We start from the raw sequence: 220,736 nt of genomic DNA on the forward strand, positions 1-220,736 counted from the left end.
AGCGATAATGACGCCAGCCTTGGCCAAGGTGTACGGACTCTATTAATGCCGCCTGTCATCGATCTTATTTTCTTGCCGTTACCTATAATCGTGGCCACCGTCTGATGTTAAATACGTACGAGCCGAGTCGACAGGACTCGTCGACGACGCGAGCGCGCGTCTGCGTCCGTTCGTCTTCGAGTATCGCGCCGGATGATCCGAAGTTCAGCAAAAACGCGCCGCATCGATGGCTCCGCGGCTTCGAGGTGAAGTTCTCCAGCGGGCAAAAACTTGGGGCTCCGCTTTCAGGCATTAACGATCCGCTGATCAGCGGAGGAACGATCCGAGGTGAATCTCGGTGACAGCGTTTAACCTCTTCGATTCTAACCGATACGAATACCTCTCCTCGACTAACGCAAACGCTAAAAAGATATTTACTCGCTAGAAGCGCTTCAAATTATCCTTCAATTAATCCACCTTAAATTCGTTCGCCTTGCCTCAGCAAACTAGCGGTCGAGTACCATCGAAGGACTTCGTTGTGGTTGAGAAGCGTGCAATTGATTCGAGGATTCCTCGAAGACGCAACGAAGATCCGAAACGAGCGGACGCTAACAGAGACAGCCGGAAATACGGGTCATCCGATGGCTCGGGGGCCGCTAAGAAGCTCCGTCAGCCGGCTCGAACCGCACGGGGCCAAGTGTCGAGGGGTGTATTCGAGCACGCGGCACATATCCCCCGCGGTATGCAAGCCTAGGAAGGGGCTATAGAAGCTATCTTAGATCGAACGGAGTCCAATTACCGACGTTATTAATTAATCCCCTACCCTGGCTGGCCGGCTACCCATCGTCTCTCGCTTCCATTCTCAGCCCCATCGTCGGCCGTCTGTCCGGCAGAGATACCTGCCCGAGGATATTCCCCTCCAACGCGCTGCCTGGTGTACTCCATTACACCGTCCGCCACGGGCTTCGAAAGCTCCGCAGGTCCTTTAAACGCGCGCACGCTCGAGCTGACCGATCTCGCCGTTATTATCTAGTCGATGGATTTTCTTCGATCGAATGTTACGAGGACGTGAACGCGGGCGTGGCTCGACCATTCAGCCACGACGGTGGCTTGCTTACCAACGGGTTCCAATGGACCTGGAAATCGGTTAATTGTCAGTTGGCTATCGAAGAGACACAGTGAAGATCGTTTCCAGACTGCTGAGTAAGAAAGATGCTGGGTTACTATATTGTGAGATAAAAATTCATGGCGAGACACGTTAAACGTTTCGAGGGCTGAAAAACTTGAGGCGATCGAATGCGAAGTTGAACAACTGGATCGTCAAAAATTCGACGGAGCACCGGTCACAGTTGGCTACACCGCGGCCACGGGGGAATTGTTTACCCCGTCGGTTCCGAGATCTTTATTAACTTTTTGCTGGGTCTCGATCCAGCCAGCCGCGTACGCTCCTCCTGCGGGCCCCCTTTCGACGACCGTTCGCCAGCGAAAGCTTCCGAGGCCCATCTCGCGACACTTTCTTACCGCTGCACGCTCTTCCGTTTATCGCCGCGTAACCATCGAGGAGACGTTTCGCGGGTGCTGAAACCTGTTTCGACCCTGGCCCGATCTAACGGTAACCAGGCCCGTTTACTTTCTTCTCTCCGCTCCTCTCCGCGCGCGACGACGCTACCGATCGCGCGATGCCTGGCCGCGTTTTTCACGCTGGCGACGGCCACGGGAAACGATAAGTCGCGGTCGCTTTCACGGTTGACAAATCGAGACCGACTGCAAGTTCGATTGGCGAGTTCGAGTCGAGGGGTCGTCGCCTCCTGGGGTCCGTGAAGAAAAGGGAATAAGGACGACGGTTTTGTCGCCGCGCGGATCGTTTTCTCTCGAAGCCCGTGGAGGAGCTCGGAGCTGTCCGTGAAATAACACCGGGGGACGAATCCGCCACGGTGGAACGAAGATGATGGCGGCGGAGGTGGGAACCGGCGAGGGTGACGGGCGAGAGGGAAGTTCGAGGGAAGCTGGTCGCTTTACCGGGCTGGTTTTTTGCCCGCGGCCTGGCTGATTGGTGTTTTTGCCCCGTGCCCCGGGATCCGATCGAGTCAGCGCGGCTAAGGCGAGCCCAGAAGAGACTGCGCGGTGTCAGTCAATTACGCCTTAACAATGGGGTTACGTTTCAATTACATCGGCCAGGAATTGGGTGTATCTGGCCGTCGGAGCGGGACGTATGGCTCGCGTGACCCTGCCCGGGATATTGCGGCTGAGGAACGTTTAGGCTGGAACTGGTCCTGCTATCAAGGCCCTTAATGTTCGGTTAAGTGGACCAGTATACGTAACAATAAGGTCTTTGATCGGATAGATGACAGAATGGAGGTTGGCGATTTTATTCCATCATACAATCGAGTTCCTATAAAAGCTTGCGAGTGGCTGAATAAAAAATGTCAGAGAAGTACTTCCAAATCTTCGATTTCTCTTGATTCTCGATGGTAGTGCGCGCACGTACGTTACAATCCACATTGTATCTATTGACACGCATTAGCCCAATTCCCTTTACGCGTCCGTATCACGGCGCGATACCGATCGCTTTGATTAAAGCCGTAAGCCAGCAAGTGTCTGCCAATTGACGCGCCGTTAGACGCGCGAGGGTTACAAAGGGCCATTACCGTCGTTGACGACGGCGACGACGACGACGCGTGACTGGTCGAGAGGGTGGAGAAGAAAACGCCGCGCGGAAGAACTACCGCGCGGGACCACCGAACCCGATCGATCGATCGGTGAAAAATGCCGTGCGGCATGACGTGACGTTGCGTGGGCCCGAGATAAGGCCGGTCGAGAGAGGGCCGCCTCTCGAGCGACTCATAAGATCACGGAGTCGTCGAACCGGCAACGCTGAGAGACGCTGTGGTCCCGCGGTCTCTCAGGTAAGCAGCGAAAGGGAGAAAAAAGAGGAGCCGCGGACAGAGGGAGGGAGAGAGGGACGGAATCGTCCCCTAGAATGTCCTTTGTCGCGACCCCCCTCCTCCTTCGTCGTCTGCGTCCACCCTCTCCTGGGCGACGAGTTGAGTCCTAAGGCCCCGTGCTACGGGCCCTTCACGTGCGTGGAATGCGTGCCTCTACCGGCCGTGCCTCTCGTATTGTTGGCCTATCCTTGTATTTTTTCGCTCCTGCGCTGGTTTTTTAACGTTTTTTCCTTCGTTCGCCGGTGAATCGGAAATGAACGGGAGGCTGGGTGTTTGTGTAACGCTCTCTGATTCGGGTGCATGGTGGTTAATTGGTCGTTGATGTTTGAAATAACTGAACGGTGCGTGGTTGCTTTCGGAATCTTTAATTGTTAGCACGTTGGGACCTCTTGTTAAGCGCAAGGTACTTTCGTTTCTGGTATCTCCTAGAAATTGTGACGTTTTCATACTTGTAATAACTGAGACGACGTAATACAGAGATCAGTGGAAATATTTTTAATAAGATACGATGCGCTGGTTTCTAAGACCTAAATACTGTCATGGTTCCTAACGTTTCCATTGTAAGACGCGATTCGAATGAATCCAGGCTGCGAACCTACTTTCGTAACTGCCTGCCGGCTTCTCCTCGGGGCGATGTCCGATTCCCTCAAAATTCAGCCTAGGATCCGCGTCGTTATGCGAGATCTACGAATCTTGATCGCGTGTCCGGTGCATCGTAAGCTCGGTTGAAGAGGGATTATCGGGCGGACGAGGACGAGGGGGACGGTCGGCGAGGGGAGCAGCAGGAGGGGGTGAGGATATACGAAAGCATGCGTCCGAACTGTCGAATCGAATATCTGGGTAATGGCTTTCTGGGTCTCCCGCTGCCAGGAACACGGTCCCATCTACGGTGAGCTTAAATTAAGGGATGGACCCCTCATTTTCTTAAAATATTAAATCATCGTGCTGGTGTCGCAGCGGGGCAGCCCAACGGGGCCCTGCGCCCCGAAGGACGAGGCTCCCCCTTTGGCCCCGTGGAGGAATTAAAATTCATTGGTCTCGGAAACCCATGTCACCGGTCGAGTGCCATCGTAAATACCTGAGGGCCAGCTCTTCTCGGTTAAGCGAGGTCACCGTAGAAATTATGCCGCCACGATCCACCAAGGTCGGAAGCCACCGATCCCCGTCGTTCTTGTAATTCGCGTACGCGCGGATCTCTGCAAACGGAGAACGCTCTACGCCTCGAGGCTCGTCTTCTACTCGCAAATCGATGAACCAACCGCGTATCGCATTTTGCGAGCACAACGCTCCTAATCCTTTGCAAAAATAGAACAAACTCGCGAATTGACCCGAACCACCCCTATCCGCGCCCACGCAACCAAATGAATCCCTCGTCTATCCTCCCTTCGATCTTCTAATGCGGCAGCAATTCCATGAAAACGATCGATCCCACCCCGTCGCCCCTCGCGTGCTCATTACGCCGCACAATAAATCGAGATTAAGCGTATAATTGTAGTCTCGCCTATCCGCGTTGAATAGAGCGTGCGTACGCGCAGGTGCGAGCCACCCCGGATCCCCTGTTAATCTTATTCGGAACGACGCGGACCGTGTTCGCCATGGCGGAGCGCGTCGTCGCGCCGCTCGCTGGTCCCGACTTTAAATCGCACGGCAGATTCGTTAGAAGTCGTCCGGGCGCATTAGCCGCCCCTTTTAGCCCGTATCCACCGGCCACGATACGATCTTCGAAGGGCGAACGGGCGCAGGAGAGAACGGCGCGCGAGACCAGGCTGCTTTGCATCCGCCGCGTGAGATTTTCATCTGTTTTCTCGGAACGCCACGGCGAATAAACGCGCTCCAGGACCGACTGGTTGAAAAACCTTAAACAGCTCGGTGGAAACGGCTCTCGAACGGGACGCCACCATCGGCGTCCCCTTTCGGTGTCCTTTGCGGCTGAACAGCGCACGGCGTTCAGAGCGAATACGTCTCGACGCGATTCGATACGGAGTAACGGATCGTTCGCGTGGGTTGGCTTTTATCTGGTTGGATTGTATAGACGCGACCCAGGTCCTCGTTCGACGCGTATTAATAATTTCAGATTAGAGCTGGATTTCTGATGGGAGGTGCGTTGGTCGTTGGACGATTTTGAACAGCGTGTTGCGAGCAGGATGATCGTTGGTTGTTCTGAGAACATTGCGAGGTTCAATTTAAATCGAGAGTTGCAAACCACTCGGTTTGGCATCGAACCTATTCTCGGTCGCGAGATCGAAGTCCCCTCGAGAGGACGAAGGACGAGGGAACAATGTTAAACACCTTCGGGTGGCACCGCACGGCGAGTCGCGTTTGTCAGCTTGACGAATCAGTATTCTCCTCGGGTAAAAGGCCTCGCGTCCTCTCTTTCTGTCGCGGGCGGGGTTAATCGTTTTTAAAATTTCCGACACGTGAAAAAAAGTAGAGAGGAGGAGGAGGAGGAGGAGGCGAGTGGGACGAAAGAGCTCCCTCAAAAGAGCGTATCTCGCGCAAGCGGAGAACAGAGAGCCCCGGGTACCTGTTGACAGACATTTGCATCTGAATGGAGCGCGCTGTTCCGCTAAACGACTCGCCTAATCTCCCCGAGATTATTTTCTCGAGAACACGAGTTTCCTGCCCATTACCACCTCTTACGCCGCGTTATTATCGCGCTCCTCTCTTTTTATCCTTTCGCCTCCCCGGGCGCTGTTCCCCCGCTGTTAATCCTGCGGAATCGAAGATCCGAGGCGACAAGTGGAATTCCTGTTGCGCTCTTCGTGTCTCGCGCGCTCGCTGTTCCGCCGATGGAAATGTATGTTTATCGGACGGGAAAGGAGAAGAAAAAAAGAACTGTACCCCGTACAAGCAGTCTCTGAAACATGGCGCCACTTAAACGCAAGATAAAAAACAAAAAGAAAAAAGAGCAGAAGCAGGTGGAAACTTATTTCCGTATGATAAACCGTCGTCGACCTTCCAATTAAATTTCTCTCATTTCAGAAACACCCTGTACACACCGTATTTAATTGGACTACTAATGCATCTCGTGTTCCACTGTATAGTCGCTTAATTATCGTCGATAATTAAACCGTAGTCAAATCGAAGCGGACTCCCGCGCGAAACGAGCCGCGACTCCGTCTGGACAGTGGGTCAGTCGATTTCGCCAGCTGGAACCGGACGCGAACCATTTTGCGTGTATCTACGTGAAGAATAAAAAGATCGATTAGTTCTGAATTCGACGAGCCACGAACGAGAAACTACGGCGTAAGAACGTACGCGAGGCAGCGGAAGCGCGACGATCCTTCGCCTCGAGTCTGCCCGCGAAAGAACGCTGGATAAAGCTAATTTAATTAATAGGGTGGCCGTGTAGTTATGCGTTCTACGCGGCAGCCGGGATTAATGACCGGATAAGATTGTTAATTTCACGTCGGTCGTCCATCATGTCAATGCAAAGATACGCCACTGACAACGTGGCCCGGGCTTATATCTTACGTCCGTGTACCAGCAGGGCCGCGCAAACTCGCACGCGTGCATCTACCGGTTACGTGCACACGCGAGGAGGACCTCGAGCGGCATAGGCGCCGGTTTCGCGATTTTTCCGCGAACGGAACCGCGCACGGCTCGATGTAACCCCGGTGTGTGTAATTGACTTTTTGCTCGCCAGCCGGTGTACCGACGGAATTTTGTCGCGCGATTTTTGCGAGCCTGCCGGCGATAAATCGTCGCTGCCCGCTTATGAACCCTTTTGCAGGCATGTAGAAGCTGATCAGCTGGCCGATCGAGAGTGGAATGTGTCGTACGCGGCCTCTGCGTCGCGTTCACGCGCACATGTGCCATGGTTATTGTCGATATCGCGGAACGCGACGATTGGTTTCTTTATCGTGGCGAAATGTATCTTAATTAGGGACACTCGAATCCTGGTAAATGCTCGAACGATATTTGCATCGACACGGAACGAGATCAGGGTGAAGAAATTGTAATTTAGAAGAGTTGAGGGCATTTCCATGACGTCGATTGAAGCATCAAAGGATTAATCGATGGAAACGTAAAAAAAAAGAGCAGATCGCGCGGCGAGTATTTTTATCCTGATTTACGGAAATCAAATTTTCGCGCGAGCTATTATCACCGGAACGAAGTTGAAACTCGGTTTGGTCCAGCGTGCGGAGTAATTTATCGAACAATTTTATCCGCGGTATGGCTCCATCATCGAAGCAACACGTGCCGTTGCCCACGGTGTCGTTAACAGTTTTTCAATTGCGATCCTCGAGCGGATTACCTTGGCAAAACTGTTCATAACACTCGAAAATCAGCCTTTCGAAAATTCCCTTCCCCCCCATATAATTTCAAGACGCGAACGACGAAACAATTTTCCAACCCTCGCTCCATCTTCTCCCAATTAGTTCCAAACTTTTCGCGTCGAGCATCGACAGCGAACGCTCCAACCAGAGATCGCCATCCACGAGTCCGTTTCACGGGGAATCGGCGTTCACAAAAGGGCGTCCGGGCAACAATAAGATAATAGGAAATTCTTTAACGCCGTCTCTTATTATGTTTCACATCTCCGCGGACGGCGTTCCTCGAATGGGTCCAGGCTGCGAAGAACAAAGAGCGAGACAGAAAGCGAAAGAGAGAGAGAGAGGTACACGAGGAGATGAAAAGGGACGCGCAACGAACCTGGGAACCGAACGAGGCGGTAGGGAACGCAGGGTTGGCGGAAGAAGGACGGTGCCAGGGTAGGGGGAGGGAACAATTAAAACACATTTATACGCCAGCCAATTCGTGATCACCATTCACGTCGACGCTGGGCCCTGAATAGGTCCCTGGATGACGTATTAACTCATATTTGTCTCCTGACAATACCCGGCTAAACTCTCTGCCCAGGTGTCCGACGTTTTACACTCTTCCATCTCTCTGGAGGACGTACGGACGGCGGGCGTGCATGCCCGGAATTATAATGGGATAGACCATAACAGGACAGGAGACCAAGGGCCGCGGAACAAGCCGGGGGAGTCCCAGTGGTAACAGGATTTCGTGAAAGGAAAAAATTTCGCTCGACCAACTAGGAGAAGTGGAAGAAGAAGGGTGGAGCGGAGTGGATACGGTGTGGGTGTCGCGTCGTAAACGGTCCGTTCGGGGGTGTAGCGATGAGGACGCGTTCGGGACTCGATCAGACTTGGACGATGAGAGCGTGAAAAATTAAACGACTCCGTGTCCCGCGTACGCACGAGAAGTTGAACAGAGTCGTTGGCGAGCTTCGCGAGATTTCTCGAATAGCTTGGGGAAATTTTCCACGCGAAGACTCTCGAGGAGTCTCCTATTGACACTGCAGTATTCACGCCTCTGTTCCTCGTCGAGTCGAACGTGGCGTTCCAGGTTAAAAGAGTCGAGAAGTTATGGGCGAAAAATGGAAAATGTGAGTGGTACGCGAGATTGATCAGACTTTCGTGCCGTCTCGAGATTTAGGGGGAGGGTAAGGAGTGAGTAAAGGACGCGAGCAGGAGAACGATCGAGGGGCGAAAAGAAGAGCACCTCCGGCCCTGTCGGTACAGTTCCACATTCCACGTTCACGACGGGTGGGCCCGTTCCTCTGGTATCGCTGTCTTCCTTCGCTCCGTATTAGAGCCACGACAGTTCCGTTGTGTGTTTTTGTGATTGATCACGTGATCTCGTCATTCGATATAATAAGATTCGCTTTAATCTGCCCGGAGATGGAACGACGACGGTTCGCTCGCAGATTATGGCGCACCGAGATAAAAACAGTTAAGCGTCCCGCGTTCCTCCTAGCACCCTGCCTTCCCTTACGTATCATTTCCCTGATGTAACCACGCGTAGAGCCGTTCGCTGTGTAACTGCGCGATTAGAAAGAAATAAATGGGATCGCTCGCGATGGACGTTCGATAACGTTCAGGTCTGAAAATGATACATCGATCGAAATCGTTGCGCGGATTTTTTCGCAAGAAGATCCTTCAGACTCCAATAGATAAGGTCCTCCTTCGTCGAATTAATTTTCCTCGCGTCTAAAAACCGAACAGCGACCCAAGACCGTGTACAATCGCTACCCTGTCTATATAACACGAACATTCCTCGGTTTCCACGCATGCCCGTCCGAATTCCCTCGATGGCGGTATGCAAACTACACGGGAAGGCCTCCGTGAACCACCGCCGCCTCGACAAAAGAGCACGTCGGCTGGCACGAAAAATATCAGACCGGATACAACCGCGTCCCGTCGTCCAAGTAAAACCGCGCGTACTATCGCGCGGTTAAGATTCATTAAAATCGCAAACACGCCCGAATCCACGCCGTTCGCCGTGTCCAGCCGTCCAGGTGAACGGGAAGAGCCAAAGGAACGACCACGACACGGGGGGGTGCGAAAGGGAAATTCATAGAGCCGGCCCGCGTGTTCTTCGCCTCTTTTTCTGTTTTCTTTTCATTCCCTCCTTTCTCTCGCGGCCGATGGTCGCCGCTTAATTAGCCGCACATCCTCGCCAGGACGGGGAAACGAAGAGGGTGGCGTTACATCATGAAATGTTTCGAAGCCAGCGCTGATTACGCCCGGGCAGGGCGTTTACACGGCGCGAAAACTTCGGAATTATTCTCGATTATTCAAATCCGCAACCCTTGCCTTGCCGCGCGCCAGGCCCCGATTCAAATTTATGCAAAAATCCGGCAACACGAACCGCCGTTCTTATTAATATGGATCAATTTGACGTACGCCCAGCCTCCGCGTCGCGTCTCGCCCTGCCACCTGGCCGGGCGTCCTTTCTTTTCCTGCTTTTTATCCGCCTCCTGCGCGCGTCCTACGCAGGTACGCGCCTCTTAATATCGCACCAGCCGAGAGGAGGCTCGCTGCTCGATCCTGTCCCGTAGAGCGACGCGGGACGATTATTCTTTGTAATTGACCATTGGATACGCGCGCGAACGGCCGTCCCTTGCTCGAGAATGGGGTTGCGTTTTGAGAAATGATGCTTCGTAAAGAGGGCTCCATTCAAAACCGTATTAATCTCGCCTCGAAATCGGCCAGGCCGCGCTTCTTGCTCGTGGAACGGGTAATTAAAGTTGACACCTGCGGTAATCAAAATTTAAAAGCGACGCGCTATGGGAATTTGGAATATTTCTGTGGCGCGATCTACGAGGCTTCTGCTTTTTTAGAGAGAGATATTCGATGTTTTCGCGTCTCTGAGAAATGCAACGCGATGCAACATCGCAGAAGAGACACGGAAGACAAAGGTGCAAAGTGGTCTGATTGAGAGAACGAGAACGATACGAAAGATTGGAGTCGATAGTCAGGATCGAAGGCAGAAACCTATAGAGAAAGTTGGTTCGGTAGCGGTTACGGCGCAGGGAAGTTATCCTTTTTTCCGTCGTGTTAATTCCTTGCGTTGGAATTTAATTAGCGGCCCCCGGGTCGAGCGTGCTTATTCAACTCGCCGCTATTTAAATCTCCTCCTTGCCGTATCGCGTGGAAGACGTTTAAATTTGATTTCCTCGGGAACCATTTAAACCCGGAGCGTAATAAAACCGAGCGTATTTTGTTTCCGCGGCCGGACTCCCGTCTAATTATTGTATTTACACGGATTATTTTCGTAACCACCGTGAAAACGACCGATGTAACAGCGAGCACCACGGGAAACACGTTCGCGTGGGATCGCGCTGTTATTCTTAAACTTGTTCTGATGTTTTAACGAATTTTTTTCACCATCTCCTACAAATTCTCCCATTTTCTTTTTCTCCTGCGAGGCTATAAAGCGCCAAGTAGAAACGCGATCGGCGAGAAGACTATGGAAATTGTTTCGAATACACGACGAGGCCGCCCTCGCGAAACATCGTTCAGGGGTAGTGTTTTAAACTTAATTTTCGAAAATACAAAAAGACCACGGGATACAGCATGATGCTCGCGGAACTTCCGGGCCACCGATTAATTACGATATCGTCTGCGGCTTCTTAGGGGCCCTTTAAGTATCGTTAAGAAGATACAGGGGTGTAGCGAGGGCTGCTGCGAGTTTCGTATCGTAAGTTAGGTAAATTTAAATTCGATTGGGACGCGGCTTGTTGCGTGCGCGTTATTCTGTAATTCCACTTTTCGTCAGAGTTAACCGTCGAACTTGCCAGCGAGGGAACTTCCCGCGCGAACTCCCGCGCGAGACGCCAAGTTTTTCGATATTTCCCTTTCGAGGATCAGCTTCGCTCGCTCTGCTAACGTGCTTCCTTTTTTCTTACAGATACCATGTCGATGGTGTGCTGTTCGCAAGTGCGCGCCAGAAATTAAACGTTTCCCTGCTGACGTAGTTCCGCTGAGAATCTTGAAGGAATCGTAATAGGGGTGAGTCGAATTTATCGTTTAAAATTCATCGATAACAACTACGACTTTACATTACGTGAGAAAGAAATTTGACAAATTAATTCAACGATACGCGACGCTTGATCGTACAAGAATGCCTGAGATATTCGAAAGAAGGCAGAGACTGCCAAACTGTCACGCGCGCCTGGTTAAAATTCCATGGTAAATCGATTTCCTCGAAAGGCAAGGAAAAGGGAGCCAAGAAGAAAGAGAGAGAGAAAAAAAAAAGTCGACCGGTTGAATACATTCGTCCGACAGACGACAGCGTTGGCGACTTTCGTCCAACGGCCGCAGCGAACCGCTAAGAAACAATCGCACGTTCGATGAACAGAATCGGGAAACAGCCGTCCGGGAAAAGGAAATATTTGCGGGTACGCGTCACGCGTCCTTAGAGATTGCGCGCCGGTTGGTAAAAGTCGTGGGCGGCGGCGGAATATCGCGGGTACCGCCGTCGAAATTTCGTATTCCTCGATGGTAGGTTAGTCAGCTTCTGACAATACTGGAGAGTGACGTCGACGTATGTACGCCGCGGTATGTACACCTAACTGTGCCATACGAAATGCCCGGCTGACCCTGTTGTAGCAATGTCTGCGAGCCGGTCGAAAGAATCGAGCTGGAGAACTTTTGAGGAACAGTCGCGTCTCAGAAGGCAGCGAGGCCAATCGCAAGTCTGACAGAAAACGTCGACAACGTTCGTATTCGATGATTTTTATTAACGTGCAATTATGTTACCACCTTTCATACCGATAAATCGACGATGGAAACAAGAACTAGCTGTAACGATCTCCCCAAAACGCGTCCATAGCGACAGAATCGAGAGCTTCAACGAGAATTGCCAGCGTTTCCTCTACATTTAATAATTCAATCTGTTCCGAAATCGACGCGTGTAAGACGAGCGAGGGGGCGGAAAAAATGGACCAACGCGGGGCTGGTACGAGGACGCATAAAAAATTCGCGTGGAAGACAATGCGAGTTGATTTGGAGTGGCGCGTATCGATAGGCCGTGGGGGTTCGGTCAGCGGAACGTTGCGATCCGTATTCGCCGTTGAAAAACGAGCGAGAGGGGGGTACGAAAAGAATGAAAGAGCGGAGGATCGATGGAGGGGGGTTGTGCGGGGCGCTGCTAGATGGAAAGAAAAAAAAGGAAAAAAAAAGAGAACGAACGGTTCGGGGCATTTTGTTTCCGATCGTTGCACGAATGAGCCGGCAAATTGGAGTCGAATTTAGCCGGCTTTTGCGAGCCGTTTAAACCTTTCGCTATGCCGCGGCGCGCTCGTAGAGTTTGCTGCACGCAAATGAAGAATTGTCAGCCAAATACGGTTCGAGAGTGGTAAGGGGCGCCGGCAGGGGATGAATGGGGCGTAATGCCGGGTCTACCCTGATTGTTGCCCTCTTCTCTCCCTTCCCTCGACCTCTCGAACCCATCGGAATTTCCAGTACGAATTTCCGTCGGTGCCTGCGACGTCACTTCCGTCCCAGAGACAAGCAGAATCGTCTGCGCTGCGGGCTCGACGGCCATGTTTCACCTAGCCGTCGCGTCGCGCTGATTTTCCCTGCCGTTCGCCTTTCGTTACCTTCGTGCGCGCCGCTACGCGCGCGGGCAAATTCAAGGACCTAATTTGTAACATTAGATCGATCGAACCCGAGCTACACCGGCTTCTTAATCCTTTAAACGAACGGCGGGGATCGCACGAGCGGAACCGCGAGCAACCGTTCGAGCATGCATAATAGACAGCAGCAGCCAAGTGTGTCTGAAATTATTCGTGGATTAAAGAGATTCATCCCCTCCAATCGTTTAATTCCGGTTGAAACCGCCTCGAATTCGAAACGGTAACCTTTTCGACTCTCCTCGAGCATAAAGCGCGTTTGGACCGCGATTCGAACGAGCTCGAAGAATGAAATACAAATTCATCGAAGAAATCGGTTGACTAGATGCCTTTCAGAAGTCGTCCCGATATTTTCCACGGATTAACGAACCGTCGACCGCTGCTATTATTCGTGCTATTTATTCGATTACCCGGGAGAAGACAAGCGACGATCGGTAGGCAGCGGCCCAATGAAATTCCCATAGAATATTAGCCCCATGTCTTTCACAGTTCGATGGATCTTGACAATTGCCAGCGCTGGCTATGACCGGTAACGAGAAAAGGGAGCGCGGTCAATTTGAGGCAAACGATCGCTGACAGCCAACAGCCGGGCCGTGCGCGGTCAATCCCGGCTAAAAACCTCGAAAACGTCGAATAACGATCTTAAAGACCGTGACGGGGACTCTGCTCGCAGTGGTGGCTGCGCTCCAGGTGCGCTGCTTGGCTCTTGTCCCTGGGAAACCGACCCCAGTGAAAATCGGTGACTGAGGAACGTTTCGAATCCCTTTGCTCTTCATCCCTGCCGCTAATCCTGACAAGTATGCCATTATTACTGGAATAACGATGTAGTTTATCGATACTGTTCGATGGCATGGCGTTATTTGAAAATCGGATGAATCTTGTATAACGTAGAAAATCGAAATGGTCGCTAAAAAGCATGAGAGTACTTGGATAAGAATATTTTCTAGCGTCGTACGAATTCTCTTCTGATTATAAATCGATAGATTGTACGTAACGTTGATGTTAGAAGCAGTTCTCGACGAGGAACAGTAAGAGCAGCAGTCGAGCCTTGGTTTAACCAACATCGATACGCGTGCTAACGATCGTAAAACGCGAAAGTAGCGTGAAACACGAAAGAGCAACCCCTAGCCTAGGGGGGCGTGAAACGCGTCCGGTCGTTCGACGGTGGAGGATCAAACGCGTCGAAAAACAATGCCACGGGACACCGCGTAATACGATATCGCGAATGGTTACGCTGGTTATTATCCGACGCCCGTTATCGAGCACTCCCGGCGACAACAGAAAGAACGATTTCGCGCCGCGATGCCTCCCCCGTACGTAACGTCTGCGCGCATCGCCACGTCGTCTGATACGCGTTATCGTCGAGCTGATCGTAAAAAAAAAGGGGTTGCGCCGTCGAGGGGCGCGCGAAATTGGGGTAACCCGCGGGAGTCGCGTGTTCGATGTTTAAAAAGTGATCAGGGGAGGTGACGCGGGTGGTTCGTGTCGATCACTTTTTACGATAGGTGGCTCGCGTAATTCGACGCGAAATTGTCGAAGACTTCGTTCCACGCTCGTGCGTAACCAAAGGTAAAGAAACTAAGTGCCACGAAAATACTTTTGGCAATCGCTAATCTCCAATGAGAGCACAGACACATCCTACAATTACTTCGCGTAAGTACAACGAGGCTGCCGCAAAAGGCAGCGTTTCGATGATGCAGAACGAAGCCTCGCACCCGCTCTCTTCTTTCCTTTTTTTTTTTTTTTTTTTTTCATTTGGCGCGCGTTTCATCCGCGGCACCCTCGCGCGTAGCTATTTCACGGGGGTGTTTCGTATCGCGCTTTACACCGGCTTTCCTCTTTATTATCGTTATCGTCATCACCGCGGCGCGGTTTTAACGTCGAATCCCGACACGTACGCTGGGCTCACTTTTCTATAGCAGCCGTTCCACGCGTCGTTGTTACGCCGCTAACTTTCGACGCGATTGCGCGTCGAGATCCGGCGATATTTTCTAATACGATCCAGCCGGCACCGATTGCGCGGCGGTAAAAATAATTTTATACCCGCTCCTTTGTCGCGCGCGTAATATCACGGCGTACGTGAAAGCTTGATTTCCCCGAGATACCCCTAAATGGCAGCCGATTATTATGGAACGGGAAACGCGGGCGTGACTACGGCAAATTTCGTCTGGAAACACAAAGATGAATAGTTTCGTTTTAATTAAAAAAAAAAAAACAACGCGCATGGGACAGATTGAATCCTGTGATAGTTAGAAAATGTAAAATTCAGGCGAGGATTAGGATAAATACTAAAATAAGGCGTATCGTCTCTGCTCCTTGCTCGAGAAAGAAAATTCAATTTCGCAGCGACTTACGGTCGATCCAACCGAGGGGTCCAATTAGAGGCAAGTCTATCGCGTGTGAACGTAGTCTTAAGCTGCACGCGCACGACCTATCGACGGGCTAGGCACGGGGGAAAAGGGTGTACTTCAGCATCGCTGTTGGGACTTCACAAAACAGATTTAGCAGGTGAGGTCGGGAGCAACAGAGAGAGAGAGGGAATGTGAGAGGGAGGGAGGAAGGGGGTAGCCTGTGAAGAAAGCGTTTAATTAACCCTTTGATCTCGAAAACAGCGTGGCAGCTGCGCACTTAGTTAACGGGCTACATTGATACCGAACTTCGTTAAGCACTTTAACCTTTACGAGGTTCATTTTCGAATTAATCCGCCCTGTCGATTCCCTGTCCGTTCCCGGTTCTTAGAAAAACAAGGCACTCGCGTTCGTTGGACGTCGATTATCGCGCGGGTAGCGGGTTCCCCGTGCCTGGCCGAGCAATTTTTAAGGTTCTAGAGCTCTCTTTGTCGTTGGTTGTTTTCGTTCTTTGATTCTGCCACCGCACTGTGATTAACCCTTTGCGCTCGACAACTTCTTCGGTCCGACGACACTGCAACTCGAGACGATTTCGCAGATTAACACACGAAAGTGTTATATTTTAATATATTATTTCTATTTACATTTTGAGAAAGATAATTATCGACGTTCAATTCTGTAGTTGCGTTTGATGTGATGTTTTATGTAAACACTTACCAAGGCAGTCTGAATTGGCAGGAATCTTGTGGGTCATCGCTGCTACTTCCGGATTCACTGTCTATCACTCGAATTTTTCCATTTCTCACACCCGATACTACTGTTCACACTTGCTCTACCGCCAATTGCATCACTGATAGATAAGTCTCTGGTTCAATTAAAAATCGAACTCGCCTTTAAACTTCAAAACGAGTGGCGCAACACTTCGCGATACGCGTGCTCGCTACGATCGTCGAAACTGTACTAACGCTAGACACGTCGTATTCAAGACTACGGCCGTAGAGGAAATTTACGTCACAATGTCACTTTCCAACCAAAGATACAAACAGCCTAAGGCTACGACCAATTCCTCGAACCAATACTTCGCATCCATCAACTGGAGATAACGAAATTCAGCATAAATACAGCCGCTCGATTTGCGATGCGAAACATCGTGGCGAGTGAGAGTCGTCGTTCGAGCGCAAAAGGTTAGAAGTACGAAACAAAGTGTATTTCAATCTCGATCCTCGGTCTCGAAAATGTTCATTGGAAGATCCTAATTCGATCGTGAATCGAAATTTCTTCGCTCGACGGTTTACAAACGCTTTACAATTCCGAGCGACGGTTCCTCGGCGAAATAGGGCACGCGAGGATCGTTATCTGCTCCACAGACCAATATGTACTCGATAATCATTCGCAAAAAACTTGGCGTTCGGTTCATTGATCAGCGCGGAAGCTGGTAGAACGGAAGAACGATGACGAGGGGGGTGGCGGCGGCGCGCGAGTCACCCCCCGTCCGTTCGGTCGTAAATAATAAAACTGCGAAGGTAAATATAATTACCTAACTGTGTGTGTAACGTGTTTGTAAGCGGGCGGAACAACAATCGTAAGGCTCTCTTGAAAACGAGCCGCTTTTGAAAGGGCCGCGACCCCTATGCCAATGGCGCGGCAGCTTGAATTAAGATTTCAGTGGCCCCCGGTGCCCGTAAAGATTGCGCCACTGGCCAATTTAATCTCCGCCGGCCCGCGAACGAGATCCTTTTCACTGGCCCTCCTCCATTTTGTTTTCATCCGTAGGCTCGCACAATGCCCCCGCGTAAACATCCGGCTGAATGGGGCCGCCGATTAATTAACTGGCCCCCTTTTTCCACGGCGTGTCCTCCGCGTACCGCGCGTCTAAGGCGCGCCAAGGATGCCAAGGGGGCCGATTCTTCTCGAAAACAGAGCAGCTCGCGGCAAAAATTCCGTGCACCAGCGCTAACTTTTAGTTGGCAAAAAAAAAAGAAAGGAACTCGAATTATGCACCAGACGAATTCTAAGGCGCTCCTGATCGATAGGTCAAACCGCAGTGACTTCCGTTTCTCGACAACCCTTGCCTCGTTCGCCTAAGAAGCAGAGGGAAACCCGAGGAGCTCTTTCGACTCGGTCATAAAAATGATTCCGCCGGGAAATTTGATCGGATAAATGTTCCCAACGACGGTGGTCGCGAGCTACCCTTAACTCCGCCGCCCTACCCCCGCGGCTCGAGCGCACAATGGGAGCCCGTGCCGTAGCTTAGGCGCGCATTATGCGTATCTGGGCTCCTCCAGAAAGAACGTACCACCGAGCAGGTAAATTCACCGGCGAACGTTCGAATGCGCGGGCTCGTACGCGAGCACTCGCGGTGACTCGAGTGCGTTTCGAGTGTTCGCGTAAGGCACGTAGATAAAATACGTGCTGGGTGCGCGTACGCGAGGGGGTGGCGCCCCTCGACTCTCCTCTCCTTCCGCTAAGGCTAATTGGACCTCTTGATCGCGTTCGTAGGACCGCTTTTCAATATTCTAGTCGACGTTTCCCCCTCCGTGCCCTGAGCCTCTTCCTCTGCTCTGTTCCTCCTTTTTTTCTCGCGTCCTTCGAGCTACTTATTTCCTGTTTCCAGTTCGATCTCGTAGCTTCTCGTCCCTTGTCTCGTATTCCTCGACGCGGTGCTGCACTCTGACTCTGACACGGTATCGAAATTCTAAACGGTTTCCACGCATGGGGCGTTGGAAAGTCTCAAGACTGGAAAAAAGCTCTTTTCCAATATCGGTTTTACAAATTTGAAACTATTCATCGAGAGTTCGTTTAACGCGTTTATTGCGTTCGAGCAGCGACGTTTCCCGTCTCTGGCCTCCGAGGGAACCGAAGGAGGATTTTTAAAAGCGCACGACTGGACCCCACGCTAAGTCAGTGGGTTGTTCAGCGGACAGGTCAGTTTGGAATTCGAACAGGCTGCTACCGTAGGAGCTGCTACGGGGCGGGGCAAACGTCAGGCAAATGGAAAGCATCCCTAATTTGAAACTGAGAGGAGAGAGAGCAAACAAGCGGCTGGACGTTCTTACCGTCTCGATTTTTCAGCGACCAGCCATCGGTCGACGCGACTAACGCGGCCCTCGTTTCGAGCACGGTGTCGCATAATTGCGTCCCTACGATTTTAGCAATTTTTCCTCTTCTTCGGAAAAATTTGATCGTCGACCACGCCTCGTCCAATTAATTCTGATGCATTTCACTGGTATTCCACGTATCAGAAAGTACCGTAACTTCGAGCAACGACGGTTTAAACAGCACCACCGCCACGAGTCGGCTCGAACGACGGTCTCCCCTCGTCACCTTCACCGTATGATCTCTCCCATCAACCTTCCGACCACGTAGCCAGTCAATCGAAAGGTAACAAAGTAAGCAACGTGTCCCCGCGGAAAGTGGCTTAGCGTATCGTTAGCAGGGGCTAGTGCCTGCGTTCATCGACGCGGACAGAATGCAAATAAGGGGAAAAAATACGATCTTCCGCGTGTCGAGGCTCGCTGGCAGCGCGAAAACGTGAGAGGTGACGCGGTTAGGCTCGTGGGGCGCTTCCAGGCCCAGCTCCTTTCCCGTCCGTTGAAAACAAAAAAAAAAAAAAAAAAAATACCCAACGCCAGGCCGTAGCCGCCACGCAAACGCTGCCATGACCGTTGTAAATTTGCCGGGGAAACCTCTGATTTTTAGTGGCCATGATTTTACATGGATATGACACCCGCCTACGCGACGCTGCCCATGTAAGGTGCGTGTATTTTGGCGATTTTTACGAGCCGATTTTACGAGGCTCGCGCGCACCACCCCACCTCGTGGCTTTTGTAATGATCTTCGGAAGTTTGCGGAAAAAAAGACGCGACTGCCGGCGTCGCAGACCTCGATGATGCCTCGTGGGGGCGCCTGGCTCGCGTCGACCGCGATTTACGAACACTCCTTTCTAAGACGACGGAACGTCTTGGATTTAAACCGTTCTCTCGACTATCCCTACCGAAATGTAATATCAAAGACCGTATCTCGGTACGAATGTCGTTTCTAAACTGTACGGGAAAAGTATCGAGAAAGTAGCTCGAATCACGTATCGAACGACACACTTCGGAAGTGCTCGAAAAGAAATTGATATCGCTTCCGCAATTGACATCGAAGGAATCCATCTCCTCCACAAAGGAGACGGCCAGCGATCGCGGTCGAAACTTTAAGCCGCCCCGCGGTATACCGTCCCAGGAACTTCTTACGTCCCCCACCAGGGACAATCGAGTCCTCTCGCAGGAATTTTATCCTTATTGGATTACGAAGAAACAATCCTAAGTCGTCCTAACGAGTGCCTCGGGGCCGTCGTTCCTAGCGAACGATGGACACCCTAATGCCAGCTGACAAGCGTGCCTCTCCTTAGCCGGTCGGCACCTTTCCCGAGCTATCCGGCGCAATTATCCGAAACCACGGGGCGAGCTCTCTCGATCGACCACGTCGTTTTTTTCCACCCTGCTCGGGTCCTCGCGCGGTCCCTTCCAGGGACTCGCCAGCATTGTCCCCCGCGATCCCTCGCGGTCCCTCGTGCTCCGTTGTTTTCCTGCCCGGTTGATGCAAGCCCCAGATAAAAGTTTTGACAAGATTGCGGTGCCCAGGACCTGGCAAACCCGCAGCTGGTAATGAGACTCTCGCACGGCACCGTGCGCGTTGCTGACCGTTTTGTTTGCTGGTACCCGGCTTATCTGCGCGATTAGATAGGCGCGTCGCCTGGAATTTTAACGATGTGTGCCCTGATACCGTTCCAAACGGATAGCGAGGGTGTTCGCGTCTTGAGCATATTGCATGGTGATCCTTCAAGGGTACATTTTTCAGGAATTTTTTCGTGGGCTACACTTGACGATTCTTTACTGTAAGATGACTGGTTTCTTGAATATAGCTTCTTTTAACTCTTGACAGATTTGCAGTTAGATGTCGCAAGTGTAGCGTGCTCAAGAGACACGAGATATCCAACGATGGAAAAAATCGTGGGAAGTCGTAAGACGAGAATTGCGAAACCTCTCCCACGCGGATTTTCCGAATTCCATATGCGAAAAACGCATTCGCGATGGTTGAATAAAAAAAAAAAAAAAAACAGTTGCCAGCGCCCACGGGTAACGATTCCCGCGAGCATGCGCGATTCTCTATTCCGTGGGGCGCGCGGCGGCGTCGCGGAACAGGAGGAAAAATTATCCGGTCGCGGGATTTACAGCTCGCCTAGCGAATAATAGAGACGTCGATCGAGGGGACGTCGGCCGATCGCGCGGCGCCTACGGACGAAACCGCGACAATGGCGCGCCTCGAGAGTGCCCACGGTATGCAAATTGAAAACGCGCGGCCGGATAAGTTGGCCGCGTCGATACGCGGGGTGCGCGCGCGATCGAGCCGCCCCGGCTAGCCCAGCCCCGGCGTCCGCGCGCAATACGCGCGCGTCACTTTAAAAGTTAAGGATCAATCAGTCGTGGCCCATTGTTTCGCGCCATTGTGCGACGGCCGCCGACTTGTTTATGATCCCGAAACGATAGCGCGCGGAGGAACGATAATAATAATAGACGGGCGCCGCGCGCCGGGGTGGAGGCGCAACAATAAAACGTGGCCCGATCGCTCGAATAGGCGACTCCGCGCGACGGACGAGTTCGAAGCCGAGGCGAGTCTGGCGGCGGCGAATGGTTCGCGAAAAAAAAAGAGGGGGAAGAAAAGCGAAAAAAACGGGGGAAAAAAATTGAAAAAGAAAGAAAAAAAAATATAGAGCGTAGGGGGGGGCGAGCGGCAGCGTGAAATATCCTTCCGCGCGAAATTAGAATTTCGACGAACGACGACGCGCGGGAAAATACGGGGTACCTGCCCGGGCTTTTGTCCTGCGCGCTCTGTCGTTGTAAAACATATTCGAATTTTTCGTCCCCGCTTCCGGGTTGCTACGGCTTTTTTCCTTCGTTTTCACGGCGATGTTTTTCGACTCGCGGACCGTTGCAGTTTCGGTGGGTAGTTTCGAGTGTGGGATTTAGAAGGTATTAGGTTGACAGATGTATGGAGCGCGCGGCTATTGTTTTTCTTTTCCTCTTCCGGCTCAACGATCTTTTTCGTTCGTAGCTAGCAAAGTTTCGAGATCGTGGAAATATCGAAGATGTAATCACTGGACAGCAGAAACTCACTTTTTTCTATGAATTCAAAGACGCGAAAGGGGTTGAAAGAAATTGCACTATCGCCAATTAGAAACGATTTCCTCGAATATCCTAATTGGTACGAGAAAAGTACACGTAAAACGATGCACAAGTGCCCCCAAAACAAGCGCGCCTAGACGATTTAATCATTTCAGACGCTGGCGAGATAATTCGTTCGCGCTACTATTTACCGCGTTAATTATTAAAAGTGCATTACACGTCGGTGTCTCGTCGCGCAGCCGCATCTGACGGCCGCGCGTCCCCCAGAATAAGTAGATCGCAATTAATGAAGTAATTAATCATGGGATAATTGAACGAATTAAAGCCGGATAAACGAGTCGCGCACACTTGTACAGCGCGCACCCTCGCCCCGGCGTAATTTCAATCGCGCTCCTTCTTTGTTTACCCGGGAACAAAACCGGCGACGGGTGAAAAATGGGCGCGAATCGGGCGACACGTGATTGGTCGTTAATCCGCGGATCGTGTGTTTCGATAATTGCGGTGGCCGGGTGATTCGCCTGGTGAAACAGCCGCGGCTGTATCCTTGCGAGGCGAGGCTCGCGCTAATATCGAGGAACACGGCTGCTCAAAGATAGAATGTACAGTATCAATATTGACGGAGAAAAAAGTGAATTTCGTACACTCTCTGTAACATTTCGAAACCAGGGACTCTTTGGCTTCTAAATTAGCGGGTCAAGATCGATACGCTCGAGAAGGGGAGCATATAGCAACAAACGGAGGCTCCAATTTGAGCTTTTAGCACCTGACCGTGAATAGCAACAAACGTTCAGCGTCCGTCCATTAGGATGTTCTTAAACGTATCACGAGATAGCGAGCAAACAGACCGTGAATCGAGCCAAACGAGCGGCTGCGAAACTCGAACAAAGTCGAGTACCAAATATAATTAATACGAACCTGGAGATGAATCGAGTCACTGTTCGACGGAGCCGGAATGGCTTCTCATTCCCCCGTCGCTTCGTTTCCTACGGCGTTCCCCCCTCTCGCTTTGCCTCGAGGATGACGCGACGATGACGAGAGTCATTAGCCCTCCAGCAGCTTTCAATTAATCGCGCGTACCGATCGCGAGCCTCGATTAACCGATTACCACCGTCGAGTAAAATAAAAAGTCTGAACGCGGAGAGGTTAATTGGATGCTCGGCCGTCTTCGTTCGACGTGCGCGAAAACGGAACCCCGAGCCGTGTCGCTGGAACGACGTGTACACTCGCGTCACGCGGTAAAGACCAGCCGGAATTGGTAATTAAAATTGGAATTTAATGAGTTCCCACGACTAGCAGGCGAAGAGGTCCCCGTTTCATCGACGAGATCCGTTCAGGACGCTGGCTCGAGCTGTTCCCATAAAAATAAATCACAACACAACTGGTAACAACCACGACTCACACGAATTGTTCTAAAGCAGAAGACCAACGATAGAAAAAAAGAAACGGAAGATAGAGGAAAGTCTAACCGTTAAACAGAGCGACCGTTTCATCCCCCTTTAAGGGTTGCGCGTCTCGCGAGTGCGCTACCGTATTTCCGGAGCACGCGGCCCAGCTGTTTATGCGCGTGATCCGCGTTTTTCCTGGTCCACTGGTGTACCAACCGGACTTTGACGTATCAGCTAAAGCGAACCCGGTCTCTGGACGAATATAAATAGAAGCGTGTGCCGCTAGCCACGCGGCCACGGCCCGTTCCAGCCGTACTCTCGAGGAATCACCACCTAGTTCCTATTCTGGACGCGCGTCAGCGACAGTTTCGCGTGGACACGCGCGTCTTGAATTCGCGAACGGGTTCCCGCGACCGATTCCACCTGAATCGAGCCGCTGTTCGCGCGCATACTTTGGATACTCACGCCCCTGGGTACGCGACCGGGATCGAGGCACTAAAAGTTCGCGCACGAGAAGCGGGAGGTATCGGAACGCTGTCGCAACGAGCTCGCGGTATGTCGAGGGTATTCGTTTTCGGAAAAACACTTGTCGAGCGGAGTACGCTGGCAAAAAGGGGGACTGCTTAGCAATTGGATTAAGTGGAAGGCTGATCGACGCCGGCGTTCCACGAAACGCGCGTTCATTGCCGATGGAAGAATGCTGTTCCGCTGAGGGACTGCGCCGGCTGATTTGTATGGGGATATACGTGAATCGCGCGCTCTCGATGGTGTTTATAAATGGAACTCGTTGCTGGTTGTCTCCAGCGGATTTTATTCGATCGAGGCGAGATACGGGTTCCTCGTTAAATTGAAAGGCGGAACGTGGGATGTTTAGCATAGGCGAGGACACCCTTCTACTTGGATCGAATAGGTACTAATATCGTTAGCGGTGGTTAGTCGAACGGATCGAGGATGGATCATTGTAGCCTAGAACCGGAGAATTATAAAGCGAGGGGTTCCGATCGATGGCTAAACAGGATGCGCGTGTGCGTCTGTGCTAGATCGAATTAAGGTCGGGTTTTAAGTCGAACTACAATTATACCGGCCGTCTGCTCGAATAAGTTGGGCAGAGGTAAACGAGAAATGAAAAACCGCTGGGTAATTAGAAATCACGAGTAGAAAGGAGGCAACGGGGGACTGGGTTCCGTCATCAACGATAATTAGGCGAGGCGGTGGCGGAATCCGTGGTTTCGAACGCGTACCGGTAAAAGGTGCGATACGTATCAAGAGATATCTGGAACGAAATATGGCGGGCACGCGGAGAAGGGCACCCAGTGGTTGGCCAGCGATAAGTGACGTTACGCGGCCGATGGGTGGGGCAAAGAGGCTGAAAGTAATAAAAATAAGTAATTACTCGGAGTAATCGGCCACCACTCCGGATTCCCGGGTATCCCGTGGTCGTTCAATTAGCTGAAAGTGTTCTTTCAGTTCCACGGTTACCGCGGCAACCATTATTCGGGGACCTTTAGGAATTCGTGGCCCCAAACAAGCCCGCGGACCGCGATTCGTAACCGAGTTCTTTCTTCAGCGCGACGGCGGACCCGCAGCCCCCATTTTACCATCCAAGCAGCATCGCGCGAGCGACTAAGCAACCTGGTAGCCCGGTGGTGCCCTTCGGGACGACGTAAACGCGTTACGGATCGCGGGTACGTAAAAAAAAAGACTGCTCGATAAGGTTGACCAACGACGGTCCGAGCGGACGAATCGTCCTCCGGTCGTCGTCGTGGAACACGGACACACTGAGAACCGAGATCCGAGAGGGGTCGCACGGGGGGGAGGCAGAAAGGCGGAGCGTAATAAAAATAAGTAATTACTGCGAGTAATCCTCCCCCTCTGCCGCTCCGGCCTCCTCATCTTGCCGCCACCCCTCTCGTTCTCCACGAGAGTCGTTCAATTAACGGGAATACTGTTGTCTTCCCTCACTACGTTTTCCCCCCTTCCATTGCCCCCTCCGTCGGCCGGAACCCCATCCCACGCCCAGCGTCCGCGAAACCCGCGAAATGTTTCACTCGCAAAGTCGCGTGGAGTGCGGGACTGCGCTCGTTGCGGGTCGTGGTAGGGCGAAAGAGGGGAGATATCGATGCCCCTCCTTCACTCACGCCCCTGACGTCCATCCATCCTTCCCCCACCGTTCTACACTCGCTCGCCGTGCATCGTTCTCCATCCCTCCCGCGCTTCTCAAACCCTCCTGGACCCCGCCGCACCGCAACCCCTATCCCCGTAGGGACCGCACCGCGGCGCCAGCACCGCACCCCACGATCCGCACCGCGGGTCCACGCTTGCACCCTATTCGCTCGTGCACCCCGAGCGCTCACTCTGACCCGCAGCACGATCCGACCTGGGGTGGGGGAACGCTCCGTAGCTCCACTCGCTCGTCCGCCGTTGTGCCGTGCGGTTCGCGTCGTGGCTAGTACGTGTTCTGCGTGTCGCGCGGTGTGCTCTCGCGTCCGAACTCCGATCTTACGCGCACCACCCGGTCCACGCTGTACACGCTTGACAGGCCGACACTGTCCCATGCGACCCTGTCGATAGTTGCACGCGAGATCCCTCCAGCGTTTCCGGCTGCGTATCGACCGATATTTCACTCGCGACACGTCGCGTCCTACTGCTACGCGGTGTGTGCTCCGTTTCCGCTTGCTCCTGCTGAGGAACGACCGGGGGATCGGAGGAGGACTGTGTTTCCTGCGGCCACACGTTGCTGTTGTCCTTCGAGCTAGCCAGTCGGATGATCAGGGGGACGCTGCGATTCCTCGGACACGGGAGTGGTAGTCCTCTGATCGAGGTGGCTGTTGGTGGACCCAAGAGACCCAAGGTGGTCGTCGCGTTTCGAGAGTCGTCAGGTGCGGGATTCGCGATACGAAGCCCAGCTTAAGATCAATAGTGGAGCGTGGAAGACGTGAGGCCTTCGAACGAATGCTCGGTGCCGTAGAGTTACACGGAGCCTTCGATGGTGAGGGGGCATCTTCGTTGGAACAACCGGCAGGTTGAGAGGGACCTGGTGGACCGGTGCGTTGACACCTGTCCGTGACTCCATCGGACCGGTTGTAGCTCGCTGTTCTCTCATGCGTCGCCTACTACCCCGTTCGCAGCGTGTCTCCGTGAACCGTCGGTTCAACGTGGATCAAGCATCGCGATCGTAATCGAACGAGGGGAAGAGGTCATCGTGTCGTTTAGACTAGTGCGCGATCAGCTTCTCGACGGGGCCGACGATTGTGCAGAAAGTGTATTTGTTTTTGTTGTCTGTTCGGCGGGCAACGTCCGCGGCTCGAGGGGATATTACCGTCGACCAGGAACACAGCCTACGCATGCCGTGGATCGAGGTAAGAGACGCGCCTTTACCACGGACAATTTCGAACCGCGTGACCTTCGTAGCGCACGATTTATCTGCCCTAATCCACGGTCGCGTTATCGCGCGGCCGTTATCTGTCGGAAGAAAAATCGATACGATAGATCGCAGATAACAGCTCGACAGCCCTCGTAGCTGTTTAATAAATTGGAGTGGAGTGCCCCCCCCTAGCTCCGTTCGAGAAGCGAGACTCGTTGGGTGGTCGTTTCCTCGCGCGCAGCGGGTCCCTTCGACAAGTGTGTTCACGCTCGGTCCCACGAACGCGGTGGTCCCCTGTCCCATATACGCCTGGTGCGATTCTAACGATCGGTAGCGTCGCGAGGTCCTCGCGCAGTGGAACGGAATTTTGCCAATGGTCGCGAGGGTATCGTGCCAACTGGTGGGCACGGGAAGACTGAGAGAAGAAATTTCCGTGTAAGGTCTCGAGGCTGGGGCACGCAGGCGCGTCCGTCGCCACGTGGTCGAATGCTGATCCGCGCTAGCCGAGGTGTTAGCCTTTTTCGAAAATCGAAACGGGGATCAGCGGTGGACCAGGGAGGGTGGTAGCAGCGGCGGTGGCGATCTAGCTCGTCGCGGGGGAGGGTGTGCACACGCTTGGCAAAACAAGTAGTTAGTTACGTGAGCGCTGGCAGGCCGCCAAACGAGCCTCGAACTTTGAAATTGCGTTCGAGGCTTTCTTTCGCCGCGGCGATTATATGCGCGTCGGAGGATAGGACGGCGTGTAAGCGACGAGGAGGAACGAAGGGCTCGCTCGCGGGACAGAGATGCGAGACGTGAATGAAAGGAAGAAGGGAAGCTTATATTGCGCGCGGCGCACCGACGGGGGGTTGTCCTACCCCAAAGTTCGCCCTTGTTTTCGCCCTCTCTCTCTTTCGCGCGCTGGTCCGTCTTCTTTTCTGTAATTCACGCGGCTATCGCCGGTGTATCTCCTTTCTGGCGCGGCCAATTAGTTTGCCGCCGCTATCGCGGCTGCTGCCAGCCAGATAGCATCGGCTAAAATGTAATTGGCTCCTTATCGAGCGTGGCGAGCTTACGATTTCTGGGCTGGCCAGCGGGTTCGACCTCTCCGGGCGCCACACACGGAGCGCGGATTACGATTCGATCGACTCGTCGACGTTTTTTTCCCCCCCGCTGGATCGCTTCACTTTGCACTTGCTAAGAGTGCTCGGAAAGCTGGTATCGGAGCGGAATCGCGAAAATCCGCGCGTTGCCTTCTCTCCTCGTCGCTGAATCTTCCAGATTGCCTCTGTAACGTTCTCGGAAGTCGAAAAGTACCAGCGAGTGGGGATATGCTTGCAAACGCTCAGAATCGCTCAATTAACATCGCTCTAAAAGTGACACGTACCACGTAAATTGAAATCTGTTACGATAGAGACTGGTAGTGTCTAGAAAAATGGTAGCAGGTACGGTGCAAAGAGTCAGTATTCAAAAAGTTACAAGTTTCGACTATTTCCGTCGCGTCCCCGTCCTCGAGATGCACTCTATCCGCGGTATAAATTACTCGAACGTGGACGCGATGCGGCTACAAAGTGTTTTCCGGGCTGTAATATCGGGCCGGGTGTTATTTTCGTTTGCCAGCTTGTAGCTGCGTTGTTTCGCGACGGAGGCCGCAATCGAATTTAGGGCAGATCGTCTATCTTGGACCAGGGCCTGATCCTCGTTACGCTCAGACTCGCTGGATTGACCGAATACTATCAATTCGACACGGCGGCAGGATCCGCTCTCGGTTGTGGACGCAAACAGAAGGCGAACAGTTCTCGCGTAATTATCAACGATTCATCTTCGTGAACCTTGCTCCCGTGTCGTCGTTAATTTCGGAAAAATCTCCGCATCGGACACCGTAACCGGACCAAGGAACAGGTACGCGCAGTTTGGAAATTAGGGGCATAAATTGAATCACTCTCGCCAGCCCAGTTTAAAAGTAGCGAATAAAATTTATTAGCCCATCCAGATTCAACCCTTATGAATACCATTAGCATAAATTTCAAATCCAGTTCTATTATAGCGAAAGTATCTCCCCCTCTGTATCGTCGCTGATAAATTCAATTAACCAAATGTCCATACGATCATTGTTCCCCTCCCAGCGGTGGCAGGTACTCAAGTACAAGTAACTTGAAAAACCCGGTCGAACGCAGAGCGTTGGGCAGGAACCGGTCGGTGGCTCGGGAAAGGGGTGTGCGACCCGCGCGAAAAAACAACTTTTTCGGTGATACGTTTCCGTCCGTTCAAGGCAGGAACGAGCGTGAACGCGCAAAAACTCGAGACTGCCGACTCATTGTTCGCCCGTGGCGCGGCGTTCGTTAATTGGAAAGTTTGACACCTGAATGAGATCGTAAAAATGTGCGGGACGCGAGCGCGCGCGCGTCGTCCACCGTGGGGTGGAAAAAAAGGCGCGAAAATAGCGGTCGAATGGACACGGACTGGAAGACAGCGGAAAGGAGGAGAGACTGGCCGGGGTCGTAAAATAATAAATTTGGTCCTTGACCACCCTGAAACCCATAACCAGCCTCTACAACCTGTCGAACCGTCGGCCCAGATACTCTCGAAGCGTGAATAGCACCGTGGTACCTGCCGCGGCCTCGAAACGAGGGTGCCATTGTCCTCGAGCGGATCCCTCCACGCTTTCCTTTCGTCCTAGGTGCGTTTCGTGCCACGGCTGTTTACTTTCGGCCGGGATCCCGTGTTTTCCGCGGCGCGGGTAATCGTTATCGAGGAAACTGTCGAACTTGTCGCACGGATCGGTTATTTATGGGACACCAGAGGACCCAGATCCGTCGGGTTTATCGCCGCGAAAAGAATGTCGGAGGACGAAAACGGCGCTCGAAATTCGCGCGTACGTAATTTATTGGATTCGAATCCGCCGTTCGGCGCAGGGGTGCGGTGGGGGACGATACGATTACGGGGCGCATCTGTCGCGTATTAGGACGAGCTCGCGTCAAATGAAATTCAACAAAGGATCCAATTAAGTCCAATTAGAAACGTATCGCGCGACGCGGAACAGCTGTCACGCGAGATAAGCCGCAGCCTAGCGCCTGTTGTCGGATTAGTCTCGATTATCACGCGACTCGATAACACGTGAAAAGTCCGCTGCTGTTATTAAAACGCATCGCCGTTGGAATTTTTTCCCCTCCCGCTGGTAGGCGAAGGAACGCGATAAACGTCCGTTTAGCTGTCTCTTAACCCCTTCGACCGGGAAGCACGTTGTCCCGCGGCCATTAACGTATACGAAAGGCGTACACGTAAAACGCGTAAGCCTCCAGACGTTGATTGATATACGAAAGACTCCGTTAATGTATGCACACGTAGGTCCAGTAGCGTAGGACGTTCGTCGCGTTATTAAATCGTCGCAGTAAACTCGAAACGAGCGCAATCGCGCGGCTGAAAGAGTCGCGATCACGCGATGATCGGTTGGTAACGATCTTGACGATTTTCCGTCCGAGCACGTCGCGGTGAAAAGGTTAAACGTTGAATTTCCACGGGTCGTCGCGTCTACCAGACGCTAAACATTAACCTCTCGCGAGGTTTAATTCCTAACCCCGCGATTTTTCTCCTGGAACCAGGCATACTTTCGCTCGATCGAGTCTCGCGAAGCCGCGTTTCACCGGACTCTTACTTATTATCCCGGATGGCGCTGTTTCTGCTTGCCCCCCTCTCTCTCTCTCTCTCTCCCTTTTCCACCGATCGTGCATAGGCTAGAGCAGACGTCTTGTCGTACGAAAGTGGCAGTTTGCAATTAAACGACGATGTTATCGTAAAGGACCTGTAGGTCGGCTGAATGTACATGGCAGCGAATTAAAATGTAAATACTTGATTAAAGTTAATCCCGGCCAGGTGAATAAACCTGCTGTGGCGAAAGACAGAGAGACGAGAGGGGAAGAAGGGGGATACGAAGACGGAGAGAGAGAGAAAGGGAGAAAGGATGGGGTTGGACCGCGAGGGTTACGGAGACTGGAGTGAAAGGACGACGAGGACCAAGAACAGCGACGACGAGAGAGGAACGGCGGGTCAGGAGGACGGGGAGGAGGAGTGAAAAGCGCGAGAGAGCCGTCGGTCCTAAGGGGTGGTTTTTATTGCCGGTTTTTATTAGCTGAGTAGGTGTACTCCATTCTGCCTCCTACCCCTTTCCACGCCGCCCCTCTCTCTCTCTCTCGTCGTACCCCTCCTGCTCGTGTCTATAACCTGGCATCCCCCCTCCCTCTACAATCTTGTGTCCCCTCCGCGTGGAAGCAGCCTGCGTGCTTTGGGGGTGCGAGATGCGAGGGGCGAAGGGTTGATTAAAACTAACGTTGCGCCAAGAATTACCCCGTGAGATTGAAAATTAAATTAATATACAAAACCCCCTTGGCCACCGCCGGGGCTAATTAGTTATATGATAGTGATTAAAAGTTAAGTGTGTATCTTAAATGGAAAAAAGGTCGAGGACGCCTTCGGGGTGAGGGGACGGGCGCGGCGCGCGGCGGGGTAATCGATCGGCTTTTGTGATATTGAAATTGGGTTTCGGTGGAATTGGATGATGTTTGTAACAGTTGAGAACTCTGTCTGGTTTATGTTCTTCCCTCGGTCGTTCCGTAGCGCGGAGTAATTCTCCGCGTACGAGCGGCAACTTGTTTTTATTGTTTCTAACCTCGGGGGTTGGTGTATCCGCGCCCGATCCATCGCCAACGGAGTCGTGGCGGCGACCGTTTCGCCGTTGTCCGCCTGAATTTTTACATCTCCAACGGGGGGGACTCGATTAATTACGCCGGCGCTATGAATATAAAAATGTTTGGAGAGGGAATTGAAATTAAGAAACTCCGCGATTCAAGAAGTAAATCAGTGACTCCCGGGATAATCTTTCTCCCCCGCTGCAGCTCGCGGATTTAAATCGCATCTCGCGATGCAATACACTTTGGTAACTCCGTTTCGCCAGGCTCTTATTTGCAATGGTGATTCGCCTCGAAATTTAGCTCGTCGCGAAACCTGAACGTTCGACATTCTCGTTGCTGCTCGCGTCAAAAATCGCCCCCGATACGCCCTCGAAATATCGCGGGAGCGCCGCGAGAGGAACGTCCCGGCGAGCGATGATAAAACGCGCGGTGTAATTAGAAGAATGGCCGAAGTGTTCGTAAATTTTCGTTACCGCGACAAAGAGAGCCCCGGTGGAACGGGCCGCGAAATGGTTTCGCGGAACGGCGGTATGCAACCGGTCGAATAGTTTTCTCGAGGTATTTTCAATACATGATTCGTTAATATTAAGCCAATTGAATGTTTCACGAAGGAATGAGTGATAAATGAAATTCCTCGGCGGATTTAATAAGGGTTAATGAAAAATATATTCAGCATGAAGCGAGAGGAGGTTCGCGGCGGCGCGCGAGAGGGATGGAGAGAGATAGAGTCGAGGACGGGGACGGGGGATGTTTCTTCTTAACGAAATTAATCAAGGCGATAGAATAAATTGTTGCACTCGCGGAAAAGTTGAAAGTTTCCTTCTCCCGGGGTAGGAGTTCCCCATCGAATGTATTTTATTAGATGATAATAACTTTTTTTTAGCGAGCAAGTCGCGAGCTATAAAAATACTCGAATTAAAATTTATATTATTACTCGTAGCGGGATTATTTATGCGGGAATATCGCGAGCTACGCGAAGTAAATTTCAAGTATACGCGTGCCAATTAGGAAACGCTGCGAACTGTTGTCCGTGCATCTGCACGCGTTACCGGTGAGTATTTATTGCGCCCAGCGACTGTTAAAACATTTCTATAGTCGGCGCAGCCAAGGAGATGCGTTAATAATTTTTTTGAGAAAGCTCGCCTCGCGCTGGAAATGTCGGCGCGCAAAGACACGCCGTTCGGTTCTTAACGTTCCAATTATCCGCCGATATTTCCCCTTTCGAGAACCGTCCCGACGGTCCCTCGAAATCCACGCCTGCGTCCGTACGTTCGTCCGTTCATTTCGATAATTAAAACGAAATTCCGCTCTCGGATACAGATTTAACGAATCGAACTTACGACGGGCGCAAATGAATTGCTTCGTTTAGCGCGACTCGCCGACCGTGACAAAATATAATTTCCAATCCGCGAGCACGCGTCAAGATAGAACGGAGGTATAGAGTTCGATTCGACAGGAATTTGTCAGGAGAAACGAAGGGAACGGTCGGGGAGAAAGAGGGAGAGGGAGAGAGAGTCGAATGGAAGAGAAAAAAAAATATAATGGAACCTTTTAATCGCGTTAAGTGCGATTCGAACAAATAATCGAGCCAGTATTTCGCGTTCGAAGTTTCATTATTTTTAATGAATATCCATTATTTTTAATGAATCGTCCAGGGGAGACGTTCACGGTACGCGTCGATCCGACGACAGCTTTTGGAGAACGCTAAAGCCGTTGGTGGAGGACGATAACGGACGATGTCTGTGTCTCTGATATTTATATAGAATATTCGATCTAATAACGTTTATCTATCGCGTTTCCACGCGATAAATCTTCGATAAATATTCCCTGTAATCTAATTGCCCCGCAGTCGTTCCCATCCTGTTTTTCTTCAATTTCAACGTCGATAAAGAGCCGAGGGAAGAAGGCGGGGGAAATCTAAGGAAACGGCAAGGGAGTAAACAATACATAAAGTACGAGCAGACGAAGAAAAAGTAATCGTACATAAAAGCATGACGTAAAGAAACGTTTCGGTACGTGCAATAATTAATGTTTACCCAAGTTTCCTCTTAAAAGCTACTTAATTTCGAACCGTGAAAGGTTTCCGCGGTGGCTGTTGCATCAACGATGAAACAACTTTTCCCCCTATCGGGTAGAGCGCGAAGACAGAGAACGTTTTACTCGTTTTTCGTTTTTTTTTTTTTTTTACCCCTGGAAAACCTTAAACCCTTTCACGGAGTTAGTTTCGCTCACTCGCATAGTTGTATCCTTTGCCTGGCGGGTTACGCAACCGTGGCCAAGGCTGGACGAATGAAAATCTCGCTTTGAAATAAGATATCCGGGAGGACGCGGTGGATACGTGTATCGAGCCGGGGTGGTCGGGTGCCGGATGGGGTGGCGCCCACCCCACCTCGGTTACCCGAACGCGTTTTCAATCTCATAAAGCCGCGGCACCCGCCCGTCGATTATTCCCGTTCGATAGTTGGTAGAAATTTTTAAGTATATTAGGAACACACTGGCAGCCGTGGCTGAATTATTCGAATGCTTTCAAGAAATTGCAGGATGCATTAGCTTACATTACGCCGCTTCCATTACATTATGAATATTACTCTGCTGTATATTGATGAGGAGAGCGGATCCGGCGAGGCGGGCCGCGCGCCTCGTCGGGGGGGCTTTTATTATTTCTTGCGTTTCAGACGCGCCATTTACGAATTACCACGTTAATAGGGGGGGCGACGCGAGATTTATCGGGACGCGATAGGCTCGCGGGAACGGCGCGTGTCGCGTCGCTTCCAATTAGTTCGAAAAGCGAACGAAAGGAGTGCCAGGGTAAATACATATATGTATAAGGAGGCTACCGTAAACTACTCTTAATTCTTTCGCTGGTTGTACAACGGTTATCAAGATGCGCGTTGCACTTCGAAACGCTGTCCGCGCCTCGCAGAAGCTGCTCGTCGATGGGACGCGAACGGAACGCGTCCAATTTAAACGATACTCTGTTCGAGAGACACACCAAGGGGCGTTTTCGAGATAATTTTTAGGTCGCGCGTTTCGCGACCTATATAATAATTGAATAAATCCCGACGCGAAACGAAACCCCCGGCATTTGCCGCGTACAAAATGCGAGGGAGGATCGTTTCGAGACGGGCCCACCCGCCTGTCCCGATTTAGTAGGCAATTTTAAAACAAGCGCGCATACATCGCCGGGATTCTCCGCGCGCGTTACTCTTTCAGACTTGTCCCGAGCACACCAACACCCGGTCTCGCCGTCTCTCTGTCCGACGACGCCTCTCGCCTCCCTTTTCTCCGGGACGCCTTGGAGCATTAGCTCGAATACATCCATGAATATTATCCCGTACTTTGGCGAGGGCCGAGAAGGGTGTCTGGAGACGTGGGGCAAGGGGATGGGGGCGAACGAGGGGTCGGACGGTATATAAGGTATAAGGTAGTCCATTAGCGTTAATATTATAAACGTTAGCTGCCCTCTGGCCATCCCCGTAACATACTCACGCGCGCCTGCGCTCCCTCTTCGTCCGCGTGTCCGCCTCGCTCTCTCCGATGCTCTCGCTGCCACCCTCTGCATTCCTCACCCTCTGCCACCCTACCTCCACCCGGTTTCGACGACCGTTCCCTCGTACCTTCCATCTCCTCCACCCCTGCCTCCTCGTCTCTCCACCCCTCTCTTTCTCATTCATTTTCTCGGTTGTTTCGCGTCCGTCTCTCTCCCCCTTGCGCTTGCGTCAGCTTTCAGTCCCTCGTTCACCGGCTCGTTCCCTCTCTAACCAGAGGCTAAAGCCTGTCCGGGTCTCTCTCGTCTTTACGCTCATCGTCGTACAAACAACACACGCTAATATACCTCTCGAGTGCGTGAGCAGAGAGAAATGGAGGGAGAGAGAGAGAGAGGAACGAAGGGAGGACAGAGAGAGAACGTGTACACCACCTACCAATGCTCTTCGTACACGACGAACCTCTTACTTAGGTGTTCTGTTACCGTACTTTATCCCGGAGCCACGGTCTACAGGGTGACCGGATTGAGACTCGACACCAACGGCCGCCCTGCTCGTTGCGACAGGTGGCCTGCTGCTCCAGAACGGGAGAGCCGGCCTCCTCGATCGGGATCGTCGCCGCCCGGACAACGCGACGCGCATTTCCGATCCCGTCCGTCGACTTCTACGGGGCTGGCTGCCCGCGGAGGCTAACGCGCCCCTCCTCGCGGTTGACACGGCGATCTTTTTCTACGCTCCCAGCGAGCAGCCTTCCACGAACCGGCGGAGTGACTTGTTAGGGGAAACTGTTTGCGTTGTTGGAAGAGATCCGACGGGACCCGAGCGGCGATGGTTGTTACGTGGTCGCCGTCAATTTGCATATTAATGGGAATCTTTATTGCTGCCTTCTGGAAGATTAGGACGAGGCCTCCGTGTGTACAACCCCTGTCTGCGGTGAACGATTTTTCTCGCGAGCTTCTGTTCCAGACGCGAGGGTTGGTTTTTGGTAAAACCAGCTGACTCGATCGATCGTGAAACGATAGGTGTATTTACACATCGCAAGCATTTTTTGCTTAACGTTACTCTCCTCGAAATCTTGCGTGGGATCTGGCGTTTCCACGGACCCAAAACCCGTACCGAATTCCCGCGACGCGACGTTAACCAAACAGCGAGCAACCGTAGCCCAGTTGCGAAGGAAAAATGGCACACCCCGTGACCATCATCTCGCGACAAGAATGCTAAAGAGCTTTCAGGCTGGCCGGTCCGGCAGCCGGAAGAAGGTCGACTAATAAGAACGTGTTGGCTTTTAGACGTTTCCCCGGGGTTGGAGAATGGCCGTGGCCGGGAGAAAAGTCGGCGTTGTCCAGCGGCTAAGAGCGGAGGAGCGTAATCCGGCGTTGTAACCGTGCTCGGTGGCCGCGTCTGCGATTGTTGTTTATTATTATGTATACTAATGGAGCGCTAAGGGGCAGAGGCTGCTCCCGGGCCACTCCGATTCGAGAGGCTTTCGCTAATTCACCGTAGCTCCGCCGCGGCCTCTCTCACCCTACTAACGATGGATCATAGCGCGAAATGGTGGTACGTATGTACGGAGTTTGCCTCGCCGCGGATGCTTTTCGAGGTATAAGCAGAGATTATCCGCGGATGCAACGCGCCCGTTGATGCCCTCTTAACGCGTCCACCCCCTCGTCCTCCGTCTATGCGCCCTCGTAGGAGCGTTGTCCTTTCCCTTCTACTTATTCCAGGAATCGACCGTCCGGGCTCTCGGTTATTCCCCGACGAATCGCGAACCGTTTCGGGGCCAGAGCGTTCGGTACGAAAAGTTGCCCGGGCCGAAGGACGTCGAAAAGTTAATTCGCTCGCAACTTTTCTCATGAAATTTCCGAAGTTCCGTTCATTTACATCAGCGCGTTGCTAGCCTCGGTTACATCGATTCGTTTTCATCGACGGATCAACCCCTCGCCCCTCTGTCTGCCGTCGGACGATTATACGAGGCGCCAGTTAATGTATGGGGAAACATTCGAGGAACTGTTTCGGCGTTTAGATACGAGGAAATAGATACGTGCAAAAGGCGCGTTCGATTTGCTCTTGTTTTACGGACACAACTCTCGTGTACGAGGGTGAATTCTCGAGTGTAAAACTGTCGCGGTTCGTTAGAACTCGCTGTCTTTCGCGTCTCTGGGACGCGAACGATTTTCAAAAATTTCTTCCTACGTCGAGCAACGATATCTTACGAGATCATAATAGGGACTGGTTCCCCTGAAAGGCCATTGTTGCAAATTGAGCGGCACGTACAACCCCCGCGCGTGTGTTTCGCTCGCTCGATGCTCCGAGTCAATTTCGAAAGTGGTTCTCGCACGGCAGCCAGCGTCGCGTATAAATACTGAAGAAAGCTCGATTGGCGTATCCACGTTAACGCGAGAGGAATCGTCGAGGGTTTTACATCGGGGGTAGAGAATCCAACGTCGTTTCTTATCGGACGCGATACACTCGAACCGTCGTCGTAGTTGGGCTTGTTCGAGATCGCGCTATCCGAGCCACTCTCGATCCCCTTTCGCTCGGGACCAGTCTCGCCGTGGCATCGGGGAGGAAAGCGAAAAAGCGGATTGAAACGCGGCGAAGAACAAGACGGGCGTACGCGCGACGCCGCTACGAGCAATAACGTTAATTGCTGTAATTTCGATTGCCACGGATTCGCCGGGCACTCCGGCCATTTTACCGATTTCACGGGAATTGAAGTACCGGAGGGTGGCTGCCGCCGGCCGTAGGAACGCTGGGCTGCCCCTCTTTTTTTGTATCAATCGTGGCGGAGCAAGCTCGGCTCGAGCGAGCTCCCTGTTACACGAACGATACGAATCCTTTCCTCTTTTTTCATTCATTTATCCGTTGCGAGAAATATCGGTTGCGAATTAGAGTGCGAAAGATTTGTAGATCAGTTTAGAGAACAAAAGATACCTTCGTTTGCAATCGTTTCCACGCTCTGTATACATACATATATCTGAACAATTGGAACATCGAATCGCTATTAACAGATATTAACCATCCGCTTGAAGTTCAACATTGGAGACGAAATCAAGATGAAACATTAGGAAACGAAAGCAAAACCGCGAAACGTCCTGAGACGAGTGTGTCAGCGGATCGATAAACCCCCGGCGACCTTGCAACCCCCTGGCAAGAAGTTGCACGAAAACCACGCGTCATCCTCAACCATGGGATCGTTCCACTTTTGAGAAGCATCGATGCCCCCTCCTTTAACCCTTCTCTCCCGCAAAACGAATCGCCTCGCTGTTCGTCAAGGGACATCTTAAGGAGAGAGTGAGAAAAAGAGAAAAAGAAGCAGAAAATAGTATCGAATAGGGTCGATTCGTAATTTATATCGATCCCAGGCACCGTCGCGGACATGTCCAGGCAAGGCTCCGGTTATTTATCGCCCGACGAGCGAAACGGTTTTTGCCCGATGCTCCGGTTCGATTTCCCGGTGACGTCTGGCCGCGCTCAGAGAACCCCTGGCCGCGCGTAGAATCCTAAGATCTCCTCTGACGTCTGCTTAATTAATTACCATCCGCGGTTTTAATTAGCTGGGGCTTCTACCTTCTCTCGTTCTCTCCCGGCCGTTCCCTCGCCGTGGAAAACCATGTGGCCGCCAGCTCTCGTTGCCTCGTCCTCCGTCTGTCTGTGGGCACGTATCCGTGTCTGCTGCTGCGCGCGTGTGCGCGCGCGTCCTCACGCTCGCACACCAGCATCGTCGCGGACCAACCGTGACGTGTCCACACCTTCCACGCGCGCACCAGGTGCCAGCGGACACTCTTGTCCTTCGCCAGCGCATAAGTGCGTAACCTGGGACGCGTTCCATCGTCGGTGGTTGATAAGACGACCCGATAGGGGTTGTAAATGGAAAGCGGGACCGGTCCTGCGGAGTTCGTAGGGTCGAATTTTCGATCCGAGATACCGTTCGTCGACGGATGACGCGGTTTATCGTTCGAACGGAGGATCGTTATTTGCGCCATGGTCGGGGTAAACGTGGAAACGACCGAATCGGGTGTTTAAAATTACGATCAGGAGGGACTGCGACGCGCGAGTGTGTAAATCTCGAAGGAATTCAGGTAGAATAGTCTCAGCTTTCCGTGTACAGGCATGTTATGACAGGAATTTCGCATGACGGATTTAATTGCGCTCGAATATGAATACTTTGCGCGGAATTATTCGAAGTTCCCGAACGTGGAACTATTGTCCGTTCTGCTGGATGCCGTTATTAAATTGTACTTAACTGTACCGCGTCGCTTCTCGTCGGATTGTTAATCGTCGTCGAGGGTGTTACGATTTTCGCCAATGCGATCTTTACAATCAACGCCCCTTCGATTCATCTCCGCGATATTTCACGAACGTACCACGAGATCGCAGCTAGACGACTAAGGGTCGGCAAACTCGCGGAGGTCCGCCAAAAACAACCGACCCTTGGTCACCGCGGATCGATCAAATCGAGCGTGGCGGCGGTAGCGGCGGAAACGGTAACAGCCAGGCTCATTTACCGAAAAAGGCGAGCGAAAGAAGCGAAACGGTGCCCCAGGAGAGCTCTCCCGAGTATCACCGCGCGAAGGAGGCAAGAAACCTTGGCGAGCAAAGGAGGGAGTGAAAGGAGGGGGTGGAAGGGCAGGGGTGAGCGAGAGGGGCGGCCCCGGGCGGTGGAAAGGGTGGCCCTGCAACAATACAAAGACAATGTGTTTGTTGCTGATTAGCAGAAGGACGAGGTGAGGTTTTTACGAGAGTTCGAGGTATACGGCTCGCCAATAGGGGACGGGTGGTAGAGCGGGCCCGAGAGAGGAGGGGACGCAGTCGTTTACAGCCGAAGAGAATCGGGGCCCGTGGCTTAAATGACCCCTCTCTGTTAGGCCGCCACCCGCGGCTTCCCCACCTGTGTCAAGATTTACGGCAATTCGCTTTTTGCCCCCTTTAAGAGCTTTCGTATTATCTTACTGCCTCCGTTGCGCTGCTTCCTCCGCGGAGCAAATGTACCGCGCGTTCCATCCTTGCCCATCGCTGCGTCCCGTGCTCGTACCTCGTTGCTTCGATTCTCGATTCCTCTCCGTGTCCGACCCACTCTCTCTCTCTTTCTCTTTCTCTCTCTCTCTTCCTGCCCGTTTTTCTCCTCTTGTTTCCTCCCGGCGTGTACACGAAGCCGTCCGGTCATCCTCCGTTCTCCGTTCCACCCCTCGGACTCCGATCGCGCTTTCTCGCTCTTTCTCTCCTCTCCCTTTCTCGTCTACTCGATACGGACGAGTATATTTGCTCAGGTAAGAAGCGGCGGATACAGGTGTAACGCAGACGCGGATACAAACGAACACCTGAGTCCGTGTAATTATTTCGGGATGGACCTGGGTGTTTAGAGCCACTCTTGCCCCTCCGTCCCTCCTGGCAGTCGCGTTCGTAATTATGTCTGATTCGATTGGGTCGCGCGTCTCCGTTGAAGAGGGTCTTTTCTCGCGTTCTTGAAAATTCGTGTCGCCAAAGTCATTTCTGGAGCTCTGTATGGTTGGACTTTTTCTTTATCAATTGTCCGCGCTCGAATGTTTAATTGCCATTGCGGTTCCTTCGGGTTTGCGTAAATGGTTCGAGTGTAAGCACCGCGTTATCGTCCGGCTGGCGTAAATCGTATTATTCTAATACCGTTATTACGCTCCCAATCTACAGGTACCCGACCGTGGTTTCTTTCTCTCTTGCTCCCTTTTCTCCTTGCTCCTCACCTCGATTCGATTCGCTCGCGGGCCCCTTCCCCTTTTTACGCGCCTCTGCCCGTCTCCTTCGGCTCTGTCTCCATCACTTTTAACCTTGAACTCCCTCGTTACCGTATCACGCTTCAGAGCGCACGGTTTCAAGAAGTTTTAGAGATCCTCCGGGAATCCCATTATGAATCCCGCGCGGAGCCGAAGCCACCTCGTACAAACGTACGACGATGATGAAACGAGAAGAGGGAGAGAGTGAGAGAGAGAGAGAGAGAGAGAGAAAGAGATCGTCCAATCAGTTCGTTCCGGACGTTCGATTCCTCGGGCCGTCGAGCGTGCTCGAAGGCTGTGATCGCATCGTTTAAGAATGTTGCGTACAGCGACCGTGTTTGAACGGAAGAAATAATGTTTGACTCGCGGTTCAATTAGCGGTTCTGTTATACACGGATGATATATTATTATTGTCGGACGCAGTTTTTCGAATGCCTTCCTTGTGAAACGGAGGGAATCTTTTCATACCACGGCGGTAATGGCTTCTTCCTCAAGCTTGGTAGTTCAATTCTCCTTTAGATCTGAAATAACGTTAGAAATTTCATTAAAAAACTTGCACAATCCATTTATATTATAAAAGTCTAAAGATATCGAGGTGTGTCCATCGATATATTTAAAAAATTTCATAACTCGACCAGCCATTACACCAAGATACTCGAATTGAAATGGATCGATTTCTCTTACAACCGAGCTGAATAAAAATCTCGTTCAGAATAGTAATCCTGTAGCCGATTCCAGGATCGACGTCGCGCGATACAATGCACGAAGGACGCGTCGAGACGGCGTCGCCTGCGGGGTGCGGGGAAAAATTTAATTAGCAAAAGCCCGAAAATTAATTGCGCCCGGCGTCTTATTGTGCTCTGGCCCCGTGCCTCGAAGCGTTACCAAGGACCCGCGAGCGCCTATATACACCGGGAATGTAATATTCACAACAGCCTATATTCGAGCCGGCAGAGTCAGCCTGGCCAACCCCTACACCGCCCACCCCCGTCCAGCCATCCAGACTCGCCTCCATCGTACCTGCTACGTCTGCCCAGCCTCGCAGTTCACCGCGCTAGGGCCAACGTGCCTTGCTAGAGCACACCAGACGATAAGTACCGATGGTTGTATGTGCTCGTTCGTTGTATTTGTCGCGATGCTGACTCGTGTCATCGCGTGCACTGTCTCGACGATCAATGCTGAGAGACGACGATTGTTCGAGACATTGTACCTCGAGTAGACGAAGATTAAGGATAACGAAATTGGGTTTGAAGCTTGGTCCTCGAGGAAGGCAACTTCGAGCAGCGAGAATTATTTAGTTTAATTTTTCTGAAGAACTTTACACTTGATCGATCTGCGATCACCCTCTACACTCTCCACGAGTCGCGCACCCCCGTGTCAGGGAGGCTACGATGGCCGTTGCAGCCGTGGAAGGCCGCACGTGGAACGATATTGCGATATAGCGCAAGAATCGTGACGATTCCATCATCAGCGCAATTCGTCGTCGACGTCCCCGGTCGCTATGGCTGCGCCGCGTTTCCGTGTCGATCGTAGGCTCTGTAATGGCGCGGCGACCGGGGCCTGAGGGGCGCGATACGACGTTATTAATTGCGCCACAATGCCAGCCGCGTGCAGGCACATGGGGGGAACGGCTACCCCTGCTCTGTGCCCGTCGATCGGCCAGCCACGGCGGAAATTTCATTAAGTGGATTCTTATAGACGCGGTTTTCAGATTAACAGTATGATATGTGCGCCAACCACCACCGCCAACCCCTGGTCCCCTCTGTCCAGAAGAGATATTAGATCGGGGACTTGCTGTGCCTAGGCGATTCCCTCTCTTCCTCTCTCTTCCTCTCTTTCTCTGTCCGTGCCACTAAGGAGTTGCTCGCCTGTTTGTAGAACGGCTGGCCTGGCTGGTTGACCGCACGCAGAGCCTACTGCACACCCCTAGCCTGCTATCTGCTTCCATAAACCTTGTAATATCTGCAGACTGCTCTATGGTGGTTTCTGTATCAGGCATCTTAGGAGTTGAGAGACCAATCGTTCTCCGTGTTCCAAGATGGACTCGCGCGGGGCTGGTTTCAGAGCTCCCTGTTGGGTGACGAGCGAAATGTTAGGTCATCCTGAATGTTTCTGTAGCCCCGTTCTCTGCGGTTCGTTCTTTCTTTGTTCTAAGATCAACTCGCGTAAGATGGAATTCGTGTCAATTACTGTAAAGGTCAGTTGAAGGTTATAGAAAATTGTACCGTAGACGGTTAAGTCGTTGGCAGCAAAATCATCCTCAGCCTTTTAAAGAATGCTAGAGCGTCGTTAAATGAGTCTCTTATAATAAAGTACAATAGGATTGCTCGCTATTTTGACAAGTGGTACGTATGAAACGACCTGTACGAATGACCAATCCTCGGGTACGCGTTTCAGAGCCATAACCGAGGGTCGTGTATAACCCATCGCGGTGGGAAAAATCGCCGCTCCCTGGTCGTCATCGAAGTGATTCGATTAGCGTTAACTATCCGAGCACGCGGAATATTCGGTAAATTTGGCAAATATGCCGAGTACCAAATAGTTGGCGAATATTCGATGCATCCCTAACAGCAATTAAAGGCAGGGAGATTAACCATGAATGCAGCAACTCGGTCGGTCAAAATTGATTCATTATTGTCGGTTTCTCCGACGAGGAGAGCGAACGAGTGAGAGAGAGAGAGAGAGAAAGAGGGAGAGAGGGAGAGGAGAGTGAGAGACGCTCTAGCCAAGGTAATGTACACGAATCTCTGTCAGATCCTTCCGCAATCACGTGGTCTTAAGTCTCCTTCATTATTCCTACTATTACTGTTATTACTGCTATCGTTATTGTTATCATTTCCATCGCTGCACGTTTCTATGGCATCTGATTAGATTTTTGACGATGGGACACATCTGTTTGTTTAATTGCATCGGATTTCGAGTAGGGAATTAATTCACGTCGATGAACACGGTTCTAATTGACTGTTAATTTGAAGCGTCTGGTCGGAGCGTCAAAGCTGCTCAGTGATCTTGTCGGATATATTGTGCGTATGTTCCTTGCAATCAAGTGGATAATCAAGTACGATTAGAGGTGATTATACCGCTGGATTCTTTGCTAATTAAACGTTCATTGAGCTATATCGGGACAGAGTAACGTAGCGTGTATTAAACATCTATTTCCCGCTGTGCCGCTGCTATCGGGGCGCGATCGAAAAATTATTCATTCGCGAAGTACGTCCGAAATCAATTACAGTTTTTAATAAAACGAAATTCACCTTGAATCCGCCGATATTGGACATTCAGATCTATGCAAAAGGAAACCCCACTCGATATTAAATCTAGGTTCGGGGTAATAAAAAAATAGTTATACCGAAACATTGCGAGGGTCGACGCCGGTTCCCAATAAAATCAAATTTTGCCCATTCGGATCTCGCGAAAACGAGCTACAGCGAGTTTCAAATTTAGAATCGATATGGTAAAACGCGGCCCGCACAGAGCGCCTCCAATAAACTCGAATTCACCATCCGGGAGCCCTCGGATACGGCGATATTGAAATCGAGGGAAAAATCAAACCTCGCGCAACTTCGAGTCGAGTGGCGAGCACAGGTCACGCGAGACCAACGACGCTTCCATCGAGACGTTCAACCCCAATTTAGCAGCGTACCCGTGAAATACCCGCTCGAAAACGTTCCCCGCGAATCAAGGAAACAGAACGATGCGAAGGACGCGCGATCGGTTTAGATTTTTCTTCGTCAGCGTGCCAGAGTCGGTCGACGGTGCCTCGCGTACCACGGGGGGGGTGAGTTGGCTAACGAACGACGGCTCGAAGGAGGGGTTGCAAGGCTGGAGGCGTGTGGGAGACGCGGAAGGGGTTGGCGACGCCACGGGGGGAAAGTTGAAGGTAACCGACACCCTTTCGCAAAAAGTAATTGGTTAATGCCTCGGAAATGAGTTTAGTTCCTTTTTGCTCGACGAGCGTGCTGCTCCTTTTTCGGCACCTTCACCGTCCGCTCGCTCTTTTTCCCTCCTTCTTCGACCTTTTCCTCTATACATCGACACATGTGTAACCTAGACGTGGTATATGTATATATATATATAGAGCGTTCACGGAGCGCTGGTGTTCGCTTACACAAACGCGAAACACTCTTGCTCCCTCTTCCTTTCATCGGTGAAAGTCTTTTTTTCTTCAGAGTTTGCCCTTCCCCTCCCTGGACTCCTCTCGATATTCCCGTCGCTCTTTCTTCCGCCCTCGCGGTTGCTCAACGAAATCCTCCAGGCCTTTCGATCCCTTCTTCTGGCTCGCGCTGGTCCCTGTTCTCGCGTGCACGCGTGTGTTTTTATGCTCGCTCCAGGGCGCTCGAGTCACGCTTTGTGGCACATCGCGCGCGCCTTTCGAGCACCATTATCCGCGTGTAAAAGTGTCGTTACGGCCCGCGGCGAGGCTACGAGGACGAGGAGGTTTGTAGGACCCCGCGGATCCTTGGCAGCGGGAAGAGATAACAGCCGCTTAAAGGATTTGTCACTGGTACGGGCCGATTCGTTAACCCACCCTGGAACGAGGGATTCCTTTCTCCCCTTGCGACTTCGCTTTCTTCTCAAATTGGATAAGAGCGTGGCGACTTACCACGCGGTGCTTCTCTTGGTACCATTGATTCTCGTGCCTGGAATCTCTCCAGAATTTCTAACGAACAATTGATAATTTTTATGAAATGCCAGTATCTGTCGCTGTACTCTTTGGTTTAGAGCAGATTTGTAGTGTCGAAGAGGATAGATAATTCATCGACCCTATTGTCCAGCAAGCTCCGAAACGAACGCAAAAAAAGAGGATAAGGAGAAAAGAAGGGGATCGTTTCCCCATATTCGAAGTAAAAGCCCGGGAACCAGTTCAGCCAGACCATCGAGGACACGGATTCGTTAACTCGGGCTGTGTTCCTCCGCGGAGTCGTTCCCGTTTTCCTGCGGTCGCGGTGGCGACGATACGATCGTCATTAGCAGAGGAAGAAGCAGCCCCGTCCTCGCCCTTTGTGGATTCTCTTGCGCCTCGTGTGTCCCTCCGTACTAATGGTCTTAACGAACCCGACACTGCGCGCCAGCTACGAGGGTTAATACATCAACCGCGTTGTACCAGGCTCCGCGCGAGCGCAAGGGACGGAGAGCACAGAGAGGGTGGAAGAGAGAAAGGGAGGGAGAGAGCGAGAGAGAGAGAGAGAGAGCTAGCTGATATTCCGCCACCGTCGCGGTACACGGCACCACGAAGACTTCGATTATCGCCAATTTACCGGCTGGCTCGTGTTTATTCGGTGACCACCGACCTGGCCCCGGGTAATGCGAACGCCAGGAAATACTGGCTGCTCATAGAGCGACCTCCGCCACCGCCCCCACCCTCGAGAACGCTTGACGAAATTAGACGGTTAACCGACGCTGGTAAATGCGAGGCGGTGGCTTTTATTCGTTGATTAATTCATTGCGCGATGGAGACACCTCTTCAGGATCGATCTGGACCAGGCTGATCCTTCTGGTTCCGGTTACGTTGAACAATTGGCAGAAATGAAGGATCACGGGGTGCGATTATTTCATTTCGTTGATCGAATTTTATTAGAGATATGGAAGAAATCATTTTTAATCGAGGGTAGCGTCCCTCGTGTCGATTCGATCTAAGCAAACTCTTTCGACCAAGATGTATGTCTCGTTCCTTCGAGTTCTCCAACTGGCAGCCATTTTTTTCAGCAGTAACAATCAAGAGCGAGGTGCCAAGAACCGTGTAGCTGGGATCTAATGAAAATTAAGCTTAATTCCAGGGGCTATTCGATTTTCCTCCGAGGATTAGCAGATTTCTTTTCGCAAAGTGGATCGCTGTCGACGAAATGGAAATTAATGGACACGCGGCGGACGGAGCGAGTCGTGGCCGGTGCTAATTGGACCGCAACGGAACGGGTTAAGCCGCGGGAGGAGCAGCGATCCCGTGATTCTGATAATCGATACAAGTGCGCCGTTCGATTTCGTTCGGCGACGACCTGTTTAGGGATCCGCGTTTAATCGGATCGCGCGCTTTGAACGGCCGCGAGGCACTTTTGTTCCCGCTCGAATTGGAATCTCTAATTTTCTCGCGTAGCAATAACTTGGCTACGGTTTCGGGGTTCCCGGATCGCCAGGAACGTTTAATTCATGACTCGACTCCCTGGCCCACTACCGCCGCCCCCGTTTTCGTTTACTCTAATTTTCTCTGATTAAAGCAATTCAATCCGGCATCAACTATTCACGAGCGCTCGGACCGTGATGCTGGGAGTCATTAGGGTATTAGATCTAGACGTTCGAGCTGCCGTTGCCTTTTCTCTCTCGTTCTTTGCCAACGCGACCCCTGAGCGATCCTCCCTCTTTTGCTCGTGCCTCTCGACGCGTCAGTTCACCGCGTTCTCCGTGCAGGAACCCTGCTAAGTTACGGTTAAACAAATTTCCACGCGTCGACAACAGAAATTCCACGGCGAAAGTTTGAAAATCGCACGCGTTTCCATTTTCTTTCCTCGTGTTCCTTCGATGTATCACCGTTTTATAGCTCCGCGGAAATGTCGATTGGTTACGGCTGCAGCTCTCGAATCGTCATTCTCTCGGGCGCGCGGCGGGCATTTTTCTGCCGCGTCTCCAGGATGCGCTCGCGTGTCCGTAATTTCGTTTACACCGGAAAATGTCTGTAAATCAGCGGCTAAATGAATTCAACCGGGATATATCCCAGGCGACGCGGGGCCATTTGGAAAGAGCTAGGGGCCCGGCGAGGGCTGGGTGGGGCGGAAGAGGGGTTATTCGCGGTTATCTTTACGAGTCGAAGAGATACGCCTCCCCTTGTCCGACTCTCTCGTACCGCCGCGGCTCTGTCCCAGAAGCCGCGCGTCGGGGTGGCTGCCTGGCTGCTGCTTGCTGCTCGTGCCGCCAGGAAGTCGACGCTAAATCTTGGCCGATGTCGAGCCGCCACCGGCCCGGAACCGTGGCCGTTCGTTATTCTCGTTAACGTTATGATCATTGCACGGTGAAACGTGTAATTTCGAATTACGCCTGTGTGTCGAGGATCGGAACGCTCGCTGTCCCTTTTGTCCGATTCACGGAGTGACGTCGTCGTGGCGGAGGGTTGATTTACGGCTGCGGTTCCTATTCTTTTCTGACCGCCAAATATTTCTGCGCTCTCTCTCTCTCTCTCCCTCTTGAATAAATTATTCCCTTCGCCAACGAGTAATTACTCGCACATAGAATTGAATGGTAATTGAAACGCGTCGCTGATACCTTCGCAAGTTCAGGGAAGAAAGCAAGCAAAGGTCGATCGCGTGGCCATCGACGCCATGCAAGTTCTAAAAGAATCCCTTGGCGAAATTACGGTTTCCGTCGGCAATCGTATTTTCTCCGCATAATTTCCGAAAGACGTCTCGCAGGGAACGCAGCTTCTCGTGGTTGCCGCGAGAGAACACGCGCTCCGCCGTAATACCGTTGCTAACTCGTTCGTACGGAACGGCAGGACTTATTATTTAATAAATTACCGTTCGTTCTCCCGGGGTCCAATTATCTTCCAATCCCAAGTTTCGTTCATCGGAACGAGTTCCCTGAACCGACGGAATATCTTCGCGGGGAAACGCTCGCCAGGCTCTATATCACGTTTCTGCTCGATAGCGCGGCCGTTCGAGCGGACGGAGATGTCCCGCGTAAAATATTCAAACCGGCCGTTCTAGCCTGAGAACGACTCGCTCGAGGGCGAGGAGACGCGACGCGGATCGGGATCCGCGTGTAACGAGCACGCGCGCGCGCGAGCGAGCGAGCGCTCCTCGCCTATTTCTGCGCGAACGAGCCCGTCGTGCGTCAATTACACGCGGATGAAAAATCGCGCCGCGGCCTAATTGGCGGAGGCGTTCTAATTGGCTCGTGTTTGAACTCGCGGACGCTGGCTGGGGATGACGAGAGGGGGGCAGCGGCGCGGATAAGCCACCCTAGGAACAGGTTAGATCTGGTCGCGGCTCTCCTGGGAACGATTTCTTGATTCCGCGGTTCCGCTCGAGATAAACCAATAACGTTGCCACGGGGAACCTGTTTAACGTATCCATTGCTCGCGGGATATGCAAATCCGTCGCGCGCGCGACGGATGATCGCCGCGCGCGACGCTGAACGACCGTATAAAATATCGATTTAATCGATCGAACTCGTTCAGACTCGTCTTCCAGAGTTTATTTACTCGTAGCACCGCCGTTGTTCGTCGTTCAGCGGAGTTCGTGCGAATTTTTGCGCGCGAGAATGATCGCTGAGGTTGGAATACGCGCGTACCTTGGCGCAGGGCTAGAGTCGAGGAGGAAAGTTTGAACGCTCAAGGCCACTATCCCCACTAACAATTATGATAGAAGGAAGTGCAGTGTAACTTGACGGAGTTAGAGTTTCCAGGAGCAGTTAGCGAGTCGAATAGTAGGAGATATATGGGTTCGTTAAGACGTCTTCAATTAAGTACAACGCTTCTGCTATTACGAACGGAAAATACGAGATCTTCTTTCTCCTTCTCTTGGACCAGATGATCGCTGTAACACCGTTATACTTACCGATTTATGAGCGAGCGTGGCGAAGAAACACGCGCGAGAAATCCAACGAACGATGGCGCGATGCGTTCAATTGAACGGAGCGTTGGAGTTTCGCGTGAAAAATGTCGGAACCTGGGTTTCGATCCGACGAGAAGGGTGTCCGGAAGGGACGGAGAGTGGCGCCGCGTAAAAGCCGACGGCACAAAGCCTGGATTCCCTTGAAAAGGTGTTGTTAAAGCGTTCCTTCGTCGTGTAAGACAGCGTCGGGGTTCTCGCGCGCGCGCGCGCGCTAGCGCGGCTGCGTCGTCGTCTTTAATTAAAGCCATAAATCAATGTCAATTAGCCCGGTCGCGAGCCCCGTTGGTAATTAATTATAATTAACAATTAATAATAGAATAATTAGCGGCGAGGAAAGTTTCGCCGGACGATGCTTTCCTTCTCTTCTGACAACAAAACCCTTTCGTTACACAACGGAGTTTCCGCGTGCCGGTGGAACGCAATGGCGCGGCCGACTTTTAATGAATCCGTCCCCGGCCCCCACCGCCCCCCTCCACGGGATCGCTCAATTAAAACGTACGACCAGTTTTATGTACAGTTTCTCTCGCGAGGCTAAGAGGAAATGATCCGGTCCCCCTTATCGGTTGTTTCATTAACGACGCGTCGTCGAAAATGTCGGTCAACTTGCAACCGAGCCACGACCGATCATCGATTCCGATATGTACCGCGCCACGTTACCATTCGCTCGAATAACGAGATCCCGTGACTTTCTGGCTCTGTTACTCGATACAACGACGCATCGTCGAGGGCTTCCTTTTTTTTACGAGTGTCACCACGTCTCTGCTCCTTTCAATCTCCACAGGTTTAGGCTACGATGCCAGGAAGAAGTCTGTCGACGGTACCGCTCGTAATCGTGGATTAGATTAATTGGAAGTCTTCCTCTTGATACCTGTTCGATACAAGGTGTCGAGTTTCTCGGAATTCAGAGCCATCTCGGAATCAGCCTATTATAGAATATGGAAATCGAAAATTAGGGACCCCAGCTTCAGCTCTCATTAACTACAAACCTCATAATCGATAGATAATGAGATTCCAATTCGACTAATCCCCGCTTGTCTGAGCACCATCTAATCGTGTCTTCAGAAACGAATTACCCAAACGAAACGCTCCTCCGCTTCCTGTCTTGGGCAACGAGAACAACCGACAACGAACACTTAAGTCGAGGCGATCTAGCAACGTTCCGCGCGGCTGTTCCAGCTCGTTATTGGCGCTAGTTTCGGGCAGCGTCGATGAGATTCGAATAAATTTAATGGCAGGGCTTCGCGTCGGGCCGAAGAGGCCCTACGGGCCCCGCTAGGCGAGCAGGTGGCCGGTATGGCGGGGCTGCGTGGACCAGACCGACCGGTTTACATGGCCGGAGATCCGAGAACGCCTCTCAGCCTGGTCCTGGGAGCGAAAGAGGCAACGAGAGGCCCATCCACCAGGCTCGAACGTACCAGTCCAGACGCGGCTCGAACCGGAGAGGGGAACGATCGCGATGGGCACGCGTGTTGGTTACCTGTGCGCGACGAGGAAAGGGGACAACAGAATTCTGCTGCCTCGAGGTTTCGGTCCACGTTGTTGTCAGGTGATCGTCGACGGTGTTTGCGGTTCCAGGCGAACTCGTGCCGCTTAAATCGATTCAGGGGGTTGGCGGTTCGATCGCGCTATTGTCGTTTGATGGGTCCTTCCTTGGGTACTTTAGCTTGGTGTCCATTCGAGAAACTGTAGGCACGATAAAGAAGACTCGAAGACTCGACACACGCGTGAGTTGCAATGATAAAAAATGGTCTATCCCTTGGATCGTTCGTCGTACAGGAAACGAACTCGAGTAGAATGAGTTAGAATGATTATCGATACTCCAAGTTACTTGGGTTACATGTATCTAGAGCTAGATTTACATCGTTCCGTTCGAAGGACACGTAGAAGAAGAACAGTTAACGCTTTCTCTCGCTCCGTGAGTGGTTACCAACGAGGAACCCCCGAAGCTGGGGTTCTTCGCGCGCGATTTGCCGCGAGGGGCATCCGGCGGGACGCTTGGCGAGCCACATTGGGCGTGAAATTTGGTGCAGCCAAGTGAGAACGAGAAGCGAGCGGAAGGAACGCCTGGCGCAAAACTGCTAATAATTGTCGAAGTGGCGGGCGCGACCGGAGTTAAAAAGAGCAACGGTCTTCGAAGGGGTGCGGGATAAGCAAATGGAAGGCGGAAAGGGAACAAACAGGGGCCTGTCGGAGAAGGATCTATAGAGCTGGTTCGCTGTGCCTCTCCCTCGAAGCAGTCCCCCCCTCGTGTGCATCTTCTATTCCCTTTTTCGTGTTCCTCTGCGTTCGAATCGCGATGGCCAGACGTAACGAGACTAACGCGGACGGAAAGTATCGAAAATGGAATATCAAACTGCTCTTACATTCTCTAGGTACGCGTCTTTGTTCTCCGGTAAAGAGGGAGGTGGCTGAAATTTTCAAAAGATTCCCTCTTCCTCGCGAATGTTTGCAGTCCTCTCGTACTCTTTGCCCGGGTCGCGACATAATTTGTGACCGTGCACGTGGCATAGCCGGTGTTCAAATTAAAGTCACTCGCGTGCTGTGAAAATAACCATCTGGCTGTGTACACGTACCACGGGTCTGACTCACGTTTGTTAACTTTGGTCCCCGATGCGTGCAGGCTCTCGTAATGATTCCGTCGCGCGGTGCGATGCCAACTTAAACGGCGCGCACCGCGATCACCGCCGTCCGATGAGCAGCGGCGGTGTTCGAGATTGGACAAAGCTATTTTTCACTCGGCCGTAACGCGGATTCCGTCGCGCGCGAGAAAGCGACGGAGTCGAACGACCGTTGGCAGCACTGAAAGCCTTTGAAACGGGGTGACACAAGTCGAGAGGCGACCGTCCGCGCGATCATAATCGGGAATCGCGTGTCGAGTCGATCGACGGAAGTGTTTCTCCAATTTGCAAAACGCTCCTCCGGGCGAGGTGGAATGCCAAGCAGACGGATCATGTTAAGGAGGTTGAGCGGAATAAACAAACAAGACATTTCGAAAGGCAGAAGATAGAGAGAGAGAGAGAGAGAGCGAGAGAGAGAGACAGAGAGAGAAAGAAGCAGCGGGTGGCGCGGAGCAGCGAGAGCGGTTGCAGAACGGGTGGAGGGTGGGTGGTGGGTAAGAGGAGAGCGAAGACGTCGATACAGAAGGACGCTCGAGCAACGAGGATCGAGCTTTAAGAATGGTAGAACGAGCGGATAGAGGACGGGCCGCGGCGGGTTGAAGAGGGAGGGGTGGCAACGAAATGGACGAGTCTTGTTGGGGGTTGAAAGGGGCGAGCGAGAGGGTAAATCTTAAATAAAGTGATATGGAGTACTTTCGTATAAAAGCTCCATTTCCAGTGCTCCGGTCGACGAATACCTTCAACACGGCTCCGACGTCGGAACCTTGTAAAGATTTTCGTTCGTTCCTTCCTTGCATTGACCTCATAAGGTATCCCCCACCCTACAACGCGGATCTAATGTTTGCCCCGCTGCTACTTAAGAAATTAAATGACCGATCGTGCCGCCGCCACGACGGATACGCTTCCATTAAGCTCTTTGTCGATCGAACGATTCTCCCTCGTTTCCTCCCCTCTACCGTCCACCTTTTTACGTTCCGCTGTGTGGAGGATACTTTCAATCCGACTACAGAGACGGAGAAGATGTAACGTTACTCTCCGCGTTCGCTCGCACGGTCGATGAGCAGAGGATACTCCGGTTTATGGCCCGAGGAATTTTGTAACTACTTCGATACACGGGAAATCATCGCGGCTATCATCTCGAGCACGATCAACAATCGCGCGGTGATATCTATATCTGATAACAGGGGAAGCTCTCTGTCCTTGTTATCAGGTGAACCCCTTGTCAGCCGCAGAGTACAGTCAGTACACGTCGAATCCACTCGACGTTCTTGAACACCGAAACCTTCGACCGGAGCGATACTTCGCTGCCTCGTTAAAGCCCCGTGCAAGCCTTCTCTCTCATTACCCGATGGCCGCGCTTCCAACCCCCGATCCCACTCGTCTTTGTCCTCGAGCCACCCCCCCTCCACTGGCGACGATTTTCTTTTTTCAATCGTTCGCCGTTCGTCCTCCTTCCGGCGGCCGCGTCGTGTCACTTGGCCCCGGTAATTGATATCGGTACGCAGTATGCAAGCTCGTTGCAGCGCGACGCGGTTTAATTGGGAAGAGCCGAGTAGAGAGCCGGCGAAACGGCGCAGGGAGGAGGACTCTCTCTCTTTCTCGCTCCCTTATTGGGTGCACCAAGTGCCTAGAGCGAACGCCAGGCCAAAGAGAAAGAGAGGATTACCGCGTTATAAATACGGAGGGCCCTGGCATTATTCGGGACCCCCGCTGCTAATTGGAGCAACTTTGCTCCTCGAACGCGATTGTTTACCGTTCCCCCCCGCCTCCAACATTCGCGAAGAGGGATTGACGCGTGTCAACCCTTTGAGACGTCCGTTTTCTTTGCCCGGGTAAGAATAGTAATTATCGTGGAACGTAGACCCGGCTTCGAACTGGTTGCTCGCGTCGCTGCTGCGACGTAGCCGCGTTTTTCAAGGTGTCCCTGGACGGTTCGACGTTCGCCGGGCTACTGGTCGAGGGAACGTCCCTTTTTCCGGGACCGCGGTGTTCGATGGTGGAGAGGCGTAGAGGGCAGGGGTGGAGGGTTTATGCGAGGGACCTTTATGAATAAAACAACATCGGTGATTGCGGTAATTGGAGGGAACGGTTAATTGTTCTTTTCGTGCTAGCTCGGAGAGCGCGTCCGCTTTCGCCTCTTACGGTAGCCGGGGAACCGGAAGTGGCTCCGATGCGGGGACGTTGTCTGGAGACGAGTGTGTCTGGGAAAGGTATTGCCGGTTGGCATCGTTCGAGATAATTGGCAGTGGACAGGATTCGTAGGAGGGCTCGGCTGTTCCTCTTTTTCTATCTACATCGAATCGATTGAATAATTAAACGGAACGCCGGAGCGTTGCCTCGCCAATATTTCACAGACATAATCCGCGGAAGATGTTGCCACAAATTATTCCCGGCCTTAGCGTCCGCATCGTTAATTCGCCTCAACCCCTAACAGCAAAGCAGAAAATTAATTCCGTCTACTTCCTAGAGCCATACGTTTTTAAGAACCCCTCTATTCACACGAGTGACCACTCCAATTGCGAGCAGACGATTTATCTAACTGTATCGCCTCCTAATTGAAGAGTAATCCTCTCTCTAATGGGAGAACGTCAGACGCTCATAAATACGCTCATTTCTTTTTTTTCTTTCCTTTCTTTTTCAGAAAATAGTCCGCCTATTGTTGCGGGAGTAGCTCAGCAACCAAGACTCGAGCGATTAGTTATAATTAGACCGTAGGCGTCTATAAATACGAATCTAACATCAGCCGATCCCCTACATCTTACTTAACGCCTTAACATTCGGACTAATTATCCCGAACAGACGGAATATTTCATCATCCTTCCTTCTCTCGTCTCTTCCTCATTTTTTTTTTTTTTTTTTTCTTAGGCTTGGACTTGTCAGATTCTCGGTCACGGTACTCTGAAATCCATCCCCGGGTGCCGGCAGCGGTAATTAATAAACGAAAGTCGACGGCAAAGTAGAACGGCGCTGCGCGCGGCAATGATTCCGTGGAATCGGTTTTCAGAGCACTCCGCTCTATCCGTATATTTCTACACGCACACAAACGTGCCACGCGGTATAAATGCTTCGTATACACGGTATAAAGGGGCTTCGTTTTAATTAGCAGTAAACAGCCTCCATTAAGCCCGAAGCAGTAAATCACCAACACTTATACAAAGGCCTCTGGAAGAGTGAGAGAGAGAAACTCCTTCCCTCGCGGGTGGAACAACGACGCGGCATCTTCGACCCGGAGGGAAACGCGGCGGTGGAAAAGAGAAAGTAGAGACGGGTGGAGGAACACGCCGTTGAACGGCTGAGGGGATTGCTCGATCGAGGGTGCGGGGTGACGCCGCGCGGAGGGGTGTACATTACATTTCAATTTGGACCCGTCCGTCCTTCTTGCGGGGACGAGCACTCGCCCGGACGGTGGACCAACGCGCGCGACCACCCCGCCTCGAAGCGTTCAAGCCTGCGAATTTTCTTGGTCCTCGACGCGAGAGAGAATCGTGAAAGAGAGCGTTCTCTCTGTGCACGGACAGAGATTCCTCTGTCTTTCCGCCTCTCTACCTTTTTGCTCCCCTCCGTCTATGGCTTCTTCTCTATTCTGTTTCGCCTTCGAGACTCCCCTTCGGGGCTAGACGACACAATGGAAGCACGCGTGGAAGTTGCTGCGCGCAGAGGAAGCCACGGGGAGCTTATGTTTTAACTTCGATTATCGATTCCCGGTACGTCGTTCGTTTTTCCTGGCGAACTATCGATCCGTTGGTTCGGCTCGTCCCCGTCGCGAAGTCGTTCGAACTTCATCGTCCTCTTAATCTCTTCCCTGTTCTCGTGACTCCCCGGGGGCAAACGGATCGCACGAGTACCCGCGAGCTTCGACTTCCTCCCCACCGTAGCCGCTGCCAGACGAGAAGAGGATGCTGTCTGATATTGCGCCGCGGATTGTTGACCCCGTTCCTCGTCGAGGTCAGAATCGTGGCAATGGCAATGAAGTTTCCTGGGGAATTGGCGAGGCTCGCGAGAGCGTTCTCCGTTCGCCTCGTCGAAAGGATTGAAGGAAGTCTGGAAATTGGCGTGGCCTTCCGCGTGAACTCGCTCGCGATCCATATACACAGGCTCGCGCCACGTACGTGTAAAGTGGAGAGGAGGAGGGGGAGTAGGATTGGGGAGGAAGGGTAAAAAACAGGACGGAAAGGAATGCCAGGGAAGGGCAAGAGGTTTGTGGTCCAGCGCAAGTTGACCGGCGATATACGATCGCGCAACTTCATCTCGACCTCCTCCATAACCGGAGGTCAGGGGTCGAGGGCTTCGTCAAGTCAGGAACCCGTCGATCCAGTTTGCGCCCGGAATCACGGTCCCGTTTTCACCTCAAAACTCTTGAACTCGACCCGAACCGGAGCGCGAGCACGCCTCCCGTCATTCCACGCACGTAAACGGCCCGGAGGAGAGCAGGAATTCTCGTTTGGCGAGAAATTTACCGTTTCGGTACACCGAATTCCCTGAACGGGGCACCCGCGGGGATACCACTCGATCCCTCGCCCCATGGGATCTTTTCTTCGTTCCTTCACGCGGGACCTTTGTTCCCGCGCTCGTTTCTTCTGGCACTTAACCGAAGTGTCAGTTTTCTGGGATCGAATTAATTTCTTCTGAAAGCTCCGCTAACAGAATTTCAATCCCTTTTCTCGTTTTGCACGGTCGAAACTTCGGGCAGTATCGTTCATTAAAAATGCTCGGGGTCCGTCGCAGTCCCGGCGGATTCGAGCGCGTTCATCGAATCGAAGCGAAAGCGACCGGAGACCCTTTTACCGTGGAATCGAGGCGAAGGACATTGTTCGTTCACGTGCACGATACAATTTCGCGCGATTTCATGGTACCGCGGGGTAACAATGTTCCTCGGCCGCCAATGTAGCAAATTCTTATTACCAACGGGAATCGTGGCGTTCGTGGAAAGAAGGTGGGAGAGGGCACAGGCCTCAGAGGCCTCGTTTCATGCGGCCGCATGGCTGCAATGGAACCCTTTGTGAGCCAGGGGGCCCAACAAACGGGCCTTTGTCCTCTGTTAAAAACGACGGAAGGGGGAGGCAAGAGGTGGGAGGCGAGGGTCCGTAGAATGGAAAACGCTCGGTCGAACAAATCGGATCTATCGCTCGCGTTGTTTAGTTTCGCGATCTGAAAGGTAGCCCTGTTCCCTGCCCGGGGTTTGTTAGCTCAGTTGCTGCGCGGTGTTTTCGAACACGATTAGATCGCCTGTTATCTTTTTCTTTATCTACCCCTCTAGTCTCGCTGTTTCTCTTGTTTGTTCCAAGCTTCTACGATTATGGATTTTTATGCCTCGCGACAATATCTGGAAAATACCCGGAGGATCGTGCGAATAGGTGGGGATCGTTTTATTAACGAGACACGCGAGTCTTTCTTTACTGCAAGTTGAAGAGCGTTTAGTTCGAGCGTAACGTGGCGAATAACACTTTCGCCAGGCGCTTTTTGCCATAATTTTAGTTGGCGGACGAGTCCAATGGTAACTGAACGTCGAAAGAGTTATACCCGACTACTCCGTTTCTTTCAAGGAAAACGGATAGCGTTTCATAAATATGCAAATCCACGCGCGCATGCAGTTTACAGGTGTACAACTTTTGTAACTCGCCGCGAAGACGAAGGGTATTCCTCGATAAGAAGTTGCGCCGCGGGTTGTTATAATTTATAGAACGGTATCGGCGGGCATAAATTCGTCGGGGCGGCCGCGGGCGCGTGTATTTTTAGTTAGTTCGCGCGACGCTGCATCAACGTTCTTGTCTCCGATAACAGGACAAATTTGTATCGACAAATCTCGCGGAAATTCCGCGTCGTTCGACATCGATTGGACGTATCGGGTGAAATCAGCTACCCGATTAATGTCCCGCGGCGTTCGTTTCGCTCGCGGGGGTTTAAACGCGCTTACGGGTACCGATTACTCCCCCGTGCGAACAGAAAGCTCCGTCGCGTTTCGATTCGTCGCTGCTCGATCTTCGAAACGCAGATCTGCGACAGTCGAAATGATGGACGAAAGAAAATTTATTCCTCCTGTTCACGTGCTATAATAAATAGGATAGGTTTTATTTGTTACTAGGACGTACAATTTCAAAGAGTCTTTAAAGTAGCGATACCAAGATTTTTTTGTTTATCCTCAAATTCGCCACAGTACGGCGCCAATGGATTACAGCGTGAAACAACGAATAGTAATCGATAAAGGGGATTGGAGACGATCTCGTTATCAGTGTCCACGGGTAATTGGTTGAATAACCATATCGAGGAGGTCGCCTCGAAAGCAGCAAAGGACACCGGGAGGGTCTCGTTATTAAAAAAGACGAGGAGAGGAAACTGAAAGGAGACGGTGGGAAAAAGGGAGATCGTTCCCTTAATTCATTCCGCGTTTTATTAAACGACGAAAACACGCTTTGTGCGGAGTAATAATTCACATGGGTTCATTGTTCCTGCTCGTTAAGATTTTCCTTTGAGGCAACCGAATCTTTTGCATCGGCTCGCCTCGCCCCCCGTCGGTTTAATGGCGTCTTCGTTAAAATTACCGCGACCCGGTCGCGAGGGCGAAATTATCGGAGCCACCCTTCGGATCCGCGCGAGAACTTTCCCCTGAAAGAGTTGTTCGTTTCGTTCTTCTACCCGCGCGATACTTTTTTTACTATTTCGATGCACAAGCTTCGCAGTCGTTCGAGAAGAAAGAGCAACGACGCGGCGTGAAGGCACCGCGAAAGTCGCAGGAAGCAGAAAATCAGTTAGTCCGCGTTGTCGCGGCAAGAATGATCGCGACGGTCTAGTTTCCAGCTCGTCGAGCCTTCGCTCCGGTAATTCCCCCTGGCCGAGCGTCGCGACGTGACTGCACGCCGTGAGCCAACAGAGCAAGGGAATGAACAGCGTTCAAAGGGGGAGAGGAAGCGTATAGAGGGGGTTGTCCTTTCCCCTGGAGACCGCAAAATCCTCGGCTCGCAAAATACAGGCCACTCGAGCGTCCCGGTCGTGGAAGCATGCTGTCTCGAGTGGGAGAGAGAAGGACAGGACGATGGAAAGGGAAACAGCAACGACGAGAGTGAGAGAGAGAGATAGAGAGAGATAGAGAGAGAGAGGGAGACGGAGAGTCCTGGTCGAGAATCGTAAGCAGAGCGTCGTCTCGCAGCGAGCGCACGTGCTGCTGCCGGCAAAGAGCAAGTTTCTTTCGTTAAAGGGGCGGCGTGGCGTGGCGCGGCGTGGCGTGGGCGAGGGAAACGGAGAGGCAGAGAGAAGGCGAGAAAAAGAGCGGAATGAAGAGAGCAAGAGAGAGAGAGGGAGAGAGAAGGGTGGTGTATCCACGGCCGATAATCCCTCCGGTGTTTTTCTTTTCCGTTCCCCGACCACGACCCACTTATCCCGGCATCGTAGAAGACCTCCAACCCTCTCTACGGCCCGTTTTATCGGGTGTCGCCGCGGGTTATCGTCGTGGTTGCTGCCACGGAGGGTGAAAAAGGGGTTGAGCTGCCGTGCTGAAGCAGCACCGCCGGGTAATGTGAGGTTGCTACCACCTGTTGGCAGGACAACGTCTTAGCCCCTACCTCTCTGAGACGACCCCTCTTCCTCCGCCTCACCCTACGCCTCCTCCTTCGCCTCCTCATCCTCCTTGCCAGACACTCTCGTTTCCTTCTTTTCTTTTCTCCTTACCCTGCTGCCTTTTTATTTTCTCCCGTTTTTTCCCTCTTTCTTCCACGACCAGGCGGCCGTCATCCTCTTCCTCGTATTCTCTCCCTCGGCTCGTTTCTAAGCGATCTCTGTCCCAACCACGATTCTTCCGGCCCCGCGATTCCTACGCACTTTACCGCCGCGTAATTCTTGCCGCGCGAATTAACGCTGCGAGTGATTTAATCGATGAAGCAACGCTTCGCGAATAGGTCGATCTCGATTTGCTATTGAACGATTGAATTTTATAGAAAATTGGGACCACCGTGGAGCATGTGTTCACACAAGGTTATGTTATTTTCTTTAGGTCCTGTATCCACCCCTCTTATCCCCCATATGCAAGTACGAACGAATTTTTCGACTGCCGCACGCGACTTAGATGGCTGCCGAGTAAGGGCTCTACGAATTCGCGAGTTTCGAACCGACTGAGAATCGACGGTAAGTGTTCGTTTATCCACTTTTCAACTACGCTCACGTAACACCTACGCGAATATTCGCGAGCGTTTAAAACTCCGTCGCGCGTTTACTCGAATACGGAACAATGAGAATTGACAAGAGAACATCGTCGACTCGGACTGGAGAACGAAAAAGAATACCCCGGAACAGCTCGAACCAGTGAACATCGAACACGCGGGTCCGCGACAGCCGAGGACCACCCCTTTCGAAGCCGCCCTCGCATTTATTCCCAGCGTAATTGAATTACGCCGCTTGTCTAATTGCGAGGCCAGTATTTAGCACGGTCCGAGAGAGGGAGCCTTGGCGTTCCATCAAGATCTATCAGGCTGTTTACGTCGGTGCACGGTGTTCCGTGTTCCGCAACGGAGAAATACGGCGACGGGGGTTGGCCGAGGGCGGTCCTGGTGGACAGCGAGATGCGGTGGCCCGCTATGAGGTCCGGTAATGACACCACTCGCTTCTCCGCCGTTAGTATTTGACGTCGCGACACGGTAATGCTCCTCTGCGCGTCCTCGCCTGCAAATGGATCTTGACGAGCCCGGAACGACCGTGTCACCTGATAAATGTTAGATACGGCTATTTACGCGCCGGGAATTTCCGCCGCGGAAAAAGCATCCGTGGCCGCGTTAAATGAAAGCAAACGATCCGCGGCCACCGGATTTTGGGCGACGACAACATCGCGTTCTCGAGAAACGTGCCACGTTCCAGAGTTTCTGCTCCAGGCGGTTCATCAGGCTGGTTGAATCGAACTACGACAAGGTGGAAATTAAAATAAGGATTCTCGCTTTCGGAGGGGAAATTCGTTTCGAGTAATTTAGCTGCCTCCTTTTGTGTGTATATTTACTATTCTACAAATTTAGCCGAAACATTTCCGTTAATTAGCCGGTAACGTTAGTAGAGGCAGCATTATTGCCCTCCGCGATGGTATAATAGCAATAATTTATTGTTATTACTACTATCGCTATTTCTCGCTATTCTGAATCGCATTGATTAATTTGATTAATTAACAGAGGTCCGGCGGAGATTAATTACATCGTTACGTTCATAGAATTCGTGTTAGGCTTCTGTCTGTAAATTCTGACGCGATTATTTTTCACGGGACGACGATCGTTAATCTTGTCCGTGTTCACGACACACGAATATATCTGCATACAATTAAGATTGCGCGTAAAATGGACGACAAATGTCACTTGAGAGTTAATAACGCGGCTAGATAATTAAGCGAATAAATGGTTTTTATCGTTACCATTATGCAGATATAGTTTTCCGTTTACGTATGCCTGGCGATGCATCACCGGCGCACGTGTACCGGCCTCGACGATCGAGAAAGCCCGTCTCCCAAGAAATTTCGTAAAAAATCGCGTAGCTCGCGACGATCGTTAAAATTGACTAATAACACGTGCCGTCTCGAATACCAAGGACAGTTCTCAACGATCGTCAACGCGCCAGTTCGAACGGAAAGAAACGTATCGATTTCAATCCCTGAGGATCGCATACCAAACCCGCTGAACAAGATCTCGATCCCTTATCCTCGGCTGTCCATGGCCCGCCACGAGTGGACACACCAAGATCCGCCTGGTCACCGTCGCGCGCAGTAACGATCGCGCTTGTCCCGCGCTATCCTCCCTAGACAGGTCTGCTGCGTTGGCTGGAACGTCCTCCATCTGCTAGTCATTGCCGGCAATGAGCGTTCGAACGAAAACGCGCAGGGAGGCGCGGGCTTCTTGTTTGCCCGTTTCCGTCCCGTTTACCTCTTCATTTTCGCTGGTCAGCCTCTATCGTTACCTGCCACTGGTCTCAATTAGAACGCAGGGGCGCGGAGGGCTGCTGGGTAGCCGTGCGAGTGGTCGCGCGTGGGTTTTACGAGGGGCCCGTCGCGTTCAAATTGATTTGAAGAAAAAGTTTCACCGCGCCGGTTACGCAAGCGGACGCGTAGGCTGCCCGCGGGCTACGATCTCCTGGGTACCATTTCTTCAGGTCCACGCGTCGGTTCTAAGGAGCTCGTGAAACGAGAGCCTTCCTTATTTCTTTCGTTTCGAAGTGTCGCTGGAATTTGGACGAATTTTCGAAGACCTTTCTGGGACGAAGGGTGTAGCATCGTCGTGGATATTAGAATTGTGGATTCGAGACGAAGAAGCAGCAAGAGATTTTCACGTTCGTTTCGTTGATCCTCGCGGTAGAAGCGAGCTCGCCACGGGTTCTCAGTTCCTCATTGTAAACGCAAATAGAGAAACGGGGCCCGAGGCCCGCTATTGTGAGCGCCAGACGTTTTGTTGTTTTTTCATCGAGCCTGAGAAGAGGACCTTAAGGCCTGCCTCCCTCTCTCCACTCGAAAACTATTCACGAGCGACCAAGTGGAAGTCCCATTCCGCGCCGTTTTCCATCGCCCTTTCGTAATCCGATTCCTTGGGACCCCACGCTCTTAACCGCCTTCCCTCGTGAACACCGTGATTTCTTTTCTGTGAAAGGGTACACGCGATAGTTTGCTGAAACGCTCCGTCGTTATTAGGATCTTCGAAAGGAAAGGTTTTGTATCGTTTCAATAGGCGGCCAGGTCGGAACGTGCACCACCTGATAGGTTCACGTGACGTCTCGTAAAAAGTGACTCGATCGCTTGAACTGGAGATCGTCGAGAAACAAGTTAGCATGAATTTTCATATTTTTCTTATCTTAGATAATATCGCGCTCACTATTTGAAGGTTACTTCGAATACATATTTTCGCGATATAAGTCCGCGTTACATTGTCGCCTCGTAACATCGTTGCACTATGGCACCCTCGAGAGCACCCTGCTATCGCCGCAGGACGAACGATAGCGAAAATCTCTCGAGGATGATGGAAAACGGGCAACGAAACGATGACCAAGGCTCGCAGATCGAAGAAATCGGTCGCAGGTTCAAAAGTCAGAGCCAGCGGGGAACGGCGGCGAGTGGGGCAAGTAGCGGGTTGGCCGGGTTTACGAGAGGCGTAAAACGCCAGTAAAGAGCTCGCGAGTGCGTATTAATGGCCCGCCGTGTACACGGTTATCGCGGCATTATGGAAATTCATTAATGCCCACGGCCCAGCCGGAACAACCGGCCGTCCCTCCTCAAAGATCCGCAGCTTCGGCCACTTAGATACGAGATGATTTACGGGCCACTAAAGCCTTATCATCGGGGGCCCGGTATGCATTGAAACTTCTTGTAGAAATCGTGGGATACTGGCCCGGACGGGAATGCGCCGTCCGGTTCCGTTTCAACACCAGCTGATCGAACTTAATTAACCCCGCGGCGATCGCGCTTACGAATACGTGCAACGAGCACTCCGGCCTCTCGCGTCGCACTCGATTCCTTGCGGATCGATGCTTTTTCTTCGTTAAATCCCTCGTCTACGGATAAAATCCTGCGCAACCAAGTACCGAACGAATTAACGGAAGCGACACGCCATTTGCAGACATTCTATACATTACGATTTAAAAATCAGCCAATCACCTCGAAAGAAGCGTCCAATGAATTCTTGCGATTATTCAAAATTACCTCGAAAGGTTCGAAATTGTGAAAAGACGCTCGCGTTCCAATCAAGAATATTAATAATCGATCGACCGTTCGTATCGTGCGAGATCGTTGCGCGCGTATACGTAGACCTCGCGCTACCGTTAATACACCGCTTGGTTCACGTAAGCGTGTCAGTAGATACGCGAGGCTGCCTTCGGACAGGTTTAGAGAGCGCAGTGGTATAGGTAACAGATGGTTAGACTTTATAGTAGGTGACGTTATCGCGTAAACCTATTAGAGAGGCTTACTTAATACCATTCCTCGAGATGGTTTAAAGACGAACTGACCAAGGACCCGTTGATTCGGCATCGATCTTCTAATCGCGGCGTTCCTATCTAAATTTGGCCGACGTCTCGCTGCTCGCAACGACACAGGGGCACCGTTCGACGCGGATAATACACTCCCGCTCTCCATCCTCGGCTGAGCGCGTTTACATACGCGGCGAACACAGCAACATCTTACGCAACGTCTAAACACGTAAATACGAACGCTCTCCAACCTTCATTCAGAAATAGCCTCGGAAATAGCCGCGGCGGAGCAAGAAACAGCGCAGCGCGAGCTGGGAACGCGCGGCCGCTCGAGAGGCGGAAGAAGAAGAAGAAGACGCGGGGCAGCAGTCGCCGCTGATCGTTTAACGACCGCCGATAAAACGTGCCCGACGCTCAGACGACACGTGACGAGAGTCTCGTGAGTAGCCGAAGCGACAGGATCGCGGGCGGAGCACGGAGAGGGCGATCACCGCGGTCGATAAGAAATCGCTCGGAAAATTGGCTTATTCCGATCGACCGGCTCCGTGTCTCTCTCGTTCCCTCTAATGCTGACAAACGACTCTGTCGGAAGTGCCGAAATACCAGCGCATATCGCCTCGCAAAGTGGCTGGTGTCGCTCGATACATCGGCTCGCCGCCCCCGCGCGCCCGCCACCGCTTGTCGATCCTCTCCGTCCGAGGATAATGGACGCCGCTAATCGGACACGGGGGCGTTTTTCGACCGCGAGGACGCGCGACCCGGCGGACACGTATCGCGATCGCGACAGCGCTGTTTTCGAGACCGTTGCCGCTTTTTGCCCTCGTCAGACGAGACCGTTCGATCGGCAGGTTTCGCTCGCTCGCCCCGCCAACGACCGGCTGTCTGTCTAATTAAGCTCGAAACGTGTGTGTCAAATCGCTTCGAAGCGTGTCACCTCGAGCGCGCGACTAAAAATGGTATCCGTTTCGACGACTTCGAGGCCGCTGAACGCGACAATCGTTATTAATTGCGCAAACACTCGAGTCGATGACGCAGGCCGAGAGCGCTTTTTAACGATCGACGGATATCTGTAATGATCCGGTTTTCTTTTTTTCTGTCAACGGGGTGGAAAACGATCGATAGGCGATGACGATCGGCTCTCGAGGGCCGACGCAGCGCGCTCGAGCGGCGCGCGAGAAAGGTGGAAAACGGCGAGAAGTGGGAAGGCACGCGGGGCTGATTAATCCGTAATCAAGATTACCTTGCGGCTCGTAATCGTGCGTCACACAGTCGACGCTCTGGGTAAACCGTTCCAAGTGATTACGAGTAAATCGTGCGGTCGCCTCATCTGGGGACGTCCAGGTTGATTTATGCGTCGATTTTCTATCAACAGTTATTTCATTAACCTACGCAACCGGCGCGATCGGCTATCGCAGCGTTTTTCCACCGTATTCCACGCTGCGATCAACTTGCGAACTCTGTCTCGCGTTTTCTTAATTAACCATTCACCCCGTCGCTTCGATCGAATCATTATCGCGAAACGTCTAACTGGAACTCGCGTTAAATCTCCCTGGACAACCCATTAGGTGTCGAATCAGGTCAATACGCAAAATCGTTTTACGAAACTACAAAATTTATAGGATCGTCGCGGGACATCTCGCTTCGGAACTTAACGAAATTAGATCTTGTCAGTTTCGCTGGATCGATCGATTGAACGCGGCTTAGTTGTTCCGCGAAGGGGTTATCGCTTCGCGTGTATCGAAGCGTTAGTTAAGGGGTGGTTCGTACCTCGGAGGCAGGTGTATTTTCGGAAACGCGGGGCATCGTTCCAACCAGACGACAAGGTGCCGACGTATACCTGTGGCTCGTCGGAAATCGAATTTTAAGGGCGTCCGCATTTAGATTTACAAATATTGGATTGGCCAGCGGCCAGATAATGGTTAGAATCATCAGCAGGACATCGTCGATTACCGGACAGCCCTCAGCTCGCGGCGTCGCGATGTAATGCGGCCGTTAAACGGCCACCGCGAGGGAATAAAAAAATCGTACGGGAAATGTCGCGTGCAAAGCCGGATAATTCTTTTGTTCGATCGTTCCTCTCTTTTTACACGCGCTCGCGCGCGCCGTTCGATTGTTTTCCAGTGATTTGATTTCGATTTCATGACGCGAACGCGCGCGCCGCGCGAATTGCTCGAAATGATTAGATTTTCGCCCTTTGTAAAGGGACCCGAGACACTGGCTCGGTTATTGCAGGATTTCAAAGCTCGCGGATAGAAAAAAAAATATTGTTTGCGATAGGAATGTACTGGCCTCGGAAATTCCGCGCGCATTCCTCTATTAACTCAATCTGCAGTTCTTCCAAATAAAAAGGACACAAATAGGCACCATAATGAACTCTAGTTTTCGCTATTACGTTAGAGTGGAGAATACCAACGACGCGGTACTAAGTTATAAAAAATCAAAATCTAATTTCTGCTCTGAGCGATCGTTCCCGAACTGACTGCCAGTTACCACGCTGTGCACGATGAGGGATGGTTCACCGCGTACGCTCGCACGTTCGAAGATCGCCCTACTCGTTTCTCGACGTCGCGCCGGAGAATCAGGACAATTTTATCGCCACGCGGCCAGGGCGTTAGTGCAAATTTCAATCGTGCATTACAGGGATACGTGGCGCCATTAAACCTGTTGCGGTCACCGACGGATTTCGAGAAGCCGGTGGAATAGCTTTATCGTGTCTCGTCTCTCCGGTCCGTGCAGTTTCCGTCGACGCTGCAAACCCTCGCCCCTCGCCCCGACTCCGTAAGATAATCTTATTGTTGCCGTGTATCTAACTGCATTGTTACAGAATGTAGTTTACGCGAATCTTTGATGTGCACGCGTGTGCACGGCCGTGTACGTGTCTGGGTACCCGCGCGCGGGACCATTTCGCAGGGTGAGCCATTGCGCCTCGATAACGCGGCCCGCGTTAATTGGTTCGTTTAAGACCAGTAATTGCGTTTCCTTCGGACAGTCTGATTGTCTCGAATGAATCTTGCCGGGTGAAGTTTCGATTCGCAGCCGTGCACGAGGGGAATTTTGATTGTGCGCCGGCCGCGCGAGGGATAATGGTGGAAATCGTTATTTTTGGAACGCTCCGGAGCTTTTACCCGATCTACTTTCGCGAGGATAATACGAGATAATTAAATATCTGCCGGTGGATCTGCTTGGAATTTGCAAATTAAATTGTGAACTCTATATATACACACAGAATCTTTGTAGAATTATCTATAGATATAATGGCGTGTGTTTCTTTCTTTTTTTTTCCTTCCAACACCGCGGCGCTGGAAATATCGGTTGCGTTACTCGACTATTAGACACGCTATCGTACATTACGCGGCGTGTAATCAAAAGATCACGCGTACATGTGTTTTTAACGTGTAGCGAAACTATTGAGAATGTACAGCCGCGGGCTACTATCGCCGAGAGACTCTCGCCGATTTGAACGGAGGATAAGTCGAGAATCGAATCGTTTCGCCGTTAATATTTCGCCCGTCCGATAAATCGGACAACGACGCGGTAAACATTCCCATCGTCGGACAAACACCAGCCAATTAAAACCAATAAATTCGACCGGATATATTTTCCAGCTGAAAATACGCTAAAAATCTGAATATTCTTTGCTTTGTACCGTGGTTCCAGCGAAAATCGTTCGCGATATCGAAAGTTTAAGAAACATTTGAATTACAAAACTGCGCAGGGCAACGATGGGCCGATGATGGGGTGTCAGAGGGGGTAGAGAGGGATGGGGGTGGCTCGCGGCGGGGGAGGCACAACAAACACCGATCCCGAGGCTTTTGGCCAAAATAAAGTCTGCTCCGCGAATTGGATAGAAACGGAGAGGGTCGAAGCGAGAGGGGAAAGGGTCGCGTTATAGTTTCGCGCAAACATTGCCTCCCCTTCCTCCTCCATCCCCTCGGCCTTGTAACACGTATCAAATGATACCGGGAGCAAATTTCCACCGTCTATTTTCCGGCAGATTAAATTCGGTTTTCGATACGTTTAACGACTCCGATCGGGCAAACGGAACGATTTTGCGCCTCCTCTTCATACAGGCCCGGGGAGCAGCGCGTTTCATCCCCCGGCTCGATAGAATTCCGCCCGATTATAAATCGTATTTCTCCCGGCTAGAGTCTCCGCGCGTACGTGTGTATCCGTGGCTGTGTAAACAACCGGCTTCCGTCCCTCCGCGAAAGAAAACCTGTTCCAGGATCGAGCGCCGATCGGAGACGTAATTAAAACGCGATCGAAACCGAGAGCAAAAGAAGAGTTGGCAGCGAGACGGGGCGGAGGAACGTACGAGAACGTAACCGAGAGGAGCGTTAAAGTGTCCCGTGGCAAAGTAAACACTTTTGACGGACAAACGATTTTATGGAGTCATTTTGATCGGCTAGCGTTGGGCGTCGGTCGATTCAGACTTCTTATTTCATCGAATCGATCGCGAGAATGTACCTATTAGAAACGCGCAATTTTGAAACGTGAATTATGAGAGAAAGTTTTGGAAAGTTGTAAGTCCGAGTGACCGTTTTCAAAATTCGATCGATCGTGGATCATTTTTACATCTCGAAAGGAAAGTCGAGTCGTCGAACTCGCGAGTCGATTCAATTTCTGTAAATAGCGGAGAGATATCCCAATTGCTCTCGCGATCGTTCGCGCGCGTGGGCGTTTCGAAAAAGTTTGACGAGCCTTCGTATGCACGGAGATGTCGGTGGGATACATTTTTTTCCTGCTCGCGAGACGTAGCTAGTTTTTAGGGATCGTACGTGAGGCTACTTGAGACCGGTCTCGCGGTTTCAACACGAGCGCCAGGGAATTTTTCTTTCATAATCTCGACGCTCCGCGTATCAAATTTATAATTAATGGTCGTCACGTGTGCGGTCAGCCGTTGTGAATACAACTTTCTTAATAACCCACGGGCAGATATCCGTCGATTCCTCGGACACGCGTTTCGATCAGCAATTTATCCGTGACGTAGACTCTCTAAGATTTCATTTCACGTAGAATTTAGTCTCCAAAATCGTCCCATCGATGCTCTCCGACCAATAATCCCACGTGTCACAGAAAAAAAAAGAAAGAAATTACACACAACGCATCAATTCCGCTATTCTTCGCGCACATTGAATGCGCTCGAATCGAACCAGCAACCCATTCCGCGCTCGCGCGCGAAATTTTCCCCCGCGAAACCCACAATTTACCAGGAATAATTCATTGGTCCGGCAAAGCCCACAATTTTCCTCGAAAACCGGCATCAACTCCATGCCCTCGTTAATGGGCGCCGTGGTCGCGGTTAATTCCCCGTCAACACGGTGTTACCCGCACACGGACAGACGGGGCACGCACACGCCCGCACGTGGGAGAGCCGGACACGCCAGATGCGGCGCGCCCACGCGGTGAAAGTCGCGGTAATTGATTCCGTGCTCTTAAGACATCTCCGAGGGAGATCCCGCGGCGAGATTAAGCGCGAGAGAGGATCGCCTGAGAACACCGTACCCGATCCGATAGGAATCTAATGGAGTGCTGGCCTGGACGCCGCTGTACGCGACCCGCGGACGTCCTCCGGGAACGAAAACGCCCGTCGCGCTGCCCCCGAGAAATTTACGCCCGCGCGATTCCACGCTCGGTTCGCGCGTCTCAATAAAAACGGTCCTCTGATCGATGCGTAACACTTCTGAGAGATATCGAACGGTTGGTCGTTATCGTCGACTTAATTGGTACGTTGACAGGGATAAGAAGCTAGGTGGTTTGGGCGAACGTGGATTTTCAAAGGGTTTTTTCAACGTTTTTGGATTTAACAGGAGAGTAGAACGATTTCTGGTTTTACTTTTGTAGTTTTCAAGGCACGTGAAACTCCCGTGATGAAACGGCTGGAAAAGATTGCACGTTTCACAGACGGACGAAAGCGGCATGGAGCAGAGGAACATTGATTATGCTCGGATTTGATTAATTATTACGGAAATATGCCTATGTAAACGTTGAGGCGAGCGAGGCTTTTGAAATTGAAGATTTAACAGGCGTTACGCGCGCGCGTAATTTATGAGACGATTTTATATTGTTCGGTTGATGTTTGCGCAATTAAATTTGAATTTTACGCCGTCCCGGCGAAATTGATTTGAACTTTATACGGGGTTAATTGGCAGCCGACTTGTGGGAAAGTTATTAGGGAAAACGCTAACGCGGAACGCCTTGGCGTATTGTCGGCGGTGTACACGCCGGAGGTACACACGGAGAAAGTGTGGAGAACGTATGATCGTAATTGATGGGTGTAAATGACGGCGCGGTTTCGCGGCTGTTCAGAATTCCGTACGAACTGGATTCAGTCGGCCGACACATGGAAATCTACGCGCGAGGGAAACTTTTTCCTAAATTAATTCCAACTTTTCTTTCGAAGTTGCGAATGTTTCGCTCCTGGCCACCGCTCGTTGTCCCTTGGATAAACATTTCCAATGATTCGGAATTTTCCTAACAAACTTCCCGGCTGCGAAGTTCCGCCCGCGGATTCTCGGATAGTTCGTTTGAATTCCAACGTTCGATCCACCCGTGTTTTCGTTCCCCACCGACTGTTCACGGAGTCAAGTGGCCGGCGTCTCGAGGGATCTCGGCTCTCAAGCTCGAAACGTTTTCTTTATTTTTTTTTACAATAACGACGAGTCAACCGTGGCCACCGCGAGAGGATCGAGAATCGTTCGAGTAAAATGAATCGAGGTGGACGAGACGTTTTTTGGGGCGAATAAAGAACGCACGGATCCTTCCTGGCTAAACGGTTGTCCGTTTCCATTTGAGACCCATCGAAGGATATTTATTTTCGACGATCTTACTGCGCGTAGGATGCAAACTAAACGGAACGATTCGAATCCGATGATTCGACATTCGTTTCGCGAAATCTCTCGCTGTATTCTATTAAACTGTTCGTATCGATGCCAGAGAAAGGATTCATTTTTAAAGGGGCGAAGGAGCTTCCGCAGGATATTCGATTAAGATTTCGTTTCGGCTGGTATATGGAAACGCGCGCGCGAAAACAGCAATTTTCCACAGCAATTTTCATTCGCGCGGCTCTCGACGTACAGTCGAATACATTACGTCCAATAAATTTGACAGTAGAAGTGTCAAAAGAGTCGATTGACTGCGGCCCGCCACCCCCCGTTTCGCGCCCTGCACCGTACTTACGCCCCGGCCATTCCACAATAGACACCAAATGTCCCGTTCAAAATTGAAAGCTAAAACGCGTTAACAACATTCCGACCCATCTGAATCGATTTCGTAACGGCGGGAACGTAACGCGCATTACAAACAGTGCAGGAGGACGTAAATTTCGCGCGTGCAGTTTCCGTGCGGGACGACCGAGAGACCCGGTGACGGAACAGGTTCGAACTGTGCATTTCAAAATTAAGCAACGGAGCCACTTTCATCGGCGAGGCTTCGTCCAGAGTAATTGACAAGCTGTCCCCTCTCTGCCACGTGGAACCACTTTCGAAAACCGCTAACAACGAGAGCCAACAATTTTTCTGACCAAACGAATATTTGCAAAAATATTCACCACCAACGGAAACGCTTTACCTTAACCGTGTAACTGTATCGAAACTATAAGATACTCTTAATATTCGCCGCAGGAAATCGTTCAGTGGTTACAAGAACTATCGACACACTTTCATCGTCACTTAAGTACCATTTAATGCACAATGGAACGAGTGGAAGTAAACCATGGTAAATCTGAAATTGATCACGCAAAAGCTGCGGAATACAGAGGATAAACAGAATCGTAGAGAGGTCCTTTTTGCAGCCAGACAACGGGAGCGCGATTTTACTCGAGCCTGAATTCGCGACCGTGGTAACTCGCTGTTTCCCTTTCACGAGCCGACCGCTCACCTTCTAAACAGGTATCGCGAATAATCGTAACTCTGGTAAAAATTTCGCAGCTCCGCGCAACCGCCTTTCACCCACGATATCCCGTCCAGAATAGACCCTTCCAACCCCCCAGTGGCCACCACCTCCCTTTCTCCCCGACAGACTCGGCTCGTTAACCGTTAATAATGATCATTCGATTACGCGGGCCGCTTATAATTCAATAACGATCAGCGTGTACGCGCACGCGGTTTTAGGAGCGACGCGCGCGTCGCCACCGCCGCCGTCGGCCATGACGATGACGCTCTCTCCTCCGTCCCTTGTAATCGGTCATTACGGTCGATGACGCGCGTTTTGCGTGGAGACTGCTGGCCACCGACGCGTTAACTTTGTTAACGTTCGAAACGAGATCCGCACGGTTGCATTAGCGGCTGATGGACCGGCCCAGGCGAGCCGCGGGCATTAATCTTGCCCCGCGCCATCGAGACGCTCGCCCTCGAGCCGTGACCACCGTCGCGATCCGATTCGATTCCTCTTCAACGCACTTCGCCGTCCTCGAACCGTTCCTGGAGAACGTCGAGAGGTCGCGCTGCGTCGGCTGCTCGCTGCTGCTTTGCTTTTTCCTCTCCCTGGTTTCTCCTCGACGGGGTGGAGGCGTTGTGGTCTTTAGCGGTCGAGGAGTTTTGTATAAGTGCTATTGGGCTTAGGGTGGGCTGTTCTGCTGTTCGAGTAGACTGGCAACGTTCGCTTCGTCGGTGTTTTGCTTCGCTTCTTATTCCTCTCGTGGCATTCTTTGGTGTTACGGTGATTTCCTTCGGACGATCAACGCGATTATCGCTCTTTACTCGTTCCAATATATCGTGATATTATTTATATTTAATTGTTGTTCGTTCTGATGTACAATCTTCCCTGACGTAAAGATATTTTAATGAGTTTTATATGACTCCGGATTTTTCTGAGCGTTTCAGTTATAATCCGCGTGGCATCTACAGGAGGGTCTCCCGTGCATTGCGTACTCCTAATGACACTCCAGCCGCGGGTAATGACTACTTATGTTTGTTAAATATAACCCGGTTATAATCTATCAAGCGGCTATTAATCTTCCTCGGACGAAGATAGATGAACTTGAAGGAAGTGACGCATAAACCAGATATTATACTTCTCCTCCGCCTCTAGCCGGCGAGGAAGAAACTGATTCTATTACGCGCCCCGGTTTTTACGACAATTATTATTCGTTTGCCGCGGCTCTCGTTACGATCGTTCGTATCGTCTAATCGGAATTACAGAGATAGCCAGGAACCGCGTTCGTCCATTTTCACAGGTTACAAGGAAACGTTCCACACGCGCTCGCTCGCGCACGCGTTGCGTATGCAAAGTAACCCGGCTAAAGACTACTTTGCACGTTTGCGCATGGTAATTCATTGTTTTGCTTTACTTAAATGAAAATTACTGTCTAACCAGCGTCGCCTGGACGTAATCGCGCGTTCCTACGGGTAATCGTGAAATGACAGGTTTTTACGAACAGCAATCCGCGCGGAGATACGCGAAACTTTTTACGTTAAAATATTCCGTGTTTGCCGTACTTTTTGCCGGCTCGTCGTCGAGAATTTATAGACTCCTAATTGACAAGTTTCATCAACCATTTAGAGTTCCTCGCGCGTCTCTCGCATGCCTCGCCGACTCGCGTCAACGATGTTACGCCGCGCATTACGTTATTTCTAATGACACTCTTCTCCCGCTCCCGCGGGATCGCGTCCGAGAAAAGGGTGGCGGCGATGCCCGATCGCGGTTCATTTCTTCCTACGTGCTCTGTGCCATATCGTTTTAAATTATTTACAGACACCACGTACGTGACTTATCGATTCGCCGGTCAAACGTTTCCTGCCGTGCTTCCGAACGACGCCCGTCTGTAACGTATCGCGTGTTGTTTACCGCTGCTTTTCCGTTTAACGTCATCCTTGACAATTGACGAAAGAACGGACCGTTCGACGTGATAATTAGTCGCGCACATCTTCATTAGATGGTATAGACGCCGCGATCGAAGCGTTAGACTTCGATTCCGCGAATAACGGCTCTCAATATTCCTTCGTTAACTTCATCAAATTCGAGGGATAAAAATAATTCGTATCGCGATACGTGTATTATTATTATTCTTTTCGCAGCGTCCTATTCGCGTTGCGAATTCTCAACTCGCTTTTTCAAAATCGCTGGAAAAATAAAAAATATTTTCGTCACACACGCTGAAAACTCGCGTACGATTTTCGCGTTTCGAATTAAAATTGAGAGTTACAAACTGTCAATCGCCATTTCGCGCAGCACCATCTTTCGTGCGCGAGTTACGCGCAGCGTTTTATCGCGGGAATTGTAGGGGAAAAAAAAGGAATCCACGCTCTCTCACCAGGCTCGCGACCATAAGCGCTGCCGGGACGCCCGCGTCGTTCCTCGCGCGGCTCCAAACGAGAACAGCCGGTGTACGGGAACGGCGGACTTACGTTCACCTCGGCAACGAAACCGTAAATCGATAACAGTCGTCCTAGGCACCGGTTACATAATATCGAGCCGAGGCACAGGCAACAGTATCCATTAATTAATTGGCATTATGCGCAAGATAGCGTGCCGTCTCCCTTCATCTCGCTGCGGCTCCTTTCCACAGCTTTTTCCCTTCCCCTACGACCCCCCCTTAAACCCCACCCCGTGTCGCGTCCAACTCCCACGCGACTCTCTCTCTCGACTCTCCCTAACATCCCCCTATCGAAGCCCCTCCGTCGCCCTCCCCACCCGATCTCATTTCGCTCCCCTACCCTTTCGAACGTCTGTGCCCGCTCTCTCTCCTCCTCGGCCACCCCACACCCCCTCGACGTCCATTAGAATATTAATGCGAATTGATGCACACGTGTCATTACCGTAATGAGTTGGTTGGTGCTGTCCATGGGTGTACAAAGTGTCGTCTGAAAAGCAATCACGAAATTGCGGGTGTCTCTCCGCGCCGTTCATCCCTCCGCACCCTCTGTCCACCCCTTCGGGTCCTCCGCCGCGTCCTCGCCTACCCTGCGCGCCCGTCGCGTTTCTCTCTTTCCTCGCTCTTGCTTCTCCTCGAGGATTTAAGTGCCCGTGGCTGGGCTACGTGGCCAGCGAGACGCCTGGTTCCGGTCAGGTATCGGGACGGTGTCGCTTGGTACCTGCGGACGGTCACCAGGGTCGAGGAGACGAAGCGTCCCAGAGTTCGAGTGTTCCAGAGGGAGGTAAATGGGATTTTTGGTGGGGAAATTATTATTCCGTGGTGTTTGTCCGAGCTGGGTTAAGCTGGTGGATCGATCGGTTTTGTCCTGTCGGTGGATCGACGCGGCGTTAGGTTCAGGTATGGAAGGAATATTGGGTTATCGCGAGTGGTTTATTGTCTCTCTGTGCCATGGTCGTTGTAGGTTCGCACGGTTTACCGTCCGAGTCCTGGCTGATTAACTGCGGCGGACGGATGTTTCAGCTTTCTGACTTGCTGTTATTGCACTCGGTTTTATTGGGGATCGGAAAGGAGCGCGCGGTGTTTCTAAACAATGGATAGAGAGTGTCTGTAGAAGACCCAAGCGGCGAATTTACCGTTACTTTTTCGGCTACACGTAAACACGTGCTGCTCGTCCGCTGCGCGTATTGGGGATATCTTTTAAGGAAACCTCGGTAATCGAGCTTATCTTAAACAAATTCCGATCGCAATCTCGCATCGCCTCGACACCTTAACCGTAGGGAAAAAGCGCGTATTTGAAAAATCTCGCTCGGACATCGTTTACAGAGAAACGTCGAGGACGTCGTGCGCTGTACGGAGTCTGCTGATGGTATCGCGTTCCATAAGAAAGATTTTCCACCGTCGAGAAGCGACGGCGTGGCGGCGTACGAAGGGGGTGGCGATCGAAAAATCGAAAATCGCGGCGTCGAGCGTTCCGCTCGACTCGCCGAAGGGAGCCCGGCGAAACGAGCTGTAAAGCGATCGTTAGAGAGTACGGGCCACGGTACGTACGATCGTATCGGCGGCTAATGGACGTACAATTAACGTGCCGCGCATCTGCGATTGGATCTCTCCGTCAAACGGCGATAAATTAAGTTAATTAGCTCGTTACACGTATCACCCGGTTGCCCTGGCCACGGTTTGACGAATGTGACGCTCGTTAATCGCCCGAGTGCCGGGCTCGTCCGCTTCGTTTTCCTTCGCCACGGCCCGCTCTCCCGCCTTTCGTCATCCGCGAGATCTTCGAATCTTTCGTCGATCTACTCCTGCGGCCGCGTCCCCCCTCTCGTTTGCCTGTGTTTCATTTACGTTTAACCGAGCTGCGCTAATTAGCGAGAGATCCAAATGGTTTTTGTCCAATTATCTCTGTCCGAGGACACGGGAAATATTTCTTCTAATGGACGCGCGCTAGCTAGCGGCGTATTGAAATTAATTGATTCGATCCTTTAGCTTTCTCGAGACTCTTCGCATTCGAATTCGTTTGTCGTACCGTAGAAATATAAAATAGAAAAAAAAATGATTATACAAAACGTTCCACTAGCGATCTAAACGCGGTGACGATACAAGGGTTACCAACGTTCGAATCAACTTGTAAGATATATCATAAAGTTTCATTAAAATCGGCGAATCGAGGTCCGCCATGGCTCTCTCGAGCAATAATACCCGGCATAATAACATCGAAGTTACAGACAGCAATAGCACCGATCCATGCACACGGTTAGAACGCGTATACGGCGGGGCCAGCTATTCCGCTGCACGATCAATAAATGCTGCGGGTATAGACCCTATTAATGCCTCCTTTTATCCTCTCACGCTCGCGTAATACGGACAATAATAATACGCTAGATACCAGCAATAATAGGAACCGCGTGACAGAGCGTTTACGCGTATCAACGAGCGCGTGCACGCCTGCGTCGCCTCGCGTCGCGTCGCGTTTCGTTTCTCGCGGGTACCAGCACGATTCCACGTGGCCCATCGGCGAAGCCGAACACGATTTTTCCATTAAACTCGCATCGAACCGTTCGGGACAGCCGCTCGAGTGCAACGAGAAAGAAAAGCCACGGTACAATATGCTCGTTACCCGCGCCAGTGCTCGTTTCTAAGTTTAGCAATAGATCTTCGACCGACACGAGTGCGGTTCCAAATATCTGCTCGATAGTGTATACACGCTGGAGAGAAAAGCTCATCGAATACCCAGCGCGGCTGTTTCGTATCACGCGCTCCTCCAAGCTGAGGGGCTCTTTTTTTTTCCCTCCTCTCGGTCCTCACCACCCCCACGTTCCCGTTGGCCGGTGCTCGGTCGATTGTACCAACCGTAGGAGAAACGGAGCCCTTTTCATCCCCTTCCGCCACCCTCTCCCACCCTGTGCGCGGCTCGCTCAACTTGGAAATTGTTCTCGGCCCCTGCTCGATCCTGCGCCCGGTCCTTGTCGGCACTCAAACTAATAAGCTCTCCGGATTAATTAAAATTTTGGCCGATGTTGCTGGCCGCGCGCGCCGCCAAGACCAAGTGAGCTTTCGACGTATAAACAAGAACGCCTGGCCTCCCCTGCCCTCCACCCCTTTCGCTCTTTTCTCCGCCTCCTCTCTCTCTCTCTCTCTCTCTCTCTCTTTCCCATTCTCTCTGCCTCCTTTCTTCTTCTCTTTTTTTCTCCACTTCGTTTTTGCCTTCCCCCGGTTTTTTTCTTCCCACCCTCTCTTTCTCCTCTTTTTTTTTTGTTTTTTTCTTTTAATTCGTCGATTCTAACTAATTACGACGCGCACACGTACACAGAGGGGTCCACGGTAGTTCGTTGCGTTCGCTGTTGTATCGTGAACTCGACGTTTCGATGGCTACTCCTCGCGAGCCACCCTCCTTCCACTCTCTCCCTCTCTCTCTCTCTCTCTCTCTCTTTCTTCCATCGCTGTGACGCAGACTTTGCTCCCTTTTTTCTCTCCCCTCGCTTCTCCCCGTTTCCCTAGCCCGGCTCTTTTCTTTATTTTCCTTTCCCGTTACTTTTTTCGAATATTTTTTCTCCGTACCCGACTCTCTCGTCGCTAATTGCCGTTCGAGCACTAATTACTCATTAACGACGGAGAGAATCGTAGGAAGCGGGGATTTACGGATACGCTGCATAATTTCATAGGCGGGCCGAGCCGTAGCCGACGTACGTATATACATATATACATACGTATACGTGGGCACGTTCTACGCGTCCAGTGTTCGTGGCGGTGAACGACGCGCCCGCGCGCCTGGCAGCCCCGTTATCGAGGTGAAAGGATCTTTTATTTAGTAATAGAAGTTCGATGCGGAATGGGTTTAAAGATAAACATCGTTACGTGCTCTCGAGGCTGCGGTGGATAATTATTAACCATTAAGTAGCCTGGCGTAAGTCGTACCGTTTTCCAGCCACGGTGCTTTATGCCTCCTCGCTACGGTCAGACGTGGGCTTCAACATGTTGCGAGTCTATTTTGCGCGATACTTTTTTCGTAGCCGGGGGTATCGGGCGAAACCGGTTCGGTTTAAGCGGCAGATGAGTTTTTACGACCGATTCCGATGATAGTCCGTAATTAGAGGCCATCGTGGTCCGGCTGGATAAAACATTTCTTCCATTGAGGGATCGCGAGGCGTTCAGGGGACCTACCGTGGTACTTTCCATTAAATAACGATGCACACTGTTGCTACATTGTTTCCCGATCGCGCAAGGTATCGAAGGTATCACTTAACGGTAATTGAATTGGTAAAAAGCGTCGAGTTATTAATTCTCCCTTGCAACCTGCGCGTAGCGATAAATTTCCGCGAACGACAAATTGCCATTGACTCTTCTCGCCCAACGCGAGGCCAATGCGATCGTCATCCAGGCACCGCCAACCCCAACGATGTCCCCTTCTTCCGAATTTTTCACGGGCCCTCGAACGACACTTCAATCCTGGATAATATCGCAGCTGTCGTCGCTAATGCGCTATTATTTCCTGTTTCGTAAACGAAGAATGTATCGCGATGAAATGCACCCCTCCGTGTACACGCACGCCTTTCATCGTGGCTCGAAACGCTTCCTCTGCTTCTTCTGACTTTGGTGTTCCTCTTTTCGACGCTCGTGTTCCTCGTCCTATTGTTTCTTCTCATTTCTTCGCGACACTTCGAAACGCGAAGATAAAGGCTTCGATTTCTTCGTCTCGCTTTATCGATTAAATTATTTAACTTTATTGGACATTGTTTTGCTGATTTTTAGGTAGACATTTTGGTTTGGGTATTTGTTAGTCCACGTACGGTTGTGTTGAGAAATTTTGCAATTTTCTAGTTACGTCCAAGCATCCTCGTTGTCTGAAACGGACGGTGGCGTAAGCTGTAACGGAAGTATAGGTGTACCAAAGTTGGAAGTTGGTCGAGCGGCGTCTATATCTGTTTTTGAAGGGAAGTAATAGAAGGCTGAAGGTGTTGTTCTTGGGGGAGGTGTTTGTCCCGAGTTACTGTTCCCTGCCAGAGTTGCGATTCGCTTTGCCATCGAAGTTACTGGATATTTCGATAGACTCTGAAAACACAGCGCGAATTAGCGAACGTAACTCGCGCGCTATCGACTAGCGATAACAAAATTCTAGATTCGATAAGCCGCGCCGCGGATACAGCTTCCCGGATCTTGCTCCACTGTGTGTTTTTAACCGTTCCAAATGAACTTCCGCTCGAACGCAACGCTCGAGACGCGCGCTCGCGTCTCCCGCAATTTCTCTTTTAGCACGCGCGCATAAACCGCAGCCGCGTAAGCTGAGAACCCGGCAAATGTCGGAAGCCACGAGGCGATCCGTGGAGCAACGTCACGGCGAATTGCATCTGCTGAAAAGAGTTTTATTATTCCCGCGGAGGCAGATGTGTGACGGGTGGCGAGGTACGGAAAACGTTGGCAGGAGAGAGAGAGAGAGAGAGAAAGAGGGAGACGAGCGTACAATTGCATTAAGGGAGAACGAAGAAGCGAAAAGGGGGAGAAACGCAGGAAAAGAGAAACATTGGTTAGAAAGGGTGGCTGTAGGGCGGAGGAACGAACGGCTGGGGGGGGAAAGTGCTCGCTCTTTAAGGACTTCGGTCCTTTGTCGTCGCCCGGCAAATTAATTCGATGAAGGCACGTTAAGGATCCTGTTCTCTTCGTCGTCCCGCGACAACGGGAGGGTAACGACGGTGGGCGACTCGTTTTTTCTCCTCCGTTCTTCGCCCCGTTCCCTCGCCACGACCGCTCGCAGGGGTTGATCGCGTGAATTCGCTCGCGATCGTCGTTAGAGGGATTTACAATTAGCGTGTCATTGCACCGCTATGCAATTAGGATGTGGCCGGGGCGGTCGTTATAATCGATGGCCGCGGTAGTTAGTCTCGATTGCCTTCGGATGACGTGACTTGGGTGACGCTTAGGAAAGAGGGTGGCGGTTCACTCGGTGTCGCGATTCCGTATTGTATTTTAACGACTTTAAGGAAGTTGTTTATGCATTTGCGAGAATTAATATTTCTGTAGGAACAGGAGTTTGTTTAAATATCGTTCACGTGGAAAAGCAGAGGCTAGGCGTTCCCTTTAAATTCGTTCCGCCATACAGGCATCTTGGTCCAATAACACAAATCCTACACCGAGTGGCTTCGCAAAAGCGTGAAGAAATTAAATTGGGTCTGGCCCATGCGCGAGACCGCGATAAATCTGAAAAAATATGTGTTTGACAGATATTGGTCGTCTGGCCCCTCATAATCCGTCCTCGTCTCCACAATCTCGTCCCAGTCTCGTTCTCCTCTTTCATCCCCCTGTACCTCCGGGTTAGAACCCCCAGAATCCAGTCTCTTTTTCGTAAAATTACCATACCTCCGGGTAACAGCTGTCGCAGTCGCCCTCAGCATCTGATAAACTGATAGCAGCGACACATGCCTGAATTCTGGGGGTGCGCGACCCTTGTTTCGAGGCTCTTCGCGAGCAGACGCGTGGAGCGCGTAGTTCGAGCCATCTTGGTGGCAAAGTTTTCAGATGGTTCACGGTTTTGCACGTGGTCGAGCATTGCGCGCGATGTTCCGGGGTGGCCCGTACGGTTATAAATCGGGATTTATGGACGGATTTTCCGGGATACCCGCGTCGCCCGCACCGTCATTAGGTTTGGAAATTACAAACGGTGAAGCACCGCTTCCGCTCGACGAGCTGTGACGCGGTTTATTGCCGTCGGTACCCGCTCTGCACCTTTTGTCACGCTGCATCACGTTTAGACTTTTTTTCTCTTTTCGGGTTTGTCGAACACCAATTGACAAGGTCGTTAAAGCGGCTTCAATGAAGGGGGCATTAGTTCCGAGGGTTGTTTTACAGGTTGGCCATTACAATTTTAGTTTTCCAGTTCGGCACTTCGAGCTTCAATCCCAACGATTCCAACTCGAAGAAATTAATTAGAAATTTAAAGAGAGCCGTTCGAGTCTTGATTTCAATGTACCAGGATCACGAAAAATCGATCGAACATGTTTTTCTTCGGCTCGACTCCGGACTATTTCGAACTTTATTACCCAAACACCCATTACACGCGCGCCTGACTTCATCTTCGCAAAAATCTCGCACGCCTCATCTTCCAGTGGACGCAGAACCAAGAAAACGCGTCTGCTGTGAACGCGATGCGGGCTCAGTTTCGCGTTCTCGTCCCAGCAATGGCAATAGGGGTCTCGTATTTCATCCCCGTGGACGGCGCACGGTCTACAGCTGGGAATTTCGTCGAATTACGCAGCGAAACGCGGCGGGAGCCAATAACCGAATCATAATCCCTTAGTTTTACACGGGAAAGCGGCGGGGCGCGGGGGCCAGGCGGGCTCCCTGGGAAGGGGGTTGCCGGGCGAGAGGAACGAGGAACTTTACTGCGCAAATTAAGGCGAAGTGGCAGTCAGTAATTTTATGTGCCCATCTCAGCCACTGATATTGAATTTCCTTAGTCGCTTAATCCAAATCCTCGAACGGGAACGGGCGGGGTGGCGCGGCGAGAGAAAACCAGGTTGGGGCGAAAGGGGTGGAAAGACGCGTTCGTTGGCGCACGGCGGAGGGGCGGGAAACCCTTCGTAGCTGGCGGCGGCAGCGATCTCGCGAAATTGAAATCATTACTTTACTGGCGCGCCGGCAAAATTGGCTACACACCCGGTGGATCCCGATGGAATTTCTAAAAAGCGCGCAACCCTGGCCGTTTCTAATCAGTTGCCTGCGGGACCTACTCTTTGACTATCGATGGATCGACTGCTGTTTCTGGAAATACATTTCTCGTTGTCCATTCTTCCATTTCTACAATGAAGAGACTAATTCATTTATTCGGAAGATAATCTGTCTCTAATTCTACAAATTCAAGCACGAGAGGAAACGCGTACGCGGAGTGTAATACCTTTTTCGAGCATCGATACTGCTCGAGTTAAAGTCCGAAAGAATGTTGCTCTCACCGCAGTATTCGAGCAGGAGTCTAGAATAACCGTGGCTGTTTCTAACGCTATCCCATTTGCCCAAGAACAAAGAGCCCTTCGTCCCCCATTAAGGCTGGAATCGGCCATTTTCCGGGTCGATTCTTTCCAACGCGATCTGGAAGCCCCGGCTGGAACCATCGGGCGCAGGATGGGCCGTGTACGCGGAAACCGCAGCGCGTGAAACGCGATTCCATCGGCGCGGGCCAAGTAAGCCGACATTTCGATAATCAGCGGCCACGTGTTGCGCCGTGCGCGCGTTGACTTGCTATAATTACTTCGACCGAATCGTTAGCGTTCAGCGACCAGCCGATTTCGACGCAGAGGGATGGAATCGATTTCCGTGTGCCTCGCGAATCGAAAAAATTTGATTTCCTCGAATTTTAAGAGGCAGCTGATACTTTATACTTCAAGTCGCTTTCGAAACTCAGAACGCTTTCGAGTCGCGCCGATTTCTCGATCTAAATTCGAATCTATTTATATACAAGCATCGTCTCTATCTCTCGAAGCATACGAAGCGCTCGAGCCGCTTAAGTCAGATTCGAACCTACTCGCAATAAACTCGATCCCATCTGCGGATAATTTATATCTCGAACCAACGCCCGTTCCTCCGCCACGCGAATATTGTCTACCGTTGAGAGCACAGTTAGAGCTCCACTATACAAAAGGGGAAGAGAAGAAGATACTCGGCGTAGATTACCAAGTGAACGTTGCCAGGGCAGCAAGTCGGAAACGAGAGGGAGCGAAAGGAAACAAAGGAGGGAGAGAGGGAGCAGTGTAAACGTTGTTGCAGTTCGCCCACGAGGGCACGAGAGGCAATTACAAAATTGGAAAAATTAACCATAAAACCTGGCCGGCATACCGCGCGCGCTACCATAAAGCTAGCCGGACTGCCGGCCAATCGGCGCATATTTTTGGCGTTTACGAGCAATCACGCGGCCGCTGAGAACGCTTCGGTGTACTTGGCCGCCCTTTTCCCCTCGCTGGGAAGCGGCGCGTTGCCCTCCGCCGCGCGGGAAAGAAAATTGCACGGCGATTTCGCAGCGCCATTCGAAACGCCGCCGTAAAACGGCTGCCCCCGTGCCGACCAACCCTTCCAGCGAGCGTTCTTTTTTTTTTTCTCCCCTTTCTCTCTCTTTCGCCACGTCACGTTCCTGTTCCCGGTTCGAAACGCTTCGAATGGGATGTCAGACATTTTTTCCCCGAATTTCGCTCGTGACGAGTCTCTTGTCGATTACCAGTCCCGTAATTCGCTCGCTCCGCGCGGCGCTCAAGGTTTATTCCGTGTCGTCGACGAAACATCCGCGGACGCTAGCCGGGGATTATAAACCGGCCACGCGGTCGTTCGAGGCAATTCGCAATAATTCCACTTTGGAACGGGCGCGATAAGAAATCTGTGATACGCCACCCCGTACGCCCCTTTAAATTGGACCGGCTCGAATTGGCCGGCTCCAATTGGATCAATTCTGGGGAACCGGCCGAATTACGCATAACGCCGCTTTACGACGCTCGTAAAACCGCTTCCAAAAATGTCGCCTCCGACCGTATCGATTTGCTTAACCATCCTTGCTAACCCGCGCGCGGGGGTGTTGGGGGAACACTTAATAAATGAGATAGCCGAAGCGCTGGACAAAGTGTCTCCCGCTATACTCCGTGCCACCGGAATTATTTATCCTAAAAACGCTTGACTCGAAACTTTATACCGCGCCCCTCTCGATGCTCGTCTTTCTCGCAACGCGATAACGCGATTCACCGGCTTCGTGGCGCAATAAAAATGTGGAACACGGGCCGGAAGACCGTTTTTCGGGTATACGAAAGTACCGTTCGCGAGCAGGGTGAATCAACATATCTCCGGGAAAAAAGAAAGCAGAGCAGAGTAAACAGCGAGAGGGGGTCGAGGTTAATCACGAGCCACCTCGTCTAAATTGATCGATATCCCTTAACGCAATCGCGTACGTTTTCCAAGCGACGGGCAGAGAGGGTGGCGCGAAGGGGTGGGAAGTAAGGGAGGCAAAAAAAAAAAAGAGCATCCGGATGAATCGATCCAACGTTCCGTTCGAACGCACAATACCGCAACTCGCATACAATCGCGGCGAACAGCTTTTCCTCGGGGCCCCCTCCGCGGCACAATAAATTTATGCCTCCATTCAGTGGCCCTACTTACCCCCCACCATCCTCCGCGACCCTAGCCCGCAGGGCTTATTCCCTTCTCCGTCTGGCTGTATCGCGCACACGCGCGCAAACACGCGTCACAATAAGTCCGCGGCCCGTTTAATAGAATAATTAAGGGCCCTCGTGCGGCAGCTGATGCCCTGGCCCGGAGCGGGCCACGGAGACTCGCATTGTTGACTCAGGGGCTGCGTGTGTGTTTCGCGGACAATGGGGTCATGGGAGAATTAGGCGTCGATCGGAGTTCCACGGGAAAAAGTAGCCTCTCCGGGGTTTGATTGCCACTGAATTATCCGTCGAACGTTTGTCCAGTTGTCCGCTGGCTCGAACGAACGTTCTGAACGTTACTGGGGGGGTTGATTGGGACGTCGTGGACGTCGAGGAATATAGAGTAACGCGGAGGGGGGTATGTTAAATTCTTAATTCGAGCCGGGAACCATTTGCGAGACAGGGACGAACAACGGAGTGCAATATCGAGCGGACAGCCGTGCCCTTTGAACGCTGGACTTGGGACGAAGGAGTCCGTCGATGGTCCGGATAGTTAGGCTGCGAAACGTTCTCATCAGCGTGGGCACCGGTCCAAAAGTTGGTTATGAGTTTTCATGGTAAATACCGGGGAATCGGGGACACGTTCGTTTGCATCCTGACCTACTGGACCGCGATAATGCAATCTAAATACATAGGGTGCATTAACGGTCTGTCGCCAAATTGATCGACTCGAACGATGTCTACCAGTATTCGCCCTTTTTTTATCCGCACACGTGGAATCGTCTACTTTTAACTAATCTAATAAATCGTACATTCGTACGATATAATTGTAATTGTCTGGCGAACGAAACGACCGTATTCATTTCCGTTCTCCGACTTCTCTCGCTGCCGGAACCGCGTCCGCGTCTATCCTCGACGAGCGGTACGCGGTCCCTGAAAAAAAAAGGTTCCTCAGGGCGAAGTTTCGGGCTGTGCGGCTGGGTGACCCACTCGAAACTGCGGTAACACGGTTTAAATGCATACGACGCGCGAAGGCGTTGATATCGCGGCGGCGGTAAGGTGTAAAACCGCAGGATTCCAATGGAAACAGTTATTTGCGGTCACGAAGTGCTTCGTGACGTATCCCAGCTCGCGCTTGCTCGCTCGCTGGCTGACTGGCGCGCGTGCAAACTTGCCCAGTGTCACCTATACCCGCGCGCCCGTGGCCCGTACGTGCATTTACGTGCTCGCGAACACGGGCACGGGTCCGCCACGTACGCGCGCGCACACATACGCGGACTTACAGAACCGTATCCAGGCACCGCGTAACCGATGGTAGGTGTACACACCTTCCTTCCGTCCTTCCTTTCCCAGGAAGTGGAGTCAAGTGGACCCACCGCCACCGCCGGAAACTCCACTAATGACTAAACTTGCTAATTTCGACCAATTAGGCTCCTACCGCCCCCCATCTCCCACCGTCTCCCGTTTCGCCAGCCTCCGCCAGTCCCTTTCACCCTCTGCGACTCCCTAACCACCCTTTCTCTCTCTCTCCCTCACTCTCTCTCTCTCTCTCTCTCTCTCCTCATGGCCCAGCCAACTTCCAGCCTGTCTAATGCGCGCCGCATTTACCTTGACCGATAGACGCGCGCTCCTAATTTCGCGGTACATTGCGCACTGCGGACTGGCTGCGGATTAAATATTTTCTTATTAAACACCGCGAGACTTCGCCTGTACAGACATTTCCAAGCACGTTTCGTCGCGTGCTCCGCGCCGTTTCCCGTGTCCCGAGTCGTTGCCTGGCTTAAAGACTACACGAACGGTGACCGAACGTTGCCATTAGTACGGCAATCGCGAGGGTGAGACTTGGGATCGTAATCGATATCCGTGGATGATGGCTCGCGTTCTACATTGTTAGAAGTTGATAGACAAAAATTGGTGGCGCGATTGGTATGGAACTTAGTGGTTATTCGCAGTCCACTCTCGAGTGTACTCTTCAAGTATAAGTGGTCCGAGTCAATGGTGTGTGGGACTGGACTACTATGACATCGTGTTCTCCTGATACAAAATCGAAAAATCGGTATCCATTTTTCTAATTTTTTGATCGAGACTCCGATTTTTCAATTCTGCATCAGGAGAATACGATGGGTTAGCAGGTATTCGTAATATGCCATTTCCTGGGAAATGACGTCAGTAATTTTTAGTTTGCATCTTTGCAAATCCATGTACGATACATCTTGTACAACTAAAACTCGCAAACTGAGTTCATCATTTAGCTAATTTGCGTAAACTATGTACAGTACGTCTTGTATAACTAAAATTTATGTAAATTAGTAGTCTGGTATTTTCAACTACTCTAAACTAAAATTATTTGATCAAAGTTAACAGCATAATATTCGTTACGATCTTTCGCATCGTTACAATTGTACCGTTCAACCGAACCGAGCCACCCATTCTGGTCTTAGCACAGCGGAGAGGAAGCTAGGAAAATCCCTTGGAACCCGCTAAACCAGTCTACTTCGTTCAACATTCATTTTCTCGTTTACAAATAGTGTGTAGCTCGCGTTTAATCCTCTCCAAATAGCAAGAAAATAAAATGGGGGGAAAGAGTGTTTTGCCAAAGGGCGTGCACGTAATCACGGCGAAATTGCCGGAAAGCGCCTACCTCTCTCGCGCTCGCTCTCCTTCGCAGATTATTCGGCAATTGAACGCGCGGCCGGCTAAGTAGTCGAGGGATATTGAGTGTTGTGGTCGGTTTGAAGTTCGCATGGTGTGGAGTAACAAGCTGCCACCGTTGGATATTTATGGGGGCCGTCAGGGGTCGAACCGCTTGTATCGTCCAATACGCGAGGGCTGAACAGAGAGAAAGATCGAGGGTGGCCGCTCTCGCAGCTCTCTCGAGCACAAATAACAGTTTTACACTTTATCCTTAACCGTGCACGCTTCCTTCTGCGAATTCGCGACCGTCTCTCCCCCTCTCATTTTTTCCCTTTTCTCTCGCCTCCCACCTTTTCGTGCATATTTCCTTCCCCCGTCGAAAATCAATTTTCTCTGGTTGTCACGTGAGCAAATTCTGGCCACGTTCAATGCGCCTCCCGTTGATTTATAGGAGGTGGACGAACGGCCACGATACTTGCCGGCGATTTGTCGCCCTCATCCTCGTCCTCTCGAATCCATTTCGCGTATCGTTGACCAATTTCAACAGAAATTTTCCGCTCCGACAGAGATGATCTCTAAATATAAACTCGATTAGCCGAAGACATTTTACAAATCGCGCACCATCGTGCGGAGGATCGAGGCGAACGAGGCTCCAAAAATAAACCGCAACGGCGACCAATCAAACGAGAAAACCACGTATTATGCCCCACCGCGTGGTAACATCCGAAATAAATTGAATGCAAATTTCCCGCGTCGCTAAAGGACCACTGAAAATAACCCCCGCGCGGTGGCGATTACCAAGCGAATCGGAGAAGGACCTCTTATGATCCTCGGCACACTGTACAACTGCAAGCGGGCTCCCAAATCCAGCGATTTATCGTCGTGTCCTCCGCTGCCTCTTCGTTTCCAGGGGTCAACGGGTTAAACGGGGTACCCCGCGAGCAACGGACAGTCCCACGAAAATATTTAACCGAGACCCCGGAAGAACGAAAGCTGAAGACTGGTAGGGGGTGAGCAGCGGCGGAGACGCGTCTCTATGGAGGTCGCGAGTGACCGTATTAAGGGGATGGCGAAGAGGGCGCGGAGGAGGACCAGCAAGGGCGTTAATGCGTCGGAGATTTATGTAGGAACGGGCAGGATGAAATTCCATCGCGGCAGGTACGCGTACATAAGTGGCGGTGGTACCGCGGCGCGAGCGCGACGCGGACGCGCGAGAGTTATGGCGGCCCGTACTGATATCCGCCAGGAACCCCGCCCGTGTCCCAACCGGCCGGCTCCGGACATACTTAATTAAATACGTATTAAGGGCCTGAGTGTGTTCCAATGTACGCCCGTATCGCGTGGTAATATATGTCCACCTGCGCGCGCGGCCGTTCGGGGACCTCGCGGATCGCTTTCGAACGATCACCGTTCCTCGAGCCCGCTTCTGTTGCCGGTTCTTCAGGGGGGGGACGCGTGAATTACAGCCGGAGTTCGGAGTCCCGGGTCAGAGTCGAAGATTCGCTTCGAGGGGGACGGCCAGTAGTTGCAAACGGAGTGGAAAGCTGTTCAGCTTGTCAGAAAGAAGTTGCAAGCGTGATTGATCGAGGGTTGCCTCGCTCGTTGCGAGCACCTCAGAGGCTGCAAGAAATTTCTGTATGACAGATCAGAGGTACGAGATAACTCCGCTTAAGTAGACTATTAACCCTTCGCGCGCAACAAAAATCATTTAAGTACACGGATAATTCCTTTCGCCACTATTCACTTGCCACGAAGCGTCGCGATACATCTCAGCGGCGTATCTGCTCGGAAGACAAACGAATGATAAGGAGGGAGCTCTTTGTCGGGTTGGGACCGCGCGCAACGAAATGTCCGGTACGTAAACGGTTCGAGGGAATGTCCGTAACGACGAGGAGGAGTTCGCTCTTCCTGGTGCGGCCCGCGCCTCTTCGCGAACGTCCAGAGACATTCTCGAGCGACTGGCCGACGACGATAAAATAAAACATTACCATCTCGTAGCAGCGGGTACGCACGGACGTCCTCGCCCGCGCTGGAAGAAGATTTGCTCTTGGCAATAAACGCTTACGCTCGCTCGCTCTTCCTCTTCGTGGAACGGGCGCCGCCGCCACCTTAGAACATAATCTTCGCCTCGATTTGTCTTCGCGGAGGAACGCGCGGTCGTGCGCGTTCGCCGCCGCCGAGTTTACGTCTTTGACACAGGATTTATTGCGGAAAATTGAGGGGTGGACTGGATGGCCTTGAGCACCAGTCGAGCAAGGTGTACCCGACGCGGCGCGTCCGGGAGGGAGTCACTTAATTCGAGTAAATGCACGCCCGTTCGAATCAATCCCCCTGATTCGAGTAAATTGTTATTAACCGATCGACGCTGCCCGTCGCAGTTCGGACGGTCATCTCGTTTAATGGACGTGTCTTTATTCAAAGTAGGGTTAACAAGTGTACACACATCGGTCGGTAATTTATAATTTATAATATCAGTGCGATATTAGCTGGCGAACCACCCTTAACGCGTCGACAACCTATCATTCCGTCTACGAGAGGGAACACATAGTGAATATCGCTGCGCGAGGTCCGAAACAAAAACCTGCGGGTACTGAAACCCCGTTGGTGATCGAAGCGGGGGCAAACAAAAGGAGGCGCCGAAAGAGGAATCGTCCCGATGACCCGCTCTAATGATAACTTCGAGCTTGGGTATAATGAGCGTCGAGGGACAGCGCCTCGAAGACATTGAAAATAATCTAATTATTACCGAGGGGGAGCGATTATAGTAATTAGATGCAGCGTCCCGTGGGTCGAAAGTTGGTCCCCGGTTTGCCGCGCGCGGCCCACCTATTACAGGTATACGATGGGTGCCTATGGGACCGGTCAAATGAAAAGGTGCGCGCACTCCTACGGACCTGGTTTTTCGAGGAACCGTGGTGCCCTCGAGACGCGCGCGCGCGCGGCAAACCTGGGACCAGCGCGAAAGAAAAGGGAGACGGAGATGGGGACGTCGAAAAAGGCGGAGAGAGGACGAGGGAGGGTGGAGGGATCGTCCACGTTCCCGGCATGCAATTATGTAGGAATCCTGACGGCGGAAGAAAGCTTCTCCGATCGCTTGGCTATGCATTGAATGCAACAACCTCGAAATGATCGCTGCCCTCGAGGTGGACGCGTTGTTCCGTCGCGGTGCCTCGCTTTGTGCGCGGTTCCCGCGGACGATCTTCTTGTGTCTGCTGATTTAGACCCCCGGTTCTGGGAAACGCGCGTCTGGTCCCCTGGATCGTCGCGTACTTGCTTCTCATTGTACCCCTTTGTTTCATTCGCGTTGATCAATGTGCTGTAAATAGTTTTAGACACGTGGATGCATCCATATTTTATAATTCTATCGAGGAGTTTTTTCTGTTTTCGCTCTCTTGTTTTAACACCCCACAGTGGTACCATTAAGCTTCGTCGAACTGCACGGTGGTGCACCATCGTCAACTTGAGTACGTAGGTACGTGGACCAACGGCATTTTCCACCAATCCAGCGCTCATTTTTCAGAAGCACGACTCTTTGGTCCGTTTTATGCAACGATTCCCGGTCGCAGGGACCATTCGCATTTTTTCCAGGCATCTAATGGAGGCATAATAGTCGGGGATTGACTGAGCCGTCGGGCCGTTGCTCACCCTCGTGTCCCAGCGCCTCTCCACTCGAGTAGCAGGGATTCTTTTCGTCGTCCACTACAAGCATCGGAACGGCGTCGTTATTGTATGGAACGAGGCGTCCTCGTTATCGTCGCTTATCGCTAATAAGATCGCTGGACCGCTCGTTATCGTCGTCGTCGCACTCGCCCTGTCCTCATTTTCGTACGATTGCGATCGTTAATTATCCCTATCGCAGCTGATCGTCCTCTCTCTCTCGGTTCTCTTGGCTTCCATCTCCTTCACCCTCTCTCTTTACTCTCCTCACCCTCTTTTCTCGTCCGATCCGTTCGCAGCGCGTTGTCCCCTCCCCCTCAACGTCCGCCTTCTCTCTCGTCGCTGTCGTCGTTGTTGTCGTCGTTCACCTCGTCATTATCATTCCGGTAATTACCGGTATATTCCATCGTTATCATCTTGTTATCGCTCGGCCGTCGTGCTTCCGCGGCTGATCAAATTTCGAGGGCTCCTCGGGTCAGGGGTTGTTGCGGATGGTGCTGGTCGAGCGTCTTCTGATTTCCGTCGAACGGAAGACCGTCCAAGGACGAGCATATGTAGGCACTCCCGTACTTTACCTCTTTCTTTCTACTTTGAAAAGGAACCAAGAATTTTTGGAACTGTTGGAGCGTAATTGCAATTGGATGATTGCAGTGTTCGTACATAAATGTTTTTTTTTGGTTACTCGATAACGATGGCTTTCGATAGGAGGAAACATTAATGCACTGTGGTGTGCTGCTTTGGATTGTCCATCGAAGAACAACAGCTATGGGTAAGGGTTCCCTCTGGGACCGCAATTAAGGTTTAAAATGTTTCGTTGAACCTGGATACGACGCTTGCCGATCGGCCTGAATTCGACTAATACGCGCTCGGGACCTCGCGTTTAAGTATAGAGGCAGCTCGATCTCATCGAGTCCAAATGAATATGCGGCTGTTCCCAGCCGCCATGTAATTTCGGTGCGGTTGATTGTTTGGACGAAACGTAGAATCCGGTTGAAAAACCATCTCGCGAGGGTACGCAAACTGATCATTTTCGATCGTTCCCCGCTTAGTCGATGGGAAGAATCGTATCCGATCGTCTCGTTTCGTTGTCCCGACGTCTCTTAAAAGCGGAGGACGTTCTCGTATGGGTTGTCACGTGGTATACCGTGATCCGCTGTCGTTGATCGGTCGACAATGCGGCTACGTACCGAGCCAGACGCGTTACGGCGTATGTCACGTCTAAATATAAGAGGAGGAATCGGATTCATTAAGACATTTTGAAAGGCGGTACACAATTTCTAAGAATAGTCCGTTTTGAACGAACTCGAGACATAGCATACGAGTCTCGAGGACTATTGCCAAGAACTCGTTTACTTGGAAGTACAACGGATATATCGATCGAGTTTCGTCGCGAAAAATTGAATAACCACCCCTGAACGTACTCGATTATTCGTTGCGATTCGTACTATTCAAGATTTACTTATTTTCTCGCGTAGCACTGCCAGGCTCACAGTTTTTGGAAGGATCTGTAGGGAGTGGAACAGGCGGCGAGTTTCGTGCGTTCGATTCGACATATTAGCCGCGCTTCCCGGGGCAGCCTGGCCGTAAAGACTTCAGGCGCGACTGCCTCCGCATTGACCTTCGTTAACTGGAACGTAAGTCACCGTCTCGCCTTTATCCGGCCGAATAATCATCGAACGTAATGAACAAACCTCGCAACTAATTGGAACAGATTGAACGTACGATCGTATTGTGTGCCCGCGCGCGCGTGTTCCTTCGCAATTAATAGCGTCGTCACGTTGCGCCAATCTGCGTAACGATTGCGCCCCGCTCGCCCCTATCTCGATCGTTCTTTGCATCCCGCTTTTCCTTTTTCAATCAATTACATTTAATACTTTTCCGATTGTTTGGCGAACAACAGAGGCTCGCGATGCGGTTCCGCGGAAACTGGGGATGCACGGGAGAGGGTTGCGATCGCGATCGAGACCGTCAGGGGGCGTAGTCGAAAATATCACGCCAGTTTCATCGCTGGCAAAACAAGCAGTAAAGTTAATCGCCGCCTCTCTTCTCGATGTTGCTATCAATTTCTGCAACAACGATACCGCGTCTAAATTGATAATACCCAGTGCGAGTTAGCGTAGTTTCGATGTCTCTAAAAATGAAACTCACGTAGGGTTGGTTCGCCTCGCTTCAGGAGTTATTATAAATTACACTTGCCACGTTTTCTATACTTTCACCGCGTTTCCATCCATATTTCGATTTCCTATAAACGCGTCGAGCAATCCGGCGGCAGGTAACGAATTACCTCGCTAATGAATTTCTCCAATAACAACGCGATATCCATTAAATTTCCTTGCCGCTCCCCTACCCACTCTCTCTCTCTCTCTCTCTCCACCTTTCACGCTCGCTTTCTTCCTGGCTCGTACGATCACGATCGCGATCCAACCCGGCGAGCGAACCCCGGCTCGGCCATTTTTCAATTTCCATCGGGCCGCACGTCGCGTCCGCAACTCGGCGGCGATGAAAAGCCGCCGTCTAGATGGGCCGATAAGCCCCGGCACCGGTAATTAATAATTAACGGTTAACAATTAAGAGTGAAATTAGCGCGTAACGCCGCGAGGTTTAATTGGACGTAACACGGGGTGGGACGGAAGGAAGGAAACAGATGGGGGCAGGGATAGACAGAGGAGGACGGAGGCAGCTGGCGGCGCGACAGGGCGCCCCGATTCCTTCGATCTCTCGCTCTCAATTTCATTTCCTCGCCGGCGCGCATCGGCTGATAAATATCGAGGCCCTCGGGAGAGATCCTCAAACGTCCGTATAATTAAATCCGGCAAAAATCATCCGTTTACGTCGTTGTTCACCTTCGACGTTCACGCTCGCTTCTGCTCGACCCGCGAGCCGTTCCGATTGCTTTGTAATTCGGTTTAATAGACGCGGCGGCTTCTGTTTCGCGCGAGAAATCCCTTACGATCGAACGGTTTCCGGTGCGCACGATATCACGAGGCCCAACGTGTGGTTTTGCTTCGAATTTTTTTTCCCTTTCGAACTCGACGGTGACTTCGAGTTGTACAATGCGTTTCAAAGAGGGATGTTAAAGTGGAGAAGAGAAAACGAGGTTGGTAATAAAACGCGTGCGGTTCGATGCTGGTTACAATTAGTGTTAGCTTGTTATTCGCTGTGATACCATGGGTAGGCTGTTCAAAATGGAATTGGTAATTAGAAATCATTCCTTCAGACTTCGGGGGTTACGGTGAAACGAAGATAAGGATCGATTCTGCCTCGTTTTCAAGTTACTCTTTTTTTAATTGACCCGTGGCATGTCCGTAGTATCTGTAATAAAAGACTGTAATTAGCACAAGAGATGGGTGTAATAATTCTTTCCAGCTTTCTCTCCGCGGTGCTTTTATAGCCGTTCTTTCCAGCTCGCCTCGAGCACCTTCTGCGTTGCCATCGCGTAATTCCGATCCTACGATGCTCGAAATATTACGAGCGCTCTGTAATTGCGAATGTATAGTTACAAAACTCGCTACATACTAATCTCCCAACACGTTACTTCCATCCGCGTCGTATAACGCGATATAATAACTAACTCGAATATCGCGCTCTTTTTATAAATTCCGTAATTCAGATTTCTCGGAACAGCAATCGCGCTGAACCTCGCGCAATATCATTATCGCATCCGCGTTATACATTGCCGCGTCGAAGACAATTTATTACGACTATTGTCATTATAAATCGATTTACGAAACGCTCCCGCATCTGTTTACCGGCGCGATCATCGCGCGTGTAATTACAACCATCCCATTTCGAGATTAAAATTACAAAAGAGTATCGAGTCGAACGCAGGTATCCACTAGACACGAACAATTCCAAGTCAAAACAAACAGACACGGTGTGTAACACAGGATAAATTGGATATTCCGGGCAGAGGATAAGGTGTATACCTGGCCAGCGCTCGGGTTTATTCTACGGCGCGTAGTTTCCCTCCGAAAACGGTGAGGAACCTGGTCAGGAACCCGGTCAGGGACCGTTATGCGTCCTTAATGCCTGGGGCCCGGCACAAGGAGTACAAGGCGACGTTCCCCGGCGCGACAGGGAAGAAAAGACGCTCGTTACCCACGGGCTGGACAAAAAGACACTAGTTTCGGATTGGTCCCCGCGATCCTGTCCCGAAACGACACCCGCTGGGCTACCAGGAAGGACGATTATTGTTAATTAAGGTGGGCGTGCCGGGCAGGTCGCACGCCGGTTTCACGGCCCTTAACGAAGGGACAGCTCGGCCAGTTTTATGAATCCTAATGCCCCCCCCCTAGGCCGACGTCTAACGAAAATTTCACCGAGCATTTGCATTTCACCGTCCGCCACGACTCGTCGCCTCTTAATGTAATTAGCTTCGGCTATTCACAGCCGCGTCGGATTATCCGGCCGTTTGACGAGGTTGCCTTGATAACCAATCGAACGGCCATTGTTCGACGATGGTTTCCTTCGACGATTTTAATAGCTTCGGTGGAAAGCGCGAAGGGTTCTTTTTTTCAGAGGATATCGAAGGTTTAGATTTCCCAGCCAGGGTTACGAGAACCAAACAGAGATGTTGGAGGGTGGATAGCTCGTAGGGGATGAGACATTTTGTTATTCGGGGTTGTTTATTCCATTTGCGGCTCGCGTCCGAATTTCTTGGACCGATGAAACGAAATAGGTAGGAAAGTAATAGAAAGGAAGCGTTTCGGGGGAGCCAAGTGGTCGAGTGGGTTGTTAGATAAACCACTCGTCCTCGAGGAACACCTGTATCACGTGTCGAACCGTGGCCAAGAGGCGTTAACGGCGACGAGTTAACGAGATTACCGCGCGGAAGGCGAGGAAAACGAGGGGGATCTGATTGGATGCCGGAAAAGATCATAAAGGGGAGTAATTAGAGCAGGCTTTGTTCACCGTCGCCGCAACGGACGCTTCGTTTCCGGTGGCAGGGGTCCCGTTGGGACGCGCCACGATCGAAACGACGATCTTCCTCATCGATTCCTCCGAATCCCTATTTTCTCAGGCCTTCGGTTCGAATTAGCGGCTGGAAAATTAGACCTTTGATGCCGTCACGCTTATGCTCGCGGCAAAAAATTCCCTTGCCCCGTAGAAACGTAAATTCTCCGTTTCCCCTGTGCAACTACCTCGAGGCAACCGAATGTACCGAAAACATCGTTTCCTCCTTTCGAAAATTCAAGGTCTACCAAGTGTTCGTGGAAGCAAATCTCACGATACGAGCTGAGAACTTTGAAACCGCTGCTATCACCTGAATTTAATTACCAGCGAGCCCGCTAAACAAATAAACCATCCGCATCGATCCTCGTAAAATGTTTATTGCAGCAATCGGCTCGGCGCTCTATCCTCCGCCAGTAGTTAGAATCGAGTAGGTCTTTATCGCGCGTTCGCGTCTAGAGTGTGAAATGGAGAGAGAAGAGGCATCAAAGGAAACGAGGGAAAGGTGCAGGACGGTTGGTGAACAAAATCACGCTTACCACCCCTCGCAACGACGTCCTTTCTCTGTCGCGCGATCCTAGGCTCGATGCTTTACCGCTGTTGCATCCGGATTGAATTTAAATATTTCTTCGACGGACAAACTCTTTCGCGAATTGCTCCGTCGTAAGAGGCCTCCGTGGTCTCTTTCACCCTTGCACCCCATCGTTCATCCCGTTCGCAGCCCCTCTCGTCTCGCGGACGGATCGTTTTCCTACGAACCGCTGTTTCATTGCGATATCGCGAGTAGGGATGGGTGGCGGCAGGGGTGGGTAAGGGGAGACATTATGAAATCGTTGCGCGCCGTCTTAAGGGCCAATAAAATTGCAGGGAACTCCGTCCGTCGCTGAAATTAATATCAGCCGGCACAGTTTCATCGCGAAGTGTAACGCGCTGGTCGCCCTTACCACTGGATTGGGAACTGTCGCGGCCTAAATATCCTGTTTTTTTTCTCCCCCGAGATTTTTCGCCACGCCGTTCCCTTATGAAAGAAGTTTCGAAGGCTGCTCGAAGTTTCGAGAGACGACGAGGTGACCGATCGAATCCATCGATCGATCCTGTTTACCGCGATGGTAATTAGTTTTGCTGGGGGCGTTCGAAAAACTGCGAGTCGAAGGAACCGCGTCCCAAGTAGACGGAACGAGCACAGTGAGTGTAATACCAGCGTGCAATAAACCCGATGGGATCAACGCGAGGTACGAGAACGAACCGTAAAAAAACCGTAAAGCAAAAGAAGAGAAAGAACGCACAACAGGTGCCAAATGCGTTTGGCCCGCGCTTCGACCTATTCCTCCTGGCAAACGCAAACAACCCCCAAAAGCAGCGCCACCCTTAACCATCCCCTTCTCTCTTGTGTTCCAGGTATCTGCGGAGAGCCGGAAAAAAATAGCCGGTTCGAGGAGAGCCGGTCCCCAATAAGCTTCCAGTTAGGTAGGCCACGAGCTTTTGTTTTTTCGTCGTGGGAAGCTGTTGGTGGGCTCGTAGGGCCCACCCTCTCATCGGTCAAGCTGGCGAGCGCGCTAACCGCTGGTATGAACCCCCACCACCCGGGCCACTCCGCAGCCTACCCGCATCATCCCTCGCTCTCGAGCAGTCCGCATCATTCCGGGCCCCATCACGGCTACAGCACCGGGGGCGGGGGCGGCGGGGGTGGCGGCGGCGGCACAACCACCACCCCTGACCTGCCCAGTCCCCATTCGCCGCCGCACGGCCCCTCCATGGACCCAGCGACCCCGTACGGGTCTATGCAGCCTGGCCAAGGCATGGGCAGCAACGGGCACCATCACGGCGGTGCTGGTATGATGCCTGACCATCCGCATCACCCGGGACACCCGCACCCGCACCTACCAGGCCATCCAGCTTATCCACCGGTCAATCACAACAACAACTGCACGCTCAAGGTAAGCTGGAACTTGAACCACGTACAGTGTGACGAGTGGTTGGTGCGCGACGCTTTGATGATGTGATAGGGGGGTGACTTTGGGTGATTTGTGAGTAAGAGGGATAGAAATTGCAGTGATATCGCGATTCGAACACCGTTGTTGAGTCGTCCTGTAAGCAGCGAAATCGTGGCGGCAGATTAAATTCTCATCTTCGACCGGTGTCCGCGATTCGCACACAGAAATGATTTTCGGTGTCATTATATTTCCTGTTCACTTTTATTATCCCACTCGGTGCCATTACGTGTCTGCCCCTACTCCGCCCCCTTTCTCGTCCTCGACGGCCTTTACAGAATCAAACGACGAATGAAATTAAATTAAAATCCCCCGTTAATGAGGCCGGTCGAGTGGCGTCGTTCGCTGCCAACCCTGTTCCGCTGGACGGGTGGAAGAGAGAGAGAGAGAGAGAGAGAAAGAGAAAGAGAAAGAGAGAGACGCACGGTCGCGGAGCGTTTCGTATCGCGGAACGGTTCTCCTCGTACGATTAAAATGCACTTTCTACGCTGGCTGGTCGCGCGAGGATGGCCACGGGAAAAAGTTTTCAACCGGAAGCAGCTCGAACGCGTACGCGGCTCATTGTTCGCGTAATAACCGGCGTCGACTGTTCATTACGAAAGCCCGCGCTTCTCCGCTGTCTAATTTTCCCCCGGCTAATACCGCGCCCTCCTAATCTCGAGGAATGTTAATCGTACGCGACGCGTATGAATCCTGCCGGTCGTCGAAACGGGCTGTCTCTTTTTTTCTCTTGCTTTCACGCTAATTACATTGCAAATTGAAATGTTACTCCCGGTAATTCCATTTCAAATATGCATTCGGTACAGTGTAAACGCCTGTTTTTATAGCAGTCGTTCCATGCATCATACTTATAAATAGCTAACGAAATCTGAGTAAGCAAAACCGTCACCCACTTATGGAAGCATATGCATCACACTCGGATAAAGCTGACGTGGCACTCGAACTGGTAACGAAATAAAAAATGCCGGAGAAATGATAAACGACGGATCGCTGTAAAAAATAGGTCGCTCGGATATACGGATCAAATATGAATTTCACTCTGAAAAGTACGCAGGTAGCGCGTCCATGAATAAAACATCCAGCGTTTTAATACGTTAAGCCCACCCCTGTGACCGACTGTACACTCTCCTGTTGAATCGGCCGACTATCTTGATGATCCTGTCAACAAATCAACGTCCGAAACGGCTTTTCACCCCGGCGAAATCGGCGTAACGTACAGGTGGCCCCTGGCGGAGACTAAGGTCGAGGCTCCGTTGGTTCTCGAGGTTCACCAACGAGAGTGAAGGAATCGAGGAACAGAGAGAGAGAGAGAGAGAGAGAAAGAGCACGAGTGAGAACCGCGATGGCAGGGTCGCAGGCTAAAATTCAGAAGGCATTATCCGTCTACGTGACCCTCACTTAGCTCGCCATTGACAAACGTAACAATATATAGGCATTTACCATGGAGAAATATAATTGAATAGGGGCGGAGGGGACCAGGCGAGGAGGCCAGGCTCCCCCCGTCGCCCCTTTCCCTCGAACACCGTTCTCCCCCCCCCCCCCTCTCCGTAACCCCCCTGTACACACCGCTGCGCGGTGTTTCACTCCATAATACACGAGCACGATCTCTGTCCCACGTTCCCCTACCACGGTAACGTTGTCCTCGTCCTGCCTGGCCGGAGCTATAGATGGGTCCCGTCCCCTTTCAACGTTAGTTAGGTCCTTTCTAGGCTCACCTTTTTATTCTCCCCACCAGAGAGGCCCACTCCTGCTGGCTGGCTGGCCGGCTGGGGTACCTGAACCCGGGGGCCTCGCGAGGCATTCAGAGGCCCAAAGCAGCCACGGACCAGTCAGTTCGCTGCTGACTTCGGTCGGGACCGGTTCGTCTTTTTCCTCTTTTCGTGGCGCGTGCTCTCTCGCCTCCTTACGATATACCACACCGTGTTCTACCTGGTGTTCCGTACGCGTTGCGCGCGCGTCTCCTCCACGCTCTCTCGCGACCGCTTTTTGCTGGGCCGCGAGGCCGCGGTGCCGTGTCTCGCCTGCTAGCCCGTCGACGGTTTTTAGGGGCCCGATCGCCACCTACCTGGACGTCGATCCGCGGGATGCGACGCTCGACGGGTCGTCGCGCAGGTTCGAGAGAGGCCTGCTGTTGGTTGCCGACGGCGACGAAAGTTTCTCGCGCCGCGTAGCGGTCCCGCGTCCACGGACACCAACGTGTCCAACCATCCGGAGAGCGGCCGTGGAAATCGAGTCCTTTGGATGGTACGCGGTGGTCCGTCGTTGTCTCTGTGGCTGGTGCGCATCGCGGTTCGAAGCTGCTCGAGACTACTCTCCCTGGTAGATCTAGTTCCTGCTCGTCATCCGTGACACGTTCATGGTAGCGTTGTTTGAGTGAATACGCGCGACAGAGGACCAAGTTCGCGGACCATTTTTTTTCGAGGACGCAGTACAGTGGTATCGAGGAGCCAGTTCGGTGATCATGGAGATGCACGCGCATCACTACAGCGCCATCACGTCGCGGATGAACCAGATGAAGTGTTTCCCCGGAGATAAGATTGTAAGGAATCGTTTTATCCCTTGATTAAATCGATGCGATCGTGATGTAACATGCTCGCGGACCAGTCGCGCCTCTCCTCTCGCGTCCTTGGGACGCTCGTCGCAACTTCGAAACGGTCGGAAACGTTCGCGCACCTCTGTTACCTTGTCCCACGTAACGCAAACGTTGCCACGAACGATTGTCGCGAGTCAACACGGAGTATCGCGGATATCGCTGGGACGTTTCGCCAGCCGATTCGTAGCCGGTGATCGGAGGCGCGAGCAAATTGCTCGAACGTCGCCACCGACAGCCCCTCCGATTGCCTTGATTTGTCTCGATCGGCAGCAGCAGCAGTCGCGTTAATGGTACCGTCCCGAATCGAACGTTCGAATTAGCCGCGTCCTCTCTGCGAAATATGCATATTCATCGGTTCGCCTCTCCATCCCCGTTTCCCTCGTTCGACGGCAGACAATAGCTCCGCAGCTCTCCACCAGCCCTCCCACTAGCTCGGTCTCCCGGCTCGTTTCGTTTCTTTCCATCGTCCGTGTCGCAAAGACGGTTCTCTCATTAAGGAAGTCGTGGCGGGGGTCTGCGAGAGGGGACTAATTAAATTTTTCCAACGGGCAAACGATTGCGCAACGGACGTTTCTCCTGTATTTACTTAAAACGACAGCAGCCGCTTACGTTGCCCCCGGTCGCTCCTCCCTCTGCCTTCCTCCGGTTCACCTCCGTGGCTCGTAGCTCAGAACCAGCGAGAACAATCGAATCGGAGCCGATCAACCGGAGCCCTACCCCCCCGGCTAACAGCGTGCCTCCCACCCACGCGCAATTACGCGACTTTCATTCGATTATAGCGGCCGGACGGTTGTAATTGCGTAGCGATTGCGAAAGAAGTGTCGTTAGGCCGAGCAAAAAGCGGGAAGGGAAACGATTTTCCCCGCCGGGTGGTACACGAGGCGGCCGGTTCACCGCGCGACGCTAATACCTCGATAAATTACCGCGGCTGCACGCGTCGCTTTCTAAGGACACTTTTTTTTCTCTTCTTTTTTCTTCTCCCAGCTCCTCCTCTCTTTTCACTCTGCCAACGCGTTTACTCGAACGGGCCACCTTGAACTCTCTCTTTCTTCAGCCCTCTCCGCAGCCGTCGCGTTCTCCCTTTCTTCCTTGGGCAACTGTGCTCGCCCCGTACGCGGGACGTTGCTCGAGCGGAGGGAACCAGAGAGTGAGAAAGAGAGAAGGAGAGATCCGAGTCGACCGATAAGCCACGCGATCGTGGCCAGCAAATTGCGAGCGGCGATGTTTCGACCGGGTTTCCATGGGATCAGAAGCCCAACTGTCAAGAGAACGCCGCGGATATCGACTCTGTTTTCGAATCCTCGACGCAGACCCCCGCGCGCGCGCGCGCGCGAGCGGCACTGAGGGGTGCCACAGAGTTTTCGTCTTGGCGCGCTTGTTCCGCGCGATTATCATAGAAATCGTTCCCGGTAAATCAAGCTACGGCCTCGGGACCAGTTGCCCTCGCCGTTTTTCGACGCTTCCTCCAGCGCTCATCGCGCAGTCATCGCGCGTGTAATAACGCTCGACTTGTCGCGAAACTACGGCTCTGGTTCGCGGGGACGGGTTAATGAAACTCGCGGAATCGAGACTAGAAGTGATTATTGTCGGAATGAATGCGGTTGTTCGAGTCGCGGGACCCGTACGAGAGGTTCTAGTCTTAAGTAGCAATTTACTCGCACACTGGCAGAGGCATCGATCCATCGTTCCATATCGCCGAGCACGGTCTACGTGTAACGGCTAATTAGGAGCTAATTAAGTATAATTTTATTTTATTAGCAGCGACCGTTCATTTACCGGCTGCTCGAGATGATCGCTATTTAGAGCGTCGGGTATTGATTACGTGTTTTGAATATTTCAAGCGTTCGGTTAATAGAGCGACCGGGCGGGGAGGGAAAAAATGTGTCGCATGAATGTATGCATCGTTTAGGCCGTGAATTGATTTCCGAGTTACAGTGGATTGAACAAAGGACTCGAAGTGGCCGTCCATTAGCATGGCTCACTTAAATCCGTTTAGAATCTATTGTGCGCGTGACAGAAATTAATGACCCTCGTGACGGGCAAGAAAAGGCACGCCGGTGGATTCGAAGTTATTCAAACAACACTCGCTAGTTTCCAGCAAATTGGAACCACGCAGCGTACATGTGGCAGAAAACAGGGCCACTCGGGGCGCCCCTTCTACTCTCTTTTTTTCTCCTCTCTTTTTTCAATTTCCTGTAATTAAAGATTCGCCGCGAGATAACGACCCCTTAATTACTCCGTGTATTATTCATGGTTCACGTGAATTTCGGCTTTGAAGTAGATTACGATCAACCGTCGGTGCCTTAACCCTTTGTGCCGCGCTCGAGCCACCATTTGATATTACTCTCTCTCTAATGGTTCTCTGGAACAAATAAACTTCCGTCGAGTCTTTTCGCAACCGTTGAATTGGTTACTGAAATATTAAAAATTCTTTGTTTCCTCGTCGCTCGACTTTAAGGGTAGTCTTCTCGTTTCCCTCGACGATATTCGATCGCGGTGTCTTCGTCGAGAGAAGTTCTCGTAACCGATCGAACGTTCGATCCACGAGCGTAACAAGCGACGATTCTCACCGCGGTTTATCAGCGTGGTCGTATATTTTAATAATCAGCGACGTCGTCCGCGATTATTCACGCTTACCGGCGTTTACATAATCGAGCGACTAAGCGTCCGCGGAGATTGCTCCGCTGACGCTCCTCGATGATTTATCGCCGGTTAATGACTTTCGATTTCGTATTAATTATAGCAACGCCTCGCGAGTCCTTCAACCCCCGTTGATAGAACCACCGCGGATCGCCGCGCGGACGACTAAGCGCGCGCGCGCGCGTCGTTGCGCCGAGCGTTTCCGTTGCGCAACCCCGTCGATGGACCAGCGCGTTAAAACAGCCGAAGTGTTCGACGGGCGCCGATTAAAACGAGCCACGGCGCACCGCGTTCAATTTCCACGGCGATGTGTCTTTATGTAATTACGCGGGTAATTGCGTCCGTGTTAATGGCGGGTTTGCTCGTTACGAAATGGCAAGGAAATGTCGTAGGCGAGGGGGAAAGGAAAACAATGGGATGATTTATCGGCTTCGAAACGCGAACTCTTTCACACTTTTGCCAGTAATTAATAAAATAATCATTCGCGGGATCATAATGCGCCTCGAACAGCGACGCGGCTAGTTTTACGAGATTCTGGTAATTAAGAGATAGACCCGTTGATTTATGGGCCGTTGCTAGAAAACGCGCGTCACTGCGTTACGCTCGCCCTCCTCCCTTTCACGCGCGATGCGATAACTCGTTCGAATTTCCAGAAACCTGTGCGCGATCACGTTTTCGTACAGCGCGCACCGCGTCTTCGTTTACTTTCACCAGGCTCGTTTCGACAAATCAATTCGCCGGTTGGCGAACTTCGCAGCTGGCGGTCCCGCGAGAAGTTGAAATCGCCGTGTAACTTCGTTCCTTGCTAATTGCGCGAGCCAATTATTATCCGGTGAACTTCCCGCGAAACACGATTACGGAACGTTGAAACCTGTTATTTACCCTGCCCCGCGGAATCTGTTTACCAAAAATCTTCGATCTCGCTCGAGAGATCTCGACGATCCACCCTGAACCACCCTTCGACCACCCCATTTCGATCCAAAATGGTGGATACCTCGTTTACTTATCGTGGTATTCGATTTAAGAGAGCGGAAAATGTCTGCTCGACGACTTGGAACAGCGAAAACATGATGGCGTTTCTCTTTCGGTTACAGCAAGAAGGCGGCCCGAGTGGGCTGACGGGGATCCAGCAGTGCGCCGGTTGCGGCGGTCAAATAGTCGAAAGATGGCTGTTCTTCGCGTTGGATCGGTATTGGCACAACGGGTGCCTCAAGTGCTCGTACTGTAACGCGGCACTGGCGGAAATCGGCCACTCGTGCTACACCAGGAGCGGCATGATCCTCTGCAAAAGCGACTACAGAAGGTAAGGGTGCACTTGGCTTTCTCTAGAAAGTATATACCAACCCCTGCGCCGACTTCGAGTCTAATGGCGGTGGTACGTGAACTCGCTAGTCTCCTAGGCGAACCTCTCAGAGAATATTCAGCGACTGGTCTCGCGTGTGTAACGAACAGCCGTGGATTGCGTGCTAGGAGGAAACGAAATTAAACAACGTCGATGACGTACGATGAAACCAGTCACGCTGACACCTTCGAAGCTCCGTTTTCGACTTCGGCTATTTTTATCGCGCGATCTTGTTCCTCCGCGTTGTTCAGCCGCGCCTCTGAAGCGTCCCAGCTCGCGGCCGTTGATTGATCGCGAAACAGGATTACACGGCGCGAGCGTCGCGGCAGTGTTTCGAGCTTCATTAACTCGCGGCCACGCAATTGCTCGACCGATTAATCCCGCGGTCGCGTTCGTATCGGTTCGTACGATTACTAATCGCCGCGTTAGCCGCGAAGAAGCCGGGGACAGGCGTCTGTAACGAAGCTGGCGTCGCGGAAAAACCGTCGTTACCCGAGCGAGTTCGATAACGCGGTGCTGGGTTCTTCCGCGAATTAACGATAATTGATACGCGGCCGTTTTCGCGGTGATAAACGCGCGCGAGCACGCTCGAATTGGCCGCGCTCGGTCCCGTTCCATCGACGATCGCCAACCGAGCAGACTCGTTGGCGCCAAGTATCGAGCAATCAACACATTCCGCTCGCGCAAAATAGCCGCAATCTAGGAACCTGTCACTTCACGGCGACACACTTAGCCGACGATTACACGCCGCTTCCTTCGTCCGGCACTTCGACCGCCACCGCCGCGTTTCGCAACGGATTATCATCGATTTTTGGTCCGCAGCTTACTTTTCCAGCGACACGATAATTAAACGACCGCGCGCGGGTACCGGATAACGGTTTATTCGTGTGCTTTACTCATTGAAAAAAGCGCGCGAGGACGGTCTTCTTCGACGGTCGTGTCCCCGAGGACGGCGAAGAATCGGGTACCAGGCGATCGTGATCGAACGACGAACGAGTTCGCGTTTTAAAATAGCGAGAGTACGATCTCTGAGTTAATTGCGTAATTAGTTGCTCGATTTATTGTAATTGTGTCAAGAGCGCGCTGAAAGCGAGTCGTCGAAGGCCTGAAAGCTTTCGCCCAGTCTGCCGTTCCACCGAAACGATCGCAACTTTTTTCTCTTCATTAGATTAGACTTTAATATCCGAGATTTTGATTTATCGTGCAATATAAGGCACCTACGAAGCAGCCTCATCAAGGTGGCAGGTTGATTTCGTTCCCCTTTCGTGAGGCGGTGAAAAATCCCAGGGATGGTCCGTGTCCCGTCGAACACGAGCTAATCGACGGAGACTGGTCCAAATTTAGAAGATTCGAGGTCAAAGCGCAATTTAATGAGAAACAGACGCAGAAGTTAGTTGGCATCACCTTAAAATAGATCGGCACAATCTGGCCGGGACCGACGCGGTGTGTACGATCGTTTAATGGGTCCTCTCGTGCTCTTTTTCTTTCTTCCATCCTCATCGATCCGCTGACCCGTCTCGAAACGATCGCTGGTTTATCCTTTGGTATTCAAATGAATTTTTATTGTCCGAGAAATTGTTTGCACAGAGCCCCATAAAATCTCTCGTTCCCTCGAAAAAATTACGAGCAGGGAGAAAAGAGATACCGTGTACAATCTAGCAGAGCCGCAATTTCGTTCGTTTTCATTAACGATTCCTCGATAATTTATGATTAATCCTCATTAAGAAGGATCGAACGGACGAGCGATAATATTTTTCAAGTTGAACGATATATATGTACGTATATATTTCTGTTCTCTCCTTTTTTTTCCTCTTTTTCTTTTATTAGTCGGAAGCTACGTCACCGTTCGGGAATTAATAAATTGGATAAACATGAAAGAAAGTGACACGTAGTAGAAACGAATTGGCCGGCGCGTTCCCGGGATGGAACGAATTAATTAAACGGTCGACAATGAAGGAAAATATTCAGCCCCGTGGCAGTTCGAACTAGAACGGGTCGGCTGGTCGTTATGAAATTTTATACTTCGTTTAATTAATTCCTTTATTACGATCTTCGACGAGGACTGGTTTCGCGCAGCGGTGGGTTTAAGAAACGCTCGAAACGGGAAGAAAAAGTTCAAAGACTACAACAATGAAAGCCTCCCATAATTAAAACAACCGAGGACGATTCACTTTCTTCAACTTTCCGCCGCGTTCAATTACTATTTTCTACAGAAAACAAATTTCAAATGTTCAAGAAAATAGTCGAGGATGAAAAGAACATTTCGCATTTGGAGAAGAAGCCTGAATTTTTGAGGCCGCGAGGCAAATTTTCTCCGATCCAAACGGACGCTTCCATTATATCTGGAACTGTAACGGTTATAAGATTCCCTCGGACATTTGTATTCTCGATGGTGGCCCTCCTCGTCCGATACGATCGCGACAGACTCGTCCGCAGCAGCACACGTACGCCCTAATCTGTTAGCACAGTCGAGCGATTTAGTCTAGCGTAGTATCAATATTTGATTACGAGGCGTCTCCGTCCCGCATGCCGGAATTGGAGACGGGTTCGTCCATCCAGATGTCCAGCGGGGGCGCGGGCGCCAGCGGTCCTCCTTCGTGTTTCCGGAAGTCGGACGTCGTCGTGAAAATCGATCTCCGCCTGCGGAACGCAGCGCGAGAAAAACGTCCCGTTAATTGCGACCGTGTTTCTCCTCGGCGATCCGTTTCGACGGGCTCCCCCAGGTAGGGGATGCACGCTAGTTTAGAACTGTACGTCTCTGTAATGGAATTTTAAGAAACGCCGGGAGGAGGAGGAGGGCGATGGTTGGGGGTAGGAAAAAACGAAGAGGTAGTATATATTTTATTTTCACCCCGGATGAAGTTACGCGAAGTTATTTTGGCTCTGTGGAGATTGAAGTTTTGAGATTGAAAGAGTTCGAGGCGATAGGGAAATTGAATTCAAGCGGGTATTTTAGAAAATACGACTGGGAGTGTATGAAGATTGATCGTTAGAATTTTTTTTTCAAATTCTGAGAGCTGGAAGAGTCGTGAAACCCTCGATAAAAAAAAAGATGAGAAGATACAATTGGATGATTATCATTTTTCGAGCGACTATCGTTATTATTTCGTTAAATGGATAGAGAGAGGATACGATTTTTGGGTCTGTCAAAAATAGATCGAAGAGCAGATCGATTGCGTCTGCGATCCCGAAAAATATCCCGACGATACCATACCCACATACGAAACCGTCTAACGTTCCATCGCGGTTTTCCAGCACCGTTGAGTGGTTCAATTTGCCAGCAGCGATCGCCTCAATTTAACATCCCGTTCGGTTTGCTCGTTAGGTTTCGGTAGTCTCCCAACACCGGATCGTTAAAGACAATCCTTTGACGGAGGCACTCGCGAAGACACGCGTGCAGACGTACATGCGTAACCGGGAATCAGTCGAGACGCGTGACGGGGGTACCTCGCGCCCCCCGCAGTCGCCAAGGCGTAGCTCGTCGGGAAAATTCCCTCCCCCCGTGAAATTTCGATCGGAAAACAAGCCGCTATCCGAATTGAGAGAAGTAGCACTCCGTAGCGGAGAGTGACGCGACAGAAACATCGACATCAGGCTCTCTCGGTTGGCAGGGGTTGCGCGGTGCGAGGGTGAAACGGAGAAAGATGCGAGACAGTCGCGAGCGGGCGCGGGGGACGAGAAGGATAGAAAGAGACGGTGGCCGTGTTGCACATCGGTGGATGGAAGGCGGCGGAGACAGAGGGAAATGTGGGAAAGAGAGGGACAGTTCGAACAGAGGGAGAGCCGACGATCGACCGAGTGAATGGGGAGTAAAGGCGAAAGAGAAGGTTGATCCAGAGACGATGGAGGAAGGGGGGCGACAGCGCGAAAGAAGAGAAGAGGCAGAGAGGACCGGGGTTGCGGGCGAGGAGCGAGCGTGCGCGAGAGAGAGAGAGAGAGAGTGAACGGAGGGATAGGCGAGGGTAGGGGGTAGTGGTTCGTTTCTTTTGGATTCAAGGAATGTTTCAATCAGTTTGATTGAAGGGCTGAGCCACGGCAAGAGGGTAAACTCGATTTACAGCCGTGCACGAGGGGTATGGGTAAAGGGGTAGTGCGAGGGAGACGGATAGACTGTGGGTGGATAGAGGAAGATGGGGGAGTTTGGGGTATAGGTATGGGAAACGGTTCGAGCCGGGACACACGGGGCGCGGCGGGGGCGGATGGTAGTTTCGGGAGGAAAGAGAGAGGGTGATAGGGTGGCGGGTGCCACAATCACCGAGATGCGTCCAATCACCCCCAGCCTCCAACGCCATCGAGTTTCGGGTGCACGGACGAGGGCTGAAGGGATTGAAGGTGTACGGAGGGTGAAGGGACAGGGGTTGCGGAGTGAAGAGAGCGGCCAATCATCGCTCGGCTTTCCGCTGGAGCGACGTCGTCGTGGTGCTGGTTTGGCCTAGATGTGCAATCAGACCGCTTCAGAGCACCTCTGCTCTCGCTCGCTCTCTCCTTCCTTCTTTCCCTCTCTCTCTCTTTCGCTGATCTCGATCCGTCTGCCCGCTTTTCTCGCTCTCTCGCGCGATTCTTTCCTATTCTGCCCTCCGCTTTCTCCGCGTCCCTCTGTCTCTTTCCCCGACACGTCCAACCCTCCCTTACCCCTCCAGCGTCCCTCTCTCTCTTCACCATTTTCTCTGCCACCGCTCGCCTCCGTCTTTCTGGCCGAATACCAAATTCCAGCAATTTGAGTAGGTGGGTACTTTGTTGAATCAACATGATTGGGCTTGACGGAACCCGGCGACAGGCCGCCTCGTCGGTCCCGTCCTCGCGCCGCCGCGATATTCCGCACGGCGAGAGGACACGCCGCCGCGGTTCCTAACCCTTTCGCGCGGCCCTACGGACCGGTTCCCAGCTTGTAATTCCATTAAGAGTAGACGCGACCGAGTGACGGCCAGCTTCTCGCCGCGGCGTTGTCACTTTGCCTGGCCGAAAAGGGTGAAAAGAAAGGACGGGAAGTGAACGAGCTCGGTTAGAGTTCGAACTGTACACGCTCGTTCCGTAAGCGCGATCGTTGAACGCGTTCACTGGCGACACTCTGTCGGCTGACTGAAGTTTAACTGAAAAACAATCTTACTTGAAAGCGGAGAAGCAGTCGAGACAGTAAACTGTAAGGTTATTCACAGACGCGTACACGCGATCGATGGCGCGCTAGAAATCGACCTAACGTCCACCCTAAAGGATTCGTTATGCACGTTGGTCGCGCACGAGGTCTCTAGACAAAGGCCTATGAACGTTGATCGCCGCTATAAGTCCCGCGAAGAGCCTCGTAATACCCGCGAACGATCGCGCGCGCCAGTCCATGGGAAACATGGGTATTTACAGAGCGGCGGGAGCGTAATGAAGGCTGGCATGCGACGATGAAGCGGGACGAGTTTTCCGCATGACAGGAATCGCGATCGACGGGGTAATGGCGTCTTATCGCCGCAACGCGTCGCGCCATGGATGAAAAAGCGACACGAGCGATGGTCGTCGAATGAAAAACTCAGGAATGGGGAAACAGTTTGGGAAGAGAAAGCAGAAGAGAAACAGAGTGGAAAGGCGCGTCGTTCGCGCCACGAGTCGTATTGCACCCCGCGTACAGTGTGTACTGTGTAAGGTGCGGGTTAGACATCGAGGCGCAGGCAGGGGTGCAGGAAGAAGAGAGTATTTCAGGGTTCAGCCCGATGCGGGCACGGGTGGTAGGGAACGCGTGGACACGTACACACGTTAGCTGCCGGCAGCCAGCGGGGTGCTCGGTTCCACGGTGGTGGTGGTAGGTCGCTGAAGAAGGTAGAGGGTGGCGGCAGCAGCGATAAGGGGTTCATTAGAGGCAGTTTATTACTGCCTTTGAAATCTCTCGCGTGTTGCCGTTAAGTCGCTCGATATCTCGTAATATCTCGCTCTAATCTCGCGAGGAGAAGTTAATTGCTACCTCCACCTCCGCCACCTTCTCACCTCCGACCTACCTATATTCGCCTCCCCGCCTGTTCGACCCTTGCGGAACCACCCCCACCGCACACAGCCCCCGTTCGCGACCTTCTGTGCCTCGCTCTACCTCTTCCTCCGCCACCCCTTTCCGCCTGCCTCTCTTCCGTCCGCGCGCGTACCCCGCACGTGTCGCCCTTACAATTAGACGCTTAATTCGGACCACCATCGGGGCGAAATTTTCACTTCTGGCTGGTCCGTCTGTTCCTCCGCCCACGCGTTCTCGCTTCTCCTTACCGTCGCGATCTCTTTCTCGGTTATGGAAATTTCTGGTCAGAAATTTCCTGGCTTTGGTCAGCAGTGTGTCCGGATCGCCGCACCGCGGTTCGTCATTCCGTAACTGTGACTCGCGCTCTAGCAGACCAGTGACTTCCAATTATTGCGATTCTTGGCATACTGCTCGCAGCTCTGCTCGCAGCGGATGGACGTTTTTGCGCCGGGTTCCGTTTAGTGGGTAGGTTATGAAATGGGTTACCGCGAATACAATTTAGCGATCAAACTGAAAATCAGATTTGGTACGCGAGGAAGATAACTACTCGATCCCTGCTCGATAAGAAAACCATGAGAGAGGGAGAGAGAGAGAGAGAGAGAGAGAGAGAGAGGAAGAAGGCAAATAGATGTAATTTGATAGAATTAGCAGGTGGATGAAGAAATCACATTTTTTTACGCAAGAATAAATATGAAGCACCTCGTAATAACAGCCGATCGAACTAAGATGGAACTTTGTGTAAAGAGGATTACTCGATAAGAAAATTGTACGAGGAGCATTGGATGTAATCTGATAGAATTAGCAGGTGAACGGCGTAATTATTTCCGAAGGTAAATGGGGGTAATTCGTTCGAGCAAATAAATACAACGAAAGCGCGTCTGATAATAGTCAACGATCGGACTATATCTTGTAATTTGTTTTTCGGTTACAAGATTTTCGAGATCCGAGTAAAAAGTGATCGTAAATCCCTGTATTCTACGCTCCTAGGAAATAACACGATAACGCTGCTCAAACGTGTAATTAATTGTACGTTCTTTCGACTGCGAATCCCTGGAAACGGCTGCTTTAATGAGGGTAATATTTCAACGCTTAGCAAATAACAACGTCGGGTACCAGGCGAGCGTATCCTATAATGACAGTCGATGCTTTAACACGGCATTACCCTACATAATAATAATGCCAGTAATATACTCGTGCCTACATGGAACAACTTTGTACGCGGCATGGAACTTACGGCCGTTCTATCGAGAAACATTCAATCGACCCGCGTTTTATCTGAGAAAATCACTGCCTGCGCGGACCGTACACCTTTTCAATGATCTCTCGCATACAGGGTGTACACGCGAACGTGCGACAGGAGAAAACACGTTAAGATCAGTGAAAATCCCTGATAACGCGATAGGTGAATTCGTGAGAACGCGTTCGCGTACGTATCGTCTGTTTCTACTCGACTTATCCGTGTTTCGTTCACTACTACTAAACTTCTGCTAATCACTCGTCAGAAGGCAATACATCAAACGATTCATCAGAAACGAAAAAATGTTACTCGACGCACTCCACTCTCTCTTTCTCTCTTTCACTCTCTTTTCGACTCGTTTCGCGACACTCTGTACACGCGATACGTCTTCGCATTCTATTAACGTTCTAGTAGAATCGCGCGATTTTTCATCGGTGTTTTATAATATAAACTGCAGCCAGCCCGAAGGGTAGCGCAACACGCCGGCTCGCGCACGATTATAGCCTGTAACGGGAAGATAATGTTCGATCGGGACTTTATGGACGCGAAAGGTCCGCCGTTGATTTTATTACCGATGAAACGGCGTGTTCCGATATTAACTGCTAACGCGCACCCGACTGCGGCACGGAATTTCTGCGCCGGCAATTTAGTCGAAATTCCGGACATCTGGCTAATAATGGCCGATAACAAACACGACATTATTGGCCCACCTTTGACGGCGTTAAGCTTTGTGTTCCCGTATTTCGACCGCGGACCGCGACGGCATATTAAGCGGGCAACCCCCTGCCCCTCTCACTGCACGCAAAATCGGCGCAACAGTTTCGATACTTTCGTCGGCCCGTTTCTATTCCTCCTCGACGATCGCACCATCAACTGTCAAAAGTCCCAAGTCGAAGCAAATAGCGAAACTCTTCTAAACTGACATCAATCAAGTGTAAAGATTACAGTGTTCTCCAATTTATCAACCCTTTCGAAACAATCTGTCGGTGGATCCAACACTGAAGGGTTGAAACTATCGATCCATCGCATATACCGCGCATACAGTCTTGCGAGATTACGAAGAAGGCGAGTCGGAAAAACTGGTGAAACGACGGATGTTTCATCGGGGTTGGATAATTAAAACTGTACCAGGGACAGACAGGACTAATTGACGCGGTCGTGTCTCGCCCAGCCCCGGTAATTGCATAAGCAGTCTCGACGGCGAACAGCCGAGCAGTGGCTGAGCGGAATCGCGGTCGTTGGGAACGTTTCGGGAGACACGTGAAGCTGGTAGGTCGCGATCGTGTCGCGGGGGCCGTATGAGAATCGATGCTGAGGGAAATCGCGAGGCGAACCGGTGAAGGATAGATAACGAGGCGAGTCGAGCGCGGCTAATTGCCTCTTCGTCGACGTTGCTTCGTTTGCCCGTCGAGAACCCTGACTGCTCGCCCCTGAAGAGCCGAGCCTCGTGACTTTCGTCGAGGGGTTGAAGGGCTAGCTGATTTCGATGGTGTTTCATCTTTTTTTTTTGTACAAGGAACGGAGGAGGGCTGAACGGTGTTAAGTGGCACGATTATCTGCGAGGGTTGATCGGCTCTCGCTGTTATCGCGTCGAGTATAATATCTGAAAAGTGCATCCGTATCATTGATCTAGTATCATTCGTAGTACCACGTACATTGCAAATTCGAACAGAAGTTAAATGCTCCAATTTGACCCTCGAAAAACTACCCTAAACGCGCGAGCAAAATACCATCCCGTCCACTAGACTTAGGCCACGTCCATAGCCATCGTAACGTACCAAACGAGAGAAGAAACGTGGCCATTTTCAGGCATAGGCGAAAGGGCAGGGGAAAAAAGAAGAAAGTGACTCGCTTTTCGCGTTTCCTTCGGCAAGGATTAGCCGGTCATGCAGACGTTAGGCAGACGGGGTGTATGAGTATCGACGTTATCGAGTGGCCACGTCAAAGGAAAGGCCGAGCAACGGGCAACGCCGTGACAAATACGTTTCGAGGCGCACGAGGATCGCGGTGGCATTTATTATTCACCGGCTCGCGAAAGGGTCCGCCCTGGCGCGTGTGTGTGTGCACAGTTCGATCGTAGGTAAACGTACCCGGGGCCGTAATGTGAGCTTTACTTTAACGATTAGGTTTTTCGCGAGCATGCAAAAGCTACCGTGGCCTGTGCACACTCGTCGCCGTCGTCGTCGTCGTCGTCGCTGCCGCCACCGCCGTCGTCGTCGTGCGACAGGACGGCTCACTCGGAATTGATTCGTGGAATAATCAATGCGGGACTAACGTCGTTCCCGTGTACGCGCTCGAATAAAGCGCCGCGACGGGAGCACCGTGTTTGGCTTCCTTTCCGCGGAGCTTTTTTTCGCTGATCGAACATCGAGAAGGGGTGGCTCTCGCGAGGGGATTTTGTCTCGAACTTGATTCCCTTTTCCCTCTTCGCTCTTGTATATTGCCTTGAATACGTCAGTCGGCTGGAACAAGTACACATTGGTAGACATCGTCGTGCCGTTTATAATCACAAGAGTGTACCTTGTCAAATCATACGGGACGGATTTAGTCTCGGTTCGATCGTCGATAGCCGCGTCAAAGGAAACGATCGTTCTTCTGAAACGATCAATACCGCGGCTCGTACGTGTTATTTATACAGAGGAGAGGAATATTGCTGTCCGTTGCACCGTTCTATTTGTGTACAGAATATTTGAGTATCCACTAATTACTCTGTAGAGGTTTTGTGAATGGACTATCGAGTGACTGGAGTACCTTTCGAGTTCCAGCTAATGGAACCCCCGTTTTACCGATCGATAATCCGTACGTATCGACTACGTGAGAAGCTCGACAGTTTCGAGCGGAAGGTTCTGGCTCGAAAATTATCCTGGGTCTGCTGAACAGTTTTTTGATTTCTCGTCGACGTTCGAGTGGCACGATCGACAGTTTCTCCTCGAACAGGAATGCGGTTTCCTTACTAACAACGCTCCAGTCGCCATTGTACGGATGCGTGAATTTTCATAATGCAACCGCTACGTTGAATATTTGATGAACATCGATGACATCGTTTTGCCGGGCACGCGATCTCGAGCGGGGGCGCGCGGTATCGATCGCGCGTAAGCGTTGTTTCGTCCGCGGGTATCGACTGTTGCCCGGTTCGTAGGACGACCGACCGGAAGAGGAGGTCCTCTCCTTTAATCTGCCCACCCCGCGGCCGGGGCGAATGTTCTCCACGGAATAAATTTAAATATTAAGTTTAATCTCAAATTAAATCTCTGAACAACATGAATTTCAAACCGCGTGTCCCTCGAAACGGTCGGGACACAGACCGCGTTAGGGAAACGCGCGCGTTTCGGGACCTTGAGACTTCAAGTTCAGCGTTCGTTCGCGTCGTTCCTTAACCGATTCCACTTCTTTCGACAAATTTCTGAAAATCGTCGCTGAGAAACGTAAGGAACTGCGCAAGCAGTGATTGACGTTTAAGGACTATCAGATCGGGCTACAAATAAGCAAATTCCGTCCACGGGATATCGCGGGAGCACGAAATTCCTGCGGCAATTTTCCGTTTCATCGGTAGCCGTACACTATTTATAAACAGGAGATCACAGAGCCAGCAAATTCTGACTACAATGTCCACGAAACGGCCATAAAATGTCAATTCACGCCTCTGTTTCGCGTTTCACGATCCCCCTTTGAGGAACGATCATAAACCATCGCGAACCACCTCGGGAACTCCGTGGAACGCCCAAATATACACCGAAGAATCCGAATCGCTCGGTGCTCGAGGCGGCACGCGGGTATCTCGCGCACGTGCGTGCGCCTCGAAACGCGAGTTTCCGGGGAACGATCGGCGGACAGCGAGTGTATACCAGGCATCAAAGATGAGACAGCTGGACGTATAAAGTGCGGCCGGCCACGGCGATCACTGAAATATTAAGAACGCCACTGGCAGCGGGCCTATTATTAGCCTCAAAGGGAGCTTGTCAACGCTGGCAGCGCGTAAACGCCTGCTTAATACGGTCGCGGTGACAAACGCGACGATTTGTCCGGTGGCTCGCGCGAAACTGGCAATCGCGCGCGCTCAAAGGGGCGGATCGCCGTCTCAGCTGGTATCACAACGAATCGGCCCAGTTTTAGTAGCGTTAATTGCGAGCGTCGCCGGTGGACGCGATTCGACGCCTCCTCGCGAAGATCAGAGGACGGTTTCCAAGTTATACGAACTTCGGTGGTGCTGTTCTTCACGCCGTTGAGCGTCGAGCGGCCCTTTCTCGAGAACCGAGGCGAATAATGTTGGTCAAATTTGTCGCGAATTTAAACAGAAGCGGTAAATTGTTGCGTGGAATCGCGTTTAATGAATTTCCGCGAACGCGATGAGTTCAGTTGGCCGCGACGAGGGGGGCGGAATTCTCGCGAACAATAACGGAAAGCCGTGGGCCAGTTAGAGGCGAGGAGAAGTACTGTACGGGTCGGCTATCGGCGAAGGGATCTGAGACGAAACCGAATTTATGCACCGGTGCCTCCGCAGGAATATCCACCGGCGACGAAAATATTCCACGAGTCACGAAATAACAGAGGTGAGCCCGAGAACCGGTTCCAGGGAAGAAACCGATACGCACCAGCGTTAAGAGGTTAATATACCGTCCGAAATGTTGGAACCGCGAGGAGAACCACGCGATCACGTCCGTTACGTTCGACGATTGAGAAAGGGTTGCGACCTACGTTCCATCGAGCGCATCCTAACCTGAATACCGGTGTAGGCTGAGTGGCTATAGCCAGGACGCGATCGAATTCAATACTCCGAGCGAGCTTACCCCGCTATTTCGAGTTCCAGCCAAACAGTTAGAAAATTCTAATTAAACTGATTGGCAAAGTTTTAACAAGGTATCACCGTGATGAAAGTACGAACCTTCTAGACCCGCGGCTGGGACGCATTAAATCGACCAAACTGCTGACAATTGGCCCCCCTAACATTTTCGCCCTCTGACGTGTCTAAAAATGATTGCGCCACGGGGCAAGAAAATCAGAGATTCAAGAGCGGTGGCGGTCTTGAAATTTAACGGACGGCTCGATCGATCCTCCCGCAGAACAAACCGCTCTCACCCACCCTCGTGCGGATAACAAATTTAATTGAAATCACCGAGCCTGGCCAAGTCCCCGATCCGACGGAGATCCCATTTCTCGGCAGCAGGATGAATAAAAGCTGGGCAAACACCGGTCAAAGAAAGCCAGCAAAGATCGACCGGCCGATCAGAGAGGCCAATGTCAATCGGCTAGCACGGCGTGTAACCCGTGGCTGGACGTTTGTTACCGCATACCAGTGCAAACGTGAAACCCATTGGCGACCCGCTCCGCGAATATTCGCTCAGCGAACGACTCAAATATCGCGTTTGATTCGCCATCGAGCCGGGTAATGATATTTGGACAGCGCCTCGTATAACCTGGAAGGTTTGCTGGAAGGGTTCGACCGAACGCCTGCACCGCGCGCGCGCACACGCGAGCACGCGTGTTCCAGATGTCTTCGTGCCCGTTTCCCAGCGAATCCTGAATAATATAGCGAGCCTCGATAAATAGGAAAAAGTTCGACCATTTGTCCGCTCAACGAAGAAAATTACGCAATAATAACGGACGATTAATTAAGATATTTGGAAGCGTTGAAATATCGAGGAGCCTTTTTCGTCTCGACGATTTCTTTGGCAGGAGCTACTCGAAATTAACCAACACTGTGCGCAGTTGAAGACCACGAACGTCTCAGGCGGTCGTTCCGCGCGATCGAGCCGGAAAATCGCGAAAATCTAATTAATCGCATGCAGGAAACTGCGGCGGATGTTCGCCCGTAACGCCCGGTAACTAATTAACCTTCGGCGATCCATCATTCACCGTCGTGCGGCTGGTGGGAGATGCGGGCAACAGGCAATCACATCGAAAGCCTGTTACGAGGCGAAGGAATATTAGAAAACACGGGTGCTCGTTGTACGATCGGAAAACCGATTGTTTCGCTCGCCCGCCTGCGTCTCGCGCTTCCTCTCTCGGTGTCCCCTTCTTTCCTTTTCGACCCCCTTCCCTCGCCTAGATTCGCGGTTATTATTTTAACGACGACTTCCGCGTGTAATTCGCATCAGCAATTCCGTCGACACGTAAGCAGTGAATGTCACACGTCGATTGTTTCCGGCTTCGTTAAGGATTCGAGGAGACGTACAGTTGTCTCGTGGTTTCGTTGCCAACTAAATTACTGTGATTTGCTGTGAATTCGTGTGACGGAAACATAGTTAAATGCGTTCTTCTGTATTATTTCTTTCGTTTCGAAACCGTACGCTCATTCAGTCTGCGTTATAATTTTTAGTATAATAATGTCTAACTGTGCGATTTAGATCTGAAAATTTCAACCCTCATGGCATTACCCTTTGCACGCGTTTAAATTTCGCGGGCTAATTTCATTTCCAGGTGATATTCATCGATATTCAGTTTCATTCTTGAGGAAACTTCGCCTCACGGTTGGCTCGTGGAAAGGTCTTTTCCCCGACGGAGAGATCATTTCCAGTTAGGCTGTCGGCTTAAAGGGTGGAAAGAGAGAGAGAGAGAGAGAGAGAGAGACGGAGAGCGGTGGCGCGCGTGCCGCAAATAAGCGTCGATAAATCCGAGACGTAATACAAGCGGGTCGGCCGCGGGGCAACTTAATCCAGGGCCAAATTAAATCGTGGCTCCGGACAAATCTGTGCTTTCCGAGTGATTTGTGGCTCCGTTTGATGCCGCCCCCATATCGGAAATAGCTCGAACCGTTCCGTTCCGTTCCGTTCCGTTCGTGCCCCCGGTCATGGTGCCGCTCACGAATGAACACCGTCGGAATTTCGTCCCCGCGTTTCCTTTTCACCCCCTGCCTAGCTGCTTCCGTCGCGGCTGTTTCCTAGAAAGCGATGCTTCGTGGCTAATTCTTGTCCCGTTCATCCGTCCCGAGTATTCAAATGAATCTCGCCACTCTTACCTTCTACACTCTCTCATTTATGATTAACAACTTATAATTTCAACAAAGTAAAAAAAAAAAAGAACGTCTAACTTGAAATTGAATGCGAAGCTCGACGATCGAACGTGTTTTTCGCGATGCTAAATCTCCACGGATGATGGGTGTCGAGAATAAGAGTAGCGACGCACACCTGGCGATGGAATTTCTATGGAGGTCTCCGTGGTGTTCCTCGACGTCGGATCGCGACGCGCACACGGATCGATGACCCTTAATAGCGGGCAAATTGTGCACGCCCGCAGGGAGGAGGCGAAGGGCGACCGTTTCGCTGCGGATCGAACTTCGCTAATTGCCGGGTGTAATCGAAAGTAACGGTCGAGGCCGATTTTAACGGTCGCGCCGCGCTACCGGGATTCTCCTCGCGGTGAGATCATCTCGCGCATCCGGAAACCGCCGCGGCGTCTCGCGTCCGTGAGCGGCTTTTCCACGTGCCGCGCGTGTCTCTCCGAGGGTAATTGTTGCGAAATGAATCGGGGAATACCGGGATTGCGCGATTACAGAAGGTGTTTCGTTATTGGTTTACCATTTTTTTTCTAAACGTAATTGGATATTACGCGAATTGAATACTTCGATCGTACGATCCGACGTTTCCATCGGGACATTAGTCGGCGCGGATGAAATCTCGCGCGGATTGCAACTTTAACCGGGGAATTTGATCATTGAAAAGCGATGAAAACGTTTATACGATCCGCCATTTTTACGCGCACCACGTCTTGTCGTTTATCCATTACAGCGGCACCGAAACTGTTTTTCACCCAGCGGTGTTCCATTTAACGTATCGTAAAATCGCTAATTCCGCCTAACTGTAATCACGTTCTCTAATTAAATCTGTCGTTTGATCGCATCTTAAGCCCCGGAAAATAACCTCCGCTTAACAATTTCGAATCCCCCGTCCGATTAACTGCTCCATTTCGAATGCGACGGAACGGTCCGCTTCTTCGTTCCGTTCGCGTTCGTTACGCGAGCCGCGCCGAGTTGTTGATAGTGATTAAAGGATCGTAAAAAAGAGGGCCGCGAGGGCCGCTGGATCGATACACAAGTAAGGGAGGCAGAGGGCCGCGCTAACGATCGAGAACGCGAGCGCGCGACGGCGTCACCAGTTGAACCACTCTCGTTTTCGACGACGCCAGGAACCCCTATCCTCTTTATTTCGACGGGCGGATCGAAAAAAAATGTTCCCGGTGTTTCTTTTCCCGGGATCCGACGGGAAGAATTAAAATTCATGGCCGCGCAGCGGTGTGGCGGTCGGTAACAACCCCCCGAGTCCTGGGGAGGAAGAGGGGCTGAGAGGGCGGCTGCACGGGGACGGGATAAAACGGTGCACTCTGGGACAAGCTTCGACTCTGCTCCTTTGTGATACCAGCACGCTCTCCTCTCTTTCTCCTGTCGACTGACGAGTCGAATTTATAAACGGCCGTTTATAAAAACATTTCCCTTAATTTATGAAAATAACGGAGATTCTTGATACCTACTGTATTTCGAGCAATAGAATCGCACGTTCGTAGCGGTAAATCGTTTTCTAACGATGCACCCTGTTTCGTACTATATTTTACATTAATAGTGCGCGCAAATTTTATTGGCTCGTACGCGACACGTGGAAAATAAATCGTCCGGTTGGTTATTAAAAAAATAAAAAGAAAAGAAAACATCAAAGAGGCGTTAAATGGACGATAAAAATGTTTTATTGCCTGCGAGATTTATTGGGTTTGGCTTCTCGTAAAATTTCGCCAACAGATTTATCGCTGCAATAATTACTTGTTTACAGCCATATACTTAATTAGATGAATTCTATTAAATATCCACTCTGACGTTCATGAATTTTCATCCATTTTTTTTTTCTTTCTTTCCCGTGGATGTTTAAATTCCTTTTACCAGGTATTCCACGAAAATCTCACGGTAGATTTCTTCCCGGTGGCACGCAACCGCTTTTGGAACGTCCTGTTCGGGATATACATTTATTCCGAGCATGGTGTTTCCTCGAAACGCTCTAAAATTCCGTTTCCAGCGTTCCTAACGGTTCACAGGGCTCGTCGTCGCGTGATTCGATTAAAAAGATTCGGGGCTCGCCGGAAGGAAGGTCAGAATTTTTCTTTCAGCGTGTACACGCGCGCCGCGGACACGTCAAAGCACACGCGGCGAGGGTAAACCAACAGCGATGTGGTAGACGCGTTTACCCTTGGACCGAGTCTGCGGACACTTTGGTATCGTTTGCTTGTAAAAATAGCGGCGATCCCGGGGAAAACTCGAATTAACGTTCGCTCGCCCTTAATCCGCGCCATGATATTCCCCCGGTCCGCTGTTCCTACCCTCTTCCATTTTTTTTTTTTCTCCCCCAATTTTTTTATTTCTCGTCAGTCTCGCCCCTGTTTTTGGGCTGTTTCGTTAACATCGCCGCCCCTGGCCTCTGTGCAAATTCATGTTGATTTTTCTTTACCCGTCGAATGGATCGAGGCGGATCGTTATCCGACGATCCCACGAATTTCCGCTTCCTCCTCGATAGCCTCGCTCGTCGCTTTGACGCTGTCTGACGTTCGCCACGCGTTCGATAGACGATGTTTGCCACGAACGCGACAGAGAATCTGTTCGAATGCTAGAAAAACCGAGAAAGACTCGTCGTTATTTTGAAAAACCCGCGCTCATCGGGGTTGCGTCGAGGAGACCGACGTCTACCCGGTGTGATCAAATTCACAACGAAGGGCGCGGCGGTATCGACGATAATCGCACGAAAGTATAATAAATCCCGGGAAATCCAATTTACAAACAATCATCGGCCGTCTGAGGCGTCTAACAATGCGTTCCGATCTTTAAAATTCCTGTCGTAGAGGAACACCCACCGCACCTGCGGAGGTGGCCAACTGTCAGCGTGGCCATCCGTGCACGACTATAATAATAATCGTATTTTGCGGCTACGGGCCGCATAGCAAACAGCCCCGCGATGTGAATTTCTCCAGCGGCGGAGCGGGGGTGGTTCGACGTTCGGCTCGGTCGAGGGGGTGCACACGCGCGCGCAACTTCGCGTGACTTTGTGTGTGCACGGAGCGCGCCGCTCGAAGAGGTGAACAACGAGCGAAGAGGGATAAAGGAGCCTGTGCAATGGAAAGGGATCGGTATACTGAAACACCGCGGAGAAAGGAAAGGGAGACGAGGGGTGGAGGACGACGAGAGCGGAGGGTGGGCTGGCTGGAGAACGGGTCATGGGTCGGTCGAACGGGGTACGGGGGGGCGGTTGTACCGTGTACCCAACCTAATAACCGCGATCAGCCGTCGCTTATGTGTACCTAATATATCAAATTATGGCGGCGTGCCTTGAATGACAAACCGCCGCGCGCTAGACGTAGAAAGAGGGTGCGACGACGGCCGCCCCTGGCGAACCTCGAGCGACGCCTTTTAAATTTCGCCCACCTTTCCACGGGCCCTTCTTCTTAAGGGAACTCGGAAGAGTCTATCTCATTAAGGATCAATTTGCCAAATGTATATATCCTTCTCTTAGAAGTCCCCTCCGGAGGGGTTGTAATCAGGTTTCAGCCGAAAGTTCTTCGCTAGCAGACACCAGAATTGATGTATAGGTTATTACTTCCGTCTCGTTCGTCACCGTTGATACACTTTACATTACGGAGTTACGAGGTAAAAGTAAAGCATTCCTTTCGGCAATTTTCATCCCCTAATTTGTCACCGGTTCGATGATCGGTTCTTGCCAGCAGACAAGTGTGTCTCTTCTTTACGAGCCGATCGTTCAAGGAGTTATGTACGTTTCGGCTAATTGCCATCGCATTCTTGCGCGAGTCGATATCGATGGCAACGGTCGATTCCGATCGGATGGCAACGCTCCCTAATTATCAATTAAACCGTTTTTCCCTCGACTGGAGTCTACACTGGCATAAAGTATCGACGCGCATAAGAAAGCATGTAGCCACTTATTAGCAAAAGATCGAGCGTTTCGCAGCGTCGAATTTTAATTATCGCGACCATTCCGACGACGACGTCCCCGAGCGGCCGACGCACGATCCTCGAATCGTGATCAGCGGCGATGTTTCGGCCGATCGATCAATTAATCAGCGGCGATCGGGAATCGTCACGGCGTCCGATCGTTTTCAGTTTCCTTACAGGGTCAAGGAGTCCCGATTAAAAACGAACGCGACACCGGCGGGGACAGGCATGAATTATGGAGGAAATTGACGTGTCTTCGACGGTACGGGCCTGGTTTAATTGGCAAATCCTGCGAGGAGGCGCTTTTGTCCACCTCGCTAACGAGTACAGCCGTTTCGAATTTTTTCGACGCTCCTTTTACGTAGCCCCGGCCCGTGTTCAACCGTTGTAATTACACGGTGGACCGTTTCGATCATATTGCCGTGGAAAAATGCAAAACGAGCAGCGACGATCGAATCCGTCGGTTTTTAACGCTGCGCCACCGATCCGGCTGTCTCGTCCCGTCGGTTAAGGGCCGCTCTAAATATGGCCAGATCGGATAAGAAAAAGGGACGCTCTGAATTCTGGGCCGGCCGCGGGACTCTTGCTAATGTTTACGCGGTGGAGCCGCGCAATTTAAAATCCGGCCCCGGCGAGGGGGGCCGCGCATAATTGGCTCCGGCGTACCTCGCGTCGCCTGTTTTCCCTTTCGCGGCGTTCAACCTGCGGGGATTGAGGATCGCCGGGACCGAGGCGCGTCGTACGCGTACGCTACGCGCGTAAAACTAGTGCCACGTGGAGTCTTTCACCCGTGGACTTTAATTAATTTCTGAATTAAATCCAGTTAATTAGCGAATTCTTCGAATCGTTATCCGTGCGAGTCTTTCCCTCCGCGGAATTGCACGTCTTATCGAATGCTTAGCTCTTCTTACGCGCGCTCTCGTCCGCGAGGCATCGTCCTGACGCTGACTGCCTTAAATGAAACGGCCATTAAGATGATTTTTTCCCTTTTTTTAAATAAGAAGCACGCTTGTACACTGCAATCGCTCGAAGCGTAATCAAGTTTATCTCGTAACTGTAATACACACGACGTGCAAGGATGACCAGTGAAGATAACGCAACTACCGCACCACTAAAGAAAAAAAAATCAACTACACGTCATTAACACGTGCCGATGGTGAAGGGAAAAAAAAAGAGAAAAGGGGGAAAGACTCGAACGATTCGAATACCAATCAACCGCGACCCGAATTGGGAATCGAAAAGACCGGAAGAACCATAGAGGGCCACGCAGCTTCGCGTCATTATACCAGCTGCAGATACGAGCGTGCACACCGGCGCTGGCCCGGTGAATTGAACGCGAAAACTGGTCCCGCGCTACGAACCGGCGTCCCTCCATCCCCCTGCGCATTTCCGGCCCGGGCATTACTTCTCCCTTTATCCCTTCGACGGTCGATTTCAAAGCCGCGAGAGATCCGCCTTGCACAGGCCCCTCTCTCGTTTCGAGTGTATCGATGAGAGGAGCGCGTAATTGGACGCGGCGGATAATTGTTTTGCTGTCCACCGACTCGCGCTAGCCAACCCTTTTGGACGGCGGACTCATTACCATTAAGTGGCGCTGCGCGCGGCGCAGTGGCCGCGGACGATCGTTGCCTGTTTTTGGGAGCTAGAAATCTGCCCACGTGACGAGGGTCGACGCGGCTATCATCGCTAATTGGGACGATACCTTTCTTTGAGGATCGCGCCGATCATTCCTAATCGCGATTGTTTCGCGGCGCAAGAACGATTGGATCGTGGTTGTTCCTCTTTCTCGAACACCTTGTGCATGTATATCGAGTAAACGCGCGATTAGTGGAGGACTGTGATTTAGTAGCCGGTTCTACGGACAGTTGCGATCTGACACGGGAAAACGAAACCAGATCTCGTCGAGAGGCAGCACTCATTACGACGTTGATAACCGGGATTTCCCTCGAAAAGTACTTTTGGTCCCCCCCGCTGTCGGTCCGGTGAAAGGCAAATTCGTTTCTTTCAATCCCAACGTTCGCCAGTCAGTTTGACTCGCTTGGAAGCGGGATAATAGCGTCTCGCGAGCGTAACCGGATTTCCCGCGATCGGCTCGCCAGACGCCCCCGCCCTCGGCCGTGGGATCCCTTTTAACGCGAAATCTGTCTCATTAACAATCTAATTAATAATCCAATTACGTGGCAAGATCTGGCTCCCTCCGGCATATTTTCACGGTAACGGGAAAACAATTCCGTCGGACGTTTCCCTTCTGGCCCGGTACATACCTTTAGGTGGATAGAGAAATGGCGGGCGCGCTAGCGGCGCGGCGGACGGCACGGGGCGCTCCGAGTTGTTGCCTCATCCCCCAGGAATTTAATAAGCAATTACCAGGGATGAAACGAGACGCATCTGTGTACCTGTATAACGAGAGTCGGAGCGCGGGGGGAGATGCCGGTTGGTAAAGGGTGAGAGAGGGTGGAGGGAGGCTGGGAGAAGTTATATGAACCCAAACAGAGGGACGAAGTGAGAGAAAGGGGATGGCGAGCAGTGTTCTCCGCGACGGGACTCGAGGGTGACGGGGAGGGACGCGACTAGGTGCTCAATATTTCCGATAAATTATGTTTGCTTTCCACTATTTGTCTAGCGGGACCTGAAGAATCCCTGTTCGCGAGATCGTACGGATAGACCTGAACGAGGTGCTTCTCTTCTAGCCCTCGTTCGACTCGAGATAGTATCCCTCGATTTTATAAATTTGTATACGATGTTAAACGTGGAAATTGTTCACCGTTCTTGATTAAAACACGACGCACTGGCCCAGGACAACTTGGGTCAGAGCGGGTCGCAGGCTCGCTCGTCGCTGGTTCGAATGGAATTTATGATTGAGTTGACTAGCTAAAGACCAGCTGTTTCAAACTGCGCGGACAACGATGTTACGCTGGTAATTTACATTTGTTAATAGACAAAACTGTGTCCGTGGTAAAAGTATTTGTTCCCGTCGTTTTGGAGCGGAGTTCTCAAACACGCGCGAGCCTCGCGTCGACCATTCTCCGAGGAGAGTGCTTCCCGGTTTTATATTGACAAATTATTATAATACCAAATGAAGGGGGAAGTTGCCGACGCAGTCGTAATAATTTTACAGCCGCGCGCTTTCCGTACGATCGGTTGCGTCTCGCCACGACGAAACGAGCCAGTTGAACGGTTTCACGCTCAGCCACCGTTCGACGATCTCGAGGACAGTCACAGCGAGACTTTCGATCCACCGGTGGAAATTCGATAATACGCGTTCCCTGCAGTCGGTAGCCCGCAAGGTTCGAACGCCTCTCGAAACGCCACGCCACAGGTGGTTGCGAAGTGTCTCATCCTGCGGACCCTCAAATTTTCCGCACTCCGCGCCGATTACGCTCGGTTCGAGGCCTTTTCTTTCGCGACCACTCTCCTCTGATCTCGGCTTCGAACCCAGCTTCGCTGCGTTCTAATCTCGCAAAATCCTACGATACAGTCCCCACCTTTGACTGATTGAAACGCGAACGAGCGACCCGCGCAACAGAGTCACCCCGATCAATTCCACGAAAGAGTCAACGCTTTCGAGGCTAAATTATTTCCCGTGAAATTGCCAACTTTGGCATGATTACGACAAACTATCATTTGTCAAGTGTTTTTGTAAGCTTCTCTAATCTATTACGAGTAAAAAGAGAGCACATCGTAATTTAAAATACAGCTTTATATCCAGCGTTTCTCTCTCTCTCCCTTTTTTTTTTCGTAATTGAAATTTGTTCGGGTCGGTTGAACGTTTCATTGAGAATTCCTGGTCGAATTCGGAAAGGATTGTTCGCGTTGATGAGGGCGGATAAAATATTACGGATTCCAGAACGCGAGCACGCACAGGTTGCAATGCGGCTGTTTCATTGGTTTCCCTGCTTTTCGATGTATAGCGAAATTGCCAGCCCCCGTAGCGGCATCGGGGATGGCCGAATCCACGAGCTCATTCGAGAGGCTGGAATTTAAACGGTACCCATAATTCAGCTGGATTTTTCCCACGGAAATCCCGTTGCCCGCCGCGTTCATTGCGAATTGATTGCACATATTACTCACGGGCTATTTAAAACCCCCTTTTTTCCCCCCTCCCTTTTTATAATCATCCACCTATTAAAACTTACAATTACAAGATACATCAACTGTTATATCAACCATTATCTCTGCCTCTCTTTTGCTCGCGTATCCGTATCCTGTTTTCCACGCCTTCTTGCTACGTATAATCAACCCGGGATACAATTATCGCATTATCATTCTATCACACAAAGTACCCGTCGTATGCGCAACATTTTCTTAATACACCAAACAGTCTATCGCGAATCGTAATTGCGTCCAGGCTCGATCGCTTTTTATAACGCGCCGGGAGTGGATTACCTCGAGGCCGTCGAGTTGAAATGTACACGGAAGAAAACACGAACGCGGACTTGGAAATTTTATTACGCGCTTGGTATTATTAAATGAAGTCTCAATTTTCCGGCCTCTATTTCCTCCGCATAATAAACGATCGATTCGATCGAGAACGACTCGCGAGGCTCACCCAGGCCATCTCCGTACGGGGAAATAAAATCAGAGCCTCGTTTTTCCGCGAATCGTTTGGGACGCGCTCGCGCGCGCGCCTGCTCGACCACAGAGAACCAAAGGTGTTAATTACTATTTACCAGCTTGATTGACTCGCGCATAAATTCCCGCTCGGACCAGTTCCCGCGGTGCATCCGGTCACTCTCGCGTGTCCGTTTGGCTGCGGGGGCGGCTACGGCGTCACTGGCCATGGGTGCGCGGTGGATCCCACCCCCGGTGCACTATTCGGGCCAATTTAAATGTTTCGCGTTAAATAACTCTTTGGGAAATCGTCCGATTCCTATGAAATTCGAGCAATTTTATCAACACTATTTACTAAACGTGTCAAACCCGGAAAAGTTTAATTTTCAGTGTTTAAGAACGAAGCAGGTGAAGATAGTTGTACGTAAATTTTGTTCAATTGCTGGCCTTATATACTGACAACAAAATTATCGATAAGAAATGCTGAGAAAGATAAAGAGACAGTTCGTATTTATTGAAATATTATAATGTTTCCACGATAGGAATCAATTCGACTCTAGCCAGCGCTAGTGCATGGCAATTATTCTCGAGTTAAGAGGAGAACGACACCGGAAAGAGAGGGACTGGTTACGCGTAGATTGTCGCAGGCGACGGAAATGGCGGTGGTACCGCGTGGAACGAGCCGCGAGGCGTCCGTGTGCGTCCGTGTGCGTCCGTGTGCGTCCGTGGCTCTCGGTGGGCAGCGTCGAGCTAGGCGAAAAGGCATTAACAGCCTCTTAACATGCAGATTGCCCCCTAAAGACTTTGGGAGTTGCTTGAACGTTGATTGGACGATTATTTAATACCTCGTCGAGAGGCCTCCGTTATTCCGCGGCGGGCACGTGTGCGTCGGCACTCGGGGTTCACCTGCGCCGCGGTTCCTGCCAATTTCCGCGGGCTGGCACGCACGAAATTGCGCCCGCGGTCCGTCGCCGAGCCCTCTTCATCCCGGAGTCCGCGCACGATGCGTGCCTCGCTCGATCCTGATTACGCAACCAGGGCTACCCGGACAATCGACTGCTGGAGATTACGGTGATCGAGTCGTAACGGTAATAACCAGGTGAAATCGCGCGCTACCAGTGTTGGGCGAGGCGCTCCTTTCACGGAGAAAGTGCTCGCTCGACCGTGTGCATTTTTGCGCGACTAACGATCCTCGCGTTTAGTTTCTCGAAAAATGATCGCTCGAAATCCGCGTGACAGAGCACGTTAAATCCACGAGGAACGAACTTCCCGCCGCTGCCATCGTCTCTCTCCGATCGATCTCCACGCAAGAAAGATTTCGCAGAACCGCCTCTCGATCCTAATTCCGTCGCGTCAACGAAAAACCGCCGCGGAGACAAACGCGGCTAACAAGACAGACTTCGCCCCAAAATACGAGCGGAGGCGAGCACCGAGCAAAAAAAAAAAAAGGACGGGACGGAGCCTGAGAAGGACTTCGGGTCCGAGGTAAAGGTACGGACGAACGCCGATGTCCGCGCGTTGAATCGTTAATTCGAGGACGCAGCGAATACAGGGTGGCGCGATGGGGAGGGGGCTGGCTGGTTAATAGTAACATGGAAAGAAACGGCTAGAGACGAACGAAATGCGGGACGAATGGGCGGTGGAGGGCCTGGGGGACGCGAAAGAGATCACCTAAGGGGGACGGGGAGGGGCTCCAGGGTCCAATCGCGTTTAATAGCACGAAATTACACCGAAATTGGATTCTAATTTACCAGACGCGAGAGGCAAATGTATTCAAATTAGCCGGAGGGGAAATAACGAGTCCTTCGGCCGCGGGATTAAATAAATTTCCTTTCTGTTAATGATTATGTAGATTGAACGACATCGCCTCCTTGGTCCCCGGTGACGGGCCTTGGCGAGGGGTGAGGCGCGTCGCGGCTTTTTTTACGTGGTCCGTGGTTCGGCATCGCGATCCTGCCCGGGTCCACCTTGTGCGACGGGGTGTGGAGAACGGTGGACGAGCGTGGGAGGGGTGTGGAGAGCGAGGGGGAGGAGAGGACGGTCCACGGGACCGAATTAAGGATAATTGCCTTCGCGGCGAAAGAACGAGAGAAAGAAGCCCGTGGTTGGGAGGGTACGAGGGGAGAGGCGAGGGTAACCGGCTGGACGATATCGGACGGCGACGTAGGACGATCGTAAAAGCTGCCGGTCACTTGGTGAATTGATTTTCGACCAGCCGTTCGAGGGCACCTTGATTTTTACCGTTTTCGTCCCTGGCTGCGGTACACCTAGCTGTGTAGCCTGTTCGTTCGATGGGCGCTGCGATTCCCAGCGGTTCAACCCTTTAACGAGAGATAGCTGATTCGAGGACGAGTGAATGGAGTATAGAAATGAGGTGAAATAAAGCGACGTGGGATGAAGAATCTCTTCTTCTGTGACACACGGAATGCGAGGATACGTATGAAACGAGAATAGGTGCGAGGAACGATGGTCTAAATTATTCCGTTGGCTATTCCAATTACTTTGTAAGATACACGCGCGCCCCGCGTATTCTGCACGCGTTGATATATCCACGCTGGGAGGAAGTGAAATCGATTAACGAACCGCGTGGGAGGAAGAAACAGGGACTCGGCTACGAATCGCGTCGCTCGAGACACAGGTTCGTTACGTAAACGAACGCGGGTCCAAGCCCGCGCAATTGATTTCCGTCGTAATTCCATTTCGGTAATTAATTACAACGCGGCCGGCTATCGTTAACGGGAGTTTTCGCGGGGAAGCAAAAGCGCGCGCGGCGTCCTACACGGCTGAGGGGTCGTGCACGCTCGTAATCGCGCGCGCATACATTTCCATTACGTGTCTTGGCGGCGCACGGGCTACTAGCCGAGACTTTATGTAACGCGAGTGTGGCAATACCAATTATAAAGCTTCAACCAAGCAGTTATAGTAAATTCATTAACGAACTTTTCTGCCGGCGGCCGCGGTATAACAAAAACGAACGCGAGGGCAATAATAAATGTAATGGGCTCTCCAGCGGAGTACCTCGTTGCTTCCACCCTTCAGTCGGGAAAGAAAAAGGTGCACGACTCGCGTAACACCCACGTTAACCCTCTATACCTACAACCTGTACATGTTTCCAGCAAAATGGAAATAACCGTGAGTCCCATTATTGCGCGGCTAAATTTTACCCTTTCCGCCACGGCTGGTCCCTTCGTCGCGTTAAGGGCGCCCTCGTACACGCTTTCGAATTCGTATCGCGAGACAAACGCGAGACGTGAGACAATTTTCTATAGATCAATGTCTTTCTCAACGTCAATCTCGGTATCTGTATCAGTTGCAACGCGAATTTGAGTGTTGTATATGTTGTCTCGTTGTATCATTCTTAATCATTCGATATCCAGTATCCGCGGCACCCCTCTGCGAACAATAGAAAGACGGTAAATTCTTGCGACGCGGTGTTACGAGGGTGTAACATCGTGGGTGGAAGAACGCGTGGCGGAAATTAATTGCAGTTTGAGAAAGGCGCGCGATTAATAATTTCCCGTTCGGCTGGGCGAGGGGAAGACTAGCTGGAATCGTGGTAGGCGCGTTTTAACTAATGACGATTCCCCAGCCTTTCTAAGAAACTGCACGGAACTAATTGCGATAAATAAGAGGCCTCGGGCGTTTCTACGCTACGTATATGCGTGACTGCTTTTTATCCGGCGTGCCATCGCGCCTCCATCCCCCGCCACCCCCTCGGAAGGCAGGAGCCCGTAATTCAAGCGGTAATAGCGGCGCATTATATCTCAGTGTTTTCGCAAGAAACCGCATTTGTCCCAGTTCCAAAAGTTTCCACCGTTTTATCGCCGTTCGCGGCCGCCGTACACAATGTACAATTTGCAATAATTCATTGCTTTACCCGGGCCACCGGCTCCAGATGGGATGAAAAACCCGTGGAACGCAGTCTCGTGTACACGATAGGCTAGACGCGTCCCGTAATATGTGAAGTACGAATTCGTGAAATAGTGGGTGGCCCCTTGACAAAGGGGTGCTCAGGGAGACGTTAGACCTCGCGTAGCGCGCGTTACGGTTGCTCCCTTTCTCTCGAGACGTTCGTAAATGTTACTTCGCGACGCGCGTGATCGTCAAAATTCCGTAGCTGCTAATCGAAACTAGGAAAAAATTCCGTATCTTCGAAAATCCACATTTTCGTCCCGATTCCCCGCGGATGCGGCGAACAAAAGTTTTCCACGCGCCTCTCGCAATCACGCGAGTATTTCTCTGGTTATTTTTTTCAAATACCTCGACGATTTTCATTTCCGCGGGCATCCACAAACGGGGCTGTGCATTAATCGCCGGCAGTTGTAAACGTCGAATAAGCGTCTGGCCAGCGAATCGCAGATTACAGCGCGCGCGGGCACGCGTCCCTTGCTGCTGATCAAACTGAAACAAATCAGAAACGAGTCGCCGGGGCGGACGCTGCGTGACGCGCGGTGCGTCGCGATGTAAACACGAGTGTGCAGCTGGGAGCGCGCCGCGAGATATACACCCTTATCAGAAGGGTGGCACGCATTCCCTCATTACCGTGGCCCCGACGAGGCAGCTCGCTACCCTCGTCTCTCTCCATCCCTCCCTCTGGCTCTCCCCCCGCGCCTGGCAACCCTTTTATCCCCAAGCTCCGTGCGACAGTGGCGTAGGGAAACGGGACGAATGCGGCGAAGATAACGCACGCCGGCGTGTCCAGGGCGGACGGTGTTTGAAAAACGCCTGCCTGCTTTCGTCGACCGCTTTCGCCACTTTTCTCTCGCCGGACATGTCTGCTGTTTCTGGTGAAGCGACACCTGTTCCTGGTGCTTGTCGATCGTCGTTTTCAAAGCGCTTAGCTTTCCCGTCGATGCTCGTAGGCTGGAAACCTGGGTGGTGCACGGAGAGATTAAAGGGAGAACCACTTCTCTGTCGAATACAAAATGTATATACGTTTTCATGAATATTCGCGAGCGCTGCGTTACTGCTGTACGACTTGTACAGTACGGTACGCGATACCAATTACTAACGATAGTCGACGATCGTAAAAAATGAGAGCGTAAAAAAAAGCGTAGCCACGCGGACCTCGAATCGAACTTGAAACTCGGCCGTTAACCGGATCCATCGTTAGCCGGGAACGGAACGGTTTTGGCGTGTACATACGCTGGTTGGTAAATTATCGCGATACATCGCGGTTAAAGAAGATGAGGAAGTAGCGAGTCGTCGCGTATCGCGGTCCGGAAGCCCGCGGATTCGCGAGCCTGCACTCGTTTATATAATACTCGCCGTCGAGTGAGTATTATGCTAGGCGGCTGGCGTAGAGATAAAGCGTAGTCGTTATCTCGGTTAGGGGTTTCAACGGTGCCGCCAGTTGGGGTCGCGGAAAGGACGTAGGGGGGAACGGTGGCCGAGGAACGTTGCTTAAGGGTTGTGAATCGTAATGGGCTGCGCCCTCGGGCAGGAGTTGACGATGTCATTGGAATATGTAACGCTCGCGCTCCGCTTTTTAGTTTTAACGATAATAAATCCGGCACTGGGGCTCGCCCCGTAGCCCTCTGTGTTCGTTTTGGCGTTTCAAGCGATAGCCGTGGACACCGGTTCGTTCGTCGTTGACAAACGAGGGCGCGTTCCGTTCGATTTGTCTTATCGATTTCACGATTTACACGACACGCGGAATTCATCCCCCGCAGTAAAGGAGGCGTGAGATACGAGAGAGATCGATAGAATAAAGTGTGGACAGGTGGAGGGAAATTTCTGACGTACGCGTCTAGATTGCTGGAGTTGTAAAATGGATGTTTTCCGTCGACGTGCACGGTTGCGTTAAAGTCTTATTTAGGACCTTCAACGGGGGATGCATTAAAAATTTCAATATTTAAGACGGCGCATACGTTAAGACGCGCATCCCGGAACGGAAAGATGTAAGTTGCGCGGTTGTAATTTCCCGAAAACAGGAAGTTTATCCCAGACGTCGAGCGACGCGGGCCAACCACCGCCACCCCTCGCTCTTCCTCTCTCGTTCGCGAAATTTTCACCGTGAAAGCGTTCCGCGTCGAATGTCGCCGCCGATCGATTTTGTTACGCGCGTCTGCTTGACGGCGAATCAATTATCCGCCGCGACAAGTCCGCCCGTGTAATATGCAATTAACGGTTTATTAATCACAAGCAGCCGGGTTGTAATCGGGACGCGCGGTGTAATTAACGTCGCCAAACTCTGTTTAGCCCCGTAGAACTGTTAACATCATGCAAATGTTCCAGTAATGACGCGCACTGACAACGCACTTTTGTTTCGCAACCTTCATTTAGCCTCCCCGTTCATTCCCTGGCGACGGGCGTCCCTCCTCCTCGACCACGAACAATATGGGAAGTGCCTTGCGAGTCTGACGCACGCACCGGGTGTCTCTGCTGAACGCGATCGTTACCGTTCAACTACTCTCAAATATATCAACGATTCGCACAAAGTATTTATTCAGATTTCGAAAGCTCGTCAAGTTTAAGGGTAGTCATCCAATCGCACAACGTCTACCACCGCGAATCTTCCATCGAAAATAAAAAAACTGACGCCCAACGAAGACGCAAACAGGGCAGAAACAAACAAATGTAAAATTACTAATTCATTCGCTCGTACCAACCGGGAAGTTAAGGGTTGCTGCGACCGCCCCGTCGTCGAATCCGCGCCATTAGGTGCACGCGATGGTTAGATCCGAGGCATCCCGCGAGCGTCGAGTTAAACGAGTATATAACGACGCGCACCGAGAGAGGAGGAGAAAGAACCACTGCATCCAGAGACGGAGACAACGAGGGAAGTTTAGAAAAACCAAGAGAGGCTTGCACCGAGGGATCGCAGTTGCGAGAAGACGGAGAAAGAGGTAGAGAGTCGGAGGCAGCGGCCAGGAGGATGGACGCGACCGAGGGACATCGTCGACAAAGATTAAAGCGAGAGGGTGTTAAAGCGGTGGTCCAGGGTGGTAGGGTAGGGGGGGGGGGGGTGGATGTTGGAAGAAAGGAGGTCTTTTGAATCCGGAGGTAAGCGAAGGTTTGCAGGTGTGTGCGCCGGTGCACCGACCATGAGACTCGACCCCTGTTAGAGGGAGCGAGGCGGCCTCGAAGGAACGAACGAAGACGAGGCGCGGGGAAGACTGACAGGGAGAGACAGATGGACGGACGGAGAGAAGTGATCACGGCGGTGGTGCGAGCGAGAGGGTGCACGATTGCGGGACGGGAAGGTGGGAAAGCGTACTAAGCAGAGAAAACGAGCGTGCAACGGGTGGACGGAGTTGTGGGTGGTCGGGCGGGGAGGGTTGGTGTGCGACATCGCCTGCTGCAAATTGCAATTTTGTTGTGAGATCATTATAAAATGCATAATGCCGAGTCGCCTACTGCCTCGCAATTCCCCTCTGCCGCCACCCCGTCCCACCCGTTTCACCCCGTCGCTAGTTCCGTCGCCGAACTCGCTACTTTCCTTCTCGTTTTCTCTGCCTGTACGCGCCCGCCGCGGCGTTCCAGCCCGCTCGACGGTGCCTCCCTCTGCTCGCCTCGAACACGGCCGTGTGCTGCTTCTCGCATCCTCCCCGCGTTTCACGGATAAAGAGGGAGAGAGTTTGTACAGGATTGGGGGATGGAGCCAGGGGAAGAAAAAGAGGTAGAGCGAGCGCGGGCGCGCGAGAGAGAGAGAGAGAGAGGAGGCAGCGTCTCGTTAAAAGTTTCTAGCGACGCGTATTCTTAATAGTCTGCGCGCGGACACGCCGTCATTAAAATTATAACCAACCTCCTGTATCACCACCCCGGTCCTCCATCGCCTGGCACCAACGGCTGCCACCCACCCGGAGGCCCCGTTTCGTACTTCCAACCCCCTTTCCGCCACGGGGTCGCGAACCGACTCCGCGGCTGCCTCCGAGACGTATCCGTTTAATCGGGTATCGATGGACTTTGACGCGCACCTTCGTTGGCTCCATCGCTTTAGGATGCGCCTTAAAACCCCTTCGCTTCGACGAAGTAGCGCAGCGTTTCGCTAATCTAGTTTCGCAGCTCGGAGTTAATTATTTTCGCGATACACAGAAACGATCGTGGATAGCGGATATAATAAATAACTAACAAAGTAACCAGGCAAAGTGGCGCGGGGGTTACTAATGGTCCTCAGCTGCCAATAGACGTCGGCCAGACCGTAGGAAACGACTGGCAGCGTTCGTATTGCATTTAGTCGCCCGGGAGGATAAATGGGCGATGCTGGTCGAAGACGAATCAGTTTATCCTCGGTATCTCGCAGCCGAGCATAAGACAAAGAAGTCGATCGTATTTTCTCGCTCGGAAGCTGGAGGAGCCGGGAACTCGGTTGAATCTCTTCGGACAGGGGGGACCCATTCGACCGGTCTCTGTCACGGTTTTTACATAACCTATCCCGGGGCAACTATCCAGCGAAAATCATTAATCACGGGAAACCGCATCGTTTGCTCGTAAAATGTCCCCCGTCCGCGTCGTGGAGAGGAGTATCATAGTTTCTCCGAGAGCCCGTCAAACAGCCGGGCAAAGCTTCGTTCGCGGAGCCATCTCACAGTTCCAAACTATCCCCATTCCTGGCCAAATGGCCGGTGAAAGGGGTATGAGAGAACGAGAGAGGGTGTCCAGGGGTGGATGCAGGCGCGTCCGATCGCGAAACGCGCGAAACGAGAAGAACGGAATTCCCGCGCGTAAGAAGCCAGCGGCCGTAGCTGAAAAAAGGGGATGATCCTCCGCGCGCGGACGTAGGCGGCTTTAACTGAACTTTGCGCGAACTCGCGGGCTCTGTAAATATGTAAATACGAGGCCAGTCGATGTTATTACGCGTACGTTGCGCGTACCCCGTAGAGCGGATAAAGCGAAAGAGCGAGATAAAGAAAGAGGAACCGGCCCGGTTGGACTAGGCTCGACTCTGCTCGGAAGAAACCCACGGGTCCACCGTAATCGTTCCGATATTTAAGTAGCGAGTTTAGGTACACCGGGTATATTTAAACGCGCTTATTATCATATAAATACAAGTTGGACGTTCAATTTACGCGTCGGAGAGCCTCGACCGCTCTCCTCCATCCCCGACCTGTTCCTCGTGCCTTCGTTCCCTCTTCCTCCATCGCTCCCTATCTCTCTTCCTCGCGCGCGGTTCCTCTGCCATGTTATATGCTCGCGCTCGCGCGTTCTCGTCCGCTCGCCCCGTCTACGTCCCCGCCACGGTGTGTGTCGGCAGAGTTACAAAAGTTATTATTGTTATTACCGTACCGTTTAGAAACTTTTGTTGCCAGCGATGGATACCAACCTAACCACCCACTCTCACCCTCCGCCGCCGCCACACCTTCCGCCCTCCACCTGCCCTCGTTCGCCACGCCGCGGAGCCCCATCCTTGCCCACCTTTCCACGTGCGCACACAATCCTGCCGCGCCGCTATCCAGGGATTTCAGTTCTTACGCGGTGAATTTATTGGCCGTAGGACCCGGCCGCGACTAGAGCCCCGGCGCAGGTTGTTCGCGCGAGCGAACGCGCCCGCTTGTTTCTCGATTTCAGCGTGAGCCCCCAGCAGTAAATACTGCCGACTGGAGGAGGACTACGGACGTTGCGATACGGTTTTTAAGAGGGTTCGTTTCGCCGCTGGCTTTTTTTTTACTGTCGAACTTGTGCATTTCTTTTGCCCTTTTTCTTAAGGATTTCCTGCTGCAAGGGGATTATTAAGTTATCTGTACTTTTAGGCGATACTGGTTTAGTTTACGAGGGCGTTTGGGGTTGAGCTCGGTTAATTTTTGTTGGACCGTAGCGTATGCCTTCGATATAAAACACGGGCGGTATTATACTTCCATCGCGTTCTGGTCCATTATGGAATCTGTTAATGGCCGTTGCCTGGTTATCATTGTATTATTTCATCCGTCGTAAGGACGCGCAGAAATGATCGTGAAAAAAGAGAGTGGCAGAACTGGCAGTTAAAAGGTACAACTTTGACGACCCCACGATTCGAGTCCTCGAGAAACCACAGACGCGATACAGAGTCGAGGTGTTTTCGCTCATCCTCGAATTGCGTTTGGCAGGTTTTATTGACTCCGGGCCCGTTGTCCCGTTCGCTCGTCCTTTGGCCCTTCCAGCGACGTCCCATCAAATCCCGAGGAAGCTACACGGTTCTTCGATTGCTTTCGAGATAGACTCCGCCCCGCGTTCGTACGAGGGTTTATGAGAAAATTCACTTAATAGAACAGATCGATATCTGCGGCTCGCATGTTTCTCGGCCCACCCCCTTCGGCACCCGGCTCCATCCCCATCCAGGAATCGTTTCACTTTAAGAAATAAGTGGATCGCCTGGAACGGCGGAGAGGCCAGATAAGTGAAACGCGCGCGGTTCGTTTCGTTTAATGATGTTGTCCCATTTGCGGTCGTAGAGAGAATCGGTGCCACTTATGATTAAGAAAACGAACGATAAGCTGTCGCTACTTTCACGATTGCGAGCTGAGATCATCGCGTGCCTCTCTCGTCCCGTCGCATCGAGCTGGCTGAACGTATCACCGCGAATTTTTAATCGCCCTTCGCGTCGATGCGCCCCGATAAAACGATGCTGTTCATCAAGATTTTGCGCGGCAAGATCAACGACTAATTCGTAGATCCGCGTACAGATAACGAGATGGGGTCGAGCGAGGGCGAACGGAGGAGGAAAAGAATCGATTCCCAGAGACTCACGACGGGCGATCAATCATTAACGAAATCTTGAAATATTAAATCGACGTAGCCTCTGCGAACGGGAGGGTTATTTCCCCTGTCCCATTGATACGCATCTAGAAGCGGTTTATACGCGAACAGGAGAGACGAGAAACAAGGTGGCTGGCAGAGATAGAACAAGACACGGGTGAGAGAGTTACACGCGGGGATGGCGGACGGGCGGAAAAAGCGTGCGTTCATCGTAATATCGAGCGGGGGGTGCGCGTCGAGCCCGATGCCCTGGCGCCTTCAATTTCTGCTGAAAAATAGCGTGCATCGTGTTCTACGCCCGGAGAGGGTTCAATCTGCCGGTACGCGAGAAAATCTGTTATCGCCGTTAAACGCCGAAAATGTACAGACTCCGCAATAAGTTCCCTCCCAAAAAAAACCGTAACGCACGCGCGTTCGAACGCTTCGAGCCACCTCTCAATCCGCGAAATAATAGCGTCAGAAAATGAACCTGGATAATGGGTAACGATATCGTTTCGAGCATGATCGTGCGAGAGAAGACCCAAGTTTCGCGTCTGTCAAATTTTCCTCCGATTTTCATATCGAATAAACATTCCACGGATATCACTGTGTCATAGCAGCTTCAAATTTGCTCGTAGATTTTCCGATAGGATCATTTTTTTGTTCGTAATTCCAGCGTTCTGGAAGCTTTCAGCGAGCTGTGTGTTTTTCAGCACCGCGAGGGCGCGAATTTGCGAGCCTCGCGGATCATCGCGGACTTCTTTTTTTCCCCCTCGCGTCCCCCCTTCAGATTGGAATTGATACGCGCGATAAACGTAATCCGCGTGGAAAAATTATTATACATCCCCCCGTTGTGGATCGCGGACGGGGAAATCTGCTGGCAGGCGAAAGTAAATTCGTTAGCTTTCCCGCACGAAAATCCTGCCCGCCGATAAATAACACCAATTAGCGCGTTCGATCGGAACGGGTCCTCGTTGTCTCTCGCGGCGCGGATAGGGGTGGGTCGCTGGCGGCGGTCGGGGCGGTTCGCAGCGACCTTCGCCGCGCGGAGAAAGCGGAAAAGGGCCGCGAACAACTCGAGCGCGGGAAGAAACACAGCGGAACGACGGACTTCCGATCGCGTTCCGGCAACGCGATTATTGCTGCTTCTCGTTCGCGGCAATTTCTGGGTATTTATTTTCGCTGAAGGTTAATAGGGTGGTAATAGGGTTCGTGCGCGGACAGGGAACGATGCGGTAGAAAATTAACTTGCTCGCTGCGGGATGATTTACGTTCCCCGGTTATACAGATTTTTGCCTCGCTTACCATTTCTATACGCTTCTCGATCTATTTACGCCCAACTATTTTCTTGCGCAGATTTTTTTTTTCACCATCAACGGTCTCTGATTTCTAATGAAATTTTTCTCCACGTAGATTTATTTACACGCTTACCTTGCGTTTTTAATGAGGACGGCGGGGAGCGCGAGGGATTACGTGGAACAGGAGAAAGGAACGGTTTTCGATTGATGATAATTTATCGCAATTAAACGGAGAAAACGCGCGGAGGATATTTTCCGGAATGTTAATTCATTTCTCGGATCTGAAACGGTTCGTATTAAGTTCGTTAACAGTGGTCATGTGAAGCGCCGCGGGTGGTGAGGGGAATTGGGTGGGTAGGGAAAAGTGCGCGGCTCGTTGGGAACTAATCAAGGCGTATTAATTGCGCCGCGTTCCGCTGGTCGAACGGATCGCCTTGAGCAGCGTCGCAAATCATTTAACGAGTTTACCCTGCCCCTACTCCCCCGCCGCGAAAACCCACCGCGAACTATGGGCCGTTGTTCGTTTACAAATATTTGCGGCCGCGCGTTCCCGCACGGATTTATCAGCCGCGATTTTTCATCGCGGCCGCGGCCGTTTAATGAACCCGCTTTTAATTGCCTCTCGCGTGCGGTGCTCGTCGAATCCGCGCGCGTGCTAAAAGCCAGAATTCCGTTCGAAGAATCGTCTTCGTTTTCGAACGAGGAATCCGTCTATCTGTACGAATAAAAATGCAATCTCAACTTTTTAATATCTTCACGCTAGAAGAAGATGGAGGCAATTTCGCTTCTCCTTTAAGGGTGGAACAAGAACGTTTATTTAGAGCGATGGAAGAGAGAGAGAAATATATATTTCTCGATCCGGAGAAACTCGAATTAGCTCTCTGTTGTCGTTCGAAAATTCTGATAAACGTAAAGATAAGTATTTAGGTCGAATCCCGCGAATTTTATAGGCCCGCAAGAGCCGATCGACAGTTTACAACCGCAGCGTAGATCGCGCGATACACTTTTCACGCGCCGCGTGCTTCAGACGATGGCTATTCTTTCACTTTTGTTTCTTTCACTTTCTAGCGAGCGGCTGCGATAAATGCACAATACGCACGCGATATCGCGGAGGAATTCGCGTTCACCTAGTTCCACGAGACCGCCGTTCCACGGTCGGTCTTTAAACCGTTGAATAACCGTTCCTCCGTTACCATCGCTCGCGCCAACGAATCCCTCGTAAGAATAGCAGCACGCTGAAACATTTAAGCACGGAGAATAACATTTCAGAGTGCGCGCGTGGACGCTTGTACGTCCGTCTAAGCGTCACGTTATATCCTCGAGCAGTCTCTCGTCGATTCGTATCCTTGCAAACCGCCGCACTCGATCTCTCGAAACGCGGCAAACGCGTAATCGGGAATAGAAAGTGCACGCAACGCGTCGAGATCTGTTTGCTCGACGAAGGGTCAAGGAACACCGGCGGTCCTTCGAACAGGTTTCGTATCCGTGGCTCGAATCTCTCGTTACCAGCCGGTAACGGAACGGCGAGAAAGTAAAGCACGGGCACGGTCGTTCCGTCTCGGATCTTTTCCTCGCGTATAATCGAGCCCTGCGGGATCGTGGAACGACAGATGTCCTGCGCCGGCAATAATTGCCGGTGCTTGGTGAAAACCGCGTGGCGAAAGCCAGACGAAGAAAGGAGCAGGCCACCCGGGCTCCGACTTAATTAATCTATTTAAATTAGCCGCTTCCTTCCGGCAGAAGAACGCTCGTTCCGACGGTGTCCGCCTTAATCCCTTCGTTGTTGTCGACAACGATACCGGAGGGTGGCTTGCCCGCGGACGGGGGTGGCGTGCACAAACTTCGAGGACAGATTCTTCGTCGCGGGACGAAGACAATTTTCTGACTATTTTTTTTCTTCTTTTTGCCTTCTTTTTTTTTCGAATGTGCCAGCACGCGATACACGCGTACGAAGATCAATTGATTATTGTTCGGAAGAAAAATATTCGACTTCTTTAAGGAGAGGTAGAAAGAGAAACGCGGTGTGCTCGCAACGGGAATAATGTATCGACCCACGGCACTTGGAGAAACTGTAGCGGGTATTAACTTGAAAAGAAAAGTAAAGTGCACACAGAAGGCAGCGCTGGAAATTGAGACGTTGGTCGAGAGTCTTGACGGCGGTGTTGCGTACACGTTCTCTCGATACCGGTTCGATAGGGTGTTTAAATATCAGAAGGTAGATCAAACGAAAGACAATGCGCGGCCTGTGCAAAGTGACAACTATAGGAAAGCGAAATTGTGTGTTCCGCACGCGTCTGCGTGTGCACGCGTATATGTGTATCGTGGCCCACGCACATGGACAGAGAAAGAGAGATACGAGGAGAGAGAGAGAGGGAGGGAGAGAGGGAGAGCGAGTGCCAGTCACGACTGATCGATCCTCCTACTGCACGGTCCCCTTGTTACGGGGGTGGACTCGACTGCGGCGGGCAAGGGGCGTTAGACGAACAACGGAGAGGAAGGTTAGACGAGGAAACAAAGCATGCAATCAAAACGTTAATTACATTAAAATGAGTCGAAGATCAGACCAATCAGAATCGCCTGGCGATGGCCTCGAGTCGCGTTCGAGCCGACGCTGCTCGCGGAACCGAGGCGGACGCGGAACATTTCCGAGAACTGGACTTCTTATTATACGCGTACCGAGAATCGATCTGGGTTGCCTTGGGATCTGGCCGTAGGCGGGTTGCTCGCCATTCAATTGTTTTACGAGCGATATTACGACTGCTGAATTTTATGGCTCGGCTGTAAAATCACGATTCCCTAAATTGAAAAAAATACTTACGGAGCGCAGCGCGCGTACGACAAACCGTAGAACGCCTCTGATCGACTGTATCAAAATCGAAACGAGGACTTGTACTTTGCACAGTCTCGATCGTCTCGATCCATCGCTACCGTGATTTGCTTCGCTCAGACGGAGAAAAGGGATTAGTTATAATTACTATTTTTCAACCTTGAAATGTTATCGTTGCACTGGCGTCAGCGATAAAACACTACAGTACAGCGATAAAATGCATGAAAAATTGACATTGAAAAACGTAGATAGGTGAGAATATAATCTTCAAGAATCACGTGTCCTCGCAGAGGGTGAAGATCGCTCGTTCGGCAATTTCATGGGAAACCTTCACCGTTCTCCGATGAACTCGACCTCGATTCGTCTAACCACACCCATCCCACGTTTCTACTTGTCCGCGACGAATCAATTTCGCACGCGAGGAAAAACAATCGCTTCTCGCGCGACGTTTCACATTCGAGGTCCGCCTCGCGGAACGACGAGAACAACCGTTCGCGCTCCGTTCACCGGCGAACGCGAGGAGCGAAAACTGATTCGCCCCCGCGGCCGGCTCGCAGCCATCGCTGGCTCCATCCAATATCTCAGCGAACTTCTAATATGAGCGCGGTGTTCGGTATATCCGGCCAAATTGCGCTCGGGAGCTAATAGGAATTTTGATTGACTGAATTAAATAGTTATTGGAAATTCGGGCTTTTTGTATCGATTAGCTATATTAGGTCCGAATTGTTGGGACAGTCGATGAGAAGGGGAAAGACAGAGGGGGATGGCGGTGTAGAAGAAGGCGAAGGGGGAATCGATAGGAACGCGGGAGTGGATCGACGAAACTGAAGAAGAAAAGGACTTGGCCGAGGTAATTCGTTGTTAAGTCGGGACTCATTTTCTGGAACGCACGCTAGCCAATATGGCGGAGCCCGCGGGCCACCTCATTACCGGACCTAGTCAATTTCAATTTAATTTGCCGTTTCGTCGCGAAAAGAAGAGCATGGGTGACGAATAGGTGGGAGGGTGTGCAGGCCCACCAGGGCGGGGGAAATAATGAACGATGACTATATAGAACGAAAGGGTTCTGCTGCTGGTGCTGGTTCCTCATACGCTGTGTCGGTTTTTAATTAAACCGGGGTAAACCGTTCAAGGGAGCGGGCACGATTAATCGTTACTACGGCTCCTCGCGTGTAGGAGAAATGAAAAACACGGAATCGCGGAGGTGTACTCGAAGAAATAGGCGGCGGCGCAATTGAAATAAATAAGGCTTCCAACGGGCGCGGGAGACGGTTTCGTCTACGGTCGGCCGTACCCGGTGCGCGACCGTGTACACGCGCGAGCGTGTGTACGTTTAGCGGTACATATTGGAACGAACGCGATTCGTGGAATTGAATAGAATTAAATTAGCGCGATTGCAGTCGCCCGGTATTTAATTTCCTCATTGCCTCCCCCTTTCAACGTTCCACCCACGCTCGCCACCGTCCTCTGTCGCCGTTCTCGTACGATGCCGCGTTTCCTTCTTCCACCTCGGCGTCCTCCGCCCCCTCGGCCGGTCGCGTCTGTCCCTCGCCTTTTTCCACGTTGCCGGAGCTTTCATTTAATTACCGCTGATTCGATACAGGAGTTCGTCCAGTATGTTTGCCGACGAGCTTTGTTATTATAATTTCGGAGCCGAGCAATTGAATTATCCGAATCACGGTAGAAAAAACGAACGCCAAGGCGTTCGGGTTTCCATTCCTCCTTCGTTTACGCGCGTTTTTTTTTTTATTCCCCGTGTTTCGCGTTTATTATCGATCTGGAATATCATTAGGCCGGCGTGCTCCTTTTTCTCGTATCCGACGCCGGATTTCATGCTCGTTTACGACTGCTACTTTCTTGAGATCGTTACCATCAATAACGCGCGGGATTTCTGGTTAATTTTATGCCCGTATGTGTACACCGATGGTTGTTCGTTTTATAAGGAAGACGCGATACGATCCAAGTGGCAAGTAGCTTAATTATATTCAAAAGCCTTCGCCGGTTATACATCGCGGGGCAATTATATGCAGATTAACTAAATTACGCTGTCGGGGCCCCCTTGGCGAGCGATCAAAATTTATATAACCCTATCGCGTTACACGCGAAATTCGACGGACGCCCGAAATCGCCTCCGTTTTATCTCGAGAATTAACCCATTTAGTTTGCCACGGAGCCCGTGAAAGAGGGATATACGCAATCTGAAACACGAGAATCGAGAGCACGCCGAAGAGCCGTGTCCTTAATTATCCTTTCCGCTCTTCGAAGCCTGAAATAATCATCCTAATGAGTTTCGACGCGCTTTGCTTCCTTATTTCCAGGGCGCGCGGAATCGGGACGGCCCGCTGATTGTTTCCCCGCGGAGCGGCTCCTCGCGTTCCCCCTGGATATTATTAATAATCAATTACCGATTCCCGGTTTGCGCGACTTTCACCGCGGCCCACGCTCGAAACGGAAAGTCTGTTGCAACGTTATTACGGTTACATCGACGAGTAAATTCACTTAATTCTGAGCCACGAGCGAGCCGCTTTCGAACCGCTAAACCGTTTCAGCCGCGCGGGTCTCGCGCTTTTATGGAATCCATCTAATCGATTCGCGAGTTGAACCCCGTCGCGCTGAGAGCGGCTTTCTTCGGCTCGCGCGAATGAGACGTGCCACGAGCGGGGTTATCGGATGCGTATCAACGAATGTAGACGCGCGTCGCCGACGTGTTCGTAACAAAAAGCAGCCCACACAGCCAGCCCGCGACCGTGCACAGCCGTCTCTCCCCGTTCAATTCCCTTGTTTCACGGCGCACGAAACAACTTGGCCCCACCGCCATCTTTCGCTCCTCTCGTTCTATCCTGCTGTCCGTCCGTTTGTCTGTTCCCTCATTTCCTCGGGGGTGATCACCCTCCTCCGACTCTTCACCCTTTCCAACCCCACCCACCCCCCGTCCTTCCTCCTGTCTCCGCCGCTGCCTCGTGTGCCTCTCGCTAACAAGAGGGAATAAGAGAGGAGAACATGGAAACGCGCGGGCGCGTCGAAATGAACGCATTCACACACGCATTCCTGGCGCGCGCACGTGTTCGCGCGCACACGGCGCCGGGGCTCGCTGTTAATGAGTTAGACCACCTTACCCTCGCCACTTTAATTGTCTAAAGCGCAAATTGGGCGGCTTTAATTAGCGTAATTATTTGGTTCGTTTGTCCGTTTATCCAAGATCCCTGTATCGAGCGGCCCACGGCCGTAAAACGGGGGGTTGGGACGGGGCGGCGGCGGTGCCGGCCACCCCGTTCCGCGCGCGCGGTCTAAATGGATTCGTTAGTACTTCGCGCGATTAAAAATCCGAGTTCGCCGTTGGACTGGCCACGCCTTCGCTTGGACTTGTCCAATTTGCCACCGTGGGGATCCAGCAGGCTACGGGGATGAAGGGGAGAGATAGCGTTCGAGCTCGTTACGGGGCACGGTGGCGTTAATGAATAAACGGATGATTCATTGATTTTCGTAGTATCGTCGTGGGGCGTTCGTGGGGGTCTGCGAGTAGACCATCCGAGCGTGGAACCCGGGAACGCTATTGTTCCCGCTCTAAATCAATAGTAATTACTGTTTTAGAGGATTCTTCTTTCTTCTCTGAAGATCGTTACATTTAGTGCGGTGTTTAAGACACGATGGACGTTCGTTGGCGTGTTCGTTGAACACCGCTTGAACACCAGATCAGCGCGCGCGCTGCGCAGAAACAAGAACCCGTTCCACACGTCCCATAATAATGATCCATATTTCTTTGTCAGCCATGAAATAAGATCTCCGTTGATCGAGTGTCCGTTCCTGTTCCTAAATGGATTCATTATTACTCCGCTTCTCGCGGTGTACACTGCGCGGATGGAAAGTCGGCTCGATCGTGTTTATAAATTACACTTTTTCTTCGCCCCCTTCCTTTTTTCGTCATTGACAAGCCAAAGCGTTTCGCGTGGAACCTGATGGAATACATCAAGCACCGATGAATAGAGAACGAACGCGTATTTATAGAACTCGTCGCGAGCATATTCCGCTCGCCCTAGCTCTCGCCTCTTCGCAGTTTCGCAACTTGGAAAGTGTAATAAGCCACTGTATTTATAGGGTGTTCTTCGAACGATCGATATTTGGCGGCGAGCGCTTACTCGCGGGGAATCATTCGGTATTCGCTCGTATCTTCGATAGATCGAACAGCCCAAAATCAAACGTCGTATGTTACCAGTTGTTACGAGAGTAGAGCAAGAGCTTCCAGTAAGTGGGAAACCAAGAGAGATTACGAGGCTAGAGCTACGGCTAGAGCCTCGAAAGACTCGATCGGAGGGTGCCGTTGGTCAGCCAGGTTCGATCCAGGTTCGAACGAGCTCAGGTTCGTTCATCTTTTTTCGTAACACCGCGCTGCTCTTACGTTAGACGCGAATTTCCTTCAGTCATTCCAGAAACACTCTGTACACAACCGAGTTCCAGCCAAACTATAATTGGAATTGTGTGTTCTAACCTTCCCCTCTGGGCGCACCCCTGAAACACGCGGCGCTGCGCCCTCTCCCGGTGCCGACCGTCATTCAAAGCGGCGGGCACTCATTCTCCCCGCCACGGAATGTAATAATTCGCTATTCAATTTACTGGATCCGCGCGATTTATTCGCCGTCAGGGGAACATGAAATATTCATTCGCTCGCTCGCCGCTCGCGCGAACTTCGCCGCGCGCGCGATGGATGAAAAGCTCTCCGCCGCCGCCGCCGCGTCCTCGCGAAACGAGGTCGATTAAAAATTACCGCGGCCCTTTTTCTTTTTTCTCTCCCTCGCATATTTCTCGCACGCGCGGAGAACCTAACTCGAGCTCGCGACAAACTCGAAACGAATACGCGAACACTAATTCGGGGGGGAGGGTGAGCGACTCTCGGAGGGTGCACCGAGTTTCGTCGATCGCGCGATTCTAGCCGTGTTAATTAACTGAATTCAACGCCAGTAATAAATGTGCCCCGTGGAAAGACAAAAGGATAATCGTGGAAAAGTGTTCCTTAATCGTAAGGCCGTTTAATAACACAATGGAGGAATTTCACGCGGAGATGGGTGCCCCGTTGCAGAGGCACTTAATTAAATACGCCCCTCTCCCTCCGCACCCCTGCTCTATCCCCACCACTCGCCCACCAGCGCGCTCTTTCGCTCTCCTTCTCTCTCTCTCCCTTTCTCTTTCTCTCTGCAGATGCAATCAAATTTCAATTAGAAAAGGGACTTTTTGCACGAAACGCACCGGTGTCCCGTGCAATTTGATTTAATGCCATATTATTACACTGCGAACGTGCCAGTAATAATAGGAAGCTCAAATTGCCCGTAATAGTAACATACGCGTGGATACAGTATGGATAAGACCGAGCGCGGATGGCTTTTCGCTCGAAACATATTTTACGAACAGTATTTACATAATGCCCATTACCGCGGCGCTTAAGCGCGACAAAACGAGAGCAAGATGGGGGATTTCGGACTTTTCGATGCGCCACCTTTTTATTTTATCCTCGTTAATTGCTTTTTTTTGCTCATTGCGTGTCCTTCTTCTTTTTTTTTTCCCCTCGATCCCAAATCCAATTTCTCTTATTACGCTTAACCGAGAGAAAGAGAGAGAAGTCCTCCAGAGGAAAGGAAAAGACAAATCGTAGCTTTTTTCGCGCGTTCACCGCGGTGATATTTTCCTCCACCTTCTCCAAATCCCCTCTGCCTGTCACCAGCCACTATTTATCGTTTTCCGGGTATCACGAAAATCCCGATCGAACCGAGCGGCTGTTTATCGGCGCTCGAAGATCCGTTCTCCCTCTGCCTCCAACCTACCGACCCCCCTTTCTCTCTTTTCCTCCGCGAGACGAATCAACGTGGCAACTTTTAATTGCTCCGACCTTATCGAGCCAGCGCAGCGGCGGATACCGCCGCGCGCGTCCTTTGCGGCGTAATGAGCGGAGATGCTCGACCGCTTGACCGAATCGCTCCATTTTCGATTTCTCCTTAATTACTAATTAGAGGCCGACCGTCTCGCTCGTCGATCGGCTAGAACGAGTAGAAGAAATTACACAGACCCGACCGGGCAACGATCGCGCGCATAAAAATCTCCCTACCCCGCAGGGTTCCCCGCGCCCCGTCGACCGCTCCTCGCGTCTCCCCTTTTATGCGCCAGACTCCTTTTTGCCTCCACGATTCTCCCGTTATTATGCCTTTTTCCCATTTCTTTCGTCTCTTAATTAACCTCCGGAATGCATCTCCGCGGGTACACGCCGGTGGCACCATATGGAGATCGTTCCCTCGCCTAGCCGGTTCGATCTAATCTGTTGAGGGAAAGGTGATTGGAATATTGTGGATTTATCGTTCGCCGTTTATTACGTTTTGCGGGTTAATTTCAATTTGCGCGGTAATCGTACGCTGTAAATTACACGCCTCGTTTTCAGCGAACCCTCTCCGCAGCTAGATCGCTGTGCACGGGTTCGTTTGAGTCGGAACGCGTCAAATACCCGTTGCGTCGCGATTCTCCTCGACTACAGACTATTTATTTCTTCGATCGAAATAGGGCAGAGACGCGAACACCGGAGGTGGTAGCAACGATCCAGCGATTTCGCGTGCTCCTCGAATCGATCTGGGAACGCATAAACATCCTAACGATCACGGTCGAAGCAATTAAGCGCGCAAACAGCCCAACCCCGAACGAGACGCGCATGCGAACGATCCGTCGGAGGAGCGGAGAGGAAGCGTCGAGGCGTCTAGGCACCTTACTAGCCCGCGTTCCAATCTTTTCGGGGTGTAATCCATTCCGCGCCCATTCCATCCTCGCCATCTCGCCCGCCCCGCACTACTCCTCTGCCCCCGCGTCGCTAAATCGGAGCGATTGTACGATCCGTAATAGCCGTAATTACGGGCATGCCCGGGCCCCATCTGCCACGCGGGACAATTAATAATCTAATCAGACGGCGGTGATTAACACGTTAGACACGGACAAATGCCGAGCGAGAGGAACGGGCCGAGATGAAAAGGCGCCGTGGCAGCGAGAGAGGCCTCTTTGTGCGTCTCTTTCAGGGCGCTCGTCCCGCCGTGCTGGCTTGGGACTAGCCGAGAGTATCCGCTCCAAGGAAATTATTCCCTCCACCCTGTTGGAAAGAAAAAGCACGCGAGCACAAACTGGCCTACCCAATCGACGAAATTCGAATCTACGCATTGCGATCTACTAACATGTATTTTCAAATTTTTTCTCGTAAGCACGTACGAGTGTTAGAAGATTTTTCATCTTCTCGAAGCAATCTGAAAATCGATAATCAGGATCGAGGACGATTAACCCTTTGCACTCGAGGCCTTTTTCGCTCGCGCGAACCAGCAACTCGAGGCGATTTCGGCCAAACTGGGCGAACACATTACAAGTAATTGAAAAACATTTATAAGCAAACAAACGTATATAAATAATAAAATTTCACTAGTTTATTCATTTATATGTCGAAAACAAGAAATTTTAGTAAGTATTACAAAATTTTAATGAATATTACACTCTGTAATTAGTTTTGGTGTGATATTTTGTGAAACAATATCCAAGATGCATCCTAGGTTTGTCAGGACACGTATCACAGTAATACGGAGTTTCCCGCCTACCTCCAGGCGTGTTGCGGTCAGAAAAAACCTTACAGTCCCTTTTTGGCTCTTTTAGTATTACGTGGAGCTTCCCGTTTAATCAGATTTCATCGAAATGCGACGTAGACGCTTGCTCTCGTTGCTGGCGATACGACCCTCTTAGTTGTTCGACAAGTGTTTTCAAAAATCGTAGATGGCTCAGTGGCTTTTCCCCTTTTTTGTTTTTTTCTAGTTTATACAAAATATATGAATTCCGTCGTCTTACACCTCTTACTATATCACTATCTTCACCACTGGATTCTTTCGCTTCGCGGCGTAATCCGCCGGAAGTCGATGTAAGTTCACCATCCCAAGCGGCAAAATCGAATTCGTCCGAACTCCAGTTGATCTGATCATCCTCCATATTTGTAGGGTTCAAATACTTTTTAGATACTATATTTACTGCCAAGACTGTTTCAAACGAATGCTACGCTGAGACTAACTAAATTGAGCTAAGATTAGGCTACAATGTAAGCAGAGCCTAGTCCACGAAAGTACTTCCGAGAAAACCATCTTATCGCATATTGTAAATAAGGAAATCCAGTTACAAAAGACCATAGCGTCGTAGCAGCGTAGTCCGATTTAAAGTTTAAAAAACACTCGGGCGCCGCAGCAGCGTAGCTCGAGTTTTCACTTCGAATCGGCCGGGCGCCGTATCGGCGCCGCTCGAGTTGCCACCTCGAAACGGTCGGGCGCCGTATCGGCGCCGCTCGAGTGCAAAGGGTTAACCGTGCGCTCAAAGCGTCCCGTCGACCGGTTGCTCCCAATTTACAGAGGCTTTGTTCCCCTCACGGTCCGTATCGACGCCCTCGCGACCGATCGCGCAGCCTTTCTCCTCCAGCTCCTTTTTTTTCTTCCACCCTACGCCGTTTCGGATCTCGTGCAAATCGGCTGTGTTAATTAGCGACGCGAGGCTGCTCCGCTGACAAACAAACGTTCCCTGGGAACGAGTTCTCGTTAACCGCGGCAAGATTGACACCGCGCGTATAATTAAGACGCGATCGGAGGTGCGCGGACGGGGTCGCGCGAGACGAATCGCGAGGTTTGGGGGTGTCGAGCGCGGCGGAGGGTGCGCCGTCTGGCTGGCGGCTCTGGTTCGAGTCCGACGGCGGATGGCGCTGAGCCCTCGTTTTGCGTTATTATTAGTGAAATCAACTAATTAGAAATAGCGCGGATTGCTCGTTAAAGATCGAGCCCGCCGGCTGTAATCACCAATTACTTCCTTAAGTAAGCCGCACGCTGAACTTCGCTCATTAAAATTATTAAACGGCAGGCTGGTATAGAATCTGCATTTAACCTTGATACATGAGGCCGCGTTCGCCCGCTGGATTTCTCTCCGCGCCGACCTACCTCCCCGCGTGTCCTCCGTGTGTTTTCCATTAATCAATCTGTCCGTGTCTTCGTTAACGGGCTCTCCCGTCTGCGGCGTCTTTCGCGACGCGGCGATACGTCTCCGGACGAAGCCTCGAATCGCAGTCGCGAGCTCCATTCCGCGTGTCTCGTCTCCTTTTTTCTGATCCGCGCGCAACGCCATCGTCGCGTTGATTTTGCGCGAGACCATCGAATCGGCATTGCCAAGTCCGAGCGTCGTCGCGATCGGTCAAGGCGAACGCCAGGGTTGCGGATGAAGCGTGGAAAACTCGACTTCAACGTTCGCGCGGAGCGTATTTCGACCCCTGATTCTATAATAACTCACGAGAGACCCGCGGAAAACAAACGTTGACGTCGAATTTCACGCGGCGTCTGTTTACTCGCGCTGCTCTCGCTGCGCTATCGATTTATCAGCGGCAGCGTACGAAAATCTCTTGACAGGTGATTACGGAATGTTAAACAGGAGAAGATTCAAATGCAGGAGGGGGAGGACTCGTTCGACGATTAACTGGCGTTCCACGAACCGACGTTTACCGCCTGCTGATATAAATAATTAATTGCATTTCGTCATGGCGATCGACGATTCTTACGGCGACGTTATAACGGTCCCTGGAAATTGCTGGACCCGTTAGAGGGACCGGCCCCGCGAGCTCGCGGGTATTTTGTCGAATCGAGACACGGCGTCGAGTCGATGATCAATTTTACGGTTCGTTGATCGAGGATCGCTTTCGGTGGAGAACGTGACGGCGATCTCCTTTTGCCGATCCGGCGGCGACTCGAGCTGGTAGAAATCAGGATCCGCTGGGTAATAAAAGCATAACGCGCTGGGTACAGTTATGCTAACGCGCGTATTCGAATCGTTCGTCGACTGGTAACATCATCGTACGCAGGCTCTCGTCGCGGATTTTCTATGGATAATTTCGCAATAAAACGCAACGTCGCTGCGTATAACGAGGCATTAAAATATTTTCAGCGATAAACGCGCGTACGCGAGATAATCATCGCCTTTGGTTCGCGTTTCAATTTGGAAATTGTCTAGACTCGAAGTTTGACTTCTTGATTATGGGGTTAAACGATTTCTGTTACCTTCCGAACAGCCGACTGATGGAAAATATCAGTCAAAGTTCGCGGGAAGTTCGCTGGAAATTTGTTTGAATATCGAAAGTTAGACTGTAAGGTTAATCAGGGAATATTGTGTCTGCAACTCGGGGGAGTGGCTGTATAATAGTTTAGGAAATTAATAAGTTCATTTCTCGCGTTGATGAGCGGACCGTCTCGTCGTTGATTGAAACGTGGAGATAAAAGCTGGAATAGCTTAAACGACAGCCTCCTCGTAAACTGCGCGTGCAAGAAAATCACCGTCCGTGTCGTGAGCCTAGAAAACGAACGTTCGCCGACTCCGGCACTGCTGTGTAAATCATTTAAACATCGCAATCGAAGCGGGAAAGTCCGCCAGGATACTTTCACCTCATCATCGCGATCCTTGTGGTTCTTTGAACGCCGAATAAAAATCTCCATCTCCTCGCGTTAAGAGTTTAAACGGCGCTCGCGTGGACGCGTGTGCGCGCGAGTACCAGCAGAAATTCAATCACGAGAAGAGAAACAACGAGAAAAAGGAGCGACGGAGCGCGCCGGAGGGTTGAAAAACGGGAGGCGAAAGAGACGCGAGGTGAAATCGAGAAAAAGGAGGAAGAAGAGGAGGCGAAAAAATTGGGGAAAGAATTGAAACGTCATTCCACGAGCGATCATCGAGTCGGCGGCTGGCTGACTGCCGCGCGATCGGCTAGATGCCGGACAGATAAATTAGCAATTTAATTATGGAACTGTCAGGCGGTAATTAAATTAATAACGAGAAACCTCGAATCCAATCCGATCCGCCGTGGCAACCTTTCGCGCTCCACGGGACTTGTCCGACGATATCGCATCGATATGCGCGCGTGTGCAAACCGTTTTGAAGGCTGTCAGGAATCGCAGACAATTTTCTCCTACGCCTCGCGTGCGCTCGCTTCCACCGTCGCGTTATTCGCACTTTTTCGCCCCCTCTCTCCCTCTAGCTCTCTCTCTCGACGTGTCTTCTTTTACGTTTGTTTTCGTCGATGCTGTTAGTTACCTGTTTCTCTTTTGCGCTTTTTCACTCCGCGCGAAACACTCTCCCTTTGTTCTTCGACGCGAGAGGAATCTCCGTCGAGGAATAAAATTGTCCGTGAGTCGAGCGATCTTTTTGCGAACGGACGCTTATTGGATACGACTCGGAGCGATCGGTGATTAAAAGTTGTTCAAGTAGACCCGATCCTGCTCGATGCTTTTCACGATCGTTCGACAGAAAATTGTTGTCCCCTAAACCGTGTTAGAGTCGAACGAGATTAGATTCCCTCCTCGACAAATTAGAACGCGTTAAACGCGATTGTCGTCGAAATCCGTCGAAATTATTGCGACACGAGTATCGTTTTTGCTGGCAATACGCCCGAACGCTTTCGCTGGTTCGAGCGTCCAGCCCAGCAGCAGGCGAGGCTCTCTGCTGCGGATACGTCGATCATCCGTGGCAATCGAGAACACCTTCGCGCCTCTCTCGGGTACGCATCGCGCGGCTCTCGCGTGATCCAATATACGAAAAGCAAAAGTGTTTACAGGCTGGCGGGCCGATACGAGATTAAACGTCGGCTGCGCGAACCCGGGCCCGATTAAAATTCTCCGATATTTTATCGACGAGGCTGCGCCGCGGCGGATTCGACGGCTCGCCTCGATGCAACATAAATGGGGTACCCGCCCGGCGCGGAGACGCGCGTAAAAGTTTCATCGACGCGATCATCGCTGGCAAATTGCCGAATGATACGCTCGATACCGCCGCTCGATATTTTCATTTGCACGCGTCCGCGAATTTTCCGCCAGCCGCGAATCAACAGGTTACGCCCGCGACGCCCGTTCAATCGCGGTTTTCGCGCCAATCTTTTCCCACCACCCCCTCCGAACGAGAAATCGAGAGCAGCTTCGCGAGTCGATCAGTACGAGGAGCAGTTCGAGGTGCGAACCGCACGTTTCGACTGTCCGCGCGACTTTTCGAAGAACACGACGAAGGTATCACGGGTGATTGACGAAACGCTACAGTTGAGCACCACAGCGACCTGTTCCGGACGATCGAACCTTTTTTATTGCGCTGTCGTAAATGATTGAAAAATCGTGCGGATTTTTAAACCCGGACACTAGCCGCGACTATGTCCAATAAAGTATCGCGATGGTATGCAAGTTGCATACAGGTGCACTGTCCGCGTCGAGTGGTTACGCTCGAGCGGACGCGAGGCAACGCGAACGGGACCACCGCGTGTTCCGCGTACCACTGGAGATGGAAAATAGCTGGGTATCGTTCGGTTAGGCCGTGGCTAGACTTGCTTTCGGTGGTTCTAGTCCTTTTTCTTGGTCCCGTTACTTTTATAGAAAGTATCTACAGTTGTAGATTCGTATAATACCGATCTAAATTGGACCAATTTAAAGGATTCGCATAGAAATTGGTAAATAAACATACATATTTATCTACAGCGGTGGCATAAATATCTGTTGTTCGAGAACGAACAGGGACGCAAAAGGCGAACTTCACCATCGATGGATTCGTTCGCGCTCGAGCCACAATCAGAAGCCAATCAAACTTTCATTTAAGTAACACCGGCATTCCTCGAAGAACAGCGCCTCTCACCCCGGATCAAAGGATCCCAGTAATTATAATCGTGCTTGATTAATCAAGCAGAGCGGGGCCAGTGCAACGAACCTGGCCGCGGGTCGATCGAGCCGCTGGCTGGATCGAAGATCGACCGATCTGGCGGCGTTTCGATCGTTTCCTCTCTCGTCGCACCGGAACAACGCCGACGCGTGCGTCTCTGCAAACGGCGGAACCAACGGGGGGGGCCAACCATGACCCCTCTGCGCGAGTGTGCACGCGTGTACGCAGCGTATTTAGAGGAGACACGCACACGCGGCTGGAGAACGTAAACGCGGGAGGCCTTTCACATTCCGGAGAAAATTTGCTCGACGGGCATTTTGCGCTCGCGGACGGAAGAAAGAACGTTCCGGGTCTGAACGACGCGCGCGTGTACGCAACGCGGGTATATCTGGTTCAACGATTACAGCAGTCGCTGCGTCGCGTTCCGAGTCCCGCCGTAAATTAATGAGAAAGCGCTGCACGGGAGACAAAATCGAGCGTGCAGAAGAGCTTCCTTCTTTCGCTGCAGCGATGTACCTGCTCTTCAACTTTTTGCCGCGTCCCATTTTCCTCTGCTACTTTCCCCCTCCCCTCTCTCTGTCCTATATCTCTCTTTCTCTCTCTCTCTCGTGCCTCTTTCTTTTCCGACGATCGATCGCGCCAAATGGATCGCGTATGCAAAACGCCCGGCTCTTCACCCGATGCAATTAAACGCGCAACCGCGGGCAAGAACTTTGTTTCATTTTCTCTTTGCACGCTTTCTCGTTTTCACTTGCCCGTCTGTTATATCTGGCATAAATAATCCGGGACGGCGCGTGTACCCGTCGCGCAGCTGAGAGGAACGCTCGCCCCGTTTCACTCTTCCATCGACGTGATCGACCTATTCTGATCGGCTGCGAGAGTAGTCTAGGGTGTACCAGGGCGGATATCTAGATTTATGGTAAATAATAGAAGGCTCCACTTTGAGGGATTCGAAACTTCCTGCAATTATCATAAGTCTGTACGATTTACAATCGTGCACCGCCTGTGCGCGTGACCTGTTACCAGTGATCTTATCAGAAATTGTTCTCTGAACACACGATCCAGTTCCATGGGAAAACCAGAGAATTACTCGATCCCTCGAACGTACTAGACACGAAATTTCCCTGTAGATCGAACAACGCTGCTCGATAAATCGCGAACGCAACGCGAATGTAACCACGCGCGCCTAAACGCATCGACTAATTAAAGGCTGATTAAGCGAAACGCCGAGTTCTTCGATCGATCTTCCGCCATCTGCTCGGCCGGCGCAAGTCCACGGCGTGGTTCGAAACTCCCGCGGGATCGAAGAAAGCATCGCCGTCGCGGTCGATTCGACGTGGCCGCGTATCGTTACACGGCTAATTGCGGTATAAACAGCGGACTTTACGAGGCACCGGTGCGCGGCTGGCAGCGTTCGCCAAACATTACCCTCCATTAACGAAGATATAAGGCAACGGTATTGATGCGTCCGCGGGGCGGACGATCGGCGACGTCAAGGGACGAGGAGACGGTAAAATGTTAAGATCGCCGTCGCCCGTAATCGAACACCTGACGCGAACATTCCAGGAAATTGGCCCGAGATAGCACCGCGCATAATGCTAATGGATGGTTATTAATTTCGCCGTGGCGAGTACATTTTAACTAATCTCGCGGATATCGTGGCGACGCGCTGTAGGAAAGGGGTGGTGGCGAGCAGACGCTTCGAGCGCCTTCGACCGGCTCGCGAGCAGGCCTGTTAATCCCGGAAACTCCACGGATCCACCGATAACGTCGATAGGCGATGACGTTACACTTCGCGCAGGCTGTCGCGGTTATGCGCCCGCGAATTCCAACGGGAGGCTGGTCGAATGTTTATGAAATTATGCGACAAGTGGTAGTCGAGGGTCCGAACTGATGGGGTGCGTTCGAGATTCAACGGGAACTCGAAGGGGGTTACCGCGTATCGGAACAGATGGTCGTGGTTTACGGTCTACAAGTTTCTGTTCGCGAAATATCAGCCGATTTTTATCGGTTCGCAGGAATATCGGATCCAACGATTTATCGTGTATATACGCGCATTTGTATCCTGATATTCGTTGGAAGTATGTTAGGTCACATCGGAGGCTTAATGGCGTAGAGGAGTTATTGCGAAAATCAGAGTGTAACTAGTTTTAATTAACGAGTTTCACCGTACATCAATTATCCATTTCGATAATTGTGAAACTAATTAAATAAATCACGTGAAGTGTCTGGTACGTGTGTGCAAGTTGCCAGACTCGTACTTTTGACAAGTAGTGTAGCCAAGCGCGTTTCTGGCAGGGGAAAACAAAAAAACGACAGCCAGCCAGCGGTCAACAATGGAAAATATATTATCGAGGCGTCGAGGAATATTTTCTTTTTCGTTCTCCTTTTTTTTTCTTCTTCAAAACGCGCGTCCCTTCGCGCTTTCGCTGGTCACGAAATGGAAATTCCCATTAATTCGCCGGCGAAGCTCGATATTTCATCGGCTCGATCGGACAGCGTCGAGCGTTTTTCGACGGTTCGTTTCAATTTGCTCCGTTCTCGTCCCTTCTTGTTCTTTTATCACTCCTTCCCGCCTACCGCTCTTTATTCCCCGATTTTTCTCCCCCCCTCCTGCCCGGTTTTATATCGCGCGCGTTACCCGTTAGCCAGAACGCGCACTTAACCCAAATATTTACATTGATTATTTTAATTGCTCCGGTGTGGCGCGCCGCGACTATTAATAACCGTTTCGAGAAAAGGACCCCGCGATCATAAAGCGTGGAATTTTAATGACACACGGCCACGGGGCGGGGTGAAATCGCCGCTCGTGAATTACACGGTGGTTCGCGGAAGTGTTCGAACGCTCGCGTTTTCAAACTTTCAACAATTTCGAACGCGCGCGCGCGTTAAAACGCTCTCGCGTTTCGAATAACGTGATTAATTAAATTTTTCAAGACGACGGAAAGGCTGGATCGATCGTCGAACCGCTGCTGAACGTTGTAAGCAAGTAGGCGCGAGATATTGTCACCAAACGCGAACGAAGCAACAACCAGCGTGTATATCAATTATCCTAGATTACCATAATTGCTCGTTTCCAGCGGGAAATTTGAATACGATGGATCGTTACGGAACGAACGCTCTTAATTAGTATATAAACGTCGAGACGAGCACCAACGACGGTGCCATTTTTCAGACCGCTGTGCTCGATGGACCAATAGGGAAGCACCTCGTCGCGCGTCGTCCGCATTTAAAGATTATAGGAACCTATAAAGCTTTGGCCGCAGCAACGCGGGACATTTTATAAAGCCGATTATTCGGTATCTCGAGATAACGCGAAGCACGAAGCCATCGGAGGCCACGGCTTTGCCGGTTCTTCGTTTTTAGCCGGCAGCCAGCGGCGAAACTTTCTGGAATTCGAAACGCGAACGGGTCGCGCTCGTTTGCGCTCGGCCAGCCCAGCCAGGGAAACGTTTACAATGTATCCCTCGTAACGTCGACAAAAGCCGGACGAACGATTGCGACGGATGAAATTCCAAGTGTCTCCTTGCTTTCGTTAATCCTTCCGCCCTGCGGAATGCTCGTTGCCCTCGCAGGAACGCGCGCCCCGCCGCCGTTCCCTTCTGATGATTTTAATTCATTAATGGAGAACGGACGGATAAGGGCGCGAGGGATACTGTGACGACGAAGAAACGACGAAGATTCTTGTTCGTTATTTCCAAACGATCCGACGAAACATTCCACCTGTTCATTAGGATGACTCGTATAATCCTCTGGTCTCCTTAATGCTTTCTTCCAGCTTCGAAAGTGCACCCCTATCGGAGAATAGAAACGTTTCTGCTCGCTGTACACGCAACAGGAACCAGGGATCAGGGAGCAAATTACTCTCGCTAATTGTATCGAGATACGATTTCATACGCCGCTCGTAGAAAGGAGAACGAATTCCGTACACTTGAACGCGCGCGATATATATATATCACGGTTCTTCGCGATCACCCGTGCGTGGCATTACCCGATAGCCCGGTCCCAGGGGTTACGATCAATTATAATACCGCTTGTGTATTAATTGCGAACGCGAACAGAAGTGACACACGTGCGCGCACCGTTTATTAACCCGGCGGTCGTTGTAGCTGCCGGCGGTAGCTCGGCTAACGACGACGTTTAGCCTGAAAGGAGGCGTGCTTGTTTCCGGCCGTGATCAAAAGCGCGCAACGCTCGTTGAGCAGCGACCTCATCTGAAAGCACCGCGAAAATTCGTACGTCACGCGAAACGCTCCCACGCCCCGGCGTCCCTTCGCCGCTCCGCTTCGTTATTCTTTCCTTTATCGCGCCCCTTTTGCCACCCGCTAGACCAGAGAGAGTGGCGGCCCACCCCCGCGCGCGCTTAGGAGGGCAGAAAAGGACAGGTGTCCGGGCCGAGTTTCGCGCGAACGAAGACAATTATACATGCGACGCCTTATTATAATCGACTTCCCCCCTCGCCCTTATTCTTCCGCCCTCTCCTCCTTCAACCCCTTTCATCCGCCTCTCGGTTCTCCTCCGCGCGTATCGTTTAAAGCGGAGCCGTGACGCTGGTAGCGCATAATAAGGGCGGAAAGAAAGAGGAGCACGGCGGTGCGGTTGAATATAGGATTCTACACGGGTCTCCCTCTGTTGTCGGCCTAACCTCATTTAGTTAGAAAGTGTTCGCGCGCGAGACCGCGCGCCGCGGGATTTAATTGGAAACGCCTCGCGTCTATCGCCCGGAGAATGTCATCCTCGGAGCCCTCGGCCGCGGCCGTAATTGGTCGCCTTTCTCGCTTCATCCGACCGTCAGGATTTTCCCCGGGATAACCGCCGCCGCCGCCACCGCCCGTCTCTCGAGTTCTCCCCCTTCGTCCGGATGATAAATTTGTATATTCGGACTAATGGCGCGCGGGATTCGCTACCACACGGTTCCTCCGCGCGGCGTCTGACGAAGCAACTGGATTCCGAATGGAGAAGAAGAAAAAAGAAACGATTCGTGGCTAGGATTGTACAGGGGGTTTTTGATATTGTCGCGAGTCTATTTTGTTGGTCGATGGTTCTTGGCGAGGTTCGAAGCTCGAACGATAGTGGTGGGAATCGTAGAAGTTGGGTTTCGTTTCTAGAGAGGCAGTGGGTGGTTAAATAATCAGTGGTTAGCTCTGATATTGTCCTAAGTCCGGTTTCTTGCGCGAACGTTTTTAATGAGTGCGAGGGGAACGCAACACCGGCGGGTTCGAAAGTTGGAAAAACAGCGGTCGGAATTGTGCGCGGTGGTAACAATGGCTCATAATGAGCGGATCGCAACAATGTTGCCCCGCATAATTACGATCATACGTATATAATTTTTCACAATTTCTCTCCGGCATTGTGCGGGCCGCGTGTATATTAAAGAAAATATATCTTTATTTACTCGGGGCCCCAGTAATAACGGCGCATTCTCGAAACAAACGTCCCGGTAATAAAATAAATTTTGTATAACGATACACGCTCAACGCCTGCCACGCGTGGTACATCTACTTATGTTTTTGCGAAATATCAGTTTCCAGTCAACGTCATTGAATTCATAATACGTAACCGGCATAAATCTGGACTCGTTAGTGTATCCAGCTAACCGTGCGCAACCCGATGAAACATTAATGAACGTAGAAATATTCATTTCCCGGAACAAAGAGGAATCGCGTAATTATTGGCGCGTCGTTCCGCTTTGCCCGGCCCTCCTCTGATCAGCCTTACCCTTCCTCGTAATTTCACGTCGCCCGTCGGAGCCCAGCCGGCTCGATTTTCCAACTTTTCCAACCGGTCGAAATTGTACAGGCACCGGCCTCTCGACGAACGGACTAACAAATTAGAATCGAATTAATCCGCCGGCCGGCACCATCTTGAAATCCGTCGGGGCGCGGTAATAACGCGCGCGCGGGTAATCAAGACGGGCTAATCAATCGATGTTATTCGGCGTTGTTTCAGGATGTTCGGGAGCAGCGGTGCCTGCGCGGGCTGCGGCAACGCGATACCTGCCAGCGAGCTGGTAATGAGGACGGGTGGATCGGTATTTCACCAGAAATGCTTCACCTGCAGCAAATGCGGCAGTCAACTCGTTTCCGGCGATAGGTAAGTTCCCGATCGGCCCAATAAACTCGTTCCGCGTTGCCCTCGCCGCGCGGAACTGTTTTAATTTCGAGGGGTGGTTGCGAAGCGAAAGCAGAGTCGAGCTAACTTTACCCGCGCGAGCAACCAGGTCGAAGATAATTGTAGCCTGGAACACGTTCGAATCGAAGGTTTATCAAATTTTCTAAGGATTTACTCGTCGAGCCTATTGTCGAGGCGGTCGAATGAAATCGATGACGGTGTCGAAGGGGTGGATATAGGAAGCAGATCGGTCCAAGGGTGACGGATTTGATCGCGAATACCGCTGGGGAGCACAGATACGAGTCGAAGAGGAAACGCGGCAATTAAAGGGTTGGAAAAGAGGCGTGCCACGGGCGGCTGTCAGTTAATTGGCGGGGATCGCAATTGGGGATTTTGTAATAAAGGAGGAGGGGCACAATTATTCCGGGCCGGTAATGAAGCAATCTTGTTTATGAGCATCGATTTCGTGCGTGACACTCCACGTGCGTGTTCCGCTCTGCTCGATTGCCAGACGCTCGTTTCGAGCCGAGCTTTTTGTTCGTACTAACCGATCACCCTTACATTGTCCCCATTTTCGACCCCGTTTCAATCCACTCCTTCCACGATCGCGTTTAATATTCTAAACCCATCAATACAAAAACGCGAGTATACACCACTTCAAGCGACTAACGAAAGCTGTTTCTCCGTTCAGGTACTACCTGCTGTCGGGTTCGCCTGTGTGCGAGACGGATTGGCACAAAATCGTCAAGTCGTCGAGCGTCGCGGCGGCCGCAGCGGCGGCAGCGGCCGGAAACGGGGGCGCGCCCGTGAGAAAAGGTAAGGTCGGTCGGCCACGGAGGAGTCGCGAATGAGGCGGCAACCCGGTCGGTCGCCCGAAGAAGGTACAAGCCTCTCCACAGCCGACGCCCGCCGTCGCACCGCCACAGGTCGACGTCGTCGACGTCGCGGTCGGAGGGGATCCCTATTCGCCGCCTCCGCCGGGTCATCAGCAGTACCACCATCATCACCACCACCATCACCATCACCATCAGATGGGCCTCGTACATCCGGGACTGGCGGTACAGCAAACGCACCTGCAGGCGTCCACCTATCAGGACTGGTCTCCGTGGGCACAGGACACCTGCGACTGAGCTATCCTGGTTGACGCGATTCTATCAAGGTCGGCCCGTCCCCAGGCCGCGCGAATCGACCCTCGTTTCCTTGCTCGAGGTCCAACGACCGTCTTGGACCGTCTCCGCTGGGCGCGTCATTGGAAGAGTGGACAGCTCCACGACGGACAGCTTCCTTCGAAGCACCGTCGCGTCGAATCCTGGACTAATCGCGGGTTCGCGTAGCTAATTGGAGCAGTGTCCTCTCGTTGCGCGTTCGAGCGACAGGTGACGCGGAACTGTGGACGTCCCCGCTTCGTTGGCAACGGGAATTGTGCGCGTGCGAGTGTGGAGACGCGGTCATCTCCGGCTGGACGAGGGGACCGAGGCCTGGGATATGGTGAACGAGTTTCTCGTTGCTTGTGATCGAACCACGTGTCGCTGGGAAGAACTCCTTTGATAGAGGAGGAGGAACGTACGTTTCTTGTTCGTCTTTCGACGCGTCCTGACCGATCGGACACGCGTCCGGTCCCGAACGGCGTCTCGCAACGTCGACGGCTCGCGCTGTGCGTGGTCAACGCGACGACGATCGGCTGTCTCGATCTCTGTCGCGGACGATCGGAAGGTAGCTCGAGAGCAATCGACGCGCGTCGATCTCGTTCGATTGCTCTGTGAAACGCGCGCACGGCCACGTGCGAGAACGCTCTACACATCTTCTCAACTGGTCTCCCCCCACAACCACCCTCCCCCTCCCCCTCCCCCCCCTTAATCGATAATCTTTGCTCAATCACGGAGAATTGAAGGATAATTGAAGCGTCTCTGTGCACGGGCCGCGTGTATCGTCGCCAGTAGCCGGTGTAACGGAAGCACTCTACGGACTCGTCCGATTCTTCGACGCTCGTTTACGCTGAATCGACGGCGATAATCCTGATAATCGTACGCTGGACAACCGGTTCGTCACTCCTTACTCTCGTCACGACTCAATACGGAAGATCGTTTTATCCGCGTTAGATCCGCGACGCTTATTTGTCAGGTTATCGGTTTACTTTCACTTGGAGCGATAAGCTTTCGGTAATGGCGACACCGTTCAGCCGGGAATCGTAAAGTCGAAGCCTCCTCGAGGTGTCTGGGAAGAAAATTGTATCGACCGGTACTTGGGGTAATTCGGTGGTTGGAAACGTCAGGGTCCTGGCCCTTAGAAAATTATTTTTCTTTCAAAATCACCGGCCCTTCTTCGCTCCACGGGCACACGGCCTTCCCCTGTAAACTCATTAAGCGTTCCTTGTTCTCGCGATCGTTAATCCCCGCCGCGAAATAAAAGTCGACACCGAGGTGAAACCGTCGAACGAGCGAAATTATCATTCGAATCTTCCTTGTTAGCGCGGACGATCCCTCGCGGTCGGATCGGTCGTTTCTCTTTTCGAAATTCCACGGATGCAGCTGCGCTTCTGTAATAAGAACGCTAGAAATAATGCGCTGCGTGAAGATCAACGGACGAACCCGAAGAACGTTTCCGTTTAGCATCCTCCAATAATGATGGCGAGCGCACACAAAAAAAAAAAAAAGATACGATAGATCGTTAACCCTACGGAAATATGATATTTTTCGCCCGAAACTCTTGCTCTTTCCGTCATTTTTTCCCTTTTATCAGTTCCACCAGTCGGTAAGGCGGGTATTTTCCCGACCGACGGAAAAATGTACAGAAGTGGCGCACGATCGGGAAAACTGCACTGGCTGGCGACGAGAGCGCGAGCACCGGTGCCCGAGAATACTCTTGGCGAAGGATTGAAGCGTGTAACAATACTTTTTCTAAGTGGCAGGGTTTCGACATCCGCAATAAACATTTACGTAAATGTATAATCGTGAACACGTTACGATGTATCTACTGTCGCCCGAGCCCGTCGCTGGTTTGCGCGCGAAGCCCTCCCTCTAAGTTATGCAAAGCGGTTTCCCTCTTCCATCGAGATCCGTGGGGCTCGACCGGAAACCGCGCGGGCCCGGGCACCCTCGAAGCTCAATGCGAAACTAAAGACACATGTTTTGGGTGTAAATCACGCGGAAACGGCTCGCTCGGTTCACTTTATGGCAGTCGCGTACCATTGTCAATTTCTCAACCTCGAAACGGGTCCTCTCTTGGGCTTCTATAAGCGTGCAATTATTAAAGATCGTTTGTAATATAGATATAAATGCAAAGAACCTCGGCGAAGTTGTTGAAACTATTTCTGTATCATATAGACGTGGCTATCAGTTAACGAAAGGGTATCGTTGACGAACGATTTTCACACGCTCTCAATATTAATCGATGATATTTCCTTCGAAGTTCGTTCTTTCGAAGTACATTGATTTTTAATAAAGAGAAAATCAATATTCTTCTCCCCTTCCCTCCTCTACACCCTCGCCGCAGCGATTATCCCTCGCCGCTAAATTATTCCAATTTCGTTCGCCCACGGCATCGCGATTATCCCTTATTTTTCTCGAGCAATCGACGCAAGACCAATAAATTCCATAAAGCGACCGAACGACCGGCTCACCGTGCCGTGCAACTGATCGTTACCAGTTTACCCGTCTCGTTCTTAGCGAAACTTTCGCCTCTCGGTACGTCGCCGCGCGTTTACGAGGATTCGAGGCGAAAACGAGGAAAGTACCTACAATGGAAGGCAAAACCGCAGGTCGCCCATGGTCGTCCTCGCGTCTCGCGCTTTTAAGAAGCCGCTGGCACCAACGACGCGATCTTCGTTTCCCTCCTGCCAAACCTGCGAATAAGAAAATTCATCTTTCAAACGAAGAAATAGAAAGAAAGTTACGAGACGTGCTTAGCCAACGACAAATGATACGTTTGAACAACATCTGGCACAAGGAGGGGCCACGGGTATCTGAAAAGCGGGAGAAGAAGAGGACGACCTGGCGCCATTTTCACGCCTGCCGGTTGCTGTAGCGAGAGACAGAGGGACAGAGTTGGATGAAGGCAGATTGGCGACGATTTCGACGCGGATCGCCTGCGACGGTGCTCGACGAGAGGGATCCCAAGGGAGAGGCGTTTCGTTCCCTTGCCGGTTTCACGTCGGTTTCTCTTCGATTTGGCGCACACCTCCGATCCATGGCGCGTGTTCGCGCGAGCGATCGCCGTGAGGCGAAACGCAAATCCGTTACCGCCTCGCGGCCAGAGGGAAGAACGTAGCCTCGATCGGACGAAAGGGAGTCGCGCGTTTACGGATCGTGTAATTTAATCTTGTACATAGGGTACATTTTGTATATTGTTAAAAGTTTGTGTGATATAAATGGTTATGTATTTACTATTAAAATGCGGCGACGGGGCCACGCGCGTCCCGCACGGGCGCGATGGTATCGACGGCCATCACCATTGGATGCACACGCCGCTGATCGCGAGTCTTTTCGACCGAGGCACAATCAGTTTGGTCAATTATGCGTCGAACGGCCAGACGATCTCTGTACGTACTAATTTTTATCCGACCGTATTGTTGACTAATTACTCTGATCGTTTTGAGTATTTCGTTTACTGACCTTCGAACTACCAAATAATTGTTTGTTGTCGGTTGGATAAACAGAAATCAGATGTTAAGTGAATTCCTCCGGTACGTAGCTCTTTCGTCGGCCATTGGTGGTTCTAGGGTCGCGACGGTGACGCGCGGGTCGATCTATCGAATAGTCCATTGTTAATTGCAGAAATAGGAAATCGGCGGCTCTGTTCTTCGCCCGTTACGAAGTTAATAGTTTAAGGGACGAAAAGGGAATGGAGAGAGTCTGTCTGCGTGCGCGGCCTCGCATCCAGTGGTGCTGGGACGTCACAGAACGTCGTCCTCGGTTGAGCGTACACGCGGTTTGGATCGGCTCACGATCTCTCGCGTTTAGTTAATTTTGTTATTTGATTTATCATCTCGATCTTCTTACCCGGGACCCGACGACATCTCTGAATGGTTTCGCGGCCTCTTGTAAAATACGACAAAAAAAAAGGAAAAAAAAAGTGACACACGCACACGTATACACAGGTGACACACTAACACACGCGCGCACACAAAAGGAACACACGATACAAGACACGTTTATTAATTAAATAAAAATCACAAGTTTTTAGAACGTCGTTCGTTCGTTCGTTCGTTCGTCCGTGCGAGTCGTACGCGATTCGCACGCGTCCGTATACGATATATCGCATCCGTCCCAGTTCTTCCGCAGTTCGCTCGCGAATATTCCTCCCTTGGCAGCACGCTGCGAGCAGACGGGGGAGCCCGGAGAACCGACTTCGAGGTAAGCGAACGTTACTGTCTAATTTAAGAAATTGAATCCCCGCGAGATATCGCAGCCACCGCGGCGAGATTAATGAGCGGGGCTTTCCGCAACTTTCCATACCTACGACTTCGACAACTTATTAGCCGCGTTTTCGCCGGACGGGGGAGAAGTTTTTCGGACGAAAGTTGTTTCGCCAGCGAGGAAAGACGTGCACGCTCCGTGGCGAACGGGGGTAAGAACGTTTCAAGGTCAACGGAGGGAGCTCGAGGAACAATTATCGTGGCCGTCAACCCCTTCGAAGCCCGATAAAATCGTGCAGAATGTAAGGGAAAAAATTCGAGAATATTAATTCGCTTTTATTGAAGTCACGGTGAAACAATTATTGAAAAACATCCAATACGCGTGTTTAAAAAATAAATAAACGTTTTGCGGATGGCGAGCGAGCAACGCTACGAGCGGACAATCGAACGGCAGCTATTGAATACGAAATTTCGAGCGGTTGGGCGCGCAGGAATTTTAATAAAAAACGAAGAAAGGATAGGGCAAAACTCGTCTACGGGGTGTCTTTGTCCTACCACGGATCCAGCGGAGGTGCTGTTAAACGCGCGTGTCATCCCCTCGGCCAATCCACTTATTGTAAGCTTCTCAGCCGGTGTAACTGATTTCCCGCGCGATTCCACCGCTAATGAGAAACGCATTGTAAACAGTAAGAACACGCATCTTTCGTGGAAACAAGAACCGACGTCGGTTTCTCGAACGACGTTTCGATTTACCGAACAATACCGACCTACTCCCTCCGTCTGTTCCTTCGCGAGATGTCAATTTCTACCCTCCTCGGTCTCCTCCCACCCCTAAAACGATGGGAACTCATCGTTTCGCAGCCTGTGCTCGCAACTTAAAGAGAAACGACGTAAACCTGTTCCAAATTCATCGAGAAAATACTCGAACGATTAAAAATTAAGCCTGAAATGGTGAGAATAAAGATACGGTTCTAAGAGAAACTAGAAAATTTATAATGATAAGGATTAATCGATTTGGGGGTGGCAGTAGACACGACATCTGTAGTTGACTTTAGCGTTACACGGTTGCAGGTCTCTGCAAAACGAACAAGCGGTTCTTTCCTCTTGGTTGCGTGTAATGGAGTTACGATAGAGACACAGGTGAGTTTCCTTACTAGAGAACGAACGGTTTAAGGCCGTGATATTGAAGTTACCAATCTTATCGACCGAGATATCATCAGTAAGTAAAGCTACAGAGACAAGGTATACCTCGTAAAGCTTTGCAGTTGCCTCATATTTCTGTGGTAGAAGAGCTGTGACGATCGATGGATAAAAGAGAATAAATATTTATACTGTATAATATGTATGTACTTTCTCTGATCAATTTCATATAACCAATAAACGGCACCGGAAACGATTGTTTTTAAGAAGCTGCAATATATACTAAAGAACATCTCTTGTATCTCATGTAAATAACTGTGTACGTATACAAAAGTATGTACATACATTGTACTGTATACTAATCGATCGTAGTGCGATAATTTAATCAAATAAAACCGCACGGAAAACCAGCGTACTTTTTTAAAAATCCCATCATCGGACACAGCATTTCTATTCGACTGATAAAAGCGATTTGTTCTTTATTGAAATTTGTCGATTGCCCGCTGTATTTTTTCATTTCCCTTTTTTTCATTTTTTTTTTTGCAACGGAATACCTGAAAATAGGAGAGCCCGGCGTGCTCGTAAGGCTCGAATTTTTTTGAAAAACTTACGCGCCCCCGCTATAGTTGATAACGTAGAATCGTCGAACGAACGCGCGCAATCAATTTTTCATGTAATCGGATTTTATTGGGAACGCTTCTAATAAAATACAATAGAATCGGGCATAGCTACGACTACCGTGCGTGGCGTTGTATCGTTTCCTGGGCGCACGATAAACGAAACTATTGTGCGGCAATAACGCAATTTAAATACACACATAGCGCATAAGCGCCGGGGCCACTACGCTCGATCGAATTATTATACAAGCGGGCTGCGGTAATTGGCGGCCATTGGTGCTCGCAAATTGAATTCCACCCTTTTAAATTGACTCCGAAGAAACGAACTAATACCATTGTTGCGCGCACCGAAAACAAAACTGTCCCAAGGGGTGTGAGGGGAATGATAACAATAAAAATCGAATAAAACTTAATGAACACGCGGAGGTATCCATCGTTGACCTGAAAAAATCCAAGGGAAAAAGTACAGCCAGCGAACGAATGAGGGAGAGAGAGAGAAGGAACAGAAAAATGTATTAATTAAGGAATCCTTAACAACCCTCCAGGTGCAGGGTGAATGAATCACCGGTGGACAAGATGGTCGAGGGCAATAGTATGTAAAAGGAGAGGAGAACGCATCGGGCCCGCGCTAGGTTCGTTTCGTGGGCCGAAATAAAAGTTTAATAATAGCGTAAAAAGTGCACGGTTTAATGGGCGAGCAGACGGGCGTAATACATTATTTTCGAGCCGACACTCTTCTTGCGACGGAATCCCTTTGAGGACGCTCAACTGCTCCAGCTATCCGCGCTTTGTTCCAAGAGGAGAATCGCAACAAAAAAAAAAGAGAAGAAAAAAAGGGAAGAAAAAGAAAAAAGGAGAGCAACCACGAGGGGTTGGGACGACGGGGTTCTGCGCGGGACAAGGTTCGCCGAGGGTTTCGCCGGGCGAAGGGGGGCTGGCGGAGTAGGCGGTAGGGCAGGAGAAGAAACGAAAACAATCGATACTGTCGGAACAGGAAAGCAAGGCCAATCGGCCCGTGCTCTATTCGCGGAGTGGCCAATCAAAATGCCTACTACGTCGCCGGCAGGCCCGCTAATTAGACGCCACGTAAATCAGTCCTGAAACTCAACGTTAATTAACACGGGTTTCTGTTGGAGTTGCTTACCCACCTATTTATCGAACGACACAAATGCAATATGGTCGAACACGTGCACGTCCGTTAAATGCCTCTCCTCCGCGGAACGGAGAATGCCGGATACTATATACCCGCGTGTGCGACGCCTTTGTAACCACCCCTCCCGCTCGCGCCACTCTACACCCTCTACCCGTCCCTTTGCCCTTACACCGGTGCATCTATTATATCCATAAGTTTATATACCACTTGAAATAAAAGTAACCGTATAAATAGACGGGTTGTTTGCCGCGAATCCCTCGCGAAAGCCGTCGCGACGCGGCCTGTTCCGCTCGTTAGAAACGTCACCCGCACCCTCTGACGAGCGGACGGATCCTCTCTCTCTCTCTCGTTCCCCTTAACGATACGCGGATTTCTAATAATAGTCGGCCGGAATTTTTCTTAATTGACTGTCGCTAACTCGTTACCGAATCCGCTTTAATTGCGACGGATGTTCGACGAGCAGGCACGGGCCACCTCTAAATATAATCTGAGCGCGCGGCGTGTTCGCCATCGCGTCGACCCGTTCAATCAAGGTGCCCGTTATTCCTCCTGATTTATACCGCCGACGGACAGGTTTTAATATAGAAATTCGACTGGACTTCACGCGCGGCGAGTTTCGTGCAGTTCCCTGAACAGGTTCGGATTTCTGCGTCGCGTGATTTCTGCGTTGGCAAGCGATGTCCAGGCTTCTCTTAAATGCGAACCTCGAATTGTCAGCTCGCGCGATCGTCGTAACGCAGGGGTACCAGCCAGCCGAACCCCATCTGCGTCTCTAATCCGAGTTAGGCGGAAATGGCACCGGGACTTTGCAAGCTTCCATAAAGCGGAACGACTCGCGATTAGCTCGCAACTTTATCGAATTCGTCAAGACGTACGGTATCGCGTTATGAAGAAACAAATGTAGGGCCCTATTCGAGAGAATTGATATCATCCTCGAGGCTACCTGCACCATTTTACTTGGCGTCTGGAAAAATTTATTGCTACACCTTGCGATCTTGCCGGTCGAGAAATAGACGCGCGTGAAAATGTTGATTATTTCGTACGGCAAATGCAACGCGGACGTTTCATCGTTTCGACGGTACGAGTAATTGTCGTCGTTTCGCCGAGGAGCGGGCCAACGGCGCGGTCTTTCGAGGCACGGGCGCAATTCGAGCCGGAGCACCACGGTTTCTCTCGAACTTTAGCGGTAATTAACAATCGGCCGCGCATAACAAACTGAATTTAATTAATTGCATAACTGCACGGAGGTCCGTGCTTCTAATCGAACCGGGTACATATTGTTGCAGCCACCCTTCTACCCCTCATCAGCCACCGGCAATTAATTATAGCATTCCGGGTTAGCCGGGGAATTAATTACGTCCAGAAGTTGGACGTTGCCGGGGGATCGTTAGAAATCGTCCTTCGTTAGAGTTAAGCGAGCCACCGGTTCCGCTAGTTATTGATGGTTTCTGGTTCCTCATCGGGCCTGATACTGACAGGGACGAGTGTGCCAGCGTGTCCGGCCGAGCCCTCCGTCCCTCTGCAATCAGACGCACTTTGCATTTTAATAAGAACGAACGTTATGAGATTTTTCTCGCCGCTGTCTTTCATTTTGCCCTGCGTCCCCTCTTCCCCTTTCTCCTCGCGCGATCTTTGATCCTGCTCGCGTCTTCCTCGATTCTGGAGCGGGTCACCATCGTTCCAATGGAAACCTGCAACCAATCTGGTCTATTCTTCCTACTTGTGGAATAACTAATTCTACTTAGTTGAATAGTTGATGTTTTCTCAGACAAGCTATACAAATCGTTTCGATTCAAGAAAGAGAAACTTCGAGGAGACGATTATCAAAGTTCATCCGAGAGCTCGATAAAACCGATCGCACGATTAAAGACTCGACCTCGCCCTCGCGTCGACCCCGCGGGAACGTCTTCGTGGACGCGACACCTGCACGGCTCGTCCATTTTTATCTCCTTAACGATGCCCGTTTCCCTTTGCGTGCAATCCCATGAAACGATGGGAGGGCGAAAATAAAAGGAATACATTAAGAATGTCTCCGGCGGCGTTCTCTCCCGCTCGCCAGCAGTTCGCTCGGTCTAATTTCTAATTATTCCGCCGGAGTGGCTCTAATTAGCGTAGGTACGTACAGCTAGGTACCTACAACTGCTCCTCCTCCCCCGTCGTCCTGTCTGGGGGGGTGGCGGAGGCTAGGTAAATAAGCTGCCTTCCGCCTCTCTCTCTCTCTCTCTCTCCCTTACTCTCTCTCGCTCACTTGCTCTTTTCCACCCCTTCTCGTTCCGTTCCATGCGCCATGTTCGTGCACGTTCGCTCGCGCTCGTGTGGCGTTTCACCGTTTCTACGTAGAGGATTTTATCGTGCACGCTGCACGCCCGCTGCCTTTGGCACAATAATTATTCCGCCTTCGAAACGATACCGCCTGCAAAGGACAGCCGATCGAAACGCACACGCGCCCCTTCGGACTCTTTCCGAAATGGAAGCCGCTGTTCCCACGGAAATGGGAAGGTGGATCCGTCGAGGCTCGCGTTGCGAACGATGAGGACACCGAACGACGGTCCACGGTTTTCGTTTCGTTCTGTCACGATCGTAATCCCTTCCCTGCGATTCGATGGGAAGTTAATATCTGCGTTGATGTTTAATTAGCTTGTATATGCGATGATCGAAACGTCTACAAGAATTCTACCCCCGTATAGAATCTCTTAATTTGACGCTCCCCTTAGTTTTTAAATGTTTCACAAATTATCAATTCTTTTTAAGTTGTAACGCGTCGAACGAATAAATATCGTGCATTTATTTACGATATCAGAATTCGAATTTCTTGTAATGCCTCGGAAGCTCAGCGATTTTAATAATCATTCCGCGAAAAAAAATCTTGCTCGATCTCCGCTGTGAACGGCTGAATGGAAATCCACCCCCGGTGGAAGTTTTGCGCACGATATTCGCCACGTCCCGGGGATCGCGCGACGATACCTGTTGCAATTACCTTAATAACGCTCGCAGGATCACAGCGTTCGAAATAATTAAAAGTACAATATTGTGCGGCGATAGGTCGGAGCGAGAGGGAACGGTGGAAAAAAGAGCGACAAGGAATAAGTTTCCCGCGCCGGTGGAATTCACAAAGGTTTCCGCGTGTTTAATCGAAACGGTCGTTGAATACATCGCCGGGCAATGAAAAACGCTGATATTAATTGCTGATATTATTGCGTCGCCTTTTTCATTCGCGCAATACGCTTTGCTCTAATTAAATTCACAAGCCCGGATGTTTATTCTGAAAAAGAGGATTTCCCTTCTAATCTGGATAAATTGTTATGCATTGGCCATTAATTATTGCTCGTGCGTTCTATTTTACCTGCGTCCACCTTGTTGTTAATTCCCTTCTATTATTTTCTATTTCTCCTCTCCTTTCGCCCTTTCACTTTTGCATGACATGTATCATTCTTACAGCTTCTTGAACTTCGATCGGTAACTGCTGATAAATAACAGCTTTGCACCTGAAAAAACATTATGAAACATTAGAGTGCAATTAAGATTATTTTTTTGGGGTGCTTTGATTGCTACAGTCTCAAATAGTTTAGAAGATGTAATAAATATCCAGCCAAAGTAGATACAGTAAATTGGACAAAGACTAAGGTTTCGCGACGACCAATAATCTCTGACAAACGCAGTCGTATCGCGTACATCAAACTAGTGTCAACATGAGACATATAAAACGAAAAATTCGAAGAAACAACAATTTAATGTCCAGTTTGATCGAGCAAAACGAAGAGGTACGATTATTTATCACTAAAGTACCAACGCACTAATTGGATCCAACATTTCAGACGGGTGCGACACGACCCAATTGGGGGTTGGTTCAGATCCGCGGAGTGAGTGCCAGCGCAGGGTGCTGTTGCTTGCAACGACAGATCGGATTACGCGAAAGTTACAAAAGGCGCCGTTTTAATTGGATAACGTCATTTCGACGCGTTCGCGAGCGTGTCGCAGCTTTTTTCTATCAATTTTCCCGGCTCCCCAGCGGCCATCCACGCGACGCCGCGCGTCTCTTCTTTGTCGTCAGGAAAACAACCGGGCAACCTGTTGTTGTTGCGTCCCGTCATCGATACCAGCGTTGTGCAAAAGTCGTTAGCCGCGTCTACGCAGGGTTTCAATGCGATCGAATAATAAAAAAAGCCACGTTTTCTACCTCTCTCGTGATCGTCACGACCACTGCTCATCAGAGAACACGATGACAGTTTCCGTTTTCGATCTGCCGCAGCACTCGTTGATGGCCAAACTCTCTAACGCCTCGTTGCGATTGGTGGCTGTCGACTGAAGAAACTATCATCGAAGTCGAGCTTTTAGCTTTCGTAACTTTTAATGGATTAAATCACCTACAATAAATCACGTATAATTAAATTAAAAAAAGAAAACGAGAAGAATAGACACGCGAGAAAAAGTATCTTGGCCACTCTGTAAGAGGCCACTCTAATCACTCGCACTTGGTCTGAAGAGAACTATAGACCATCTTTGATGGCGATATTGCTACTCATTAAAATATTACGTCCACTTAGAGGACGCACGGGACAGAAGCCACTTAGTCCGTTAGCTATTCAAGCCAATTCAGGAAAGTAAGTAGTAACGATTAATTGTTAAACATTTTTAAATATCCAGTCGAACGCCTGTTCGAGCGGCGAAGTGCACGACATGGATAAAAAGTATCGCACGCGTTCAGTTTCTCGTTGAGCGTCGCGCGACATGGATTTGGAAAAGTTTGTTGATCAATACTTGAAAGCGACGAGGGTGTACGGGATCGTGTTCGGTACATGGCCCTTCCAGAAACAGGCTCAAAAGATCGTCGTCTCTATTATGGTGAACACTATGATGATGCTGGCGATGGTCACGCAGGTGTGTTCAATTTGTGCAAATAATATCGATGGCGTGTTCCTCCAGGCTTCTAAAAATGCCCCTCTTTATCCTCTTTCCTGTCAAGGCTGCCGATTTTCTTGTCCTCGATAGATCGACTCGACAATCGGCGTTTCTATTTTTCCACCCAGTGAAATCGTCAACTGCGACTGTGTAATTAATACGTAATCTGACATCGATTTTGCGATTAGATTGGCAGAATCGTGATGTACTACAGCGTTGGGACCATAATAGATCAGATGCCGTTTCTGATGGTAGCTTTCGCCTCGTATGCAAAATACAGTAACTACATAATTAACGCGAACAAGGTGAGACAAGAAAAATTATTAACTCGAAATCGCTATAAAATCGGTTACCCTCTTTTTAACGTCGACAGTTTAAAGACCTAGTCAACAGTCTGCTGAAGGACCGTCTAAGCGTCGCCACGCAGAAAGAGGAAGAAGAGATCATGACAGAGTACGCCAACAAAGGGACGTTTTACATACTCATCTACACAGGTGAGAAAGTGAAACATGCTCAGATATGTATCGCAATACCTGTTACTATCTCACCGTATTAACGTTACAGTAAACATTTACTTCTGCACCCTCGTATTCTTTCTTCTTCCCTTCCTCCCTCGTCTGATGGACATTGTGCTGCCTCTGAACGAATCGCGACCACGACTCCAGATATACCCAGGCTACTACTTCATAGAGAACGAAGACGATTATTACTACCCCATCATGTTGTACACGAACCTCTCGATGCTATCCGCAATGGGCATTTTCCTCGCGACGGACACGATCTTGGTCTTCATAGTGCAACACGCTTGCGGACTGCTCGCCATAGCAGGGTGAGTTCCTCGAAAATTACACCTTCCTTTTCATCGTATCGATTGTTGACTTTTCTGTAGTGGTAACGTTTACGCATCCTTAAACGTGTACACTTTATCGCGCACCCTATAGCGCCCCAATTTTAGCTGTCTCGCTTTGTTACCCCAGTTAAATGTCTCACTTCGACACGCTGTTGGATATAATTCAGACATTCGTGAATAAGAGTCGAGACGTCAGCGTTCTGGCTCTCGTTAGGGACATTAATGCTCGCGTACAGTTTGTAACATCGTTGAAAATGATTCGCAGACACCGTTTCAAATGCAGCCTGGACGCGACGATCTCCTCCAAGGACTGCTCCAAGATCGACCACGAAGGGATATACAGAAACGTGTGCCACGCGATTAGCATTCACGAACGAGCCCACGCGTTAGTATCCTTGTTCGAGGAGTTGGCTGGCGAACCAGATACCAATGGGAAACGTTTTCACCAGAAATTTATATTTAACACGCAGGTATATCAGTGAAATCGAGAATGCCTACGCAATGAATCTGTTCGTGCAAGTGGGCGTGGTGGTTTTGGCTTTTACCATGACGTTGTTGAAGGTGAGAGATCTCTATCGACCAGCTCCTTACGAAATCGGTTCTCGTGTAAAGAAATGATTCAAAAAACAGATAGCCACGGTTACGTTTTCCTTGGACACTTATCAGTATTATGGGTTCGTGATCACTCAGGTGGTGCACATCTACTTCCTCACGGTCCAAGGCCAATTGGTGATCGACATGCACGACAACGTTTATCAAGAGGGGTGAGCATTTAATCTGAGACAGTTCTAACCGCCGCTCGATTGAACTGTTAAATGACTCGAGTTTGCGTTCAACATTTGAACAGATACGAAGCGTCCTGGTACAACGGAGACGTCAAAGCGCAGGCATTGTTCCTTCTGGTTCTGCGAAGAAATCTCACTCCACCCTTGTTAACGGCTGGCGGATTGATACAATTGAACTTGGATAGTTTCGCGGAGGTAAGCCAGCGTGGATCGATCGCCAAAGCCACGTTTGCTTAGGCGACGTCTGTTTCAGATACTGAAGGCGTCCGTTTCATATTTCACCGTGCTGAAATCCGTCTGAACATTGATTTTACGCTTTAATTTTGAATTTCGCGCTTTCGATTAGCGCCATCTGTACCGAGGGGTGAGAATTGTCAAGCGAATCATGCATTCTCCTATGTATCTTGCGAGCACAACAATGTACGTTTATTAACCAACTGTTGGTAATAGCGAAAATACGTGTATTATTTACCTGAAGAGCTCGATACGGATAGAATATATTTCATCTTTTAGTTTCCCTCATCAGCAGATCCTTCGACTGTACGCTGGCATACATTTCTTTGAATGGTGATGTCACGAACTTGGTCGATTTTGAAGAGAGCAGAAATGCTGTTGACGATTGCTACCTGTCCCATTATTAATATAAATGGCAATTAGAATCGTAATTACTCACCCAAGTCATTAAAGAAGCAGGGCATCTTGTTTTTTAAATCAAGTTTTTATGCTCGATTTAAGAAGCCTTGGTACCAATCAATCTCAATACCTGAAATCAGAACGTATTGTGTTAGCTGTTCACTTTAAAAAAAAACCAACATTTAAATATTCATATATACAATATCTTTGTGAACCGCACACGCACGCGCCAGGCTGAGTTTAAGTTATAGTCAGAAATTACAGGATAATCAGTCGACAGTGATATCATAGTAATACGGGGGTAGAAATTCGATTTCAACTGCGCGCAACTACCCCATCGCTTTTTGAATCACTGCCACGACTAACCGCGTGCATTACTTCTTCTGCACCTGAGTCCCACGAAATTAACACCGACCTGGCTGTCACACGAAAACGAGAATGAAGATCGAACCTCTCTTCTCTATTCCATCAAAGAGTAACTGACGCGCGCCATGGAATCGGTACAAAGAAGCGTACGAAACAGCATTAATTTTTCAGATCTGATACGTACATCCATCCATCTGGCTGGCTATAGATTATCCTCGCTTCGTTCTATACAAAATTACACCGGGTTCGATTATCGTACGGACTCTCGTTAAGTTAAATTCATAATCGCTCGAAGACGATGGCGGTAATAGCAGCGGTTCCACAAAAAAAGAATATAGAAATACTGCTACCTTCTTTGAACAGTAAAACGTTTCTACTTAATCGATTAATTAATCATACTCGAAGATCATGCGGTACTGACATTCTCAGATCGACGAGAGGCACTCGAGAATGTCTTTCGTGGATACAAACATTGTTTGACAACGATTGCTGAGGGGATCGATAAGCAGAACGAATCACTGTACTCATTGTTAATCACGATCATGGATCAGAACACGATCACGGATCGCTTTCTGAGAGATAACAAATTCTTTGGACAACTTGTCGGCGTGTGGCCTGATCAGGAGAGATTCATGAAGTATTCTGTACGACTCATCACACTTGTGATCATTGTTCTTACAAATGCAGCGCAGGTATCGTAAAAAAAAGAAAGAAAAAAAAAAAATAGCAATCAAAGTACTAATTTTTAAAGTTTTACAATCTGTTTAGATATCACAGGTCGTGCTATTCTACAGCGTAGACGCGATGACGGATCAGATGCCGTTCCTCACGCTAGGATTTGGTCTCCTTCTGAAACAGTACAATTACATCTTGAACGAGAACAAGGTCTGGAACTAAGATCGACCCACCTCGATTTGTGAGTAATAATCAATAACAACAAGTTTACAGCTGAGGAAACTGTTTCACGGGATCGTGATCAGCTGGCTGACGGAACGGTCGAAGGAGGAGTTTGAGATATTGGAGATGTACGCCAGGAGGGCAGAAATGTTCTCGTCCGTTTACAAAGGTAACCGAGCGACGCGTGATCCTACGCGGACGGAAAAATGAACAACGCAATCCTTCAGTTGCAAAACTGAGGGGAAACGAACCGATTTCGTTTGCTCTGCCTGCAGCCACCGCATTCTCCTGCGTGTTCATGTTCATTCTCTTGCCAGCCATACCACCGTTGCTGGACATCGTGGTCCCATTGAACGAGTCACGGAGCCGTGTATTCATATACCCGTCCTATTATTTCGTAGACGAAGAGCGATATTATTACCTCATAGTAGGGCACATGACGATATCGGCGATCATACTTGGCTTCGTGTTCGTAGCCTGCGATCTGACCCTGGTGCAAGTCGTACAGCATGCCTGCGCGCTGTTGGTAATCAGCGGGTGAGCCATTTACCTGCCATCGTTCGCTTCCATCCCTCTCCAATCCACATTTTTCTCTTGTTCTCGTCGCTGAATTCTGCTCAGGCTTGCGACGCGCGCTGATTAAGTAGAATAGTAACCGTAATCGATGAAAATGGACGCAGGCACCGGTTGAAACACGCCATGGACGACGCGGACTTTTACAGACACAAGGGCGCGCTCACGGACGAGTGTTACGCGAAAGTGAAATGGTCCATCGAGGCTCACACAAGAGCGAACGAGTTGGTATATTTGTTTGCGCTAAGGGAGATAAGCGTGATAAGCTATTTAAACCGTCTATCCAACTATTTTGCACGCCTTCCACTCCGATATGGCGTCCAGTTACGTGAAGGATGTCCAAGACTGTCACATTTACTACTTCTTCTGTGCCATTGGAATGATAACCATGGCGTTCACGGTCACTTTCGTGAAGGTAACCAATCGATGCTCTTTGGTTCCTTATGATCATCTTTTAGTGGTCAAGTATTTACGTTATCGTTGTGTAATACTCGATTCTCTTGGCAAGCAGTTAACGTCGATGGAAATGGGCTTGACGTATCTGACGTTCTGCGTCTTCACAGCTGGTCAGTTGATCCACTTCTTCTTTCTAGCGATCATGGGGCAATTTGCGAAGGATTCGAACGAACAAGTCTTCCAAAAAGTGTAAGGGATACACGAGCAAACAGATTTCTTCGATTAAGAAAGGATAGAATTTATCACGGTAAAATTCGTTTCGCAGATGCCAAGCGCAATGGTACAACGGCTCTAGCAGGACACAGGCGCTGTACGTATTGGTGCTGCGAAAATGTTTGAGCTCGCAAAAGCTGACGGGTGGAGGATTAATCGAGCTGAATTTGGACAGTTTCGTACAGGTCAGTCAGTCGCTTTTGAAAAGCGTTCAGATGCAGGTATGTAGAAAGGGTTGAATTTATTTCAGGTCTTAAAAGCGTCCTTTTCGTATTACACCGTATTGAAAAGTTCGTAAACTGAAGAGTAATGATTTCAAATAGAAGGATTTCTACTTATGCGATGTACTAGTTCAATCTATGTATAGTTAACGTTGACTATTAGAGAATTGAATATCATGTTAACGAAAAACAAAATTATTTGAATCCTCGTTATCACTTTCCCGCCATTCTTCTTCTTTATCCATGGAGAAATAACAAGTTTAGGGATTACCAAAATTTTTGTCCAATTTATAACAGCCGATTCTCCAGCAGTACGCAAACACCATATGTTAAATAGCAGTGAGATGATCATGGCGTGTAGACCAGTAAGTGTCGTGACATCATTCAGATAAATCGTTTATCATTCAAATAAATGTAATGTTGTATACTGTTACTTACTACACGGTTACTTACAATACAAAACGAAAAGGAGAACAAAGTAAAATAATGCTTCGAACAGCAATTCTGGTTCACTAAATTATGCAATTACTGTTAAAACAGAGAAGATTTCCAACTGCCAAAATTATCCTATTGTACGACGAGCCAAGCATGCAATTTTTTCATCGCGTCGATGAAGGATAGTTCGAATATCTCTTTAGAAATTATTCTTATCCCTGCCTTGTAAATTATTCAAGCAAAACTGCCAAGCTGGGACGAGGAACTGTAAGACCACTACACACTGCGGATTATCGTTCGAATAACCGGATGTCTCCTTGCTTATTTCCCTCGTCCCACGAACAGTGCATATTATTCGTCGAACCTCTTGGGGTCGATTTATTTCGACGATGGACGCGAGCACGGTAGAGCAACGATACTTGAAGATAAATAAAACTCTCGATGTACTGATCGGTATCTGGCCCTTCCAGAAAACTTCGTCCAAGATACTCCATCTATCTGTGCTGTTTATTTTAAGCTCCACTGCTTACATCACACAGGTATGCGTACGTCCTTCTGTTTCATTTCGAAAACGCTTCGTATCGTCCAGAATCGAGGATGAACGCCCGTTCATCGGGTTACTCAAACTAACGATCGCTTAATGTAATAAAAATTGCAAAGAAGAGCAGTACCATTTTTAATTACAGTACTCGAGGATTATAGTTTACCATAGCATGGACGTTTTTATAGCGGACTACCCTTATTTGATCACTGGAATAGGGGTGGCTGCGAAACTGCTTAACTATTTGCTAAAGGGCACGAAGGTGAGAAGAACGCTCGCGCGACTGCCAATTCCTCGAACTGTATTTCTAACGAGAGCTTCGAAATTTTAGTTCAAATTGCTTCTCGGAGGGATCTTTAATGATTGGAAGAATATACGATCAGCAGACGAGGTGGACATCATGGACAAATACTCTCGTAAGGGAACATTTTTCGTTCGTCTTTACATGGGTAAGGAAACTTGATTTTGTTGATTCTCTGAGAAGAAAATAAGTAAATAAATAACGGAAAACCGTCAACTACGATTCAATAAAATCAATTATTATGCGTTTCTAATAATTCTGCCTGGTGTTTCGCAGTGCACATAGTAGTTATCTTGGGGGTGTTCAGCTGCGTACCATTCGTGCCGTTAATTTTGGACGTGATCGTGCCGTTAAACAAAACTCGAACCCGACTTCTCGTATATCCGGTTTACTACTTCGTCGATCAGAATAAATATTATTTTCCGATTCTGGTACACACGCTGTGTATGCTAGTTGTGCTCGCCTGCACTTATTGCGCCTGCGACATGAACTATATCTACGCTGTGCAACACGCTTGCGGTTTGGTAGCTGTTTCAGGGTGAGAATCTTTTAATTAACTCACGAGGAATTTCGATTCATCGCTTCGTTGTTGTATTTAACGTGTTCGCAGGCATCGATTCAAATACGCGTGCCATTGCGCGATCGACGGCGATCGGAAGAACCCTGAAACGCTTCTGCAAATGTACCGGAACGTTTGCCACTCCATTCGAGGACACCAACGCGCGATAGAGTTAGTAGTCAGGTTCTCGCTTTTCGAGACATTTAATCATCGCAGATCGTCGCTATCGAGACATTTATGGTTTCTCTGATTCACGTTTTTTTTCGCCAGCACACGGTCCAACTTTGATTCTCTCTGTTATTACAGGTACATGAAAGAAATACAGGTAATTCACGACACCTATTTGTTCGTGGTGGTTGGAGTGCTAACGATATCGATCAGCATCTCGATGTTAAAGGTAAAATAATATATAAATCGAGCCCAACTATTTTCGTTTCGTATTTGTAAATAGCCAATGAATTTTCAATAAACCTAGATAGTGGAAGGCGAGCACGACGAACAATGGTGGCCAAACTGCCTGTTCTTTTTCAACCAGATGGTACACATGCTCTTCTTAACCGCTCAAGGCCAGTTCATCGCGAACTCGTTCGATGAGTTCTATAACAACGTGTGAGCACCGCTTCTGGCCTTTACTACATTTTCGAGACTTGCATTTTCGAATCTGAACACTGATTTTTCTCGTCGCACGCTCTTGTTCGTAGAGCTGAGGCACTTTGGTATAATTCCACGACGGAGACGCAAGCGTTGTACATGCTGGTCTTAAGAGGAGGCTTGAACCCCCCTTTGCTATCCGCTGGTGGATTAATCATGTTGAACCTGAAATCATTCTCAGAGGTAACGTGATAATTATTACAATCATTTGAATATGTGGTATATTTTTGTCTCTCCTCTATTTTCAGATCATAAAGGCATCCTTTTCTTACTTTACGGTGATGCAATCTAAATGAACGATTCTAGGGTCGATGCTTCGATATTAACATATTTATTAACAGAATTTTGTTAATAAATAGAATCGTGCATCGTCGATGCGACCTTCGCGAATTAGTGAAAATGGAAATAGTACGTCTTTAGAGACGTAATTTGTTAAGATTAGACGAGAAGCTTATGGCACTACACATACACTCTGTATGAGCAATATATGTGGTTAAAAAGAAAAGATAGAAGTATACGCATACATTTAACTCTTCGTTTGACTTGTCTTTTATTTTAAGTGATACGCTGTTATTAACCACTTTGCGAGGATCGATATATTAAATCGACGTTTCCTTTCGCAATTTGCAAGGGGAATGAATGATTGAACCACTGTATTTCCCTGCTGCAGGTGCGTTTGCCTTCGCTACAATTACCGAATTATTGAAATTAGTACTTCAAGGCGATTGCGAGGGGTTGGTCGACGGAATTGGCTCGAAGAACCAATCGTTAACTCTGTTACCCTTTTCGAACGCTACGCAAATGATTTTTAGGGGGTGACTTCAAGTATCTACTTCCTGCGTTTATATTAATGGTCAGGCATCTTTTACTGAACACAAATAATATCGATACAATTTTTCAATACTTACAACGTACTCAAAAAATGATACACCTTATTCGTTTGCCTTCCATCGCAACTTCTTCTCTTCTTTCTTTACATTAGCAACACACGATCTATCTTGCACTACTCTACGAAAACTGAAACGAAGATCGACTGCTCGACGTTTCGACTGCTCAATGTATTCTACAAAAGTATAACTGCCCATAACGCGCAATGAAACCGATGCCAGGAGACACTCGAAGACTCAGCATTAATTTTTCAAGCCTCGCATGTACGTAGATTCGTTCATCTACCCGACGTTTATAAATTATTTCCGATCCGCTACCAATCGAACAATCGTTAAGATGTTTCCATAATCACGCGGAGATAGTGACTGTAATCGTGGCGATTCGAAGAAAACAGAGGGACTAGCATCGTCAACGATTACATATAATCTCGCCAGCTACGAAACGTTTCTACTTATTCGATTGATTAGTCATGCTCGAATTACTTCGACTAGAGACGTACTCGAGAACGCGAACGAACGCGTCGTTGACGTAGTTCGAAGGAGTCTTCTGTATAGCCACGACGGCTCGACGATGATGGATAAAACGAGGATAGTGAACGAATATCTTGGAGACGTGAAATTCTATGGCCAGCTGGTCGGTATGTGGCCCGACCAAAAAAGGTTCGCGAAATGTTCCATGAGAATCATTATATTCGTGATCATTACTCTGACCAATATCGCGCAGGTAAAATCGCTAACCTGGAACAACGAGCAGATACACTTTTCGAAGCAATCTCTACCGTTTCTCGTCGCTCGTCGAATGTATACGTGGAACACAGTGGACTAATGAGATCGTTTCTCTCGTCTTGTAGACGTCGCGGGTAGTGGTGTACTACAGTTTGGACAATTTGACAGATCAGATGCCGTTCCTCTTGCTGGGGGTGACCACCCTCCTCAAGGAGTTCAACTACGTTCTAAACGAGGAAAAGGTAGGGGATATGATTCGTAAGTTTCACTGGTAGTCTCTGTTACTTATGTGATCAAAATCGTAGCTGAGTGTGCTCTTGAACGGCATCGTATCCGATTGGTTGACGGAACGGCCGAACGAGGAGTTGGAGATTTTGAAAACGTACTCAAAGAAAGCGTTTATCTTCGCATCCATTTACAAAGGTGCTTGAGAAATGATTCTTCGCGAAAGATTCAGGAAACTTAATATCGTTTACAGTTTCTTCCGTTTAATTTCAGCTAGTATATGGTTTTCCGTGTTCATGTTCCTTCTTCTACCAGCTTTGCCACCAGTTCTGGACATCGTCGTTCCTTTGAACGTTTCCAGAGAACGTATACTCGTCTATCCGTCCTACTATTTCGTGGACGAACAAGAGTACTACTACCCTATTCTAGCTCACATGGTGTTCTCGGCGTTCATACTTGCCTATGTGTTCATTGCCTGCGATCTGAACTTGATATACATAGTTCAGCATGCCTGTGCTTTATTGGCCATCAGTGGGTGAGCCATTCGCTTCATTTCATTTCAGCAGTCTCTCTTTCTCTCTATCTCATCTCCCATTTCTTCCACTGACTTCCGTTCAGACTTACTATTACGCAGAATTATAGCTACGCTTTATGAAAATGGTCACACAGGTACCGTTTCAAGCATGCAATGGACAGCGCCGATTTTTACCATCGAAAGTACAATGGTACGCAAACGACAGAGAAAACGTACGCGAAAGTGGTCGAATCCATCGACGCTCATAAAAAGGCCACCGAGTTAGTGTCTCTAATCAAAGTATACGTAATTAGAAGACGTTCGAGGAATCTATATTGTTTGAAACTCATCATTTTCGCACGAATATCACTCTTAGATACGTGAAGAAAGTCGAAGCTTGCCACGTGCATTACTTCCTCCTCCTCGTCGGGATAATAATCATGGTGTTCACAGTCACTTTCGTGAAGGCAAGTTACCAATCGTGGAAACATCCGACACTCGCACGGCTTTAGCTTACTTAATGCTTCTCATACTTCTAATAAATACTAATAATTCTTGAAGATCAGCTGGCGTCCGTGGAGATGGGATCGACGTACCTGACGTTCTCCGCGTTCACCATGTCCCAAACTATTCACCTGCTGTTCCTGACGGTCATGGGACAGTGTGTGATCGATTCGCACGAGGAAACGTTTCGAAAAATGTGAGGCCAGCATCGATTATCGAAGATGCAAGTATACAGGATAAATATAGAAGGTTTGAGTTGCAGATACGAAGCGCAATGGCACAACGGATCGGCTAAAGCGCAAGCGTTGTACGTGCTGGTGCTGCGGCAGTGCTTGAACGCGCGGAAATTAACAGGCGGAGGAATGATCACGTTGGATCTGAACAGTTTCGTACAGGTCAGTCATTCGATTTTTCGAGATCGTCTTCGAGAAGCGTCTCAAAGTGCCGATTTCAGGTTTTGAAAGCATCGTTTTCGTATTACACCGTGTTGAAGGGTTCATGAACGAGAGCTTTCGAGTGTTTATCTATAACTATACGTATGCTTTTCCGTATGAATGATAGTTCTATCGTAACGTAACAAATTTATTATACAATGTATAAAGGAGGACCATTTTCGATCTTTCGTTTTTCTTCTTCTTTTGATATAACAGGAATAAGTATTATAGAATTGCTGATATAAAAATGTCTCCTGATATCAATTGATTAACAAGTATCGAAGGATATTTGCGTACCTCGTTCGCATTTCTTCCACTGCACGTTTTTCTCTTCCTTCCTTAATAATGTAATCGGCTACGCGAAGCAAAGAACCATTCAACGTTCCGTCTATTCTGTGTAAAGATAACTGCCGTGCGCCGCGGAACCAGGTATCAAGGGACGTACGATCTAGCATTAATATTTCAGATTTAATACGACTGCGTCCCTTCATTCACTTACCGCGAACAATCACGCGAATTCAATGGGAATAATAGTAGCAATTTGGTAAGAAAGAAAAGTACACCGCACCGTCGAAATCTACGTCCCGTATTTTTTTTCTTTTTCTTTTTACCAACGTTGTTACTATCATACCAACGTAACGGCTCGTTTCATCGATTGATTAATCGGACTGCAAGCATACACGGTATAGATATTCTTATTTCGATGAGAGACGCACGCGAGAGTGGTTTGTTGGAGAACGGTTTTTAGAGCCAATAAGCTTAACAGACGAATCCAAAGTGTCGACGACGATACAGCTGATCATGGATCAGAGCGCAATCGTGGACCAGTATCTTAGGGATAACAAATTCTTTGGTTTACTTGTTGGCGTGTGGCCTGATCAGGAGAGATTCACCAAGTATTTTGTGAGATTCGTCACGTTTACGATCGTCAACCTCAGCAATCTGGCACAGGTAACGAATGTTACCATAGAAGCCAAGTATTGGGTGAATGTAACGGTGTCTCATCGGTGTCTTCTATTCGTAGATATCGCGGATAGTGGTGTTCTTCAGTTTAAACGATCTAACAGATCAGATGCCCTTCCTGTTGCTGGGAATAGCGATCATCCTGAAACAGTTCAACTACGTTCTCAACGAGAACAAGGTAAGAAAATGTTTCACATTCTATGTTCATCTCGATGCTCATCGATATTCTTAACATCACAGCTGAGGGATCTTCTAAATGGTATCGTGATCGATTGGCTGACAGGACGACCGCAAGAGGAGTTGGCCATCTTGGAATTGTACTCAAAGAGGGCGCTAATTTTCTCATTGGCTTACAAAGGTTTCGTAAAACGTGTCTTCAGATACATTTCGTGAGCAAATTTTTACTCTGTTCAATTTCAGTCAGTATATGGTTCTCCGTATTCATGTTTCTTCTTCTACCGGCTCTGCCACCCATCTTGGACGTCGTCGCTCCTTTGAACGCTTCGCGAGAACGTATACTGCTCTATCCGTCCTACTATTTCGTGGACGAACAAGAGTATTATTATCCTATTCTAGGCCACATGGTGGTCTCAGCGTTTATACTCGCCTGTGTGTTCATCGCCTGCGATTTGAACTTGATACACACGGTCCAACATGCCTGTGCCTTGTTGACCATTAGCGGGTGAGCTGTCTTCTATTTCTACGTCCACTTGTTTCTGTAATAATTCATCCTTTCGCTGTTAATATCCATTCGAACCGGCGATACGTACGGATTGTGAAGAATAATGAAAAATATCGTGCAGATACAGGTTCAAGCATGCGATGGACGAAGCAAACTTTTACAGCGAGAAGCACAGAGGCGCGGCGATGGACAAGAGTTACGCGAGAGTGGTCCAATCCATCGATGCCCACAAGAAGGCGACTGAGTTAGTGTCTCAGAGTTGGTACGCAACACAGTCGCTCGAATATTACCTGTTATATATAAATCACCAGGTACGTGAAGAAACTCGAGGCCTGCCACGTGCGTTACTTCTGTATCCTCATTGGGATGATAATCATGATGTTCACAGTCACTTTCGTGAAGGCAGGTCTCATCGATTCCTACATTCGAAATTAGCATGGATAAATTTGATTATCGTTAAATTAGTGGCTAATTTGACACGTAATTTCATTCTTGAATATCAGCTGGCGACGGTGGAAATGGGCTCGACGTACCTGACGTTCTGCGCGTTCACTCTGTCCCAATTGGTTCACCTGTTGTTCCTCACCGTCATGGGACAGTTTCTAATAAACTCGCACGAAGCAACGTTTCGAAGAATGTGAGGGGAGCATCGATTGTTTATAGCACAGATATCTGGGGCACGATCACGTAAAATTCACGTTACAGATACGAGGCGCAGTGGCACAATGGATCGGCGAAATCGCAGGCGTTGTACGTGCTGGTGTTGCGACAATGTTTGAACCCGCAAAAATTAACAGGCGGAGGAATCATCACGTTGGATCTGAACAGTTTCGTACAGGTGAGTCATCCGATTTTTTGAAATCGTCTTCGAGAAGCATTTCAAAGTATCGATTTTAGGTTTTGAAAGCGTCGTTCTCGTATTATACGGTGTTCAAGGGTTCGTAAACTCGGAGGTGTCAACGCGAGGGGTTCGAAGAATATATCTATATTAAACTTCTCCGTATTTTTCGTATGAATGATAATTGTATTCGTAAGATGAATTTGTGTCGTTGCATGAATTTCAGTCAGTTAATCTTCATCGTGAGTGACATTTTGTACACGAAATATAACGTTACCAGAAAACATGTAGATATTACAGCTGCTTCCTCGAAGAGTGGTCGTTTCTTCCTTACTGCACTTTTCTTCGTCGTTTAAAGAATCTCTCACGAACAGCAGATTTCTTCAACTAAGAAAGGATCGAGTGTATCACGACCGTGGACAACACCATGGACACTTACCTTGTGCTTATACACACGAGCAGTAAGAAGATCATGGCGTATAATCCACAGTATTAATCTTTTACATCCCCTAAGTGAAGCACTTCGCCTCTCTAGAGTATATAATTGTTACTACGCTTAACTATTACCATGCTTTCGCATTATCGACGTTAAGCTACAGTATTGTGGCGTCGTTCGAACGATGCGACGTTTGCAATTAAAATGCATCTAGAGAAACGAAGTAAATGGATCTCAAGGAATTAGCTTCCGCCTTTAAGCGGTGTTAAAAGCTTTCCATTTGCTTTATTAATTAATCAAGCAGATAGGGAACCCCGCACGACTAGTGGATACGCTCGAAACGCCTCGCAGTCGCAGCCGCTACTTCGAACGCTCATTCACGCATCCCTCGAACTACACGAATCATTGAAGTGGTGAATTAGGGTTGCAAACTGTGACCAAAAGGTAGTTTCTATCGTCGAATGTGTTTTGACACTATTTAATCGCGTTGTTGAAACGCATTCCATCCATCGAATTGGTACGAGCGGTTCGTTCGGCAATTATGAAATCGATCGAGGTAGAGGAGCGTTATTTGTACATTAACAAAAAGTACGGGACGGTAGCGGGAGTGTGGCCTTACGGGAACGATCGATTAAAGTGGATTGGGCGAGTTGCTATGATATCCGTCGCTGTGACGTCGTTAATTACGCAGGTACAGTTACAATCGACGAAAGAAACGATGAATTTGAACAAGAATTAAAGTTAACACAATTTGAACTTCATTTCGATCGCAGATCGCGAGAATCGCAGTACTTCTGAACGCAGACACCATAATCGAGCAGTGTCCCTTCTTGGTAATCGCTCTGGGAATAATTATAAAGGAGACCAATTACGTCATACACGAACAACAGGTAATATCACATCGCACGAGGTATTCAGATCTCAATCTGCAAACAATTCTAACGCAATTACAGTTAAGAATCATTTTCGAATCCATATTCGAGGATTGGATAGCGAACAGACCGAAAAGTGAATTGGACATTATGGAGAAGTACGCTAAGAGAGGATTGTTCTTTGGTCGACTGTACGTTGGTAAGCAACGATTAAGTAATTAGTAATTAGCTTGGTAAAAATAGTACTCTCTGAACAAGTTTTACCTTCTTGCAGCAAACGGATGCTTCTGCTACGTGACATTCACCCTGGTAGCGATCGCACCCCGCGTTCTAGACATCCTCTCGCCAAAAAACGAATCTCGCGGAGTAGGATTCATTTATCCAGCCTACTACGCCCTCGACGAAGAGGAATACTATTACCTGATAATGGGACACATGATTAGCGTGATTACAGTGGTGTTTCTCGTGTACATCTCCTGCGACTCGATTTACATGGCGATCGTCCAACACGCCTGCGGACTGTTGAGCGTTTCCGGGTATTAGAAGTACAGATAGATCGATTCCTATCGAACGGAAATAATTTCTGATTTATACGAAAAATATTATCGTAGATACCGTTTTATGGGAGCAATCGAATCGAATCTCTCTCGTAATACGAAGGACGATGGTAGAACGATAAACGAGGTGTACCAAAGAGTGTGTCATTCGGTGAAGGCACACCAGCACGCCATGGAGTTAGTACCAATTGTATCCTACCCTTTCTTCAGTTTGTTTCATGTATTTTTATCGAGCCAATGTTTCTGATCGGACCAGTTATATCGAATAAAACGTTTGAATTAGCTACATCAAGGGGATCGATCGTATTCACGAGACTTACCTCTTCATCGCTGTAGCATTGGTCATGTTATCGTTCAGCATCACGCTGGTAAAGGTTAGTTGATGGTCCTCCGTATTCTCGCTATCCCAACCTGTTGCTGTCAAGACACGATTAAGCGTTTGATGTCAGACGTCGCTGATGAACCCTTGCGTGGAGTTTTACAAGTACTGCGGCTTTCTGGTGGTGCAGCTGATCCACTTGCTCTTTCTTGCCATCCAGGGACACTTCATTATAATATCGCACGACAGAGTGTACAATGACATGTACGTAGTCTCCTGTGCAAGTCGAATTGAATTAGATTTAACATGACGAACTTTCACAATCGAAGCTTTTGGTATGTCGCGTTGAATTTCGCGTCGATTTCTGTAAATTTCTCGTGAGAACGTTAACCACCGTGGTGCCATTTGCAGATACAATGGAATATGGTACGCTAGCACGCCAAGGACGCAAGCTCTGTACGCGATAGCGCTCAGGAGGAATCTGACTCCGCCGCTGTTGACTGCTGGCGGACTAATGACACTGAACTTGGAAAGCTTCGCAGAGGTAAGCATAACAATCAACGCGACTGCGCGTAGTTGTGAGAAATGGAAATATACGACGTTCTTTCAGATAATAAAGGCGTCCGTTTCTTACTTCACTGTTTTGAAATCCGCGTAAGAGGATTAGGGATGAAACTCGCAGCGATTCTTCTATTTGCAATGATTATTTTTGATTGTATTTACTATGATCGAATGGAACGAACGCGTGGGTGGAAAATGATGAAACTTGAATCTAGAGTAATAATTAAAGTGTTATTTGATATACCTATAATTCGGTGTGCACGTTCTGTCTGAAATGAGCAGAGAATAAATTTAATGTTTCAGTCACCTAACGCACATATTTGTAATTTAATTCTGTTATATATTATGAGTCCTCAGAGGCGAGTCCTCGCATAGAATTGATACCGATAGGCACATTTATTTTTCACATCGCGTACTATTTGTGAGCGTTTATCCATTTATTGTATGATTATTCTATTTAACCATCTCGCAACTCGAGACAATTTCAGGCGTAAATGAATTTACAGAAGAATTAACATACGAAAGTGTTATATTTTGATACATTATCTGTGTTTACATTTTGAAAAAGATAATTATCTAAGTTCTAGTTCTGTAGTGGTGTTAATTATACGAAACACTTACCAAGACATTCTGAGTTTCCAGGATCTTGTGGGTCATCGCTGCTACTTCCGGATTCACTGTCTATTACACTAATTTTTCTATTTCTCACACCCGATACTACTTTTTACACTCGCTCTACCGCCAATTTCATCGTGGATAGATAATTTTCTGGTTCAATTCAAAATGAAACTCGCCTCTAAACTTTAAAGCGCGTGGTGCAAAACTTCGCGATACGCGTGCTCGCTACGATCGTCGAAACTGTACTAACGCTAGACACATCGTATTCAGGACTACAGTCGTAGAGGAATTTTACGTCGCAATGTCACTTTCCAACTGAAGACATAAACAGCCTAAAGGACCTATTCCCCGAACTAATACTTCGCTTCTATCACTTGGAGATAACGAAATTCAACATAAATACAGCCGCTCGAGTTGCCACGCGAAACATCGTGGCGAGCTAGAGTCGCCATTCGAGCGCAAAGGGTGACGCTGCACTACCTTCTGTACAAAAGTCATGCAGAAGTATGATACTAGTCTACTGTTAGGTTTCAACGCGTGCGAGACGTCCATTTTAGTGTCCACTGTCTTTCCACGGCGTATTGCAAATCATATGCTTTGCTTACGGTATGATTTCATAAAAATGATCGCAAATAAAACTTGGACGAAGACAGAGAAAATGAAAAGAGCAAATGTTTCAACGATACTTGACCAATTCGATGTATCCGTGTATTCGCAATGCTACAGTAAATATATACTGCGGCATAGTGATGTACGACAACGTACCCCTCATCCCACGCACTCTGGACATAATTCTACCCCTAAACGAACCCCGTCCCCGACTCTACTCGTACTGGGGCTACTATTACGTGAACACGGATGATTTCTATTATATCGTGGTAGTGTACAACTTTCTCGATATACTACTGGCTGGCATTGTGCTCGTATCGTTTGATTTGATTATGATACACCTCGCGCAACACGCCTGCAAACTGTTAATTCTCGCAGGGTGAGTTAACTCCAACCGATATCTATTGAATTAATTTATACTTATTCTTTTCTGATTCTCTTTTTTTACTCGAAGAATTTTTCAATTGCAGACACCGTTTCAAGTACGCAATGGACGGCATGGAGTACCCATCTCATACTTTCACTCGTTTAACAATCTATTAACATCGTTAACATCGACGTTTAGAGAACTAAATAATCCGATTGACAAGCGAGACAATGTTAATCCGTTACCTTGTACCATATTCTCACTATTAAGCCAACAGGAAGGGATTGTTCGCCTGCTTCCGCACTCCTGTGCACTAAACGTATCCTAACATTAAGACGCTTCGTTGGACGCTAAGTTTTCACCTCGATCCGCTGACATTATTCACCGATTCCAAGACAAGATAAAGAATTCTCTGTACACGTGAAAAATTGATAGTCGAAATGATTTTCGCTACCGATCGACAAATGTACCGAGATAACTCAACATTTGCCTGGCGTTGCAAAAAGCGACGCGGGTCGTAAATATTTGATCCGGTTGGAAATCGCTTGGAAATTGTTCGCGTTGTCCCAACAAGGCACTCAATATTCAGACAAGATTACGATTGCTCGATAACGATACTCGTTAATAGGGAGTTGTCCGTGGCTGATTGTCTGACAGCCATTCGATAATATACCGGCTCGGTTACCGAGAGAGGGACTATAAGATAATTGTGCGCGTACCGTTGCCGCGGCAATCGTAGATCCGCTATCGTTCCGTTCCCGATCATGGACGCGAAAACGGTAGTGAGACGATTTTTAAAAATCAACAGAACGCTCGGGCTGGTGACCGGTGTGTGGCCATATCAGAACGCTGGGACCAAGCTGATCGGACGTGTTTGGTCGCTCGCTATAATGTTCACTTGCGTTCTTACGCAAGTACGAAGTCGGCTCCATTCATGTATATCCCATAAGTAGCTTTAGACGATTTAGCCTCGCTCTGTAAGCGTTATCGAGTTGCAATGAAATGTCTCTTAAAAACAGTTTCAACGTACGAAAGACGGGGGACCGTAGTATACGGGGACCGTGTAAACGTTCTAAGCGTTGCCTGTGATTACAGACCGCGTATCTTGTATCGTTTCCTAACGTGGACGGCGCCGTGAATGGAATGCCTTATTACATAGCAGCGGCGGGGGCATTTCTCAAAATGGGTAATTACTTCACGGATGAATTCAAGGTAAGAAGACGGTCGCGGTTTCATCGATGAATAGTAAGTTTGAAATTTTCACTCAGCGATATTTCATTTTCTATAAAACCCACTACCATCTCTAATTTGTTCGATGCGTTTTGTAATCTCATTTCGTATCGATGTTTATAAAGAATGATACATTGGGTAATTACAGTTGAAGTCTATGCTGAACCACATATTCAACGACTGGGCAGCGATAGAGTCGAAAGAGGAGTACGAGATTATGATCTCTTACTCTCGAAGGGGGACGCTCAGCGCGATTGGCTATCTTGGTAAGATAATTTTCTAATTGTATACAAACCTGCTTATACGCGTATTACAAATTACTGTGAGACATCCTTTTGTTTCATCGACATATTTTTCTCTCTCATTCGCAGTGCACATTTTCTTCCCCCTGATCTGCTTCACCTGTTTCATCCCCGTGCCTCCTATTCTGGACATCCTTCTACCCCTGAACGAGTCGCGCAACCGGATTTTTATATACCCCGCCTACTACTGGGTGGACAACGATCAACACTACTTGCTCATCATAGCGCACATGATTGTGATCGCGTATTCGGCTTGTTTCATATACTGCGCTTGTGACGCGAACTATGTGTACGCTGTGCAACACGCTTGTGCCTTGCTGGCCGTCACAAAGTGAGAAATTCGCACGGATCGTGTCTGAGTACAGTGACTGAACTGTGATTCGTTTTCAGACATCGATTCAAGAACGTGAACAACAATTTACCAGCTCATGGCACGAGATACGTGGAGAAAGTCAAGTACAAAAATGTGTGCCATTCGATTCAGGCGCATCAGCGCGCTTTAAAGTTAGTATCACTGTCAATTAGCTATATCTTAAGATACATTCACGTTGTCTGTTGGACGTGGCGAAAAGTGGTTAAATAGTTATAGAGGATGCTTCGTTTCAACGTAGATACCTGGATTTAATCGAAAACAATCATCACACTTATTTGTTCATTTCGATGGGGATGCTGATAACAGCTGTCAGCGTGTCGCTGTTAAAGGTAAGACATGTATATTGCAATATGTACATTGTATATTGCAGTTTAACTCATGTGCATTTGAATTCAGGTGTCAAACGGCGAACATGGAACGCAATGGATCGTGCACTGCGCGTTCTCCATCGCTCTGCTCTTTCACATATTCGTATTAACCGTTCAGGGACAGTTTGTGATCAATGCGTTACAAGAGGTTTACTATGCGATGTGAGTTAAACAAAAAACCATGATTTATTGCGATATCGCAATATTGAATTCACTTTCGATCTGAGTAATTGATGAGAAGTGATTTTTTATAGATGTGAGTCAGCATGGTATAAGTGTTCACCTAAAACGCAGGCATTATACGTGCTAATCTTGAGAAGTTGTCTAAATCCACCCCTATTGACGGCTGGTGGAATGATAACATTGAATTTACGGTCGTTTGCGGAGGTAACGAATGAAGAGTGATATACAGATACACTTTTAGATAATTTAGAAATATTTTTGCCAACAAAATCTTCGTCCTCAGATCATCAAGGCATGCGTTTCTTATTACACGGTAATGCAGACGAAGTAGTCGTAAACGGAGCGAGATTGAACGGAATATGACAAATTATATTGGCGGAAGCAATGTTACGATTTGATGCAATAGTTGTGAAAATGAATAAGAAGAAAATGATTAGCGTAAATAAATATGAAAAAATTGATCATAATAAAGGAACGCTTGTTAATCGAAGCTCGCATGTAGAACGAAGGAGAATGATAAAATAGCTAATTTTGAACCTTATTATCAATACGAAGTTATAAAATTATTTGAAAAATTTACAAAAATCTTCTCGTTCAAGCATCGAACGATAGAAGTCGCGTCAGTATAATTCCATGCGTCGCTACCGATCGTTGATCATAACGTGCTCTGTTTTTCAATAAGAAAATTCAAAAAACTTTCTGTCAAAATGGTAATCCTTTAAGAAACATTAATAACTATGCACAGATTGATTTAAAATATCTTGAACGTAAAAATTGTCGAAGCTATTACTTCTATCTCTACATCTCTATCTCTCACGAGTAGAAGTAATCTGACATCGCGATGCCAGCGATTCGAAACGGACGCTATCGCGCGATCAACCGTGCCAACAAGTAGAATTATTCGCGTATATATTATTGAGCTCTTATTAATCTGGTTGCAAATATTAACCTGGAATCTGGACCGTGGGACCAGGTCAGCCAGAATAGACGCGAAGCTCGCGGCACTTTCTCACAGAGCGAACACAGACGAGCGACAAATATCTTTCAGCTATTCACAACACGTCGTGGAGGCTAACGAGAACAATAATCCATAGAGATCTCTTCGACGTTCGCTCTTCATCCTTTCACACCTCGTACCGTTCTCAATTGAACTGTCCGTGCAAACTTTTCTCGACCATTCAAGGCTGCTGCTTTCTGTGTCCCGAATAGAATATCTTATTCGTAAATACACAACTTAACATCCAGCAAGAAGAAAGAACGATTAAACCGCCATGGTTCGCTGGAAATATCGCGACAATTTCAGCCGCGCTCGTTCCCGTCGTAACGACCAAATTACTGGAGCGAATACTTTAGGGGAACTGGAAAGGGGTCTTGAAAAATCAATTCGAGTAAGCCGCTCGGTTCCCTGCTCTCTCACGTGTCAGTCGCATTTAAAACCGCGCGTTCGTTGGACCTCTTTGAATTCCGGCGCGGATAAAAAGTTCCCTTTTATCGCCGCTTTATTACACCCCGTATGAAAAGTGTGCCACAGGCATCGGAATAAGCCAAGGTGGTATATACAGCGAGGAGGTTGCACGGTCAGATTTGTATCTCTCGTGTAGTGTGTGCTTAGCGTACGTTTAATGTGTTTAGAAACGAGTATTATCCCTCCGTGGCGTTATCGCGAGTTCGCATCGTTCCCCGCATGTTAACCACGAGCCGAACACAAACCATATGTGTTCGACCAAATCCATTACGAAGACAGCTGCAAAGATAGCCGGCCCATATTCCGCGCGCGGTTACAAGCGAGCTGCGAAAAAAATTCATTTCCAGTTTGCGACCTCTCGCGCTCTTAAATCAAACGCGAGCTACGATTTCGACTCGCCGCTTGTATCGCGCGTCGCGTTCGGGGTGGTTACCCCCGTCACTCCCACCAGAAGCACCCACGTCGACCCGCTGCGGCCGTGGGATCGAGCCAGATCGTGGCTGATCCGACCTTGCGGCACTTTCGAGCCTAGTAACCGCGATTAGACGCGAATACGCGGCCGTCGAGCCGCTTCGCACTCTCGAACGAGGCTGCGGGGTGCCGGAGAACGCGCGAACGAGGACGGGAACAGGGATGCGACGTCGCCTTAGACATGCCTAGCGAAATGGCTGAGGCGACCTGGAACTCGCGCGGGTATTCGTCTTCGCGCGAGTCAGGCTGCGGTCGCGTTGCGCTGGGTGGCTTGTGAACCGGGTCAACCTGGTGACTCACTATCGCCCCTGCCGCCGCACAATAGTTTTATTAAACGGACAATGGCGTGCTCGTTTGATCTGCGACGCCTTTTGCGCACAGCCGGACACAGCCCTCTCGAACAGGACGGAAAGATCGTTGGACCTCGCTCGGGGGTGACTCTGCATACGCACGCCGCGTGGATTGCGCAAGTGAGCGCGATTGCAGGTAAATCTATTTACGTCTATCTAACGTCTGCGTATAAATAACTGAACTTGTTTCCGAGTTTCGACAATTTTAGAACGCGTGCGCGCTGCAGAACTGAGAGGCTTTACGAATGTGAACGCGCAACGGAGGGTGTTGAAATGCAATAGCTCGTAGCGCGGAAATGAATCGTTCGAATTGAAAATCGCCGCAGGGAGAATTCACCGAGGGGTGAATGAAAGCAACACGTTGGACCCCATAATCGTCCCCTTTATTTCCCCGTCACGCGGGAACGTGCCGTGGCATCGCGCGGCCAACGAGCAGCCCCTTTTTTAAGGATCGTGGCGTCCATCGGAAACGGCACCTTGATCCTCTGACAGGACACCACCGCGACGATCCACTCGCGTTTCACTAGTTTCTATCCGGGACTCGAGACGGTCCCGTCACCCGTAGTCACTTTGAACTATTACCTTTTCACCCTCGTCCCGATCCACGTCGAGCTGCAGCCGCTGCCAGCCCGTCGTTTCCCGCCATTACACGGCTCGCGTGCATCGATTTCGTTCGCGCCGCTCGTTACGATAAATCGATCGACGATATTTCGCAAACGCTGGCAGCTGTCTCTGCCGGTTTCTCTCGACGGCGACGGGATCGAGCGACCGGCGATCAGAGCGCGCAGGTGTCGCGGATATGAATTCGAATTCCTTGTTAATCGACCGGCTCGGTTCGAGCTGGAATTGCACCGCGATCGGGCAACGACTCTCGCGCGCGCGCGCGAGCGCTCGCGACTCGAGGCTTCTCGCGAAAGTAAAGAATCTAGAGTAATTGGCCGCGCCGGGACAAGGAGAGCCAGTTTTTCTCTCTTTCGGTGGATATCTATCGGCGATGGACGTCGTCGACCCCGTACCCCTCGACAATAACGGTTCTACGAGTTATCGTGGAACCTCTAGCGTTAAATCGGTAACGATCGCTCCATTTTTTCTCTTCCTTTTTTTTTCCCCTAACGAGACTTGGAGATTTATTCCGTCTCTGTCTATCGAGCGAGATAGTCGGTTTAATCAATTAGTCTAATACAGATACAACCGTGTTACGACTGTTATGTCAGATATTGCCAACTGGTTTCGTACCGTGATAAGAATTTATTAATGAACTAACATTCGTTTCAGCTTGTCAATGCGTCAGTGGTTTGTCACGATATTAGAGAGGCCATTAATATTTCCCGATCTCTGTTCAAACGGAAAAGAGGTCGATAAGACAAATTGGAGTACCCATTGACTGTCGAAGATCGTCTGGTTTTTATCGCCTATTACTCTGCGATGTTAGACTCGGAGGAATCGATACTTCCTGCAGGATGCTTCGCGTGGAACACATCCTGATGATACATCGACCAAAAATCGAACAAATCAACGAAACATCTTTATCTATTTTCAGGTTAAAAAGAATATATTGAAAACGAAAGGAATTGCTCGTTCGAATCAAGCGATATTTCTTCGATACAGATGTGCGTGTTAAAAAGCCTCGACCGCCAAGTGGAATGGCAACGGTGAACGATTTTTCGCGGAAAATAGCGCGGCACGAGGTACGTCCAATTCCCAGTAACGATTACGATACGAATTTTCAAGCGAGCGTTTTCCCAACGTCGCGGCGTTTCCCAATGAACGGGCTCGTGGCGAGATTACAGGAAACCGAAGGCGCGTCGAGTCGCCCGCGGACGTTCACCGATCGAAACGAATCGGAATTGCGCAATTTTCAATCGGCGATTCGCGTCGCGTTCCCCGTAGGAATCCCGCGAAATCACCGGGTTCCACTCGCCACGCTTCTCACCGCGTAGGCACACGTACAGGTATTCCGCGGGGCCTATCCGTTTATTAACACCGCGATACTTATTGAAAATTCCCGACGGGACGAGTCGTTAAGATCAATCGTTCGCTCGAGCGAGTTCGCCGATCGCTGGTCACGACTCTTACCTTTAAGCGGTTCTCCTACGTACAGAATTGACGCCGTGAAACCATCCCGTCGGGTTTTATCGCACACGAGCCACGGATTCCTCCGCTCTGCAATCTTTCCTCCTTTTTTTCCATTTTTTTTTTTTTTCGTCATTCCGTCTCGTCGTTTCGAAACTCGATCGAGGCGCATTTTTCGCCCCGATTTTTCGATCGACTCGTTCTCGACGACGGTCAATCACAGAGCGGACGTCGTTTTAACGGCAGTCGAAATGTCGCGCGATTGATTGCCCCGTTGAAATAACCTGGGCGCCGGATCGGATTAGGGATCGGTGAAAAATGCCGCGCCATTCGACGAGGCGAATCGGAACGATTTAGTCGTGAAAGTTGCTCTGTGTTTTTTACAGACGATATTTGCGAGTACGTCCCATATATACGGACGTAAACGAGAAGAAAGTGTAGCACGTTTAAAGGTTCTCGAAGAGATACGAGAAACGCGAGGGGGACGCGAAATGTTATGTTTGCGTTCTCTGGAGACATCCCTGTAACATCCCCATCATCCGAAAACATCTCTATGATGCCACCCTTGAATTTGTCACCAGCGCTTATCGATTCGAAGACGCATCGCTCTCAATTTGTCACGTCGAGCTCCCTGGAAACTCTGTTCCATATGATTTCATGTATAATCCATCATATCGCCCGCAAGATCATCCCTTTCTAGCCACGCGACACATACAGAAAGAATCAAATTTCGCGTACCTACTGTCGGATGCTTCGATTAATCGATGGAAAACTGAGTGTCGCGCGTTCATCGAGAAACAGCTGACTTTGAAAAAAAGGAGTAACCAGAAAGGAAAGCGGACGAGTAACATTGAAACGTAAAGTGCGCTGAGAAAAGCACTGCGATCGTTCGTGTAACCATTCGTCGGAACGGTTGGAGCATCAGGGAGGAACGAAGCAATTGGAAGGGAGTAATGGCGGTCGTAAATCGCGGAACCTATAAATCCGTGGAGTGAAAAATATTTATCGCTCGATCGTGCTCCTTATTTGTTATTCCACTTTGTCTAATGCATTCATCACGCTGTTCGATCGTTCGAAAGACGTACTTTCTTGAATCGCCGGTAACCTCATCGAATTAGTCGATTGCTCGTCTCTGTGTATTTTGTTATCGATTCTCTGGGAGGGTTCGAATTTTTTTTTTACAAATTCAAAACACACACACGCGATGGATACTGTTAAACGACGAATCGTCGATCTAGGATTCGGCGAAAACCGACGCGAGACGAGTTTCATTTAGGTTTGCGGTCGAGGGTCGGGTCATTAGATTCGATGAACTGCGGTTACGTCATCGAGACGATCCCTGCACCCCTTTCGTGAAATATCCTCTTTGGAGGAACCAAGAATTTGCTGGGACTGCAATTCCAGATCAATCTGTTCCTCTATATTATTTTATACCAATCTGATTCTCAACCACTGAACCATTACTCCAAACTCTAATGCAGAAATTTTTCGTTTCGAAAAGAATCGCTTGAAAAAAGAATGTGGAAGTAGGAGAGCGGAATTCACGTGGTACCGACAAAGATACGCGCGTCCATAATTTCCATACACGACAGCGATACACGGATCTATCTTTGTCCTGAATATCGGCTGTTATCGCGATCGTACGACGCGCATTCTCGAAATGCATAATCGGCCGATTTCCACTCCGCTTTCACGAGCCGGGAAAAATCCGTACGATGGAACGAAAAATGTCCCCTTATCCACGATGGCATCCGAGTTCGCTGGCTGCGCGACGTCGCTCTGATTCGATTTCACGGGCAAACGAACACGGAAGACGAGCGCGATAGCGAAACGCGTACCCGTCGTTTAATCGAGGAAAAGCGCGGCGGTTCGTTTCGCCATATACGGTTTACCCTAATTCCTGCCTCGTCCGGTGAACCACCTCGTGACATCTCTCGTCGATTCTCTGACCGCGTTATCGCGCATAAACGGGTACCTGTAGAATTTCAGGAGAAAAACGAACGAACGTATATTTATTACCACATTCCAGTTGTCGCAGTGGTTGCTGCTGGATAATTACTTCGAGGAGCAACGATGATTGCTGTCAGCTAGATCGCGTTCGACGCCAGTTCGTCCAGGGGAATCGAAGTGCGAAATGAGAAATTCGGAGAACGATAGATACCAAAGGGATTCGTGCTTCGATGTAAACGTAAGTAACGAATCTCAGAATTGTAATTTATCTCGAACCAATTAGCTGAACGGAGATTCAAGTTTGTCGAGTGAAAGTCTATGAGATCATAAGCTACGCCTGCTCAACTGAGAATTCTTGGGATACATTCGAACGTTATCTCTGCAAAACGAGCGTACGAGATTAATCATTCCTCGAGATTTTCGTCCCAGTTAAGATTCCACAATTTCCCATCGAATGCTTTTCCATCCACGTCCTCCCACGACGGTCGTAACTCATCGAAATCGAGTCTCGAAGCCTTTTTCAGAATTCGAACGCCAGCGTTCACCCTCGTCCGCGCCTTCTTCTTCGAGTCGCCCAACGGGGGCGGCCGAAAAACGTGAGGAACGCTGTGGGCGACGGCTGGCACCTATATGGGGAGGGCACGTCGTCAGTTTCGCGGTACTACGGAGGATTACGGGCGTCCTGGAACTTTCTCATATTGATCCTGGCCGAGTCTGTGAATGGCTCGACGTCTGCGTCTAAAGATGTCTCTGCGTAGACGGAAGCGGTCCTCGCCCTTCCGCTGAAATGATGCATTGCGGCAGCCTAGACGCCCCTCTGTACAAACTAGATCGCCGGATAGATATATGTAGAGGTACGTGCGGACAGATGATAGAGGTCTGAGGCTGAATCGTCGAATATCAGCCTGATAAGTGAGCGTAGACGTTACCGTGTGAAATTGATTCCTCGACTTGTCGACTCGCGTCGATCTCGAACGACGTGAAAGTTGAATTTTCAGTCTTGTGTCAAATGGTCTTCCGAGTACAACTCGTAATTTTGTAGAAATTTTTTAAACTGGACTGTATTATGACAATTGTTTTTCAGAGACAAATATATTGGACGTCTTCGTCGCATACGGTGGTTAGGATATTACTGGAACACCCTGTACTACAACTTTCGAGAACCAGTCACGTCATCGCGCATTACGATCCCTCACCTCTCTGACGCGGATTCCTCGACTTTTATTACGCAACTTTTATTTCGCTCCACTATATTTCCCGGGCTATTGCGCGTCTTACGCTTCTTCATTTGCATTTGAACGCCGCTTTCCGTTCGACGAAAACAATCGGGGATTCGCGCGTCGGGTATAACTTTCGACACGAGCGTGTCGAGCACTCTTCATTCAAAAGTTCTGCAATGTTAAACCGAGGCTGGCCTCTCGAGAGGGATCCTTATCGTGTACAAAATACACCCATACGAATTTACGAATCCGCAGAACGAAATCGAAACGGATGAGAAATGATTATGCAAATGGAGGCTCGCGAACTTTTCCCCTTGAACGCAATATTAGCGATCGTACTCGACTACACCCACGTCTACACCCAGTTTCTAGCTACAGGAGGGTCGAATTGAAACGGGGTAACTCTGGAAGCTAAAGTAACGCGAAATCGAAGAACATCGAAAGCGTATTTGGATCTTCCTTCTCGTGGAAAGCTTCCTGTCTGGCTACGCTACGTAAACACCTGACTTATTGGTTCTCGCTTGAACTCATTTACAACCAAACGCATTGTGCAATCCGCGTAAAAAGACAGAGCAGACGCCAAAGTTTGCTCACCTGTTTCGAACACACCCAGTATACGCCTTTCTCGACTTCAGTTCGAAGCAGATACACGCGTGGTACGTATCCCGCGAAGATAAAGGATCGACGGTGTCGCAATGTAAAAGTCGACGGATCTAAATCGCGCGAAACACTCGAGAGGCGTCTTCCCTTTACCTACCTTGACAACTTCTCGTTTTTACAGAACAGTCGGCCGATTCGCGGCGAAGTCACGAGGGCGATAAACGCCGATAAAGGGCCCGGGCCGTTCGTTAAGCAATCCTCGCGGGCAAGTGCCCGGCCATATTTACGCGGCCATATTTATACGGTTCGTAAAAGTCCCTTTACGAGGCAGCGCGCTTTACGACTGCCAACACCCGTGCACACCCTTCTCCCCTTCGCCACGAAATCGACGATTCGCTCGAAACATCTCGACTTGCGTGTCGTTCCCATAAATTCATCTCGCGGCATCGTCACCCATGCCGCAAGGCGATTTGCCTATGGCTAGGCGCTCCTCGTGGAACACGCAGCCGCCTTTGACGAGATCGGTACTCGACCGTGTAACACTTTCTGTTGCACTGTCATTATTTTTATGCAGGCTCGTAAAAGAATTTTCGCGGCACTCGCACTGACAGTTGCGAGGATCCTCGTTAAAGAAGAAAAGAAGAAGGAACCACGTACCTCGTCGAAGGTTAGCAACGACCACCGATTTTGGACAGGGTTATTGAATAGAACGCGCTTCGCATGGAACGCGTCGAGGTTCTTTCGAATTTCTGTGACAAACAGTGATTAATTGCAGTATTCGCGGATTAATGGAGCTCGATGCGCTGTTTGACATTTACAAATTCCACGAACGCGCTCGTTTCGTATTCGCTGTTGCTTCTGGCGAATGGAAATTCGCAATTAGCATCTGAAGAGAGAAAAGAACCGTCGATCGTCGCCGAATGAATAGTTTTACGCGGGTTTGCGAAATCGTGGCTGTTAGGAAAGAGGTTCGTGGCTGTGATTTTCGTCTCGGTCGAAGAATCCACGGCGCGATGCGCGGTTCGCCGAATCGCCGCCGTTCCAGGACGGGCCGGGTAGTCAGACAAGTTTTAAAAATACTTTACCAAACCTGTGCCGCCGTGTCGGTGACTTTTTGCATGATTTGGCGCCAGTTACCGATTCGCACTGGCGAATCTCGGGCTCCTAGCTACCGTCAAGGTGCAATGAACCTCGCCAACGTAACAGCTAACCGCTGCGCTAATGCGCGAGCACATTTCAACGATAATGTAAACAACAATTTAGTTACCTTGGTTTTTCTAAGCAGGATAATCTACGCTAGACGGTGTCAGATCCAAGGCTATCATTTCACGTGACATAATGCGGTGAAGTCATAGCCGCGAGGTGTAATAATACCACGTTCACGGGAGATTAAGTATAGAGAGGACCTTTATGTCCAAGGCGAGGGACACCCCGTTCGATTCTGGATTCTATTAATACACCTGCACTCGTCCCTGAGGAATTTCCAGTATTCAGTCTAACCTTCGACGCGTTGTACATTAGAAAACAATTTTAGAGGGATATTAATATCAACATCCTGGACATTCCCTCGGATGCGATAAATCATTCGCGAAGGAAAAGAGGGTACGGAGAAAAGTAGCGAAAGAACGTGGAACGACCGCATTTCAAACGCGAAACACGCGTCGACCGGAAAAGGCGTCGGCTAACACATCGAGACACTCTCACACGCGGGCCCCGAATATATTAATACGAAACTAGCGAACTTTTCATTCCTCCGAGTCTGCTAGACGCGTTATTCGCGGTACGGTTCAGGTATGCGGTGCGCGTGCAGGGATTCCTTTTTTCTTCGCCCGCGCACGTGCGACAGGACGGTGTATTTCGACACGACGTGGGCCCTCCGCGGCGTCATCGAGGCAGAGGATCGTCGCGTCGTTCACCCCTGCAGTACCCATCGACGTCTCCGCGTCGCGAAGAAGAAGAAGAAAGAAAAAAAAAAGAAACGACCCGTCCCACCCGCGTCGCGTTATTATTTAACGCTGCTTACATAAGTAATCCGAGTGTCAGGCTGACGGCACCGTGAAAGGCCTCGCCTGGAAGAAGAGAAATTGAATTATAATAGAAATAAAATACGAGGAAATAACGTCCCGGAGACAGAATCGCGGGGGAGATGTATTGCGCGGCGGTTTTGACGGGCCCAGCGATGATATTTTATTCCCGCGGCGCGTAGTTAAGGGGTTTCGCGTGTAAAATGCCGCGGTATGCCTGGAATGAAGTGAAAGTGCGTTTTGTCGCGGGCTTATATATGGATTTTGCGTCGAAGCTACCTAAGACTGTCGCGTGCTAGAGTGGGCGGTGGTATATGGTATTAGAACGGGCGATCTGTTCGAATAAATCGATGGCTGGGCTTCGGAACTAGAGGGAAACAGGAATTCCGTGACGAGAGTTCGCTGAAAAGGGGCGTGTGAAATGTCGCCACCAGGAAGTGTACCAGGTGAAGTATCAGAAACGGGCAAGGGGGTGAGTTTCAGGTAAGAAATGCTAGAAAACATTTCTAAACCAGACGATAGGCATTCGTTTAAGCCTCTGTCGCTTTTACGACTCCACGAGGCAGCGGTCTGAACGATAGTCCAAAAAAATGGAACCATGAAGGAGATTGTTGCAACGGAGCTGGTTTTTAAATCAGATTTTATTATCCTCGCAGGAATGAAAGTTGCTCGCAGCCATGTTCGAATTGGCCATGCGTCACTCACCCCCTGATGCAGGTTACATTCAACAACGACGAGCAACAACTCTGGCGACGCTCGTCAGACAAGTCGGAAAGTTTGTCGTCCGACCAAAAGTCGGCGACAACAAAACCACCTCGATAAAACGTTACAGAGCGGGGCTCTCGGGCTCTCCGACGGGAAGTTGTTCGCCGTAATGGCGGCGGTGCCCGGCGTTGGAGCGCCGTCCGACGCTCTTTATTTTCGCTGTCGCGATACCGTGTCACGAAAACACGGGAACGAGTACCCGATAAAAGGAGGGCCGCGGAATTTCGCGGCAAGTGACAAATTAGCTTGCCGTGGCGGCTCGTAGCAGAGCGTGGCGCAACATATTTATAGAGCGTCTCGCCGCTAATGGTAATCCAGGTGTTACCACGGCGACTCTATTTTCGTCCACCCGTTTATCTCCGGCACGGCCCACGAGATCGCCGTGGTTGATCGCATTTTCTTTTCTTCTCCTACTTCTTCTTCTTCTTCTTCTCTCGCTCCTCCCCCGTGCCTCCTGGCCCGGAGGCCTGTCTCCCTTCTGTTGCCTCGAACAAGGTGAATAAATACAAGCGCGGACATTATCCAGATAATAGCGTGATTGTTAACCGCAATTCATTTCGGTACCAACGGTGCACGCCGCGCCGCGTGACGTCCGTACGCGTCGCGCCGCACGATTTATCGCTATCTAAACGCTCTTTCGGACGAGCGTGCCGCGCGATGTTCCGCGTTAAATACGACCATTGAGCATCCTCGCAATTTACTCGGCTAACCGGCAAGCACAGGCGGCCACGAGCGGCTTCTTCATTCATCGAGATTATTACCAGAGCCGCGGCCACGCCGGGGATTAAAATCACCGGGAATAATTGAAACGTTCCCGGTCTTGCACCCGTTTTCACCGTCTGTCGCGGCGTGTCCCTCGGCTGGAAGTTTAAGTGCTTGTTGCTGGGAGCTCGTCGAGCGCGTGTAATCGTGCCGTGGGCGTGCACGGGAAATATTACGACTGCCGTGAAAACGCCGGGTGAAATAGATTTCGATCGTTCAGAAAACTGTAAGTCGACGCGATATAGGGTTGCACGGCGAGTAGACGAGACCAGTTCAAAGATCGTGCTCGAAGCTATCCGCTTACTATACCAAGGAGATATACAAAAAATCCATTGCACCACGAAAGTACTCGCGGTGGGCTCCTACTCGAGAAAGCTTTCAACCGGACGGTGACAAAAACGGAATCTACACGCGAGCCTCCGGGTCTAACAGGGCAGGTGGAGGATTTAAGAGAGTACGAAACTCGAGTTCGTACGTCGCGCTTAATTCGCCCGCGACACCCAAGTCGATGGCGCGGTCGAGTACGCGGCTCGAGTTCACCGAACTCGATGGTCAGAAATGGTCCTTCGCCGGGTCCGAGACGCGGCTCGAAATGGGTCCCGCGCTGTGAGTCATCGCGCGGGTTGCCACGGGAGGAGCCGGGACCCACGGGCGTAATTCAAACGGCGAGCGTGTCGCCAGCCTTATGGGCGAGGGTACCGCGTCGCGGCACAGTGCGTAATATCGTGTAGGTGGCACTAAAATGGGTGAAGGTAGCCCCGGGGCACAATGGCTGCTGGTGTACACCGATACCCAGCGACGCAACAAGTGTTAGCCCACGCGTTCCACCACACGAAACGCCGCGCGCGGGCCCTGTCGCAGCTACGGAATGCCGCCGCGGTATGAATAAAGTTCGTAATGCCGGATCGACCGTATAATCGAGCGACACTTTCGTCGTGAAAAACGTAACGAACGCACGCGTGCAACCTGATCACGGTTGCCATTTCGAGCGGACGCGGCTGAAAAACGCGCGGACGCTCGCTCGGACACGCTGGTAGGCGTCCGTTTAACCCGTTAAGGTGCAACGATGCGTTATAACCGAGCGTATCGCGCGGTTACTTTTTTTCCCCCCGGTCGGTTTGCATTATTGGATTAAATTGCAAATGAAATGTTGCGTTAATGCGACATCGGTCCTTAACGAGGTAAAAATAAGACTATCGCGGATTGTGCACGGGGTGACGGGGATTTATCGATGCCCGCGTACACGCGCGCGTTTCACAATGTTGCCGTGGCTGGATGTAGATGAGACGAAAGTCTGCTCGGCCGATTTGCATGGAGAACGCGCGCTGGCATCTCACCTTGAAGCTGTTTCTCGGATTTCTAAGCGCCGCCAAGGCGACTCCGCCGGGCTCCTGTTCTCTCCTTTTTCCTTCCGGATGGATTGCGATCGGGTACCGTGGCGTGAGAAACGCGAACGCCAACGCCGCTCCTACGACCCCAAGGATTCGCGCCGCTGGAAGACTCGCGCGTCCCGTCTCTGGACGCCCTTTTTAAATATTCAAATCTCACCATACCGTGGGCGGTATATTTCATTTACTCGATTATCTTACGAGAAGGATTACAAATTAACACCACCTAACACGCGTACGTAGGTGGTGCCTGTAACTTGTGCTCGTTGTACGTCGTTCCACCGTTACGCTCGCGAACCGTGCAAAGCGAATCGTGAATGACCACTTTTCACGAAACGCTCCTTCGAACGACTTAAATTCGAATCTTTTCGACGACTCGTTCGTGCATTCCCAGCTCGTCGTGCGCGAACGAACTTTAACATTTAAAGTCGTACTCTCGACTTCCATTCCGTCGAGCGAGCACGCGAGTGCTTTTTATCCATCGCCAGTAATTACGAACTTCCTCCACGGCTGAATTTCAGATCGTCATAACCTATTGCGCAACGCTGCGCTCGCCGTGCTCTCTTCTAATTTCCCGCTCATTTTCTATCGGCTTTCAAACCCGCCGCGGACGTCCAAGTCGAATTGAGCAATCCAGCCAGCGGCGGCGGCGGCAATTTTCATCGCGCGCCGCTGTACCTTCGCGGCAATTACTGTCATCGGCTGGTCGTCGGACGGGCGTTAAAGAGGGTGGCGGGCAATTAAACAATTTCCGCCACGCGAACCCGCCTAGACGCGGTGCTCGTTTTTCGCGGCCCGCGGAGAATTAATGGCCTGGCCCCGCCCAGTTGCTCGCGTCCTGGCCCCGTATCATTTTCACAGACGCAACGTACTTTCACCAGAGACACCGTCGAGGCTCCCCTTTGTTGCGGGATCGCGTGCCCCTTGTCGCGGCTCGCGCGATTCCCACGTATTTTTCAGCCGAGTACGCGCCGCTCGAAAGCTGCTCCCATGTCGAGGGTTCTTGTACCTTTAATTGTTTTTCACGCTTCGAAGCTGCGCGCGGCGTGTCTCCCGGCGAGAATAGAAATTTCCATCGCCTGTCTCGCGGGGACACGGAATTCGAAATAAAGGAACGCACGCGCGATAAAGAGGTTCCGGTCGCGGCGGCTAACAGCTGGATAATTTACGATTCCATTATAATAGCCCAAACGAGGATACACGGGTACAAACGGTTGGTAAATCGAATCAGAAATTGCCTGGACGTACCGGCTCGATGCTCGCGGGACGATGTTACACCTAATCGAGGCATTAAGTTACTCGAGCGTACATAAATCTAAAATGAAATCTAAATTCCCCGCCAGTGATTTTTACCTCGTCTTACATCTCTGCGTTCCTCTGGTCGGAGCCGCGGAGGATCAACGGCACGGGTTGTAAATAAGATATTAAAATGGTAATCGCCCGGAAGTAGCCACGGCTAAAGAGCCATCGCGGGGCTATGTAACCCGCGTGGTGAACGATCTCGCGGGCGAGCGAACAGCGCGCGCGGGCGGACGCGGCCGTGTAATTAGACGGGCGCACGCGCGATCGCGGGTACATAGAGACAGCGATTTAGCGGCATAAATTACACCTGTTGCGGTTCGTTTTACCGGACGAGCGCTCGGACTCTGTTCTCGGTGCGAAGGGTGGCAGCGATGGCGAGCCGCGCTTTCCAATCCCGCGAATTCTCCGTTTACTCCGCGCTCGAGCCGCGTTCCACTGCCCGCGGCGATCTTTAATTGGAAAATGCTTCTAATTAGTGCCTCAGACAAAGCTATATTTGGGGAAAATCTTCTTACCCTGTCGCGATTCTTGGAAAAGACTCGTGAGACAAGCGTGCACGTTACGTATTAAGGAATTGCGACTCCTGTGGCGTATCGAATTAATCGAAACGCGTGTTAATTGTTCCTAGCTTGTCGCAATGGAAGAATTTCGAAGAACGAACATCGAGTAGAAATAACAGAGAGATAGAACAACAGAGGTACCATACAGACTTTTAAAACAATTCCACTCCAAGTTTCACGTAGCAGCAACCCCTTTCACACCCTCTGAATCCTCCCCAACGCACCCACCTCGTACTCCACGTATAAAATCACGCGAATCTACGTCTACCAGCTCCATCAACCGCGACCAAACAGCGTCTCGACCAACGTCAACAGCGAACAACTTGATCCAGCCGGAACGAGTCAGCCCAGCAAGAAGTAGGACGTGGAATCCCCCGCACAATGGGGTCTCGTCGAAAGGAGCCGGCGCTGCATTTCCGTTTCGCGGCGGGTCCGGCTAAAAGCCGAGTAGAATTCCACGGGACGCTGGCCGGCGTTGTATGTCATCGCGTATCCCTGTCGCGGTATGAAAGGCTCGCATTGTCTCATCAAAAGACCGTCGCAATCCGCCGTTGGACGAACGCGGCGAAGGGGTGGAGAAGGAGGAGGAGGAGGATTACCCGGTCGAGGTTGCCGACAAGCGGAATCTCGCTGCCTCCTCTGCTTTCGCAACGATTCCACATCGCCACGTCCACCCACCTTCGATCACAGCCGATCGTGACCTTATATACGGTCTCGAAACCCCCGGACGTCGTAGACTGCGCTGTCCCCGATGGATCGCGGCGAACGAAGTAGTTCGCGAGCAGAGAAAGAGAGAGACGATTCGACTATCGCGCGGAGTCAAGTTCAAGGAGAACCTCCGGTTACTCTCTCGATTACATATCTGCCGGGGATCTGGCCGGTTCCCATGGAACTGACGGGAGAAAGGCGCGAAACGCGTCGACGGTGGAACAGTTTTTTCAACTGTCCCCTTGATCGATTATACCAATTAGTCAGGGATCGCTATGGGCGTTGGGTTTTCACCCGTGCATCTGAACGGGACTCGCGATCGATCGTGCGTCTTTCGAGAAATCGCGAGTTCGAATTTCGCTCGAGTCGACGCGGGATACGCGGTCGAGTTTGAGGGGGTGTTTGACGGGTTGACAGGGGAGAGAGTGTTCGCAGCAACTTCGAGTTTCATCCGTGAAGTTGAAATAATCGAACCTTGATTCAAACCTGATCGCCTTTTGTTGCGCTTTGCTTTTTTCCGTTCGAATGAATGTAGTTTTATTTTCGCCAGCGAAACGACGAAGTCCATTAGCGGGTAAAGTTCCGCTGTAATCGACGAGCCGAGGTTTCAACGGCCCCCTTCGAAGAGTTCGATTTAACTGCGCGCACGAATACGTAATAAGAATCGGAATGCAAAAAGTCGGGTCCTCGACTCCGCTGGTTAAATACCGCGGAGTCTGGGGACGAGCAAAAACCGGGTAACGGCATCCAAAATGTGAACAACTACGGGGAACGCGTCTCTCTGAACTGAGAGGCTTAAATACCAAACGTAGAACGGCGCGGCGTCGATGACGCTCGGGGGCAGCGTTAAGTGTCTCTGGAATACGATCGTCGAACGCGTTGGCGCAAAACACGCAGGGGGTGCAACCGGGACGCGTTCAACGGCAACTTCGGACCGGATTGTAAATTTCAGCAGCCTCGAGTCTCGAGCGTTGCGATAACCGTATACAAAACCAGAGGGACATTAAGTAGCGTTACGCAACCGTGGCTCGTCTGGTCCCGTCTCGTCACGCAATATTTGCATACCGATCGCACTTCCTTCTCGAGCGTTGTTTTTGCAGTGACATAACCCTCTTTCGCTCCTCGTCCCGCGTCCTCTCGAGCGTGCACCGCGGCGGCAGATCGAGAAAACTCCCTGGCGGATCGATCCGCCGCGGAGATCGAGAAAAACATGGCGAAACGATTAAAACGTTACGTCCTCGATTATCCCGCCTTCTTGCATTTCTGCTCTTCCTCCTTTACGTAACCAGCCGGCGAGGATTATTGCGAACGCCCGATTTCCCCGTCCTCTGCTCGTCTCCGTTTCATCAGCGGATCTCTCGAGTAAAATTTGTAATTACACGCTGCCGATACACACCTTTCCCTCGCCTCCTCGGATTTTTTCCAGGGTACCAGGCGGCTGGTAATTGCACGGCCCCCGTTAAATTGTTTATTAACGCGTTGCGAGCCGCGCTGATGAGGGGAAGATGCACTTTACGATACCGCGGATACGGGGTGTCATCGAGACTCGCTCGCAACACGCCCATATATCCTCAGGAAACGAGACGCCTTTCGATTACGAGCTTAGGCGAAACTAAAAAGGATGGCTCGAGCGCGCGAGTAATTAATAATCCGTGCGTCTATTTACGTTGACGACATAAGCTCGAGCAGCTTGAAGAACCTGTCGATCTGACCAGGTTTTTGTTCCGCTCGACGGTACTTTCTCAGATGCATCCCATTTACGGATCGAAGTGGGACGGTGTATCATCGTAGAACTCGAAGGCCTACCTCTATGCTCGTCTTCGGTATTCATGGCTGGTGTATTATGATGTCGAAATGGTAAATAAAGTGGGACGCTTAACCGTGTCGAAAAATGATGACGCGGGACGAAACGATTACACGAGGAGAATTGCATACGTCGCTTATTTGCATACAGTCGCGCGGATGAAATACTCCGCGCCTGGGGACATAAAATTAAAACGGGCACCAATGACGGCTCTCGCGTGGACCCCCTGATAAAAACGGGGCCGGCTCGCGTAAAATTGCCACGGGGACGGCGCAAGTGGGTGCAGAAAAAGGTGAAACGCGAAATTTCGTGCGGGTAGAGAAACTCGAGGCGCTCGCGTCCGTTCGCCGATTGCTCGCGAGGAGGACACGCGCGCCGGTTAATGAGCTTTAATTCTTTATTTTGTCCACCTACACCGCGAGATGTCAACCGCGAACCAGGACGAAATTTCGAAAGTAGGGGACATTTAACGACGGTGTAAATTCGCAGCTCGACGTTGCGAAGGTTGCAGGATCGCCCATGTCGCGGTTGCAAGGTTAATCGAGGTGCTTGGACGCCTTTCGATGACAGAATCGAAGGCGGTACGATTCCAATATACTTTGGGGTCCCAAAATAACCGAGATCTGGAACTAAGAAATCGCAAAGTCGCGTCTGACGTAGAATTATCCAAATTACAAGCTCGTCACGCAAGTTCCAAGACTCGATATCTCTCGCTTGAGCTTATGCTCCATAAATCGCGATGGAACTGATTACGAACGTCGGTTAAATACCGCGGAATTCGGGTCAATGCTTCGCGGTTGTGCTCATAAGATGACACACGCCTCTAGTATTTAGCTGTTTCGTTTAACGCGCGCGCGAGCGGCTCGACCTACGGAATCGAACGCATGAAATTCCTCGTTTATTTTATAACGAGCGTCATCGTTTCGCGGGACAGATTTAAGCCCGCTCGATTGAGACGTGTTACGCGCGGCTCTCGCCACAGGTGCAATGATATTTAATTTTAGCGTGGTAGGCGTTATCCTTGACTAGCCGCGCAGGCTGCGTCGAGAGGTGTGTCTACATAGGTTTCGCGCTCGATCGCTAAACGTATTCCAAACATTCCACCGCGTCTCATTAAAGCGTGCAGATATAATGGAAGACGTGCCTGACGAGCGCGATCGCGATATTTATGCATTACTCCTCTCGTTAACGGTGACAGCGTGTTTAACATCGCGTTCGTTCCGAGGGGTTGCTCGAGAAACTCTCGAATAAAAAATACTCGAGCCCATTAAACGCGATCGGCAATGCGGACTATTATATCAATTATCCGTGAAATTTATCCGATCGTTCCGTTAGAATCGTCCACTCGAGCTATTCAGACCTCTTCTTTTTCGTCGTTTCTAAAGGCCTCCTCAATTCTATCGGAAAAAGCTATTCATCGCAACAACGATTACATCACCGTCGCTTTTCAGTTTAAAATTCAGTTTAAAAGGACGCGAGTGGGCTTAAAAGTGAATGAAAAGATCCGAACAACAGCAGCTGAAAAGCACGATTCGCAAGGAAAACGTCGAATCACCCGTCGTTTCTGCCGAACGCGGTTCTATTAATTATCCTAACAGCGATGGGAATACGTAGTAATTTAAAGCCGTCAAAGACCTACGTCCCAGAACTCGGCAATCCTGGCATTAATTCATCCAATCATCGTCGACACGCGACTCCATACTGTCTCGGATTGTTGGGTTACAGCATCGAATTCACTTTCCTGCCGGGTAAAAACAAACTTGTTAACCTAACACGTAACAGCAATTGAATTGCTTCAATTATCGCGCGAGTTTATCCCTGGTGCGAACCCGTCCTCACCCAGCTGGCAACCTTTTCTCCGAGAAACCGAAAGTCAGGCTACGATCCGTGGTACGCGCACAACGCGTTCTTTTCGAAGACAAGTTCCCGCGATCGAACGTTACCACCATCGAAAAGCAACGGCAACGACGATCGCCAGACAACGAGCCGTGAAAGCCTGAATTCAGCGAGCGCCGATCTGTTCCAGATTGTCGAATCGGGACTGGATTCGCGACGTATGAATTCGAAATTTATTCAAATCGGCCGCCAACGCGGCTAAATCGCGAACACCGTTCGGCGCGGTTTATCGGTGGCATCGGCGATTTCTACGCGGGGCGACGCGGCTGGCCCTCTTACATCAGGAAAGCCGCGCGATATTTTCTGGTAGCTGGCGCGCGTCGCGAGGGAACGCGGGTGGACCTCGCGACGCGAGCGTAACCCGTTGTAAAACGGTGCATTAGTGAAAGTGGCGCGGCCGATTACACCCGATAACGCGGCAAACGGACGACCGGTGTAGCCGTGCGATGCTTTATTGCAGCGATTCCCTCCGCGATACTTTCCTCTTGTCCCATGGATGACCTTCCACCGGTTGGATCTTTTTCTGGTGACGCCGCGCGCGCCGCCATTGATCACTGCTAGGCTCGCGTGTGGGCGCACGCATCGGCCATTGTCTGGGCCAAGGGTTTCGATGGGACGAACGAATCCTGACCGTTTGCTCGATTTAAAAAATAGCAAATCCAGTATCGATTACTTGGTGGAGAACTTCGCGAAAGTCTCTATGCGTCGAGCGTGTCTGATATAGCGTTGTTTGAATCACTGTGAGTACTCCTGAGGATAGAGAAGATGTTCATAAGGGTAACACAGCGTGAGGATTTTTCCGAAAAAGCTTCTTCTGTGAAGGGCACAAGGTTCTTCTAATGCATCTCTCCTCGCGTGAATCGATTAACCACCGATTCGATTGACAATCGTACAGGGATCACTAAACGATCCCTCGTTTACGGATACTCGAAACAGTAGCGGCGATCCAAAAGGGGACAAAGAACGGAATGGCGATCGGTTCGTTAGAAGAAGCGGAGGTAAACGACGGTGCGCAGTGAAAGTAATTACGTAAATGCAGGGGGAGCAGCCTGAGGACGACGAGGGAGAGCGGAGAAAAAAAAATGCGTGTTAATCAACGTCAGCCTCGCCGAGAGAGTTCACGATCGGCTGTGCGTCCCATTGTCGGATCGATCGCTCCGTAGATCGCGTGATTCCCAACGGGAACGGAACGCTTACACGATCTCAGAGCGAGGACCTCGACGGAAAATCACTCGACTTCGCCTTGTTTCCAGGCCCGTGGCGCGTTTCCTATTAGCGACGCGCTGGACCTTTCACCGAGAACGCGTGCACACGAGGTCCCCCGTTTTTCTCCATCGCATGAAATTGTTACATCGCGTACTCTTATCTGGGTCTCAAGCTGGGTCCGCTGGTTTCACTCGGAAAGGTCGCATCGTTGCGCGATAAGCTTTGCTCGATTCGATCAGATACGAGAGGGTGGAGGAGACAGAATTTTTTGCTGCACAGACGAACTTTAAACTTACTTGAAGATTAAGAAATGATACTTTTCTCTTCCACGTGTTCGTTCGTCAAGTTATTGAGTTCTCAAACAGGATATCTATCCACTCGACGTGAAATTCATATATTCCAGACATTTCCTACGGATCAACAATGTTTCTACATCAGATTGGACTTTTACCAAACGGAACAGCACGTATCACACATGAATGGCTCTTTCAGCCCGTTAATCGTTGCAGGTTGATTTCTAAGAACCGTAGGACAATTCTTGGAAGAGAAAGTAACACTTTCATCCACGCAGGTACACCCACAACAGCATAAATCTGCCAATCATCTGTAGCACACTTACCACCACCGGTACGGGGAGCTAACGACACCGGAATTGGTCCGCGTGGGGATTAAAGAGTCGACGAACCGACGGATCCGTCGACGATCGGATTCGCGGGTCAGCCTCGAGATGTTTGCTAAACACGCACCTGGATGCGACTTTCATGCTTGGTACTCATCGTTAGAATGCGTTTCACCGCTCGTTGCATCACGTGTCTCTCTCTCGAGTGGCCCTTGCGATACTAATTTATCGTCGAAGCAACCGCGGATCGCGAGAAAGGATCGCGGCAGCGTACGCTCGCGACTTTCCGCAGGCACGTTCGCCCCGTTCGACAAGAAACGTGGCTCTTCGTAAGAAAGTCACGGCGAACGCTTCTTTCGGAGTAATTCCCTGGAAAGTTATTAGCCGAGTCCTCGAACGCAGCCACGAATCGCTGCCATTGTACGCTCGAGTGGTGACCGAAAATCCGTCGAAAGCGAGAGCGAGGGGACGTTGAACGAGTTGCGAATAACAACTTGCGATCGCGCGCTCTAACAATCCGTTTGATCTATAACACCGCTCCCTGCTGGGATTCAGAAAAAGCCTCCCCATTAGAGTGGCACGATCGCTCGCGGAATTCTATTCCCTCCATACATCACCTGCGGACTCGAGAAAGATATCAGATTCGCGACGTAATCGTTACATCTACCATTTTATTGCTCCTCGTGACTGATCCCACCTTTCGAATCTCACCAGCTAGTCGCGAACGAGCTTCCGAACTGGATTCGAGGATCAGAGCGCGATGGCCGTCGAGCGTGGAAAGTCAGCGGCGAGCACGCGAGGGGGGAAACGAAAAAACCTGGTCGGAGACGAAAAGAAACGAACTCTCGTGACTCGAGGTATCCATTCCGGAAGGCAGCCAGCCCGGTCGCGTCCGAGATTAATCGGCGGCATTAGCGGGATTTATCGGGCGTGCATCGTTACGTTCCGCGGGCCCCCACGGCACCGCGCGATCGTTTCGTTACTCAAAACGACGCTTCGACCGTTTCCACGGTTGCCTGGCTCGCGATGAAATCCGACCCATTCTTCGGGGCCAGACGAAATCTCACGGTCTCCTCGGACGTCTCTTCCCGATGTGACATCCCGATGAACCCTCGCGGCACATGGGAACGCGTCGTAGAAATTTCGTGTTGCGCGTCCCGCGACTGTACAGGCCCGTTCAAGTGTCCGAGTCGTTCGAAATCGCATTTGAAACGAGACGCATTCGAGACGGAGAAGAGCGAACCGGACGAATATTAATCGCTTTCTTCGAGAGTAGAACTTTTTTAATGGAAATGGTAATGTCTACGTGGATAGGAAGCCTCGAGAATTGGAGTGTCTCCGAGAAAAGACTCGAGAGATTTCGAGTGTAGCCACACGGATTGAATTATTCATCGCTGAATGTTCGAAAGTGGAAAACTTGGAAATTATTTATGCGGACACGTTCTCGTAAATTAACCGCGCTTTGTTTGCGCTCGATAAACGATAGGATCTTCTTACAGATGGCATTAGGAGATCGGTTTTAGTACCGTCCTGTAGACACGCGTGCATCCAGTGCGTATATCCTGTCCCGTATACAAGCGGAGTTTTCATTAAACGTATCCCGACTCTGTTTGAATGCCACATTGTTTTGAAGGTGCCCCCCTTAAATTCTGAATTAAACGAGGAACGCGTGACTCAGCCTGAGAAAGAGCAGATTTATCTGCGCGCCGGAGAATGCAACCACTCACTGTGCGACCGCGGCAATCTCTCGCCATCATCCCCCATTCACGATTTTCCCCGGATAACAGCGTTCGCACCGGCGGCAGTCGTGCGTCTACGCTCGCGTACCGCGTCGTTCAAGCGTCCTGTCCCGCCAACGCGAACTTCGAACTTCGAAACCTTACACGGTTTGCCGTTGAACAAATTTCCAGATTTCCAAATTTCAAAATGCCTACAGTGATTTAGAGAATTTGAAAACTTGAACGTTGAAACGCACGTGTGTCAGCTCGACCAGACGAGGAAGAAATTCGAAATTCAGGGCCAGTGCCAACCAGGTACACGCGTACCCCAGAGGTTCCTTAATCTCTTCACGCATCAACGCGAGGGATGAACGTTTCACGGTGCTCGAGGGCGGAACTCTGGCCCGTTGTGCGCTTCCTGGGACGGAATTAATGAACGCGTCGCTACGTAGACACGGCGCGATGGCGCAAACTTTTAGGCAATCCGCGTTGGGAACCGTGCCCGTGGAAAACAGGCGGGTAAACGAACCCCGCGTTCTACGGAACCACCTGTAGACCGTAAACCGGATAAGGCAGCGCGGGCAGTCGTTGTCGCTCGCTCATAATAAGGGAGCTGGTACACGGTACGCTGAATACGAAACTTCCTGCGCGTCGATTTCCCACACGCACACAATGATATCTTCCGCGATTCCAACCACCGGCTCTGAGCTAAGGACCTCCTCGCGGAAACACCGCGAGGAGGAGGAGGAGGAGGAGGAGGATCTTTCAGTCTCGATTAATTATCCAACGTTTCGATCGGCGCTCGTGTACGTCCGAGTCAAGGTCGTTCAGGTTGCGACTGTGGCGCTGCTCGCTTCCGGTGCTGGAGCGCGGTGAAAGCGGTAACGACGAATTAATTTGACAAGCCGCGCGTAATTGCGAAAATAATGTTGATTTATGGCGGAGCCGCGCAAAAAACCGCTCGACCGACTATCGACGTCGCCGGTCTCCCTTCCGTGCCCGATCGCCTTTCTCTAGCCGCGCAGCCACTGTATGCTAATGATATCAAGCGTGAAAAAGCCGCCGTTAATGACGCTAAACGCGCGTCTTGATTTATCAGACGGTAATTGGAATCGGTTTTTGCCAGCCCGTTCAGAATCCCCGTCCCATTAAACAGCCGCGCGATTCTCAGCCCAAACCAGCGAGAACGCGTACCTCGTACTCCGTCTGAACTCTCTTTTTCTCTTCGAGATTGCCTGGCAATTAGGTAAAAGAGCACCCCCCCTGCACGCTCGGATAACAAGCTGGAACGCGGACGTCGCGCGGCGAACGCCACGGTTATTAATTTCCGCCGCGATGCCATTTCTGACCCACTGTCGGATGAAAACCACGGCTGAACCACTGAAACGGAATTTCACGAGCGAGCGAACCGTCGCCAGCGCCCGGCTTCCCATCTACGATGCTACGCGAATCGCTTTCCGCTACTTTTATTGCCCTGTCCGAGACAAATGTCGCCTTCCGCGGGTTTTTGCCGGCTGCGATCGGAACCCTGATTAATGGTACTTTGATAGCCCCGTGGGCGATATCCGTTTCGGCGAATGCCACCAAGAGAGTTCGCGATTGCCTGACAAACGAAGTACGTTTATCTACATCTGTTATTTCCAATCGTCGTGCATTGGCCAACGAAAATCGAATCCATACAGAATTTCTTTCTCCTACCAATTTTCACTTCTCGCGATACTCTCAGATTGTTGGAAGTTGATCGCGCGTTCGGTTTCCGCTTCGAACGGCCACTTTCTCCGCTTCCGACCCACGATCGATCCTCGCGGACAACCAATCAGCCCGCGGAGACAGCGGGACGTCGACGATAGACGAAACAGAGGATCAGAGTTCGCGGCGGTTCGTAGTTTCAGTTGCGTGAACGTAATTACCGGCAACCTTGGCATTGGTGCCTTTCCTGCTCGTTCCCTGGCCACGGTCTCTCGCTTCCTCCTTCTGTGTGAACGGGTTCCATTCATTTACCTGGCCGTCGTTTCTCGAGCGTTACGAAGCGGGCCCGCGCGCGTGTTAAACTGCGCGTAGATCCCAGCAGAGGAGGCCTCCGCGAACGGGGATGGACGAGCGCGACGGTGACGCGGTGTGTTTCAAAACGATCGTTCGACCATGCGAGGAAACACCGTTTCACAGGCTATTAAAAGCAAATTGAATTATTCAAGATTACCGCGGCTATTTTGCTTTCGTCGTTTACAAAATTCTTTAACACCGTTCGCTGTTAACAGCGCGCTCGTCGAGGCCTTTCAGCGTGCCTCGCGCGGCGATCGTCTCGAAACACTGTCCAACGGAAGAACGCCTCTCAGGACGCACTGGCGACAAAGTCGGTTTACGAGCCGGCGTTTTTACGACGTGCTTTCACGACCCCCGCGCTGGTGACAACTTCCAGTTCCACCTTGAACTTCCTGCATGAGGTAACCGGTTCGTATCGTCGCGGACGATCGCCTCGTTCGAGCCCTGTCGCAGTTTCGTTACGCGATCGCGCTGCGTGGGAACGGATCGGGATCGTTTCGAGGGAACGACTCTGTTTTCGATGCTTGAAAAATTGCGAACCATGTGGGTGGACGTTGCGTACTCGAGGACCAACGAAACGTTAAACTCGGTAGCGATTACGGTTCGAATGGCGGTCGCGAAGGGTTCCAAACGAGGGTTGCCTCGGGTCAGGTTCGTTTTCGACGCTCGAAATATTCGTGCCTCCGTCTTGAACGATTTAAAAACAGCGAAGCAGAGATTCCACCGGAAGGATTATGATTCTTGACGTTTAAGAATAATCGACGCGAACATGGAAGCTAATGGACGCGTTATATAAGTCGTGGATAAGAGAAAAATTGTATTAACTATATAACTCGGCGAGGATCGTGTCTCCGAGGAACGCGAGTTATGAGAATCTCCAGCCAATCCATCATGGGTTACACAGGTGTACAGCGTGTAACGCGTTCGAGGGAACCGCGGAGAGGTGTAAAGATCGGTGTAAAATGGTGTTTCCTAATGCACCAAGAGCTCCGTAACATGTTGTACAGAATTTCATCAAAACCGCGTCCAATAAATTACCGCTAACGATATTGAATAACCGAACTCGCGGCAGCTTTATGACAAATTGCGTTACATCGACGACCGCGTGTCCCATCGTGCGATTTTTCCACCGGCTGCGTAACACATCCGCGGAGGACCAGTTTGCTTCGGTCGAATGTGCCTCGAACCCCGTTAATTTAACGCTTCGCGATGATGACGCGCGAGAGGACGAAGAATTTCTGTCGGCACACGCGTCCCATCGACTCGTCGCGCAACCAAGATTAATCCGCGAGGTGACACGAACGTCGAGGAAAAGCGAGACACGCGCATTCGCGTTTTTCAATATCAAGGCTGATTAATTGATACACGGTTGTCCGCGGAGGAAGTGTGACGGAACGCCTCGAATCATCCCCCAGGGTGCAGAGGTTAATAAGATTATATTTAAAAGTGACTGCGACCGCGGTTTCGCGAGCGCCGCGGCCTGTGATTAATCGTACGCTCGACGATGTCTGCGTTCCACGATGACTGAATGATATATCCCCGCTGACGTTTCACTCTATTCCGCTCCACACGATGCTGGTGCGCGTCTCTGATTTTCTTCCTGGCGAACGTTTTTCCGTCGAGAGTGGCCAGACACACGCGCTACGGTTGTTTAAAAGTCCAGACGCTGCCAATGAGGCAATTATTTTCATCGATAATCACTTTCCAACGAAGTTTTCTCCCTCGATAAACGTCGCGATGAATTACTCTTCTCGTTTGATTATTAAGAGAACGCGTTCGAGTCGTCGTGAAGTTTCAACGAAACTTGGCCGATTTGACTGTTTGGGAAATTATTCGGATCGTTAAGCGCGACGTCTGCGATTATACTTTAACGAAAAGTTGTTCGACCCCTTGGAAAGTTCTTCAGACACGAGAAAACACCGTTCCAACGTTCGGTTATTAGGGAAATTAGTTTCATTGTGTGGAAGTGCTAAATGTCACTCTTTCGCGAATACCCGCATCGATGGGACGCCATCGTTCGATTAACATTAGAAAGTTTATCGCGGTACTTTCGAGTCGTCCTCGCGTGTGGAACACGATTATTTGACCGTGCCAACGTTTATTACAATTACACGAAACGAACTAACGATACATCCCAACGTTTTCACTTTTTAGAATTTTCTTCATCGAAAGTGTTACGCTGCGTAAAAATGAGAAGGCTAGTTAAAAGGATACAGTTTCATCAGTCGAGTTTACAGGCAATTAAGACGTCTCCAGCGGCTGAAGATTGCTCGACCCGAATCGCCTCGCGATCATATTGGAATTACCCTTCGACCGCGTTTTCCATTTCTCAAGGCGGCGGCGCGAGCCAGCTTGTACAGCCGCGTAGGCATTGCGATACGAAGGAGAAAGTGCTCGTCTAACAATAAGTGGCACCGTTCAGGCAAATTAGCCTGGTGTACAATAAGACCAACGCGGCAGTCCTTTTTGCGTTCGAGCGGCTAATTATCGTTGGCACGCGGGAAGGTCGCGCGCGATTTTCACGCAACGTAACAGCTGATTCGATTTTCCGTCAGCTAGGAAACCGTGAATTCGATTAAACGTACGATTACGCTCTGACGAGGTCTATAAATATAAATGTCCGTTCGCACGGCAAAGACGAACTTCACGAGATTAATTAGAGTTGCGATAATACTAAACGATGTAAGTGGCAAAAACGAGGATCTCTGGTATAACCGAAAAACATGTTTTTTATTCTTTTTGGTAATTATACCTCATTTATCACTCGCACGAAAACAGCTTTTTATATCCCTTTCCAGTGAAAAAGTGGTTATTGCGTACTTCTTTCGCGTTTCAGCGTCGTTTGCATCTGACCTCCTCGACGTCGCCTCTATCGATATATAGGACACGTATGACCGTGATTTCGAACCTCGCAGTCGCGCGG

At 50.5% G+C, this 220,736-nt stretch overlaps 8 protein-coding genes across 9 annotated transcripts; all 8 read left to right on the forward strand.

Annotated features, from left to right (window-relative positions):
• The first annotated feature begins 26,007 nt into the window (after nucleotides 1–26,007).
• Nucleotides 26,008–160,893, forward strand: LOC143425119 (uncharacterized). 2 transcript variants are annotated; one of them, XM_076897637.1, is made up of 6 exons: nucleotides 26,008–26,114; nucleotides 59,224–59,354; nucleotides 96,222–96,760; nucleotides 103,142–103,350; nucleotides 159,517–159,660; nucleotides 160,370–160,893. In XM_076897637.1, the coding sequence occupies exons 3-6, from the start codon at nucleotides 96,392–96,394 to the stop codon at nucleotides 160,527–160,529; spliced, it is 882 nt and encodes a 293-aa protein (XP_076753752.1). In that variant the 5' UTR covers nucleotides 26,008–26,114; nucleotides 59,224–59,354; nucleotides 96,222–96,391; the 3' UTR covers nucleotides 160,530–160,893. The 2 variants fall into 2 exon arrangements, with proteins under 2 accessions (XP_076753752.1, XP_076753753.1); XM_076897638.1 differs by lacking the exon at nucleotides 59,224–59,354 and having other exon boundaries at nucleotides 26,024–26,114.
• An 11,776-nt stretch (nucleotides 160,894–172,669) lies between these two features.
• Nucleotides 172,670–174,776, forward strand: LOC143425701 (uncharacterized). Its single transcript, XM_076898702.1, has 8 exons — nucleotides 172,670–172,819; nucleotides 173,029–173,145; nucleotides 173,214–173,334; nucleotides 173,405–173,669; nucleotides 174,161–174,251; nucleotides 174,321–174,454; nucleotides 174,538–174,670; nucleotides 174,729–174,776. The coding sequence occupies exons 1-8, from the start codon at nucleotides 172,670–172,672 to the stop codon at nucleotides 174,774–174,776; spliced, it is 1,059 nt and encodes a 352-aa protein (XP_076754817.1).
• Nucleotides 174,777–176,016: 1,240 nt separating this feature from the next.
• On the forward strand, nucleotides 176,017–177,911 carry LOC143425134 (uncharacterized). Its single transcript, XM_076897656.1, has 9 exons — nucleotides 176,017–176,166; nucleotides 176,243–176,359; nucleotides 176,423–176,540; nucleotides 176,647–176,908; nucleotides 177,052–177,168; nucleotides 177,269–177,359; nucleotides 177,456–177,589; nucleotides 177,666–177,798; nucleotides 177,864–177,911. The coding sequence occupies exons 1-9, from the start codon at nucleotides 176,017–176,019 to the stop codon at nucleotides 177,909–177,911; spliced, it is 1,170 nt and encodes a 389-aa protein (XP_076753771.1).
• A 1,071-nt stretch (nucleotides 177,912–178,982) lies between these two features.
• On the forward strand, nucleotides 178,983–180,617 carry LOC143425702 (uncharacterized). The gene is made up of 7 exons (XM_076898704.1): nucleotides 178,983–179,072; nucleotides 179,142–179,259; nucleotides 179,388–179,649; nucleotides 179,977–180,067; nucleotides 180,146–180,279; nucleotides 180,372–180,504; nucleotides 180,570–180,617. Exons 1-7 carry the CDS (start codon nucleotides 178,983–178,985, stop codon nucleotides 180,615–180,617), a joined length of 876 nt encoding a protein of 291 aa, XP_076754819.1.
• A 1,165-nt stretch (nucleotides 180,618–181,782) lies between these two features.
• Nucleotides 181,783–183,679, forward strand: LOC143425703 (uncharacterized). The gene is made up of 8 exons (XM_076898705.1): nucleotides 181,783–181,932; nucleotides 182,060–182,192; nucleotides 182,433–182,694; nucleotides 182,829–182,954; nucleotides 183,050–183,140; nucleotides 183,240–183,373; nucleotides 183,440–183,572; nucleotides 183,632–183,679. The coding sequence occupies exons 1-8, from the start codon at nucleotides 181,783–181,785 to the stop codon at nucleotides 183,677–183,679; spliced, it is 1,077 nt and encodes a 358-aa protein (XP_076754820.1).
• A 733-nt stretch (nucleotides 183,680–184,412) lies between these two features.
• Nucleotides 184,413–186,201, forward strand: LOC143425133 (uncharacterized). Its single transcript, XM_076897655.1, has 9 exons — nucleotides 184,413–184,562; nucleotides 184,636–184,752; nucleotides 184,815–184,932; nucleotides 184,995–185,256; nucleotides 185,378–185,500; nucleotides 185,568–185,658; nucleotides 185,760–185,893; nucleotides 185,962–186,094; nucleotides 186,154–186,201. The coding sequence occupies exons 1-9, from the start codon at nucleotides 184,413–184,415 to the stop codon at nucleotides 186,199–186,201; spliced, it is 1,176 nt and encodes a 391-aa protein (XP_076753770.1).
• Nucleotides 186,202–187,185: 984 nt separating this feature from the next.
• On the forward strand, nucleotides 187,186–193,259 carry LOC143425704 (uncharacterized). Its single transcript, XM_076898706.1, has 14 exons — nucleotides 187,186–187,221; nucleotides 187,304–187,420; nucleotides 187,484–187,601; nucleotides 187,677–187,938; nucleotides 188,014–188,136; nucleotides 188,243–188,333; nucleotides 191,529–191,645; nucleotides 191,812–191,929; nucleotides 192,035–192,296; nucleotides 192,356–192,469; nucleotides 192,577–192,667; nucleotides 192,735–192,868; nucleotides 192,961–193,093; nucleotides 193,173–193,259. Exons 1-14 carry the CDS (start codon nucleotides 187,186–187,188, stop codon nucleotides 193,218–193,220), a joined length of 1,764 nt encoding a protein of 587 aa, XP_076754821.1. The 3' UTR covers nucleotides 193,221–193,259.
• On the forward strand, nucleotides 188,375–188,963 carry LOC143425136 (uncharacterized). The gene is made up of 3 exons (XM_076897657.1): nucleotides 188,375–188,542; nucleotides 188,690–188,822; nucleotides 188,889–188,963. Exons 1-3 carry the CDS (start codon nucleotides 188,418–188,420, stop codon nucleotides 188,934–188,936), a joined length of 306 nt encoding a protein of 101 aa, XP_076753772.1. The 5' UTR covers nucleotides 188,375–188,417; the 3' UTR covers nucleotides 188,937–188,963.
• Nucleotides 193,260–220,736: the final 27,477 nt, after the last annotated feature.

Source organism: Xylocopa sonorina, chromosome 7 (genome assembly GCF_050948175.1).
Source record: "Xylocopa sonorina isolate GNS202 chromosome 7, iyXylSono1_principal, whole genome shotgun sequence".
Lineage (NCBI taxonomy): Eukaryota > Metazoa > Arthropoda > Insecta > Hymenoptera > Apidae > Xylocopa > Xylocopa sonorina.

Excerpts from the sequence above, each read along its gene's own strand:
- LOC143425119 (XM_076897637.1), top strand. The coding sequence starts at position 96,392 with ATGAACCCCCACCACCCGGGCCACTCCGCAGCCTACCCGCATCATCCC. Across the intron at positions 96,761-103,141 it reads ACAACAACTGCACGCTCAAG|CAAGAAGGCGGCCCGAGTGG; the intron begins GTAAGCTGGAAC and ends TTTCGGTTACAG. Across the intron at positions 103,351-159,516 it reads TGCAAAAGCGACTACAGAAG|GATGTTCGGGAGCAGCGGTG; the intron begins GTAAGGGTGCAC and ends GCGTTGTTTCAG.
- LOC143425701 (XM_076898702.1), top strand. The coding sequence starts at position 172,670 with ATGGATTTGGAAAAGTTTGTTGATCAATACTTGAAAGCGACGAGGGTG. Across the intron at positions 172,820-173,028 it reads TGCTGGCGATGGTCACGCAG|ATTGGCAGAATCGTGATGTA; the intron begins GTGTGTTCAATT and ends TTTTGCGATTAG. Across the intron at positions 174,252-174,320 it reads TTACCATGACGTTGTTGAAG|ATAGCCACGGTTACGTTTTC; the intron begins GTGAGAGATCTC and ends TTCAAAAAACAG.
- LOC143425134 (XM_076897656.1), top strand. The coding sequence starts at position 176,017 with ATGGATCAGAACACGATCACGGATCGCTTTCTGAGAGATAACAAATTC. Across the intron at positions 176,360-176,422 it reads ACATCTTGAACGAGAACAAG|CTGAGGAAACTGTTTCACGG; the intron begins GTCTGGAACTAA and ends ACAAGTTTACAG. Across the intron at positions 177,799-177,863 it reads ATTTGGACAGTTTCGTACAG|GTCTTAAAAGCGTCCTTTTC; the intron begins GTCAGTCAGTCG and ends AATTTATTTCAG.
- LOC143425702 (XM_076898704.1), top strand. The coding sequence starts at position 178,983 with ATGGACGTTTTTATAGCGGACTACCCTTATTTGATCACTGGAATAGGG. Across the intron at positions 179,073-179,141 it reads ATTTGCTAAAGGGCACGAAG|TTCAAATTGCTTCTCGGAGG; the intron begins GTGAGAAGAACG and ends TCGAAATTTTAG. Across the intron at positions 180,280-180,371 it reads GATGAGTTCTATAACAACGT|AGCTGAGGCACTTTGGTATA; the intron begins GTGAGCACCGCT and ends TCTTGTTCGTAG.
- LOC143425703 (XM_076898705.1), top strand. The coding sequence starts at position 181,783 with ATGGATAAAACGAGGATAGTGAACGAATATCTTGGAGACGTGAAATTC. Across the intron at positions 181,933-182,059 it reads CTCTGACCAATATCGCGCAG|ACGTCGCGGGTAGTGGTGTA; the intron begins GTAAAATCGCTA and ends CTCGTCTTGTAG. Across the intron at positions 182,193-182,432 it reads AAAGGTAGGGGATATGATTC|CTAGTATATGGTTTTCCGTG; the intron begins GTAAGTTTCACT and ends GTTTAATTTCAG.
- LOC143425133 (XM_076897655.1), top strand. The coding sequence starts at position 184,413 with ATGGATCAGAGCGCAATCGTGGACCAGTATCTTAGGGATAACAAATTC. Across the intron at positions 184,563-184,635 it reads ACCTCAGCAATCTGGCACAG|ATATCGCGGATAGTGGTGTT; the intron begins GTAACGAATGTT and ends TTCTATTCGTAG. Across the intron at positions 185,257-185,377 it reads GCCTTGTTGACCATTAGCGG|ATACAGGTTCAAGCATGCGA; the intron begins GTGAGCTGTCTT and ends AATATCGTGCAG.
- LOC143425704 (XM_076898706.1), top strand. The coding sequence starts at position 187,186 with ATGATATCCGTCGCTGTGACGTCGTTAATTACGCAG. Across the intron at positions 192,297-192,355 it reads GCCTTGCTGGCCGTCACAAA|ACATCGATTCAAGAACGTGA; the intron begins GTGAGAAATTCG and ends ATTCGTTTTCAG. Across the intron at positions 192,668-192,734 it reads TCAGCGTGTCGCTGTTAAAG|GTGTCAAACGGCGAACATGG; the intron begins GTAAGACATGTA and ends ATTTGAATTCAG.
- LOC143425136 (XM_076897657.1), top strand. The coding sequence starts at position 188,418 with ATGAACCCTTGCGTGGAGTTTTACAAGTACTGCGGCTTTCTGGTGGTG. Across the intron at positions 188,543-188,689 it reads GACAGAGTGTACAATGACAT|ATACAATGGAATATGGTACG; the intron begins GTACGTAGTCTC and ends TGCCATTTGCAG. Across the intron at positions 188,823-188,888 it reads ACTTGGAAAGCTTCGCAGAG|ATAATAAAGGCGTCCGTTTC; the intron begins GTAAGCATAACA and ends ACGTTCTTTCAG.